Source organism: Ursus americanus, chromosome 12 (assembly GCF_024610735.1).
Source record: "Ursus americanus isolate L20-20 chromosome 12, mUrsAme1.1.p, whole genome shotgun sequence".
NCBI classification, from domain to species: domain Eukaryota; kingdom Metazoa; phylum Chordata; class Mammalia; order Carnivora; family Ursidae; genus Ursus; species Ursus americanus.
In genome coordinates this window covers 22,411,025-22,697,897 of record NC_142138.1, presented here as the reverse complement: position 1 = coordinate 22,697,897, position 286,873 = coordinate 22,411,025, and the positions used below count along the sequence as shown (strand labels likewise).

At 36.7% G+C, this 286,873-nt stretch overlaps 5 protein-coding genes and 1 non-coding gene across 27 annotated transcripts; 4 read left to right on the top strand and 2 right to left on the bottom strand.

The window, feature by feature from the left end:
* The first annotated feature begins 20,035 nt into the window (after positions 1-20,035).
* C12H1orf141 (chromosome 12 C1orf141 homolog) lies at positions 20,036-59,668 on the top strand. Its single transcript, XM_087866315.1, has 9 exons — positions 20,036-20,084; positions 28,448-28,503; positions 29,300-29,457; positions 40,695-40,807; positions 45,692-45,759; positions 50,985-51,090; positions 54,451-54,520; positions 55,775-55,964; positions 59,055-59,668. Exons 1-9 carry the CDS (start codon positions 20,036-20,038, stop codon positions 59,625-59,627), a joined length of 1,383 nt encoding a protein of 460 aa, XP_087722441.1. The 3' UTR covers positions 59,628-59,668.
* A 17,710-nt stretch (positions 59,669-77,378) lies between these two features.
* On the top strand, positions 77,379-121,446 carry SLC35D1 (solute carrier family 35 member D1). The gene is made up of 12 exons (XM_045802068.2): positions 77,379-77,942; positions 78,747-78,780; positions 78,878-78,964; positions 79,662-79,729; positions 81,366-81,437; positions 82,052-82,120; positions 84,126-84,228; positions 86,023-86,115; positions 100,785-100,852; positions 101,939-102,017; positions 105,006-105,088; positions 116,279-121,446. Exons 1-12 carry the CDS (start codon positions 77,740-77,742, stop codon positions 116,385-116,387), a joined length of 1,068 nt encoding a protein of 355 aa, XP_045658024.1. The 5' UTR covers positions 77,379-77,739; the 3' UTR covers positions 116,388-121,446.
* A 9,392-nt stretch (positions 121,447-130,838) lies between these two features.
* On the bottom strand, positions 130,839-189,601 carry MIER1 (MIER1 transcriptional regulator). Of its 19 annotated transcripts, XM_045802096.2 has the most exons (16): positions 189,319-189,601; positions 188,107-188,207; positions 185,318-185,391; positions 174,380-174,404; positions 174,210-174,246; positions 169,268-169,413; positions 159,122-159,283; positions 158,419-158,551; positions 155,819-155,883; positions 151,600-151,672; positions 145,168-145,319; positions 144,131-144,212; positions 142,933-143,027; positions 140,404-140,531; positions 135,941-136,080; positions 130,839-133,544 (listed from the first exon to the last, which is right to left on the bottom strand). In XM_045802096.2, exons 1-16 carry the CDS (start codon positions 189,599-189,601, stop codon positions 133,216-133,218), a joined length of 2,025 nt encoding a protein of 674 aa, XP_045658052.2. In that variant the 3' UTR covers positions 130,839-133,215. The 19 variants fall into 19 exon arrangements, with proteins under 19 accessions (XP_045658052.2, XP_045658031.1, XP_045658032.1 ...); XM_045802075.2 differs by lacking the exons at positions 174,210-174,246; positions 189,319-189,601 and adding an exon at positions 189,000-189,120 and having other exon boundaries at positions 185,318-185,394; XM_045802076.2 differs by lacking the exons at positions 174,210-174,246; positions 189,319-189,601 and adding an exon at positions 189,000-189,120.
* A 19-nt stretch (positions 189,602-189,620) lies between these two features.
* Positions 189,621-273,173, top strand: DNAI4 (dynein axonemal intermediate chain 4). 4 transcript variants are annotated; one of them, XM_087865982.1, is made up of 17 exons: positions 189,621-189,751; positions 201,637-201,814; positions 211,017-211,201; positions 212,548-212,660; positions 214,057-214,213; positions 216,937-217,076; positions 232,287-232,442; positions 239,822-240,016; positions 250,182-250,393; positions 253,243-253,329; positions 254,740-254,891; positions 256,622-256,692; positions 257,094-257,215; positions 262,428-262,526; positions 263,347-263,573; positions 265,544-265,700; positions 271,932-273,173. In XM_087865982.1, exons 1-17 carry the CDS (start codon positions 189,705-189,707, stop codon positions 271,980-271,982), a joined length of 2,349 nt encoding a protein of 782 aa, XP_087722108.1. In that variant the 5' UTR covers positions 189,621-189,704; the 3' UTR covers positions 271,983-273,173. The 4 variants fall into 4 exon arrangements, 3 of the variants coding, with proteins under 3 accessions (XP_087722108.1, XP_087722107.1, XP_087722109.1); XM_087865981.1 differs by having other exon boundaries at positions 256,622-256,779; XR_006780442.2 differs by lacking the exons at positions 265,544-265,700; positions 271,932-273,173 and having other exon boundaries at positions 256,622-256,779; positions 257,094-257,159; positions 263,347-263,485.
* LOC123795454 (U6 spliceosomal RNA) lies at positions 232,471-232,575 on the bottom strand. The gene has a single exon (XR_006780503.1). It is a non-coding gene; the product is annotated as a U6 spliceosomal RNA (small nuclear RNA).
* A 9,446-nt stretch (positions 273,174-282,619) lies between the features above and the next one.
* On the top strand, positions 282,620-285,295 carry INSL5 (insulin like 5). Its single transcript, XM_045801370.2, is given in 4 exon segments — positions 282,620-282,802; positions 284,797-284,919; positions 284,922-284,978; positions 284,981-285,295. Coding segments are annotated over 4 exon segments (399 nt in total). The 5' UTR covers positions 282,620-282,627; the 3' UTR covers positions 285,025-285,295.
* Positions 285,296-286,873: the final 1,578 nt, after the last annotated feature.

Genomic DNA, 286,873 nt, shown 5'->3' with positions numbered 1-286,873 from the left:
AGCAGGGGGAGTGGCAGAGGAAGAAGCAGGCTTCCAGCGGAGAAGCCTGATGTGGGGCTCGATCCCAGGACTCTGGGATCACGCCCTGAGCCAAAGGCAGATGCTTAACGACTGAGCCACCCAGGCGCCCCTAGGATGGAATGTTCTGAATATATCCATGAAGTCCATCTGATCCAGTGTGTCATTCAAAGCCCTTGTTTCCTTGTTGATCTTCGGCTTAGATGATCTGTCCATTCCAGTGAGTGGGATGTTAAAGTCCCCTACTATTGTTGTATTATTTTTGATGTGTTTCTTTAATTTTGTTATTAACTGGTTTATATAATTGTCTGCTCCCACGTTCTGGGAATAAATATTTATAACTGTTAGATCTTCTTGTTGGATAGACCCTTTAATTATGATACAGCATCCTTCCTTATCTTTTATTATAGTCTTTGGTTTAAAATCTAATTTGTCTGTTATAAGGATTGCTACCCTAGCTTTCTTTTGATGTCCATTAGCATGATAAATAGTTTTCCACCTTTCACTTTCAATCTGGAGGTGTCTTTGGGTCTAAAATGAGTCTCTTGCAGATAGCATATCAATCTTGCTTTTTTATCCAATCTGATACCCTGTGTCTTTTGATTGGGGCCTTTAGCCCACTTACATTCAGAGTAACTATTGAAAGATAAGAATTTAGTGGCATTGTATTACCTGTATGGTCACAGTTTCTGTGTATTGTCTCTGTTCCTTTCTGGTCTATGTTACTTTTGGGCTCTCTTTCCTTAAATGATCCCCTTTAATATTTCTTGCAGTGCTGGTTTAGTGATCACAAAGTCTTTTAGTTTCTGTTTGTTCTGGAAGCTTTTTATCTCTCTTTCTATTTTGAATGACAGCCTTGGTGGATAAAATATTCTTGGCTACATATTTTTCTCATTTAGCACCCTGAATATATCATGCCAGTCCTTTCTGGTCTGCCAGGTCTCTGTGGATAGGTCCGTTGCGAGTCTAATGTTTCTACCCTTGTAAGTTATGGACCTCTTGTCCCAAGCTGCTTTCAGGATTTTCTCTGTCTCTGAGATTTCCAAACTTCACTATTAAATGTCAAGGTGTTGACATTTTTATTGATTCCGAAGGGGTTCACTGTGCCTCCTGGACTTGAATGCCTGTTTCCTTCCCCAAATTAGGGAAGTTCTCTGATATAATTTGCTCCAGTATACCTTCTGCCCCCTCTTTCCTCTTCTTCTCAGATCCCAATTATTCTAATATTGTTTCACTTTATGGTATCACTCATCTCTTGAATTCTCCCCTCATGATCCAGTAGTTGTTTATCTCTCATTTTTCAGCTTCCTTATTCTCCATCATTTTGTCTTCTATATCATTAATTCTCTCTTCTGCCTCATTTATCCTAGCAGTTAGAGTCTCCATTTTTTTTAAGATTTTATTTATTTATTTGTCAAAGACAGAGAAAGAGAGCGCTAGGCAGAGAGAGAAGCAGTCTCCCTGATGAGGTGCTCCCAGCAGGGAGCCTGATGAGGGACTCAATCCCAGGACCCTGGGATCATGACCTAAGCCGAAGGCAGACACTTAATTCACTGAGCCACCCAGGTGTCCCTAGAGCCTCCGTTTTTGGTTGTATTTAATAGGCTTTTTAATTTCGACTTCATTAGATTTTAGTTATTTTGTTTCTCCTGAAAGGGATTCTCTAGTGTCTTCCATGCTTTTATCAAGCCCAGCTAGTATCTTTATCATATTTATTCTAAACTCTAGTTCTGACATCTTACTTATATCCATACTGATTAGGTCCCTGGCAATAATGAGCAAAAACCCCATGTATTCTATATACTATTTTCCCCCAGTGCTGGAGTTTTGCAGTTCTGTGTGATCAGTAAACTTAGTTTTAGCCAGATGTTCTTCCTGATCTTCTGGCGTAGAGTCTGTTGCACTAATTCTCAGGTGTCTTTTCCCCAGGCAGAATTCACCACCCTTGCCAGGGGCCACGCTAAGTAATCTGCTCCAGTTTGCTCAATGTGGCTTTTGTTCCCTGAAAGCTTTCCACACTGCTTTAGAGGATAAGAATGAAAATTGTGGCCTCCCAATCTCCAGCCCTGCAGCCGAAAGCTCCAGGCCCCATTCCTTAGTGTGTCCTCAGGGAAAAGCATTCAATCAGTCCTGTCTCCCTGGTCTCCATCTGCACTCGTGTTCACCCAGCCTGTGACCAAGCATTTCTATCTCAGGCATGCGGCCCTGCTATGAGTCTCCAAACCCTTCAGACTCCTGTGGCCCGCCCCCCATGCCGCTCCTCACAGGGAGTAGGGAGGGGAGTCTTGTCACAGTCCTTCCAGTTACTGGGCCCCTGCTCAGAGACCGGTTGCCCAGCCCAACTGTGCCCAGGTCATGGTTTATGGCAACACTGAGCTGAGAGCGCACTCCTGGGCTCACTGATTGCACCCGGCTTCCCCGTTCCAATGCTTGGGAACTCCACCACACTCAGGCAATCCCAGTCTTCCTAATACCCTGGGGATCCTGAGACCACACTGTCCCACCTAGGTTTCTTCTGCACTTTGCCACCTGAGCACCTTTCAGGCAGGGACATCCCTTTCCAGAGCAGACTTCTAAAAATTTTGATTTTGTGCTCCACTGCTATATCACTTTCCGATAGTCAGCTTATGGAGGCTCCCTCCCCCTGTGGTTTATCTTCTAACATATCACCTTGGATTCACTTCTCTGCACCTCCTACCTTGCAGAAAGTGGTCACTTTTCTACTTGTAGAATTGCAGCAATTCTTTTCTTTGATCTCCAGTTGAGTTCACAGGTGTTCAGAATGATTTGATACCTATCTAGCTGAATTCCTGGGCCCAGACAAAACTAAGGTTTCCTACTCCTCCGCCATCTTGGAGCCAACCTCCATTGGAGGGTTTTAAATAGAGGAATGACAATGATTTGACTCTAGGGATTCTGGCCTAAGCAACTAGAAAGATTGGGTGGGGAGGCCATTGAGATGGGGTAAAACTTGAAGAGGAAAATATTTTGCAGAGGAATGGGAAAAGGAATTAGGAATTTGTTTTGGGACATATTAAGTTTAGAGTGCTTAATATGCCTCCAGACAGAGATGTTCAGTAGGCAGCTGGTCACATCAGGCTGAAATTCAGAGGAGAGAGAAACAGGTGCGATATAAAATTTTGAGTGTCACCTGCACATAGATGGAATTTAAAGCCACAAATATGAGTGAGATTACAAGAAAGTAGAAATAAACTAGCGATCGAAATGGGGGGAAGCTCTAGGACTGTGCCCAAAACATTACTATGCAAAGATATCAGGAAAAACAGACCAAGGCAAATTTTCTACCAACTATCCAAAGAAGATTACCAGGGAATGCATTTATTTATAGTTAGAAAAATAATTAACTGTCTATATCACAAAGCTAAAGAATCTTGATGCTAACATAGACCTTAACCTAAGGGATGATGACGTTCAACCTGTTGACATTTTGGCAATGAATACCTTGACCTTTAAAAAAACTAGCTGACTGAGTCATTCATCAAATTCTAACTTAGGGGTTTAATTTTCAGTCAAATGATGAGCAATGATTGAAATATGAACTTCCTGTCTAAAGTAGGTGAATTAGAATAAATGGGCTTACTTCAACAACAACAACAAAAAGATCTAATTTTAACTCAGGGGTTTTGGGGGGGAACCACACAATTTCACAAATATTTATTCAGTGCCTGTTATCACTTGAAAGGGTAATTGGGGAAATACAGATAATTTAAATTAGACACTTTTTCTTTAGAAAGATTGCAACAGAAAAATGGACAATGAACTAAGTAAAACATGATAAGAGACATAGAGAGGCAAACACACTTCATGGAGGTTCATGCTCAAGAAGGTGATTCTCCATTGGGTGCATCTTAGAAGCTCCATAGAGGACATGGCATTTAAGATAGCCCCTAAAATATGGGTAGAATGGGATATTGACGGGTAGAACATATAGTATGAGCAAAGGCCCTGAGGTGGGAAAGCTCAGGAGTATGTTTCACTGCTGGGTGGTCATGTCCCCAAACCATTTTTATTGTTATCCATATTTCTTTCATTTTTTTTCCTTCCAAAGTACAAAAGCAGAGATTGCATAAATAATTATTAGCTTGAATCCACTAAGAAAATAAGTGTGTATTTGCACACATATGTTCATTGCAGCATTATTCACAGTAGCCAAGAGGTAGAAGCAATCTAAATAGCCATCAATGGATGAATGAATAAGGAAATTGTGGCATATACATGTAATGGGGACATTTTGCAGTCTAAAGAGAAGAAAATTCCATCAGATGTTACAACATGGATGAACTTTGAGGACATGATGCTAAATGAAATAAACTGGCCACAAAAAGACAGATACTGAATGATTCCACTTCTATGAGGTATCTAAAGTAATTGAACTCATAGAAACTGAAAGTAGAATGGTAGTGCCAGGGGTAGAGAGGAGATAACAAAGAAGAATTGTTTCATGGATACAGCATTTCAGTTTTGCAAGACAAAAATGTTCGAGAGATCTCCTTTGCAATAACATGCATATAGTTAACACCACTGCACTCCATTCTTAAAAATGGTTAAGATGGTAAATTTTATGCTATGTGTCTTTTACCACAATAAAAAAAAGAAAAAATGTGTATGTGCCCATACTCCTTTGATTGTAATTAAACCCAACCCAGATAGTTTAGTCAAACAAAGGAGAATTTATTGGTTCAGAGAACCTAAGGAAGGGTAAGGATGCCACAGAGCCATAATAAAAACTGCCAACCAGGGACTTTAAAAAAGCTCCTAGGTGTCGCTCTTTGCCTCCTGACTCATTTTCTTTCTCTCTGCAAATGTACATTCTCTACAGGCTGATGATAACTCCCAGGTTTTACACCTTAGACTTTCTCCATAGAAAGAATGCCTGACGTTCTCCCTCTGAGTTCAGAATATTGAGAAGAGTTTTAAGTAGCCCAGTCAGTCTCTGGGCCAACCTATGACAGCATCTTGTAAAAAGATATTACAGATCTTATAAGAACTTGGTAAGTTTGGTGGGAACCATATGATTGGGAATGGAGTGGGGTGACAGGTGTATCAGCTAGCTATTATCACTTTAATGCTGTATAACAAACATCTCAAACTAGTGGTTTAAAACAACTGTCATTTATTTCCATGATATGCTGTTTAGCTGGGGCAGCTCTACTTCAGGCCGTGGTAACCAGTATGTCTGTATTCCACACCTTGGTCATCCTCTCTGGGGCCAGTAAGCTAGCCAGGGCTCGTGGGAGGCCTCTGAAGTTTAGACTCAGAACCATCCTAGTGCTGCCACTTCTACTCGAATGCCGTTGGTCAATGTAAATCACATGGCTAAACAATAAGTCAAGGGGCAGAGAAATACTTTCTGCTCACAGTGAGGCTATAGTCAGAGTGGGATGTAGAGGAATGGGAAGGGTGAGATTGAATCATTTCATCCACCATAGTGGGTAAATGTGAGAAACAGCTCCCAGAGAAAGATTGGATGTTGGGCAAACAAGACAATAGGTATCTGATGTAGTATTATTACATAGATACAAACTTAGTAAAACCAAGTAGTAAATTTTACCAATCCCAAAATGCTAAAGGAGAGAGCAATTGGAAGAGAACTAGTTAGTCTTACAATGTAACAAGTACTATACTAAGAATTTTCCAGATAGAATCTCAAAGGAGAAACAGAAAAGCTATATTTAACCTGAAACAATGTCATTTGCCTATAAAATCTCTTAGGTTCCAAAGAAAGAGTCCTTGAGGATTCCAAGGTAATGTCTCTTTTTCTAGTTGCTGCTGCTTTAGGAGTAGGTCATGCTTTGATCTGATCTTTATGTCTGTAAGAGAAAGGCACGAGCGTGGTGCTTCCTTTTTTTCCCCTTTCCCCATTTCCCCTTTTTTTCCTTTTGATTGGGAAATCAAAGTGTTCACACTCGTAAACACATTTAAAAAGGCAATGTCTAGTATAAGTTAGATTGTCAAACTCTTACTTTCTCATTTGACAGAATAAATCTTGGCTGATGAATTTAAGTAATTTGTCTTCTTTAGACACCTTTATACTTTACACATTTCATACAGCATTGTTTATAAGAACCTTTATATTTGGGTGAGATATCATTCTTCAGTTAATACTGATCGGTTGTTAGAAAAAAGAATGATTCAATGTGTTAGAGTTAAATCTTTGTTCATGTTTCATTCTAAAGCCAATAGAAAATTATTAAATCCAGAGCATAGTATTATTCAGTAGTAAAGAACTCTCAAAGAGTTTCATTACTTCATAATGTATACTATATTTCTTATTTTCTGGATGGCACAATTATAGATACATTCTTTTTTTTTTAAACCAAAATTTCAAATTGAAGTTGCAAGAGAAAATAGTAAAGCTGAGTAACTTTTAAAGTTGCCATTTTATTCCAAGAAACAAAGCACACATTTTCCATAATTTTTCCCATTACAAACAACTCTGAAAATCTAATTTCCTTTTCTTGTACAATCTGTGAATCACAAGATCATAGTAACCACAAGTTATATATCGCACATTGATCACTTATTAGATAACTCTAAATATGTGCAACTTTAGCTCTTTTTACTTTAAGTCATTTTCCTATTATGAATAAAAGGCAGATCATTTAAAAACAAAAGAGATATTTTATCACTTTGGCATGCTTGTATTTGCAATAGTCAGAATTTTTTTTCCTATACCTGACAGAAATCCAACTCAAACTCCCTAAGTAAAATATGAGAATTAATGGGAAAAGAATGGGGCATGTTGTAGAACTAATGGAATTTCTGTGGGGAGCAGATCACTTCAGGTATCTCAGGGAGAGAATTTCCAACTTGAGATGACCAGGACTCATTCTCTTTCATATCATTCATCTCTCATCTGCTTAATTCTTCTAGACTTTCTTCTTTCCAAGTATCTTTCACATAGAAGCCCAGATTACAAACTTATTTTATACCTCAAGAATGAAGGAGTGGTCTTCCTGAAAAAAATCTCAAAGAAGAACTCTGATTGCCCTATTATGGGGCCTTTACTCATCCTTTAGAACAATCCCTTTTACCAGAGCAATGAAGTACTATGATTGACCAGAACAGGGTGGTGTTCCTATCCCTGTGGGCTAGTATCCCTGTACTATAATTGACAGTCCAACAACAGCTAATTGGGAAGAGGGAAGGGCAGTTTCCCTAAGCAGAAGGGTAGTGTTAGTAAATGAAGATGAGTAGAGGAGAGGTACTCTGCACTGATTAAACAAACAAACAAAAACTAATAAATGTCTCATCTTAATTCACTAGAATCTGAGCGTGTTGAACCTCTTAGTTTTGGCCTTCTCTAGATATGTCTGAAGGTCTGGTGAGCTTCTATCCTAGGATCTGTTTCCATGAAGGGCCTTGGTACCTCTCTGGAAAGATTCCAATCTAATGAAAGGGAATGTCATGGCACAGAAATATGGTTTAAGGACAATGTCCAGGATAAGGGAAGAGAAATGATCATGAATGTAGCACTATTTCTGTCTGTCTCGCAGATTGGTTTTTGGCCATGCCCCCCTTGATTCATGCCTGAGCTCTAGAGTGAAAGAGGTACAATAAAAATGTGAGTCAATCAGAAGAGCTGTTTTACAGTGATCTCTGTGGGACACTGAAGCCAAGAAGTCAGCAGTATCCATGACAAAATTTCTGTAGTGACCTAAGACCACACCCCATTGTAGACATCTGCACTCTCAACATTAAGCAGCATTAGCAAAGACATTGGCAGGCACTGGTAATCAGTCTGGCATAGCAAGGACTTGGAAGGCAGCAGAATTTTTACTTTTGTCATTACTTGCATAGAAGACATGACCACATTAAGCCAGAATAAGAGAGAAACTGTTGAGAGGTTCTTCTGTCCCACATGATACTGATGGGGCATGCAGTCATCTTATTTCAATACGTCTGGAATATCAAAATGGCTCATGCATGGAGCTCATAGCTTGTGCTGGCTGGCATTTGGGAAATCAGCTGGGACTATTAAACAGAGTGCCTCAGTTTTCCTCCTTGTATCTTCTCCATGGCTTGGGCTGCTCAGAGTATGTTGCCGGGTTTCCAAAGAGGAGTCTCTGAAGCAGAGAAATTAGAAACTGCAGATATTTTAAGCCTAATCTTGAAAGCTTCAAGGTGTCACTTCTTCCACATTCTATTAACTAAAACTAACCATAGGGCCAGTCCAGACTCAATGTAGGAATGGTTTACACAAGGTGTGAGTACTGGGAGGCATAGTTCATTAGGGGCTATTTCAGAAAACTGGCTACCACAGCGAGAGAATGCAGTTTTGGGGCTTTTGTAATGATCCTGCTTTTCCTACAAACTATGTAGGAAATACATTATAGCTAAAAATATTATTCACTTATTCACATATTCATTAATTCATTTAACAGATATTTAATTATCTAATATGTAATGAAGACATTAACATGAATCTGACAGTGAGATGAACACAGACATGGGAATAAAGAGCTACATGCAGTGCATAAGGGCTAGAAAAAAGAGGGCCATGGGAACACAAAAAAGAGGAGATGGAACAAAGTTTAGGGAGGATTTCTTTATAACAGGCAACAACTAAGTTGAATTTCTTTTTTTCCCCTAAGATTTTATTTATTTATTTTTTTAGAGAGAAAGAGTGCAAGCAGGGGGAGCGAAAGGGACACGCAGATTCTCCACTGAGCGTGGAGCCCAGCACAGGGCTTGATCCCACGACCCTGATCATGACCTGAGCTGAAATCAAGAGCTGGACATCTAACGGACCGAGCCACCCAGGTGCCCCCTAAGTTGAATTTCTAAAGATGCATAGAAGGGGCATTCGCAGGAGGAGCAACATATTAGAAAAGCAGAATAAGGTACCTTTGGGAACCTGAATGGGATGAATATGAAGCTGAGGGGAGTGGCCAGTGAGGTAAGTGTTATCAAGCTTGTCAAGGATCCCATAGCCCGTGCTGCAGAATTAGGGCATTATCTACTGGGGAATGGGAAGCCATTTAAAAATTTCAAGTGAGAACAGGACATTAATGTAATATTATTTTAGAAAGGTCACTCTGGGCTGCACTGTGCAGTATGGATTGGAGATGGCTGAGGATGGGGCAAGAAAATCGGTTATTTAGAGGGCTTTGGTAGCTGTCCAAACTAGAGAGACAATGAGGGCTTAGCCTCAGGCACTGTGGAAAGAACAGAGGGGAAGAAGAATTAGGGAGGAATGAGATTCGCTGATTCATTGAATGTGGAAATTAAAGGAGAGGGAGAAATTTATTGGCATAATGCCTGTATTAGTTAGGATAGGCTAGGATACACTGTGCTCACAACAAACCCTGAAATCTCCAGAGCTTACCAGATAGGTTTTATCCTTACTCATGTGGAGTCTCCTCCATCTTGTAGCCATGCCATCTGCAATTCATGGCCTCTAAGGTTGCCATAGCTGAGGAAAAAAGACATTGGGAGGAATACCAATTCTTAAATGCATTGGCCTGGAAGAGACATGCATCACTTCCATTCTTATTTCACTGGGCAGAACTAGATGGATGGCCCCAACCTAATTGCGAGGGAGGTGGGAAAAGGGATAGACACATCTGGATATTTGGTGCTGTTAACATTACCAGTGTGGATTAGTAGTACAGACTCTGAAAACATACTGCCTGAGTTTAAATCCCAGTTCCTCTACTTACTAGCCATGTAGCTGTGGACAAGTCTCTGTTTCCTCATTTGTAAAATGATATTAACAATAGTACTTACCTCATAGCCTTGTTTTAAGCATTAAATAAGGTGATGCACATAAAACACTCAGTGCCTGGCACAAGGTAGGAACTCAATTAATAATATCAGGGTCCTGGGATCGAGCCCCACGTTGGGCTCCTTTCTCAGCTCGGAGCCTGCTTCTCCCTCTGCCTGATGCTTCCCCTGCTTGTGAGCACGCTTTCTCTCTGACAAATAAATAAAATATTTTTTAAAATGATTTCAATATTTCATTCCCAATGACCAGGTGAAAGGGAAAAGGCTCTGGGATGGAACAAGTTTGGGAAGGGATATACATTACCTTCTGGGGGTGCCTCAGTGGCTCAGTCGGTTAAGTGTCTGCTTTCACTTCAGGTCAGGATCCCAGGGTCCTGGGATTGAGTCCTCCATCAGGCTCCCTGCTCAGAGGGGCGTGTGCTTCTCCCTCTCCTTGCACCCCCCCCATGCGTGCTCTCTTTCACTCTCTCTCTCTCAAATAAGTAAATAAAATCTTTTAAAAGAATAATAAATTACCTTCTGGACATGTTGAATTTGCGGTGTGTGGGACCTCTAGTGGAGATGTTTAATAGGCAATCACAAAATAAAACTGGAGCTTTGGGGACAGATGGGGCTAGGAATAAGTCCAGGAATTGTCAGTGCTGATGAACTTTAGACATGGGTGAGATTGCTTAGAGAAAGTGACTAGGTTGAGGGAAAATAGAAGTTTGAACACAGAATCCTGGATATCAACGTTTAAAAAGTGAGGAGAGAAAGAAGAGCCCACTATAGAAACAATCTAATTAGTAGGAGGAAACCAAAAGGGAAGTAGAAGGGGAATGTGAGAGTATATCAATCCTTTTAGAATTAATAACAATTTACCAATATTTAATTTTACATTTAGTTAAGAAACAATGATGGTATTTTATATAAGCTTTTAATTACATTTACTTAATAGGTTTTTAAATGAATCATTGTTAAGTAGCTTAAGAAGACATGAGTATAACACAGGAAGTGAATACAAAAATGGTTATCAGCATTTATGCTAATTCTCGGTCAGCATTTTGATTAGGAAAACAGCTCCTCTCTTACTGAAAAGAGCTTTCTGTTGCTATGAAGAATGCCAATATAAAGAGAAAAATCAAGGCCTCAAGTAGCAGCAAAGAATAAAGAGACATACAAAGAAAGTGGTTTAAGTATTAATTCAATAGTTTCGCTGCACTGTAATAGTAATTTCATGACTGTAATAATTGTAAAAATGGTCAGAGCCAGGGACAGAAGGGAAGCATTGAAGAACCCTTTCTGAAAACCCTACAGTATAGTAGTAGTAGCTTAATCTCCAACTGGAAAAGGGCACAATTTTGAGGAAGTTGTTTTGCAGCCATTATCATGGGATATTTGGTGTCATTTCAAGTCAGTCTTTCTTTTCAAGGCTGGCTTGCTTGCTTTCTTTCTTTTCTCCCTTCTAAACTTTGGTATACTGCCACCAAGTGGTAGGAGGATGTATGGATGTATACAAGTAAGAGACTATCCTTTTTCTTTTCGTTTTATTCTATTGAATCTACTTCTGAAACTGTGTTTTATTTACTAAAGTTACACACACATGCACAGACACACATGATATTATTTATTGGTCCCTATGGCCAACTCTGTCGATGTCCTGCCTATACTCCCTCAGTCGGCTCTTTAGGTCACCTGCAGCTTCATGGAGAATTCCTTTACATGTCAATGGCATCTTACCTCAAGCATACGTGTCTCTCTGCGTGGAGACTTTCTCTGGTTTCAAGAGTGAGCTCAGCCCATTTGTGGGCAGAGTGGAAGTGCCAGGGATATAATGACACAGAATAACCATTAATCAATGAGGGATGAGTGTTGCGGTAAATACCCTAGCTTCCTTACCAATGGAAGAGACAATTCTGTTGTGTGTTCTGTATCAATTCCATCAACTCTCAGAGCTACCCAAGGGAACTGAGCCCCAGTTGCCAGGAGTGGTGACCCACTCATTAACATATTAACTTTTCTTCTTTGCTTGCCTTACTTCCTCATCACACTTTATAGGATTACTTGCTAAATAAACTCCTTATACCAAAATCCTTGTCTTCGCTTGTTCTGCTTTTGGGAGAACGCAAATAAGACGGTGGAATCCTTTATAATGATCTTTATATTTTCATTATCTATTCACCTTTAATTTTACTTTTGAAGCAAAAATTCTTCCCAGCACTGTATCCTAAGTTATGCTACTCATTTTCAAACTATCTAAAGATTATTTATCTCTTAGCAGACTGTCAAATTTGTCTTGAGTCACAGATAAGGTATTCACTCGGCTTAGGTTCTGCCCATGAAGCACACGTATAGCTTTTGATTTTGTTATGCTGTGGAGGGGAAATAGAAAGATCCTGGATTTGAAAGGAAAAGAAAAATTAACCTCTCACTACCTAAGTAACTTTCTCAAATTACTTAATCTGAGTGTCAGTTTTTTTCATCTGTAAAATGGGGATAATAATACCTCTTTCTTAAGCCTGTGGGGAGGTTGAATGAGCTTATGCCCTAACACAGTCCCATTAAAAGTGGTTTATTCCTTAATGAAATAATGGAGATAAAACGTCTAGCAACATACCTCACACATGCATCTTTACTCTTTCTCCCTACCCTCTTTCTCTTAAAGTTTTACCTTCTTTCCCTACATAGTACCAAATTGAAATAAAAAAAGAGCTATCTAGGACATACGCTTATTTGTATCATAAAACCTTCCATGATTATTTTTTCTTATTTGTAAGTAATTTATTTGCTCTTTAATCCCCTCCCCCTCCCATTCAATTCATTCTGATTTCTCTCTTCTCTTCTTTCTACCTTACCTACCTACACTCCTCTGCCCAACTTTGAGTGTGGTTGTCATTGGTCTGTGAGGACTATATTAATAATATTTTTCTCATTTAGGTTTAAAGTATTTCTAAGTAGTTTAAAATACTAAGATTTCTGAGAACTTTTCAAAAAATTAACAGAATCCCTTTGCAAAATTTCAAAGAAAATGTATAAATTTATCTTTTTCTTTAAAAAAAAAAGATATTATTTATTTATTTGACAAAGAGAGAGAGAGAGAAAGAGCATAAGCAAGGGGAGTAGCAGGAGGGAGAGGGAGAGGGAGAAGCAGGCTCCCCGCTGAGCAGGGAGCCTGATGAAGGGCTTGATCCCAAGACTTTGGAATCATTACCTGAGCCGAAAGCAGACACTTGATGACTGAGCCATCCAGGTGCCCCAAAAATTTATAAATATTTCGAAATCATGTTAAACTGGCTTTCTATCATTGTTCTAGAAAAGTTGAAAACCTGATTTTGGAATTAGAATAAGGTTCCCAACGCTAAATTAATCTAAGGAGGAATTCTATGTTCAATTCAGCATTAGAGATTCTATTTTAATTCAATTGGTTGTGTCCTCACTAGTTTTTGCAATAAAAATACTTATATCTGATTTCGAGTCATAGGAACCACTTATCTATTATTTCCACTCTGGGATACAATCTATACTTAGGAGTCTTGAAGTCAAAATTAAAATGTCTTGCTCATTTCAGATTTTTCCAGCCTTAGAATTAAAACAGATTGTATTGTATTTGTAAACTATCTTGGAGAGCAGACTAATTGGTGAGGTTCCAACTCTTATTCACAGAAGTGTGTCTTGGTGCCTCCCTCAGGAAAAAGTGCCTCAGCCTGAAACAGAGAACAGAAGGTTTTTAAAGAGGTTTGCTCACAAATTATGAACAATCTTTCTTTTGTCTACTTTCAGCTTTTCTATTTTTCATTGGTTTATCCTTTACTTTTGAAATCATTAAGTTATTGTATTTAATTTTACGTACTTTTGTAAAAGCTTTTTTGGGTGTTAAATGGAAAGACATTTTAATTTTTTTATTTTAAAAAGGATTTGACTTTTCAAATATCACAAGAAGAGGCCACATTGTCCATATTGAGGTTTTTAAATAACTTTTTGGCTGCAGAAATAATACATATTCCTCTGTATTCTCTATGTGTTAGTCTTTGTGCATTTAGAAAATACAAGAGTATAAAGCAGTAAAAATATTCTAAGATATAATTTTACCACCCTAAGCTAACCATCTTCTAAGACGTTTTATCACAGATCTTCTTCTGTGAACAGAGAACCATACTTTATTTTGTTAAGAAGAAAATAATTCTATATGTAAAATCTTAAAATTTTTTTTCAACTAACAAAATATCATAAACATTTTCCTATTTCATTAATATTCCTTTATATCCCTTTTAAAATCTGCATTATATATAACATCATACGACTAGACAAGAATTTAGACAAGAAAATTAAAAAATTGTAGTAAAGATCATAGGTTTTGGAAACAAATATAACTGGGCTTCAATTCTGAACCTGCCACTTAATAGCTCTATAATTTTGACCAAGATGCTCAACGTCTTTGAATCCAATTTTTAAATCTATAAAGAATAAGTGAGACAATGTGTGTGAAATTGAGTATACCATTTGACAATAAGTAAATGAATAATAGATGCTATTATTCTATTTTTAATTTTTCACACTGTTATAAAGACCGTTGTTACATTTATATCATTATCTCTAATTCTTTGTGGATTTCTATGATTAATTTCTAAATATAAATTTTTGGAAGTAGAATTGTGGGGTCATATTTTTAAAGGTTTTCTGTAAATTGTAAGTTATCATCCTAACAATTTACTTTTGCACCAGCAGAACATATGTGTAGATATTTCTCTGCTCCTTTCTCCAACTTACCAAGATAAGGGAGAAATTAATATCTTGTTGGTTTAACGCATTTATATACATCTTTGAATAGTTTGTTGATATTAAAAATATAATTAAGAGTCATTTGTAGTTATTCTTTTGCAAATGGACAGTTGATATTCAATACATATTTTGTTTTCATTATGGCATTTGTCCTTTTCTTAATGATTCGTAGGATTTTTAAGATACTGTGTGTTTACACATGTTTGGCAGTTTCCCAAGTTCAATATGTCTTAAAATTTTGTTATGATTTTTTTAACATGCAGAAATTTTAAATGTAAAGTCAGATCTAACAGTCTTTTACTTTAAATTTTGTGGTTTTGCATGATTAGCAGGCAAAACATTTTAAGATGCTATACAAAGGAATGTGTTTAAAGTTTTGGTCTTTAATAAGAGGAAAGAATTTATGGAGAAAAAGTCTAGGATTTAAGAACTGAAATATTTGAGAATATGTATTTTCTTAGTACTATAAAATCAAGTGCAGGTAGCAATTTTGAATTGTGTGGATTTTGTGGGGAAAGGGAGAAGGCTAGAGGCACAGAAACATAAGGAAAATTTTGAGTATCTCTCTTTTGCTAGGCATTGTGCTTGGTGCTTCGGACTGGTAAATCATTTAATTCTCAGCTCAGTCCTATGAGATCATTAATCTCCTAACTTTACCATTTCCATTTATTTGACAAATATTTGTTGAGCACAGTATCAGTTTTTAGACTTCCTCTTCTAGAAAGGGAAAAAATAAATCCAAACTAGTTTATGCACAGAGAGAATTTATTTCATCATGCAAGCTGACAAGGTCTAGCAGTAGCTCTAGCATCAGTGGTAGCTTCACCTTGGGCTCAGATGATACCACCAATATCCATCTGCCATTTGCTTCCTCTGGATCAGCTTCTTTCTCAGACTATTTGTGGTGGCCCCCACAGCCAAAACAGACGAGAAGTGAGAGAATCTGCTTTCCCAGAGGCTCCATGTCCTAGAATTGAGTTTTCTGGGTCCTAATTGACCTCCCCTGAGTCATTTGCCTCTTCCTGAGCCAATCATTGTGATCAGAGAGTTGTGGCCAGTAATCTCATTGGCACTGCACAGATAAAGTGCTCCTCCTTTGGAGCCACAGGGTTGAATAAGTTCTTTTAAAGTGCCTGTGCAGAGGGAGCAGCATGAACAAAGACATAGAGATAGGAAAAACCTGGAACATCTGAGGAATTTACATTAACTGATAAGGTTGTCACTTTGTGTACAATAGGTTGGCTGAGGCAAAGCTGGAAAGGAAATCAGAACTCAGTTCAACGTAGATAAGACTCAGATGATATAAGGTTCCATATTCTATGCTGTGGAATTTTGACTGTATTCTGAAGGCAATGTCAAGCCCAGGAAGGGAATGAAGGGAGAAGAAAACAGGAAAGAATTCCAAAGAGTGAGCAGAGAGATAAGAGTTCACAAAGGAGGGTAATAAGGAAATTGTCGGTAAAGCGGGAGAAGTAGGAGAGAGCGGGATCCTTGAAGCCAAGGGTTGGTAATGTTTCAAAGAACCAGAATTAAAGTGTTAAATTCAAAACAAAGATAAAATAACAGGGGGTCTGAAATATGTCCTTTGGGTTTGCAAATGAAAGAGATGGAATTAAGGGGTGATTAAGGGACCAAAGAGCCTATTATCTGGAAGGAAGAAAGGTAATGCACTAAAGGGATAAGAGGTTGTGATCAGAGATGACCTATCAGAGCTCAAGATTTTAGATTCATAGTTTTAGAGGATAAAGAAGTAAAAGTAACTTTAATGTGGGAGGTTAATAAGTTTAGAGGCAAAACTTTTGTCTTTATGGATTTAATATGGAAAGGAAGACTGAGAACATTTCCAAATTAGTACAAGTGGGAAATGGCTAGAAATTTGTCAATAAGTAGGTGTGGAAAGATGGTTGGCATGAACCTCATAAAAGGAGACCTCTCCGAAGGAAGAGGAATAATAACAGTATGAAAGGGACAATAGAAAGGCTGAAGAATATTGACATGTCTCCCGGGTCTCATGGTTTGTGTGAGAGGTCAGAAGATGGGGGTGAGCAATCACAGGCTTTTCACCATTTCAAAATGGGTAAATAGAAATTTAGATACTTTCTAAACCAAATATAGTAGGTGTGTAGGAAAGAATTTATAGTAAAGTATCTCTTGCCCAAAGAGAAGTTCTGGCCTTTGCCCTTGGCTTCTAGGGGGTATCTTTGGGTCCTAGGGATGTTGTGCCTGATAGAATGTCTTTGTTTTCTTGGGGCCTTGGGTAATACTGAATAATCTAACAGTGTGATTTAGGGTGGAGGGCTGGCCATACCCATATGTCTTAAGGTGGGATCTAGCCACTCCAGAAAGACCAACAATGTGACTTAAGGTGAATGCTTTGGATCAACATGGAAACTGAGATTAACCATGCAGGCAATCAGTCAAACATCCCTATATGATGAAGCCCCACTAAAAACTCTGGACACAAAGCTTAGATGAAGCCCCACTAAAAACTCTGGACATGAAGCTTAGGTGAGTTTCCCTCGTTGGCAGTACTCCTAATGTATTGTCATACATCCATATTGGGAGAGTAACCTGTCCTCATTCCACAGGAAGAGACAACAGAATCACTGCATTTAGTCCTTCTCCTAGACTCTGCCCTATGCACTTTTTTTCCTTGGCTGATCTGTATAGTTTCCCCATAATAAACCACAATCCTGAGTATAAGAGCTTTCAGTGAGTTCTGTGAGTCCTAGCTAATTATTGAACCAAGGGTTTGAACTTTGGGTCAGAAGTGGGAGTGGTCTTGGGAAGGAGCCCTCTACCTTTGTGGTTGGTGTAAACTCCTTGCAGGAAAAAGTCTGCAGATATTACTTTCCTTGCTTTCCTATAGAATTCAGTTTATACTTCAAGAAATTGTATACTTTTGCCTTTTCTTTCCTTTTTTTAGAGAGAGTGCCCAGGGGGTGGGGCAGAGGGAGAGGGAGAGAGAGAATCTGAAGCAGGCTCCATGCTCAACTTTTAAAATAAAACATTCATTATACTCTGTGCATGATATCTGTGTCCTAATCCCTTCTTTTTACATGCCACCAGTCAAATGAATTAAGGTTCGGTCTAATGACCCCATTTTCACTTAGTTACTTCTTAAAATGTCACTTAGGGCTTCCACATAGGAATTTTGGTGAGGCATAATTCAGCCCTTAAGTATGGGTCATTTATCAATGTTTTAGCCTTTTAAAAAAGGATTTCCTTGTGTCTGTACTTGGAATGTGAGATGGAGAAATTCAGTCTGTTATCTCATTATTAAGTAAAACATAATCATTGGACAGTGAGTTCAATGTGCTCAATACAGTGTTCAGTGGATGTGGAAGGTAGAAACATAAGACAGAGTCCTTGCCTTCAAGGAGTAAATGTTTGAACTGATAAAAGCAGATAATGGAAGTAAATTTTAATTTAAACTTCCATTTTCTAGATAATTGTTTAGTCCTACTCTTTAGTTTGTGAGTTCGAGGCCATTTTGATTTTCCTGGGTTCTTCTTTCAATAGGAGATATTTAGAACCTGCTTCAGAAGCTTGTTTAGCAGAGCCTATTATGTTGGAAGCACTGGGGTTTTTCTGTTTGTGTGCTTTTTGAATTTTTTTCAGTCCCAAATGTGCTAACTGTTAAAAATGAAGTAGTGCTCTTAAAAGCAACTTTTTAGTTTGATAATGTTATTTTTAGTATGACTCAGCCTCTGATGTGCTTATAACATTGGCCCTGCAACCTTGAAATTGTTCATTATGCTGCCAAGTCTTCACAGCAAGATCTGTGGGTGATTTACTGTAAGAGAGACTGAGAATTTCATTCTGTCCTAGTTGGCAAGTTCTCTGTTTCATTGTGTTCTTTTTCAAAAAACTGTCATTACTGACTCAGTAATTGAGAACATAAATCCAAGTCTCCTTTGAAAATAATTTTACTGAACTTAGATTTGGCAAGAACCACATTTTATAATCATTCACTCAACTTCATTCTTCATCCCCCAGTAAATTATTCTGAATTAACATCATCTATTACAGATAAACGGGGATTACTCTCCCTAAAGTGGTATTATCGGAGACATCTCCAAATTAAATTTGTAATTTTCAGATCCCAATTAGGTATAATATTCTTTACCTGGTGCTGAGATTTAGAGGTGGGTAATCATTGCTTTAAATGAACTTTCAACACAGTGAAGAGGCAATTTGTCAAAAGTGAATTTCTGTAGCACAATGTACCAAATTCTATGGTGCAGAACAAAGCATGATGGGAGTACACATGAGGAAGAGACTATCACTGAGACAAGGAATGCGAGGATGTCAAGGAAAATTTCACAGAAGACATAGCCTTCATACTAGGATTTGATAAAAAGTAGGCTTTAGACTGGAAGACATGAGGAGAGAACATTGCCGGGGAAAGGAAAAGCATGAGTGAAGAACACGCCTGGGAAAAAGGCAGGATGCACCCAGGGAATGAGAATTGTAGAGTTTGGCAGAAGAAAACTGGATATGGTGGGAGATTAACTCAAAAGGTGGACTGAGCCAGATCCTGGACTGTCTTTTCTTGAAACATCTCATATGTCATATGAAGAGTTTGCATGTTATTCTGTAGGTAATGGGGAGCTACTTAAGGTTTGTATCCTGGAGCTGGACTTGGTCAGCATTTCAGTATCATCAAAAAGCTCTGATGGAATTATGAAGAATCAGTGTTTGAGGGATGAGGAGGAAGATTGGGGCAGAAAAATTAGGGGCAGTAGAGGGCAGTAACCAATTGGAAGGAAAAGTGAAACCTGAAGGTCTGGGGAAGACAATGACAATGAAGTAAAACCAAGGAACAGAAAAGTCTTGTCCAATTGGTATCAGTGTTGCTTCACTGTTCATGGAATTATGTGAGAGACCATTGACACATTCTAACCCCAAGATTCTGTGAGTTAGGCTTCTGTGACCACATAAGAACTCTACATTCCAGAACAGAGTATTTCCCTACAATTGTAAGTACATATAAGATCACTTCAGATGTATCTATACGTATGTCAGAAGTGAGATCATCTCTCCCACCCCAGTTAATGTATTGGTTGAAAGGAGGATGATTAGATTTATTTACTTGAACACAACCTAATTATGTGTTTTTGATGTGTATCCAGTATGGAGACATGGTAATGCTTATCAGGATTGTTTCCCTAAATAGTTGTTATGTGTTCAAGGCCTATACTTGTGCTTTATAGTTTTAGTTTCTGTTCACTGAACTCAGAATAAGATTTTAATAGAAAATTGAGAAATAAAACTATGAAAGAACTAAAGAAGGAAAGGAAACAATATAATCAGATGACATATAGAAGATACTAAATTGCTGGATTAAAATAGAAGATACTAAATTGCTGAATAAATTCTCATTGTTTATCAAGTTCCAAGGAGTGTGTGTAGGTATAATTAAAGAAATACACTGTGGAAGAAGTAAGCAGACAGTTAGACATATGACAGGTACGGCAGAAAAAAATGAAATGGTATGCAGGTGGTTAACATGCATTCTGCAGCATTTATAGGTATCCCACGTAGCTTATCCCTAACAGGTAAGTGCATCATTACTTGTTTTTAATTATTTTATTTACCAAATATTATATGTCACTTATATTCATTCAACTGAACCCTGTAACAACCCATGAAGTAGGGACTTGTCTTATTTACATTTTACAAATGGAACGACACAGAAAAGGGGCAACACAGAGAAGTTAAGCAATTAGACCACAGTCACACAGCTGGTAAGTAGCAGAGCCAAGGACTCCAGGCATTCTGACTCCAGAGTCCATGTTCTTAACCAACACGTTATGCTCCCTTTTTAAGTTTGAAGATGGGAGAGAAAGTAATGCTTTTAAATGCTATAGCTTGATCTAGAAGAATGTCAACAGGACCTTGACAATTATTTGTGCAAACTCATAAATGTAAATGACAACTGAAAGCTGTCATAGCATTTATAGCTGTCCATTTCCTTTATGGCTGATGATTAATTCATTCACATTGTTAGGTAACAGGGATGCAAAGATGAATTAGACATGGTTCCTGCTTTCAAGAAACACATAGCTCAGAGGAAAAATAAAACAAGAATATCAAATGGTTAAATAGAGAGTGTTAATACTAGGTTAGCAATATACATAGGCTATCATGTAAGCACAGACATTGGACATTTAAATCATAGGTATCAGAGAAATCTTCCCTGCAGAGGTGTTATTTGTGTTAGGTCTTGAAGGATGAATAGAACTTAGAAATACAGGGAATGGAAGAACAACATGGCAGGCAAAGGGAACAGCAGAAGCCAAGCAACAAGTAAAGAAGAATACAACACATTTGAGGAACTGCAAGTTGTTCCTTAGGACGAGGGTATCATGTATACATGAGGAAGAAGCAGATGACGTTAAAGACTTGGGGGCCAAACCGTGATTCTTACATGATAAATCAAAGAGCTTGACTCTTTGTCCTGAAAGCTGTAGGGAGAGACTGAAGCCTTAATCAGGGAGGGGTGTGTGTGTGTGTGTGTGTGTGTGTGTGTGTGTGTGTGTTCTTGAGAAAATAAGTCAGACATGTGAAGGACAGAATGGAAGATAGAATGGATCAAATGTATAGACATATTTTGAAACTATAGCAATAATCCAGGCAACAAGCTATGGAACCCTAAACAGAAGCAATAACAATGTGAATGGATAAGAGGAGAAAAACGGATAGGTTATGTAGGATGTAGCAAAGATAAGATAAAGATTGTGTATATTTAGGGAGGGGATGAAAGGGAGTTTTCCAGCAGAGTGGTGACCAAATCCTGGTTTGAGGAATAGCTGCATCAGAATGGCTTTTGAAATAGATTCCTCATCTTCACCTCCATAAATTCTGTCTTAGCAGCAGGCCTAGGTAGCAACCGGAAATCTGTATTCCTTGGAAGTTTCTGAGTTCATTCTGCAGTAACAAGGATGGAGCATCGATACAATGCCTAAGTTTATGCTCTGGATGCCTAAGAGATAACTAATGTGATAATAAATGTTGAAAGAGACTTTTGGCTGAGGGAGAAGGAGGATGTGGACAAGTTTACTTTTAGATCTAATTTGGGTTACCTGTGGGAAATCTGGGTTGAGCTAGGAATATAGGTTTGGAACTCAAAAGAGAGATTTTGTTTGAAAATAGTTGGTGGTAGATGAAGCTATGAGTTTGGGAGGTCATCCCAAAGAATGTATGGAATAATGAAAAAGATGGCCTGAGCCCTTAGAAACACTAAGGATGATGAACACTTCCCTTTTACAAGTATTTAGGGAGTGATTGGAGGAAGAAGGAATCTTCAGAGAGGGTAAGAAGATGTGACTGTTGTCATAGAAACCAACAGAGGGCAGAGTTTCCATAGAAAGGAGTGGTCAACATGAATTAGAGTTGTAGACATTCTAATTAAGTAAGAGCAGGAAAGGGCTCACTAGTTTATTAGATGGTGACCCTGGTGGCCTATGAGAGTAGATTTAGTACCAGAGTATAGAAGGAAGCCAAATGATGGTAAACTAGAAGGAAAAGAATTGTAAGAAATTAGAAATCCTAAGTAAAGTGAGCATTTTAAGAAATGTGTCAATCGGGGAAGATGAGAGAGAATAACAGCTAGTAGAGTTAGGGGAAGAATTTTTTTCTTTTTTAAAACTAGCAGAGGTGTGAGCATGCTAAGGCAAAGAAACTGGTGAAGAAAAAATATTGGCAGATACCAGACAAAGGGTACAACCAATGGAAGTAATTCTTATAGGAGGACAGAGGTAATAGATTCTAGAGTACCCTGAGGAGGATTAACTATGGATGGGAGAGGCAACACTTTCATTAAAATTAAAATACAGGTGAGATGGGAATGGATGCAGATAAGACTTTGGCATGAGAGATAGAAGCTGAAGAAGTTCTTACTTGATGGTCTCTGTTTTCTTTTTTTTTTTCAAGATTTTATTTATTTATTTTATTATTTTAGAGAGAGAGAGAGGGCGCTTGCAAGCAGGGGGAGGGGGAGGAGGGGAGGGAGAGAATCTCAAGCAGAAGCTGTGCTGAGAGTGGAGCCCACATGGGGCTTGATCTCACAAACCCTGAGATCGTGACCTGAGCCATCTGATGATAATATATGCTCAGAAATAGAATAATGAAGAAGAATATGTGCTCATAGAAATGGAAGTATGAAGTAGAAGTATGAAACCAATATGCTGGTTTAAAATAGACATTAAAATGAAAAAGATTGAATCAAGAAAGGACTGAAACACAGACTCATATTGAGGAAATACAGTATTTTGCATTAAAGGGTTTTTAGTTTATGCAGAGCAGTTGGGATACACCATTGTATTAGATCTGCCTGATGTTCCTTTGCTCTCAGTGTTTGTTTGAAGAGATACAGCTAAGCCCTTGGTACCCTTGGTATAATAATGAAAGCAAGCAAGTTAGTCTGTAGTGTTTCCTTACCTCCATTTTGTCCGAGGGCCATTTATCCATAGAAACCACTGGCACACTGCCAAAGACCTATGAAAACATTTGCAAACTGAAGAAAAGTATAGGCTTCAAAATATGAAAATAAAACTACAAAACTAAATTTAATAACATTCTGTCAATTTCATTAATGGTCAAATTTAGTATTAATAAAACTGTCATTGACAATTAAAAATAATTTGTTGCTTAGGTTTTCTCATTTCAGGAAAACCACATGATATGCACAATGATTTGCTAGAAATCCTATCATAGTTAAGTAATTTACTATAGCAAAATAATTTTAAATAAACAATCCCTTCAAATTACAGCTCTGTGTGTGTGTGTGTGTGTGTGTGTGTGTGTGTGTGTGTGTGTGAAATGTGATGATATGGTGCATCCTAAAATGTCTGATGTGATGGTGAAGATGTGTGACAAGTGAGAGGTTCAGGACATCTTACTCTTTAAAAAGATCTGCTTTATATTCCCTCTCACAAGTAAGCTGTGTACCTCAGTTGTCGCTTGTGTAATTCATCCCTTCCCAAACTGGGAAACCCATTCACTTCAATATGCTGGTTCTTACAATCAATTGCCTTTCTATCCTTTCTTGAAAAATTGAAATCTTTGTCCCCAGTGAAAGAAATTTTGGTGAGAAATATGGGAGCCTTCTCCACCCTCTCGAACTCATATTATGCTTAAGGAATAAACAGAAACTAAGATTCCTTTAGTTGTTTTTAGGATATATGAGAGGACTCGTTCCTGGACTGGAAAAGACAACACGTAGTGTTCAGATAATCTATAGTCTCTTCTAAAATCTGCCCCATACTCTCCAGTAGGAGACCCAGAAAGTCTGAGCTCACTCATAATTGTGCTAACAACCTTGCCTACATATCCCCACTCCAATCTGCAACTTCAGGTTATATGGTTTGTAACAAGGCAAACAATCCGCTTGCAGCCCCATGGCCCAGAAGAGTCCACGAGTAGAAAAGAGAGCTACAAGAAACCAAGTACTAAATAATGTGAGCTTTTGGCGTGGAATCCTTAATCCTTGCTTTTCATGCATTATTGTTGTGGGAGATACTGATTGAATAATATACAATATGGGAGAAATAGCATAGATATTTTTGCGCTAGAAAGAACCTTAGTGTTGACATTAATAATCCTTAGAAATATTGATGAACTCGGTACTTTCTGTGAACCATACAGTGTTTACATTTAAATGCCACTGGAGCACATTCAATTCACTGAGCAAAAATCTAGAGGGAGCTTTGGGTTAACATTCTGGTTTTTGCCTCTGCTCTGCTCCTAGCTATTTGTAATGCATTGAAAAGGTGCTTTGTGTCCTGATGTCTAACATTCAGGCCCCCAAGTCTAATATGGACTGCCTGACCCCAGATGTAATTTTCAACAGTATTAATTGAGTAAAGAATTTGAGGTATTAGGACAATAGGACTCAATCATCTTGGCAGCTGCTCCCGCTGTATGACTGATTACTTTCTAAGTGCTGTATTAACAGTCTTGGATCATTGACCAATTTAATTTGAATGCAATTAATTATACAAATGTGAACTCTTCACATACTTTCATTAAAATTATATCACAACAAAAAGAAAATAGATATAAATCAAGCCACATGCTCTTGCTTCAAATATGAGTCATATCATACATTTAAACATTCCTAAGGTCCACACATATCTGGAAGTTCTGATCATGTGACTTCTGTCTAAAAAAAACCTTGGATACCTCTATAATCCCATGATTTATTCCATGATCTATACAGTTCTCTTTTGTACCCCGAACATTTATGTAAATGTGGGTCTCTTATGCCTAAATAATCAAATTACATGTTTAAATTTTAATTGTTTTGGAGAGTTCTTCTCTTTTCTCCTTTTTGAATAGGAACTTACTGACTGAAAATGGCAGAAAAAATATTAGAGAAGTTAGATATTCTGGATGAGCAAGCAAAGATACTTTTGGCCAGAAGAGCAAAGGTTTGTAAATGAAAGCTAAAATTGAATTTTACCATTAAAATGTTATCATTTCAAATGTAAATGATTATCTTTACTTTTTAGTTAATGATGCATTATGGAGATATAAACTAATTTGTAAAAAGCAAATATATTAGTTCAAAAATTAGTCTTTGTAAGTATATATTATAAAGAATTAATTAGATATACAAGGTAACTTCTGGATAGCTGCTATATATTTTTTTTCTTTCAAGATTTTATTTAAATTCAGGTTAGTTAACATATAGTGTATTACTAGTTTCAGGGTACAGTTCAGTGATTCATCAGTTGCATATAACACCCAGTGCTCATTACCACAAGTGCCCTCCTTAATGCCCATCACCAGTTGCCCCATCCCCCAACCACCTCCCCTCCAGCAACCCTCAGTTTGTTCCCTAAAATTAAGAGTCTCTTATTGTTTGCCTCCCTCTCTGTTTTCCTCTTATTTTATTTTTCCTTCCCTTCCCCTATGTTCATCTGTTTTGTTTCTTAAATTCCACATATGAGTGAAATTGTATGGTATTTGTCTTTCTCTGACTTATTTTGCTTAGCATAATATTCACTCTAACTCCATTCACATCACTGCAAATGGCAAGATTTCATTCTTTTTGATGGCCAAGTAATATTCTTTTGTGTGTATATGTCTCTCTCTCTCTCTCCCTCTCTCTCTCTCTGTGTGTGTGTATATATATATATATATATATATATATATATATATATATATATCTCCATTCATCAGTCGATGAACATTTGGGCTCTTTCCATATTTTGGCTATTGGATAGTTGCCATATTACATTAGGTTATAATGTATATAAGGTGATTAAGATAAAAAAATCAAATAGGCAGTCAAATAGTAAATGTGACTACTGTAGTTCTCACTAATATTTTAAATACATAAAAAGTTATTTAACTAGTTTATTAAAAGGAAGAAAATATTTGGTATAGTTACCAAATTAAAAATAAAGTTCATAGGGGCGCCTGGGTGGCCAGTTGTTAAGTGTCTGCCTTTGGCTCAGGACATGATCCCAGTGTTCTGGGATCGAGCCCCTCATCGGGCTCCTTGCTTGGCGGGAAGCCTGCTTTTCCCTCTCCCACTCCCCCTGCCTGTGTTCCCTCTCTTGCTGCCTCTCTCTCTGTCAAATAAATGAATAAAATCTTAAAAATAAATAAATAAATAAATTCATAAAAATTAAAGTAAAAAAGGTGAGACTTATAAAATTCAATATAAAATATTAATAAAGAATATAGTTTTTGGGCCATCTGGGTGGCTCAGTTGATTGAATGTCAGACTCTTGGTTTCAGCTCAGGTCATGACTCCCTGGTCCTGGAGGGAGCCCTGCATCTGGCTCCCTGCTCAGCAGGAGTGTGCTTCACCTCTGCGCCTGCCCCTCCCAACCTTACGAGCTCACTCTTTCTCTAAAATAAATAAATAAATCTTTTTGAAAAAGAATAGTTTTAAAAAACCAGATTCTTGACACATATGAGCAATTTAATTTGGTTACACAAAAATTTTCAAAAAAATAAAACAAAGGCATAAAGAACATAGAGTCCAAGAAATCAAGGAAAACAGCACAGAGAGGAACTCTGAAGTGACTGAACATATTTGTGAATCTGAAAATGAAAATTTTGTCACTTGAATAATAACTTGATTTTCTTTTTCCCCCCATAATTGTCTCCTTTTATTCAGAAAATAAAGTAGAGAAATATTAGAAAAAACAATAAATTCATTCTGTTATCGTTACCCAAATCTTGAAATAGCAAACCAGGAGTAACTTACTAAAGCAACCATATTGGACTTAAGCACCCCAGAGTTCATTCCTTTTTAATTTTTTGTTTAAAATGAAACGTACCCTAGAAAATATAATCAGAGATAAATCTATTGAGTTTTCCTGAAATTCCGTTTTATATATGATTAGTCATAATAATTCTTGCCTTTTAATAAGAGCTTCCTTTGTGCAAAGCATTTCAACGCATTTTCTCATTTTGTGTTACTATGCCTACTTTATGTGTTACTGACAGAGGATTCTCTGAAAACTCTTCTGAAAGTATATATAATCAAAATTTAAAACTTTTCTTATTTCTTAAAGTATAAAATTAAAACCTACTTTTAGAAATAAGCAATATACAGATATATATAAAAATTATACTTAAAGAGGGGCGCCTGAATGGCTTGGTTGGTTAAGCGTCTGCCTTCGGTTCAGGTCATGATCCTAGGGTCCTGGCATCGAGCCCTGCATAGGGCTCCCTGCTCAATGGGAAGCCTGCTTATCCCTCTCCCTCTATCCCTGCTTGTGTACATGCTCTCTCGCTCTCTCTCTGTCAAATAAATAAATAAAATCTTTTAAAAAATTAGAGAAAATTACATAAAGAAAAATTGTCTTTGGCCTCTTCAACCGTTTCTTCTTGAGGCAAACAACACTTAGCAGTTTGGGTTTACCCATCCACATTTTCTTTTGTGCTCTTATAAAGATATACAAATATTATATATGTATGTATAAATCCATTTATCTTTACATATACTCCTAAAGATGCAGTTACACATACACACACATACATTTATGAAGGTAAATTGTCTCTCTTTTCTTTTTTAATGACCTAATGATGAGATAACAATATATAAATCACTTTGGTAATTGCTTCTTTATTTCTTTCAACTTTTTATTTTGAAATAATTATCAACTCATAGCAAGTTTCAGAAGTACTATAGAGAGTTCCACGTTCCTTTCACCCAGTTGCCCCCAGTAGTGACATCTTATATGGGTTGTGTATGCTATCAAAACTGGAATGCGTCCCAACTCATGTTAACGTTGGTATATTGCTGTTAATCAGGCTACAGATTTTATTTAGTTCTCACCATTTTTAACCTGCATTCATTTGTGTGTATAGTTTTATTGATTTTATCCCATAATAGATTTGTGTGATCACTATCACAATACCACAATCAAGGGAATCAGCACATTCCCATCACTATAAAAGAACTCCCTCATGTTACTTCTCTGTATTTGTATCTATACCCCACCCCATTCCCCATCTATCCCTGGCAATGACTGATCTGTTCTCCATCTCTATAACAGTAATTTTGAGGATGTTATATAAATGGAATCATTCAGTATGTGAAATTTTAAGATGGACTTTTCACTAAACATAATGCCCTTGAGGCCCGTCTAAGTTTTTGCATGAATCAATAGATTTATTATTGTAAATAATATATAAATTTTATTGCTGAGTAGTATGCCATTATATGGATGTCCAGAGTTTCAGCCACTCACCCATTGAAGGACATCTGGGTTGTTTTCAGTATTTTGCATTTAAAAATAAAGCTGCTTTAAAAAAAAAAAAAGATTAAAGAGAGCTACTTTGAATACTTGTGTAGAGGTTTTTGTGTGAACATAAGTTTTCATTTCTCTGGGGTGAACGCCAAAGAATGTAATTGTTCGTGAAATTTCTGTCTCTTAAATTCAACAAGGTTAAGGCCCAAGGTTTGATGTGAGTTCCCCTCCCTGCATCTCAGTGTGGAAACTGCCTCCAGTAAGTAAGCTGAGCTATTGTGGCATTTACCTCATTTGTTTCCCTTTTCTTGAGGATTATGGTTGCCCGGCCCCTGCCTGTTTTCTAATGCCTGATTACAGTTGTTTTCATATGTTTTGTCTGGTTTTCTAGTTACTTACAGCAGGAGAGCAATTCCTGTAGTGCTTAATCCTTCATTGGCAGAAGCAGAAGTTCCTATCCTTTGACTTGCTTTCAGATTTTTCACCACTTTATTCCTCTGTGCAGTCCTGAGAGAGTTTTTAGAAAAGACTTTTGGCTCCTTAACTAACTCGTTAGCTATATCCTTTTCTCTCTTTGGTCCATCTATATAAATATTTGAACAAAATCTTTTGATTGCTTTCTTAACTCTATTTCTGGCTCACGCAACTAGACAAGTGTTGGAGTGATTCACCACGTTCGTGGGGACAGCAAGAGCAGCAGGCTGGAGACCATGTTGCTCTCCTTCCAATAACCCTATGTATGAGGATTGTCTTTGCTTAGTTTATAGGTCGTTCTTAAATTCTAAATTTCAGAATTAGGAGGGAGCCTTCATGATCATCTAGTCCGAAGTCCCCTCATTTCATGGATGAGAAAAGAGCAGCTCAGGTCACACATAAAAAATGTTGGTATACAAGGCCCTTAGTTTTCAATCTGTAAAATTTCTCCATTATTGACTGGCACATAAATTCTGTGTGTGTTCATAAAGTGAGGCTAATTTCATTCCTTTCCACACAGGATTTTCCCTTTATGAAAAGTGCTCATTTTGTCACAATGTTGTACTTTGGCTTTCCTGCAGAAAAACAGGCTTCAGAGTCAAGGAAAGAAAAAGACTTCAGTTACACCCCTGACGTTTGACTTTCAGTTACAATTTGAAGAGGATATTGTTCCATCCATATCTAAGAAAGTACCCAGGATCACAGAAGACAAATCATACAGTATTAAAAAAACAAAAAGGTAACCATCCTAACTACCTCAGACTTTCATTTTAGAGTTTTAAAGCACTACTGTAGATTTGTCTTAGATTATATAATCTGTATTAAATGTGAACTTTGTCAAACACAGGTATGTTTCATAGTGTTTATGAGTTACAACATACTCGATCAGCATTCTGAATATTCTTCGTTTATAAAATATTTATTAAAATATTTTACTATTACAGATGATAATTAGGTACTAATTACAATTTTGAATTTTTAAAGAAAGACATGTCTTGAATTCTATTACATTGCCCCAAATTAATGTCAGGATTTATTTCAAACTTTAGACCAACAGACTGCCAAAACAAGTCCACCTAGAAAATCAAGTCAGTTTCTCTATGTACTTACAAGGGGTAGCCTGAGTATATCATACTTGGTTTTTCACTGGCATTCTATATGTGCATTATGCTATATAATTTTTCTAGGCATCAGAAATGTAGAGGAGAGCCCAGACAAAAGAAATAATAAGATACAGAATCAACAGAACTTCAATCGTACCTTGGTGGTGGGGGAGAGGACACTGTTCTTACCTCATTTATTCTGTGTAACCATTCAGTGTGTTCAGTGCAGTTTTAGAGATGAAAAGTCTGTCTCAGTGAGGTTAAATAACTTGCCCAAGATCACAACAGGTAAGTGGTCCAAGCTGGATTTAAATTCTAGCAGTCCGATTTCGGAGCCTGTGCTCTGTATCACCACCACCCTGTTCTGAATGTAGAATGACTTGCATCTTTCGGGCTTGGTAACTAGGTGCATTATGACAGTTTGTACTTAGGAGGAGAGCATATGATACAAAGCAGATTGGGGTGGATATGAGGATTAGAGTAAGAAGAGCTGAGTTTTATTTTTGATATATGAAGTTTTAGATGTCTGTGGGGTATTCTGGAGGGGGGCATTCTTCTTCCAGGAAGCAACCCATTCTTGCAGTGAGTCCTCTTTAGCTGTAACAAAATGATTGCTTAAATAACAGAGCACGAGGCGGAAAGTTTCTGTCTTCATATCAACAATGATATCCTGGTTTCATTGGTTATATTGGACAGATTCTGTTCCTCCATCCCTTGAGATGTCTTATAAGTTATGGTAATTATATTTAGGATACCAGTTTCCACCAGTGCTTGCAAACCTTGCTCCTACACTGAGCCAAGATGTCAGATCTAATTCACACAGCTTTCAGCTTAACCTAAACTTTATGTCATAACTGCCCCCACCTGGACCAGTGACTTTCTGGTCACTGCAGGCTTCTTTCATTTTTGACCTCTAGCCCCTTTGCTATTCAAAGTGTAGTCTTCCATCCAGCAGCATCCTATCACCCCAGAACTTTTTGGAAATGCAGAATGTCTGACCCCCTCCCAGACAGAAGCTGCAATTAACAAGATCCTCTAGGTGATTCCTGTGAACACTAACGATAGAGATGCACTGCTCTCACCCAGTGGGTCTCAAACATGGACGGCTCCTTAAAACACAGATTGCTGGGCTGCACCTGCAGAGTTTTTGATTCAGTAGGTCCGGCTGGGGCCTGATCATTTGCACATCTAGTAGGTCTCAGGGTAGTGCTGGTGCTGCTTGTCCGGGAACCATCCTTTGAGTCTCTGCTCTAGCTTATGTGCTACTCTAATCTTGCCACCCAGCACCAACATCTGTTCATTTGGTTTTTTTCCATGATTTGCTGAATACTGTAGCAACTCTCAATCTGGTGTTGTGGTCACCTAATTGGTGAAATCTGCACAGGTTTATTTGTAGCTGAGCTTTGCTGTCAGAGTAGTAGTTTTAAACCCATCTGCACATTAGTATTACCTGGCGAACTTTAAAATAATTGGATTCTACTTTAATTAGTTTGGAGTGATGCCCAGGCATTACTATTCTTTTTAAGGTTTTATTTATTTATTTATTTGACAGAGAGAGAGACAGCCAGTGAGAGAGGGAACAGAAGCGGGGGGGGGGGGGGGGGGGGGGGCGGTAGAGAAGAAGAAGCAGGCTCCCAGTGGAGCAGGGAGCCCAAAGCGGGGCTCAATCCCAGGGACGTGGGATCATGGCTCGTGGGATCACGCCCTGAGCCAAAGGCAGACGCTTAACGACTGAGCCACCCAGGTGCCCCCAGGCATTACTATTCTTAAAATTCCCCAGATGATTCTTACATAAAGCTGAGATTGAGAGCCATTCAAATTCTTAGGGCTTCTTTCTCACTTACTCCCAGAGAGAGACATGTTTTCCATGTTACTACTAGTTCAGGATTTCTGCATTTTTTTCTTGGATAAATGGGAATTGATAAAATATTTAAAATACCTTTTGATTAATCTGTATACAGTCTATAAGATTTCTCAATAAACACCAAACCTACTCTTCTCTGCAACTTCTCATAATTGGATGTTTTACAAAAGAGTCATACTCATTTTAGCAAAAATCCCTTTAAAAAATTACCTGGACCTGGACCCCTGAAACAAATAATATGTTATATGCTAATTTATTGAATTTAAATTTTAAAAAATTAAAAAAATTAAAAAATTAAAAATAACCTGAAATAGGAATTTTTAAAGGAGAGACAAAGTGATTTCTCCATTACCTAAGCATTTAGTACTGGATTATCAGCTAAAAATGGCAAATTTACCACTTATAAAGTGGTAAGAAATAGAAAACAAGTTAGGGGCAAAAAGGCAGATTAAAAGTATTTAAATTGTCACTGAAAATTACAAGACTACTGAGGTTACAACAAAAAATAATATTTTTTCTTTGGATTAATAGATTAATAGGGGCTTCTCATTAGAAGAATTATTTTCCTAAAACTAAATCTACACTGAGACCTGTCAAAAGAATATTCCTTTTAGAAATAGTTTTATAACAATAGATATAAAAAAAGATAATTAAAATATAATATATAAAAAAGATAATTCCATATAAAAAAAAGATAATTAAACATGAATAGAGCATTCAGTTGCAGCCTATAGTGAAATTTAATTGGCCAAATTCCTTGTTCCTTTAGTTTAATTCTCTGTGTGATACTAGCCTGGCATAGAGATGAAGAGAATGAGGTTTATAGGCCAGTTGCCAGGTTTGTACTTAGCTTTATTTCCTACTAGTTGTGACTTTGGACAAGTTATATAACTCTTTGTGCCTCAGTCTCTCTTTGAGCCTCAGTCTCTTCATCTCCTCATCGTTATCCTGTGAATAATAATAGTATGTAGTCCATAGGGTTGTTGTGTGAGTTAAATGGATTAAAATATTGAAAGAGTTAAAAATTCTCCAACATACAGTAGGCACTTAAAAAAACAAAAACAAAACCCAGCTAATACAAATATAAGCTCTATTTTTGAAATATACAGTCATATATTCCAGTCATTAAAAATAATGAGATACAGAAGTCATGTTTACATATGGCAATGATTTCTAGAATCTTAGGTAAAGTAGGACTTGCAGGTAAGTAGGGTAGGGTGAGGTGGGAGCTGGAAAGATAGGGAACAGAGAGAGAGACTTTTATGTGAGTGGAAACAGAGATTCATGCCTTGCTTGCCACTGCCCACACCATTTCTCGGTTATGTGGGCATAGGCTCTTTCAAGGCCCCACGAGGATTCTGGGAAGGTAACAGCCTCAACTCTAGCTCTCTGTGGGCAGAGTGTCACTACTGGGCTGAACATTCCTCTTCTGTTTAGCTGGAAGAGGACTCCTGTTATTGCTTATACCTGGAGAAACATGACATTCTAGAACAGGGCTTCTCAGTAGTGACTGCCCACTTGAGAGCTTTTGGAAAATATGCTGAGCCCTGCCCAGAGATCATGATTTAACTACTAGGGAAAAGTCTGGGTATCAATGTACCCTCGATGATTCTAATATACAGCTAGAAATTTGAGAAACAATTCTAGAGGCCTCTTCATTTGTCACGCCCTCTGTTACCCTCTAATAACAGCTTGTTTGCAGCTGATACATGGCAAAAGAATCTTATCTCTCCCTGACTGATATTACCTGAGTTTCAAATAGCCTGACCTTAATAGGTGTTGAAGGAACCCACATTCACTGAAATGAGAAGTCAAGAGAAATCACAGGTCACTCATATGAAGGAGGGAGACAAAAATAATCAGAACAGGTGACTCCTAATAAGGCAGATTATGGAAGAAACAGAAGAGAACTTAAGAAAATATGTATCTTAAGGACACATATAATCAGGGATTTAAAAATAAATGAAGGAATTTAAAAATATTTCTAAAGTTAAAAGGGATTTAAAAAATATTTTGGGGGGCTCCTGGGTGGCTCAGTCAGTTAAACATCCAACACTTGATTTTGGCTCAGGTTGTGATCTCAAGGTTGTGAGATCAAGCCCCGTGTCAGGCTCTGTGCTCAGCACAGTCTACTTAGGATTCTCTCTTCCTCTCCCTTTGCCCCTCCCTCTGTTCTCTCTCTCAAATAAATAAATCTTAAAAATATATATGTATTTCTAAATCAAAAATTGAGTAGGAATGAAAATAAAATACAGATGAAAACTGGATTGGTAATCTAGAAGGTTAAGTAGAGAGGCACGATCAGGATATTTGACCTGTAAATATATACTTAATACATAAATCAGGAAAGTAAGAAACATGGTAAGGAAATAGAAAAATATTAGGAAAAAATGCACTTTTTTGAAGTGCAAAATCAAGGCCCTTAGCTCTATTCCCTTTAACTCAACTAAAACAGGATATAATTTCACAGGGAATTTTCCTAAATATAACATCAAAAAAGGGAGAGGTGTAGGGGGATGAATTAAAAAAAATTTAAAAAATTTAAAATTTTAAAAAATATATATATAAGTAGCTCAAAACCAATACAATTTATAGAAAACAGATTTATGATTTTATGACAGTGAATTAACCCACCAAATTTATAATCCAAGCTTCATTCTTCATATTGTATGAGAACCTAGTGCTAGGAACTCAATTTTTATTCCTAGGTTCCTAGCCTCCCATTCCTTCTCGGCTGTTGGAAAAAATTCTCCATGGATCTCTTGTATTTCTGTACATCTTGTGAGCAGAGGCACTGGTTGCCTTTGTTCCTTCCTTCTCAAGGATTTTTGTAAAACAAACAGCCTTGAAAGAGATAGTGCTTTCCTCTGAGCAAGAGCAGACATTACTGTCCATTATAAAAAATTTGGGTTCCATAAGTTCAGGGTTCCACTCTTGTAACATAACTCACTGTATTATTGCTATTCCTATCAGTGTGAGCAACAATTAGACTTTTGTCTCTGACCCAGGAGTCTACTTCTTCACAAGCATAGATGAAACTATAGTAGGCTAACTCGTTAGCTTGTAAGTAGGGTCAAATCTTAGACCTTTCAGCACCTACTTTTAGGAAAGAAGCTTGGAAGTAGAATGACAAAAACTGTGACAACCCTCCCCCCTGTTCCAAACTGAGTGGTAAAAATAGTTTGGGCTCATTTTTCAGTGAGAAAGAGAGCACCCTTATCCAGGTCCCTGTGAACTTAGAAGGACTCTGTGTATATACCCATTTTGTCTACACCATAAGTCTATCTGTTTCTAGGTAGCAGGATTTATAATTTAGGCTATTCCTCAACTAAATTCACAAAAAAATTAATCCATGTAACAATGTTTTTAAAAAGAAATAAAACAATACGACAAGGGACTATGTGAACTAGAAAAGAAAGTCATGATCACTTGAGGACAGAGTTCATGTATAATTAATCTTATAAACCAAATATCTAGCATTAGGCTCAATTTATTTCTTATAAATCATGTTAAGTATGCATTTACTGAAAGACAAAAAATAAAAATAAAAAAACCATCATTTCCTAGTACTTCCACCAAGTTTTGACTTTCCTCTCATAAGCATACTGAACCTTTAAAAGCATTTTACAAAATTAGCATGTCTAACACCTCCCAGAAGAATGTTAAAATGACCATAATTTGAGAAATTGAAGAGAAAAAATAGGCAAAATAAAGGCACAATATCAGTAATGAGGAAGGAGCTACAACTGTGAATATAGAAGAAATTAAATAATTATAATGAGTATTAGTATAACTATGCTGCTTTGAAACATGGGTGTGTGTAATAATGAATAATCTTCTGGAAAAGTATAAATGGGGAAAGTAGTCTCAACCAGAAAATGAAAACATAAATAACTGTAGAAAATTTTGAGAAAGTAGTCAAGTAACTGTCTTTTACAAAAGCACCACCTTGAAGCTGTGTCAGAGGTCAGTTTCTTCAAGGTTTCAAAGAACTATTTAAATGGTTTCTGATCATAGACAAAGATGGAATAGTTTCAGTTCTTTTTTTTTTTTTCTTTTTTTTAGAGGGAACACAAGCAGGAGTGTGAGAGGGAGAAGCAGGCTTCCTGCCGATTGGGGAGCCCAATGCCGGGCTCGATCCCAGGACCCTGGGATCATGACCTGAGCTGAAGGCAGACACTTAATGGCTGAGCCACTCAGGCACCCCAGTTTCAGTTCTTTTTAAACAGATGTCTTTGATCCACAAGCCTGACCACAAGAACATAAAACCATTGCTGAGTCTCCCAAATACAGATTCCTTTTAAACCTAAAATAAAACATTAGCTTAATTGTTTCATTTGCCTGTTCTTGACTCAGGAACACATAACATAAAACAGTTTTATATTTCTCCAATTTCACTCTGATCACTTTTGGTTATTAAAAGCCTATCCAATTTAGTATTTTGATCCCACATACCAATTGAGGCTTTCCCTTCTCCTGTCTAGCCAGTCTACTAACACTACAGGAGCTGAAGTGGCAAAGGAGTATGGCCAGTGAGTGGGAGGTAGGTGTAGTCTTCCTAGCACACCTCCCCTTCTTCCTTCTTCTAATCTTTTTTTGCTTCTGGTATGAGACAGGTGTTGTGCTAGAGCCAGCTCCTACCAATTTGTTAGAACTGACTGTTGAATTTTCAGGAATTTTATGAGATGGTTAAGTTATTTTTAAAAATTAAACTATGTAAGCTAAAAATTCAATGACAACAAAAACAAAGACAATAAAAAACTCATCCCTTTCAAATTATTTTACTACATTTTACTATTATCTGTGGTTGAAATCATTTACATCTATTGTATCCATATGGTGGAACTATTATATAATATCATGTTACTACACATTTCTTTTCAATTCCTCATTCAGTGATGTCCAGCAGTAGCTTGAAATCAACCATGGGTGTATTTACACCACAGAAATTGGCAAACACTACAAACAGGGGGCTCGATTTGTTATTTGTCTAGACTTAAGAAAGTGGGGGAGAAAATGTTAATGAAGATTAAACTTAAAATTTGTCTTGCCTGTAACCATTATTACTCTGAATAACACACAAAATTGAGGATATAGTCTAGTAGTCAAAAATTATTATCTGGCTCAGCAAAAAAGTAGCTTATGTCATTGATGAATGGGTGAAGTTCCAACATATGTCTTTGTCGTTTCACTTTCATGTTATTCTTTAAGGTAAATGAAAATGTCAATCAACATTCGTGTTGGAACTACACTTGGAGAAAAGGTGATTAAATATTTACCAGCACCACACCCCCCTGCCTCCACCCCTGTATGGGAGTAAGAGAGGAGGGAGAAGGAAAGGACAATGCTTCTTACTTACCTAGCTAGTGCTACCATCTTCTTTCTCATTTGTCATCTTCTAGCCAACTCTAGTCAAAAAGAGCCTTCCTGGTGAAATGGGTGAAGATGGTCATAAGATAGAAACTTCAGGTTTATAAGATAAATAAGTCCTGCAGATGTAATGTACAGCATGATGACTACAGTCAACAATATTGCATTGCATACTTGAAAGTTGCTAAGGGAGTAGTTCTTTAAAGTTCTTATCATAAGAAAGAAAAGCTTGTAACTATATATGGTGATGGATATTAACTAGACTTATTGTGGTGATCATTTCACAATATATACATATATCAAATAATTATATTGTACACATAAATACAATGTTATAGGTCAAATATATCTCAATTAAAAAAAAAGCTTTTGCTGTGTGCTTATATAGTAAGCACTGTGTTAGGCATTTAGTGGTGGTGTGGGAGGTGGTGTTTATCCCAAGGGAGGAGGAGCCTCAGAATTTCTTTATTTGACATAGTGCTTGCCCTCAAAAAATTGCAATCCTTACAGTTGCAAGAAGAAGAAGACAAAAAAGAACCTAACTTTAAGGAGGTCCAGGTGACAGTTCTTCAGACAGACCAGTTCCCTAACCAAGGAGAGCCTCCTTCAGGCACACCTCTTCAATTCATCCTCAACTCTTCCACTCTCCAGTATATGTCACAATCTCATTTGCGAAGGATCACTAGCTTGGCAGTCATCAATCTTCGTGGGGTACCGGCAAAATGGCCCAAGCCTAGTTACAACCTCAATGTCCATTTTCTCCCTCAGAATTTCAAGCTTCCTTGCCGTGCCAAACAATGGGATGCAGTGTGCTCACATTTCTCCTCCCTGCCTCACCCTCCAAATTTGTTTTTATATGGCCAGACATAGGGCAAATCAGCAAGTGTGCTAACAGGTGTGCAGCTGAGGAATGAGATGGCAGACTTTACCTTTTGTAGGAGTCAGTCTTTATAAGTGATTCCTTAGGAAACCCCAAGCATCCTGCTCCCTTCAACACTGAAAAGAGAAGGAAAAGCCACAGCAGACCCTATAAGGTCAGTGACATAATTCTGATATGGCCCTCTACCCCACTACATTTTTCTGCTACTTGGGAGAAGAGGGGAATGTCTAGACCCAAATATTGGTGGGTCTTTGTAGAATACAAGCTATTTATTGTTCCTTTTTACTTAGCTGTGGGTAAAAAATCATCTGGTCACCCACTCTAAAACAACCGAATAAGTGCCTTTCAATAACTTCCTGTATTAACAAAGTAGAATCTAACACTATATTAAATCAATATTACTCTACTATGACTAAGTGGAGTAAATTTCAGGAATAATAAAAAGTACTACTCATTGACCTCTCACTATGTTACAAACATTTGCTAAGCACTTTCTAAACTTTATTTTATGTAATTCTTATACTAACCCTATAAGGTAGATATTACCCACATTTAGTCTATTAAGGACTGAGATTCAGAGGAAATCAATATTCTGCAGAAGTTCACGTAGAGTCAGATGCAAGGTAAGATCCAACTCCAAAGCCTACGCTCTTTAGTTCACCATAAGGAAATTCATATCCAAACACCTCTATATATTCTGCAAGTGTATTTGAAAAATGACTTAGTAAGATAAGGCTAAAAAAATGATCTCCTTAACAAGACTGTAGAGCCACCATCATCCTTAGGGTGGAACACTTGACACATTCCCACTTAAATTAGAAGCAGAAGGATGCCCATTCTCACTATACTGCACTATCCTAGAAGTGCTTGCCAATGATATTAAATAAGAACATAAGACAAAAATATAAATGTTTTGAAAAGAACAGATAAATTATTATATGAATGATTGTCTACTGAAAAACCCAAAAAGAATATACTAAAATCTCATTGGAAATTTTAAGATTATAAGAAAGTTTAACAAAAGTTTCCCAGAACAATTTGTGCGTTCAACATGTTTATTACACATGTGCCATGTGCCAGTCACTGTTCTAGGTACTGGGTATACAACAGTGAACAAAACAAACTCTGCCCTCAATTTACATTTTAGGATAAGGTGAGGAGAAAATATTAAACTAAATGAACAAATGAATATATAATATAAATCCATTAGTGATAAATACTATGAAGAAAAATATATTACATTAAAGGAATTAAGATTGATAGGGATTACTATTTTAGATAGAGAAGGGGACAGAAAAGACCTTTCTAGAGAAAAGGAAATTTGAGTAGAGTCTTAACAAAATTCTCTTATAACTTAAGGAAGTAACCCTTGGCAGTAGTGGGGGGAAGAATATTACAGGCAGAGGGATGAGCAAAAACCAAGGTCCTTAAGTGGGAGCTTAAGCTCCTTTCTCCTTAAACCAAAGAGCTGGAAAATTCACTCTGCTTTTATGTGGAGGTGAGGGGGTGGGTGCACAGAGAGAGCCCTGGAGGGGCATTCAATGGAAGTTCCTCTACTTAGAACCATGAGCAATGGGGAGGCAGTTTCTGTCTTGGAGTGGGAATTTTGAACTTTATTTGAGTCTAGTAGGAAACAATTGGAGGGACATGCTAATCACATTTATATTTTATGGGTGCCACCATGGTTGTACTGGGAATAGACTGTAGGGGATGAGTGATAACAAAGAGAGCCAATAGAAGGCAAGAGATACATGGAAGTAGCTCAGATGGGAGATGAAGTTGTCTTGGACTGGGGTAGAAGTAACAAGGAAAGAAGTAGTTGGATTTGGGACGTGTTTCAAAGAAAGATCCAGTGCGATCTGGCAACAGTTGGGAATGAAGAATGAGAGAAAGAGAAATCAAAGATATTGTCAAGTTTTTGGCCTAAGCCTCTGGTTAAATGGAGTTGGAGAAGCCTCAAAGAGGAACAGATTGGGAAGGAAACAAAAGCAAGGATTTGGTTTTGAACGTGTTAAGTTTGAGATGCCTATAATATACCTAACTGCAGAAGACATGTAGCAGTTGGATATATAAATCTGGAGCTCAGGGAAGAGTTTGAGGGATTATAAATTATAAATTATAATTATAAACCCGGGAGACATCAGTCTATAGATAATATGTAAAGATGTGAGATTAGATATCAACTGAAGGTGAGTGTCTGAGGTTGGATGAATGAGTCACAGGTTATTCCAGCATTTAGTGGTCAGAAATATGAATTATGTAATATTTTATTATTATTTGTTAATTACTTTATTAACTTTATTACATACCATCAATGTCAGTTAAAGGATTTAGTGGATGAAATTTCCTTTACAATAAATAAATGCTGTCATCCTATCTGGTCTACTATTTTGGTATCTGAACTGACTGTAACTCTGTGTCCCATGACTTTAACTCAGGTCTGACAATGTCGTCAATATCTCATTTAATGAATTTCCAGCATATTTTTAAAGGGTTAATCAGCTTGTGAATTATAGTTTCCTAGAGTGCCCTCAATCCTATGACAATACAGCTTCCTGTCTGTACTTCAAGTGATTATCACTAATATTTTCAGCTCTGGCTTAGTCCCATCCTTTTACACTTTGTATTGTAATATTATTAACACAACATCTATTCTATATAACTGGGACTTAACCACATTTGTCTGAATTTATTTTTTAGATTAGTTTCATAGATTTTTTTCTGATTATTTTGATTTGGATTAATTTTATTTTTTCTAGATATGTCTGCTTCAAAAATGAACCTGAACCTAGTAAGAGTGATTTTGAAAAGTTAAATTTAAGACTACACTTTGCACCAACAAATATAAAAAATCAAGAAAGCAAGTCAACAGGTAATGCTTTGTGTAACATATTTACTTCTCCTTTAATTTATTAATGAGTGCTTTTATTATAGACTTTATTATTTATTAATACGTATTTTAAAAGTTCTTGATGATTTGATGTCTCTGTTGAAAGAAATTGCTTGAAAGTATAGGGCTTATAACTATAGTGTGAAAGATTTCAGTGAGCCAAAAAGAAGAATTTCCTAAGAGGAAGAAGTGTTCAATATCAAAATGGGCAATTTATACAAATTATGCAAATTTATACAAATCATGAGATCATGACCAGAGCCAGGGTCAGATGCTCAACTGACTGAGCCACCCATGTGCCCCTTAGCTCATTTTAAAAGTAGGTTTTTGTCCTTTTCTGATTGATTTCTTTATATATTCTGGTCACTAATTTTTTGTTGGTTTTATGTATTGTGAATATCTTCCCTTTTCTCCTGTTTTGTTTTGTTTTGTTTTTCACTCTATGGTGTCTTTTTGATGAACAGAAATTCTTTGACTTTAATAAAGTCAAATATACCAAATCTTTCCCCATTTGATTAGTACTTTTTGTTCCATATTTAAGAAATGTTTCCCTACTCTGTGGTCATGAAGACCTTCTCCTATTTATCTTATAAAAGACTTTAGTTCTTCCTTTTACATTTAGGAATTAAATTTTGAGAGAGGTAAGGGTCAAATTTAATTTTTTAATGTGGATATAGTTATCTCAGCAAGTAATTTAAAAGGCTATTCTTTCCCTAATTCTCTGGACTCTTTGCTCTGGAGCTCTTATTCTATTTCATTATCTATTTATCATTAATACTATACCACATTAGTTTATGTAGCTTAAAATAACCCTTGAATCTGGTAGAGCAAGTCTTCCAGCTTTCGTCTCCAAGAATATCTTGGATATTTTATATTTTCCAGTATGATTTTTTCTCTTATCCATTGGTTATTTAGAAGTATATGTTTCCACTCAAAAAATTTAAGGTTTTTCTTTTTCTTTTTTTTAAAGATTTTATTTATTTGTCAGAGAGAGCAAGCGCAAGCAGGAGGAGCAGTAGGCAGAGGGAGAAGCAGGGTCCCTGCTGAGCAGGCAGCCTGATGGGGAACTCGATCCCAGGATCCTGGGATCATTACCTGAGCTCAAGGCAGGCTTATAACCTATTGAGCCATCTAGGCATCCCTATTTGAGGCTCTTCCAATTATCTTTTGACTATAGCTTTTTAGCACAATTACATGGTTGAGGATACACTCCACATGATTTCAGTCCTATGTAATTAGTTAATGTGTGTTATCACTCAATATATGGTTAATTGTTGTAAATGCTCTGTATGTGCTTGAAAATAATGTATGTCCTGCAGTACTTGAGTACAGTCTTCTGCATATGGCTTTTAGGTCAAATTTGTTCCCTGTATTTTTCCACTCTTTTATATCCTTATTGATTTTTCTGTTTGCTCTTCTGTCAGTTAGTGAGAAATTTCAGACTTGCATTCTTCCTTGTAGTGTCAAATTTTGCTTTATAGATTTTTAATATAGTTTAGGTGATGTTATCAATTACATAAAATTTAAAATCATTATGTTTCTCAAACTGAGGGCCTCAGAGGGGAGGGGGGGTGGGGGAATGGGATAGGCTGGTGATGGGTAGTAAGGAGGGCACGTATTGCATGGTGCACTGGGTGTTATACACAACTAATGAATCATCGAGCCTTACATCGGAAACCGGGGATGTACTATATGGTGACTAACATAATATAATAAAAAATCATTAAAAAAAATAAATAAATAAAATCATTATGTTTCTAGTGAATTGAACCCTTTTTCATTATAAAGGGATTGTCTTAGCTATCCAATATTACTGTAGTTGTCCCAGGTTTCTTTTGGCTACCATTGCATAGTATATCCTTTTCCATCATTTTATTACCTTCTTACAACATTGTAATCTAGATTTATCTCTTATAAATATCATATTATTAAATTTAAAAATACCGTGGTAAGCTTTGTCCCTGAAATGGAGCACTTAGTCCATTTACACTTAATGTAATTACTGATATCTTTGGATTTGATTTTGCCATCTTATTTTGTTCTTTATTTGCCCTGTTGATTCTATACTTCTTTTTCTGTCTTCTTATGTTTTCTCTATGATTGAATTATTTTAAGTTTCACTTTTCCCCTTTATTAATTTGGAAGTTATATACTCTGTTTTTATTCTTTAAATGATTACCCTATGTAACCTTTTAAAATCTATTATTACCCTCATTCTGGACAATAAAAAGATCTTAGAAACCTTCAATTATTTCACTGACATCTGACTTTTTATTTTATTGTTAAAATCCAGAGTCTTAACTAAATATTATCTAAATCAGACATGGGTAAGACTCACCTCCCAATGCAAAATTCCTCTCTACCTGTAAACTTCTGGAACCAAACAATATATGTACTTGCAAAATGCAAAGTTCAGACAAACACAGGATAGGCGTTCTCATTCCAAAAGGGAGAAATAGAAAAGAAAGACCTTTCTTGCTAAGGTCTAAAACTTAGCAAGGTGAACTTCATAAGATTTTAAGGGTCAGGAATACTTCTCTTTGGCTCCATACTCTGCCTTCTGGACCCACTGGGGCAGAGGTCCTGCCTCCACAGCTGTGCCATGTAGGGGTCATGCCTCCAAGGCTCTGGGATGCCCCATCCCAAAGGCTTTCAGTGAAGGTTGTCTGGCCTGTTGACACTGAGACAATGGCAACCCCATTTGAAACTGAGGAGGTAGCTCTGATGATTTTTGAATTGCCTTCAGGGTCATTCTTCCTTTGTCTTGAAGAATAGCATATATTTGCAGTGAATAGCTCTGTGGCCCTATTCTGTAACCCCAAGAAGTCAAACAGACTTCATTCATTTTGTCCCATCTCTATCCCCTTCAGTTCAAACTGACAGTGTCACTGTTGGGATATCTGATTAGGTCTGTGATTCACACCCATACCAATCTCCTTATCAAATAGTCATTCTACCACACTCCTAGTATTCTCTTTTGAACATGAACACGCTGAAAAGTTTCTTATTTTTAGTAATATGAACAGGCTGAAAAATTTCCAAATCCTTAAGCTCTGATTTCTTTTTTTGCTTAACAGTTCAGTCTTCCAATTCACTTCTCTCTTCTTGCATTTTACTACAAGCAGTCAGGAGGAACACACCACTCCTTCCATGCTTTGCTAAGAATTGTCAGCTAAATATCCAGTTTCATCACTCATAAGTTCTACCTTTCACAAAACACTAGAATACAAACATAATTCAGCCAAGTTCTTTGTCACTTTATAGTGAGGATAGCCTTTTCTCCATTGTTTTACAATAATTTCCTAATTTCTGTGAGACCTCATCAGAATGGCTTTTACCATCCATATGTGTACCAACATTTCTGTACCCAAATGTGTATTCTCTAAGAAGATGGAAGAATCTTAGGAAATTCTCACCAGAGCCCCCTTTAAAATCCCTTCATGGAAATAGTGGCCTTTTCTACTATGTACCTCGAAACCCTTCCAGCTTCTACTTATTACCCAGTTGCAAAGCCACTTCCCTATTTTTTAGTTACAGCAGCACCCCATTCTCTGTGTCAATTTCTTTCTTAGTCAGTTCAGGCTGCTATAACTAATTACTATAGATTGGGTGGTTTAAACAACAAATATCTCACAATTCTGGAGGCTAGGAGTCTGAGATCAGGGTGCTAGTATGGTCAGGTTCTGGTTAGAACCCTCTTCCTGATTTGCAAACAGCTGTTTTCTTGCCTGTGTCCTTACATGGTGTAGAGAGAGATTATCTCTTTCATGTCTTTTCCTGTGAGAGCATTAATCCCATCACAGGGGCTTCACTCTCATTACCTCATCTAAACTCATTACCTCCCAAAGGCCTTACCTCCAAATATCATCACACTGAGGATTAGAGCTTCAACATATAAATTTCGGGAGGAAAACAAACATTCAGCCCACAGCAACTACCCTATCTAAATTATACCTCCCTCTGTTATTCTCCCTCACCAAAATCTATTCATTTCTGTCATAGCATGTATCTTAATTTATAATTATTCACTCCTTTGTTTCACATGTTTATTTTCTCTATTATCCACTAAAATGTATGCATCATTGGGCAGGAATCACAATTACAGAGTCCAACACCAGTGCTTAGCATATAATAGGTGATAGTAAATAATTGTTGATTGAATGAATGCCAGATACTATTGTTTCATCTATCATCTCATTTAACCCTCACAGCATTCCTCTAAGGTAAGTACCATTATTTCCCCTTAACAGATGAGAAAACTAAGGCTCACAGAAGTTAAAGAACTTAACCTAAGACTACAGGACTTACAAACACAGAAGTTAAAGAACTTAACCTAAGACTACAGGACTTAAAAAAGCAGGTTTTGGTCCCAGGCTACCCAAATCCAAAATTTGTATGCTTGAGCTGACACCATACCTACCTTAAGAAAATCCATTAGAGAATAATCCAGATTAATAAAGAATTAGAGCTGGGGGGGATTCAGGTTGAGGGGAATATTTCTCTCTTCAAAGGAATGATGAATGAAAAGATCCCTTTAATTATTGTGATTCCATTTTATTTAGAAATCCATTTTCCCCCTGAAGGTACATACCACTTTGTTGTGTGTTCTGAGGTCATAGTTTCCTGTGAAGTAGCCAGAAGTAAATAATCAAAAGTTGTATTCTGTTAATAGAAACTCACTTTTAAAGCAAATTAGAATATATTTAGCTCTGAAAATGTAAATGTAATGCATACGTAAGCACCTAAGTTTATCAAATTACATTTCTAAAAAGTTTACTACAAGTAGAAAAATAGTTTATTAATAGTTAAATTAGAAGTAATCTAATAGTATGGAAATATCATTTATGTTTGGATTTGTTTCTTTAGAGCCAGTGAAAGAAAATCTGAAATCAAGATCTTTTAGACCTTTTCTTTATCTTAAGGATACAGTTAAGGTAGGTTTAATTTGTCCATTTAACAATTACTTGATAGAAATTCAGATTAGCATTAGCAATTCTATAAGTCCCAAATTCAAATGTATTTTAGGGTTCAAAACATAAAATTTTAAAGCGATTTCATCTTTGATATTACTAAAACTTTATGTACAGAGATAATACAGAAAATAACATATTTGCTTGACAGTCCATATAGCAGAAATTATTTATTGAGTGTGATAAGGAAAAGCGGTTATCGTAAAGTCAGTTAAAACAGGACATCATAAAAAACTCTGCATGCATAACTTAAATATTTAATTTTAATTTAAAATATGAAAATATGCACCCATTTGTAATATTTTCATGTGTAGCCAAGACAATTTTTTTTAGCATGCTGTGGTTATAATTACAGTAACAATTACCATAAACACGCTTGGGACCAACAATACTGACTCTTTTTTGTTGTTGTTGAAGTATAATTGAAGTATTGAAGTGTAATACATAATGTTACATTAGCTTTGGGTGTACAACATAGTGATTTGACAACAGTATTGACTCTTGATAACCATTTGAGCAGAGGTTCATGGGCATCCTGAAAAGTAGTTGACTAGCCTTGAGCATTGAGCATGCCTTGGATATTATTCATTAAGTTTTATCAGGAGAATAGAAAGAGAAGTTAACCAGAGAATCAGCTAGGGAAAGTCATTAAAAGAGTTTCTTAGGTATTAATTAATTTATTATTAGCCCTGATTATTGCTAACATGAAGAATGAAACATGAAGAAATATATACTTTTGACCATAACTAATGACATTATAATTTTTGTTGCATATTGCCACCTTTTATAATTTTAAAGAAGATTTACAGCATCCACTGTCCGGACTCTTTTATCCTCAACTACATGTTTGTTTAGGTTCATGTTTACTAAAAATCTTTCAAGAAATATATATTGTAATATTACAAGTTTACTCATAATAATAAATTTATTAGCATCTTTTAGAAAAACATGCAACATTTTAATTTTCAAAAAACAAATTGAAATATTCATATGAATTTTAAAAATTAAATAATACAGAAAAGTTAATAAGAACACAAAGCACTTCCATCCCATACTTATTGTTCTAATTTCCCCTTTTCAAAGGTAACCACATTTAACTTTTAGGGAGTTTTAATTTCTCTTATGATTAACTCTATAATTTTAAAGAATGAGTTTCTACTACTATTTTTTATTTATCCACTTTAAATATTATCTACTGAATAATCAGAAAACATATTTGAATTAGCTTCTTTACACTGCTCTACACTTCACTTCTCCTGGTTTTTTCTTCTGAATCTTTGATAGTTACTTTTTTGCTTTCTCTATTGTTAACTTTTGTACCTATAAATTCAATACCTAAATGTTTTTTCTTCTGTATCAACTTTAATCACTAACTCCTGATTCCCGTTTACGTAAGATGAAGATTTTAACAGTCCTTTTCTCCCACTCTCCTCCACATCTTCTTCCCCAAATCAAGTATATCTTTACTTTACAATTACATTATTGACCTCAATAATGTAATTCATATTCAATATGAATGTATATTCAACTTTGCAACTCTGATTAAGCCCTTATGTTTTGTCTATAGCTTAATTCTAAAACCCAAAACTATAAATAGTATCTATGTTACTATAACGTTGTAAATAATCATTCATTGTAGAACAAAGTAATGTGCTAGGATTATAGTTCTTCTCAATGGGTAAAATGTAAAAACAATGGCTCCCTTTTCTTATTCTCCATCAGTTACTCAAAAAGTAATTGCCATAGGTTTGTCTGCCTCATATTGAGACCTTGACTGTCTTGTACACTTTTGTATTTTTTCCTGAATATTCTAGTTGCCTTCCTTTTTTTCTTGTGGAGAAGGATAATAATAGCAAACATCTATATAGTACTTACAGTACTTCTATAGTATGCAAATGCATATATATGTGTATATATATGTGTGTGTGTATAATTTACATCCCCAACAACTCAATGAAGTAAGTACTATTTTTATTTCTATTTTATAGATGAGAAAATAGAGGTACAAAGAAGACAAGTAATTTGGCTGAGATCAAATTATAAAAAACAGAGCTAGGAAGAACCCAATAGGCTGATACATGCTCTTTACCTCTAAGATATGCAGCCTCTGAAAAAGAGGCATGTAACTTTCTCATTATATGTGGATATGGTCAAGCTTCCTTATTTGTTTTCTCTATTGAGTAGAATCCATTCCAGTCTTCTTGGAGGAATTGTTCTTTGGAGCTCAGTGACTTTTTGTTCTAAATTTGACCATTACCTTTAAGCCTGCTCTGCAGTTGTCACTGGGTCATTCCATTCCTGCTGTAGTTGCCAGATTCTAGTAGTCCATGTCTTATTTCTTCTTGGATTTCATCTTTATTTTCCTAGAATGTGTCTTCAAGAAACTTCCCTAGAAATGGCATGTATTTATTTTTCCCATATGAATGGTAGTTTAGCTGAGTAGAATTATATGTTTAAAAGCATTTTTTCCCTAAACTTTGATGACATTGCTCCACTGTCCTATGCCATCCAATGGTGCTAATGAAAAGCTCTCAGTCTTCTGTAAGTGATCTTACCTTTTTCCTCTGGAAACTTCTACGATCTTCTCTTTATTAATGTTGTTTTGTTTTTTTTTCAAAGATTTTATTTATTTATTCGACAGAGATAGAAACAGCCAGCGAGAGAGGGAACACAAGCAGGGGGAGTGGGAGAGGAAGAAACAGGCTCATAGCGGAGGAACCTGATGTGGGGCTCGATCCCACAACGCCGGGATCACGCCCTGAGCCGAAGGCAGACGCTTAACCGCTGTGCCACCCAGGCGCCCCTATTAATGTTGTTTTGAAATGTTTTGAGGATATGTCTGAGTGTGGCAATTTACTTCAATTCATCCTGTTCAGTGTTCAATAGACTCCACCGTAAAGTCAAATATCTTTCTTTAGTTCTTAAAAAATGTCTTTCTGTTATTTCTTTTCCAATTTCCTTTCCACTATTTTCTCTGTTCTCTAGTGGTCAGATACTAGATTTCTTCGGCTAATCGTCTATATTGCTATTCTCTATTATTTTTTTTTGTCTCTGAAAATTTCCCCTTTATTCTGGTCCTTTTACTTCATTTTGGTTTGGTAATGATATTTTAAATTTCTTTCTTGTTCTTAGTTGTTGTTTTTCTCTTTTCATAGTCTCCCGTTATATTTGTTCTCAACATTTCTGAGGTTATTAGAGTTCATTTTCTTCAGCTATTTTCTGTTTCTTAAATTATCTCTTTTCTGGTGTCAGTGTTCCTTTTGTTTATCATTATAGATATTTTTGAAGTTATTGATTTTTATTATATCTGATAAACCTTCACTTGTTCATATTTAAGAATGGAGATACAGGTTAATCTTTCAATGAAACTGCCATTAATTTTATAAATAAGTATCTCTCTAGAATTGAGAGCCAACTCTTCTGTGTATACATCAGAATTCTCAACCAGCTCTCTTTACTTTAGCATAAGAGGGCAAATGAGCAGGTAATTTGTCTGGTAGTTTGTCTTTCGGATGCTAACCTGAAGAGAGTTTCACTCTGGGAATGACACTCACATTAGCAATAAGTTTATTAGCAGGAGAGCACTTATTTTATCCTGGGATTAATTAAATACAATTTCCTATAACTTTGTATATGGGCTAGGCTGAGTAAGAAAGGGGGGAAGTGGCAACTGGTTCAGAAATTCCATAGAATTTCAGTTAACCTGCCTCTTTACAGCTTTTGTTTTTGTTCTCACTCTAAATATCTGCCAACTCTAAGCCTGGAGTTTCATCAGAAAATTATTTTAATAGCTGCAAGATTTAAAATACAATTGAGAAATTCAATAACCATCATTGATAAAACTACAGAAAATACTTGCTGAATATGATAAAGAATATCAGCATAGTTTTAAAAATTATACCTATATAAAACCAATAACCAATTTCATATTAATGATAATACATTAGTCTATGGCATGGCAAGAGTGACACTTATCACCATTATTATTTATAAATAATATTGTATTGTTACAATGCAGTATTGAGCAATGCAATAGGAAAAGATAATGAAAGTAGTAAAAGCTCTGAAGAATTCTGATGCGGTATGGCTGAGTAAGCCCCTATTATACCACCTTGTCTCAGACAATGACTATATACTCTAGACATGATACTCAGAACACACACACACACATACACACACACAAATTACCTGAAGACCCTAGAGAGTAAACAAAAGAAGGTGACAAAGAAAAAGCATAGAAACTTGTAATAACTGACTTGCATGGAGCAAAGTTGCTATTTTTATGGCTTTTAGCTTGAAGGGTGGATAAAGTTGGCACTATATGGGGCATCTAAAACTCCAATAGAAAGCTTAAGTATTTTTCTATCCAGAAGAGCCAGAGAGCAATGTTCAGGGCAACCCAAGCTTCTAGAAAGTGAGGGTTTACTAATAGAAGAGAGCCAAAGATGGTAGCCCCTATCCAAGTCTCTCATTAACCCCTAAACCATGCATGTTTAGCAAGACTGCGATCAGCCCAGCTAAGGATACAACAACTGAACTGAAATTGGAGCTGCTGCTCCAGAGACAGAGTGTATTTGGAACCTGACCAGGTTAATTGTTAAAATAACAACATCAGTAATCTTGTAGGGATAGAGTAGATTCACCAAAGTCTCCCTCTACATTAGAGCCAATCTGAGACACTAACCTAGGAAAAGCAAGATCACTTTTTCCAGTTCTCCCCTTTTACTCAGAAATATTCTACTGTATCTTCTCTATGTATGAGTAAAGTTTCTGCTTAAACCAAGAGGGCTTTTTTTTTTTTGGCTCGGTATTTGAACTTTAGACCTTCCCTGCATTTGGAGAAATAAATTTTATATGTGAATATAATGGAGACAAAGAAAATAAAAGGTAGCAAAAAGTGTGAACATAGTCCAATTTTTTAATTTCTGTAGATTCGTTTCCTCCTCTATAAAGTGTTATTAACATCCACATCATAGGGGTTTTTTTGAGGATTAAGTAAACATTATGTTTGGAAGTATTTAAAGAACAAGCCAGCTGTTAGTTATCATAATTAGATATGCCAAGGGTGAATAATCAAATTTAAATTGTTTATCAATATACCTGGAAAGGAATAATTTCTAAGATAGTTTTCCATTTTTCCTGATGTTCAGATGAAGAGTGCTAACCCTTTGCATGGTCTATACCTATAGAATACACAAGCATGTAGAAGAACACTGGGTCCTACAATCATTTCTCCTGCACCCAGGATTCAGTCCAGTGCATACAAGAAGGAAAAAGACTCTGCTTCATTTGCAGGTATATATTTTGCAGTTTTATATTGAAATAGCTGAAAATTAACTGCATCGAACTTTAAGATATAAGCATTAAGAAATACTTTAACCAAAGAATATCAGTATCTGATCATATTACCACATTATTTCTCCACTTAATAACATCTGAATAATCTCTATTACAAAAATGGTAAAATCTAGATTCGTTGGTATGGTATATAAGATGTTTCCAGCCTTTTATTCTGTCTCTTTATCCTTACTGATTCTAGTCACAATCTGTTCCAACTACTGTGTAATTTGATCCATTCTGGTCTCTATGCTCAGAACATACTTCTCCACCTGATAGATTCTTATTCATTTTTAATATTTGGGACACTTACAGCTGTAATTAAAATAAAATCTGACTATATATGGCTCAAACCTCAAAGATATTTATTTATTTATTTAAAAGATTTTATTCATTTATTTGACAGAGAGAGAGAGAGGAAGAGAGGGAACAAGCAGGGAGAGTGGGAGAGGGAGAAGCAGGGCAGGGAGCCTGATGCGGGGCTCGATGTGGGGCTCTATCCCAGGGTCCTGTGATCATGACCTGAGCCAAAGGCAGACGCTTAAATGACTGAGCCACGCAGGCATCCCAAAGTTACTTATAATCTGAAATAACAAGACGTCTATCAGTAAGGCAGTTCCAGGCTTGGTTAATTCAGGGCTTGATGAGATATATCCAGTCCCTCCATCTTTCCTCAAGTTTCTTAAAAAGTAGCCTGTCCTTCCAGCCCTACTCTATGGTATGGTGCCTACTATTCAAGATAACTTGTATGGGTAACAACATCCACCGAAGAAGAGAAAAGCTCTTTGGCCCTTTGTAAAATGAGGACAATGCCCCCCAAAGCACTCCAGCAGACAACCCCTGGTGTCTCCTTGGCTAGAATAGCTTAATGCACCCATATCTAAACCAGTATATCATTATCAGCTTAGATAAGTTTTTCCAACTTTTAACATGATACATATAAGATATATAATAATATATAGAGTAATGTATTAATAATTAATATGATATAGAAATATTTTATTATAATTATATATAACCATATATATGATATATAGGGAGAGCAGAAGATTCAGCTTCATGGTGTCCTAATTGTCTTTTTCTCTGTTAGCTGAACTTGATTGGAGTATTTTAGTGTTTTGTACAGTTACTACGAAGGACACATGTAATACACTGCATTCTATTCTATTTCATATTTTTAAATGTTGGTCAAAAGATGCTAAATTAATTTAGTGTCTAAATGGATGGGTTATAGCTCACATTTTGAAAAGCACAGGCTGAGATCATTTAAAGATTCACTTCCTTGAGTTAGGAAGGAGCCCAGCCTCCTGTGAAAGACATGGTTCTTTGGAGAAAGATGAATAAAATCAAAGTTCTATTAGCATAAAAGGGGGAAAGGAGACTGTTAAGTAGGCAACCCTCAGGCTGAACCAGATTTTAGAGTTGTGAATGGGGCTCCCCTGCCAGGGAAATACTGGGCATATGGCAGTCCAGTCATCATGCCCTGAAGTGGTTTAACTTAGTTCCTGGCTACCCAGTTGGCCCTGGGAAGGAGTGATTTTTCACAAGCCAGCGAACCTCAGCCCAGCCCCTTGTTTCAAGCAGTGGACCTGTCTCTTACGTGCCTTTCCCATTTCTGTAAGTGGCATCTACCCAATCACCGAGGTTAAAACCTAGAAATAATTCTTGATTACTCTATTTCTCATATCCATCCACCAGTCAGTATAGTTGGATCAACCTCCAAAATATAATGTGAAGCCAGCCCTTACCCAGCCCTCCCTCTGCTACAATCCTTGTCTAACCCACCAACATGTCTCATCTAGAGAACAGCAACAACCTTCTAATTGGTCACTCCATTGCTACTGTTGCCATCCACATGCCTCCATACCCCCACAGACTATCCATCTCAGAACAGGCAGAGTGATGTTCCTAAAGCATAAATCAAACTTCTTTCTTATTCTGCTTAAAACCCTCTAAATGATCTCTGTTATAACCAGAATAATGTCTTAAGTTATCTCTATGGCTTATGTGCCTTTATATGATTTGGCCCCTGCTACCTGTCTCATCTCATCTTTCTCCACTCTCCTCCTCATTCACTACACTCCAGCAATATTGGCCTTTCAGTTCCTTCACCATTCCCAGCTGATTTCACACTGAGACCTTAACACTTGCTGTTTCTCTGCCTAGTAGTGTGTTTGCCCAAAGCTTCAACTGGTTACGTCTTTCTCAGACTTCAACTCAAATACCCTTCCTGAGAGAGGTCTCTATAGCCACCATAGGTGAGGTACCGTGTTTATTTGTTTTCATAATACTTACAAGTGGTTGCAATTATTTTATGTATTTATTTGTTGGCTTATTTGCTTGTTTATTGACTGTTTCCGTTTGCTGGAATAGAGCTTCTATGGTAAACTGTTATGCTGAAATATTGATCCTTCAGCTTTCAAGACTGCTGGGTTGGCCTTATGTCAGTCTGGCTACAGAGTGTACTCAAGTGTTCATCCCAGTGTACTACATAAAGAATATTAATTAAAATGTTTGCCATGGGGCACCTGGGTGACTCAGTCAGTTAAGCATCTGACTTCAGGTCAGGTCATGATCTTGAGGTCCTGGGATTGAGTCCTGAGTCAAGTCAGGCTCCCTGCTCAGTGGGGAGTCTGCTCCTCTCTCTTTATCCGTGTCCCTCTGCCCCCCACCTCTGCACACTCTCTCTTTGAAATAAATGAATAAAATCTTTAAATAAAAATAAAAAATAAAATGTTTGCCATAATGTGGAAAATGTTGGGAAGCACTGAACTAAAATACAAACTACTTGAGGACAAGAGAAAAGTTGAATTTACTGCTAATAGTATATGTATCTGGAAATAGTAAGAAAGTAGGGAAATGCTGGAGTGTCCACTGAGCATATTTGGAAGAGTTCAACCCTGGATATCTCCTTCATGCCAGATGGCAAGATCTGCTTGACCTTTGCTAACTATAACCTCCCTCTATCAACGGTGTTTAACCATCTGAGGCTTTCTACTGGCTAATAATGACTTCACATGTTGAAAAGATTTAAAAATTTGGGAATGTCTTTCTTCCACAAAAATCTCCAAGGCCAGTTTTATGTTTGATTTGTCTTAGCCAAACATTAGATCCTTGACCTCAGTCTTTTCCAGTTCTGTCTTGTTCACTTAAGTTCTTACTTAAAAGAAAGAAGTTCTTATTGAATAGCTACTACAGATCAAGCACTAAACCAGGTGCTTTCCATTGTTATTTTACATTGTAAAATATTTTATACAAGATATTTTCTAAATGCCATGATATGTGTGTGCCTTTTATGAAAATCTTTTATAATTTCAGCTCAAACGGAAAAAAAACCTGGGGAATCATTTGATTTGGCTGGTCACTTAGAAGATTATGTCAATAAAAGGTAATTTATTTTAACATTTTCATATTTTATTGTGTTCAATGATGTTTCTAATAGGAAGAGTTCTGCCTTTTATTTTTTAGTAGACCAGAATGGATTTCTTCGGCACATTATTACCATTTAGGCCGGTACTACACTCCAGTGACTGGGCTAAGAGTGCTCTACTAGTCAGCAACACATTCATACCTTGCACTCATACTCTATCTGTTTGAAGTTCACAGGCAAATGGAAAGAAGGACATGAAAAAATGAATGGAGAGATTAGAACTGTGTTTTTCTAGTAGAGACAAGTTTAAATACACTACAATATGGATGTAAGAAAAGTAGCTTTGTAGTTTTATAAAGTTCTGATCTTCCCATTAGATCCTCAGGACTGAGTAAAATCATGTTAACCAAGTGTGTTTCACACTTTGGAGCAAAAATGTACAGCCTCTCTAAATTTATCTCAGTCATTCTGTTTCTTTCTAAGACAATATCTGAGTATATGAAAGAGATGCTCACTGGACTTTGTGACATTGAGGAAAAGGTACTTGAGTAAGTATCTTGGTCAATGCTCTTGTACTGCTGGTCTCATTTCTAGGTGTTCTGTGGCTGCTGACATCTGTGGTTCATGAATATATGGTCTGTTCTCCCTGAACTTGGATTGGGTCTACTCTCAACTCTCATTAGTGTGGTAGAACCCTCTGAGCCTCTGTCATGACCTTCATCTGTCCTTAGACTATCCATACCTCAATCATGCCAGGCCTTTGATATGGGCTACCTCACCCCTGAAATGGCAACCACCTTGGTAAGCCTAAGCTCAGTGTCCATGTCCTATGTGAACCAAAGGAAATCTGGAATGAAAACTATATCATCTTTTCTCCTATAACCATACCATACCACTGCATTCTGTTAACAAAGGTGGGGCCATCCTATGTTGTCGGGAAGCTGCCTTGCGAGACACTTTTTTCCCCAGAATCTCAATGAAGGTTATGGCAAATACCTCTCTACCTTTAGTGTTTTCCTCACCCTACATCATATATCTCCTCCACACTCAAAAGCCAAAGAGGCATATATATTATTGTATTGCTACCACCACTGCTTTTGCTATTTCCCTCCCACAAGGCAGGAAGGAATGGTCTTGTCATGTTGAAAGTGTGTGGCTGAGGATTTGGGGGAAATGCTGGCAGTGACTTTGAGGGATAGGGAAGACAGACAAGAACTGACAAACTGAAATCAACCCTATCATTATTTACGCTGAACTTGTGCTCATTTTCAGAAGAAAATCTCCCCCACAGATAGATGATTTTAGCACAGAAGAAAACAAAACCATCAAAAAAGATCAATTAAGTGAATATTGTTCCATAAGGAAGAAAAGCTTGCTTCCCCTGTGCTTTGAGGATGAATTGAAAAAGCCAAATGCCAAGATAATCAACATTAGTCCACCAAAGACAGTAACTTCTCACGTGGTATTAATATCTACTGTTGTTCGTAAATATGTGTATAATTACTACTTGTAGGAATCTTATATTCTAGTGACTGGAATCTTTGATAAATCTTTTTACTTTTCAGTTTTGCATTGCAAAGTGACAACAGATTCTTTTTTTTTTACATTCATATGTTTATTGAACTCATTTCAATTTTTTATAATAATTTTTTATTATGTTATGTTAGTCACCATACAGTACATCCTTAGTTTTGGATGTAATGTTCCATGATTCATTATTTGAGTATAACACCCAGTGCTCCATGTAATATGTGCCCTCCTTAATACCCACCACTGGCCTATCCCAATCCCCCACCCTCCTCCCCTCTGAAGCCCTCAGTTTGTTTCCCAGAGTCCATAGTCTCTCAAGGTTCATTCCCTCTTCTGTTTACCCCTCCCTTCATTCTTCCCTTCCTTCTCCTACCAATCTTCCTATTATGTTCCATAAATGAGTGAAACCATATGATAATTGTCTTTCTCTGCTTGACTTATTTCACTTAGCATAATCTCCTCCAGTCCCGTCCATGTTGCTGCAAATGTTGGGTAATCGTTCTTTCTGATGGCTGAGTAATATTCCATTGTGTATATGGACCACATCTTCTTAATCCAGTCATTTGTTGAAGGGCACCTCGGCTCCTTCCACAATTTAGCTATTGTGGACAATGCTGCTATGAACATTGGGGTGCATATGGCCCTTCTCTCCACTACGTCTGTATCTTTGGGGTAAATACCCAGTAGTGCAATTGCTGGATCATAGGACAGCTCTATTTTTAACTTTTTAAGGGACCTCCACACTGTTTTCCAAAGTGGCTGTACCAACTTGCATTCCCAGCAACAGTGTAAGAGGGATCCCCTTTCTCTACATCCCCTCCAACACCCATTGTTTCTTGCCCTGTCAATTTTTGCCATTCTAACTGGCGTAAGGTGGTATCTCAATTTGCCATGATGGCTAATGATTTTGAACATTTTTTTATGTGTCTGTTAGCCATTCGTATGTCTTCATTGAAAAAGTGTCTGTTCATATCTTCTGTCCATTTTTTGATTTGATTATTTGTTTCTCATGTATTGAGTTTGAGAAGTTCTTTGTAGATCTTGGATACCAGTCTTTTATCTGCAGTGTCATTTGCAAATATCTTCTCCCATTCCGTGGGCTGCCTCTTAGTTTTTTTGACTGTTTCCTTGGCTGTGCAGAAGCTTTTTATCTTGATGAAGTCCTACAAGTTCATTTTCTCTTTTGTTTCTCTTGCTTTTGGAGATGTGTCATAAAAAAAGGTTGCTGTGGCCGATGTCAAAGAGGTTGCAGCCTATGTTCTCCTCTATGATTTGATGGATTCCTGTCTCACATTGAGGTCTTTCATCCATTTGGAGTTTATCTTTGTGTATGGTGTGAGAGAGTGGCCAAGTTTCACTCTTTTGCATATAGCTGTCCAATTTTCCCAGCACCATTTATTGAAGAGACTGTCTTTTTTCCACTGGATGTTTTTTCCTGCTTTGTCAAAGATTAGTTGCCCATAGAGCCGAGGGTCCAACACTTAGATTCTTAATGCTCTTTTTAGAACTGCCACCCCAAAGGTGGGGATTCCTTTGCATCAACTGAAAGTTTTGTGTTTTCCTTTATGAAGAAGGCTTTATCATATTTTCTTGATTATAAGAAAAATATAAAACAAAAATGGTATTTTCAAAAGTGACTGTATTATGTTTCACTTTTCTGTCTATTTTAGCTATTTGAACCAGAAAATACATACATTAAAGGCTATTTGGTAGCTCACAGAATGTCTAGGAAGGGTAGACAATCTGGCTCGAAAGCTATATAGTCAGGGGTCACCCAGTTACAACCCCAGACTGCTCCACCAGGACCCATGCTTTTGTTATGGAGTTAATGACTTTGATTCTGGGCAGGAGATACTATTTCTAAGATCTTTGCCACTGCTGACTTTCAAAACAGGTATATCTGCTACCATTCTCACTAGAGTGGTTTTTACAATGTCCAACTTTTCCCAGTGCTTGCTTTCTCTGAACTGAAGACTATCTCAGGTGTATCTGATTGGCAGAGCCTAGGTCACACGCCTATGCCCTAACCTCAAGGGAGGCTAATAAAGCTAGTTTCTGCCTCCATGTAAGAGTACATAGATTTGTAAGGTGGAAAATACCCATGGGCATTGGACAAACCAAAAACATGACAAATTTCCACTACTGCGGCTAAATAGGTAACATTGACATCCCAGTGGATTGCAAAACTAGATCTTTCATCATCTTTTTAGTAATTATAGGCAATAATATACCTTGCTCACTAAGCATACTGATGTACAATTAGATGATCCTGGTTTCTTACTTCATTAATTATATTTCTAAAGGAAAGGTAGCAATCATTGACTTAAAGTTTGCAAAGTAAAAACTGGTAATATGCATATTTGAGCAGTTTCTTTGGAGTTAATCTTTTTACTCTATAATGGAAATATGGGGAAGAGTGTAGTGAGTAGTTCATACATACAAATTTTGCTATTACTGTGACAAAAATAGTCTATTTTTTAAGTCAATCTATTACTTTGGCTCTTTTGTTCTACAAATATATATTGAGTGCTTTTTATGTGCTAAGTAAGGATTGGAGTACGAGAATAAGTATAATATTGTAAAAGATACTTTTATATTCTTGGAATTATTAATTAAGATATCCAATCAATTCATTTTTTTTGGTATGCTTCTTATTTCTGAACATGGGAACCTGAGAAATGCCAGAGCAATGTTCCATCCCACCAACTATCCTATTTTCCAGTGACAATATCTCACACATCTAAGAAATGTATTTATTTTGTCATATCTCACTTTATTCAAAAAGGAGTTTAGTAGGCCAAAAGCTCAGATTTTACCTCTAACATCTCAACAGAATATTAAGAGAAGGAAGTGTGTCACATACATCTTTTTTGTGTATTTGAATACCATTATTGTTCATATTAAAAATGTCTCTGTAGTCATTTTTAGAATATTTTACCATTTTATTTTCATTTTTAAAAATATAGATAGCCTTCTTGTCTCACTAGACTGATGACTAAGTACTCTTTTCTTTAATCCACAGGAACAAAATGACACAAATCCCATAACTTTCCATGAGACTGGATATGTACAAATGTTTCTTTTGACAAAAAATAGGCTTCCTCTCCATCCTATGGAAAAAGAAAACATTTACCCATACAAAAAAGCAGATTTCGTTTTAGAAAGAAATTGTGAAATCCTCAAATCTTTAATTAGTGATCAATTTATCATTCCTTCCAAACCTAAAAGAATTACACCTACAACATGGAAAAGAGATATACAAGCACTATCTTTTGAAGTGGGCCGTAGAGTTGTAGAGGGCAAACTAAGGAAGAAAACTAATAAGCAGACACTTGAAAACATACCCTGGAGTAAACTCTATAATTTCTCACAGACTTTTTCCAGCCTAACAAAAAAATTTGTTGGCTTCTTTGATAAAAGTGTTATTCAAGAAAAGAGTGCTAGACATGGCAACATTGAAAGAATGTTTTCTACAGTAAAACCAAGGAGCAAATTGAGTCCCTTACCTGTCAAACATTACTCAAAGCCTTTAAAAAATATACTCAAAGTCCATAAATTAAATAATGTAACACCAATGGATGATTTGTTAAACTAATCAAATGATGACTCAAAAAATATTGTTTATACAACAGTATTTAGGTAACAAAAAGCAAATAACAAAGTTCCAAGAGCATAGAAGAAATTCTTACCAAAATAATGTTCGAATGGATGGTATAAGAAAGCAAAGCATTGATTTGGAATTACAAGTCAACAGTCATCTGCTCAAGAAAAGTCAACATTTTTAGTAAATAAAAGGGCGAAGTTAGGAAATAATTATCAACAAGATGAACTAGTTCATGAATTTTTATGATCTCAATTAGATTTCTCAATCATCAGCATTTCTATGGTAAAGTCTGATTTGGGACCAAGAATGGCACAGACTGTTTCTGGAAATTTTCTTTTGGAAGCCAAATAACATCAATAACCTTGCTTAATAATTGAGTATCAAATAAGACAAATGTACCATTAACTTGATGCATGTGGAATTAATCGTATATCAGCATTTCGGATAATCATCGGAAAATAGTATTACATTAGCAATTCATGCAATTAAAAAGACTGTAAAATTTAAAATAGCTTTTTGTTTGTAGACACTGGAACTTCATTGCTATAGAATGCCTTCTCCAAGTATAACTTTGACTTTTTTCAGAACTGTTACATAATTTAAAAGAATAACTTATCCTTAATAAGCTAAAAAATTTTGATAGCAAGTCCTATAAAGTATTGAACATTACATATATTATTATATTGCTATTTTACTGTTTCTCATTAACCCAAACAGTATAAAGGCAGAAGTCAAATTAGAAACAATTCTATTTCAAAAGTTCATTTTTAATCCATTTGTTTAAAGATTTTTTAAAAATCTGAACTGTTAGTATATGAGGAGAAGTAGGGTTAATTAGAAGCATTTCTGTTAGGGGAAGGCTTTGGGGGCCTTTGGCAACTTTCAAAGGTGAGGACATAAATTTGTTCAGGTTCCTGTTTCTGCTTCACAGTGGGGGTTTTCTTTACCGTGTGCCAAGGCTCCTCTTGGGCACCTCTTCCCAAGGAGAGTCAGGTTTTGGCTCTAAAACAGAATGACAAGGGGAGAACATGTGGATGGGGGAGGGGTTGGAGAAGAGGGGTGCAACTGGAAACTCGAAGTAAGGAAAGAGCAAGGTAAAAGGCTTTAAGATAAGATGATGGGCGCAGGTACGGAAGAGGTTGAGGAGGAGCATACAAGCTTTCCTGGCTCTTTACCTTTCTTCTCGTTACTGGAGAAGCTGCAGCAGCAGCAGCTCAAAGTTACAAAGTCATCTTTCTCTTTTCAAGCAAATAGGGATTGATCCTCTCATTCTCTTGGCTTGCCGTAATCCATTCTCTTCACTCCCCACTGCCCCCATCACCCTTTTCCCTCCTCCCAGGCTCACTGCAAACCAAAACAGTTTCCCTAACTACCCTGCTGGCTTGGAAGATAAAATGCAAACTCTTTTCAATCACTAACTATAAAAATAACAAGAAATAGAAAACATATCTAATAATATCACAAGTAACGATGGTAGTTTTTCCTGATACTCTGTAAGATAATGACATGTGGACCTTGGATATGGGCATATATGAGTAAACATGGGGAAAGAATGTAAACAGTCTGAGCTTTAGGTTACTATAGCCCCTTGAGCTGGGACAATAATACCTTATCACAGTATTATTATTTTCAGTGTTAAAAAAAATAATGTGGGATACCTGAGCACTTGACTGTAGTAAACATTCATTAAAAATTCCCTTCCTATTTCCCTGCTCTTAATATAACATCTTAAAAGATGTCCCCCAAAGTCTCTTAGTCCAGTCTTTCCTAAATTAAATGCTGGACCTAACTACAGTGTTTGAACTTTAGCCCAAAACAGATGCAAATTAGAACTAAGGATTTCTGTATTCACTGTTTTTGGAAGTTTCTGCTGGAACTTGTGAGCTTTATCTTTCAGGAAGGCACTAAATCAACTTAAAAATTCCATTTGGCTGAGAATTCTCCTTTAAAACAGCTGGACAGCTGGGAGCAGTGGACTCTGGAAAGGTAGCGACCTACACTCAGCACCTTTCTCTTCTACTCTCAGCTTCCATCTTTCATCTTCTAAGCCAAACAGCTGCTGAAATCGTCAAACAGTGGGGTGCAAGGATAGACATGGTTTCTATTCTGATGCTGAGACTGGAGTATGGCCCTGGAGACCAGACTCTGAGTCATAAGTCGATGGAGGTTGTGCTGTGTCCCAAGACCAGCTGGCTGTTGGGAGCTGTGGATTATCCAAGGGGAAGATTGTCTTTGGTCCTATGTAAGTGTTTCTGGTCTCATTGGCCCCAAGAGGCCAGGAAGGAACAACTAAGCCTGTGAGAAAGCTGGGAAGTCAGAGATCTGTGAATTTTCCCTTGGATGCCTCACCAGGGCATTGTGGTCTGCTTGCTTCTATAGCCCCACTCCATAGCGGGCAAGACTTTACCTTCACGGTACTGTAGTCACTAGATACTGCCCTAAACACACCTGCACTTCCCTGAGCCAACTAAGAAAATAGCAACCCATCTAAAGGGGCCCTGCAAGCCCTGGGTGTTATATGCAACTAATGAATCATTGACCACTATGTCAAGAATTAATGATGTACTATACAGTGGCCAACTGAACATAATAAAAAAATATATAAATAAATAAAGGGGCCCTGCAGCAGACAGTGCCAGGCAGGCAGGACTGTAACAGAGAAGAGGGCAAAATTATGAAAATTGCCAGAGATCTCATTCAGGGATGGAGAGGAAGAAGTAAACACAGTAATTCTGTAGGATTAGTAGTGAGAAAAATAATTAGAAAAAATAAAGTTGTTTCCTGTTTGCTAACCCTGCCAAATCCAACTCTTTCAGTTACCAGCTGTAAAATAAACAGAATGCACAGGCTGCTAGAAGAGACAAGGATCAATTTGATAACAAAAATAATACAAACACTTGAGACTCAAGTGCAGCACACTATACACACACACACTTGCACACTTACTATACTATTTTCTTTAGGATACTGATGTGATTTGTTATTCCCTTCAAGCGTAATCTTGATAGAAGAGTTAATGATTAATTGAATACACTATATCATAAGACTTACAAATAAAAGGAGAAATAGGATTAATATAAAAAAATAAGGAAAATGAAAAAGAACAAATATAAAATAAATCATTAAAATATTGAAATCAAGTATCATTATACTATATTTATATATTGTATAGGTTGAATTTTCCCATTAAAAGACAGAGACTCTCAGACTGAGTTAAAAAAAATAGCACTTAACTGTATATTGTTTATAAGAAATATAGTTAAAGCAATAAAGAAATCTTGAAAATGGGAAAGAGCTACCAGACCAATGAAACAAAAAGAAGTGGGAGTGCCATTATTAATATCAAAGAAACTAAAATTACGGTTATCTTTTCTACCAGAGGGAAATCAATTATATCTCAACAGATAAAATTTAACTGTGCTATAGACAAGAGTCATTTGCATCACAAGCGGTTTTCTACAAGATAACTTTTCTATTAGAAAACCAATCAAATGTGTGTACCCTTATAAGAATTAATTAATACATTAAGAATCCATCTGAAAATTCCCAGCACTCCACTTAAAGAATATCCAATAATCACCTTTCTTTTTTCTAATATTGGATACCTTTGAAAAACATTTCTCCTTCAGCCTGGAAGCCATTGAAATAGTTAAAGACATCAGAGATATCTCATTTTTCTCCAGGAGTCAGGTGCCCAGGATTAGACCCAGGTTTGGTATGAGCAGGAAGGTGTTTTGTTTCAGTCCCCAAAGGGAGAATCAAAACCAATCATTATTAAAGCTGAGGGGATATTATTAAATGGAAATCCTATTTACTGCCTCTATCACTCTAAAGAAAACTTTCGTTTTATGTGGTCTCTGCCCAGAAAGGAGGTAGGGCACTGCATTTATAGCTATAGCAGTGGGAGGACAACTAGAAAAAGACAAAGAACTAGTCAGACAAGTAGCCACAGTGTAGATTCCCAAGTGGCATTTAGTTTGTCAACATACTTAGTTAAGTTTAGTCAACAGTTAATTTGATCCAAACAGTACACTTTTTTGTGAACCAGAATCAAAATATGGGCTCTCTGTTTCAGTTATGAATTATACATGTTTAGTGGCAATAACTGGTAGTTGATGCCTCTAAAGACAGTTCTATTCATTCTACTGCCTTTTTCTTTTTTTTTTTTTTTTCCTCCCAGCATTCTTAGTATCTTGCCCTTTTCCTCTTTTCTCTCACTGATTTGCTTAGGACCTCAGCGGTAAAAAAGACCTTGAAAATCTTCTGGACCAGAGCTGTCCAGTACGATGTTCTGCAATGATGGAGATGTTCTATATTTGTGCTGTTCAATATAGTAACTGCTAGCCACATGTGGCCATTATACACTTAAAATGTTTCTAGGGCAGGGTTTCTCAAACTCAGCACTATTGACATTTTGGGATGAATAATTCTTTAGAGCTGACAACATTGCTGAGAAAATTCATCCACTGTGCTGAGTAGGTCCACACACAGTCATCCTATTTAATGTCAGCCTCATTCTCTCAGCTCTCAACAATCTTTTTAACTCCTGTTGACTTCCTTTCACACATTCATGATGGCTGTTCCAAACTCTCCCACTCTGCTCAAACTCATGACTTTACCCTGCCCACCAGTTCCAAGAATAGGAGGGAAGCAAAACCAGCTGCAGCTGTAATATGAGATTTCTTCCTCATGTAATCCTGGAGCTTACTTAAATCTTCCAGTTCCCATGTGGGTGACAGAACTGATCATCTCTGAATTTCTCTGTGCTATGAGAAATTCAAAGCAGGATTACCTAATTCCTTGGATTTAAGAGAGACGGCTCAGTGTAGTGAAAAGAGTATTGGATGGAGATACAAAAGGCCAGGCTTCTACAACCAGCTCTGTTAACAACCCATGGTTATTTGATAAGATCTCCAACCTGTCAAGCCTCAGATTCCCCCCTTGAATACCAGGGAAAACTTTCAATGATCTTTTTCCCCAAGATTTTAGATCATCTTTCCAGATCTAAATCTTTCAGATTCTACTTTCTTTCTTACAGTTTATCTTTTAATCAAAAAATGTTTATTGAGTACTTACTATGTGCCATCACTGTACTAGTTGCTGGAAATCTTACAGTGACCGGAACAGACTTGACTTTTGCCCTTTACGTAGTTTGATGGGGAAGCTGACTACCTGTCCAGTGCTTCACCCTGGGAAAGCTCAACTTTAGGGAAAACAATCTAAGCAATAAGGTTGTAGTATTCTATTCTTAAATTAACCCACAGGGTACCCAGAGGGTGAAACTATGCCTCCTCCCAGATCACGATATCTCCCATGCAGCTATGTTGATTGCTTCATAGAACCAAGGATTATATGCAAAATATTTAATAATGAACACAGTGTAGGCATGAAACAGTATAGCCAATGCAACTTATGGCTGAAGCAGGATGTCACTCCTAGACTTATTCCTTTGGTTGCTAGTTTGTGGGGAGGCCTGGGGGATTCCAAAGGAGGGACTAGGGTGACCATGGTCAAGTCTCAGAGAAACTGGGGAAGTTACTGTTCACTAGAGTTTATAGAAATATACCTGTATTCTAACTACAGAGTGGCCATACTGGTCAGACTGGTCAGTGGCTACTGAATATTAACCCTAAGAAGAATTGAGGAGGCAATGTGGACACACAGCTATGTGACTTATCAACAACATTGGCTTTTCCAGAGTCATTAGAAGAAGCCTGCAGTACGTCAGCATTTTTTAGAGATGTCTGCTTGGATGAACATATGTATGTAAACCCTCCATGGTAACTTCAGTTTCCTCTTTTGACCCTACCCAAATTTCTATGCAGAACCTTTCTGTCCTGGGCCATCTCATAGTTCTTACTTCTGAGTCCAGATACTTCTGAGTCCAAATTACCTCCTTGTATTGACATGTCATCTTAATATGTGGAGTTTAGGATCCTAGACTACCTCATTTGACCCAATTGCATTTTCCTTCCTTGGAAATAACTCTAATGAGTTATTTTCTGCCATGTATGAGGAAACCACATAATGCTTCTGTAGTGAAATTATGTGAACTACTCCTCTTCTCCTCTCTTCTGTCCTTTCTTCCTTCTTTCCTTTCTTCCTTCCTCTCTTTTAACATATACTTACTGAATGCTTACAATATGCCTTTGTGTAAGGCAGTATTCTAGGTATCAAGAATACAGCTGTAAACAAAAACGAAGTCCTCCACTCTTACAGACAGGGAGTATGAAGTTAATGAAACTTAGGCTTCATGGTCCTCACTTGTATGAACTTTTTCTAAGGCCCCAAGGGGCCCTACAAATATGTTATTCTGCTTAATATATCTTATAAATTTTATAAAATTTGCAGAAGATATTTTAGCTATAACTGGTTAAGCTATAACTGCCATCTCAATTTTCCACCATCATACTTCCCGTCGTATCAGATGACATTTGAATGGCAGAAAATATTTTGCGAATCCTTGTACAGAGAAATTGAGTTAGGAATATATGATCTGGGCTTTAGTAGGATGTATATAGATGGTATGCAGTCACTTCTGTATAGAGTTACTTAGCTGTTTTAACGTAGGAATGGCTTCCTTGAATACTTCTATTACCCACTGTGCTATTTTATCTACCATGTGACACAAAGTTACAGGTCCAGAGGACATATCATGAAACAAAATGTGTCCTACAGTGACCAGTACCAAACATTTGTGACTAGACGAGGAGAAACAAGATCTGAAACATACAAGGTCAGAAACTATGAAACCTTTCTCCAATCATCAGACAAATAAAATTATTGTCAGGGTATTTGGGTCTCATCAATACTTGGTCATAACAGAAGTTCTGGGGTGCCTGGGTGGCTCAGTCGTTAAGCGTCTGCCTTCGGCTCAGGGCGTAATACTGGAGTTCTGGGATCGAGCCCCACATCAGGCCCCTCCGCTGGGAGCCTGATTCTTCCTCTCCCACTCCCCTGCTTGTGGTCCCTCTCTTGCTGGCTGTCTCTATCTCTGTCAAATGAATAAATAAAATCTTAAAAAAAAAAAACAGAAGTTCTCTCTTGTTGACAAATATTCAATAATGTGTATACTAATAAGAAGGCACTATACATTTTTTTTCTGTTTTGATGGAAATCATGCAAAATAGAACTTATCAGAATTTATATATTTATAGGGTAAATATTTGTAGCGGTACTACAATGAGTTTGTCTGGGTGTGAGGATGCATGTTTTATAAATCCCAAATATCAATAATAAAAAAATCTAGTCAAACCATGCTAGAAGAAAGACTGAATTATTTTTCTATTATCTCAATAATTACAGAATTTTTGTTACATACAGAAGCAGTCAAATAAGTATGCAGCCAAAAATATAGAAAAAAATGTATAGAAATGTGACAGGCACTTAATTAATAAAAACATGAATTTTCTATTTCTCAGATTTAAAAAGATTTATTATATTAAGTAGATATTCATTTTTGTGCTTTATTGTACATTATTAATTTTGCATTTTTTTTTCTTAAAAAGGGCTCACAAAAACTTCAGGTCTTATAAAACTTGGATCCATGCCTGTTCATGGGGCTAATATTTTATTGGGAATAGAAAGACAAGAACTAATATAACATAGTCAAAAAGTTGTACAACTATGAAGAAAGATAAGGTATTTGCAATGGTGGTGAAAGACATGTACACTGAAAAATATAAAACACCACTGAAAGAAATTAAAGAAGACAAAATTTAATGGGAAGATATCCCATGTGCATAGATTGGAAGAGTTCATATTATTAAAATGTCCATACCACCCAAAGTAATCTACAGATTCAATGCAATCTTTATCAAAATTACATGGCTATTTTTTTTTTTTAGAAAATAGGAAAAACAATCCAAAAATTCATATGCAACCATGAAGAACCCTGAATAGCCAAAGCGATCTTGAGAAAGAAGAACAAAGCCTTACACTGCCTGACTTCAAAACACATTTCAAAGCTACAGTAACCAAAATAGTATGATACTGGCATAAAAACAGACATGTTTCCTCTGGAACGAAATAGAGAGCCCAGAAATAAAACCATGTATATGGTCAAATGATCTTCAACAGGGGTGCCAAGACTACACAATGGGGGAAAAGAGTCTCTTCAACAAATTGTTCTAGGAGAAATGAATATCCATATGCAAAAGAGTGAAATTAGACTTTGATATTTCATCATATGAAAAAATCAACTCAAAATGGATTAAAGTCTAGAAGTTCAGACTAAGATTCTCAGAAGAAAATAAGGATAAAGCTTCATAAGATTAGTCTTGGCAATGATATCCTGCATATAACACCAAAAGCACAGGCAACAAAAACAAAAATAGACAAGTGAGACTATATCAAACTAAAAAGCTTCTGCACAGCAAGGGAAACAGAGTGATTATTGATGTGATTTTTTAATTTTTTTAAGTTTCTATTTAAATTCCAGTTAATATACAGTGTCATATTAGTTTTGGGTGTACAATATAGTGATTCAGCACTTCCATACAACACCCAGTGCTCATCACAAGTGCTCTCCTTGATCCCTATCACCTATTTCACACATCCACCCTCTAGTAACTATCAGTTTTCTCTCTACAGTTAAGAGTCTGTTACTTGGTTTGTGTCTCTCTGATTCTCCCTATGCCTGTTTTGTTTCTTAAATTCCATATACGAGTGAAACCATATGGTATTTGTCTTTATCTGACTGACTTATTTCGCTTAACATAATGTTCTCTAGTTGCAACAATGTGGGTATTTATTATCAAAGAATTTAAAACAGAATTTCAAAGAGATATTTGCACTCCCATGTTCATTGTAGCATTATTCACAATAGCTAATATATAGAATCAATATAAATGTTCTTCAGTGGATTAAAAATATATATATACCTACAATGGAATGTTATTACATTAATTACAGGAATCACATTAAACCTGTAGATAAATTTGGAAAGAACTAACATCTTAACAATATTGAATTTTCCGATCTATAAACACAGTATAGCTCTTCATTTATTCAGCTGTCCTTTCCTTTCTTTCTCCAGTTGAGAAGTCTACTTTATTAAGATGACATTTGAGTTAAGACCTGAATTAAGCTATAGCATGAAACATGAGGGTATCTGGAGGAACAGTATTCCAGGAAGAGTACAATAAGCACAAGGGTCCTGAGGTACAGTGTGCCTCGAGTGTTCTAAGAACAGCAAGGAGGCCACTGTGGCTGAGTGGAATGAGATGGAACAATGAGGGGCAGAGGATGAAATCACAAAGGTAACAAGAGGCCAGGTCAGGTAAGACCTTGTAGGCCATTGTAAAGTTTTGGATTTTATTTAAAGTAAGATGAGAAGTGATTGAACAGTTTTGAGCAGAGGTGTGATATTTGATTTATTTTTTCAGGTCACTTTGGGTGTTTTGGTGAGAAAGGATTAATAGGGAAAGGTAAATCCAAAATAGAAGCAGAAAATCCATCGTGGAAAAATGTACAATATTTTAGCAAGACCATATGCTGTCTTGGACTAGGATGCCAGTAGAAGTAATAGATGTCAGAATATAGATCTATTTTAAAGATAGAGTTGATGGGATTTGCTGAAAGTTAGATGTGGGCTGTGAAAAAAGATAGGAGTCAAAGATGGCTGCAAGGTTTTGAGCCTAAACAATTGGAAGACTCGAGTTTTCATCAATTCAATTGGGGACGTCTCTGAGGGGAGATGTTTTGGAAGGTGTTTATCTGGCTTACAAGGGGTAAGAAGGGGAAAATGATTTTTCCTAAAATTTTTATGCACCATTCAATTTTAAGCACAGAATTTAAGAATTTAGTCTATGTTCTGAGTATATTTCGATAGCAACTACCTGTGGTAAACAACAGCCTATGTGTTATGGTCTGAGCGTGAGTTGGTAAGGAGAAGGCAACACGCAAAAAGTAGGAAAAGAATATTTCAGTTAGTAACTAAAGTTATTATGCTTCTTCAGGAGCATGCAAGAATGGGTTTTAATCAGTCTATGGGTAGGGAAGACTCCTCTGAAGATTATCTATTTTATTTGAGACTTGAGAAGTTAACCAGCAGAGGAAGGTGGGGTTTGTGGGGATGGAAGATTAATCTACAGTAAGTCAAGTGATGAGCAGGTGCAAAGATCCAGAAATGAGAAGATGTGTTTGAAGAGCACATTAAATTTAGAAAATCAAGTATGAGTGTACAGCAGGAAGAACCAAAAGGAGAAAATTGTGAAATAAGACAAGAGATAGGTTTAATCCAACAATTAGATCTACAGTTTTACAAAACCGCTGTGGCTTACTGTGGGGTTCCTGTGTAGAGAATGAACTGGAGGAGCACAGATGCTAGTTATAAGAAGAGAGGAGCCCTAAGAATGACTAGTTACTAGGTTTCTAAGGTGAGCGACTTGGTGGATGGTGGCTCCTTTTACTAACATTAGAGTGCCAATTATTAAGTTATTGTCTCTCAGCTCCAAACCTTGGGATAAATTTAGACTATCTGTCTCTCTTCTGCTTTGTGAAGCTGATGCTTGTATTTTGCAAACCACATTCCTGCTTTGCCAGCTGGCTCTTTGTGAGGCTCTGCCATTGGCGGTGCTAAAGAGACCGCAAAGCTGGAGGAGAAAGAAAGAAATGTCCCTTACTGTCTGCTTCCTGTTAGCATCTCTTCAGCAATGATTCTTCACCCCAGAAGCAGCAAGCTTCCCACATAAGTAGCTGAATGCAGTTTGCAGTTTTCCCTGCATTTGCAAAGTCAGTCTAATCACGATCCTCAGAGCCAGCAGCACCTACCAGATGGTGCTCCCTCTTCAAAGCCTGAATCCCAGCCTTATTATGGGGAGCCTCCTCTGAACACAAAGATTCTACTGTCAGTTGAGTAGCATCTCTTCCTTAGAGGTCTGAGTTTTGGCTATTGGAGGGACCTCCTCGGTTTCTAGGTTTAATAATTCTAGTCTCTCCCCTTTATTCCTTCTGCCTTTCCTGCAGTTGCTACCTCCATGATTCCTTAGAGAATTTTTTTAAAACCTTTCATTTACCTAGTTAGTATTTCTTTATATTAAATTCTCTTGAAGCAAATAACCAATGTGGTTTCTGTCTCCTAACTGGACTATGATTGGTACAGAAATTGTTGCTAGGAATAGTCCCAGGAAACAGACCTAAAAGATGGTATCTGAGCATTAGCTTGGTTTTTGCTTGGGCTTGACTGTAGTGCTGAGCTCCTTGGTAATAGGAAATGAATGCTGGTAACATGTATGCAGCAGTATCATGATTAATTTAGTCATCACCTATAGTTGGTTGTAATATAATGCCTACTGAAACAAGTGCCTTGGAGCATGTACCTGCTGCATTTGACTGTTATAACAGTAATGATGACTATGACGACTGGTGGGAAATAGATTCTTCTGAGTACACCAAAGCACTTACAGAAGGTACCAACCTCAGGTCCTTACACTCTCTGCTCAGGTCTCATCAGAGAGGCAGAGAGATTCCATGGCGGCCCTAAAAGAATCTCTTATTTCTTACAGCCATGGGGCTGCCTTTGCTAAAAATGAACAAACATTCAATTGTCCAGTTCACAGATTTTACATCAGTTGAATCTATAGCCTTGCCAGGTCTCTCTTGTAGAAGTTAGGAAAATGATAGGGAAGGAGAGGGGACTCCAAAACTTGGATTGGGGGTACATCTGGTTGGACTTAGACCAAGTGGAGAATTTTGAAATCTCAAGTCACTTTGAACCTCTTCTGTCAGAGGAAGCAGCTTGTCCCTCTGTGTCTGAGGATATTAGCCTTTCCTTGCTTGAAAACTATCCACTATCCCGATAACTAGGGTCAGATGTCAACATGCTCCAGGGAAACAAGTACAAAGTCCAACCCAGGAGGAAGCGGCTTATAAACCAAAAAAAAAATTGCAAGATTTTCCTAATCTATATCAATATAAACCTGGGGACTAGGTATAGGAATGAATTTTAAGGAAGATGGAATATAACACTGGATTAGGCCAAATGTATTGATATGAGTGCACTTACCAAAGGTTCTGGATTTAGTGTGTTAGCTCATGCAGGTACAAATATTCTAACAATTTCATCCGACAGGACAGCAAACAAAATGAATGGCATATCTTCAGGGAAATTGCAAAGATTAATGTCTATCACCAAGAATTGGAAAGATGCATGAGTGGTGATACCTATCACATTCCCACTTAAGTGGCCTGTTTGTCCAATGTAGAAGGCAAATCTTTTTTTTTTAAGATTTTATTTATTTATATGACAGAGAGAGAGAGACACCCAGCGAGAGAGGGAACACGAGCAGGGCGAGTGGGAGAGGAAGAAGCAGGCTTCCAGGGTAGGAGCCTGATGTGGGGCTGGATCCCAGAACACCAGGATCACCCAAGGGCAGACGCTTAATGACTGAGCCACCCAGGTGCCCCCAGAAGGCAAATCTTGACAAATATCTGAAGGTGATCCTAAACTTAATCAGGAGGTGACTTCAATTGTAGTTAATGTTCTACATGTAGTATTTTTACTGAAGCTGATTAACACTCTAGCTCCTGACACCTAGTATTCAGCTAATTGATATGGCAAATGCTTTTTTCCCCCTCTATATCTGTTTATAAGGACCAACTAGAAGCAGTTTACTACTTATATAGCAGGGCCAGGAGTACATGATCACAGTCTTACCTCAAATCTCCTATTCTCTGCCATAATATAGTCTACAGATATCTTGATCATCTTAACATGCAAAACCAACTGATTCAATATAGTGATTGAATTATGCTGATTGGACCTGATAAACAGAATGTAGTAACTACACGGGATGGCTAAGTGAAAAGCCTGGATATCAGCTGGTCAGGATTCATTACTTGATACAACAGGGGCAATGGAGAAGAAGCAGTTTGCAGAGATTGAGAGGATAATGATGGGTTTAGTTTTACACATGTTGAGAAGTCTCAGAGTCATTCAGGTGAAGATGTTCGGGAGATAATTGTATACACTAATCTAGAGTTCAAAAGAACAAACGTTGTACGGATTTGGGAAGTGTTGGCAAAATTATAAATCATAAGTGAAGCTATGAGGTGGGATGAAATTCTTTTGTAAGAATATATAGAATGAAAAGAGAAGACCTGAGACCAAGCCCTGAAGAATGTGAAACTTTCCTTTAAAAATCGGGAAGAGGAAGAGCCAGTAAAGCATAATGAGAAAGAGCATCTGGAAGACTAGGAATTCCAGAGGGTGTGGCATCCAAGAAGTATAGGGAAGTGTGCGTAGCTAAGGGAGGGGAGAGATCAGTAGTGCAAAGGCTGTGGAATGGTGGAACAAGAGAAGGACTGAGTGTCTGCAGAGTTTACTTCCGTGGAGGTCATCAGTGACTTAGGGATGAATAGCTTCAGTGTGGTGGAGGTAGTAAAACTAGTTTGGAGTGGGTTGAAGAGTAACGGGGGCTGGTTATAGAGAGGATAGAGCCATGATCAGTCGGTGGTTAGTAAGGCCAAGTTCAGTGAGATAGGAGGATCAAAGCAGCCGATTTATGACAGATTTGTATGGAGTTCGGTTGTAAACACATTGAGTTTGAAATGTCTTTGTATTTTCCAACGCCTAATTTGATGACTGGTACGGTATTTGTGAATGGGTCATGTTTGACTATGACTTCAATAAATTGTCATTTCTTTATCCTAGTTATTCTTCTCCATACAGTTGATAAATACTAAACTTGGTAATTGAAGGAGGAAATGGTATTGCCAGACTTCTTATAAAAGCAAGTTTGTTCACCTACCCCGAATGAGGCAGGACTGTGTAGTTTTAGGAGCACAGACTAAATGCTCAGTATACTGGGGCCAAATCTGTGCATAGTCACTTAGAGCTGTAGGACTCAGGGCATGCCTAAGACTCCCCTTTGGCCTTTGTTTTCCTGTTTATAAGTTGTTTTACCCTACCTACTTCATAGAGTGGTAACGATGAAATAAAATAATAAATTACAATAGCACATCGCCATGCTCACCACCAGTAATCAATAAGTTGGCTCCTTCCAGCCCAACATAGAGAGGTATGTGGCATTGCAGAGAAGCTCCATGCTCCTTCCATGCTTTTTAGTTCTCGGAATTTTAAGGGCATGATTCAAATAGGAAACACACATGACGTTTGCTCCCGGGCTGTAAAATCATCAGTGGTGTAGCATGGCAGGTCACTCGGATGATCTAGGCCTGCAGTGAAACAAGAAATTGATAAATGGATGTTGACACCAAAAAAGCCTACATAAATTCCACTATAAGAAGAGCAAGTGAGCTAAAGGAAAGGGAGAAGTGCAGGGAAAAGAAATAACATGAATTAATTTAATAAATAGTATGCAGAATTAATTTTCCCTTGTGGAGAAACATGATGTTTAAAGCAAGGTTTTGATAAAAAGACATGGTTAATTACAAAGATTTTTCTGTCAGTAATTCCACCTAGCAAAATATAAAATGTGTCAAGCTGCAATGTTGACATTTCCAAATAGAGTAGACTTGTATACCAATGAGAACATTTAAATCGTTTTTCCAATCTTGCACAATTTTAGATTTGTTTCCACCTTTATTCAATTTTATAAATAATATATAAGTCTCCCATGTATAATTCTGTGATTAATATTACTAAGGTTAGGAAAGAGGTCTGAGTACCTGAAATACCTAAAAGTACCAAAAAGTCTAAATACCTATAATAAAAACCCAACTATATCTCTGTGGGCATCTGATACAAATACTTGACTCCATTAGACTTCAGAGCACTTTACTGATGGTTCATAAAGCATTCCTGGTGTTGAGAAAATCCAATATAGTTCTTGGCCTGTCTATGGTAGTTCTTAACAAATATTCATTAAAAAATAACATAATCATGCTAAGAAAAACTACAGTAGCTTCTTAGATTAATACTATTAGATTTATTTTCATTTAATTTTGTGTAATTGCAATGGATTTATCACAGAAATGTGTACCTGGCATTTCATCCCTTTACTGGGAGGCACTTGAACCATGTGGCCCCTTTCAGTGGTCTCCATTGCTGCCATCTGATTTTATAAAAGAGGGTTTCATTTTTATAAAGTGTTAGTGAGAATACAAAATTGGTACAATTTTGGAGATAAATTTGTTAATGCTATTAATTAAAAAAATATAGCCTTTAATTAAACAATTCCACTTCTAGAAATGTATACCTCTGCAAAGTTGAATGGACAAGGATGATCAAAGCTGCATTGTTTATAAACCAAAAAACTGGCAACAACCTAAATGTCCATGGGAATGGTTACATAAATTATGATGCATCTAGCAAATGGAATTTTCAGCAGTTAAAAAAAATGAGGTAGAATTTCTTTACTGCCACAGAAAGATCTTTAAAGAATACTAAGTGAAAACAGAAAGTTTGCATAATCACAATAATGATAATAGTAATTATTATTATTATAAACACTTGTGAAGTATGTACTACATTCTAAGTATTTTTATTTATTAGCTCATTCAATTCTCACCACAACCCTATGAGGTGGGTGCTACTGAAATCTTCATTTTATGGATAAGGGAACCGAGGCACAGTATTGTCAAGTAACTTGCCCAAGGTCACAAAAGTAGTGTCAGAAGCAGTGTCTGGCTCGAGGCTCAGTGTTCTTACTTGGTTCTATTCCATGTATGTTAAAAAATGTATAAAAATCCACGTGTGTAAAATACATGTGTAGGTATATGGATACGTACATACATATGTATGCATGTATGTATTCATATGTGTATGGAACATGGCACTAAATACAACCTCTAACTTGTTAGCAGTTGCTTTCTTGAAAGCATTGGTAGAAGAGGAAGAGGGGAAGATACTTTTTATGTGATACAAGTTTATTTTGCTTGTTTGCTTTTGTTATGAGGGATATTATTTTTATAGTAATTTTTTCATAGGTGTTTCCCAAAATATAACTTTCTAGCTATTTTTCTTCTGCTGCTAGCAATTAAGGAAGACATCTGCACATTTTTTCCTCATTGTTGAAAAGTTATTCATTCAGCAAAAACATTTAAACTGTGCTGGGTGTCTCTGCCTATCCTTGTCCTTAGGGAGCTCACTGTCCACTGGAACAGACTGACATATAAACATGTAATTCCAGAGCTTCTATTATGGGGATGTATAAAGATGGGGTGGCAGGTGCACAAAGGAGAGATATCATTTCTGTGGAGGGCATGGAGGGGCAGTGTGAAAGAAGGTAACCAAAGAGGAGGTAACACTTTTCCTAAATACTAAAGGAAAAATAAGAGTTCTTCAGGAAACAGGGGAGAGGAAGGAGAGAAAAAGCATCCCAGAAGGAGGGAAAAATGGGAGTAAAGACACAGAAGCAGGAACCTACAACGTTCTTCAGGGGACTGGGCATAGTTTAATTTAGTTGCAGCTTGGGGAGGGAAATGTGAGGAGCGCCTCTGGAGATGTGGGCAGAAGTCAGCTCCCCTAAGTCCTTGTGGGCCATGTTAAGAACTTCATCCTGTGTACCAGTGTTTCCTAAGGAATATTCAAAGAACAAAGGTGTTCACAGAAAAACTCAAAAGATATGGATCAAAAGATATACACAGAATGAAGTATTATCTAGCCTTAAAAAGGAAGGAAATTCTGACATATCCTAAAAGCAGATGAACCTTGAAAGAATTATGCTAAGTGAAATGTCAGACACAAAAGGACAAATACCATATGATTCCACTCACGCGAGGTACCCAGAATAGTCAAATTCATAGAGACAGAAAGAATAGGGTTACTAGATGTTGGGGGGAGGAGGAATGGGAAAGACCGTTTAGTGGTTACATAATTTCAGTTAGAGATGATGCAAAAGTTCTGGAGATGGGTAGTGGTGAGTTGCACAACAATGTGAGTGTACTTAATGCCACTGAATTGTACACTGAGTGGTAAAATGATAAATTTTATACTAAGCATATCTTACCATAATAAAAAAAACAGGTTGAAATAGCAAATTTTACGTTATGTATATTTTACCACAATTACAAAATATGGGATAAAAGAAATAAAAAAGACAAAATAGAGAAATAATTGAACGTTCTTTTTTGACATTAAAATTAGGCATGTCATTTCTTTGCTCAAGCTGATAATAATGACTTGTTTCTGTTATGTAATAATGACTGCCACTTACTGAAAACTAGCTCTGCGCTAGTTTTACAATCATTGAGATAAGGAGATGCTGGCCCAGAGAGGTCAACTAATTGACCCAACAGCGCGTGGTTATGGAGGGGGGGGGGGCATTGCTAGGAATCCTAGAATTGGAACTCGGCTCCCAACCCCTCGCTCTGTCACCAATCCCCAAGTTGTTTGATTATCTTACTACTTTTTAAGATATGTCTACATTTTTCTTAAGCAAGTTTTTCCTTGATCTGCAAAGAAAGTAGTTTGGTGTTTTCTAGGTTCAGAAAATGTAAGAAGCCTGAGGGAGTGCAGAAGGAAATGTTTGTTGAGTGTTTGCTTTTACCCACTTATGATACTTTTGAAGGGCTTTGACCTTCTGAGAGGCCAAGAGAGCATTCAAAGTGAGTCTAGACGCTCGCACCACAGAGAACTACTAAACCAGCCACCTGTTCCCGAGGGCAGGATGGTCCGTACTTTTGTTGCGGCTGTTATCTGGAGAATACGGCCTCTGGGTCCCCGGCCGCCTGCCTCCCCGGCTTTAGAAGCGCGGCAGAGGAGAGACCCAGCGCAGACTCGCGCGCAGGCGCGAGACGGCGGCGGTGTTCTGTGGCTGTGCTTTGCTGCCTGGCGCTCCGGTGTCCCCGAGTGGTTCCCCCTTGGCCTGTTCTCCGTCTGCGCCCGAACTCAGGGCCGCCGCTGCCCCTTCTCCAGTCTCTCCAACCCATGCCCTAGCCAGTCCCGGCGCGGCCCCTACCCTCTGACCCTGTGTTGCATAATGCCCGAACAAAGTCCCCAAGGGTGTGAAACCCAGCGTTCCTGCCCCTGGGCGGGGACGGGCGGCGACCGCGCAGGGAGCCGAGGCGGTGAGGGCGCAGCCGGCACAGTCCACCGTCCAGGGTCCCGCGAGTCCCCCGGGACCAGGCCCCCCGCACCGCTCGGCCCCACCGCCAGGCCCTCCCGCCGCTCCCCTCGCAGGCCGCCGCCGCCGCAGCCATGGCGGAAGTTCATAGACGTCAGCATGCCCGGGTTAAAGGAGAAGCCCCCGCGAAATCCTCCACACACAGACATGAGGAGGAGCTGGGGATGGCGTCGGCCGAAACGCTGACGGTGTTCCTGAAGCTGCTGGCCGCCGGCTTTTACGGCGTGAGCTCCTTCCTGATCGTGGTGGTCAACAAGAGCGTGCTCACCAATTACAGGTAGGGCCGAGGCGGCGGCGGCGGCCGAGGCCGTGGGGAGGAGCGCGCGGCGGCGGGGCGCCGGCTCCCTGGACTTACGCTGTTAAAGTTAAAGCTGAACAAAGTTGGGCGGGAGCTGGGGAGGGCGGGCGGTGGATGAGCGGCCGGGGCCGGCTTGGCGCGCGGGCCCGGGGTGCGGGTCCAGCTCCGGGCGCGGAGCTCCGGACTGCCCGGCGCGCGTTTCGAGCGCGGTGGGAAAGCGCCCGCAGAGCAGCGCCCTGGAAACCTTGCCCTTCAGAGCGATGGAGCGTTGTTGCTTCGTGACTTTTGGCTCTTGTGCGTGTCAGGTTGGGAGCAGAGCGAGGGATGCCCTCCCTTCCCCGCAGCCTGGGCCGGGGTCCGGGGCTTCTGGGTCCCCGAGTTCTCTGACAGCCTCTGGGGACGTGCGCATCCTCCAGCTCGTTTAAGACGATTTTGCTGCTGTCACTGGGACCATGAGGCAGAAGCAGAAGCATGTTTGTTTTAAAGATGTGAAACCGTTGAGGACACCTATGTCTTCACCCCTTGAAAAATCCGTTGCAGGCAGCTGACTGAAATTGTGGACCCGGACAAGATGAGACAAGTGGCCGCCCGAGGCTACAAAATCAGCGGTGTTGCCTGACAACCAGCAGGGATTTTTCTCACATTTTCTTTTGGATAAGGAGCAGACGTTGGTGTTTGTTTCCAGAATACATTTTAAGGTTGCTGATGTGCAAATTGAATTCACAGAGCTGCGTTTTGGGTTTTTCTGACCCTGTATTTTTTTTTTCTCTACTTTTTTTGTAGATTTCCCTCCTCACTATGTGTTGGACTTGGCCAGGTTAGTTGGAATCTTCAGCATTACGTGGTTTATGTCGTTAGAACTTCTGTGTGTGTCTTTATATGTAGAACAGTGAATCTGTGTTCTCTGTTTACAGATGGTGGCCACAGTGGCAGTTCTCTGGGTGGGAAAGGCGCTCAGAGTAGTCAAGTTTCCTGACCTTGACAGAAATGTACCTCGAAAGGTAAAAAAAAAAAAAAAGTAATACTTTATTTTCTGAAAACAAGTCATAATATATTTTTATCAGACCTCTGCATATTTAAAAATTGCAGTCTTGAAATCACCCAGAGTGGGTATAATGAAGGTAAAGAATAAATGTAGTAATATGTGTTTTAAAAAGTCCTACCAACTCCTTAAAATTAAGGGAAAAAGGCCCCCAGAAATCTTGTGTTGTTTTAATTAATGAACACTTGTTGGGAGTACAGCTGTTTTGCATTTTCTACATCCATCTAATCTAGCCGGTGTATCCTACATTCATTATTCTCTGGGTTTATTTTCTTACTCTTCTCTGCTTCTGCTTGACTCCACCCGAAGATGAAATGCCTTTCCTTTTTTTTTTTTTTCTGACATTAGAACCATGGGCTAATACATTATCATATTTTAAAGCAAATGATGTTTCTGTCTCATATGTTTTGATCATATTCATATTTTCTGTTTCTTTTTTTCTTCTCCATTCTTCCCTCTCTTTGCCATATTAGTGCTATTATCCAGGAATAATGTTTTTTGGGTGCTTCATGGGGGTCAAAATTGTGTATGAGTTCTAATCTTATGTTTTAAGTGGAAAGAATTTGATCATATAAACAAAACTGTTTCTGTTTGAAAGGACCTTGTTTTAGCTATTTTTATTATTGAGCTTTGTTATCCCTTTTTAAATTTTCTAGACGTTTCCACTACCTCTACTATATTTTGGGAACCAAATCACGGGACTGTTCAGCACAAAGAAACTGAAGTATGGATAACTTTATTTTACTAGTGAGGTTAATATAATGTATTCTTAAAACTGTACTTTAATGTCAAATATTTAACACATTGTTGTTGATTCTGGAAAAATGAAAGAACCAGAACGCTTCTGTTACTAAATAAGATTACACCAAAGGTTTTCGTTTAAATTCTTTAAGTTTGGAAAGAAAGAGTTTTTGTTTTGGATCCCCCCCCCCCCTTGATAGTAGAAGTCTTAAAATGTTATAAATTGCTGTTACAGGAGATTTTCATTATTTTTCTAGGCCTGAAGTAGTGAAGACTATATGCTAGGTTCCTGGGATTTCAATTCTTCAATACAATTTATAAATATTATATTTTAGGCAAATTCTGTAAGCAAAATCAGAGTGTGGATATGATAACTTTTGTAGTTTTTCTTTTAGTGTGAGGTAGTTAAAATAATATCAGATGGAATTCAGGTACGAATATGATTAATATTATACCCATGACCAATCACTGTAGAGGCAGCATATTCACTTTAAAAAACAGCAATAGTTCTCAGCTCTGCAGCAGTACTGTTTTGTTTTATCCTCTAATCTCCTAATTTTTGGCTTCTCCACTTAAGGAGTGTAGTATGTATCAGTTGTATGTGATATTAAAATTATACACGTGGAGAAGTCATTTAACAGAAATCCATGGTTTCGCTATTTACACTTAAGCTAACTTCCTGGCATATTAGATGATTGTAAAACAGAATGGGGAGATCTCTGAGGATCAGAGACAAAGCGTTTTTCATTTCCTCTTCAGAACCCAAGAAACTTGGCAGAGTGCCATGATGATATCTTTGGGGGAGGGTTCATGGAAGTCAAATTTATCATGGGTGGGGCATCCTTTTCCATCTCATTACCCACTCCGAAAGAAATGTAGACCTACTGCAAGTGCCACTTTTATAGAATTTGCTCTTTTTCATCCATTGTCATCCATCCATCCATCCATCCATCCATTCATCCATTCATTCACACCCTATCTTTGGTTGCCAGCAAAAGTATAAGGCGCTTTGGAGTGAGATGAGATATATTCAGAAATAACTCTTGCAAGAGGCTGTATGTTTGACTGGTGCAAGCAAAGTGCTCTGATAATGTAGAGGAAGACAAAAGTACTTCCACAAAAGGGCAAGCAAGGAATATTTCACGGGGTGAGATTATCATAGATGCTGTTTGGAGGGTTGGAGATGTTTTGATGCGGTGGGGTGGGAAGTAAGATCAGTCTAGTAAAGAAGGAAGAAAGGTCTTTTTCTTTTAAAAACTAACATGGTTACTGTTCAGGGTGTTTGTATAATAAGTAGTGTAAAATTAAACAGTGGCCGTTACTAGTCTTTGATAATAGAAACGTGATCTCTACCATATTTTATTGGTATCTTGATGTTTCTCATTTCTAGTAGTTTTATAAAAGCAACTCTTTCAGGCTTTCAAATAACTATTTCTAGAGAGAAATATAGGTTTAATTTAATCACAGATTAATCAACATGGAGTGTAATTAATCAGCATAATGGAAGGAACAGATTAGTGTTTTATGGTATTTATTTGGAGAGTCTTAATTAAAAAAGTAAATTGTTAAACTTTATTTTACCTAATTATATTTCTTTCCTTTTTTAAAATTTTCTGCAGCTTGCCAATGTTTACAGTTCTGAGAAGGTTCTCCATCCTGTTTACAATGTTTGCTGAAGGAGTTTTACTCAAGTGAGCTAAATTTCTAATATATCTAGTCTTCAACAGACTTTAGTCATCTTGAAAAGGGACCCAGCATCTGTGAGATAGTAAAATTACTTGTCTTGTTTCTACTTTATCTTTTGAGAAGTCTTAAGCACTTTCTTCCTTTGCTGTAGGAGTTGATAGTTTATGGAATCAATAATTGGGGAGATTATGAATTGGAGTTGTAATGTCTGAACGTGAGATACACTTTAAAGACTTCCTATACCTACTGTTGCTGCTGGGTGAAGCTGGGTCAGAAACCTCAGTATAGGTTTTCAATAGTGTTCCTGTCATGGCTACTTTTACTACAAATGTGTGTGATCTTTTTCTACTTAAAGAAATTCTGATTTGCAAAGATTCAAACTGAATAGCAAATATAAGAATAAGAAAAAAGTGAATGTACTTTTTTTGTATAAGTTTTGCTTCAACAAAGGGATTCTTTGAAATATCCAATTCCTTGGAAACATTTAAAATATGATTGTTACAGCTTTTTTAAGGAAAAGTTGGTGGGTTTTTTGTTTGTTTTTTGCCTATGTTGCAGAATGAATCTTTGTGAATAATTAAGGCACATGTATGCACTTTTTAATTATTTTATTTTGTAGGAAAACTTTTTCTTGGGGTATTAAGATGACTGTATTTTCAATGATTATTGGAGCCTTTGTAGCTGCCAGGTAAGAACGTGTTAAGACCACATTGAAATTATCAGTAATTATTGATAATAATCAGTTACCAATAGAAAAAGAATTTTGTATAGGCTAAGTAAGAATCATGTCCTTGAAAAGCATCAAAAAGACTCTTTGGGAAGTTAAATCTTTTTGGCCATATTAAGATCAAGGCTGGCAAAATCGGATTCATCTACTAATTGAGCACATACCATATGCCACACAATATGTTGGAATTTTACACATATTTATTCGTTCTTTACAATACCTCTGAAAGATGTGGGTATAATTTTCCTATTTTTAGTTGAGGAAACTGAAACCTAAGTTCAGAAACTTGGTCAAGGTTACACAGCTAATAAATGGCAGCGCTGGAATTTGAATTTGTGCCTGACTTCAGAGCCTGTGTGCTTATATAAATCATGTGGTATTCTTTTACTTTACATAGTGCTAGGGAAAACAGTGTCTCAGAAAAGGCAAATGATAATGAATTATTTGCCTTGTGGTGGAATAATAAATAACAGAGTTTCTTTATTTGGCCTCACTTAAGATACATCACCAGTGCTATAACTTAGATATTCTATTAAATTACTGAAGCTTTTCCCGTTGTTCTTAAGTTTCAGTTTTAACATGCAGGGAGAAAATGTGTTCCCAAAGACTCAGCAAAAGCCTTCTACATTTTACTTAGACCAGGGTATGCACGTACAGGTTTGCTAATACCACAAGTTCTGCCTGACATAGATTTTCTGTCTTGGAGTTCAGTGTGCTTCTTGGGTTGAATTATTTACCTTCATCATTCCTGTAGTATAGGCAGGGGGAAATATTAGAAGACAAATTCTACCCTAAATCTCCAAGTGAAATTTCATTCTTTAGAAAAAAAAAAGAAAAAGGATAGAAAAATTGGTTACTAGAATTTGGTCACATAGCTGACTGTTTTTCCCTTGAGGTAATATAGCCTTCTTGAAGAAAAATTCTGTATGAGCCTCTAACCTCTTTGAAGCATTTCTGTAAATCTGGTGGGATCCAGAATTGAACCAAACAACAGGAGTTCCTCAGGGCCAACCCTGGCCTGCAGAAAGTTTCTGAGGAGGATTGCTATCTGGATCAGTCTTATCTAATCAGAACGTTTTATTTGGGAAAGATTGGGAGGAAAGGGAGTCTGAACTTAGAAGGTTGTCAGGCTGCTTGGAGTTATACATTAAGCTAGCTCTGCCTAAAACTGCAGGGGCATGGAGTTCCTCAGAGGTCTCATTCCATGTACTGGTTTAGCTATGACATAATATCTTTGCACAATCACAGGATGTTGGGCCACTATTTTAGCTAGGGTGCTAAAGTATATTGAAGGCATACTTACATTTTCATAATTCTGTTCAGTTTACTAAGTTCTGGTATTGTGCCTGGTACTCAACTAAATACTAGAAAATTTCAGCTTCCCGAATCCTGCTAGTTATATCTCATAGCCTTCTTAAGCAATCATTTAGGTATTTGAGTTCCTCCTGTGTGCTTAGACATTGTTGTAGCTTGATCTCAGAACTAACTATAATCTGTACTTCAGAAATTCCACCCAGAAACCCAACCACCTGTACAACCTGCCTTTTGTATGAATGAATCCTTGGAAAATGACATGTTAACAACTTCATCTTTTTGGTTTCCTTCTCTCTGAAATTGAGCTCTGATGCCTTCTTCCTGCTTCAGATGTATTATAATGGTGAATTTGGTTACTTGTTCTTGTTGTCTGACTTTGAATTCAGAGCAGTGTGGTATTAATTGATGTGATTAATTATTGCTAATGATTGTATTTAAGCATTAGTACTTCTCATTTCTGAAGACTTCCCAATTGAGTATGAAATTGCAAATTATAACCAGGAATCAAGAAATACCAATAGCTGATAAAATGCCTAATGTTTATTTACCTAGATAAGAATAGGTTTTTCCATTTATCGTACTTCAGACCTATTTAAAATTACATGCGTGTACTTTAAATGTAAGTTATTAAAGTGTTGCTTATGTTTTACAGCTCTGACTTGGCATTTGATCTGGAAGGATATGTTTTCATTCTGATAAATGATGTCCTGACAGCAGCAAATGGAGCATATGTAAAACAGAAATTAGATTCAAAAGTAGGTAGCAATCTAAATATTTAAGAATGTTTACTGATGTTGGGAGTGGTAATGTCAATTTGTCGAGAAAAAAGCAGGGAATAATGAAAAATACTTAGGAGAGATGGGAAGAAGTGAGTGAGTGTTGAAGAGGGCTGCAAATCAAGTGTGGACTTTGTGTATTTGTCCTACCAAATAATGGGAAGCTTTAGGGAGCATTAGGATTGCTCTCTCTTAAGAGCAACGCTGAGTTCCTTGGCCTAGATCTCATACACATGAACTTTCCATACCCAGCCTTTTTCTCTTAACTTGCAGCATGCCTACAAAGGCTTACAGATATTTTTTGTTTGTTGGTCTACTATATACTTTGAATATATACACACTAAATTTTATCTTTAGATAAGTCAGACCATCAGAAAGCAGAGAATTTGAGCCATGTTGCTTTCACTACATTATGGTAGAAGTTCGCGTTATTGTAAGCAGCCGTGTAGGGGCACCTGGGTGGCTCATCCCGTTGAGTGTCCAACTCTTGATTTCAGCTCGGGTCATGATCTCGGGTTGTCAGATTGAGCCCCATGTGGGCTGCACACTCACTGGGGAGTCTGCTTAGGGTTCTCTCCCTCTCACTCCACCCCTCCCCCTGCTCACAGATGCACATGTTCACTCTCTCTTAATAAATCTTAAAAAAAAAAAAAATAAGCAACTGTGTAGAACTTGGCTGTATGTATCATATGGTTGTTATTGAAGGAGCTGTCCTTTTTATCATGATGTATCCTGTGTAAGGACCCACATGAGATTTCACAGATGCCACCATAATTTTTCCTGAACAGTGGTATATTTTTTATCTCATAATTAAATCTTGTAACTGACCACGATTTTATCTTATTTCCCTACTCATGTTTTCTAAGTCACATGACCCTATCTGCTGAGTTTTTAGTCTGCTGTATTATATGTACAATATTTCTGAAACTAGTTCAGGTGATTTTTTTGAGTTGATATCATAAATACAAATACCTGACTACTCAATAGTAGTATTAGTATCAAGTTTGTATTGTCTTAGCAGGGGGCTTTGCCTTCTCGAGAAAGAACCATAGAATGAGTGGCCATCCCAGTAGCTTTCATTATTCTCAGAGGTTTATTTTGAAAATCTTTGAAGATACAGGAATAGGGTCAGTGTAGATCGTTTCCCACAAATTTTCTTTAAATATACCTTTATGTCTTGTTCTCCATTTATTTGCCTTGATGAATTTGTATGATGATTGTATTTTCCTTGATGAATTTGTATGATGATTGTATTTTAATGGAAGCTACTACTATTAAAAATTTTTATCTTTTTGAAATAGCTAGTTGGCATGCACTGTTTTTATGTTAACAGCCAAAGCTATTTTGAGCCAAATGGCACTTTGTTATGGTTCGGAAAAGTTCAAGACAGAGTTGATGGCTTTTGATTCAGTTCTGGAAAGGAAAGGGCTTCAGGATTGTGTTTATATAGAAAGGCGTATGTATATTCAAAATAATGTCTTCCCTGTTTGCTGTTTTGAGATAGCCAGTTGATGTTATTTTTATTTCTGATTTTAAACACTCAATGAATACATTTCAAACAAATTTAAAATCTTGAATATTTGCTTCCTTCCCCCTTTTGAAAGCGTACGTTATTTCTTAATGTTTGCAAAATCTATGACTTGGTTGATTTTCTGTCTGTATTGTGGGGGAGCGGTGTGTGTGTGTGTATGTAGTGGGAGTGGTATTCTGTATAGGGTTGTGTATATCTGTCTGCTAGAACCAAATGAAACACCTAATTATTTACTATTTTAGGAGCTGGGAAAATATGGTCTGCTCTATTACAATGCACTGTTCATGATTCTGCCCACCCTGGCCATTGCATATTTTACAGGAGATGCGCAAAAGGTAAGACTTTCTAATTATGATTTAATGGCTTATTTTTTGAGCTCTGTTACTACTTAATGTCCACAAGATAGACTGTGGGGTTGTTAAAAAGTAATGTGCTCATTGAGTGACCAAAAACTGAGAGCTTATTTTTTTAGCTTGCTAATGTCATGCTAACCTTTTTTCTTGGCATAAGTATTGGATAGTACTAAAATGACTCAAAATAGCTTTGGCTGTTAACATAAAAATAGTTCATGCCAACTAGTGTCCTTCTCTTAGGTGTCAGAAGGCTAGAGGAAGAGAATTTTTACATTTCTACTAAGCTACAAAATAAGAATAGTGGCAGACTATCCTTGAGAAACAAAAAATCCTGAATTAGTAGAGTTCTTCAAACCTAAACAAAATGCTTGGCTTTCTAGAAGTTCTCTGTTTTATTGTACAGTTGTCATATTGGCTTAAATTCCAAGCTGGGTTTTTTCCTCAGGAAATATTTAGCACCATGTGGTAACTAAACTGTGTAAATAGCAACTAATATAATAGTTTACTCATTTTCTAAAATGATTAGCTAAATAAACCCAGAATAGAGTAGCAAATAAATCCACACAAGAATTTTTCTTTAAAACAAACCGTATTCATAGGAGAAAAATTGATACCATTTTGTTAGAATTCACAAAATTCTGCAAACTGAATGCAAACCTATAATTTTGCCAAGTTTCTGTAACAAGATTTCTTCTAATGAGTCCTCTGGCTAGTAGTTTCTTCAGAATAAATGTGTTGGTTATCTTCTCTAACGACAGTGAAAATTCCCACATATCATTGGGACCCAAAATGAAAAGGTTTTGAAAGTAGTTACAGTATTAAAAAATTGTTCTTCAGGCAGGAGCGCCTGGGTGGCTTAGTCGTTAAGTGTCGGCTCAGGTCATACTCCCCCAGGGTCCTGGGATGGAGCCCCGTGGTGGTGAGCAGGAAGCCTGCTTCTCCCTCTCCCACCCCCCCTGCTTGTGTTCCCTCTATCGCTCGCTCTCTGTCAAATAAATAAATAAAATTGTCCTTCAATCAAAGATAGGAAAAGACCTTATAAAGCTTATAAGCATGCTTTGTTTTCTTCATCAAGAACTCTTTCTTTTGAAAAACTGGCACAGAGGGATGCCTGGGTGGCTCATTTGGTTAAGCGTCTGCCTTTGGCTCAGGTCATGATCCCAGGGTCCTGGGATCAAGTCCCGCATCAGGCTCCCTCCTCAGCGGGGAGTCTGCTTCTCCCTCTTCCTCTGCACCTCCCCTTGTGTTCTTTCTCTCTGACAAATAAATAAATAAAATCTTTAAAAAAATTAAAATTAAAAAATTAAAAAACTGGCATAGATCATCTTGAACAGTTATAAATATTTTACTGAACTGTGACCTGGCTGCCGGCAGACCTAAAAGTGACTCTAAAGTAGGAAATGGAGCTGTTGTGCTGATTAATAAAGAGTGTTGAATAAGTATTTTGTGATTGTGAAAAAAGTGGGAAGAGGAATCTGACATTTATTGTCCTCCTCACTTTATATGTGTAATACAACGTAGTCCCCAGAACAGTTCTAGAAAGTTTGAATTATCTCTGTTTTACCAATGTGGAAATAAGGGTTCAGAGAGAGTTAGTCCCTTGCCCAGTGCCATGCTGTCAGTGGATAGAGTCAGGGTTTAAACTCAAGCCTAACTCCAGAAGCCATGGTCTTTCCACAGTGTTTTTCCTCCCTCTAGGAGACTCTGGCGGAAGCACCTCTTACTCTTCAGCTTTGAGCAAGAATGTAATGTGAAGTAGCCAGGCCCCTCTTGGCAGCATGGATGGTTCCAAATCTTGAGGCCAATCTGTACATGAGAAAATTGGAAGAATTAATGTGGTTTGGTATTTTATAGACTTGGCAAAGATGCAATTCTCATTAATTTGAAACTTTGACTAGTAGCTTGTAGCTACTTGAAAAAATTGACCAAAGGAGATATTTCTTCATTCCAGACTGATGATCATTTAATTAGAAGTTATCTGCCAGGTTATAGGATTATTCATGCATATTTGAAAGTTCAGTAACATTGAACTTGAAATGCTTCAATATAATTGAGAATGTTTACTCAGAGTAAAAAAAGTTGCTCTGTCACCTATATTAGGATGAGGTTTAGATTTTCCTCTTATTCTTTTTTTTCTTTTTAATGCAGAGGAGTAGAATTTGAGTAATCTTTTTGTTGTTTCTAACAGAAATGCCAGGCAAAGGTCAAGAAAGATTTATTTTGGAAGAAATGTTTTTTTAGGAATGATAGAGTTCACCTAAATACTTTCAAGTTGGGATGATAAGCTAGCAGAAGCTGAATTTATTGCTCTGTAATCAAACCCTGTCAGTGTTTTTGGTTTCACATAAATGTTTGTTAATCTTCACTCTTATTTTTAATTAATATTGTTCTTAATAAAACATTTACTGAGGTGTAGGTGGACACACTGGCTGGCAGTCTTATAATACCACCCTTTTTTTCTTAACATTCTCTCCTTCACACGCTCTCCTTCTGACGTTCTCAAATAGTTAAGTGTTACTGTATGTCTCACTGTGTTAGGCTTAGGTGATAAGAAAAAAAGATGAATTAGATGGTTTTCTTGCCTTTGAGGACCATACAGGTGTCTTGGAGAGTAGACCTGTCAACATCAGATAAACTATTACAGGTTCTGTGGGGGCATCGTGGGATGGAAAATGGAAGTGGGTCAATTCTGTCTCCTTGTTGAGGATGAAATGCCTCATGGAGCTTTGCCTACAAACAAAATTAAAATATAAGTGATACGAATAATCAGTGTTGTTTTGATAGGTTATAAATTACATTTGAAACTTATGAAGTGGGAATTCTGTTTGACTTTGTTCCTAAATTCCTTGTATGCTTAGGAGACAGGTCATTGCAATTTCATTTTAAGTTCAATTCAGATGAGTATTTCTCAGCATCTTCATTATGCTGAGAAAGATATATGTTAAGTGCTCTTGGGAATATATGAGAAATATGAGATAGTCCTTGCCACACAAGGAAGACATTGGCGTGCTACAGAGATGGTGTAAGATCTAGCACCAGAGTGCATGCTTGTCAGTCAGTACAATAAATATTTAGGAAGAAATTCGTGTGGGTTGAATATCAAGATTGGCTTCTTAGAAGAGCTAGGGCTTGGTTTTCTTATCCACCAAATGCAACAAGTAATGCTAACCTGTGCTGGGAGTTGGTAGAGCTGTAACTTAAGTAGTTGAGTGGTTTGCTTTTAGTAACCAGCCCAGAAACAATGTGTGGAAGCACAGATGACCTGACACATCCATGAGGCTCATGGTATTCTGTCCAAGACTGTAGAATCTTCCTCCACTGCAAGATTCAGCTTCATACCAGTAGGCTGTGTGTCTGAAGCCCTGGCGCAAAGGGTTTCATATTACAGAGGGGATATATGGCAGGATTTTGTATAAGAGTTTGCTAGTAAATCGGGTTCATTTTCAGTATGTATCTTTTAAACTTGAACTTTTCCTTTAAGATACATATGTGTATAAGTAGACGTGCATGTGCGTGTATTTTTTTTTTTTTTTAAGAACACTTTCTGTGGGGCAGTTTATCATTAAATAAAGCTGTTCCCATATTAACAATTTGAGGCTACTTCTGGCCTTTAGGAAGGCTTTACTTTTAAGGTATGATGCCTTATACCTGACAGGATGCTTCCTCATGAATCATTTTCCCTGATGCTCATTGCAAACCTGTGAGGTAGGTGGTTCTTTGATTTATAGTGGTTAAGGACATGATTAAGGTTCCATAGTGGCAGAGCAGAACTAGAATCAGTCTGTCTGACTCCATTGAGATCTCTTACCGTTTGCCTGTCTACAACTCTCAGAGCCATTTGCTGCCTCTCTGACGTTTGGGAATTCCATGCAGGGCTTTCTTACAGAACAAGCTACTGAATGCAAGAAACACTGTCAGAGTAGTTATTAGAAGTGCAGTTTCTGCAGCTTGGCCTTGTTTGTACTTAATCTTTTACAAATACTTGTATTTCTTTTGTTCAGCAAATATTTACTGAGTGTACTGAGTGCTTTACTCAGGTGCTATTCTAAATTAAAAAAGAAAGAAAGACATGCCCCTGCTTAAAAGAGCTTGAAGTCCAATGGGTGAGATCAACTAAACATAAAATAGTATCATAAGAACTACAAGGGAAAATAGAACAAGGTGAGAGTGATCGGGAAGGGGTGCTTGGGATAAGGTAGTTAGAGAAAGCATCTTTATCAGTTTCATTTGAGAAGGCATTGAACTGAGTGGACTGAGACCAGTTTGTGTGGCTCTTTGGGAGGAGCCCTCTAGTTGGAGGGAAAAGTGGGTTCCTTTTCTTTTCTTTCTTTTTTTTTTTTTTAAGATTTTATGTATCCATTTGTCAGAAACAGAGAGACAGAGCACAAGCCGGGGGAGTGACAGGCAGAGGGAGACACAGGCTCCCTGCCGAGCAAGGAGCCCAATGTGGGACTCAATCCCAGGACTGTGGGATCATGACCTGAGCCGAAGGCAGATGCTTAACAAACTGAGCCACCCAGGCATCCCGGGAAGAACGGGTTCTAAGTGCTGAGGTGGGAATGCTTAGCTTCTTCACAAGGAGCATTTTCTGAGTAGGTGAATACCAGGAAGATCAAGGTAGGCCTTGAAGGATGTGGAGGAAGAGAAACAAAAGGTACATTCCAGGTGGAACTAATATCATGAGCACAGGCATAGCCATGGGGACCAGCTTCTGTAGTATGCTTAGATGGTGGCAAAGACTTTGGAAACCTTTGAAAAGACCTTAGAGAGCATCCAGTTCAAGCCTCTTCTTTCATCGTTGGGGAAGTCGGGGCCCAGAAGGGGCTCAGGACTAGAACCCTGATTTCTTGACTATGACTAGTACTCTTGCTTTTCCCCCCACATCATACCCTGTTTCCTTCTAAGTTGGGACAACGCTAGATTTAGGAATTCGAAATTTACTCTGCAGATATGATGAGTCCCTAAAAGTTTGTGACATAAGAGGTACGATGGAAAAATTGGGGCAGAATGCAGAAGCAACGTCCAGTTGGATGAAGCAATTAGTAACATCCAGTTCTGTCCTTGACCACTGTCTGATTTCGGACAAGTCCCTTCTGCTCTCCCACCCTGCCTCATCATGTGTAAACTGAGTAGGTTGTATCAGCTGAGTTGGTTAGTTTTCTAGGTAGGGCCCTTTCCTGGGCTGAGACAGAATTTCTGAGCAGAAGGCATGCCAGTGTGGAGACTAGGTTGCTGCTGTTCTGATGGTTGGCGTGAGGCCAGCTGCACCCTGACTCCTGAATACCAGTGCTTATGAACTTGCTCTCATCTTTTGGACTCCTGGATTTCTTGACTTAGAGCCATTTTGCATGGAAGCTCTGTATGTATTATATGAAAAGATCAACAAGATAAATTGTTAAAGCATGGTGTAAAATTGCATATGGTATGCTACATTTTAAATAAAATAGGGAAAAATAAGACTATACATACATATACATTTTATTCGCTTATTTAGTAAAGAAACTCTGGAAGAATATACATGAAACGATTAAAGTAACCACCAGTCCGTGTGTGAGTGTGTGCTTGAGAACAGAGTAAGTATAGAACAGGAATGGGAGGGAGACATCTCACTATTTGTCTTTTTATATTTTTTTTGATTGTAGAGCCATGTAAATGTATTTTAAATTATGTAAGAAAAGGATAAAGTTTTTCTATAAATAATGACTATCCTGTGATGAATCCCAGTTTAAAATAACTGGGGGTGGTGGGACAAATTAATTTATTCTCATTATTCAGAGTTGCAGACTCTTGACCCAGGATGCAAATTGAAGCAAAATCAGATCCAAATTGTTTTTCTCAAATATCTCACTGTTAACTTTAGAAGGCAGAGGAGAGAAAAGTTTCCTGTGTTAGGACAGGAATCCAGTAAGAGGGCTCTGAAAGTTCAGCTCCCCAGGGAGGCAGGAATTCTACAGAGCAGTTGATGGGGCTGACACAGTCTTTAAGCAAGAATTGAAGGCCAAGGAAGTAAAAAACTAAATTACCATAAAAATTGAAAGGCAGGATCCAATTGAACAACTTATCCCAGTGAGCACATAATGCAAGTCCTTGGCAAAGGACTTCTGAGAAGCCAAACGTGTGTATGCAAGTGTGTGTGTGTGTGTGTGTAATTTTTTAAGAAATTTTCAAAGTCCTGGCTTTACCAGAAACCAGCAAACCAATATAGATGACATTTAGTTTTTTTTTAAACATGTCTTCTAATTTTAAAACATCCTCTTTCTTAAAAAATGGTGTATTTAAAAGCCAGCTCAATGTTAATAAGAGACATCTAGTTAATATAGATAAAGGTAGATCAAACATCAGTTGACTAATGACTTTCCAGAGTGTCAGTTAGGACAGACTGTGTTTAAACTTGTTAGTTGTTGCCTCCAAAAGGGAATGTGTGCAGCACAAAGCCAGTGATTCACAGTCACAGGAACTGGAGCCTGGCTTTCTGACAGCATGCCCTGCTAGGTGTTCTCACGTAGGGATGGAGGAACAGACCCCTTGCTGTAGATCTTACAAGGCCAGTACTGTAGTCACTGGTACATTGTATAATGTCTTCATTATATCGCTGGCTAAATTACATGGCTCAGATGAGTTTTACAGGAAAAGTTGCTGCATGGATGGGCTATGTGGAGGTGTCTCTTACTAAGCATTGCTGACTAAATAATGAAAAATTTTAGGCTGTTGGTTTAGCCTGTCCAGAGTTATTAATCTTTTCTGGGTCACTCTGTAGACCATACAGACGGATTTTCAAACCCTGAGTTATTCTTTCCACATAGACAGGTCCCTTCTGCTTTCTGAGCATTGGTGTCCTCATGTGTAAAACAAGTGGGCTGTATCAGTTATTCTTCAGTGATGAATGACTCTCTCTTTGCCCTATATGTTGTTTGACTGACAAAGTAATGTGTTTAGCCATTCTTACCTTTGAGGATAGGCCTTTTCACCAGTGAAAGTAAATGACCTTATCAATAAGCTGGAGTGTGTGGTTTTGCCACAATACATAGATTTTACATAGGTGGCAGAGCCTAGTAAGAAGCGATAGCAGAAGTATTTGGGTTCCAATTCCTTGTCGGAGCTCGGAGCAGGAGGAGCCAGAGTGGAAGTGATGGCCAGTAGTTACAGAAGTTATAGCAGTGCAGAGGTAGGGTGGGTAACCCAGGACCGCTGGCTCCGTGAACTTGTCTGACTTTCGCAAGGTAGGCAGGGAACCACGGAGGCCATTTGCCCCACTGACATTATCTTCTGCCTTAGTAAGTTTCCTAGCAATTTACTTTCTAGGATAAGGTTTCAATTTTTTTCTCAGTAGTTTCTTGGGAAGAGAATTTTCCAAATAGAATGCTATCATTCATCTGCTTTTTTCTTCTCTACCATGAAGTCTAAAGACTTAAGTGATTTAGTTTTAGACTTTCTGGTAAACAGGTTTCAAAACTTACAAGGTATCAAGACATGTAAAAAATATTCATGCTTTGGGTTTTATTTCAAATTTCAATTAACTTGGTGACTCTTAGCAGATTTTCCTGGGAGTGAGAATGTTACATCTAAGACTCAAGTGTACCCTGAAATTACTCCATTCTTACTAGATCAGGGGTGACGAATTGGTGCTTATGTTATCCTGCGCTCATTGTAGACATTGCCGCGTAATCCCAATACTTCCTTGCCCAGCCTAGACATGGCCTCAGACTGTTCACCAAGGTAGTGGTTCAGACGGCCAGAGTCAGTTGATTAGAGCTGATACAAGATAAAATCTGTATCCCTAGACTAGATTTTATTGATTATGTTATTGATTATGTGCTGTTAGTCCCTGGTCTTACTCAGATACTCCCTTTCTTAATTTCCTTAACTTAAGCAACTGGAGAACACATTTTTTTTTAATTTCACTTTTTTTTTCAAATATTTTTATTAACTGAAAGTCTCATTCAAACCAAATGCCTAGTTTTAGGAAGTGGTAGGTCCATATAACCCATTTGCCCATTGATTACGCCACATTCTTTTCATGCCTGTGGTGTGTATTGGCCTGTGGTATTACATTATACCACCAGCACCTGTAGGCCAGAGACTTTGTTCAAAACAGAAGGGAAGCCTAAACATCTTTGTATGTGCAGTCTGTAATCACAGCTACCACTCAGCCAAGATTGAAGATTGCAGGCCTTGTGGCAGGGAGCCCATCTAGTTCTGTGTCGCACAGAATGACCAAGCAGGTCCTTTTCTTCACAATGGCTCTTTTATTAGCTTTCTCTAGAGGCAGAAGTTTTGCTTTAAATGTTTTTTTTTTTCGCCTCCTGATTAATAAAATGTATGTTCACTGTGCCTTCTGTATTCCCTGTCTTAGGGAAAAGAAAAATTTGCATGTAAATCTGTCACTGAGAGATAACAGTGATGGAAGTTTAAGTGAATAATAATCTCTTCTGTATGTGAATTTTGTATAAAGTGCCTACATTTTGTTCTCCCCGTTGATTTTTCACAGGAGACAGTCGGACCAGACTGTTGTCTATATTTGTAATGTAGGTAGAGGCTTAGAGAGGTTAAGTGACTTGATGATAGACTCAAAGAAAGTTAATGGCAGATTTAGAATTCAAATGCCCACTTTTTGACTCCATGATCCAACAACAATAGCTATTTGAAGCTATCTATGAGAAAAAATTCAGAACATACTACGTTGCCTTTGGTTTTCTCTTGTACTTAACTAATAGAAAGATGATTGGTTATGGAGCTGAGCAGGCACATAGAAGCTGGATAATTTTGGGAAAGTTACTTAACATTTCTGAGCTGACTACATAATAGGCTGTTAATAAGCAGTAACTTTGTTTTTTTTTTTTTTATGCCATCTTTATGATAGGGAGAGTAGACTCCACTGTACTGCTGTACTGTTTGGGTCAAATTTATCCTACAGCTATACTTTGAAATGGTGAAATGGCTGCTGCTTTTTCTGTTGCAGCCAGAGGTCCATTCCTGTGGCAAAGCAGAGGAATGCAATAGGCTGCTTGTGCCATACTGGCTTTCTCCAGAAACAGGCCTAGTATTTAGGGAAGGAAAATAATCCCATGAGAACTGTTTTTCTATTTTTGAATTTTATGTACATGGAATCATGTTCATGGGATTTATTTTAGTATTCTACAGATACAGTTATTATGTTCCCAAAGGGGAATGTGCAGTATATATTTGGGGCATTTTCCTAACTAAAATTTAATGCTCAGTGTAGAGAACCTTTGGCTTGGAGTATATAGACTCAGGGCTACCATGTATTAACTGTGTTATCTAAAGTAAGTCACTTGTCTTCTGGGGAGAAGAAGGCGTGGCCTGTGTACCTCACAGGGGTGCATGGGGATCAAATGACATGTATACAGAAGCATTTTGCAAATTATAAAGCATTCCACAAACACAAAGGTAGTCATAGTTTGTTCATGTATTAGCAAACCTGACTAAACTGTTTCCAGCATAGTGCCCCCAGGGCACATGACTGGGGACTTAGATGTCAAAATGTACAGTGACAGCAGAGGAGATATTTAGAGCTAAGGCAGGAAAGGAGCTCAGGTGTAGAGAGGTGTATTTGAAGCCTTTGCCACATAACTGATTTCTTTCCACTCGCAGGTCACTGATAAAAGAAAGAATTAGAAGTGATGTTTACATATAATAACTGACATCACTTATTGAACTGGACGGACCTCCTTCATGTCAAGCATTATATCCATATTGTCTTTAATTCTGATAACAACTCTACAAGATAGGCCTTATTATTCCTCTTACTATGTAATGCAGAAACTAAGGTTCAGCAAATCTTTACGGTGCATCACACCAGCTTTATCCTCTTGGTGACTTTAGGGTACAAGAGTAGCTTGTCTAGGAAAGGAGGATAATTTAGAGTTGAGGAAGGTTCTTAGGCCTGAGATTTCTTTTATGTGTTTCAGCTTGAGTAAAGTAAGGTTTCTCCTTTTGAAGCTGATCTAACACTCATGTTAGAGTTGGAAGAAGCCTTAACAGGCACCCAGTTTAACCTCCCTCACAGAAGCTAAGGCTGGCATAATGAAGCAGTGGTGAGCTGGTACAAGATACTGAATCCTGGCATGCTGCTTTTTTAGGGACCATGGCTTTTCCTGCAGGGTGCCAGTAACCCTCTTAAAGATACTACTTCTAGTGCCCACCTGCTGGTTTGCTGGTTTATGCCTTTTCTCTTCAAAGAAAGAAAAAATAAATTCAGGGCAAAAACTAATGAGTTGTATGCCAGTAAAATGACTTTTACCATTTTAAGAAAATTTAAAATTATATAGCTTTAATCTGAAACTTGAAATTTATTTAGTAGCATGTAAAGGTAGGTATGTGGGTGTATTAAAAAGTAAAGTTTATGTCATCTGCCTGTAGCAAATAATGCTAAGCAAGGGAGCATGGATGTTTCATTCACCTTAGCTATTTGTGCCTAACACTTCCAAACACTTGGAGCTCAGCAGAACTGACATTTGACATCGTTCCTGCTCTCAAAGAATTTATAGTCTTGCTGATAAGAGGCTGGTCTCCTGAGTTCTAGGCCTGTGCTTTATTGTGCTTTAATGGTTTTTCATCATACCATGTTTACAGGTATGAAAGAGCATAGCATAATGCTCTGTATGACTTCTTTCATTTATTCTTCATTCTCTAACAGAGTTATGGAACACCGTCTATTTGCTATCACTTTGTTAAGCACTGTGGTTACAGATATAAACCCTGAGGCATTCACAGTGTCTGAATAGATGATCATGTGCACACAGGTACAGATACAGATACAGAGAGTCACATAAATACTCATACTTAGTTACATACATGCAGTGTCAGTGATAAAAGTATCACTAAGTGTTCTGGACAGTTTGATGGGAAAGAACCTAATGTGAATGTGGGTTTTTGTGCAAAGCTTCCCAGTGGAAGCATCATTTGAGATAGGTTTATATTCAAGTCAGTAATTGAATTTGGTCTTTTGCTTCTAGCCATGCTGGAATAACAGCGACAGGATTTACCTTCCTGCCTTAACCTACTGGAATACCAAATATATATGAAAAATGGTTTTCAGACATTGGACAATAGGTAGTAAAGGATTGTGGAGAGAGAAAGGATGAGAAGAGAAAAGAAGGATATAAAAAAGACCCAAAAAATGACCCAAATTAAACTTTTAGGGATGAAAAATATAATAATCTGAATTGAAAAATAAAGCAGAAGGTATTAAACAGCAGATTAGACACTGCAGAAGAAAAGATCAGTGAATTAAAGAAATAGCAGTAGAAACTATCCAAGATGAAGCACATGGAGAAAAAAAGACTGGAAAACAAATGAACAGATTACTAGTAACATGTGAGGTAGTATCAAGAGATCTAACATATGTAACTATTGTCCTGAAGAAGGGGGCAGGGGTAGGAAAAATTTTTGAAGAATTAATGGCAGATTTTTTTCCAAATTTGGTGAAAACTAAATCCACACATACAAGAAGCTTAACAAACCGTAAGTTATATTAAACTATACCATAAAGAGGGACATTTCATAATGCTGAAAGAGTTACATCAAGTAGGCATAATAGTCCTGAATGTATATGTACTTAATGAGAAAGCCTCAAAATATCTGAAGCAAAAACTGATAGAAAGGATAAGCACATTATTGGCAATTACAGTTGGGATATTTTAACAGTCCTCTTTCAGTAATTGATAAAACAACTAAACTGAAAGCCATTAAGGCTATAGAACACATGAACAATACCATCAACTAATTTGACTTAACTGACATTTGTAGAACACTCCACTCAACAACAACAATATAAACACTCTCTGCAAGTGCACATGGGACATTTACCAAGGTAAATATATTCTGGGCCATAAAACAAGTGTTAATAGTTTAAAATAATTGAAACTATAGAAAGTATGTTCCCTGGCCAGAACAGAATTAAACTAGAAATTAATAACGTAAAGATACATGGAAAAATCTTCAAATATATGTAAATAAACACAACCTGTAACACCCGGATCAAAGAAAAAATCATGAAGAAAATTAGAAATCATTTAGAACTGAATGAAAAAACAACATAGCAAAATTTATGGGATGCTGCTAAAGGAGTGCTTAGAGGAAAATCCATAGTTGAATTAAATGCATATATTAGAAAAGAAGAAAGATCTAAAATCAGTGACCTAAAGCCTTTCCCTTAAGAAATGAGAAAAAATAAGAGCAAGTTAAACCCAAAGGAAACATGAGGAAGGTAAGAGCAGAAATCAGTGAAATAGAAAACAGAAAAGCAATAGAGAAAAATCAGTGAACCTAAAACCTGGAGGTCAATAAAGATCAAGAAAATTGCTCAACCATCGCCAATTGATAGAGACAAAAAGTGAGAATGCATGAATTATCAGTATAAGGAATGAAAGAGTGGTTATCATTACAGAGCTTGCATATATTAAAAGGACAATGGAATATTATGAACATTATTCCGTAAACTGAAAAACTGTGTTCATGAAATGGACAAATTCTTGAAAAAGACAAACTACCAAAGCTCACTCAAGAAGAAGTAGATAGCATGATAGCCATATTCAACTAAGTAATTAAATAGCTCTACTTAATTAAAATAATTAGCCCTAATTAATGGGACTGTTTAGCTCTGTCTCTATTAAAGAAATTTAATTTTACTTAAAAATCTCAAAAGGAAAACTCCAGGCCTTGATCACTTCACTGGATAATTCCATAAAATGTATAAGGAAGAAATAATGCCAATTCTATGTAAATTCTCTGAGAATATAGAAAAGGAGAGAATACTTCCCAGTTGACTTTTATGAAGCCAGCATATCCTGTACCAATAGTTGACAAAAAATTTCAAGGGCAGGAGGTGGAAATTATAGTAAAAAAAAAAATCCAGGGGCTCCTGGGTGGCACAGTGGTTAAGCGTCTGCCTTCGGCTCAGGGCGTGATCCCGGTGTTACGGGATCGAGCCCCACGTCAGGCTCCTCCACTATGAGCCTGCTTCTTCCTCTCCCACTCCCCCTGCTTGTGTTCCCTCTCTCGCTGGCTGTCTCTATCTCTGTCAAATAAATAAATAAAATCTTTAAAAAAAAAATCCAGCAATATATAAAAAGGGTACTATATGACCAAGTTATGTTTATCTTAGGAATTAAGGTTAGTCCAACATTTGAAAATCAGTGTAATCCCCCATATTAGTAAGAGTTAGTAAGAAATTAATAAGAAATAGAAGAACCAGGTCAAAAGATGGAGAAAATGTATTTAATAAAACTTGACACCCATTCATGAGTTTAAAATTCTCAGCAAACCAGGAATAGAAGGAAAATCTCTCAACCTAAAAAAGGACCTCTAACAACAACAACAAAATCTTGCTAACATACTTAATGGTGAAAGACTGAATACCTTTTCACAGAGATTGAGAATACAGGGAGAATGGCTGCTCTCACATTATGTTCTGTTTGACGTTATACTAGAGGATATCATTGTGCAATAAGGTAAAGATAAGAGACATAAATTCATATAGATTATTAGGAAGGAAAACGTAATGGTTACATGACTAGATAATACTGTCAAGACTCATTGAATTATACACTGAAAAGTGATTAACTTTATTTTTTACATATTATGCCTCAACAAAGAACCATAAACAAATTGAACGTCTGCTGTTTGCCAAGTGCTGTGTTAGGAATTTGCTCAGCTAGATGGATGGGCGTCTTCCCTGCAGGGAGCTCCCTGGCGGTGGACAGTGTGGAAAGACTTGCGGTTCAGGGAGATGAGAGTCCTAGACAGAAGTACTGCGGAGGCACGGAGGAGGGGTTCTTACCAGGGAAGGCCCCACAAGGTGCTGCTTGAGCTTTAGTCTGATCAGTGAACAGGAGTCAGAAGAGTGTTGAGGAGAAGGGCGTTCCAAGCAAAGGCATGTGGGTGTGAAACTGCATGTAGTCTTTTATAAACGGCAAAGAGCCTCATATTGCTGGGGCCCGGCGGCTGTGAGGTTTATGTCGAAGTGGCAAGAGTTGACGCTGGATAGGTTGGCAGAAAGATAAAAGGTGGAGTGTTTCTCATATTTGCTTAACAAACTGATATTGCAAGAGAAATTATGTACTTGAGAGAGAAACCCTCCCTCTTGGATGAGAGATGAGGTGATCAACGCACTCTTTCACTTCTTTTCCTTTGCTTTTGGCTTAAAAACAAAATGGCTACAAAACCTTCCTTTTACCATCAACTGTTTTAAAATAGTAGTTCTCCCTGGGTAGACCTCAGCTGAATTTGTGTAACTAAGGGTGCGCTTGAGCTTTCACATGCTCTAGGGAAGGAGTATGTTTTAATATTTGAGAAAGCTTTCTATACTAGCCATCTGGGAGAACAGCTGAGATTAGCCGGGTACGGCTTCTACCTTCAAGCAAATATCGGTTTCTTTGTACCAATAGGGAGAAGTACAAAATCTTCCTCACATTACATTTTAGGAAGGAGAAAACCTTATGAACCTGCTTTTTTGGGTTCAGCTCCGTATATATCAAATTCTTAAACATCACTCGCTATCCCGTGAGTGATGCAGGGAAATTTATATATGTGTATGTGTGGTGGGAGTGAGTACTCAGGATTTTGATGGAAGAACAGAACAGCTGATTTTGAGGGCTTGCTCTAAAATCATACTTTCTTGTGTATTACAGGCAATGGATTTTGAAGGCTGGGCCGACACCCTCTTTCTTCTGCAGTTCACCCTCTCTTGTGTGATGGGGTAAGCCTTTGTTGCCTTGTTAGCAGATAGTTTTCCTTGAGAAGTTTATTCTAGTATCCTGTTCTGTCTCTTGAGTGTATCAGCATAGGATAATTAAACTTCCAGGTTCAGGTGGTTTCACAGCCCTTGGGAATGTGCCCTTAGGGCTACTAAACTAATTCCAGAGTCATGTTTCCAAGGATGGAGACAAGAAACTATTTACCCAATAACCTAGCGTGTGATAAGCATCATTATATTTCAGAATGCATTATTTTATTTCTATATTGACCATTTGACGCATATTTTCATCCTCTTACCTATGAGGAAGTAGTCCCAGAACTCAAGTAAGGTGTCTGAGTTTGCGCAGGCAGCAGTGGCAGCCTTTGAATTTGGGGCTGAGTCTCTCTACGAGGTTGTCTTCCTCTTAGAAGAGTATATGTGGAAGGCAAGAGGGTATCTACTAATGTGCCTCTTCTTTTCACCTTTGGATTTCCCTAAGGAATTTTTTTCCTCAGCCAGTAAGTTTGGTTGGTATTTATGATAAGATCTGGCGCAGGCTAGGTGCCCAGGGAGGGAGTGCTTCAAAAGAACATTAATAATGGTGCCTTGGTACTGAGTCAGGCTCAGAAGCCTCGTTGTAAATCTATCCGTTCCAACTGCTGCCACTTAGTTGTTAAGTGAACCTATGTCCCCTCTTAAAGTGGTGCTAATTTGGGTTTCTTCCATCTTTAAGAATCTCTTTTGCCTCCTGTCCAGAGGTCACATTGACCTCATGGGAAGTGCACACCTGATTCATGGTCTATAAGCTCAGCTTTCTATCTGGGTTTGGTGAATTTAGTGGAAGTATGATCTAAAAAGAGTACTCATGATTAGAAATGGTGGTTCCAAGGTTTTAGTGAGGGTAGCTGGGGAAAACACCTGGTCAATAAATGGACATGTTTTTCCCTTTAATGAAATTTAAAAAAAATCTAAAGCTGCAGTACAAGCAGGGGTGAGGTGGGGAAAGCTCACAGTCGGTGGCTACAATGTGCTAGCATGGCCAACACTGTTTCTCTTGGCTAGAGATTGCTATAGTAAGCAACTGGCTCTTGTACCTCTTCGTTCCAGGTTTATCTTGATGTACGCCACAGTACTCTGCACGCAGTATAACTCTGCTCTTACAACCACGATAGTTGGCTGTATTAAAGTGAGTTGAAAAAATACTGTTATCTTTTGGGGACCTGCTTTATTTAAAAATTGTTACTCTAAATCTTGCTGTGGCCTAAAACCCCACCATCCTTCTTTCCTCATAGATTGTCTTGGTTTGAAAGATCGTGATGCTGGTTTCTAAGATGATCTTTAAGAAAACTCAGGGAGGGTGCCATCTCCACTTTCAGGCAACTAGGCTTTGGGGAATATGGGAAAAGGAGAATGGGTTACCTTAGAGTAGAGGAAGACGAATTAGACTTGTTTCAGACAGGGTAGGTAACTAGCTTGGAAATGGTAGGCCTGTCCCTTTAACCCCCAATGAAAACTGTTCTGTTCTCTGCCTTACTGAATTCTGGCTGTTGTAGGGAAAGGATGCCTGCCAGAAGTTAATCAAGGGAGTTTTCCAGTGCATGAGCCAAACTTTAAATGGCCCACTTTTAAAAGCTGTCTCTGACATTTCCAGTGATGTCATTTCCTCCTGATCCATTTTATTTGAGGGAGGCTCATTTGTCTTCAGCCAGGGGGGCCAAGTTGACTTGAGTATTGAGCTGAAGTTAGTGGTTTGAAGCCTCTTTCATCTGCCTTTGTGCTTCGAGTGCTTTAGGATCCAGGAGGCCATGGCGTGGCTGATCTCCAAATGAATTAGCAGGGTAGGCTTGCTTTCTAAAAAAGGTAAGACAGAGAGAGAGGTAGGTCCATGATCATTTGGGAAATAGAATGCTTGCCCTTGGGACTTCTTCTGATTTCCCACTTGGCAGTAGTGAGGGAAGGGATTGAAGAATAAAGTTTTTACTGCCCTGCTATGTTTCCCTTTGTACCCCCATGGAGTGGTGTCCACCTGCCCTCACTTTAGAAACTAGATTTGGGTTAAAATTTCAGGTCTGTGACTTCAAATCATGGAATTGGAGTGTTTGGTGTAAGTAGAATACTAAATTAAGCCAGGACTAGTTGTGTGAATTCCCATGAAAGCTAGAGGCAGTTCTTCTGCGTTCAGGCCTGGGCTTGCTAAGATAGTTTTAGCCCCTCAAATCAGCTCTCAGCTCTGTTTTGGTTTTGTAAAGTAAATGCTTCAAGAGCAAAGTGAATGGCGTGCATGTTCAGAATAAGAACAGCAAGAACATGAGAGACAGGTCAGTTGTTACCATGTTTTTGCCAAAAAGGATACTGCCCGAAAGTCTGTGTTTAATTTTAATAACCTATTTGCTTGAGATTTCATAGGGTACGTTCTTTATGTTTATCAGCACGGGGTACTAATAGAATCATGGTCTTATTAACAGAAAGTCCAGTACTTTTCTTTTGTTATTTCCTCCTCCCCGCAGAGCCCAATGGCTTTACTGTGGCCAAAGGGATCTGTTTTACTTCCACACTCTAGAGAGAGGAAAAAAAACTGGATGGTCTGATTAGTTTACAGCTGCTGTTGCTGCTGTCTGGTGGTATTGCTGTTGAAGGATGTCTAACATCTTCAGACAGATGGGAGGACGCCAATGCCCTTGCTGGCTCGGAGTCTCATGGTCCACAGTGGAGCTTCTTTCCTCCCAGATACAACCCTGCTAGCTCAGCCATTGGTCCCCCAGCGGCTGTCACTAGGTCTTGCTTCTCTGAAGCATAGAGGGAAAATTACTGAGGATGCTTAATTAAAAATGGAAATTCCTAGGCCTACCTCTCATACACGAAATCAAAATCTCTAAAATAGAGCCTCAAAATCATCATTTTTAACGAGGTATACTAACATTTGAGAATTGCAGTCTGAGTTTTGAGGTGCCTAGCATAGTCTCTTCTGTGCTTGCTAATAAGTTCTGCTTGCGGGCATTGCTGTCTTTTCCTGATTGATTTTGAGCAGCAAGGTTTGGGTTCTCAGTCCCTTTCTGTAGTTCCTGGGCGCTTTATGCAAATTAACCTGCCATCTCTCTGGATCTCTGTGTTCTAAGCCTATCCTGTTCCACATTTTCCTAAGTCGCCTACTGACCTTGTTTATTGTTGCATGGTATTTAATTTTGCTTTTTCCCCTCAAATAATAAGAGAATCTGTTCCGAGGTCGTTGCTGTCTCCATTCTTAGACCTAGAAGAGACTGACATAATTTTAAATGCTCTCTCAAAGGGCACTCCCATTATAAAAATAATTTTGAAGTTTCTTTCTGGCCTTTCAAAAGCACTGTGGCACTTTACTTCTGCTTCATAGGCCCGATCTAGGCGAGTCCAGGTTCTAAAAATGTTTGTGACATTTACCATTTCCGACAGCTGCCATAGTGGAGAGGGAGGCGGTGCCTTCTGAATGTGAAAGAGAGGAGGTTAGGGAAGAATTGAATAGTAGCTTGAACTTCGGGAAAGTTTGTTTCACCTTTGTGGCCTGAAGATAATTAAAAGGGATCAATAAACAGATGCTTACATCTGGAAGTTGAAGGGAGTCAGGAGAGGTCATTTTAAGTATGGGACTCTGAGATGACTTTTCATGTATTTTTTAAGATACCAAAACAGATGCCTCTAGAAACAATGTTCGTGCTGGTAAACTCCCTGCCATCCCCTTTTTCCTTTCTAAGAAAGAGGGAAAGATGCTTACATGTGAGGTTTTCCGTCTTCACTTTCCCCTCACAATCAACAGTTACTTCAGTGGGAGGAAAAAGCATTCTTTTCTAAGATTGTTGAACACGCACTAGTGTTTTCTACCCCTGGTGACAGCAGTGTTTCTCTGTTTAGGTTTACAATGTCAGCCCATACCGTGGGACACGGGAAGCTGGTAATCTGGTGATAATTCTCAGTGAAAGCATTTAGCTTTTGCAGGGATAGATTGGGAAGAGGTTAATGTCATTTCTTATTTCTTATTTCATACTACACTCATTTTAGGATTGGTGGGTTTTTGTTATTGTCAGTTTATTTGATTTTGTATTTTAAGGATAGGTATATGGGCCGTTCTGTGAATGAGTTTATATGAATGTTGAAAAAGCTCAGTTAAACCTGTGTTACAGCATATTGCCGTTTTTCTTTGTAGAATATATTAATAACTTATATTGGAATGGTCTTTGGTGGAGATTATATTTTCACATGGACAAACTTCATTGGCTTAAATATCAGGTAAGTAAAAATATTTAAGTGTAACCACTTTGATAAGTGGGATTTGGATACTTAAATAGTGTCACAGTAAGGGGCTATCTGATTGCAAATTTGCTCATTTATTAAACAGTTATTGAGCACTTACAGTGTATTATGTATTTAATGTCATCACATAATGCTTTTTAAGAAATGGGGGTAAGATGGTTCCATATTTATACACAGTATTTAGGGAATCTTTTCTGGAAGTTAAACCCTTTTTACTTACTAGCCTTGAAAGAACAGTCTTTTATTTATTATGCTAGATGGCAGTACAGTGTTCTCAAGAAAATTCAGGGCTAAAGAAGAGCAGCTCTGTTAGAATTGCTTTATATGTGTCTGACCTTGGACATGTCACTGGATTGCTTTAGTCCAGACTTGGTCAGTGATGAGGGTGACTTGTGTGAAAGATCCTTTTTTAGTTCCAGAATTAATTTCATGATTTTAAATACTGTATGTATGCTTAAAAATTCTCAAATTTGTATTTGGGCCAGACCTCTGCTTGAACTCCAGCTTGTATATCTAACAGCCCACTTGACCTCTCTAACTCACATGTCCAGAACTGAACTTCTGTTTCCTCCCGTGTGCTCCACCCACAGCCTATATATATCAGTTGCTGCAGACTCTATCCTTCCGGCCTCTTGATTCAAAAACCCTGGAATCATCCTTGACTCTTCAGTCTTCTACCCAGTATCCAGTGCATTAGCAAATTCTGTTGGCTCTATATTCAAAATAGATCCAGAAAAGAGTCACTTGTCACCTTCTGCATTGCTCCTGTCATCATCTAAGCCACCAACATCTCTTGCCTAGGTTACTGCCTAGTCTTCTCCATTTGCATGGCTAACTCCTTTGTGACCATGAATTTTAGCTCAAATGTTAACCTTATCAGGGAAGTCTGTCCTGACAACCTTATTTAAAGTTGCAACCCGCTCTTCCCCTTCTGATACTGCCAAACCCTCTTGTTCTGCTTTTCTATTTCTCTTTTCCAGACCTCTTAATCTCTTTTAATACACTATGTAATTTGCTTATTTGTATTTATTGCCTATTTTCTTATCTCTCCTGCTGGAATGTAAGTTCCATGGGGGCAGGGGTCTCTGCCTGTGATGTTCACTCATTTCCCAAGCTCCTAGAATGAATCCAGCTATTGCTTAATAAGTATTTGTTTGATGAGTGGCATCTGGGTGGCTGTTAGTTCAGCTTCTGCCTTTGGCTCAGGTCATTATCCCAGGGTCCTGGGATTGAGTCCGCATCAGGCTCCTTGCTCAGCGGGGAGCCTGCTTCTCCTTCTGCCTGCTGCTCCCCCTGCTTGTGCCCTCTCTCTTTCTGAAAAATAAATAAATAAAATCTTTAAAAAAAAAGTGATGAATTCTCTATGGATTGGTGAAAAAGCACTTTGGAAACTTATAAAGCTCTCTACTAGAATATGAGCGTGTCATCTCTTTACCTTGAAACAAATTATATAACCTCTCTGGGCTTTTATTGCTTCAAATGTAAACAAGTGATGATAATACCTATTCTACCTTCTTTATGGATCAGTATGAGAATTCAGTACTCATATTGGTAATAGGTTAATAACTCATTGTTGCCCCTTCCCTGACATTTATTTACAAGTATAGTTTGTCTTTTAGAGGAAGAATCATTTGTTACTTGTGGGGGTGGGAGTTGGGGGGGTGGTTGTAATATGTACCCGAGGATGACATGTTATAGAAGAAAGATGAGTAGTTCAGTCTCAGACCTTGTTTGGAGTTGCAGTTCTGATGTTTGCCATCTATGTGACTTTGAGTGAACGTTTCTCTTTTCTGAGCTTCAGTTTTCTTATGTGTCGGGGACAAAAATATCCATATCTCTTTAGAGTTGTTAGAATGAAATAATCTAATATAAAGTACCTAATTCACTGCTTGACATCTGTGCAGAGTAAATATCAGTTTCTTTCATTCATACTTGTGAGGAAGGGCTAGGATATAAGGAGCAACCTGATGGAACAGTTTTGACTTTGGATGTGACCTGCGTTTCATTCACTTCTAAAAATTTGGATTAAAGAATCACATCATGGCACCATATAGACCTAACTCAGGGGTGCCTTGATTTTCTTTTTGTTCTCTTCAAATAAATAACCTTACAGCCAAAATGAAGTGAAAGCTTCTGTTTGCATTTTCAGATCTTTGTAGTTCAAATCTCTTATAAGATAACAAAGTTCTTATAAGAAAGCTTAGGTATCTTCTTTCACATTGCAGGTTATTTTAAAAAACTAGTGTCTGAGTATGTTGGAAGGTTATGAAATACATCAGTCTAACATATATCAAATCCAGCATCTTGAAAATTCTTCCAGTAGAATTTCTTATTGTGTCAGCTAGTGCATTTTAGTTCTGGTTAAAACAGTCTGGTTTTGCCAGCAAGGTTACTTGATAGTGATAATTAGGATAATGACTGTCGTTGGTACTCTGTCCTTAGGTAGTATTTTTAATAAATTATGATTGCTTTCGCATTTTATTGTAATAAATTTTACATGTCCTATCGCTTTAATCTTTTATTACAAGGCTGGGGAGAATAATTGATGTACTTAACCAGCCAAGTTAGTTGCAGAGTTGGGATTAAAATCCAGGTGAATTTCTTTTTGAATACTATCTCCATTACAGTGTGCGTTTCAGCTTTCGTAGAGGAAAGTATATATTATCTAATTTTTTTTTTTACTTTTTAAAACGAAAATTATGGTTTTATTTATATTTTTTGACTTTTACTAGTTGGTAAGCAGACTCACAGGTGCTGAACATTACTTTTTTTTTTTTTAATGTAAAAACTGAAAGTGCCTACCATATTTCACTTTGATTGGAAATGGTGTCAGTCCGTCTTTGGCTGACTGCACTTTGAAGGAAATCAGTAATTAAACCATATTCTTCAAAGAATCTATGATTAGGGGCGCCTGGGTGGCTCAGGCAGTTAAGCATCTGACTCTTGATCTCAGCTCAGGTCTTGATGTTTGGGCCCCATGTTGGGCTCCACCCTGCATGTGGAGCCTACTTAAAAAAAAAAAAAAAAGAGTCTGTGATTAGATCCAGATACATCTAGCTCCCTCTACCCTGCCTAGTTTCTTTGTTTTAAGAAAAGTTTCACTAGCCCTCTCTCTGTTGTGATTCAAGTGCGAGCAGCAGGAGGTTTGCAAGGATAGCTGCTCACACTTCATCCACATTGATTCTGCAATTTGGGAGGCATTTTTCTTCTGTAGGGGCTTTTAGAGCCTGGCTGTCTTCAACTCTTCTAAATGCCTTTTCCCAGTAGCCGCTTAGTGAGTGCTCACCCAAGCCCAAAATGGCAACAAGGGAGAGTAGGAAATGATTAGCGAAGGGTGGTGACAAGAGCCTGCTTCTGTACTTCCATCAGTTGATGGACTTGGCCTGTGCCTTTGGCCTAAGTAATATAGCCTTTCCAGATAATGACATCATCATCCTCATAACTGCCCAGGCTAGAATTCCTAGACTCTCTGGGACTTATCTTCAGCTGTGATTCTTTTTTTCCTTCCATTAAAAAAAAATTAATATATGATTTAAATACAGATTCGCCCTTTCTCGTGTATGGTTCTGTGAGTTTTGACCAATGCATACAGTCATGTAACTACTACCACCACGTTCGTGTTATAGAGCAATTGTATTGCCTCTAAAAGCTTCCCATGTCCCTTTGCACTGAACCTCTCCCTCGCTGCTCAGCCCGTTTTCTGTCCATATAGTGTCCAGAATGTCATGGAATGGTAGCTTTTGGTTTGACTTCTTTCACTTAACACACTGCATTTGAGATTCGTGTTGCATTCTGAGATTCCGTTAAGGATGTATCACAGTTTTTTTATCCATTCACAAATTGAAAGATGTTTGGGTGGTTTCCAGTTTTTAGCTGTTTTATATTAGCTGTTGAAATACTTGCTTAAATGCTTGTGAACATAAGTTTTCATTTCACTTGGGTAAATACCTAGGAGTGGTTGTCCTGGGTTGTCTGGTAAGTGTATGTTTAACTTCATAAGAAATTGCCAAACTATTTTCAGAAATGTCTGTACCCTTTTGCATATCCCTCAGCTACATATGATGCTCTGTAATGGTTGTTCCACATCCCAGCCCTTGGTATTGTCAGTTTTTGTTTTTTAAATTCTAGACATTCTAACAGATCTATAGTGGTATCTCATTGTAGGTTTTTGTTTTTGTTTTTTTTAAGATTTATTTATTTCAGAGAGAGAGAGAGAGTGCAGGGGGAGGGGGAGAGGGAGGGAGAGAGAAAAACTTAGGCAGACTCTGCTGAGCGTGGAGCCCTGCTCAGGGCTTGAACTCATGACCCCGAGATCACGACCTGAGCCAAAACCAAGAGTCAGACTCTTAACTGACTGTGTCACCCAGGCGCGCCTCATTGTGTTTTTAATTTCCGTAATGATTCATGATGTTGAACATCTTTTCACATGCTTATTTGCCATCTGTATGTATTCTTTGGTAAAATGGCTGTTCAGATATGTTGCCCATTTTTAAAAAACTGGGTTATGTGTTTTAAGTTTGTTTTTTTGTTGTTGTTGTTGGTTTTTTTTGAAGATTTTATTTTTAAGTAATCTCTACACCCAACCTGGAGCTCGAACTCACAACTCCAAAATCAAGAATCATATGCTCAACCAACGGAACCAGCCAGGCGCCCCTTGTTTTCTTAAATTTTGTTTTGTTTTCTTAAGTTTTGAGAGTTCTTTATTTATTGTGTATACAAGTCCTTTATCAGATATGTGATTTACAAGTATTATTTCCCAGTCTGTAGCTTGTCTTTTCATTTTCTTAATACTGTCTTTTGAAGAACACAGTTTTTAAGACTCCTTTATCAGTTTTTCTTCTGTGAGTTGTGCTTTCAGTGTTAGGTTTCTAAGAAATCTTTAACCCAAGGTTACAAAGATTTTCTCTGATGTGTTCTTCTAGAAGTTTTATAGTTTTATTTTACGATTAGGTATATAGCCCATTTTTGGATTAATTTTTATATATTGTATAAGATTGAGATGAAAAGTTCTTTTTATTGTGTGTGTGTGTTTAATATAGATATCCAGTTGTTCCAGTACCTTTTATTGAAATGCTATCCTTTCTCTGTTGAATAGCCTAATTTTTTGTAACACACTTTTGAAGTTCTTTTTGTTATCACTATTTTATAAATGAGGAGCTGAGCCTAGAGAGGTTAAGTAAGTTGAGTGCATTCTGAAGTTATGCATTGAGTGTGTGTCTGTATGCCAGGAATTATGTTCTAGAGAGACATGGTGCATTCCCTCCTAGATCTGCCAGTGTCACACAATTAGTAAGTCATGTCACAAGGATTTTAACCCTGATGGGTTGCACTGCAGAGTCCAAGTTCTCATTCTTTAATGCATCATTATTCAGCAAATGACTGAATAATTACAGTGTAGCCTACTAAACTGTATATGTATCCATCACCATTTTAGATTCTTGGCTTTTTGAGGGCAGAAATCACTTCTCTTATTTACAGTGTGCCAGTATTTATCAGTGCCTGACCCATAATAAGCATTCCACTAGTAATAGTAACAAAATATTAGCCAGTATTTTTTATGTGTATTTGTACTGGGCATTGTGCTGAGTACTCCATACTTAATCTCTGTAACAGCCTTATGGGCTAGATCCTGTGAATATTACGTTCACAGAGAGAGGCTAAAAACCTTGCCCCATAGTACTCAGCTGGTAAGTATTCCATCCACGATTTGACTTCCAAGTCTTAATCTTTAACCACAGTCTAGTAAGTAGTGGATAGATGAATGGATTGATTTTATTTTCATATCCCTTTATGATATGCTATCATACTGGTTACATACTCTTAAGTCAGCCTCCTTTAGGATCACAGAACTCATTTTACTATAGCTTTGGAGGCCACACGACAGTCTACACAGTCTCTGGGATGGGACATGGTGCAGCTCAGAGTAGTTGCAAAGTTGGTTCCTAAGGACTTTGGTCTAGCCAGCTCTGCTCAGCACCTGAATCTACTGGTCCCTCATTTTGGACTCTTTGCCTATTTCCTTAGAAAGATGAATTGCTTCTGATTTTCAGACTGCTTCTCCTCCTGCATAATTCCATCTTAGTAGATTCTATTCTGGTTCCAGACTTCTCCTGAAGGACATAAGCTTTTCCTTTGCTTAGTGGTTCTCTAATTTGGAGAGAGAGAAGGACATGTTTTGTGTTACCAGTTAGTTGCTGCTGATGTAATCGCCACTAGGCTATTTATAGATTATATAACTGGCACGTATCTCACTAGAGTAACTTCGACTTTTGAATAGGATCTAGGGAGGTTGGCTAGCTGTTGGTTATATCATAATTCCTGACAGAAGAGCACTGAAATGGAATATAGAAAAAATCTGTGTTCTGTTACAGTACTGCCACGAGCTATTTATAATTCACCGTTTGCAACCTCAGTTTTTTTGCTCACAGTTTTTGAACTCGAGTTGTCTATCCTAATTCACCCTGTGGGAGTCCTGTGGAAACTGTGCCCCATGCTCAGTGGGTCTGGAGTTATTTTGCAGGAGACTTACGACATTGGAACGAACTTCCTCCAGGTGTGGAAGACACATAAAATATGTTAACCTTTTAGTTCTAATGGCAGTCCTCCACCCACATTGTAAGGTTTTTTAAGAGGCAGAAAAGAAAAAGGAGTATAGATGTAGGGTAGGAAATGATAGATGAGCTGAAGTAGTTTGGACGTAGCCCCAGGTTGAGGAAGAGTACCAAAGATGTCAAGAAAGCAAAACTAACTAACTAAATAGCTAGCTCGCTTGCTCGCTCTTTCTGAATATGTAAGAGAATCCCCCCTTCCAAGAAACTAACACTAAACAGAAAGAATAGGTAGAAAACAAGTTTTGGGCTTATATTCTTTTTTGTTTTTCTATAACTTTTCTCTAATGCAGCCTTTAAAAACAAGAACAACAACAGCAAACCTATCCATCTGGGGCCTCCCCAGAATTCTGGTCTTAGAGCATTTGTCTGATTCATATCAGTTAATAAAGCAAATAATATCTTTGTCACGGCCCATGAGTTCCAAACAACATCACAACAGGATTTGGGAGCCTTTTATTTGTTTCTAAATTTACTTCTGGACAAATTCCTAAAACTCCTAGGCGGATGAAATTGTTCACATCCTGGTCAGACATCTGTGATGAAGGTACTTCTATTTTTAAAGTATGTGCACGGACCAACACTTCCCTAGTGTAGACAAGACATGACTACCTGTGTGGGAAGGCAGCAGATAGGGAGGCAGTGCTCATGGAGTACCTCGGCCATGACGCCGTCTTTACAGCGCCTTCTCATTAGTCACCTCCAGTTCACAGCACGGTGGAATGGAGACTCAGGTAAAGTCATTTGTCCCAGGGCACACAGCTGCCCTAGTGAGAAGCAGAACTGAGATTCTAACCCTGATCCGACTAGAAAAATCTGCCCCATGATTTAGCCATGCGAGGGCACATGGGGTAAGAGATCAAATGGCCCCCCTTCGTTTTGAACAGTTCCCAAAGCCACCTTGCTTACCCCCTGCCTCACCACTGATTGGTCTTTATTCTATCTCCTGTGCTGGGCAGAGTAAGAATCAGAATTATCGAACCCATTCTGTGCATGTTAAAAAAATGATGGCTTAGTGTATACAAAGCCACAGACTAATTTTTCTGTTCAGGGAATTTGTAATTTAGCTGGGAAGATTCATTTATTCATAAATAAACATATGGTTGATACCTGCCAAACATTGTTTTAGGCATTGGGTATAGAGCTGCTATCAAAACTGACCAAAACCCTTGCCCTTCATGGAGTTTTCCTTCTAGTAGAGGAGACAAAAAATGAAGATAAGTGAGTGAAATATTTGCTGGTGATCAGTGTTAGCTGTCATGGTAAATGGAGAAAAGTAAAGCAAGGAAGGGGAATAAGGAGTATTGCAAGGGGTGGGGACACTCACTGAGAAGGTTACATTTTTTGTGAATACCTAAAAAATGGAGGGAATGAACCACATCGATTTCTGGAGGGAAGAGCAAGTGAAAAGAGCCTGAAGTGGGTGTGTGCCGGGTGTGTTCAGGGAACAGGTGAGGCCAGTGTGGTGGGAGTAGCGTGGATGAGATAAGATGGAGTCATACAGATAATGGGGTGGAGTGACAGATTGGGGACTACTTTTAAGAGAGGGTAAGATGTTGGAGGATTTTGTATAAAGGAGTGACATGATCTGAAGTTACAGAAGATCCTGATTACCAGCCATTTGGTAGTGATGTATAAAGATTCACATAGACCCCACCTCCACCCCCAATCTGGGCTTTTCCCTTTCTTTTCTCCACCCTCCTCTTCTCCTCCTCGGAGCTTGCCCACATGCCCGAAGCTGCTAGGAAGCCATTTAGACTCCTTTCCAAAACATCAGCTCACCACTGCTCGGCACACAGGATCCTTGTGGACGGATACTCAGTTTTTTTCAGGCGATTTGGGAATGGCCATTTCTGAAAATCTGAATATTTGGTAATGATAAAGACAGGAATAAAGATGAGATAAAAAATCTTTTATTATTGCCTTATGTTGGAACTTGTAAGAATTTGAGAAGCCCGTGCTCTTTAATCTCCCGAGTTTAGAACAGCAGTCTGTGTTTTGGTTTTGCTGTGGTTATTCAAACAACTTTGTGGCAACAGTGCACCCTCCTCTTGCATCAGGGTAAGTCTCCATATTATGCCAGCCTCCCTTTGTTCACAGTGCATCCCCCGCAGGTCTTGGAGTAGCAGGGCTGGCAGGGAAGGGGGGGGAGGGGAATACATATATTTCCTGATTGTTTACCACGTGCCGGGATTAGGGCCGGGGTTCTTTATGAATGTGATCTCATTTATAGAGAGTATTATTCTTATTTTATGAATACAGAAATAGAATCTCAGAGAAATTAATAAATTTGCCAAGGGGCACAGAGCTAGCAGCGTATTCAAGATTTGAACCAAGACCTAACTCCACAAAGTCCGTGCTTTTTCATTACACTAACTATGTTAGGGATGTAGGGTCCAGGATTACCATAAGGATGAGGCCTGGAAGGAATTCCAGGGTATTGTCTTCTTCCATCCTACACTGCTCCATTATTTCTCTCCAGGTGAAATGAGCTTAACATAAACATCGAGGATTGTCTTGACAGGAAAAATAAAGCATTGTTATGTTTAAGGTTGTTCTAAGAGGAGGACCCTAGAGGATAGGATGAAAGAAAGGAGCATTCCTACCTTGTGGTGAGGGGGGTGGGGTTGGAGGCAAGGAGAATTTGCCTGTCCCGTAAACGTACGTGTGAACCTCAAAGAATGTTGAGCTTCCATCAGGAAGGCTCCAGGAGGCCATCTCCTTGGGTCCTAGCCCAGCTCCCAGGGAAATCATCGACTTGATGCACTAGAAAACCAGAGGAGTTTCTAGAAGAGCCTGAGAGATCACAGTCTCTAAAAAGAAAGAAAAGGAAAACGAGAAAGAAAAAGAAACAGAAAAAACTGACTGGATGAAAGCAAAGATGAGGCTTATGGAACTGGCACCAAAATTGGGTTCATGAGGCCGCTGTCTTTGAACGGGCCACACAGATAGTCGCTCAGCAGTTATTTATTGTACTGCTACATAGTGTCAGGCCAGTGCACGGGACTTGGTAGAGTTAAGAGTGAGGCCTTAGAAATTTATAGGCTGATGGAAACAAAATAAGTACCAGTATCACTTCTATCAAGTGGAGCAGGAGCCATTGGGAGGAAGCTGTTTCAATGGAGAAAATCAGATTGACATGGGTTTTATTCTTATCCATTACTAAGATGTTCTATGACCCTGAGCAAGTTATCTTAGGACTCTGGAACCCAGTTTCTTCTTCTTCAAAATGAGCATCTTGCCAGGGATATTGTACTTTGCAGGAATCTCACAATGGCAGATGTATGATAGATGCTTGACATGTAGTAGACTTTAGTAAGTGGTCACAATTCGGTGATTAAGTGCTGTGACTGCCCGATTCTGCTTCCTTATTTGCAGGAGCGAGGCATCTCTTCTGCTGCTGCTGGTGTGGGGCTGGAACCCCGAAGCCTAGAGGAGGATAGAACTAGTTTCAAATAAGATGCAAGTTCATGAGTCAAGTGTCAGGCAAAAGGTGGTGGGCCAAATCCAGGACAGGAACATCTGAAAGCAGAGTCTGGGCCAAGATGCCAGCTGGAGACCCAAGAGAGTCACAAGTGTTAGGCTTAGCGGAAGAGCAGGTCAGAAGAGTCTCGAGTGTCTCTGTGAGCTCCTCCAGCTTGCTTTCAGTTAGTGACTGGGGCAGGGGCTGTGTACCCATGTGGGTTTGAGGTCGCCGCAGAGAATAGACAGGTATAATCACTGTCCCTCAAGTGCACCTTCCTTCCTGGTGGTCAGTGTGATGGACAAGGGAGGGTGCCAGAAACCAGCTCAGAGGCTGAGGGCTCAGGTGATAGGTTCTCCACTGTGAACTTGATTCTAGTCAGAGAGAAACTAGCTCTGTAAATGGCCCAGGGTTTGCATGTTTGCTTTACTAATTGGGATGTTTTTCATTCTTATTAAAAATTACATTTCTTTGTCTTGAATATTTTTGAAAATAGAGAAAATAGGAAAAAGAAATCACCTATGATCTCACCATCTAGATGTAACAACCATTAATATCCTTGTATTCTCTCTAGACTTAATTCTGATGCGTATCAGTATACGTATTCATGTTTTTTTAAATAATGGGTTTAGACAATACTCTGTCTTATGAGATTATTTTTTCATTTAAGATGTCATTGCTGTTTTCATTTTACATGATTTTATGAAATACATCATATTCTGTTGTATGAATTTATGTAATTTCCTCTTGGGACATTTATCCTTTATCTAATTTTCTGCTATTATAAATTTTGTGGTAAACTCTTTCTTGATAAGTCTATGAAGATGTACACAATTCTTCCATGAAGTAGATCGCTCGGTCAAAGGAGAAGCAGAATTGTAAGGTTTTTACTTCAACAAATGGTATTCCAGAAGGGTGGTATAAAATTGGCACTCCTGCCAGCAGGTATGTGCAAACATTCATTTCCTCAGAGCATCAGCAACAGTGCATGATACCATGATGAGGGAGTGTCTCTCTTTCGGGAGCTGAAAACACTGTATCTGTTTGGCCATTCCTTCCTTCTTTCCTCCCTGATGGTGGTTTTCTGTTTTGCAGCATTGCTGGGAGCCTGGTGTATTCCTACATCACTTTCTCCGAAGAGCAGCTGAGCAAACAGTCAGAGGCCAGTAACAAGCTGGACATTAAGGGGAAAGGAGCAGTATGACCAGAGGATGGCTTCGATGACGTAGGCCCAAATTACTGATCAACTGAGAACACTGGCAATTTTTACGCAGATGCTTGGGTGTCTTGATTATGGAGAAAATACCATTCCTTTGCACTCGTACAATCTGAGGATTGATTGCTGCCTTTTAAAATTTTATGAGAGAAACTTATAATTGACTCTATTTTAAATATACCATTGGAAATAATTTATATCAAACTGGAAAATGTGCCAGGCTTTTTAATTTATTTCTTTTATGCCAACAATGAACCATCGGTGTTTTGAAAATACTGTATTCCATAGTTTGATATCCAGGTGTCCCTTAGAGCCACATGGACACGGTGCTCCAGCTGGAGCCGCCTTGTGCAAATCCTTGCTGCATGTAGAGGCAGTTGAGCCTGCCTTCTGCTGGAAATGCAGCCAAGTAGCTAAAATTTCTCCTTTTTGAATTTTATTTCTTAACAATTGCATTTTCTTCATAAGGATATCATCACTGCATTTGCTAAAGATGATAGCTTTGGCACTAAAAAACTGTGGGCTTTGAAGCTGTACTGGTTTCCATGTTGGCTTCCCTGAGACTTCTAGGATGGGCACAGTGCATTCCTTGAAATTACGCTATTCCCTCTTTGTTGTGTAGGATGGCGATAACGAAGGGATGGAGAAAGTAGGCCTTTTACTCATTTATTCATCTATCGGATTCATTCATTCAACTGAAATGTACTGGGTATGTAATATGTACCTGGCGTTATGCTGAGTGCTGGGGGTACAGAGATGTTTTTGGAGGTAGTTGAATGAGCTCACTCCTGCTGTTGTGACTGAGGATTAAGAGAGAAAACTTTACGATCCATTCAGAAGATGCTGTGACTCTGAACAAGTCACAGAAACTTTTCTCAGCTCTTAGAAACTGCGAGTCTGTGAATGGGCTTAGAAGCACCCGCCCTTACCTCCCCCACAGTGGGGAAACCAGACGCTACAATATGAGATGACAGGCATGTGAAAAGCTGCATTTTGCTTATTTTTTTGTTTTAATTTTTTTTTAAGCGAGCTCTATACCCATGATGGGGCTTGAACTCATGACCGCAAGATCGAGTCCTGTGAAGAGCTGCATTTTGTAAACCATGCAGCTCAGCACTTCTTCTCTGAGGAGAATGGCAGGCCCGCAAGGAGGCCACGATCTCTTCACTGTGCTTTCCTCCTCTGGGTTTGGTTGCTATTCTTTTTACTTCTCTTTGAATTAGTACAACGAGGTCCGACATTCCTGAATGTATTGGTTTGAGGGGAAGCCCTGTTCGGATGTTTCTCTGTTGTCCGGGCTCGGTCTTTGTCTGGCGGTGTCAGCTTCAATGGCATGAGCACACCTGTCTCCTCTGGATACTCTCACCTACATCCCGTGTCCCTTGGGCATGTCAGATTCTCTCAGGACTTTCGCCGCATCCTGGGAGAACAGCTGTGAATGAGCATTGCCTGAATTGCCTCTCTGGGCAGGAAGGGGCTTCCCTCACACACAGCCCTGTAATTTGGCACAGAGACATCCACTGACTGCGGGTCCAAGTGTCTGCACAGGCCGATTGTGCCGAGTGCAGAAGAGGCTGGGTACTTCTGCACGGGAACACACGAACTTCTCTTTCACTGGATTTGGAGTCCACAGGGTTCTATTGATTCAAACAAGTAGTATTTTGGTGGCTTAACAGGAGGCTTGGAAGGTTTTGATTTCTTTTTATTTTTAAAATTATATTGAGGTCATTTTCATATTCGTGTGTTTCCTGTATTTGGGTTTGTCTTTACTAAAGCCTGACTGGTGGTATTGGGTCCCTAGAATTAGCCTCATGGCCAACTTCCAAGCTAAAAGCTCCCAAGGCTCCCTTTTTTCAGGGTCATCTCATCTGAGAAAATTCTGGGGCCGGGCAGGGGGGCGGTGCAAAGGATATTATCTTATGTAAGATGGTATTTGTCTGTTTTACCAATAAGAAAACAAGACTCAGAGGAAGTAGGTGACTTGCTAAGAAGTAAAAATTCATGTTTCTCCTGTTGAACCATGCTGCCATTGATTGCCCTTTTCCTCTGAGGGTGAGGAAATGGGGCTTCTAGCTGAGTTTGCTTGAGCTCTTTCAAGGAGGCAAGTGGTTGGTTGAATTTGGAGTCAGAGAGGAATAGGCTTTGCAAATTAGGGACAGTGATGCCAGAGCTTCTTTCTAGTTTCCAGACTGGCCTCAGTTGATATAAACTCTGGCTGTGAATGTTGCCTGCCACTGCCTGGTTTTGCCTGGATAAGGTGGAAAGGCTTCATGAGAGTTAATTTTAGTGGTTCTGTTCCTTCTTCTGTCAAGCCACGTGGAGGGAACTTGGGACTTTAGAAATAATTTGTGTTGTAGAACTTCTCGTCATGAAAGGCCTTTGGATGTGTCTAGAGCTGTTAGGCTAGAACCCCAGGAGGGGCTGAACTGCTTTTAGGAGTCAGGTTTGAGAAAATCATGAATAATTACAGTCTCACTAAATGCACGTGACCTTAGGACCCCCCCCCTCCCCCGCCGCCCCCGTGATGAACTTGCTGACTGGCCAGAAGGCAGTAGAGCAAGTTGCAGCTTCTGCCCTGTCTGGTTCTGATTCCTGGATGCCCCCTTGACTTCCACCAGCATGTCAAGGTAAGAGAAAGCAGCCTGGGAAGTTGGAGACTGAATAGACTGGCCAACCATTTTTGGAGTTTTTCAATTATGTGCAGGCTTGGTTATAGTGAACTAGAGGTTCACCTGTGCTCTAGAATGTCTGGATTTTGCCCCAAGGTTGATATTTTACAAGGCAAAAATTCTGTGACCTACTACCTACCTCCTGGGAGAAAGAGAGGCAGTTTTATAGTTAAATCCTGAATTTGTCCTTTGAGACAGATGAGCTGTGGTGAGAATTTTGAAAACCAAATTCTGACTAGTGGCTCCTCTTCTTTGAGTTAATGACAACAAAGTCCTCTTGGGCCGTTCTGCTTTTTAGTCTGTGCCAGTTTGATTTAAATAACTGTGGTTGACCAGACTACATTGCCAACGTGTCAGGTGATTTTTAATTGCTTCATATGGCTGTTAACTATATAAGTCATTTGTAGGCTCCAGCTTGCATGTTGGTTTAAAAAAAATGCATCTGCAAGTTTTCTGTAGTCCTGTTGTATTAAGAATCCGTGGAAAGTTCGGGTCAGTAACACTGAAACAGGTTCTTCATGGAAAGACTAGTAGAGTTTCATATTGGATTGGTTTGGAGTAGCAGTTAGGATTTTGGAACTGCTTTTGTTATTGTGCTCTTATCAGTGACCAGAGATTTACTGAGCCTCTTTTTTATGCCAGAGCCGTGTGCAGGCTCTGGGGGAAACCACCATGAATAGGACAGTTCTCGCTGTCAAGGAATGTGTAATTCTTTAGCCGGACCCATATTAAGAGAAAGGAGATGAAAGGAGTCCGTGATTTGTAAGAGCTGTCGGCAGTTACCACGGATTAGGAGTCCCCAACCCACCCATAGAGCAGAAGCAGTTTTTAATCTAAAAGGACTTCTACAACTCCTGCTGCTCCTCTAGCTCTGAGAGAGGTGCCAGGCTCTTAGAATTGTGTGAACAGCCTGGGTTCCCCCTCCTTCTATTTCACATATTCTTTCTTCCCCTTAACTATGTAATCCAGGAGTCACCCCTTCTCCTCCGTTTCCCTTTCCTCGGTTTCAGTTACCTGCGGTCAACCGAGGTCTGGAAGCAGGTGATCCTCCTGACATACTGTCAGGAGGTCAGTAAGTAGCTTAACACTACGTCCCAGTGCCCGCGTCCTTCACCTCACTTCATCTCGTCGCGTAGACACTTTATCACCTCGCATCACCACAGGGGTGAGTACAGTCCCAAGAAGATAATTTGAGAGCCACCACATTCCTGTAACTTTTATTACAGTATAATTTTTCTATTATTGCTGTGCCTAATTTAGAAATTAAACTTTATCATACGTATGTATAGGAAAAAGCACGTAGAGGGTTCAGTACTGTCTGTGGCTTCAAGCATCCACTAGGGATCTTGGAACATATCCCTTGTGGATAAGGGGGTACTTCTGTATCAGCTCCTCCTTATAATCGAGGCTGTAATTGATTTTTCCCTCCTTGAGGGAAAAACAACAACATTCACAATAAATGAGATAATGGATGTGAAACTATTCAGCACAGTGCCTCGTACCTATTAGGCACCCAGCAAGTGTTGTTACTGTCATTATTTCATGGTGAGACTGTAGGCAAACTAAGATACTTCATCTCTGCTTCTTAAATACTAGAGGCCTGGGCAGTGGCTGTTATTTCTTGAAAAATGTGACCCTGTACTTTGTTGCCTCTGGAATGTTAAAGAGCAGTTTTTTGTTTTTTTTTTTAAAGAAAAAAAAAACCTAATGGATATAATTGTGGCCATTATGCGATGCAGTTCATTCCACCTGTTTTTAAAAAAGAACAGTTACTTCTATTTCGGTGGTGAATTTCCAAAGAGCAAAAATGATTTTCTGTCTTCCCCTCAGAACGGTGATGCTGGTTACGCGTTCCCAGTTTGTCTCCCTAAGGTGCAGGTCCTCTGCAGGCTCCACAGGCCAGACATTCCTTCTTCCCTTTTCCGAGCTCAGCGCATTGGCTCCGTGCCGCCTCTGAGCCGCCGCTTCACTCGGTGGCTGGTGTTTGGAAGCCATCGCTGTGTCCTGAACTTGGGTGCTAGGTCTTATGTGAGGGTGCCACTTCGTGGTAAGAAGAGATACTCACTGGTGGGTGTTTTTAAGCTTTCTTTTTTGAATTACTTTTCAAAAAGAAATCTACTGGTTAGATTTATTGTCTCACAAAAATGTTTTTTAGAGATTATTTTGTTCATTTCTTTCTCATGCTGATGATCAACTGATTTTTGTCTACAAATGTTGACCTATCAATATTTTTTCAATACAGATCCTATTTACGAAATGACCATTTTAGTGTTTTTAAAAGGTACTAAGGATTGAGATATGTAAATCAGGTGACATAACATGAAAATTATGTGCCTAAATATTTTTGTAAAGGTGTCAAATAAATACTTTTTCCTGAACACATGTATTAAAATTCTTTTCTAAGTGCATACAAAGAGCCATACGTCTGCCCACATTTAAGAGGATGGCATCCAGTTAGTTGACTGAAACCCTACTATAGTTTGCCATCGTGGTATTGTGATTTATCATAGAAATTTATATTTGGTCCATGTCCCTGTTCCTGGCACATAGCTCATAAAATTCTTTATAACAAAAGGTATTCCTGTAGCTCATATCTATTTTTGTTCTGAGTTGTTCCATAGCCATAAAGATGAAATGGGAGTCTTTTGTTATTTGTAATGAGCCTCTTTCAACCAGCTGCACCTGAGTTTCTTAATGAGGTGACCTTTGGAGAACCCCAAAGGATGGGTAGGAGCTGGTTGTGGGGGAAACCAACCATGGTGATTTGTGTTGGGAACTTTCGGGCTCCTCCCCCTACCCTCCTAGGTGAAGGGGAGAGGAACTGGAGGTTAAATCGGTCACTGATGGCTAGTGACTTCACCTTGTCAACATAATGAAGGCTCCATAAAAATCTCTGGACTCAAGGTTTGGACAGCTTCCAGGCTGCTGAACACAAGGAGGTGCTGGGAGGGTGTGCTCCCGGAGAGGGCAGGAAAGCTCCTCGCCCCTTCCCACATATCTTGCCCAGTGCATCTCTTCCATCTGGCCGTTCCTGAGATACATCCTTTTATAAGAAACTGGTAGTTTAATAAACTGTTTTCCTGAGTTCTGTGAGCTACTCTAAAGAAGTATTCAAACCTGAGCAGGTCCTGGAAACCTCTGGTTAAGAGCTGGTTGGCCAGATGCACAGGTTAACCACCTGGACTTGTGACCTGCTTTGGAAGGGGGTGGGGGGAGGTGACAGTGGTGTGGGACTGAGCCTGAGTCTTGTGGGAACTACAGGACCTGCTGCTTACTCCAGGTGCAGTGTCAGAACTGGGTTGTAGCGGACGCAGCTGGTGTCGTGGATTTGCTTGGTAAATAGTACAGTATTGAGGGAAGACAAAGGAGGAATTTTGTCTTTATAGCCATACAAATATTTTGTATGGATAGCACATACGATTAAATACCCAGTGTGTCTCGGGCATACTTGTGCTAAATTCAAAGGAAAGAAATGCTAGTCTTTCTACCTTTAAAATATTTCATGTGCTTCATCAGGTGTCTAAGCCTCTGAGTAGCTTGACCAGGAAATAACCCTAAAATAAAACAATGCTCAAGAGAGTTACTTTGGTACAGGCTTTAAAACAAACTATGGCAAAATATGTATAAGCATAAAACTGACCATCTTAACCATTAAGTGTACAGTTCTAGTATTAAGTATATGCACATTGTTGTACAACCAGTCTTTCGAACTTTTTCATCTTGCAAAACTGAAATTCCTACCCGTTAAAACAGCTCCCTACTTCCCCCTTCTTCCAGCCCCTGGGCAACCACCATTCTACTTCTATGAATTTGACTACTCTAGATAACCTCATGTAAGTGAAATCATACAGTATTTGTCTTTTTGCTGCCGGCAAGGCTTCTTTCACATAATGTCCTTGAGGTCCATCCATGTTGTAGCATGATGTTATAATTGTTTTCCTTTTAAAGGCTGAATATTCCATTGTATGTATATAGCACAATTTATCCATTCATCTGTTGATGGACACACTGGGCTGCTTCCACCCTTGGCATCGTAAATAATACTGCAGAAATTGGGTGTCTTAATCAGTTTGCTGTAACAAATTACTATAGAATAGGTGGCTTAAACAACAAACGTTTATTCCCACAGTTCTAGAGGCTGACAAGTTCAAGATCTAGGGGCTGGCGTCTGGTAAGAGCCTGCTTCCTGGTTTGTGGGATATCCATCTTCTCTTATCCTCACCTGAGGGAGAGCAGAGAGGAAGTTTTGTCTTGCCTCTTATAAGGACACCAGTCCTATGAGGGCTCCACCCTTATGACCTAATTACCTCCCAAAGGCCCATCTCCAAATACCATCACAATGGGGATTAGCGTTTTAACATACAAATGGAGGGGCACAATCTATAGTGGTGTGCGCAAAGATGCTTTCAATTCTTTTGAAATTGCTGGGTCATCTGGTCATTCTATTTTTATTTTTTTGAGGAACTGCCATGCCCTTTTCTATTGTGGTTGCACCATTTTACATTCTAACCAGGTGTACAAGGGTCCCAATTTCTTCATATCCTTGGTAAGACTTTTACTGAAAGAGCCAGCCTAGGGGGTGTGAGGTGAGCATATGGTGGTTTTGATTTGTATTTTCCTAATGATTAGCTGTGCTGAGCATCTCTGGATATGCATGTTGGCCATTTATATACACTTCTTTTTTTTGTTGGATTTTTTTGTTGATGTATTGTTCTTTATATGTCCTGAGTTTCAACCCCTTATAAAATACATTTATCTGAAAATATTTTTTTCTACTCTGTAGGTCGCCTTTTCATTCTTATTGTGTCCTTTGATGCAGTTTAAATTTTGATGTAGTGCAATTTATCTGTTCTTGTGTTCTATCCAAGAGGTAATGGCCAAATCCATTGTCATGAAGTTTTCCCTTACAATTTCTTCTAAGAGTTCTGTAATTTTATGTCTTACATTTAAGTCTTCTATCCATTTTTAGTTTTTGTAGATGGTTTTAGGGTCTAACTCCATTCTTTCACATGTAGTTTTACTGACACCATTTGTTGAAGAGACTGCCCTAGGGCATGTTTTAATCAAGTTTTAAAAATCCTCTTAGAATTTGACTTTCTAATTTGTGAGATAAATGCTCTTTCATTCAGCCCTTTGCTGGTTTCTTGTCTCACCTTGGCTTCCATGCACAGGGCTGTCATTACTGGGGACACTACACAAGAGGCACTGCTGAGGAGCAAAGCACAGAGCTGGGGCCTTCGTGTGTCCACAGCAGGTGAGCAGTTATACTGGGTACACCCAGGACTTCCCTACAGCTCTCATCACAGCAATTGTTCACCCACCCATCAAGCTAGACCGGCTCACTGGGGCTGGCAGCCAGCCCCTAGCAGAGACCTGGCAAAACCTTATTTAACAGAAGGAAGGTAAGGTAAACTGTCCAGTGTGGTCGTGAAACCCACATTCAAATCCCAATCAGCCAGACTCAGAAGACCTTTCCTCTTCACCATACGAGGTTCTTGTTTCACCGCAACTGTTTGTAATAGTCTTGGTGGTACCAAACTCATCATCACTATATGCCTGTTGAATGGCATTCTTCATTCAGAGTTCATACACCATGGATTTAAAGCTTTGGAGATGAGCTGGTAGCCGGTTAAATCTGCGAAAGTAAAGCAGACAGGCCTTTCCAGCCATACTGTAGGGGCCCTCTTGTGGCAGCAGCGGCCACTGGCGGAATAGAGGACGGAAAGCAGTTTGCATGAAAAGCAATTATTTACTGAAGGTCTACTGTGTTCTTTCATGGAGTTAGGCCTTTACCATATTACATAGGCCTTTTCATATTACAACACTTTACTATTGCATGAATAGTGGTTTAGGCAAAGCTAAGGAATTTGTCCAACTTCCCTCAGCTGGTAAATTTAAATATGGACTTTAATTCCAAAATCTTTTCTTCCCAAAGAATTCTAGAGAACATCATATTAGGAAAACGCCAAAGGAGAATTTCATCAGGAATGCCTCATCGTGTGTACTTGTCCTTCAGGTAATTTTTTCCAGTGAATATTTTTGAGGACAATATCTATAAATAATGACAGAATCATGAAACTATCTGAGATGTAAGAATGTGAGAGAGGAGTATCATCCCGAGAATGGTAGGAAGAAGTTCCTTGGAGAAATGACACATTCGAGCTGATTCCTGAAAGTACTTGAGGAGATATTGGAGGGGACAGCCCACTAGCATTCCAGGGCACTGTATCTGCTGCTGTCTGGAATGCATCCCCCTTTCATGTCTTTATAGCAGATGCCCTCATCTCTGTGGGCCTTCCCTGACCAGCCTATCTGAAATTGCACCCCACCATTGTCCTTATTCCTCTCCTGTGCTTTATCTCTATAGCACTTCTCTTTTGATGAAATTTAAGCTTTATGAAGGCACAGATGTTGGTCTGTTCTGTTCACTGCAATATCCCTGGCACCTAGAAACATTACTGCTGTGCACACTGTGGGTACACCATAAATATTTCCCGAATGAACACATCTAGACAAAGAGTAGCCTATTAATGGCTATGTTTTTTAAGCATAGCAAGGCAGAAATATGGCCTCATTTTCATTTTAGAAAGACCATGCCAGCTGCAGTATTGGGATTGTAGATCAGGAGTTGACAAACTCACATCTCACAGGGAGGGGCCAGGCAGGTAAAAAGTGTGAATCTGAATGAATGCAATCAATACATACGGTAGTTAGTGGTAGGGCTTGTGGTACCTACCTGCTTAAAGGCATTCAAATTAGAACAAAATAAAAAAGTTACCAGGCAGATTTGGCCTACTGGCTGTTGGCGTGCCTAAACCGAGGAACTGCTGTCATCAGATCTGCACTCCAACAGGATCACTGAGGATGCTGTGCAGATTACTGTCAGGTGGGGGGCAAAGAAAGGCAGGACTGTACAGATAAATACATCAGCCCCAGAAGACTGCTGTACAGGTGAGAAATGATGGGGTCCTGAAGTGTAGTTGTGAAAGCAGAAAATAGAAACATTATTTGAGCTATTTTAGGAGGTAGAATTAACAGGTGATAATGAAATCAGTTTCTGATTTTTGTTTCTAAGTAAGGCTGTGGTGAATTTCCCTTTTGCCAAAGTCTGTTATATTCAAGGAGACCGTCTGAACTCCAGATCAATGATGAACCTTCCTTTTAAAGGTATTTAACTTAGGTTTCCAAATGTTTTCCAAAAAGGTAGTACTTGAAATTTAGCAAACAATACTTGCTATGCCACAGTAAAAAAAAAAAAAAAAATGTACTGAGCATTTGTTACCTGCTAGGTAGGAAATTTTTTCTTAGCACCTTATATATTGATACATTTTAATCCCTTAAACAGTTCTTTAAAGTTAAGTTTTATTATCCTTTAGAGGTGAGGAAACAGGCACAGAACGGTTCCATTGTTGAACAGTGGTGATCATGAAAAAAAAAAAACATTTACAGAATGAAAACTTGCCTTCCTGTATGGCCTACTTTTTGCTCTGAGTTTGTAGAGCCTTCTAGAACAAGCAGTGTGGTGTAATATTTGAGTATGGAAGAAACGTCAAATTACTTATTCTTTTAAATTAAATTAGATGAGTCCCCATTTTACCACCCAGCGGGAAATTCAATCCTGATCCTTAAGGTTAAACCAGATTCGAGGGAATTCCATGGTGCCTGGAAAACAGAATTTTCTTCAGTCCTTGACGGTTGCTGCTTAAGTCCTTAGTTGACTATCTCCAAGGTGTCCTTTGAAGGCAGGTGGCACTGCAGATTCCAAACTTCGACAAAGTGATGGTTTCTACTGCTGGAAGGTCTCAATGCCTGGAGTCCAGCATGTCCTACACCCCCTGCAACCATTCGTCTCAGGTCTTGCTGGAGAAAGAACTCACATTCCAACTATTCTCAGAGCCTACCGACCAACTTTCTTCCAACATGGGGGACTTCCTCCTTTCCAGAATTCGGACTTGAGGGAAAAAAAGGGCAGAACAGGTTGTTTGCAAATAACGTCTGCTTTCTGCCCTGCAACACACATCTTCCCTGAACACAAAGATCTGCTTTAGGAGACTAGGTGAACAAATGCAGATCTTTGGAAAGTGTGAGTCTTTCAACTTCCCAAGACAGCTCAGTGTCCCCATGCGTAGAAATCTGTAATGCTGTGAGGACTGCTTTATAGTGAGTGTTTAGCACAGTGCATGTTAACAGTAATTACTCAGTAATGCTGTGTGCTAATAACTGCAATAGGCTTGTTTTTAGCTGCCACATGAACCTTGCTCTGTGACCAACACATGCTCCTTTTGAGGGAATGCCTCCTCCCCAACTGTTCAAGCCAAATGAATCCAAAAAGAGCTGCCGCCTTATGGGAGCCGCATGCCTAGCTACGATGATGGGTTGGCTAAAGGGTGGCTAGTAATTCACTTCCATGGCCATAGGAACTGACTGGTCAAGGGTCGAGCCCAAGCTGCAGCCATGAATACAGAATTATAAAGTACCAGGAAGGAAAGGGACAGAGGAATTGGACCATTTTTTCATTTTGGGTCTTAGGTTTTCCCCTTCCATAAAATGAGGGGCTATGTGGGAGGCTCCAAAGGGTCACATCTGGACTTTGGCAGTCTTCTCTCACCAGCTGCTTCATTGACAGGGTATGTATTGGCGCTCTAGAAGGCCCAGGGTGTGCAGGGTTCTGCTGGAGCTGAGTACGTATCAAAACCCTGCTAGTTTATGTTTGGGTTCCTATTTACGTGTTTCTTTGCCAGTTACATAGCAAAGTAGAGGAAATTGGACTCAACTGCCAAGTGAGTGCAAGCAAAATTTGAAGGCTCCTCTAAGTTTTTGATTCTGAAATCCAAGGTTTTTTCTTAGTTTGTTGCCAAACTCATTTGGCAGCAATATCTGACCTGAAATGTGTGTGAATATGAATACATTTTATGGCAGACAAAGTGTTTTTAACCATAGGTTCTAGCAATGGATGTTCTTTAAAACATAGTACCTCTCTGAAATCTAAAAAATTCTGGCCGCAAGAATTTTGGATAAGAGACTGTAGACCTGTACTACTACTACTACTGGACCTTCACCTAGTGCTCTCGACAGAGTTTTCTTTATGTGTGATTTTTAAATCCCAACACAGCCCTGTGATACTGGCCCGGTAAGTTCCATCGTTACTTTACATATGGGCAATTCAGGTGTTTATACTGTGGTTTTGAGCGCAAATGCCCATCTACTTAACACCGGCGGGCAAATGCAGACAGTGACATAGAGAAACCACGTGGCAAAGCAGTTCATGAAGCTCAGAATTCAGGCTGTTTGGAATAACCAGTCATCCAAATGAATTTCCACCAACCACAAATATATGCGCAGAGGGCCTAACGGAGTAGCCGTTCTCAGAATGACTGGCACTGTTATCAGCTCTGAGCCAGAACGGGTCTCTCATGTTGACTCAGCTCGAGCACAGTGCTGACAAAGGAGGAGTCAGTATTAAGGAGTCCCTTTTTGAAGCAAGCTCTTCCACTAAATCTTGATTTTCTATTTGGCCAGGAATTTACAGAGGCTCAGGTTAGCCTGATGCCACACTCTGCTTGATCGCTTACAGTTCTGAGAAACCACTTCAGGGTCCAGATCTCCTCTGCTCTCTTTAAAAAATTCAAGTATAGGGGCGCATGGGTGGTTCAGTCGGTTAAGTGTCCGACTCTTGATTTCGGATCAGGTCGTGACCTCAAGGGTCATGAGAGCAAGCCCCACACTGGGTGTGGATTCTTTCTCCCTCTTTCCCCCTGGCCTTCCCCACCCCCACAAAAAATTAAATGTATAGTCCTTAAATTAATCTGAAGTTCATCTTCTTTCAGAGAGAAAAGAGCAAAACTATGTATTTTCGAACTCCCTGACTCTACAAGCAAATACTAGCTGGTGTGCAGAAAGACACATTTAGCCCATGCTATAGTCAACCATTCATATTAATGATAACAGCAGAAAGTGAATGTTTTAAAACCAGACCAAATTTGCATTAGGCCTGTTACTTTTCCCATACTTTAGGAAATCAGAAGACTCCCTACCCTTACACAGTAGCACTCACTGGACGTGAGTTAGAAAAGGAATGAGTCCTGAATAATCCATAGGTGTTATGTTATCATCAGTCCTGCAGTAACAGTTACAAATAAATGGTCTTAGGGGAATTGTTCATATATTTCATGTTGCTTAATTTCTAACCAAAATATGAAGCTCAAGGAAAATCTTAGCCAGAGTTCTATGGCACAGAGCCTAGTAAATGGTTTCTTTCATATCGTACCTACTGTTTCTTTCCTTCTGCACCCTCTGTGCTAAACATACACTTCTGCCCACAGCCCTTACCTGCTAATGTCTTCTCTTTGATGAAGAGAATGTGCTGCATGTCTCTGAAACCACAAGCCAAGCACAGTAGCTGGTACAAGCACAGGCCCAAATACTTGGTGGATAATAGGATATATGCAAACTGTCAAGTGTCACTGCTGACATTTAAGTGTGAAGAAGTCTTCACCATCAATCTGCACAGAGAATGGAGTTCAGCTCCAGTTTATGTGGTAGTTCTTCAGTGTCCTTCACAGATAGGTAGCCTTTAAGATGGTGTTCAGATTTCTTAGGGCAAGCAAAATGACATTTTAAGCATATCATACATCCTAAATAACTCATAGGAACTAGTATAAAAACAAGCCAAGATAAAAAAAATCATGGTCAGAAAAGGAAAAACTCATGCTTACAGATGTCAACAGATGCCAGCTCTATACTAAGGGCACATAATAAATGAAAGGTTACAGAAAACCGGTACTAGAAAATGAGGCTACTCATTAGAAAATTAGGTACTTGGGGGGATGACCCTACAAGATTCTGCAAAGGATAAACTTTTATTAAAGAGTTGATTTTATGATTTAAAAAATTAATCACTGGAATTATATAATACAGAAAGAAAAGGTCATTTTTTAGAATAAAAGGCTTAAAATTTAGAAATTCCTGTTCTTCCCCATATGATTTTCCACCTTGTCAGTTTTCATGCATATGAATTATGTATGGGAAACTTTTTATTTCTATTTTGACACTTAGTGGTAGTGATGAAGAGCCAGATAGTTACACACCTCTAGGGTCATCAGCGTACACCTTCCCTATGGAAATTCATCAACCCTCACTTATAAAATGCCCACTCTTAATTTTCCATTTAGAGAAAAGTACTGTGACAAAAGTGTTTTGCAAAATATTATATGAACTGCACTATAAAAGATGGGGAAAATTTGTAATTACATAGTTTAGAGGAAGAGAAATGGGTGAATAGAGGTCCACAGACCAAGGATCTCCCTGGAGGAAAAAAGACAAAAATACATCACCCAAGCGAGGTCAAAGGGACCAGAAGCCACTCGAACACAATCATGTGATATATCTAGGAGAAGAAGGAACAGAGATTATACATATTTGCATTGTGAACAGTATGTATTATACAAACTTAAAATCTGTAACTAAAATCTAGTGAATCAATCTAATGAAAATCATTCACACGGTATTATGTAGACAAGTATGTTTAAAAAAATATTTTAATAAGCATATTCAGAATGGCAGACAGGGAATGGGAAAAAGGAATTATTTTACAGTGCAAAATTACGATGCATAAATTTAAAAACATCTAATTCATAATTTTAAATGCCTATTTAAATATTCAAATACTTTTTAAAGCTCAACAGATTTGTGTTGAACTGAGTTGCAGATTCTGAACTCTATTTGAAAACACATTATAAAACAATACCATTTCAGATGAAAATGATAGTGCTTTGCTGAGGGTGGGTATGGGGTGGGGGAAACTAAGTAACTATGAACAAAGGCTTCTTTTCCCAATGCAGTTTGTTAAGAGTTCAAGGGTTATGAAATGTACTAAATCTTAAAGCAAATTAAATTCATGATATTACTAAAAATTTCAAAGTAGTGCAATGACTTATCAAGTTATAGTGGCTGCATTATGAAGAACAAAGTACTGTGTGAAATACCTGTATAAACACAAAATACAATTAAATATTTCTTCACAAAAAGCTGAGCATTATGTATTACAATAGTGGAATGTCTTTCATTAGGCACACTTTAAAAAGATAAGATTAAGAAAAGTAAAATTTCCTAACATGTATACATGTGCCATATTTGCAAACATGCCTGAGAATGTACTAAAATATTCCCACAAACCTGCAAACAAAATGCATCTTTAAAAAAAGGTCAAATAGCATCCCTAATATTGCAACAACTTAAGTACAGCGTCACTCTTCATTTTTGAAACACTTCTATAGACCATCTTTGACAAAGAGCTAGGAGATAGGATACTTGGGATCGTGTAATAAAAACTGATTTAGAAAATGGATTGTGAGCATCTGCTAAAGCTGCCATTCTGGATAAATTAATGTTGTAAGTCAAACAAAACAAAAGCAACAAAAAATTCATGCTTCTCAACAATTCCACCCAAAACCTTGATTTACTCGGATATGTATGTAACAGTGAATGTGGATTATATGAAGTCAAGTGTTGTAAAGTGGCTTTTAACACTGTTTGGGGAAAAGAGTTGTTCACATTGGTGGAAGGAAGCAGTCTGAACATATGTTAATAGTAATACTTCATGGGGTAAGGCCTAAACCATAACTTCTCAGTGCAAACCTTTACTCAATTGTCTGAAACAGTTGAGCCATTAAAAACAAGACCACAGAAGATTTATTTTAAAAAGGCATTGGCTCTTGAACTGATGGCTGAAAATGACTCAGTAGAAGCATTTGGGGTATGCCTGTGTGAAAAAAACAAGAATAGTTAATAATCTTTTATAAAAGTTTGGATATAGGTTGGTCTATCAGCTGTATAAAACTACATTTTTAACAAGAATTTTCCACTAAAAATAAAATGGCACTCTTGCAAGGCTATGCACATGGATGATCCTGTTTGTAATCACACAGAGCAATGGTTATACATCTTATTTTCATTTTGGAAATACACTCACTTCATCACTTTTTCCTCATAAATCAGTATTGTTATCTGCCAACTCCTTGTGTGTGCCAATATCTAAATATTGCTTGACCTTTTCCCCTGTTTAGTTAATGCAAAAATGGGAAATTTTATAATGCATATAAAAATAACCAAACAGGATTCTGGTCAGCATGATATATTGAAGCACTTAAGCCAACATTAAACTTTTGTCTTGCTTCAAAAATAATTTTGAAAATTATAGCAAACGCAAAACAACTATGCAATCTAGGTATCATGCTTAATTTCAAAATTCTCAAACTATTTGTCCTTAAGTAGAAATTTGAAAAAACAAATTTTCACAATCCTTTATGAATGCTTTTACCACCTGTATAAGAAACATGACTTAGTTACTACACAAACACTTAAAAATTCATTAGAAAAACCTTAGCAAAATAAAATGAAAGCTGACAGACTCAGAATATCAATTCCTCTCATAAAAGTTTACCAACTGTACAAGTTAAGAAAATTATACAAGCTTTTGTATTAAGAAAGGACAGCTCAGTCAAGACATATGTACTGTAAAAATCTTTCAAAGGCTACAAAGAATCTGGAAAAATACAGAATGTATTTCTTAAGCCCAGATAAGAATATGGAAAGACATCATTGATGTCAACAATTTTACATACACAAACCTGACTTGGTTTATTTTTAAACTTCTATATATAAAAAAATCATGCTAGCATAACTTTCAGGATTCATAAGGGTTTCCTTAATAATGACACTCAATTTGTATGGAGAGAAAAATGTCTCTTATAAAAGATAAAGACATTTCAGGAAACTCAGAAAAACGTGTTAAACAGAAATTTGAACTTGGTTTTTTCTTCTCTGCCATCAAACTAAGCAAAAAGTACCTGTAGTGAGCTTTTAAGATTAATACATCAAATGAGAAGGTACAGATATTTCCGGTAGTTCATTCAAATTTACTACACTATTTGTTATATTCTTAACAGGGTCTTTACACTTTCAAAGTAAAAAAGTCTACAAAGGGCAGAATTACAAAATCTTATTTACTAAAGTTAGGACTCAATTCAAAATTTTCAAAATTTCAACCAACTGCTTCAAGGAAATCAACTTTTTAAGGTAACCCATCAACCCTGAAAATTTTAGTCACACCAGATTTTACTCCAAAGAAAGTAAAACAAGTCTAAAATTTAGTCATCTGTGTTTTCAAGTTCTTCAAATTTTCCATGTGACATTGCTTCTTGGAAAAATTCAGAAGAACCTGGACTTTCTTTTCCATTGCTGTTTACCCTTCGCCTTTTGGCAGGTCTCTCACTTTTTTCATCAAAATCATTTTCATTTCTTGCAGTCATATGGGCAAGTTTTGGGTCAGTGGTAAGGTTATCTGTTTCATAACCATTAGTATCCATATCTGCATGAAGTGGTCTCTTATTTCCACCTGTTGGTCCATTAACATGTAACCCTTCAACTTTGATTTCTTCTTTGTTCAACATTTCACCTGGTCCATTAGATGACACCCCTACATTGGAAGAAACATTAGTGAAACTGCTAATATTAAAAAGCTAGCTATGTAAACTATTGTAAAACAGCTATTGTAAAACAGCTTTTCATCAAGGATGACAGGTGTCAAATCTATGTATATGTATGGTCTGAACTCTGGCTATTTACTGAGTAACTGGCTATTTACTGAGAACCTTGGGCAAAAGTTACTTATATTCTTTGTACCTCAGTTTTATCACATATACAATGAGGGTATAAGAGACTTACCTTACATGCTTGCTATGAAAATTAAATAAGTTAATAAATGTAAAGAATTAAGAACATTCTGGCACATATATTAGCTTGTTGGTGTTACGTAACAACAAATAAGCACTGGATTCAGTAATCTAAATAAGCTGAATTAAAGCAAAGATATGCACAAATTAGCAAAATGATAATAACTTTCTAAAACTAGGTAAAAAAAATGACATTTTTTAGAAGCTTGAGTTTTCTACTGCCATATATAAAATGACATGACTTTTATTCTTAATCTAAGTAAACCCATGGGTATCGTGCTTTAAGGGTAAAGATCACACATTATATTTATCTAAATGGTTTAATCTGTCACAATGTTAAAAAATTAATGCTTGCACTGGCCAAACATACATTTGAAAGTCATAAAAGCAAACAAAATTCCTCCATAACAGGTGAGAAAAGAAAGAGAATATTTACTCAAAGTTATAGTTAAAAAGGCACGTTAGATTTGACTGCAAAATCAACTAGACATTTTGGATACTTAATGTAAATACAGAATGTGCCACTGGAGAGAATTAAATTTTAATTATCTAAAAAATAACATTCAGTATGAAGGATGAGCCTCAAATATTACGTTTTGGTCAAAGAAAATATTCTATGTCCCCAGCTCAAAAGTGCACTCAAATCATAAATACATATGGGGATTATGCATCATGATGGAGAAGAAATGATCCTGTTACAGTAAGCCCAAAGAGCTACATGACCACTCTGATAGGTAAAAAAAAAGATTTCAAGACACTAAGCCCCTTACGAAAAAAATAACATTGCACTGGAGAATTCCTTCTTTTCCTTGAAAAACCTGGGAATCTTGATTATGGGTACCTAGGTGAATGGCTTGTGGGCTACTGAATAATTTATAGGTAATTTATAAACACCTCCTTAGATTAACTGCATATTCTCATTAAATGATTAAAAAAGAAAAAAAGAAACAATTTGGTATTATGAGCACACAGGGAAAGACCTAAGTAGTATCAATTGTATGCGTCCCTGAGCTTGCTCTAGTCATAAGGTTAGACCTCTTAGCTGCTTATTCTATTTCAGCATAGCATTATACGACATGCCCTCGAACCTGTTTAGAACCAAGAAGTGGCTGCTGAGCCCTCTTGTTTGTTTGTTTGGCTTGTTCTTAGGGGGAAATAGTGAGAGAATAGAGAGGGGTCACCAAATGAACAAAGTATATTCACTCCAGCAGTGCCAGTGTGAGACCAAAGGTCAGAATAAGGGATAACCGTTCACAGTGTTCTTCTAGTTTCTGTTGGGGAGCTTAGCTCTCCACTGGCCGTCCCCTAAGATTGTTATATCAGAATGCAGGTGCAGAGCTTATCTCTAATTCACCAGTTTCCTCCTTACGAGAAGTGAAAGGGGTTATTAGTCTCTGCTTGGCAACTGTCTTACTTAGGAAGACCATTTTAATTAAAGTAGAAATCAAAATAATTCTCTGACTAGGTCTTACTTATCAGCACAGTGGTCCACTGTACATTTTAAACAAGACCATTACCTGAACCTCAAACATAATGGAATGCCATTTGCTTCTTTCTCACAGAGATAAAAACAGAAATGTTTCTGTACAGTATTAATGCAGAGCCTGACACCTGCTTTATCTTTTCTCATCCTTCAAGGTTATTACTCTATCAGAGAGAAAACCATTCAAAACCATGCCCTTGTTATCTTCTACTTTTCACAAAAAGCCTTAAAAGCACTTTCCTGATAAAGTGTTACAGCTTTCAAACTATTTCATAAATACCTGTGCACTTCTGATGTGAAATGGCTACTGTTTTGGTCTAAGAGTTAACAAGAATATTCTATCCAAGCATCACAACTGATTAAGAAAATTGATGCTACTCAAAAAGAATAAATCCCTTAAAAGAAATGGTCACTACTGATGGTTTATTTGTATTAAATTTGGTTTTTAGTGATGTCAGCAGGAATTCTACCCAATCTGTATCCTATGTTAGTACGTACGCTGGTATTATGTATGTTCATTTTGTGGGTATTTACAATTACTATTCTTAAAACTTCTGCACTGGAAGTTTAATACAAACCCAAACTGAACCGCCCCGGCTACTAAAAGAAAAGTGCCCTTCATCATGAACAAACAAAAGTACTTCTCTGGTTGCTTACCATTTTGATTACTATTGCTGATAGTGCCATCTTCTTTCTCAGACTGACTGTTACTACTGTTTGAGGCAGTTGGGGGAGGGGATGGTGCTCGACTAGAAGCAGCACTTTCACTTTCATCTAGAAGACGATCCATGTAATCCCTTAAAATTAAGTGAAATGATAAAACATTATTTTCTTTTATTAAAAAGCAGAAAATTAAAATTGAGGTTAAATTTAGAAGGCTTTATTAATAAATACGTCCTAATTTTCACTTACATTCATTCCAGTGCCTCATCTACCCCACCAGGATCTGAACATTTAAATGGAAAGCTCCTTTTGGTTACATGTTTGCTGGAAAAATGCATAAGGGCTTTAAATCAGCAAATTTTAGACACCTATAGGAAGTTTTAAAACTTTTAAAACTATAGGCAAGTGCTCAGAGTGGCCCATTTAAAATCAGAGGATCTATAAAAATGAAGAGAGGGATGGTGCCAATCAGGAGTACAAAAGAATTTCTTCACAAACACAGACTGGAAGTTTAAAGCTCCTAATGACCCTGTGATGGCTACAGCAATACCTGAAAGACAAATTAAGGCCTACCAATGAATCACGTCCCTGAACTTTCCTGGGTATCTTCTGTATATCACCTTTCTGCTCGATCAGAGCTGTAAAAGGCTGTAATTCCTGAGCTTATCCGCTGGCTCTGTCTGCCAGCATACCATTAGAAGTGAACTCACTTCTTCCCTAAGTTACTCCTGAACTATATGGCATGGAGGGACAGCTGTATTAAGGGACTGTGGGTTGGGGTTAGAAGATCTGGGCTAAAATACTTACCTCTGAAGTTTAGTGTCTAGAACATCATGTATGTATCTAGCACACAAGACTTCGCGTAAGACTTTTATAGGAAAGTGTTTCTGTAAACTATGAAGTGCTTTTAAGTCATCAGAATAAAGGTCAGCAAACTATGGCTGTGGGCTGGCCACTGGTTTTGTGAACAGTATTTTGATGGGACATAGCCACATCACTCGTGTGCATAGTATCTGTGACTGCTTTTGCACAACAGCAGAGCTGGGTGGTTGCAAGAGAACTAAAGGCCCGCGAAGCCTAAACTATTTACTCTAGCTCTTTACAGAGAAAGTCTATGATACCAGTGCTGGGCTCACTCCCCAAAGGCAGGAATTGTATACTGTATAGTCTTTTTGCTCACCACTATACCACCTGTGCCTAAGTTGTGCGTGGCACACAGCAGCTCAAAAAAACCCATAAAGCCATTATTTTAAAATTTCCTCAGAATAGTTATAACAGAAATATTAAGACAAATCTTTAGAATTTCTGAGCAGATAAATAAGAATGTGTGTAAAAAAGAAACAGTGGAAAGGCTTAGGATTTTACTGCAAGTCTGTGGCAGCAGTCTACAACAGACAATTATTAACTGTAGCTATAATATCAAACTACATGATCACACTGGCAATATAATAAATATAGGGACTTGAAGCTTTCAACAGTTTGACGTACAAAACACATACCAAAGAAATGTATATAACCATGAGCTAATCAATTTACCATTCTAGGCCTTTTTTTCCTTGCCTAAAGAGGGAATTAAATTTGATGATGTTTTAGTACCCCCTTCAGCTCTATGCCATTCATCGTAATTCCAGAACAATTATGTAACAAATTTGAAGCACACAGAAACAACAAATGAGTATGAATGCAAAGGGATTTCAGAAGCTAAGACTATTAAAGAACAGATGATACATGATGAGGAACTGTTGGAAATAAATTTGGTATGGCAGGAATGGATAATGGAGGATATGAAAAGTGAAGCAAAGGAAGCTAAAATTGACTAGATACTGCAATGATATTTTGAAAGAATTATTATTTCTTAAAGAGTAATGGCATCCACAATTCTTAAAGAAGGAGAAGAGTCAGGTGGGCCATCCAGGAGGTTGGAGTAGCATTCAGATAATCATAGTTATGATGGGTTAACTTCTACTTTATAAAAAAAAAAAAAAAGAAAATTATTTGCAAGGCTGTTAGAGTAAAATCTCCAGTTTGCATATGGCTACCAGTTCTTCCAGGCAGTGACTAGAGAAAATCTGCAGAAGATCTCTGCACAGGCTGTTTATAAGGCATAAAAATGGCATATGTGCTTCATTCTGGTGAACAAATGGAAGGTAAAAATGTAATAGAAAAATGAACAAATAACTTACAGGATAATGTGCTCTAACTATGGATTTTGACTAAAAAAGGAAGATGAAAAAACTCAAATTTCTGTCTTATAATAACAACATTTTGTGCACTGGAAGTGCAACTATTAACAGAAGGAGGTCCTGGAGGCAAACTGAAAAACATCTCCATGTTTACAGAACACCATGATTGTTCTCTATTTGGGCAATAATGTATAGTCTGGTCACAGCTTCTTATAGAAGATGTAGCATAACTAAAAGGGATAAGCAGGAGTAAAACATTACAGTTCTGTCAGTTAAAAAAAAAATAAACAACAAAACTTTCTATGAAACACCTACAGGGGACATAACTGAAGCCTACAAAACCACAGTATTCTCGCCTGGGGGGGGAAAACACATTTGTTCACTTCATAACATTATACCAGGGGATCACTGTAAAATCTTAACGCATGAGAAAAGAGATGATATGGTATTACTTTTAACTGCAGCTATTCTACCTACTGAAAACTTAACTTTAAGAACCGAGATTACAGATATAAAGATCTTCAAAAAGTTTCCAGAGCTATGGAGAGATTATTAGAGAAACTAAAATGTTTGGCAGCATATCCCTACCTAACCTGTTGAGCTTGACAGCACAGAGGACCAACTAAGCCAGCCCACAACACTTCCCTTGGTGATGCTTTCTGAAAGAGAAAACTGGATGAACCATGGGTCTGACCCAGCATGGCAATTCTTATGTTCTTACTGCTGGTGACGACAGATTGCCTGTAGTTCGTGTGTGAACATTATTTCTGAAATGGGTGAAAAAAATGAAAGATGTTACTATTGCTTTTCCCTATAGAATAGCTTGAAAACTGACTATTTTAAGATATACTCTGAAGACTAGATAGCTGTAGCTAGTTCTACATCATACCTCAATATTACCAATAAATCAAGAAAAAAATTAACTATAAATTTAAAACATTAAACAATTAGACAAAATTTGGAATACTATGTATGAAATTCCACTCTAGCCATCGTGAGCTTTGAATAATGGGGGATGAGGCACAGAGTCCAATGTCCCATGATTTTCAGGGACAATGATACCCATTTATTCCCTTTTAGATAATTTTGCTTTGGATTTTAGAGTGTTTGATCCTCCAGAGAAGTGACCAGCAGAGACACCTGTAAATGAACAGGACCAAGAAATAGTCTAGCCTAGGAGTTTGCAAAAGCACAATCAAATACGCATATAAGCAATCTTTCACAGGCAGTTATTCAGCCAACCCTAAGAACTATACTGGTACACACTGATCAAATGAAGTCACAACTTAGCATTATTTTTATCCTGTAAACAGCAAGAAATAATCAAGGATAGAATGGTAAAGTTTAATTCCACCTTAACAATTCATCAGCATTTTAGAGCAACTCAACGAGAGGCGAAGGGTTTGTTCAATACTCTAGGTACTTAAGTAACAAATTACTAGTGGCAGCGGGGACAGTTTTTTTCCAAAGCTAGACTGAATGAGGCTAAGAGATTCTGGTGCATGGCAACTGGTACAAGCATACAAGGCATTCTGCATAAAGACTACATATAATAACAACCCATACTCCCTATTTCACTGCGAGTAAGCTAAAGCTGCAGGACTAATTATTAAATATTTCTGTTAGAGGAAAGGTTTCAGGAAATCTGGGAAAAGGGAAGTCACCATGGACACATTCTTTCCTCTTTAAAAAACTTTGTAACAAAAAAGAAAAAGAATTTGCCCTGATTTATTATCTCCATGTCTTTTCCCTTTTATATCATCTATACCCAAACCTTATTTTGGTTCCTGGGATCAAAAGTAGACTGGACAAGGAAAAATACTAATTTCCATTCCTTTTTAATAAAAAGGGCCTCTATTAGGCATACAGCCATATCGCTTTTGAAAAGAGTCTCTTTCCTATTCTCACTGTGCTCACAGTATTATTAGATTAAAACTATGTGCTTATACTGAATGGAACAAAAATTAACAAAACATGCTTTAACAGCAGTTATGATCCATTTCCTTTCCTGAAAACACACTCTAATATTTGCTTTGATATATTTATTGTCTGAAGCAATATGAATTGTAGTTTATAATGTTTAGACACTAAATGTGTTTATAGTGTGTAAGACACTGAAAAGTCTAAATGCCCTATGAAGATATGTCTACAAATAAATTTAAACTAATGTAAACTTTTATCATACTGAAAAAGGAAGATTCTAAAAATTACAATCTTCTCAAGAAAAAAGTTCAAGAGCAAAAATATATGACTCAACAGAGAAAATAAACTCACGTTACACCAGGATGAAGATTATATTTCTTTTTTCCAAATCGTGTTTGCTGAGCAAAGAAATCGTAACGTTCAGATTTTTTCCACATATAATAGAATGCTACACATTCACCAACTGACCTTGTTCGAACCTATAAGAAACAAACACTTGTTTTTAAGAATCATCTCCTCCTTAAAGCAGTTATTTCATGAAAAATATCTGAAGTCTGAAAACAAATTTATGTGTACCTTAAGTAATATACAATACATTGTATAAAATACGACATTGCAGCAGCTTTGATAAAAACCACTCTTTCTAAACTGCCTTTGAGAGAAATAATACACTGGCAACAAATCTTCAGATATTTAGCATTACGCTTTTTAAAAAACTATCATCTTAATTTACTATAAACACTCCTCTATTGAAAATGTCTGGAAGTGGCATTTGAGTTAAAATTAATGTTATAAACAGTTTGCAAATACTTTTACCCACAGGTTACCTAGGGAGTCTACCTTTCAATTCCCATTTAAAAGATACTCTTAGTAGTCCCATCGGTGATCCAGGCTCAGGTATTTTATTTTCTAGAAAGGCTGAGAATATTCCATAGTGAGTAGAAAAGTATTATAATAATACCAATTTTAATTCATTGTTTACGAAGTTACTCCAGTAACTGTGTTCTATTTGTGTGAATGGATGATTCCCCTTCCATAAACGCTGGCAAATGATGTGGACGACTTCCCTCTTTTTGCTACTTGACTTGGAGAGCTGTGGTAGGGTTGATACACATAATAAAATACCGGGAGTTTAAAAGAAAAAAGCTATCTGCACGAGTGTTGGGATGCAAGACCATATTGCTTTAAACCCAGAAATTTCTAATCTTGAAGTTGGTGTCCTGTGGGACTGACTGTACCTAAAGTCAATTTGACGACATCCTCGTTTCATTATCTGACATATATTTTTCTTTCTTCCCTTATACCTGCACTTCACAAATTTGGCCCATGTTGCTCTAAGACTAAAAGCCATCAAGGCTTTTTTTTTTTTTTTTTTTTTAAATAATCTTCTCAAGCTCTTTTTTTGCCTCCTTTAGAATCTTATTTCTATATAGACAAAAGGCAAGTCAATTGTACTTTACTGAAAGCAAAAATTAGAAAGATATTTTGGGGCATGCAACATTAACAATATTATGAAAAATCTTCAATAAAGCCTAGAACTCATGATTAAGATCCAAACTTCAATTCCAGGTATAAAAACAAAGTCTTAATGTTTTCACTGGACCATTCTTCTTCTTCAAGAATAACTGTCCTCTTTTTTGTTCACTGTAACTAGTATACTGACATAGATAGGTCAGTTGACTTCTGGAAGACTGAGTATCACCATCCCAAATATTTATAAAGAAATCAAGGTCTTATTTTCAATATGACATTAAAGACTTTTTTGGCTGGTTGTTTCAAGTTACCTATTAAGTTCTTACTCCCTAAAAAAGGGGATTTCTGGGGGGGCGTTCTTGCTGCTGCTAGTTATCATACTAGCTTATTACTCCAGGAGTCCCCTCCATAGATAATCCAGCACGGCTTGGTTAATATAGTGTTTGAATTCAAGCTAGAAAACTCTTATCCCAAAATGTTGCTCCACTCAACCAGGAAAAAATATTTTTGTTTTTTTACAATCAGAAACATACAGGTCTAGTCATTAGTATAATGCATTCCTTTCACAGAATAGCCATCACTCAAAACTTAGACGCTATCTTTAAGGAAACATGTAAAGCCATGCTGTCTTTTCTTTTTGCTAAAAATGTGAGACTTATATAAGCCCAGAACTTACTTAATTTCCTCCATTTAAACTCTGAGATTTTAACTTTGCACATCCTAATTTCCCACAGAAACAACACATTTTTCTATTCTATATAACTGTACAGTTCCTATTAAAAATCTTACCTGATTTTAGTTTTAAGAGAATTAAACCAAAAAATAAATCTGCAAGTAATTATGAAGTTCTTTTGGGTATACACTGACACTGTATAATTGATATTATTAATATAGAATGATAAATGAATCATGTTAAATAAAATTGTCAAATTATAAAATCATAATGTATAATAAAGCTGATTTATTGAGATATTCTTCTGGAAAATTAAATTTTCATTAAAGCCAAATTAAATATTAAGTATCTGATTTTAGACATTCAGGACTTAAATAAATGTAGAAGATATTTTAATTGTAAATAATGTCATGTTAAAAACGTTTTAAAGTTTCAAGATTATTTAAAGATCAGTCCTTTAAAAAAAATCTGTCACAAGTTTGTGGAAAAAAGCTTTAAGTAATTACATCGTATACACACATCCCACTATCAGCCCAATTCTTAAAGGCTCCTAATATGCACTGAGAACAGCCACTTGCTAAACAGACCCCACAGAGTCTAGGCATGTTTATAATTCCCTAAAAATAATACATTAAAACACTTATAGAACCGTTAACATTTCAAAGTAATTAAGATATAAGATGATCTGGGTTAACTAAATATCTTTTTATAAAAGAAACATTATCATTACTTACTTTATTAGCCTGAATCAAATGAAAATCCTTTCCATAGGCCTTCAGCCCTTGTTCAAAATTTCTACACTCTTCTTCTGTCCAAACAGATAATTCCTCTGACAAAATGAGGGAGAAAACTGTTAAAGCAATATTCCCCTAAATATTGCAAATAAACAGTTATAAATAAAAACGTAAGTATCTAGTAACAGTATTTTAACTCCTGAGCTCTCTTATTGATGGCTGCAAAAACGAAGTGATAAAAACTCTGTATTTAATAAAATTTTGGATGATTTGGTCCCTAATTCTTCAACCTTAACTTGGACCACTTTCTCCTTTATGATCTAACTATACTAGCCACCCTTCAGTTCCTTAAATTCACTATGTTCTTTCTCACTTTAGATTTTGTGATGCTGTTCCCTTTGTCTAGAATCATTTTCTGCCTCACGCCCTTTTCACCTAATTTGTTTACATCTCAGCAAAAATATCACTTCGTTCTATAAACTCTTCCCAACAGCCTCACTCTTTCCCCAAATTAGGTTAAATCCTGCTGCAAAAAATTTGAACTGTACCCTAATTCTCCATAGAAGAACTCATAACTATTTTTCAGCTTCCCTACCTAGGCTCTAAGCACCATGAAGGCAGGACTTTTGTTTACAATTATATCCTCAGAACTCAGCACATCCTCCAATTTTCGTCGAATGAATAAGTATCTTGTTTGCTATGTAATGTTATATAAATAGTGTTCTTAGTGAAGCAGGGTGGGAGCCAGTTTAGAGTAAAAAAAACAAAAAACTGGATTTATTTTAGTTATGCTTCATTGCTTATAAATTATGTTTGCCTCGGCAAAGGTAGTTTAGTTCAGAGACCTCAGTCTCATCATTTTGAAAGTAAAGTAACAATTGTCACATTCCAGAGTTCATAGGGCTATTAATAAGATCAAATAAGAAAATACTTAATAAAAATGGCTTGAAATTGAAAGGCATCATGTATGTTTATTTTAATTGCCTTATTTTCCCATAAGGAAGGAACAGCCTGAATCCCATTTCCCATAATGCTTATTTATTTAACAAGTTACAAGTTATTTGTTATTCAGCAAATATTTACTGAATTCAGAAAGATCAGTATTATTAAATTTAGGATATACCTATGTAGACTGAAGGTCTTAAGCTTATTAAATTTCTGCTAAGTCATGAAAACAAAATGTATTATTTATGCTTACCTCTAGCCGCTTTTACATTAAATCTTAATCTTCTCAATGCTTCTTCTGTGTCAAAATTGCATTTAACCAATTCATATAATGCCTAGAAAAAGAAAAGGCTTCAGTATGTGACCCAGACTATGAAGCTCAAGGCTACAATTTCTTAAAAAAGTAAAAGCTTTTCCTGAATCCAGTATTTCTTTTCATCATTTCTGGAAGACAAATAATTCTAGTGAATGCAACACAGACAGCACTAAAGAAAAACAAATTCAATCCTGATAATTAATGCTTCTAAACACTTAGAAAACAGGATAAGCAAATAACTCTAACTTGGCAGCCACAGTACCTCAGAAATTTAAAAATGAAAATGTGATTTTATAAAAATCACAAAACCTTTCTTTTTAGCTTTTTGAGGTTCCCATTCAAATTTAAAACAAACCAGAAAGAAAAGCATTGATGAAAAAAGGTGTTAAAAAGAAAAAAAAGATAATGCTGTTATTAGGTTCATGGTAGGGACTGGTCTACTACATCCCTGACAACTTCATTCCAGATGTGTATTCCCAAGTTGATGTTCTTAGGGATATCCAAAGGAACTTCAAAAACCTAATAAAAAGCATACACAGGGAAAATGAGATCCCATTTTTATTGTAGCTGAAATCATACTAACGAAGCGAATGTGTATGCTAACTATTTCAGATTCCCTGTTGATGACAGTACAGGAATTCTGGTGGCTAGTATAGTAACGGTGAATGTGAGAGCATTTACATCTATAAATGTAAACATATAAAAAATATATATAAAATATATATGGTTAATTTATTTTGGGAAAACTTTTAAGTTATTTCTTTTTAAAAATTGGACTATAGTATAGAGCTGTATTACATTAGTTCCAGGGGTACAACACACTGACTGGACAACTGTACACATTATGCTATGCTCACCACAAGGGTCACGATACAAGCCTATTACAATTCCACTTACTATATTCCCTATGCTGTACCTTTCCTCCCCATGACTTAGTCATGCCATAATGTAACAGTTACTTCTTACTCATGTACCTGTTCATTGTCTTTTATGTGAGATCCTTCAGGAATTGCTTCTACACCTTTCTCATCACCTGTTCTTCTAGATGCATCCTTGAGAAATACAATCACTTTATCTTCTGGTAAGTACTCAGGGTCCCACAGGAGCTGATCATCGTTTTCATATACTGAATTAGTAAAACATAATGTTAAAAAAAAATGCCAAAAACTGTTCAAGTTTGTGTTAAAACACTATCATTGACCAAGTAACTCACACTTAGGAGCCAAAATGTTGATTACTGACAGGTAAAATGAGGTCCTAGTATCTACCTAACTTGTTCTTGGGCCGTATTTATAGCCTAAGTGATATAAGCAATCTAAACAGAGTGATACCATTTGATAGCTCTTTCACAGCAAAGCTAAGATGACTTAGCTTGAGTTTACCAAGTCCAAGCTCTCTTTGTTTGAAAAGCACCACCACCACTTACTATCTCTGTATGACCTTGGGCAAGTTACTTTCCTGCTCTTTGCCTTACCTGCAAAATGGGAATAACAACACTATCATACAGGGTTGTAAAGATTCAAGACACTTTAAAACAATTCTGGCACATATTAAGATTTAAGGGATGTTAGCTATAATTATTATTTTTGAAATAAGAGGCCTAAAAGAATGCTCACCAAATGTCAACACAGTTTATTTCTTGGTGCTAAGATTTAGGATCATTTTTCTTACTTTTATATACTTTTCTATGAAGCTTAAAAATGTATTATAATGAACGTAAATCATTTTCATAAAACAAGAGTCCTTTTTTTAAAAAAGCATTTAGATTTCATCAGAATTTCCATTAGAATAAGATTAAAGCCTAAATGCCATCATGATTTTAAAAGTGAAAGGAAAGGAGGAAAACCTAAGATGAGAGCCTAGTGCAATTCTAAACGACAGGAAGATGGAAATGTAGACAAAATTAAGAAACAGTCACAAGATAGAAAAAATACCAGAAATCTGGCACCATTGCAGCTAGGGGAAGAAAATGTTTCCAGGAGTACTAGACTGGTTAAATGCTGTTAAATGGCCAGTATGAAAACTGAAACAGGTATGCTGGATTACTAACAAGGAGCGGAATGTTTCAAGAGCTGTTTTTGTGCAGACACGGAGCCCAAGCCACACTGGAGATGACTGAAGAGTAAATGAAAGGGGAAGAAAGAAAGCAGAGAACTCTTGAAAAGTTCGGTTGTAAGGGAGGAGATGGGCGTAGCAACTAGAGAGCAAGTATAGTTGAAGAAAGTTTCTGGTTTTGTTGGTTTTTAAACATAGGAGACAATCATTTAAATGCCAACAGGAAGGAACCAGCTAAAGAAAAACTGAATTTAAGAGACAGAGGATAACTGATAGTGTCAAAGTTCCTTGTGTTATAAAAAAGGAATTAACAGCTAATTAAGCATCCTCTATGTATCAGGCACTATGTTAGGTGTTTTCATATAAATTACCTTGTTTCACACTCCACCCCAACTACACACATACACTTTAAAATATCCTTCTACCTTTCTGTTCCCCAAAATATACTCTTAAGTACAAGGACAATCTCCAGAAAATTTCCTTAGTAAACCTCACCCCTTTTCTAACCTGCTAGTACAATCCTAGTCAAACTCTAAATTGTAAATACAGTAAAACTGCCATGATAAAGTAAATTTGAATACACTACTATTGATTTTTGTTCTCTGCTTAGCCTCTGTTCACTGAAGGGGGGAGACTGCAGTTTTTATATTCTTGAGACTGATGGGTAGAAGGTGGACAAGGCTTACAAGGAAGCCCTAAGAAACATGGAAGGTGTGTCCCTGAGTCCTCAGTGTTCTCCCACTTAAATATCCATATATCGGGCTTATGAAACAAGCATAAAAGACCTGGAAGATTATTTCTGGAATCATTCTGTAAGTTTCAGACAGCCACAGGATACAGATTCCCTATTTAAGCTGAGTACACAAACAACAGCAGATGGCGCCAAATGACAAGCCAGACCCTAAAATTGTGACAAGACAGCCAGACAGGCTGACCCTGAGAATATACCTCAATGACAACATACTGAGAAGTAACCATGGATAAGAACAATTCGCATTTCCACAGAGAATAAACCACACTGTCTTTACTGGTTTCAGAGAGAGACCAAATTATTTTACACTTAAGTTTCACTCTAAATAAAATAGGACTTTTGACTATGCTCTAAATAAAACAGGCAACACAGCTGATTTTTATTAGGTGTCTGTTGCAGAACAACTAAATGCCAAGAAATCAGAATATTAGAAGAATACCACTATGGTAAAACACACTAAAATACAGAAGAGAAATAACATCTATAAATATGATATGAAGAGAAAAACTATAAAAGCAACAAAAAGAAACAAATACCCTTTATTATAATTACATAAAATGACATGAACATGATGGATTTCAAAAGATCACACCACTGAATAGCATCTTCTGAAACTCTTTCTAAATGAATTACAAAGCCTAAATATTAGAATCTTTAAAAAGCAAAAACAAATACACGATGGTGGATACAATTTACATGTGATTATAAGTCAGAATTCAGAAGACAGGAGCACTCAAGTTAGGTAGGGAAGTGCTTACTATGGCATTTTAAGTAACAAATTAAGCTCATCAAATAAACAAAATGGGTTGTCAATATAATTCAACAAGGTTCACTGGGTGTGTGTGTGGGGGGGAACTAATGTAGAAAGATGAGAAACCACCACCAAAATACCACAAACTTCTGCAATATGGGAAATTAATTCCCAATTAACAAATTTATACTTACTTTCAGTTTTAGTAAAAAAAAAAAAAAAGTGTTTATTTTTAATGTCTAAGTAAAAATTCAATCTAATTAATATATTATGAGGATGAAAATGCCAATATATAATCAGCTATGGTATAATAATGAGGTTTACAACAAAAATTCCCACGTTCTTAAAAGGTCACATTATGATTAATGACCTACATTTTAAGTTGTCCAGCTGAGCTCTTCCTATGTATAAGCTAAATGAACTACCTTTTTAACATTATCATCTTCAACTAAGGATAACACATGTGTACATTTTCAGTAAATAACTTATCAATAATTTGTCAAATGTTCATTAGAAACAATGATTTACATGGTCCTTTGCTATTCACTGCTTCCTAATTCCTAGCCATCATTTCCTTACTCTAAAACTCTGTCATGCAAGCACAAAAATTCGACCAGGAAATACCTTAACTCCTTTCTCTTGACCTTTATCCCTCTAGGTAGACCAACTAATTCTCAGTCTAGTCCAGGGTTCTCAACCTCAGCAGGACTGACACTTGGGGCAGATGGCTCTTAGTGGGAGGACAGGGGTAGCAGCCCTGTGTTCTAAGATATTTATTAGCATTCAATTCAGTCTTATCACAAAAGCTGCAGTGTTCAGTTTAGTACATGAAACAAAACACACACAGAACTGAAAAATCATGCTTTTCATCTACTCAACACTTCTTTGGGAATTAAATCCTTTCCATCTGGTCTGAGTGGGGCTGACACCACACCCTGGAGCCCCAAGAAAAGATAAATGAGCCCAAGCCACAATACTCACTCTTCTCTCTGGTCACAGTAATTACTTCTGGCTGACTATGACTCAAGATAAGTCAATAGAGATTCTTTCTAGGACTTTTGCTGGAGCAAAGGTGGATGCGGAAGTTCTCATTTTTCTTGGTTCTCTAGCTACAAGGACAGTGTAAAATGTAAGCCGGGAGCTCCCAGTAGCCATCTTAACTTGTCTGGCAATAAAGGAAAGAGGTAAAGGGGAGGGACAGCTGATATAATATTAGCCCCCCAAATCCAGTTATATTTGAAGCCACCCAGAATCTTGCAGTTAAGCAATAGGTAGATTCTTTTTTGCTGAAGCTAACTGAACTGGGCTTTTGCCATTTGTAAGTAAAACAGCATAAACTGATGCTTTCTGAAACTCTGAATAATAATAAAACCTAAATAATGGGTAAGATTAATCATCCATTGAACATTAAGGCCACTCACTGAGCACTTACTATGTGCCAGACACTACGCTATTAAAGCTACACATAAAAATATCACATGTAAATCCTCATGACAGGCTCTGTAAATAAATGCTCTTTTATAGCTATTTTATAGATGAGGAGAAAAAGAAGTTAAGTAAACATGTCCAAGGCCAAATGCCTATGTACTGATCAAAGTTCAATGACTCCGCATCAGTTCTGTTAACATTATTCTGCACCTACCTAGTAACTCAGCCACCAAATGTTCACTGAGTACCTATGTAACAGAATCATACTAGGTATTAAGGATACAAAAATGAATAAAGAAATGATTATAATACACTATGCTAAGTATAAGTGCTGATTTACATAAATTTAAGAAAATGTTAATTGTGTAGTTGAGATTGTGTAATAAAGGTTCAAAGGAAAAGGACTCAAACACAACTGTAACAAATCTTGTTTATATAATTGTTTGAAATAGAAGTGATTACTGATGAGGAATATATAAGCTGCATGGAGTCTAGTAAAAAAGAAATCAGATATCAAAGGGAAAAAAATTTATCAATGTCTTCCCAGGATACTCAGTAATAGGGTTTCCTTGTATCAACGAAAAAATTCTAATCCATTTGTGTCAAATAATTCCTACAGTGAAGGTATAAAGTATATTAGTTTTGTGGCATTTTTATCAAAATCAAATGCTCTCCCTTTTGAATGTGTGCTCACCAAACCAATGAAAACACCTTGCAAACTTTATCCTGCAAGGGAAAGAATGCACTAATCATCAGTATCCCTTTAACAGTTGTTTTCTAACAGTGTAGTTTATGTAAGTTTCACATGAGTTTGGTTTGTGTGCACAGGGTCGCCTAAGTGGTGACAAATTCTGGGTATCATGACAAAAGTTTGAATTCCCAGAAATACAAAACTGAGGAAAGTCCCTGCACCACAGTGACCCCTCCAATGCAGTATCACCCTGCTAAATCTAGTCTGATGCTCACACAATCTAAAAATGCTTAAGGTTCACATGGTAAGGAAGTTTCATAAATCATACCTTTCCTGAAAAAAAATATTATGTATAATGGCTTTCTAAAATTACGATAAAACTGAAAGCATTGAACCAAAATTTAAAACACTAAAAATTAGAGGTCGTGATCATTTATTTACTGTGATATCTGACAATACAAACATGTTAAAATAAAACAAAACATATTAAGAGATAAGTAAAACTACCTTTGGCTCTAACACTAACCTGACAAATAAAAAACCAAGATATTTTCCCACCCACCTACAAAATACAAAATTTTCTAAGATAGACACCAATATTTTTCATATTCTAAACTTTTAAAAAATTTCGTAAATTAGAACATCTAATCAATGGTGAACATGTGCTAATCATTATATAGCATATAAGCAAAGCATAATACTTAAAATTCAATTACAAAAATAAATACAAATGCCAATGGTTCACTTGTTTTTGCACACAATTACAATATACTGACAAAACATATGCAGAGAATTTCACTATATAACAAAGTAACTCCATTCCTATATATTGCAGGAATTAACTTGAAAGTGAGCACAAGTGGTGTGTTCAAACATTTTTCCAGCACTAGAATTTACTGGCCTGTGGTGTTCCCTTAACTGCTCCTATCTACAGCTTCCCTGAAAGCAGGTACATACTTACCATATAAAAGAAGTTTTTGGAGAGAATACTAAAAGGGAAACGAACAAAAGAATTCTACAACTCTGACAGGCTCTGCATATGTAAACTGAAATGTGAAGAAGACAGCTGAAATAAAAGAAATGAAGGAAGACTTCTAGCACTGAGAGATCTCTTACTACACATGAACTCATTAAAAACACACAGAACATTCTTTCTGGAACTCACTCAAAAGCGAATAATCTAAAACAGACTTAAGTCCTCAAGTATTTTATGTTACTGGAAGTTTAAGTATTTATGACTTACCTCACACTTTTTAGATAAAATGATGGAAAAGTTATATAAAATTTAAGTATAAAAGTTTCCCAAATTACTTTACAAATAAACAAATATCAAAGTACTCAATGTTAATAATATTAATTAAAAGTTTCAATGCTTAAAATAAGCTTTTTTATCACTGTTTACTTGAGTTTTTTTAAACCTAACAGCTTCCCTTGACATAACCTTTTAAATTTAAATTACACAGATAATTTACAATATGAAAAAAAAGAAATAAAAAGCTGTGATGTTTTAAGTCACTCAGTATCCAAAAGGCATTCATTTTTTTCTTGCTAGATTTCTATGGACCAACTGGAAAAACAGTAAACATATTTCTTCTTACAGAAATAATGAAGAGTCCTTTTTCATAAATCAATGGGGGTAACAAACTGTCATGATCTTATTCCATTATAAAGTAACAGTTCATCACTTCAAAGGCATGAACGCAAGCTGTATAACTTTATTAATAACCCACCTTTTTCATTTTCTTTGTATCTACAAATGCCAACTGGAATCTCTGCTTGAAACATGGAGCCCACCATAATCTCCTATTTAAAAGTAACATGACACATTAGTAAGATCTAGTCACACAGATTTTATATCCATTTTCTAGCTTTACCATCTTCCTGGGTAAGCTTCTTCATGGTTTCTCTGTCACAAAAGACACAACCAATTAACTACCTCAGAGGAGTATTGTGAGGATGAATGAGTTAATAATAGATAAGAGCTTGGATACGATTGGATGAAAACATTAGTAATAATGGGGTATAGTGCAATATACACAATGAATATAAACTTTACTTCAAAATATGGAGAAAAAGAAATAAAAATGAATTCTTATAATTTAATTAATAAGATAATTGCAAACACTGAAAAACAGAAAATCAAATTCGGGTACTTTAAGATATTTGCAGTCTAAACTATGGACCATGGGTCAGCATCATCAGAGTCACCTGGGAAATTGTTAAGAAATGTAAATGCTCAGGTACACTGAGACCTACTGAGTCAGAAACTCTGGGAATGGGACTCAGCAAATAGTGTTTCAACAAGCTGCTGGGTGATTCCAACATATACTTCAGTCTGAGAGCCACAGATAGAAGGCAATGAAGTAACAAAAAGGGTTTGTATAAAGCTCAGTAGAGGCAAAACGGATGAAACTCCAAACCAAATGGATAAGCAGTTAGTGCCTGACTTTCACAAAACTATACAAAATGAAAAAAGTAACCTCCCCAAAACATAATTAAATTTTATTTTAGGAAATGTGGTCTTCAACTCTACATAGTCAAATCACAGACCAGAGGAAACTGGCAGTTCAGAAAGATAATGAGACCACCACTGATGAGAAAGTACCAAAACAGAGGGACCAAGATTACACTGACCCTCCCTTATCTGGTGGCTAAATGTTAAGAATAAATGTACTGCATTTTCAAAATGAAGATGTAGGCAGGAAAGGTACAAGTTTAAGTCAACAGTTTAACAGTTTTAATAACAGTTTACGGGCACCTGGGTGGTACAGTCAGTTATGCATCTGACTTGGTTTTGGCTGAGGTCATGATCTCAGGGTCGTGAGATCAGCCCCGTACTGGGCTCTGCCCAGAGTCTACTTGAGATTACCTCTCCCTCTGCTCCTCCCGCCCGTGTGCTCTCTAAAATTAATTAAAAAAATAAATAACAGTTTAAATAATTCTTAGGATTTGACAAGTTCCTCTCTCCTGTTTTTGTCAACCCACGGATAGTACGATCTCATTTTATCTAGTGTAACTCCAAAGACATGCTCTATATAATTAATTTATTGCTACACCTATATAGGAAAACCACTCAATTTTCTAAAAAGAATATAACATACAATTTCTTCTACTCTTACAGAACTTCATCTCTTTCACTGTAAAAAAGAGTTCTGTATCACCACTTCTTATGCCTCTTTTAACTTTACTCACCAAGGCCTACCAGAGAACAGACAGTCAAGTTATCACCCGCCCTGTCTGAGGCACTTCTAAAAAGTATCAATGTCTGGATCTATTCCAGACGAGTTAAATTAGCATCTCTGGATGAAGGCCTTGGTAATCAGTGTTTCAAAGTTCTCCAAGGGATTCTAACATGGAGCCAGGTTTGAGAGTTTCTGGGCTAGTATAAAGATAAGACACCTTCTTTTTCCTGTTGACTTTAGAACACTTCTTTTTACCTGCTGATTTGTTCTGTAGGGAAGGGAAGGGAAACAGCACTTACCAAGTGTCTTATGTATAATTTTCATTAAATCCTCACCAACTTGGACAAGGCTAAAATTTTTATTTCCATATTATACCTGAGATGACACTCAAAAAAATTAATTTCCTCAGGAATACACTATTAATAAGTTCTGAGGCTATAACCTGGACTCAAAATTGGTTTCAAACCTGTCTCCTCTAACCCAGTTTCTAAAAAAATTCAGTATCTTACAAGCCTTAGAAGATGAATCTGAATCTTGACAATTTTTACTACAACAAAATCATACAAAAACAAATAGTCTGGATTTACCGTGGCCTGTTTTATTACATAATTTTCCTAAGGAAGGGAATATTCTCCCATGTTCTCCCTACTCTGAGCTTTTGTTCCTTCATTAAATATAATAATTCAACACTTACTCAAATATTCTACTGTATACTTCAGACACAAAAACAATTTAAGTTGGAGAGAAAGTTTCAGAGAACAGCTTAAGAGAAAAGATACATAAATTTGAATATGTGGTAGAAAGTTTAAGATGACTTCTAAAGTTTTTAGCTTTTTTCATCATAATTTCTGCATGGTGTAGGAATCAGAAAAATATTGGAGTGAAGAACACTTGTCCAAATGGATCGCATAAATAGTGGGTAACTCTGTGATCCTTGTTTTCAGTCTTCAGCTCCATCATTCATTCATCATCCACTCAAATTAGGATAACCTTCCCTTAGCGTCCTAACCCATACCCTCCTTTACCATTCTAACACACTGAGAGAGGTCTCTTTTTTTATTTTTTGTCCATACGTATTTTTCAAAATTTAAATTCAATTAATTAACATACAATATATCATTGGTTTCAGGGATAGAGGTCAGTGATTCATCAGTTGCATATAATATGCTCATCACAACACGTGCCCTCCTTAATGTCCATCACCCAGTTACCCCGTCCCCCCACCCCCCTCCCCTCCAGCAATCCTCAGTTTGTTTCCTATGATTAAAAACCTCTTATGGTTTGTCTCCCTCTCTGATTTCATCTTGTTTTATTGTTTCCTTTCTTCCCCTATGCTCCTCTGTTTTGTTTCTTAAATTCCACATATGAGTGAGATCATATTATAATTGTCTTTCTCTGACTTATTTCACTTAGCATAATATGCTAAGATGTCTCTCTCTTCTAAACATCTCCTTAGAAATCCAGAAATGGATCAATTCTGGCAGAAGCCCACAGTCCTTGGGTAGCCCAGTCCCAGTTCATTTGAATACTTCATTCTTCCTAATAGAAACTCTGAGATATTCTTTTATTTTAATTAGCAAGGGTGTCAGCTCTTTTTTAAGTTTGCCCAGACATCCCAAACCAAAAAACTTTTTTTTTTTTTTAAAGATTTTGTTTATCTGTTTGAGATAGAGAGAATGAGAGCACAAGCAAGGGGAGTGGCAGGCAGAGGGAGAAGCAGCCTCCCCGCTGAGCAAGGAGCCCGATGGGATGCGGGACTCAATCCCAGGGCCCTGGGATCATGACCTGCACCAAAGGCAGATGCTTAATCAACTGAGCCACCCATGTGTCCCCCAAACCAAAAAATTTTAAACCACCACCACCAACAACAAAAAAGCCACAGCAAAGACTCAAAACTATTAACTAATCATAACATAAAAAGTGCAGAAAGTCCACTCAATTTGATGTTTAGAGCTATTCTGCTTCTGAAGAAATGATTATTTATGCACTAAATTTAAAATCCGACCAAGGAAAAGAACAGCAAAAAAACAAACAAAACAAACAAACTCAATGGAGTTTTTAAGAGCAAAATCAAGTACGCTATCTCAATAAGAATGACATTTCTCCTGTATAAATGATTTGTTCTAATAAATTCTACATGACATTTGACATATTTTCCTAGTAAGTTCAACTACTTTGCAACAGCTTAAAATTAATTCTTCTACTTATATGTACAACTAAGTTGTACAGTTATACAATTTTATAATTAAAAACTTATGTCAATATATAATCTTTAGATTCACTATAGAAATTAACTTATCATACATAATTATAGAGAAGCTCAAATCTGTTTCTTCACTCAATATATTCTGAGTTGTAAATATTGACATTAATATGGGATAGAAAAACTTATAATCTAAATTATTAAACAAAATCTACTTAACAGAACCAAAGCCTCAATTGCTTTCCCAAATATATAAAAAAAATTTACTTGTGATACTTTTTACAGTGCAAAGAAAACCTAAATCAGCACTAGTTCAAAATTTCAACTTCTATTGTTGGTTTGAGACTAATTTGCTCAAAAAAGTCAATACCATTATTTTATTTTATAAAAAAGTAAGTATTTTTCTCACCACAATGTATTAAGGGGAAATCTGAACATCCACCAAACATTTAAATGTCACAAAAGGGGTTACCTCAACTTTATCAATATAGCTAGTAAAATAATAATTATACTGCTTTTTAATATTAATTTATTTAAACTTTGGGAAAATATGCCTCTAACTACCTTTTTCCAGTCTTCTGATGGAATATAATCTTCATCTTCTTCAGATTCTTCTTCTATTTCGCTATCTAGAATAAATAAGACAATATTACAAAATGATTGTTTATCCTGTCCACATCTGTGTATTATTTTTACACCTACCATCAAACATTTAAGTATGCCCGAAAATATTTGTAGAATAGGACAAGATATTTCTGATCAAATAATACCCTATCAGTTTAAAACAAAACAAAACAAAAAATCCATAAACCTTCTGGGACAATTCTAATCCTAGAAAACTATATTCTCAGGAAATGATTTCCTACAAAAATTTAAGAAAAGAATTGGCGGGTCAATATAATCTGTTCCTAAACCTAATTCTTCCCTAATAAAACGAGAATTTGAACAAAACAAAAACTGGTTTCCAATCAGTGCTCCTTGAGACACTGAGAACTCTGTAGCAACACTTGGGAGAGTGTGAAGGGAGGCTACGTATGAAGACTTCCATCCTCCTCAACCTCTGATTTATTCAGAGCAGGCAAGGTGCCATTTGTTTACACTTTGTGGAGTAAAAATGTGTTTACATAAAGGGATAGGAAATTTGAAAACTATTACACTGTCAGCATCTTCTCAACTGTAAAATGGAATGCAAAGTTCAGAAGGATAATGTTACATATAAAAATTACATCTTCCTATGGAAAAGCTAAGATAGGCAGTATATATACAGCTTCTGTGCACACATCATAACTGAAAGACCAGCTCAGAAGTATGAAATAAATATTGTTTTAAAATTCAGTCACTTAGGGGCACCTGGGTGGCTCAGTCAGTTAGGCGTCTGCCTTCGGCTCAGGTCATGATCTCAGGGTTCTGGGATCAAGTCCCATAACAGGCTTCCCTGCTCAGCAGGGAGTCTGCTTCTCCTTCTCCCTCTCCACCCTGCTCATGCTCTCATATAAATACAGAAAATCTTAAAAAAAAAAAAAAAAAAATGCAGTCACTTAGCATCCCACTTCTAAGCAAACTCTGGCAATTTACCTAAGAAGAAAAAGGAAAAATATCAGGCTTTCCGCAAACTTAATATTAACACAATAATTTGTTATTAATTTTATAATATATAACACAAATTAATAATGTGTGTTAAAAAAGAGAGTAACCAATCTTCTACACTGATACACTTTTCAAATGGACCATGTCTTTGATCAAAACTCACAATAAAATACCATTAGCAGCACTACATTCACTTCTAAACTAAGTATGTATCAGAAATCATCCACACGAAGCAGTAGTCACGTTTAATCAGTTATTACACTGCTCCATTTCATGAGAGGTTACTGTTCTTCAAGTGTTTTTCTTTCTTTTAAAGCACAAAAGTTCAGACCCCCAAGTTTAAACTAGTAACACTAATGGCTGCCTTTTTCTTATCAAAGAGCGGTCATCCAGAGTAATGATTCCTGCTTAGAATGAAACACCATGGAGCAAATAAAGTATGCAAATATTCAAGATACAGACATTAAATGTTGTCTCAACTATGCACATCTCTGACTAGATCACAACTGTAGTAAAATTAGGAGAGTTCATTTTGTGTGTAACATATTCTCACCTCAAGAGTAAACCACTTCTTGAGAACAGGGAGCCACTGCTTAGAGAAAGCAACGCTTATGAAATAGCTAAAAAGGGCTAAGAGGCAAAGAAAGTAGAAAATGAAAACTGAGGAAAAGACTAGGAGAAATAAAAAAGATGACTATGAGACAAATTAAAGAAGTGTTGGGGGTCAAAATTTTCCCCACAGGAGCCTGCCAGTGGGGAACAAATTGATTGACTTTTTAATGGACAGAGATTTTATTTAAGTAATCTCTACACCCAACATGGGGCTCAAACTCACAACCCCAAGTTCAAGAGTCATGCTCTCTACCGACTGAGCCAGTCAGGTGCCCCTGGAATGCCATCCTTAAGAGACACGTGTAGACTTAGATATGATGAGACAGCTTTAAGAAACTCAGATCAATTTTATGGAGCCAATAAAGCCCCTTGGAAATGTTGGCCTGATACCTTGCTTACAGAGCTCCCCACAGCCTTAACAGGCCTTGCTAACAAATACTAGCTGTCTCTGCTGACATTTGGACTCAAGGTCAACTGATATGGTTCCAGCCTATGTGCAAGCAAGGTCCTGAATTCCTTACCTGACAGAATAAGCCTAAGACTCCATTCAGGTTATACCAGCTCTTAAGAGCATGCCCACAGCCCTTTCTCCTTGTCCTAAGATAACCTCCTGACATCAGGGACTCAATTTTGCCTCATTCTGATGTCAAGTCTCCACCCCAAAGCAAACATGAGAATATGTGGTTAAAAAAGAAAGAAAGAAAGAAAAAGAAACATCAAAATATCAAATCAAAATTTCAAAATCAAAAATTCAAAATCAAGTAGTGCAGTGACACAACAATCTCTGCAATCTATTCATGGACAATGGGGCTCTAGCACTGCTAAATGAATAAGCTAGAACAAAACCCATTACTGTTCAGCCAGATTTCAGCAAATGAATTCAACTGACGAGTGAAAAAGAAACATTTTACATCATTTATTAAATAGTAAAAATTATTCAAACAACAGCAACCAATGACACTTACTTGTATCAAAATATTTACATCGACGTGGGCGGATTATTTCTTGGGCATCTTGAGAAGCAACAGACTGTGACGGATCATCATTGGAAGACTGAGTTTCATCCTCTTGACCTGATGAGTCCTTTATATTCTCTTCCTGCAGAATAAATTAAATTTCTTTAAGATGTAAGGAAAATTACGGCAGATGAAAGGTTACAATATTCCAAATACAACTAGAAGACTAAAATAAATACATTAAATGCAGCATGGTATTCTGGATTGGAACCTGGAACAGAAAAAAGGACATTAGTAGAAAAACTGACAAAATCTGAACTGTCTACAGTTTAATTAATAGTATGGTACCAGTGTCAATTCTTACTTTTGACAAATATAGCATGGTTACATGAGACAAACAGGGAAAGTTGGCTGAAGAGTACACAGGAAATCTATGCTATCTTTGAACCTCTCTATAAATCTAAAATTATTTCAAACCAAAATAAGAAAATTGAATACAGAACTATCAATTAGCCTTTATTTCTTAAAAACACTAGTATTTTTTTTAAAAGTTGGTACAAATTTATTTAGAAGAGGCATTGAAAAGAAATCTAGAATGACACAGATGAAACTCTTACTTTTCAGGAGTAGATTATAAGGTACTTCCAGTATCAATAAAATACTACTTCACAACAATAAAGACTACAATCTTAATAAATGTGTATAACCTTACTTTATTTTCCCCACTACAGCCACTGTTATCATCATTATCAGCATCTTCATCATCTTCACCTTCTTCTTCTTCTTCTTCCTCCTCCTCATCTTCTTCAGGTAGTCGAATAGTACTATCATAACCGTAAAGACTGAGAAGTTCATGAATTGGCATGTCTCCTTCCTAAATAGACCAAATAAAAAGTTAATTTCTGAATAAGTGAATATTTCATATTCCTGTATTTCACACCTTCATTCCATAGAGAATACCCCTAGAAGTATTCTTTTTTTTTTTTTATTAATTGTCTTTCTTTTTTTTTTTAAGATTTTATTTATTTATTTGACAGAGAGAGAGACAGCCAGCGAGAGGGGGAACACAGTTAGGGGGAGTAGGAGAGGAAGAAGCAGGCTCCCAGTGGAGAAGCCCGATGTGGGGCTTGATCCCAGGACTCTGGGATCATGCCCTGAGCCAAAGGCAGACGCTTAACGACTGAGCCACCCAGGCGCCCCCCTAGAAGTATTCTTGTATCAAGAATTCTCAAATCATAAAAGGTGAACGAAAACAATTCTGAAACCCAGGAAAATCCTAGTCTTTCAAATTCTAATCATTAACAACAAAACCTTGAAGGGTAATAAAAAAGTGACACTGGTTTAGAACTGTTCTATGCAATCAATTCAGTAAATGTACACTGGCAGTTAATACTGTGTATAGATGCTCACACTTAAGAGCACCATACACAATTTGTGAATGGGAAAAAAATAATTAGAAAAGAGACTGGAAACTAAGTTAACAAAGTAAAGGAGGTGAAATTCACAGCCCAATCCAAACACATTAAAAGAAAACAGTAATGATGCACAGGAATAACACTGTATTCCATTAGCCATATTTTCTTATCTAGGGTTACCTAAAATTATATATAAAATCCTGTCATGCGAACTTTTCTATTTTACAAAATTATTGTATGACCTTCATCTCACAGATGAGGAAACTGAGGCTCAGAGATAAGCAATCTCTCCCCAAATCATACAAGCTACAAGTAGTAGAGCCAGATTTCAAGTCTAATTCCAAAAGCCCATACTCATCAGTATATCATACTGACTCAACCAGGGATCACCCTTAACTCCATAAAAAATACACCCTCTGAGTGTGAAATGAAGAAATATTCATATGCAATGAAATGAATCAAGTTTTCTATAGAAGGTACTCACTCTAATTAGTAATCAAGTGATACAAAATACCAGGGAAATCAGAAGAGTATTCTGACTATAAAAAAAATTTAATCCAAATCACCTGAACTATACACATTCACAGATGCCCTCCTTCCACAACCCCCTACCCTACCTCTCTGAGAAAAATTTAACAGGCAGTTTAGAACCTACAAGAAGGGCAATCATGAAAACAAGACATGTTTAGTATTTCTCCAGCAGTCTTGTAGCATTATTCATGGACAGAAATAAATCACCCATGTGTTAAAAGCATCATTCTAGTAGAGATGGATACACGAGATTGGATGATATAACCTGATGACACTAAGCACTTAGATCATATAACTAACTCCTATCACTCAGAATTCGTGTATAAACAGCAACTAATGTTTATAATTTGAAAAAATTTTCCTACAGTAAGAGGTAGGAAGGAAATGCTGTTTAACAATTATATTTCACACTGTAAATGGATATTCTAGTTATAAATCAGTCTGTGAATCTGTTTCTGAAAGAGAAGTCAATTCCCAGAGTCCTGACTGATGACTGCAGCAGCCACAACCTGAAAGGTGCTAACTGTATCAGATAAGGTACTACCACTCCAGCTGGTCCTGGCATACTTAACTGACATCTCCTATTGTGTTTCTCAAAGTGCAATAACACAAACAGTGCTTGAGGTGTTCAAGAATCTAGCCCATGCAGATACTGGTCCATGTACCAAGGACTTGGTACAGGAGACAGAAATTTGGGATTAGAAAATCAGGATTTAAGAACTAAAACAGAATTTCAAGATCAAGGAAGTGGAGTAAGAGAAAGATATAGAAAAGGTTGGTTGTATATACATGATAACAAATAGCCACCATAAAGTGTCTTCTACGTGCCAGGCATTTATGGTAAGTACTTTTATTCCACTATCTTATTCTTTCTCTTTTCTGAACAAAAGTAGAATAAGAATATTACGCAATCTCAACAGATCTTTAAAAGTACCAGTGGGAGTATTTACTACCTTTATTTATAAATAAGAAAACTAAGCAGAAAGAAACCATGGCCTGACAGAGACTTTTCTATAATACCTAGACCTAATCCCAGCTCAAATTTCCCATGAACTCATTCTGCACCACAAATTCGAGGTTTAACAATGGCAGTCACTACTATGAACAAGAGCCATGGAAGTCACTAGTATGAATAAGGGCCAAACCAAAGAAAATCTTCAGCGTAAGTTTGCAACTAACATTTACATGGGCCTTAAGAATTCATGAAGAACTTCATATTTATCTCATCTTTAAAACTTCCTTAATGGGGCACCTAGGTGGCTCAGTCAGTTGGGCGTCTGCCTTTGCTCAGGTTATGATCCTGGAGTCCTGGGATCAAGATCCCATGTGGGGCTCCTTGCTCAGCAGGGAATCTGCTTCTCCCTTTGCCCCTCACCCCATTCTGGTGTTCTCCCTCACTCTCTCTCTCATATAAAGAAAATCTTAAAACAAAACAAAACAAAAAAACACTTCCTTAATATAGTTTGCCATTACCTCTAATTTTTACAAGTTAGTTAACTGATATTTTGAAAGATCACGCAAAAGGTATATTATCAATCAAATGTCTTTAGGCTCTCTACCTTTGGTCTGTCATATTCAAGGGCAACAGAATCACCTTGAGGGCTTAGCGAAACAGAGTGCTGGGCCCTACCCCCAAAGTTTCTATTATAGTAGGGCAGAGGTGGGGACTGAGTATCTGCATATTTTCTATGAGCCAGGCCATACTGATGCTCTTGGTATGGGACTACCATGAGAAACACTTATCTCACAGTGTAAGATACCTGCAAATTTCTTCTCCAGTGACAGGTAATAAAGCTCGATCATTATTTTAATAAAGCTTATCACTAACACCTGACACCTAGCTCAGTTATGTGTCAAAAGGATAGGTGACATACTAACTGCATGGAAAGGAATTTTTTTTAAATCGGTGGGTTCTATCATGTGTAAACAAAATATCCTTGCCTATTCCATCAAGAAAATGCTTGCTTCATTTTAAAAACAAAGTATATAGTGGTTTTTATGCTTTTGCTTAGGTATTAACTTCTAACTTAACCTTTGCCACCTAGTATCAAGTTAGAAAGCAAGTAAGAAAGCAACACTCAAGACCCTCTGAGGAATACAACAGAGTTTGACATTAGTATGAAAAGTATCTTACTTGATCTAAAGTATAAAGATCTTGCACTAAACACAGCCACAACTACAGTAAAAACCAAAGTCAATTTCACCGAGGAATCCTCAGTTTCAAATTCAGGTAGCATGTACTGTGTCCCTACTATGCACTAAAGGACGTACAGAAGATTTAACAAGTACTTTGTAAGGGTAATTCACTGCTGTCTGCCCTACCCCCCAGTCCTTTCTCTTTCAACTTCTATATTCATCTTCTTCCAGGAAATGCTTCCTTCATTTCAAGCATGTATTTTGACCGAGAGCTCACCTTCTGGACTATATAGCATCTGATCCAATTGGAATCACTGCATTCCTGGCCACAGGTTTGGAACGGACACAAGACCCAAGCCTGGCCATAGTTTGTTTACAAATCTGTACCAATAGCAGCTAAAGAAACACAAACTATCTAAAATAGTGTAAATTGGAGACCTGGAAACTGACAGCATATAAAGAAAGTTGGTCTGAAAAAGGATACCTCCATGTAGAACAGAAACAGAAAATATCTTCTGGTGGCACCTGTGTCCTTAAGGCCGAGAAATCTCCCTGCCCTTCATAAAATTACCTGAACAACAAATTCTTCATTTTGCCTAAGTTAGTTCAAGATGGATTTCTTTTTTTTTTTTTTTTTTAAGATTTTATTTATTTATTTGACAGAGATAGACACAGCCAGCGAGAGAGGGAACACAAGCAGGGGGAATGGGAGAGGAAGAAGCAGGCTTCCAGAGGAGCCTGATTTGGGGCTCGATCCCAGAACGCCGGGATCACACCCTGAGCTGAAGGCAGACGCTTAACGACTGAGCCACCCAGGCGCCCCTCAAGATGGATTTCTATTATTTGCCCTCAAATATTCTGATATAAACAGCAATGATATCCTATAAAACAAATGTTCCTGTGATTTCCCTCTGAAAAAAGACGAAAAGCTAAATAAAACATGGCTGACAATACATTATTATATTAGGGTCTATCAGTCACCTGTTTCAGATAATCTCTCATTTACTTACATTGTCAAAGTCTGTGTTCTACAAGGTACTAAGTAAGGGGCTTTCCTCAAGTTAAACTGAAACATCACAATAAAGCAGCAGTGTCTTATTACCATTCATACAAAGGTTAAAAGTATAGAAACGAGGGAAACAACGTGCAAGAGAAAATTATGGGTCAAGTAGAGTAGGGCTTCACAGTTTGGGAGTTATAAATTTCTTTGAGAATTTCACGAATGATATAGCCACTAGGATTTACTGAGTGATTACCATGTAGGACACTCTACTAAATTTTTATGTAATAAAACTGAAGCTGAAAGACGTTACGGAACTTGTCCAAAGTCACACACTTGCAGCTGAGTTTTGACTAGGCAGTGTGATTAAATGCTTTATAATACCTTTACATATATATGCTATATACTGCCTTCCTTGAAACCTGACCCTAGGTTAAGTGTACCTCATCCTGATGGAATGTCTAATAAGATGGACTGGGTTGACAGAATATAAGAAATATAAAGGAAGATATGGACATAGCACAAAATGAATAAAAACACAGAAATGTGGACTATACTTGCATACTGTGCTTTAAGAAATAAGTTAACTAAGCACTATAACAAAAACAGGAGCAATCCTGTTTGCATAACCTAAAGGGAGGCTAGCTGGAGGTGAAAAGAAGAGACTTTTTAAAAGACGGACATTTTTATCTGAAGTTAAATCTGTCCTTTAACATCAAAACAGTAAGGTAAAGTTACCAAATAACTTCAGTATTATTTTAAGGTTGGAGAGGTGTCTGTGTGCTGGCCACGGAGGAGTGGGTCCCTCTCCTTCATATCAGATTAATCATTTAGAAATGGCAGGTGACAGCAGATACTGGCTATTCAAGGGCCATTTGGTGGATGGACACAGTATTCTTCTTCTCCCTTGTACCACGAATGATTTACCAATATATGCTTACCAAGGAAGAGGGGAAGAAGAAGGAAAGAGACTGATTTCCAGCGAGGATGATCCAGAGGACTATATCCAGACTGGACTACAGAGACAGTTCCTTAGGTAACCTTGGGGTTGGGGTTTCACTAGAAGATAAACTATTAAGGGATGGAGGCACTGAACTTTTCTTTATAATCTCCATACTGGGGTTTCTTTTTATTCAATGTAATTCTTGTGTGTTTACTTCAAAAAATACTCAATCTCTCACATTTTAATCTTTATTTTCTAGTTCTGGAGATTCACCAGATGTTATGTGTCTAGCACTTCAAAAGAAGTATTAAGTATATTGTTATAATGTGATTTTTTAAAAATACAGATAAATACATAAAGACATAGCTGATCCTGATCCCTCTTCTCCCAAACAGACTGCTACAACTGTGCCATTAAAAGCAAGACTGCAAATTTTAAGAGTGCATTTGAAAAACAGTTAAACCAGCCTACATATTGCTATTTCTGGCAAAAAGTCTATTTACTATAGGAATGATTCTGACACTCCTTCTAAGATCACCACAATAAATTCTACCCTGTGTATCTAATTCTACTAAAACATTTAAATGGTAAACTTATATAATGACATGATATATTAAGATTCATGCCTTTATTAACTGTAGTGAGATGTAACAACAAACATTAAAGCACCATCTATGAAAAGCTACTTTTCACTTAAAATTTTAGACTTCAAACTGAATGAACCTAAAACTATAGGCCATGCAGTTACTGATAACTCCTGAATGAATCAACTATCAGAATTCTGCCACAATTACATCAAAAGTCCATTTCATGGGGCACCTGGGTGGCACAGCGGTTAAACATCTGCCTTTGGCTCAGGGCGTGATCCTAGCGTTATGGGATCAAACCCCACATCAGGCTCTCCCGCTATGAGCCTGCTTCTTCCTCTCCCACTTCCCCTGCTTGTGTTCCCTCTCTCGCTGGCTGTCTCTATCTCTGTCGAATAAATAAATAAAATCTTTAAAAAAAAAAAAAAAACACAGAAGTCCATTTCATATAACCAACATGTCAGATAAAAACCAATTAACCTATTCTTGAGAGCTGTAATGTTTTGTTTCTATAAAAGAAAATCAGTCATCGATATGAGAAAATCATCCTAATTTTTTAAATTAAAAAAAAAAAAGTTTGGTTTGGTTCATACCTAAAGAGTTTATAATTATACTGGCCCTTAACTAGCTTAGCTGCAGATTACAGATGAAAGCATTGGTGATTCTGCACAACTTAAACCTAAGCCTTAATTACTCTGGGAAAAGTTAAAATCATCTGAGAAGGTGTGAGACTGTCTGGATGAAGAGAATGATAAAAGATTGGTTTCCTGGCTCTTTCTTTCTATAACCTCTACAAATAATTCTAAGTTTTTTTCCCTAAGAAGGGTTGTTAGAAAGCAAATTTGGGGAGGCTGTAAAAGACGGAGGAGGCAGAAGAAAGGCAGAGAAATAGTAAAAGACAATACACACCCAAACTTTTAGCAAAGCCCAATTTTGTACTAATTAAATGTAATAGCCTATTTTACAAAACAGAAGAAAACAATAATCATTCTACCACATAATCTGTACTGATTATCTCCTCTTAAGTAACTACTTACTCAATTATTTGAGTAATAAAGAATGTGAGAAAAGGGAAAATATAACATTTTCCTCCTTTAAATGTTATCCCATGGATGGGTTATTCAGAAACGAAAATATATCTAAAGCAATAGAAGTTTCTATGAAATATAGGCAAATAATTGCCTTTCCACTTAGTGAATATATGAAGTGACTGTGATTGTTTCTTTGGATGTTCACCTAGGTTCTGAATCATTCAAACAAATTATACCAGTCTTCTGAATAACTTTCCAGCCTCTTCTAAAGAATAGTTTTGACTCCAGGCTCTTCCAAGTGCTTTTTAACCCATTCTTGAAAAGCTTTTATAACAACTATACATCATTGCCCCTAAAACCAATTCTGTTCTTTGGCTTAATAAAATATTGAATTGCTTAGGCACTGTGGATTAAGTCAGCTTTAATTACTAAAAGATCCAAAATGGGACCATCTGACAAGATTTGACTAGATATTAATAGGATTCCTTTTCTAGCTCTTTAAATGTACACTTTAAAAAGTTCCAAACTAAAATTTTGAAACACAGATTAGTGTTTATTACTACAAAAGTACAAGAATTCATTTTTCCATGATATTATGTACTCCGAATGCTTAAAGACTGACACAATGTCTTATTTATTTCTTATGTTCTTTTGATCATGGAGTACAGATCAAAATGTAGTACATTTTAAATTAAAGCATGCCAGATTGATTTATCCATTCATTCAAAATGTTTGACCACTTGTGCTAAGTACCAGGAAATACACTGGTGAATAAAACAGACACTGTCCCTCCTCTCATGGAACTAAAGGAGAATATAGATAATAAATTAGACAAACATGTAATTATAAATCGTGTTAGTTATAAAGAAAGCAATGAATGGGGTATAGTGGTTAAAAAAAACTACTTAGGAGACAGGTTAAGGTCATTCTGAGAAGACAAAATTAAGCCCAGACTTAAGAGGATAAGGAGTCAGTCTCAGAAAGTACATATCAAGGAGGAGGAATGAGCTTTTTGAAAAGCTTTGAAGCGGGAAGAAAAAGCACATCTAAGAACAGAAGCAGCTGGTGTGGCTATTTAACAGCATGACAAGGGCAGTATAAATACATGGATGAAGGACCATATCATGCAGGTGGGCTTTGCTGGCCAAGTCAAAGAATCTGGATTTTATTCTTGTGTAACAGGAAGCCACTGAAGAAATTTTAAATAAAAGGTTGACACAAATGGATTTGTATTTTGAAAAGACCATCATGGCTATTACAGAAATATACCGGAGGGAAGAGTGTTACAAGAGAAAATGGGGAGAATCTAGTTAGGAAGTTACTGTAGGGGCGCCTGGGTGGCACAGCGGTTGAGTGTCTGCCTTCGGCTCAGGGCGTGATCCCAGCGTTATGGGATCAAGCCCCACATCAGGCTCCTCCGCTATGAGCCTGCTTCTTCCTCTCCCACTCCCCCTGCTTGTGTTCCCTCTCTCGCTGGCTGTCTCTATCTCTGTCGAATAAATAAATAAAATCTTTTTTTTTTTTTTAAATAAATAAAATCTTAAAAAAAAAAAAAAAAAAGGAAGTTACTGTAATAGTCTAGGCTAGAAATGATGGTGACCAGGGCTCGAGTGGCAGCAGAGATGGAACAAGAGTCAGATAAGAGGTATCTTTGTGGATAGAAATGATAAGCTTACTTAGGACTGAGTACTGGGAATGAAGGAAGAGGACTCCCTCCCTGATTTCTGACTTAGGCAACAAGGTATAATACAATACCATTTTTTATTAAACTGAAGACAGGGAAGGAACAGATGAAGGAAGAACATCAATCAATAGTTCTGCTTTGGACATTTAAACTTTATTTTTAAAGAATTTTTTAAAAAGGTTTATTTATTTATGTTAGCGAGAGAGAAGAGAAAGAGCGTACGCACACAAGCAGGTGGTGGGGCGGAGAGACAGAATCTTCAAGCAGACTCCCCATTGAGCACAGAGTCCGATGTGGGGTTTGACCCACAACCTGGAGATCATGACCTGAGACGAAACAAGAGTCGGAACGCTTAACCGACTGAGCCACCCAGGCGCCCCTTGGACATTTAAGATCTAAAGATGTCTATTGAGATACCCAAGCAGAAATGTAAAGCAGGGGGTTAGATAAATAAAACTGTGGACAGGAAATATATTAATGTTAGAAAAATAAAGAATACTGATACCATGAAAATAGATTAGATCAGATCACCTAATTTAATAATTTTCGAATTTGGTGTGTATACGTTCCAGAGATTCTAATTCAGTATGCCTGGGGAGAGGTATAGGAGTCCTCATTTCTTAAGTCCATGAGCGATTCTGAAGCAGCTGACCTTCATACTACATTTTGAGGAGCACTAATTTGCAGACAGAAGAAAAGTCCAAAACTGAGAATTGGGAAATTCCAAATTTAAACCTTGGGTGCAGGAAGAGGAGTCTGCAAAGGGCACTGAATAGAAACAAACAGACAGGAAAAACTGGACAGTGGGGTACTCCAGAATTCAAATAAAAGAAGGGAGTGGTAACGTGAATATGGCTGAGAGTAAAGTAGAGAGAAAAGTGACTGATGGACAGAACAATGAAATCATTGGCCATCTTGACAGGAAGCGGCAGAGACTATCTAGAGTATTTTATGGAATAAATGGGAAATGAGGAAGATAATAACCACTATTAAGAAATTCTGGCTCTGAAAGGGTATAAGTAAAAGGTCAGCAAGTTGGGGAGGACAGAGATATATATGAGGAAATTCAGCATTTTTTTTTTTTTTTTTTTTTGAGAGCAGGAGAGGGGTTGAGGGGCAAAGGGAGAGAGAGAGAATCTTAAGCAGGCTCCACACCCAGTGCAGAGCCTAACAACCTGGCTGGATCTCACAATCCTGAGATTATGACCTCAGCTGAAATCAAGAGTTGGGACACGCAGCTGACTAAGCCACCCAAGCACCACCTTTATATAGCTCATTTCTGACTGGATACCTGTGATATTTTACTAAAGTAACTATTTTAATTCTATTCCAAATAGTTAGTTCCTTTTAAAAAAACGCCTTTCATTTCAAACTTTAAATATCACACCTACCACCACACAAAATTTTTCAGTATCAATTATATACAATGCTTTTCTACCAAAACAAAGGTAGAAAACCAAAATTTCAAGTATTTCCTCTCTCTGGAAAAAAGCCATGACTACTTCATCCTCTAGCTCTTAGTGTTATTTACCCTTGCAAGATCCTCTATTTCAGAACTGAAGTTTGTTTCTCCTTCCATCATTTCTTCCTCTTCTAATGTTCGTTCATCATCAAAATCATGAACCAGCATGTCAGCTGATGGATCAAATTCATGGTCATCTGATGTTGCTGAACCTCCTGGTAAAGAATATTTTAAAAAGTTTGGTAAACCAAATTAAGTGTTATTAATATTAATTTAATGTGTATGTTATATTAAGCTGAATATAAGTCAAATAAAAGTATCAGGGAAAAGCTATGCACATCAAGTAGTATTTGTTTTCTAAAATTCTCGCCCTTACACTCATCACCAACCCCCTGCAAAAAATCTCTTCTCTAAGGGATTATTTTTTGCCCTGTTTCACCTCTATATATTCACAATTAAAATTGCAACTAGTATGGGGGATGGGAGGAAAGGATAGCTTTAAAAAAGTATATACAGCTTTTAAAAAGAGTACTGTCATCTAAACATGAAATGGAATGATCATTCGTGTGGGAAAAATCACAATTCTTAATCATTTGATATTTAATAGACCCAATGAGCATGAACCCTTATGGCCCATGAGAATACAGTCATGTGAAATACAAAGTCATCTGAATAAACAGTCTAAAGAAAATACAGTTGTATTCAAATATTATTCTATTAGCTCTTCCACAAAAACATATCTTAACATATAGGTAGTTGTTCTTAACTTACTTAGTTGATTACTGTCTGAAATAATTCTGATATAGAATATAAAAGCAAAATTTATTAAAACTGCATACAGAACTCTTATGAAAGTCATTAAAATACTCAATAGGTAATTGATGTGTAAGCTAATCTATTTTTAGCCTGGTGGCTGGGGAATACTGCTGTACTCAATAGGGTCAAGCCTGTAATATTAGATTGCAAGTGCTCGGCATATACATTCTGTAAACTATCCCCACAGTTGGCTATTGCCAAACCTGAACTTAAGTTTGCAAAAGCATTTTTACTACTAAACAAGTTATTTAACATTTAAAAAATCAATTAGCAATTATTTTATCAATTTAAAATGTTAAGTTATGTTAACAAAGTTATATTAATTAATAAAGGTTAATATCATTAATTAGTAATATATTACATCAATATATTCTTTCTTCAGTCCAATAAGAGAATCAGCAAGTAAAACAGTTAAAGGTTGATTCATTGAAAAACAGACTATTAGGCCCAAGGTTCAGGGCTCTTATCATCTCCCTCAATTTTCAATGTAAACACCATTTTTTGAGTTCTTATTGTGTGCCTAATACTACGGTTCAAGCATGCCACGTACATTGTATCTCATTTAATCTTCCAACAATCCTAGCAACAAAAACAAAAACTTGAGGCTCAGAGAGTTTAAGCAGCACGTTTAAACCCACAGAGCCAGTAGGTGGCAAGGATGGAACTTAAATCCTGGGTCTGCTAATTCCAACTCCTGTGCTTTTTACTGTACTTCAGGCCTCCTGCAAGCCCCAGCCTCAGAGATGTAGGTATCTTGCCTCAAAGAATACTTGAAGAGAATCTACTTTCCTTAACAACAACAACAAAAATTAAGTAGGCTCCACACCCAGCGTGGAGCCCAACACAGGGTTTGAACTCACAACCCTGAGATCAAGACTTGAGCTGAGATCGAGAATAGGAAGCTGAACTGACTGAGCCACCCAGGGGCCCTGAAGAGAACTTATTTTTACTAAGATGTGTGAACTGCAAGCCAGGTCAGGTGGTGAAGCACTCAGAAGTTTCTGCTCTTTGAGGAACACAATACTGATATTAAATATAAAATAACTGAATATATAATAACTAAATATATAATTTCTAAATCAGGTATCACCTTATAACACAAATGAGTTAAAAAACTATCAAAGTTTTAGAATGACTTAAAAATAAAAACATATTTCATATTATATATACTATCAATTTCTCTGGATAATTAAGAAAAGCATGGCATAATTTTATTAGGGCATCTTAGTACTGGTTGAGGGACTGGACACAAGAGTTCTTAATTTAGTTGCAATTTTGTCCCAATCATTATCCCTTCTTGAGTTTTTAATGAAAAATGTTCCCAAAACTTTTTAGTTCACCCAGCAATCTTCTAGGATACTTAGTCAATAATCATGTATTCCTACAGATGAAGCTATATTTTTCTTCTCCTTTGTAGGCAGGAAGATCCTAAAACCACCTCATACTACCACCCTGTATACTATTATCCTATAATAGTAACTGTATACTATTATACTGTAATCATAATATAATGCCTATTGAATACAAATACTGTAAAAATCTAATTATGCTTAATTCCTAACTACTTATACTTTCACTAAGTAAAACAAAACCAAAAAACCTCCCATAAATACAGAGCATCAAGTTATGAGTGTTCTATTACTTACCTAAAGTCTCCCATTTTTTGTCGTCATTTGCAAAGCCAATTATATTTAAAGCTTTGCCACCTCACCCTGTCACTACATGAAATACCCAAGGGTAGTTAAACCTTTTTCCCTTTCTCACTCCAATCCTTTCTCCACATATACACCTCACTGTTTTCTACTAATTTTCAGTTTCACTTTTCTTACCTTAATCTGACTTTTTGTGTGTGTTTTTTTTTAAAGATTTTATTTATTTATTTGACAGAGCGAGAGACAGCCAGCGAGAGAGGGAACACAAGCAGGGGGAGTGGGAGAGGAAGAAACAGGCTACCAGCCCAGGAGCCTGATGTGGGGCTCGAACCCAGAACGCTGGGATCACGCCCTGAGCCATAGGCAGACGCTTAACGACTGCGCCACCCAGGCGCCCCTGACGTCTTCGTTTTATCTGACTTCTTTTTACCTTGTTGGAACCAGTGAACCACCCTATTCCTTTCTGTTAACTACAAGGTCCATTGTTAGGCTGTCTCCTAGCGGTAAAAATACCTAAAATAAATTATTAGAGGTAGGGAATCTGGTGCTTTGTGTAAATAAATATTTTGCTTCAGAGTTAAGGCAAAAATCGGTTTCGTCATAAAATTAAACCTTACAGCAAAATTACTAAAATGTACCTATCTTTTCAGATGAAAAAGATAAATTGTTTATAACATATCATGTGCACTCATTCAATTATTTTTACCTCCTTCCCTTCCCTAAATCTCCCCTTCTAATGGTTACTAGTCTTACAGGTAAAACACTGTATTGTGCCTCCACAGGTTTACACTGGTAAAGTCTATAGACAAACCCCTGAGCCTGGGTCATGTGACTATTATTAGTAACATCAATTCCAAAGTACAGATGTTACAAAGGCCACAGACTTTCACCAGTGGACCAAAATTTTTTTTTACACAGAAGCCTCTACTCCTAATTTTTTCCCACCAACTTCTGTTAACTGCCTACAATTAGTATTACATATAAGAATATATATTCCCTTTGGGCAGAAGCCTGATACTACAAACACTACTTCAAAAGATCTTCCTTAGTCTGAAAACAAAAACAAAAACAAAAAATCTATTTGTATAAGCATTCAGCAAGTAGTAAAGGCCATCAAAGACATTTGTATTCTTCAAGCTCCACTAATTCCAGTTCAGCCTAAGCCAATTCAAATGCAATGGAAAATGAGAAAGCTATTTAGTATTACTTTTGAAGTAATTACTTTTTTTGTGCCTATATACTACCTAATGAATGAATGTCTCAAAAATTCATAGAAAAATATCTAAACCTCAGTCTATTTGCAGTATGACAACATTAACAAAAACAACTAGAACCTATTTTTTTGATGAAAAGATGACTGTGTTTAAAAGAAAAAAAATATTGGGAACAATTCCATGTCCTAAAAAGGATACAATAATCTACTATTTATCTGAGGTAGGATTACTTCCAACCTCAACCATCCAGAACATATTTATAAACCAGAAAGTTAAAAAAAAAAATCCCTAAGTTTCAGAAATGCCACAAAGCCTAATATACTTTACTTCCAAGCATATTAGAAAGAGTAAGACATCTGCAGCTGAAATAAATATATCAAAACTCACAGTCAATTGAGCACACTAGTCATTTAGAAGGGATCTGGAGGTATTCTAGTCTAGCTCCTACTTGATGTATTATACTACAAAGAGTACAGTGAGATTTGTGTTCATGAAAACGACCCCAAACCATTAAAAAAGGCATATATAAAGCGTTTTTACAGACATTCTTTCTAAAACTTACACAACAGAGAAAGATTGCTTCAATAATCTGGAAAATTCAGTAATACATCATACCTAAATATTCAATATATAGGAGATGTTTTCAAATAAAACATTACCATGTCTCAGAGAGCTCCCTTTCTGACCCTTATGCTATATTGAGCTGTTCCTTAATTCACGTACTCCGTAAGAGAAGGCAGCCTTCTCTCTTGAAGTCCCTGGACACTGAGGCAAAGACTAGACTCTTTCCTGACTGCTCTTTAGCTCCAACCAATTGTTGCTATACAGGAATGTTATACTCAGCAGCACCAGAACCTCTAACTAATCGTGAGAAGCCTAAATACAGATTTTATATAAAATATTCTAATTTTTAAGGTCACTACACTGGCCAAACAAAAACCATCTGTGGCCCAGATATGGTTCAAATATCATGTTTCCAACCTCTAAGTTAAGAAAAAATGAATCTGTACTGTATTTGTAAGAGAATATGAAACTCCAAAGCTATACGGTGTGACTCTAAACATAACCTTAATTTACAACATTAAATATTCATTTTTTTAAAGTTCTTGTTATATTTTTTCTCCCTCATTATATGCATTAATTTTTTTCTTAAATACTTTGAGTTTCCTACACAAGCAAATATTTCTAAGTAGTGACTCCTTTTGAAAAAATACACTTCATATATACTTGAAATCAAAAGCAATTAAAACCTGTAAGAAATACACACAGTAATTCATAAAAAAAGTGAACCCACAAATAGTCATGAGGTTGAACTCACAGCAGCCTCACCTGTACTTTCATGGGCAGTCAAATATTTCATCCATTTCTTTTTCCCCAGAGAAAAGAAGCATTCAGAAGAAAAGCAAGTCAGATGATAGTCTAACTCCTCTAGCCTTTTTATAACTAATAGGATAAATGTTAGTCAAACAGAGATTACAGAAAATATACAAAATACTTACCTGGACTTGAAGACTCAACAGATGGCTGGGGGAGGGGGGAGAAAAGAAGAAAAATTATCATCTTTGTACAGTAAATCTTTACAAAATTTACAGGAATTATTCAATGACAAGCATGACACCAAAAACCACAGTAAGTTCTAATGTCTAAATTGTCCAAGACAAACTAAAACCTTCCATATAATCCTTTCTCTGACATTGTTTATTTAAACAGAGAGAAAAATTCCAAACACTCCTGAATCTAGAAACAAAGACAACAATAAGGAATTGATTCAGATTTTAAAGGCAAATAGGGTCTCATAACATATGTAGTTTAAGAGATCTTGGAACTTTCTAAAATATTTTCTCCAATCAAGACAGAGGAAATTATACACAAGGTTTGCTATCAAGCTGGTCTCTGGCTTAAAATGTGTAGGAGAAGGGAAGCCAAAACATTTTAAGACATTATTTTAAATAAAAGTTATATTGCAAGAAAGCAGAAGGAAAAAGTAAAATGTTATTGAGCACCAAACAATGTATTAGGTTAACTTAACTCACAAACAACATATTTTTAAATTATCACAGAATTTATTAAGCTTCAACCTAAAGTCTATAGAGAGGTTAAGTCATCTGACGGAAAAATTACAAACATCCCAATTACAATGCTGCTTCTACTGTAGCATTCTACTCCTCATATATTTAACTATAAGCATTTAGATTGCTAGCTAGCAACTTATTTCAGTAATATCATCACTTGACAATGTGTGGCTATATTTTATCTAAATTCAGTTAATTCACAACTATAAACAAGTCATCTACAAACTAAACTTCTATAAATAACAAAAACTATGTTTCAAATGACATACACTTCATAATTAAAACCTTTCCTATTCATTCAGAGCTATTTCATGCCCATTAGAAGTCAGAGATGCTGGAAGGCCAAAAGCATTAGCAAAGATAGGGTTATTCTGGTACAGAGAGCCCCCAACAATGATGACTCAACTTAACGATTTTTCAACTTAACAACAGGACAAAAGCAATACTCATTCAGTAGAAACCGAACTTCAAATTTTCATCTTTTCCTGGGCTAGCAACATGTGGTATGATACTATCTTGTGATGCTGGGCAGTGGAGGCAAGCTGCAGCTCCCAGTCAGGCATGCAATCACGAGGGTAAACAATAACCAATACACTTATAACCATTGTGTACCCATACCACCTTTCTGTTGTTCACTTTCAGTCTAGTATTCAATAAATTACATGAGATATTCAACATTTTATTATAAAATAGGCTTTGTGTTAGAGGATTCTACCCAACTGTAGGCTAATGTGTTCTGAGCACGTCTGAGATGAACTAGCCTAAGCTAAGATGTTCATTCAGGTTAGGTTTATTAAATGCCTTTTTGACTTAATGATACTTTCAACTTATGATAGGCTTATCAGGACATAACCCATCATAAGTCGAGGAAGATCTGTATTTTCCCTCTTTCTGCTAAGTAATGGGGCAGACAGCCAAGAAAAACAAAATAAAAGGAGGAAAGTGCCTCATTTTTCAAAAGCTACGCATCTAAGACAAATTTCTTATGAAGTATTAAAACTCCATTTTGAAAACTGTCCACATTATGCTATTGTACTAAGTATGACATTCTAGATTGTACATGGTAAACTTAGGTTCTTTTGAAGCACATTTTTCCAAGGGCCCTATTTTTTCCTTCTAATGCTTAGAATGGTTCTTGGGGTGCCTGGGTGGCACAGCGGTTAAGCGTCTGCCTTCGGCTCAGGGCGTGATCCCGGCGTTATGGGATCGAGTCCCATATCAGGCTCCTCCGTTGTGAGCCTGCTTCTTCCTCTCCCACTCCCCTGCTTGTGTTCCCTCTCTCGCTGGCTGTCTCTATCTCTGTCAAATAAATGAATAAAATCTTAAAAAAAAAAAAAAGAAAAAAAGAAAAGAAAAGGACCCGGGCCTTAATTTAAAAAAAAAAAAAAAAAAGAATGGTTCTTGACTATAACATTAACTTATTTTAATAAAAGACTAACAGTATTCAATATTATGTATTTTCAAGTGTCACACCACTATCTTTACTTAAAAGTTAGTTTGCCACAATAGAGTCAAATCAGTGCTACTTTTTAATTCTATTCTTCTAATAGGAAGCTGGAGAGCAGGGTGATACAGTAATGTAACTATAAAAAGGGTTTCTAGCTTGCTTAACATCTTTTGGGCAGAGCTACACATTTCTAGCTCAAAATGGATTTAACCACCACACAAATTACAGAGCAAATCAATATTTTAAAGTATTAATCCACTTTTATGTCATGCAATTATGCTTTATAAGCACAATCTCTGTCCAAGGCCACAGCAACGATGACTATCTTCATCTCGTCCCAGGTTTGCCATCCAAAGTAGCCCCACAGTGTTGTTTTCCCTTTTTAGTAAATTTTGAAATGATTTCAGGGCAGAAACAAGAAAAAAACTCATTTCTTTCAAATTAAGAGCTTAAAAGAAATGGCTCTTTGAACATTTAGGGTTTTTTTAAGCACTCCAATAATTATTCCATTTAACAGTCTTCTCATAAAATGGGGTTTCTGATTAAAAATGTTATCCTACTGAAGATTAAAAGGTACATTTTCATTGATGTTACATATTGGCAATAATGAAGATACCGGATTGTGAATGGTGTCTGTAGTTTGTAAAACGCCTCAAACAGCACTTAATGCCAGTACCATACCGATTGCTGTTTTACTGTCAAAGTTATTTATCACTTTAAAGTTCTGAAAAAGGCCCCAAATATTTTCCAATAATTAAGATACCAAATGTTTAGAGGACTGGTAGCATTTGTAAGCTTAGCTGGCATAAAGTAGAACACCCACTATTAGTTAATTTTATGTCAGAAATACTGGAATGTTTCAAGAACAGTGATTTGACTGATGTATACCTAATTTAGGATGGGGAGGGGAAGCAGGGATGCTTTGCCTCTAGACATACATTTTAGTATTCTATGTTCAAAATAAAATTCCACTGTTTCAGTTTGGGGAGGGTGACAGTGAGATTAGTTTCTTGAAAGTTAATTCTATTTAGTTAAATTAAAAATTGAAGTTCTAGAAACCTGGCATTTGTAAACAGTTTATACTATAAACATAACCTTTGCCCAGCCAACAGACAAAACAGTTATTTTTCAAAATAAGAGTTTAGTATCATAATACAGGAAATTTCAGTATGAAATGAGGACACTTTTTATTTAGGTATTTAAGAGAATAGCAGAACCAGCTTACATTTATATAGTACTACCTTTTTTCAAATGAGTAAAGTTACTTGATCATAACTATATACCTGGCAATAACACTTGCCCTGCCTACCTCATTTCATAGATTAGCAAACCCAAGGAGATAAAGTGACTTGATCAAGCTTCCATGGTAGGTGGTGAAGGTGGAACTGAAGTCTAGGACCTGAATGCTTCCGTTACCTTCCAAGGAAACAACTATATTAAAAATGTTTTCTCTTTACCTCTCTCCTTCCTCCCCTCTACTTTCTCTCTTTTTAAAATGGTTTTCATCTGTTCAAAACATGTTTAAGATGTGACTGCAAGTTGTCATCTGTCATGTCAGACTATCATTTATGTCTCATTAGGAACTGGTATCTCTAACAATACTCTCCAGGAAAACCTGAAACATCTACCATTAATGACACAGTAAATTGGAAAGGGGGAAGGAGGGAAAAAATAAAACTAAAGCTGCTAAACAGGTACTCATTTGTAACAGTATCTATTTTTAGAAAAAGCACAAATTATAAAATGAAAGTAGTAAAGATTTTTCATTGGAGATCAAAATGTCTTTAAAATGCAGTCATACATTACCGGTAGAAAAACGAATTGGTTTAATCGTTCTAGTGATCATTTTGCTAATATGAAATTACCCTACTGATACGCCTAAAAAAGCATACCAAGATGTATCTGTAATAGTCACTACCATAAAGTGGTTCATAGCAAAAAGTTGGGAAAAATTTTTAAAGTCTATCATTTAACTAGTTAGAAATGAAATACAAGCCCTCCAAACATTTAAACACTATTAATCCATTAAAAAGAAGGAGACAAAAATCTGTTTGTGATGAGGGGGAAAAAATGTAAAAAACAGATACACGTATTTATTCATGCATATATTAGAAATGAAAAAAAAAAGTGCAGAGGAGGGGGTAAACTGGGCTGGAATACACATGAAAATTTTTTTCTCCGAAAGTATATATAAGAATCTGTTAACAGTAATTACCTCTAGGAAACAGGTAAGGGAGAGAAGGTTTTTTTCATTTTATACCTTTCTACCCTGTTGGAATTTTCTAACCACTTGCTAACATTACTGTTTTGTTTTTTAAAGAAAGTCAGTGGAGATTATCTTGTGGAATTATTAGCTACTTTCATTTTTTTCCTCTACTTCTAGATTTTTAAGAAAACTTAGTACTTGCCACCTCTTTTTTTTTTTAACAAGTGTGTAATTTATAAAATAACCTAGTTTTTTCTTTTAGGTGCATACATAATTATCTGAGATGGAAAACATAACACTAGACAGTCACACAGAGTATGAGTAGGCTAGGTCAAACTAAAAAATGAAATTGTTAACTTTTATACCTTCACCCATATATATGATTTAGTATATCAAGTTGCTGATAGTTATAACAAATTCAATGCCTCAGATTTGTTCAAATGTTTTTTCGTATTTTTGTAGAACATGGTAATCTAGAATATTACCATTAAAAAAGTAAGGTAGTAAAAACATGAAGTAATCATTCGACTCCTATATTCCAGGCAATCAAAAGCGTATTTTCAATGAACATAACTGTCCGAACTAATTTCTCCCCTCAAACCAATTCCATCACCATTTCTTTGTTATCCACTTACTTAGTAATTTAGACATTAAATCAGAGATTCTCAGTTATGGGGACAGAAGCCAGGAAGGAGTTAGAGGCCTTCTTCCAGGTGGAAAAGACAGAGCAACAGTGCTCACCATTTCTCTTCCTCCATACAAAACTAAATCACTTCTTTCCCCTGAGGAATTCTGGGGCATAAAAAAGATTAGGAAAATCTTGGTGGTAAAACTAGCAAACTGACTACAGTAATAATAATTCAGAGGATAAATTGCTATTATTAAGCACTAGGAATTCAGAAGCCTAGGTCCCACTCTTAATTGTGCCACAGCCTAACTGCACAACTAGGACAAAATGCATTAACTCTCAGTTTCATTTTCCTTAAGACAGAAAGATTTAGACTTCTTTTAAGTTCAATTTCCTTTGAGATCTAAGTTCTTTACTTTTCTTATGATTTGCTCAAAAGACATATTACTATCAAGGAATACTTAGCTAAAGGGATAGGATATGTTTAACAGCCTCTTACAATTTTTTTTGTTTTAATCTAGGACTTTTGGGGAAAAATTATCTCAATTTACAAAAAGCTTTCTGAGGGGTGCTACTTTATGAATTTCCTGTCTACACAAACATAATTTTAACAATCATTCTTAATAAGCCATAGAATAAGTCAAACAGAATGGGTCCCAAGTGATGACCAGTACTTGAACAGTTTAATCACTGCAATGAATTTCGAAAACATTTGCAAATCTTTTGAAATATACAGGGACTCAAGCTAACAACAAGCAAGAAATTTCTATATAGGTGATTACTTTTCTACGTTTACTAATCAGTTTCTTGCTTCAATGGCTCTGTTTTATTTTTGATTTGAGAAACCGATTAGCCTTTCTGTACAAAAATTCTCTAAAAGTAATCCACTTCTGTATTTCCTCCAACTAACCTTTCCCACCTTATCAAGTACTTTATTACTCCTTCTGAATTAAACTTTATTAGACTCTCATACATTGGTGTTCTTAATTACTCTGGATAAATCCTAAATACACTTAAGTATAAATATTTTAAAAAATTTATTACCACTACAGAGAATTATTTAAGGCCTAAATCCATCACAGTGAAACAAGTTTTGTTTACAATTGAAATTAACATTATCAAGAATAGTAGTCAAGACGATCCTATTTCCTTAAAAAAATTAAATTCAAATACACTAAAAAACCACTAAGCAAGCAGTCTGTTTGCAAGAGAAATAAATGAATAGATGTGATAGTGAATAAACAGATCACGTATAATCATTTTTGGGAATTTTTAAATACTTAAAACTAATACAGGAAAGCAAGTTCATTAAATTTTCTTCTCTTTATAAACAGCAATATGACCTAGGTGAAAAGACAGGTCTAGCACTATGTTGTGGCTTTTTTTTTTCCTGGAGAAGAAAAGTCCCTTCTGTGTTTACAAACTCTGAAATAACAGACAAATTGTTCATTCCCAAAGGTCCCTACACCACATTCCTTACAAAACCCAAAGGATCAACGATTTCTTCCTCTTATGCTTTCTTTCTCATTGCCTTTGTAAAACTGCAACTACCCTGTAATTTCCTTCCTATAAGTGTGACTAGGAGAACCTCCTTTTAGAAGGTTGATAAATAATTCTAAGGGATAATAAGTAATGAGAAAAATATTAACAAAAACTATTAAGATAGGGAGTATGTGCCATTTCTTTTAAGCACATTAAATATGTTTTTAAAGTTACCATGATTTGAGGAACCATTAAATACATACTTCCTACTACGGACTGCCTAAGATGATCAGATCAAGTATGAAAAATCAATATATTTGATTTATATCTAAATCAGTTTGTATTCAGGAATTAAACATTTCTCTGGAAAAACAAGGTCAGTGTCATTCTCCTGTGTAAAAAATAACAATAAAAAAAAAAACCCAGAAGCATAATATCTACATTTTTCTCCAGAGACATACTTCCTCAATAACCTGTTTTCCCCTCAGATTTATCAAATAAATGCATACTGTTGCTTTGCATTTTCCGTTATTTCACCAGTTAGCTTCAATGCTCAAGTCTACTTCACCAAAAGTACAATAGCACATTTGATTTATTTTACTACATACTTTACACTGGCATCAAAAAAAACAAATCTCCCAAGAGCTCACACAATAGCAAGTAAAAGCCCTCTATACACCAAGCATTTCTCCACCAAATTTTTTTAAATGACTAGTCTCTAAAATCATCCTAATTACTAAAATATTGAGATCAGAAAAATACAAATTAATTTTACTTTTCACTTGCTTTAGATTTTTTTGCAGGACACAGATGAATGAAGAAGGATCCCCCATTCTTCCTCCAAATTCACTAAAAATAAAACCATCTACAAGCAACTGGAGTTATAGAAGACCAATTTCTTTTTAAAGATTTCAGGTCACTAAATAAATACACTGAAGACAAAGTTCAGGTTTTCTCTTCTTGAAACTGAACCATCCATGTGTTCCTACTGAATATGAGCATTCCATTCTCCAAGTGATGTAATTTTTAAGAAAACTAAAACATACCCTTGAAAATATTAGGAAATGATTAGTGACTCCAAATTTTGCTTTTCCTCTCTTACATTAATGCAATCATCTTTAATCTCTAAAACAAGAAAAAATATTAATATACTTCTACTTACATATTAAGTTTTCAGTGTGCAGGCAGTTAAAATTTATGGGTAAAGTTTCTTAAACTTAAATTTTACTGTATTTGCAAACTAAGTTATTTTCCTTCTGTAATAGCTTGCCTTAAAATATGACTGCAGAACTTAAAGCTCAAACCATCGTGAGCAGCACCACCAGGGAAGAAACCTATCACCTATTACACTGCTGCTTATCTAACAGGCGTTCACCGAAAGGGGAATCCAATGAAAACTATTTGACAAAATGTAGGTAAATTTAGCCACATACAACCCCTTCCCCCTCTTACATATGAAAAAAAGAAACAAAATCTTACCAGGACTAAAATTGTTTCAGCCCAGTGGAATGAATCCAGTCACATTTAAGTGAAATACAAAGTACTATGTTTTCTCCAACTTACGTACCTTGAAATACAATTCTTTAACCACTAAGAACAAAAGAAATGGAAATAAACCTAAGATCTAAATTTAGTTTTAAATCAAAAGTATTAAATGTTTTAAAAAGATTACTGGCAGTGAAGAGTCCTGCTATAGTGAAATCTGCCCCTTTAAAAATAGCAAATACTCCACTACATTAATATAAAGTCAGTTTCCATAAGGAAAGCAGAAGGAGCACCCTAAAAGCAACTGAACAAAACAGTTAACTTTTAGGTCCCTCCACTCAACAGGTACATAAAAAGCATCGAAATTAATATTTTTCCATAATCTACACGTTTCTGTATTTCAAGGTTTAAAAAGGAGAGAATATGGTATTACCAAAAGTACTCACCTAACTCACCACTGACTTCATTTAGCAAATAATGAACACAAAAATTGCGGGCTGAATTGTTAAAAACAAACAAAAAAACACTTATTCCTGAATCTGTTTTGGGGTGTCTCTAAGCCCATGAAAATGGTAATTCATACAAGAAAATGCTTTAACAGTCATTTAGTGAGGCTCTGACTCAAAGTAGACTTAAAACCCCCAACACTATCACTTCTTGAACTCCAGGGGGTAAAGAATAACGGAATTCTTCCGAGGGTAAGGGGGGGGGGAAGTATTTAGAAAAACCAAATGTGTAAAAGTTTAAATCAGAAACGAAAATTTAAATCTCCAGTGGCACAACACTAAGTTCGAAACAATCATTAAGAGTGGCTGTTCGCCAGGATTTGAAGCCCAAAAATATAAAACAATTACCAACGAGGAAAGGGGGCTTTGGTAACTCGTTTACTGGAAAAAGAGCCGGGGGGGGGGGAGAATCTTCCACAAGGGAAAAAAAAAATGAGGAGAAAGACAATACTAACCTTAATATGAAAAGGGTGGGGGAATGCTTGGAAAGTGAAGAGAGGAAAAGGTAGAAAGCAACTCTTCTGAAATGTGGAGAGAAAAAGAGGTTCTACCCCAGGAGGAATGGAACTGTTCCGGAGATACCGGGAGACTCCCCCAACCTAAACGGCCGGCCTGCGAAAGGCCAGGTTTATTTCTCCACACTCATCTTAGCACCATCAGGAAAACGACAGTTTAAGGCCACTCTGTCTTACGTTTTCCCCATTAACACAGACTGGATGTCAGTAGCAAACCGGTGGGGGTGACGCGGAAGGGCGCAACAGCATCTCGGCGAGGGAGGGAAGAAACTTCGCAAGAAGAGGAAGCAGCAGCTCCTCTCTTGGCCCCTATCACCGGCCGGCGAAGTTGCGCCACCGACGCCCCTGCCCTGCGGGCGCCCACTCCCCCTCACCCCTCTCCACACGCAAAACTACGCAGCACTCGACCCTTCAAACTGCCCCCGAAGTCCAACTACGCCTCCGTTTCCTCCTACCCCCGGACCCATCCCAACTAAGTTCCCGGGAAAGCTCCCGCCCAGAGCGCGGCCTGTTCCGGACAACAGGTGGGCAGTGGCGCCAGCAGGGCTGGGCCTCTCCTAGCCAGGCCCACTCCACTCCTCCCCGGCCCGGGCCCGGGGGCGCCCGGCTCCGGGACGGGGAGGGGGAGCTCGCTCCCTTACCTCCGCCATATTTGCCGTACTGACGGGTCACATCTCCGCGGCGGCCGCAGCTGGGTCACGGCCAGAACCCGGATGTGAGACTCGGCAACGGGACTCCAGCCGCCGCCGCCGTCTCTGCTGCTCCCGCCGCCGCTGCCTCGGCGGGAACGCGCAGGAGCCGCCCGAGCGCGCCCACCACACCCCACTCCGCCCCCTCGCGGCGCCCCGGCTGAGCTGGACTGGAGGGAAAAGGCCGGCGCGCGCGCGCGGGACAAGGGGCGCGCGCGCGCGGCCCCGCGGCAGCCTTCCCCGGGAGGATCGCGGAGGGGGCGGAGTCAAGGTGGGTGTGGGGGGGGGTGGACATCTAAGCGCCCGGCGCCTCCCCTGCCCTAGCGGATCCGCGACTCCAACTGGAGAGAGCCCTAAGGGGACCAGAGAGGTCAAGGAAAAGTGCCAAAAATCAGCGTCCAGCATTGACATTGCTGGGGAAAAGATACGTTATATTTTACATGTAGGCCTTTTTTGAAGTGCATTTGCTGGAAAACGGATGTTGCTGTGATGCAACAACGGCAACAGCGCGAAGTAGCGCGCTTTGAAAGCGGCTGTCTCTTGACAAGTATTTCTCGGTTGATTCCTGACAGGAAATGTAAAATCCCACATCCCCAAATCTTAGAGGTCAGAGCAGAGATTAAGAAAAGGGACTGTGGATAGGTAGTCTGCCATCCTCACATCTCATTTGCTTTTCCCACACACATTTCCTGAGATGCCAGGAGCAACATAATTGTGCAACGTTTGAATTCTGCACAACTAGAGAAAATTTCAAAATACGAAATACTAAAAAGCTGCTCTTTGATGGATCTCTGACTTGATTGCATAGAGGGAAAACCTGCTTATTTGCAATGCCTGAAATGCCAGCAATTTGAAAGTTTATTTTAAAATACTGGCCTGGAACTGCCAATTGGCCTTGATGCCAGTTCTAATGACTGCATGGCCAATGACTGCAAAATAACAAACTTGTTTCCCTTCCATTACTAAGGCAGATACTGGCTAATGCAAAGGTGATATTAAAGCATGCACTAACATATTTTACTCAACCAGGAGTTTAAAAATCTTAATTTCAAAAAGACCGTTTTCCCCAAAATGTTCAAGGGTTCTCAATGCAATTTCAAAAATGACTACCCAAATCAACCAATCAAATATAAAGTCATTCCTTCCAAATAATGTGATGCCGGCACTACAATATAGTGCATAAATGTGCATATTTACAATTTTTCTTTAATACTTAACTTACAATGCAATATGGGCTGTTTTCTTAAATTATTTGTATTCCCTTAAAATTCTAGACTCTATTAAGCAGTTTCCTTTTTCCAATGATTCAACATTAACTTGAAATTCTTATGTCCAATAATAATTTGCGCATGAATAATTTGTGCATTTACAGGTATATGAAGTAGCTGCTAAGTGAAAGGACATTACCTGGTAATTTGACAGGAAAAGAGTCCACAGACAGTCTGTAAACCAATTAAACATAAACATCTGATGCACATTTTCTACTGAAAGAAAAGCAAGGGAAAGAAGAGAAAGGAAAACTTTAAGGTTCCCAAATCTACAAACAATTTTTACCATTAACTGTACTGTACAGTATTTTCATTTTATTTTTTTAGAATACTTATACTATAAAAGTGTTTTTCAGGATTCCTTGGGGGAATAAATATTTTAGCATAGGAACATAGTTACCCTACTGAATTACCTTAGTCCTTTGGACTCAAAATAAAAATCATTTTCTGAAAAGTCAGTTTGTGTTTAAATAGTTTTGACTTTGAGATGTTTGGTGGAAAACAGCTGAAGGCAAAGAACAATTGATGTGCATAGACCTGGGGTGGGTTAAGACAGAATAAGGGGCCTAGAGGTAGAAACTCAGGCTTTATAATACAGTGGGGATAGAGGATTTTCCATTTAACTACCAAAGGTAATATATGAAATTTAGCTAGTTCACAAAAAGAAAATTAAAAACTGTTGTCAAAATGCGAGGTACAGGAATAACTTGCTTGCTTAAACCCATTTACTCTTTGATTCTTCAGTGAAACCTCAACAAAAAATCCCAATTGTGATGAAAAAGCTGGGGATCATGGTCCCTTAAAGCTATTGAATGAATTCTGAAACTGTCTGGAAAATCGAATCTGGGACATATTTGAATGTGTCTCCCTCTTATTGATAAATGACTTTTTAAGTTTATTAATATTGTGTATCATTTTTACTAATTTTAAGTGACATTATCATTTGGGGGAAAAATTCCCTCTATACATTTTTTCCTCCCTTTGTTAATAAATGTGGGCTCAGTGCTTTTTTTTAAGCTACAGATATTCTAAAAATAAAGAGAAATAGCTCTAATATTGTAAGTCATTAGTAACACATTACTAATGAATTCAGTATGGTCTTATTCCCATTTTATTCTCATGATATACTTATCTTTCAAAATTTTAGAAGCCACCTTAAGGAAAGCAGTCTTTCTCAAAAACTCTTGCTTACGTCCTCAGTATCAAATATGTAAAAATTAACTGCTCATCTAACTTAGTGTAGATGGGACCTTAGAGGTCTTTTAGTCAATTTCTACCCTGTCTAGGTAGGAATCCCTCATTATGTGTTCCCACTACCAGGCTTTTCTGCCTATGCTAAAACACCTCCACTGACTTAACTGTCTGATGAAGAGGCTGCTCTTTTCAGAAAAAGCTGTATGTTTGGAACATTCTTTTTATTAAACTAGAATCTATCTCCCTGTTACTTCCATCCATCTCCCTGAGTTTTTCAGCACTTTTGATTAATTCAACAGATGTCTTCTTTGTATTTAAGTGCAAACAATCAATATTTATACTTGGGTTAACAAAATATAAATCTTTAATGCTTACTGATACTAGACAACCTAAAAACAAGGCATGACAGAGTTAAAGGTATGAGAAAATTCACCAATAACTATGAGCTATTTAAAATCATTACCGTTTATAGTATTTATTAATGTGATCTTCAAAATGGTACTGTTAGAACTGTATAGTTAAATATTTAAACTAAAAAATGTGGTTAATTCCAATTTTATGCAAGGTTTGTGGCTAATGTCCCAAAACAAAAAAAAAAATCACTATACAAAGCCTGAATAAATGCCTCTTGAGCTCCCATTCCCCACCTAAATGTTTCCTTATTTTCAGGCAAACTAACATTAACTTTCACCACATTTAAGCTTCTCAAAACTGCTATTATATTGGGAAATTATTTTTAAGCAATTTACTAAATACTCCATTAAAAAGTTACTAAACATTTTTATAGAGGCTAAAATACACACACATACACACACACACATACACCCTTCAGTTATTATTCTGTTTTAACAAAAGCATTTTAAGGCCACAATTTTACTTCAGTACCATAAACTAACCAATAAATAAAAGTCTTTGGCAATTTACATATACCTAAGAAATATAACCTTTTATTCAGTACCAATACCTGACTCAAATGTAAGTACTATATACCTATACTACATAAACAAAATGTTATGCAACACAGGAACCTCTCAAAATGCTCCAAGAAAATATTTGTAACAATTTAGGCTCTAGGGCTATTTGAATAAACGGATTAATGCAGCACATTCAAAACCCTAAAAACAAATCCTCTACCTAACCATTTTCAGAGTCCATGAGTCCCTTTGGAGATTATTTGGTAACCTATTTACTAAAATATTTATTTGAAAGTGTCAACTTACACAAGCTGTGCAGGTAAAAACTGAAAAATATCTACTAATTTGGTTGAAAATACCTAAATATCAAAAAACTTAAAAAGGACGTTTTTGATAAACTGAGTTTACTTTTACTTTAGTAGGCAGAATGGTTACAAAGCAGTAATGCATTACATTTGGAAGCCCCACATCTATGCAAGAATCAGCATCATCTTTTTGTTAGTTTGGTTTTTATTATTAATGCCACCCCAAAACACTTACATAGCCTTTTGGTTCTTCAAAAAACAGTTTGGTTTTTTTCATAATTTTTACATAAAGAGTTTTATCCAGTGGCCCCATTTTATCAGATTATAACAAAGTGTTATTTTTATAGTCCTAATATTGTTGACATGTTATTTTTATCTCACCCAAACGCTGGAAATTATTGGCCCATCATCAGTTCTCAAACACTGGAATATACAGAAAGAGTAATGTAATATTTATATCACTTGAGGGAGTTTGGATTTTCCCTCCCTTAATCTCCAAGTGTGCCCCTGCCTACCAGCATCACATCCGTCTTGTCTGCATTGAACCTCAACCAGTTGGTTCTTAACCACGTCCGAAACTCAGCCAGGCACTGGGAGAATCGAGCCACCACACCATCTGGATCAAAGGAAAGAGAGCCTCAGTAGTAACGAGACCAGAGATGATGATACCACAAGCTCACCATGTCTCTAATTCTCAGCCTGTCTCTAATTTTTAAAAGATGGCCAGGAATTAGGACAAGGATCCCATGACAATTTTAGGAAAACATTAATGAGCCTTGAGACATGCAATTTGTAGCCAATGGTAAAGGAATAAAAGCGACCTAATAAATAGGTCGCCTCATTCCATCCATGATTGAAGAAAGAAGGTTCAGTCAACTCCACGTCATCTGGGCTAAGCGGCCTCAGTAGACGGGCCAATCTTGTAACTGCATAAGCTTTTCTGCAAAATTAAGAGTTTTAGCGTTGGAGGAAGCTTTAGGGTTAACAGGGGCCCGGAGAAGGGTAATGACTCGCCCAAGGTCACACAGCAAACGGGGACCAGAGATGGGCTCCAAGGCAGAGATCTTTCCACGAAAAGCTGCAAGAACAAGGCCATTTCAAGGAGGGGGGGCATCTGTCCCCAGGGATCTTCCCACGGACCAGGAGGACCTCGTTCCTTCATATTAATGCCCTCTTTCAGTCTCTCTTCCCTCCCTCACTCCCTCCGAAAACGGCCGGCTCGCCCAGGACCCCGCTCACCACGGGGACTGCGATGCGAGCAGGAGCCTCCCAAGGGCTGGGACCGAACCCGGATCTACAGGGGAAAAGAGGCGGAGCCACAGGGGGATGGTCAGCTTGGCCCCACCCCGACCGGATTCGGGGCCCCCAGGAGAAAGGGGCGGAAGCGAACTGAGCGAGACGAACTCACACCGCAGCGGATTCCCGGGCCGCCGCGGACGCCGGGGAAGATCCGCGCCGTCTCCACCGCCAAAGCAAAAGACCGGACTGGGAGGGAGCGCGCGGTGGAGGGCAGCTGCGCATGCGCCTCGGGGGGCCGGCGCACTCCGGCAGGGGGAAGCTGGCCGGGCGCGTTCTTTTGCAGCCCCTCCCCGGAAGTTAAGGGTCTTCCGGGCGGTACTCTACCGTGGGGGAGGGGAAGGAGAGAAAAGGGACCGAGGACACTCTAGGAGCCCCTCATCCCAATCAGGATTAGGAGAGGAGAGATGGTTTATGGAGGCTGCACTTACAGCCGCTGCCGCTGCTGCCGCCGCCACCTTCACTGCTGCCGCCACCGCCTGAAGAAGCCCCATCCATCCGCCTGCAGCCGGGGAGACTCAGAACCTGGGAGGGGCCTGGGGCCCGGGCCGCCCGCCTCCTTTTTCTAGTCGTCGTCCGGAGCTTCCTCTTGCTCCACCAACCCTCTGCCCTCCCCTCCGCCTCCGCCCTCCTCCTCGGTCTCCAACCGCCAGCCAACCGCGCGGCCGCTTGTTGAGCCCGGGCTCCTCCGTCTCCATGACGCCCGGCAAACATTCCCGAGCCTCCGCCGGAGCAGCTAACGCCGGGGTTTGGGTACAGGAACTCCAGAAGCAGCTAGGGAGGGGGGTGGCGGACCACTCCACAGCGTGTCGCCACCATGCCCATCTCTCCAGTAAACAGCCGCAAGCAGCAGAACCTCTGGTTGTAAGTTCCGGCGCTAAAACCTTAGTCCACCCTAATGGGTCCCGGAGGGAGCCCTTTTAGATTCTGTCTCTTTCTGCGGCTGGGTTCAGCCAGTCCTCGAAGCTCTCATGCGGCAGTGTCCCCTAACTTGGCCTAATACAGACTTTTTGAACCCCCAGCTGCTGTGTTTGCTCTACGGGAAAAGGTCTGCTTTGTTTAGAGCCGCTCTTCCTCCTTAATACTCCTGGAGTTGTTTTTCCGGTCAGCCGCGTCATCCTTGCCCCTTTCAGTCCTCGGGTTCCGTGAGCCACCAAACTGAACTTGACTATGCTCTTTAGTCAGAGTTTTTTCTTCCTTCTCATGCCATCGCGCCTTAAAACCCATTCCTGCTCACGACGTTCTGCCGTTTCTACAACACTTGAAAGTGAGGCTGGGGAAGAGCACACAGCTCTGTGGATTTGTTTTGATTATAACTTCAAATGGTCCCTTAGTGCTGTCCAGCAATTGCACTAAAGTTTCCTCATTCATCCACTCTCCCACACTTCCAGACCACTTTTGTTCTCTCTTCTCAGACCTTCAACATCTCTCCTCCAATCTCCAGCTGAGCTAATCTTTCTTCAGAACCTGTTGAAAATTCTTGGCAGAGAACCTTACATTCTCTCTTGAATATGGTTCTCACTGTCTTTTTTCCATTTTACTACTCCACCAAAATAGTTTTTGTGACGGTCAGCAATAAGCGTCCGCCGAAATGCAATGGCCATTTCTCAGTTTCTTCTTAACCCTTCCACTTCTCAAGCTTTAAATCACTTCGTTTGGTTTCTGGGACTCCACTCCTCCCTAGTTCTCTCCGTGTTTTATTGCTACTTCTTTTCAAGATACTTTGCTGGTACCTTTTCTTCTTTCCCATATCTAAATACTGGAGTGTTGCTGGGGTCAATCTTTAAACCCCTTTTCTTCACTATTGTCTTATGCATTTAAAAATCACCAATACACTGATGATTCACAAGTTTATATCTCTAGCCAGCACCTCCTCCAAAAACCAAACTTTAAAAAAAAATCAACATCTGCACTTAGAAGTTAATAGGCATCTCAAAATTCATATGCAAAACTAAGCTTATTTCCCCCTCTTATCTACACTGCAGTCTTTGCCATTTCAGTAAATGACAATTTCTGCTCTTCGGTTACTCAGTTAAAAACCTCGGAGTTTCCCTTGACTTCTCTAACACCCCGCTCCATCAGCAGATTCTATTATTTCTATCTGCAAAGTGAATTGAGACTACGCAGTAATAGAAGTCCCTGTAACACTACAGTAACCACCTACATGGTCTTCTTACTAACATCCTACACATGGTAGTCACTGTGGCTCTTCTCAAACCCCTCCAGTTTTTCCCCATTTCACTCAGAGTAAAAGCTCACATCATTACAGAGTCCCACAGGATCTCACCTTGGACTCTTCCCTTTGGCTGATTGTTCCACAACAACATCAGGCACATTATTTTCCCACTTTAAGGCCTATGCATTTGTGGGGGTTTTGTTGTTGTTGTTGTTGTTTTGCATTTGCTCTTCTTTGGAATACTGCACCCCCAGATAGTGTCATGACTCACTTCCTTCAGATGTCATCTTATCAAAAGGCCCTTCTCTAACCACCCCTCATCAAATAATAATAATACTTACAATTCCCAGCACTTCCAGTTCCTCAACCTTGGTTTAAACTTACCCATAAAACTTATCCTTACTTGGTATATAATATACTTGTTCATCAGTGTGTCTTCACTCAAACTGTGGTACTCCATGGGGCAGACATTTTTGTTTTGTTCACTGCTATTGCCTTGAATGAAGAAGGCACTCAATATTTACTGACAGAACGAATGAATAATGTACTTCAGTAATATTGGTTACTGTGCATCCTGTCTGGTTTTTGTTTTTGTTTTTGTTTTTTAAAGATTTTATTTATTTATTAGAGACAGAGACAGCCAGGGAGAGAGGGAACACAAGCAGGGGGAGTGGGAGAGGAAGAAGCAGGCTCATAGCAGAGGAGCCTGATGTGGGGCTCGATCCCATAACGCCGGGATCACGCCCTGAGCCGAAGGCAGACGCTTAACCGCTGTGCCACCCAGGCGCCCCTGGTTTTTGTTTTTACTTGTAAGTTTGGAAATCTCAAAGTAAAATTAAGTTGAATTCATGAATTGGGAATTTCTTAAATAATGACAAATTCAAAAGAGATTACCTATTAAGGAAAGAATCAGGCGGGAGATGGGAAGTAGTATAACCTTCACGTTTTGAGATAGCTATGTTATCCAGTTAAATAAAATTTCACATACTTTAAAGTTTACAACTATTGGTTTGACCTAATATGTTTTTTCTCATTTTCCTCCTTTTAAGACTTAATGCTGATCTTGGAAAGGATCTTATAAAACATGTATTCATCAATTTTCCACTTTCTCCAGTTTTTCCTGTGTTAGGTCTTTTCGCTAGCTTAACAATCTCCCATTGTGGTAAAACAACCACTCTTTCTTCAGTGCTTTTATCCCACTTCTCTGCCCAGTTCCTCTGTTCTACTTATATGTTCATTCATTTCCTTTTGATCCTTAAGAGTTTTCATGTTATCTATCCACTTTTTTTCCATTAGAGCCCTTACCATATTAATCATAATTACTTTAATTCCCAGTCTTGTCAATTTCAAAATTTCTGCCATATCTTCATCTGCTCTGATGCTTGGTTTGTTTCTTCAGACTGTTTTTTCCCTTTGATATGCTTTGTAATTTTTTGTTGAAAGCTGAACATGTTGCATCAGGTAATATGAACTGAGCCTTTAGAGTGAGGTTTTGTGTCTGTCTGGCTAGGAATTAGGCTGTGTTTACTGTAGCAGTAGGTTTATGAGGCTTCAATTTCCTGTAGTGTCCTTGTTTTTGTCTCTTTTTTTAGGTTCCCCTAGAGACTCCTTCATGGAGTCTGAGCCTTGTAGTTCTTCCCATTTCAATCCCCTGTTATTGTACAGAAGACCTGTTGGTGTGGTGGTAAGATGTTGGGAGGACAGGAAGTGTTCCATAATCCTATAATTAGGTCTTAGTTTTTTAGTGGGCCTTTGACCCTGGGCTGTGACCTTCATAAGAGTTTCTCTGATTTTTTTTTCCTGGGGTGAATCAAGAAGTCTAGAGGGACTTGGAGTTGTGTATTTCCCATCCCCCATTTTGGTTAGGCTCTGCTAAAATAGTTTTCCATGAGGGTAGACCTTTGTTAAGAAAAACTGAACATTCTGGGTATATTTTAGAATGGTTATGTCCTATCTCCCTGCTGGAATTATGACGGCGTTTTTCTCTGATCTTCTTCCCAAGAGCCTGATGGGTGTCATGGTAGGCCGCCGTGCAGCTGTGCCCTCGGGAGTTTTTATCTTTCAAATTATTTTACACTCAGTCACCAGCAATTAGTCAATTACCCTTTAAGTTTTCCTATCATTCCCTGGCCCCAGTTGCAGTGTCTGTTCCCAGTAAGTTGTGATTCTCTGTTTTCTCCTGCTTGTCCAACTTTCTGGCCAGTGGTGTGTCTATAAACTGATCTGATGGATCTAAAAAAACCCCATTGATTTTCAGTTTGCTAAGCCTTTTACTTGTGATAAAAATAAGATTACTGACTTTTGTGTTCTTTACATGTTGGACCAGAAACGTCTATGTACACTCTTTAACCCTTGCAGTCTGTTGTCTCCATTTCTGTACAGAAACTATTCAAAGGTCAATAATGAGTGACTGAAAGGTTTCAAAAGTCACCAAATTCATTGGGCTTTCTTAACTTTTCTACCTCTGCAGCATTTGACAATATTGATCTTCCCCTCCTTAACCCTGAACTTTACTGGTTCACTTATTACTGGTTTAAATGCCTCTTTTCTGATTTCTTTTACTATCTCCAGTTTCTCCCTTTAGCTCTGTTGCCTTCTCTTTGTGCCTTTGGGTTTTTATTTTGGGACTCTGTTCATTTATTATCATCTCTATGGAAAGATTCTCAAATCTGAATCTCCAGCTCTCACTTCTGTTTCTTTAAATTCACTTTACTCTTGCATTTTCAGCTGCCACCAGACAGCTCCACCAAGATATCAGTGATATCTAATTTGAACATGTCTACAATTTAACTTCTTTCTCCTAACTTAGTTTAGAAGACTTAATTTAATCATCACCTTAACTTTATGAGATACATACTGTTACTAACTTTTATGTACAAAAAAAGAAACAGATTAATAGCCTGTGAATTATTGGATGAATTTGAGTATTTATTTATTTATTTATTTATTGAGTTTGAGCATTTAAATTGACCTTTGAGTTTAAGCTTTCTTACTTGTAAACTATGACTATTAAGTATCTTAAAAGTTAAAAGAATTGAATTAGAAAATATAGGTGGAAGTTCTTTGAAATTTAAAGTTTAAGTAGCATTGTTATTATCTGTTACCAAGTCCTATCAGTTCTGTATCTGCTGTTTTTTAAGGGTGCTTGAGATATGTTTTATAGACATGGAAATCACTATTATGAGGGGAGAAGCTTTTTTAAATACTCATGGATCCATAGAAACAGGGGGCATGGCATGCCTCACTACACGGGAGGGCCTGGAAAAGCACAAGGGCCAGTCAGGAGGTAGAACAAGCAGGAGGAAAACATGGGCAAGAACCCTTATTGTGGTTTCCGTGGGAGGAACAGACAAAGCAGAATAAGCAGGTTTAGAATTGGCTCCTTTGGATAATTTCAAAAGGCTCTGGTTGTAGGGACTATCTCTAGTTGTCTGGCTCCTGTTCCAAGGGTGATTAGGGCAGGTGGATAGTGGCCCAGAAAGTGAGATCTCTGAGAGAGCCGGATAAAAGGAGTTGGTTAAAGGTTTCAACTCTGGATTGGTTGGTTTGCATACGAAAGGGTGCTTGCAGGGTGCTAGCAGGTGTGAGTCCCTTACAATGTATAGAAATTGATTAGCCTTGGGAGGGGCAGTCCCTGCAGGATCAGCAAGTTCTTTGATGTCAAAGCAACAAAATGCAAAAAATAAATAGACATGCCGAACACAGGTGTATCTTGTATTTGTTTTATTTCTACATCTGCCACCCCGTGTTAAACCTTGATTACTTCTCATCTGGACTATTCCCATAGCATCAAATTAATGGTCTTCTAATATGTTTCTGCATTAGCTAAATTTTTCTGAAGCATAGTTCAGGTCACTTTACTCTGGCTTCTTTTGAGGCAAATGAAATTTTGTACTTCCGTTATAATCAGGTACATGTTTTATCTCTTTTATCTGATTCATATTGTATCCCTGCGAGTGTATAGCACAGGGCCTTATGTATAGTAAGTGTTTTATAAATAACTTGAATGAATGGAAGAAATATATTTGGTTAAGATTGGAATTGCCGTCATCCCATTAAAATAAGAAAGGGCTATGGGGCGCCTGGGTGGCACAGCGGTTAAGCGTCTGCCTTCGGCTCAGGGCGTGATCCCGGTGTTCCGGGATCGAGTCCCACATCAGGCTCCTCCGCTATGAGCCTGCTTCTTCCTCTCCCACTCCTCTGTGGTGTTCCTTCTCTCACTGGCTGTCTCTCTGTCACATAAATAAATAAAATCTTTAAAAAAAAAAAATAAGAAAGGGCTAGGGGCGCCTGGGTGGCTCAGTCATTAAGTGTCTGCCTTTGGCTCAGGGCGTGATCCCAGAGCCCTGGGATTGAGCCCCACATCAGGCTCCTCCGCTGGGAGCCTGCTTCTTCCTCTCCCACTCACCCTGCCTGTGTTCCCTCTGTCGCTGGCTGCCTCTCTCTCTGTCAAATAAATAAATAAAATCTTTAAAAAAAATAAAATAAAAAATAAAATAAAATAAGAAAGGGCTAATACAGAAACTTTCACAAGCCACACCTACTTTTCCTCTTGTGATTATTTCATAGTGAGATTTGTGTATGTATAGCATGTTTTTAATGTCATTTGCCCCTGTTTTCATGGAAGCGATTATCAGGAGTTCTCTCAATAGATACCAATTGAATGCCTTATATTTTTCAGTTATTGCCCTAGATACTGAAGATGTAGGAGTGAAAACAAATTAGGTCCCTGCTTTGGGAAACTCAAGAATGTAGATAGAGCTCTACATGACCACTTGTATGATGACTCTGTTTTCAGGTGTAGTGGTTTTCAAAGTGGTTACCTCCTGAAACCTCAAAGTGGTTACCTTCTCTAATTTGTCTCTTTTGAAAACATATATTTTCTACTATAGTTAGAGATGTACCATAAATTGCTCATATAATTGGCTACAGGTACTTCTTTCAATTTCTTTCAAAAAGTGGTCTATATTTTCTGATTTCCTATTCTGTCAGACAGAGTGCTAAGAGCTAGAGCTGTAACTGTGGACATGATAAACATAGTTCCTTCCCATAAAACTTACAGTGCGAAGATGTGGGGGAGTTCACTGATAATGCTCTCTCATGAGATCCCAGTAACTACCTAACTGATAAATGTAACATCATTCACTAATTCATTTCTGTTTGGGTCCTATAAAGAGTACAAAAGGAAGAACTGGTTTATGAGTAAATGTGATATTTCATTATGCATCTGTTCACTTTGAGATGTCTTATAGATGTTTAGCTGGAGCCACCCAGAGGCTGGTAAACATCTAAGTATGAAGATTGCATGTTTTGAGTTGCTAATGACTTAGGGATTATTTATTCAGCAAATATTCATTAAGCAGCTACTGTGTGTTTAGTACTATTCTGGGCATTAGGGATACAGCAGGGAACAAAACCACCCCAAATCCTTACCCTCATTGAATTTAAATTCTAAGTGGGGGAGAGATAGCTAATTCATAAGATATTTAAGTAAAAGATGCATTATGTTTGTTAGTAAGTCCTAACAAGAAAAATAAAGCAAGGGAATCTGAAATATTTGAAAGGTTATTTGACATTTTAGATAGGGGAGTCAGGGAACGCCACACTAAGAAGGTGGTTTTATGTAAAGACCTAAGGATGCTAAACATGTACATTTATTGGGAAGAGCATTCAGGCAAAGGGAACTGCAAGGGCAAAGGCTCTGATAGGGAAATACACCTGGCAATATCAAGGATGCCAGTGTGACAAGAGCAATGTATACAAGGGAAATAGTATTGAACATGAAGTCAGAGACATAAGAATGCACGTAGAATTTTTTAGGTCATAGTAAGGACTTAGGCTTTTACTATAAATGAGACGGTAAACAAATGGAGGATTTTAAGCAGAGTAGTGATATGATCTAACTTGTGTCTTAAAGGATCACTCTTGGCTGCCATGTGGAGAATAGACTTCAGGGGATTCAGGTTAAACAAGAAGAGTTAGAAGGCTGCCACAACAATCTAAGAGAAATAGGATAGTTATTTGTACCAGGATGGTGGCAGCAAGGGTGATAATAAAATGTTTGGATTCAGGATATATTCTGAAGTTTTCTCACCCAAGCAACTGAAAGAATAGCATTACCTTTAACAAAAATGGGTGAGGACTGCAAGAGGAGTAGGTTTGCCAGACAAGGTGAGGGCGAGATTGTCAGGAGCTCAGTTTTGGACATACTAATTTTGAGTCAGAGATGTCAAGTAGGCAGGTGGGTATATAGGTCTAGGGTTCAGAGGAAAGGTATAGTTAGAGATATATATTTGGGAGTCATTATCAAATAGAAGGTATTTAAATCATGCATTGTATGAGTTGATCTAGGCTATGAGTGTAGACAGATAGAGATAGAAGTCCAAGAATGAACACTGCAGAAAAAGTAGAAGGAAAACCAGATAAGGAAAGTATCCTGCAATCCAAGTTAAAAAAAAAAAAAACAGTCAAAGAAAGAAGGAGCAGCTAGGTAAATTCTGCTGATAGGTAAGATGAGAACATTGGCAATTAATATTTTAGAGGTGACTGGACTTTGGTAAGAATTCTTTTGGTGGAATGATAAGGGCTAAAACTTGACTGGATCAGGCTCAAGAGAGTATATACAGAGGGAAATTAGAAACAATAATTATAGACCGTTCTTTCAAAGGAGTTGATGTAGTTAAAGGAAAGATGAATGGATGGTAGCTGGAGAGGTGGATTGAATCAAGAGAAATTCTTTAAGATAGGAGAAATAATAGCATGTTTACCGCTAAAAGGAATAATGTAGTAGAGCAAGAAAAGCATGAGAGAATTGCTAGAGCGATGTCCTTGAATAGGCAGAAAGGAATGGAATCTAGTACATGAGTAGAGGAGTTGACCTAAGCTGGAATCATAGGTAAGTCATCCAGAGTAATGAGAGAGAAATAGAGGATGTAAGTATAGATATAATTAGGTGCATAGTTGTGACAGTAGGAATATTTAAAAGTTACTTGATTAGCACAGTTTTCTCAATCAGCTGAAAATAAAGATGGGAGTGGATGTTGATATTCAAGAAGAGAGGAGTATGTAATAGTGACCTTAGAAGGTATAGTAAAACGTGAACCAAGAAAATACAGTGTGATTGCTGGCACATTAAAGACACTTTAAGTTAATGATCCATAATTTAAAATGAGACCTGGCATCATGGTTGGATGTTTTTTCTCCAGCTTCATTTAGCTGTACAGGTTGAATTAAAATATAGCATATTAGTAGAAAATTTGAAGTATAGTAGGGTCAACAGATCAGGAGATAATTGCCATTGAAAAAAATAGTCTATTACTCATAGCTTCCAAGAGGAGAGGGGGCAGGCAATGCCACAGAGGGCTACATGGGGAAGCACTGGGGTCAGCCATCAGGCAGAGGGAAACGGAGAAACTGTGGGCCTTTCTTTCTGTGGTTTTGGTGGGAAGGTACAGATGAGGCATGGCAAGCAGGCATAAGATTAGCTAATTTGAGTAATTTTTGTGGGTTCTGGAACATAGGGGCCATCCTTAATTGTCTGGTACCTGGTTATAGGGTGATGAGGAAAGGTATACAGCGGGCCAGAGTGTGAGGGCCTGACAACGGAGGCAGTTGAGAATAGACTGGTTTGCATTGGGAAATTGTGCCCCTGGGAGGGGAGGGGTGTGACAACAGAGGTGGGAAACCAAGGCACAATGACTTGAGGATATCAGTTTGTCCAGAACAAGATGTGTAGGGCCTAAACATGTGTGACAAATGATAAAGCATCAAGTTTACAGAATATAGAAATGTGGTTAATATGCAGATGTAGGCTCAAAGTAAGAAGATAATTGGAATTGATCAAAGTTTTGGTTTTGCCAGCAAGTGCAGTAAATTAAAAAAAGGAAAAGGAGAATGAGAGTGTAAGTAAGGATTATAATACAGGCATACCTCATTTCATTGCACTTTTTGGCACTTTGTTGCTACTGTGTTTTTTACAAGTTGAAGGTTTGTGGCAACCCTGTGTCCAGCTAGTATATCGGCACCATTTTTCAAACAGCATTTGCTCACTTTGTGGCTCTGTTACATTTTGGTTATCCTTGGAATATTTCAAATGTTTTGTGTAAACATTATTTTACATGCTCCAGGAAACCAAAAAATTCATTTTACTCACTTTATTGTGATACTTGCTTTATTGTGGTAGCCTGGAACTGAACTTGCAACGTCTCTGAAGTATGCCTATGGATTATATTTATTAACCTTAAGCTCAGTAGAGAAGAGATTGCATGAGAGGTGTGGGTGAAGCAGTAAAACATGATAGAATCAAGGGCTTGAAGGTGATAATGGAGTTGAAGGGAGTTGAATAGAGTTGTTTGAAATTGGGTATTAAGAGGGTGTAGGGGTGCTTGGGTGGCTCAATCAGCTAAGCATCTGACTCTTGATTTCAGCTCAGGTCATGATCTGAGGATTGTGAGATCGAGCCCCGTGTCAGGCTCTGTGCTGATCGTGGAGCCTGCTTAAGATTCTCTCTCTCCCTCTCCCTTTGCCCCTTCCTCCCTCCCCACCTACTGCTTGCATGGGTTCTCTCTCTTTCTCTCTCAAAAAAAAAAAAAAAAAGAGTAAGCTATCCAAGAAAATGCACTTAAGGAAAAAAAAAAAGATGGCATATAAGCTGAAAAAATAGGAAGTGACCGTTGACCTTGCTAAGGACAAGGTCAAATGTATGACCATGGGAATAAGTAGCTGACATAGCAAGGAGGACAAGGTTATGTACGTGAGAAAGGTTTAAGTTGCTAAGAAGCCATAGTATTAGAAGGATTATCTTCATGGTTATTGAAATACTCAGGAATTATGCCAGAAGTACTATTTGAGAGAAAGAGAGAGAGAGAGTGTGTGTTAATAATTTGGATATAAAATTTTCAGGGAATGGGAGAAAGGAGGTGGTGGTGATGATGGTAGACTGCCATCAGGAGGTGGAATATAAGTAGTCATTGAAACCATGGGTTTTGTTATATTTACCCAGGGATAGTGTGTGTTGTGTGTGTGGAGAGAGAGAGAGAGAAAACAAACCAGTAACTGAGGTTTGAGCCTAAGTGTAATCTTCAAAAGAGAAAACTAATAAAGGGGAAATAAAATGGGAGGACTAGCTTTTGTAAGGATAGGAGGGCAAAAGGTCAAGGAGAGAGAAAATACAAGTTGAGGATAATGGTCAAAGAGTGATTCAGTTGATGAATTGTGGATTCTGGATTAAATAGAGAAAGAAGAGAAACCTAAAATGTACTAATTAGTAGAAAATGAAGGGGTCAGATGGTTAGAGGTCCCAAAGAGGTGTCACAGAAGAGGGAAGGGTCAATGTTAGATGCTACGAAGATAAGTATTGAAAAGAGTCCCATGGATTTGACAAGTTGAAGGACTAGGTGATTTTAATGAAAGTAGTCTATGCAGTAGGAGAGGGGAAGTAGAACTAGACTGTAGTGAATTATGGAACAAATAAGAGGAATAAGGAAGTAGTAGTATTGACTAATATTTAAGGAGTTGGACTATGAAAGGAGTGGACAGTAGGAACAAAATATCAAGTAGTAAGTGCTATGAAGAAAAATAAAATATGAAAAGTGGATTGATGGTTGTCATTTAAAAATATTTCATTCTTGTCTGATCTTTTATAATTTGAAAAGTTAAAGTATTATTTAAAATGTTTTCTTTGAGGGGCTGGGGCACCTGGCTGACTCAGTCAGTAGAGCACACAACGCTTGATCTCAGGTTCATGAGTTCAAGCCCCACGTTGGGTGTGGAGCCTACTTAAAATAAAAATTAAAAAATAATAATAATAAATAAAATGTTTTCTTTGGAAACAGATTTCCTTTTTATAATCTAAGGGAATATCATCCTTGTTTTATAGAAATCCATAGCATGATCAGAGTACTAGAACAAAGGAATGGTAAGGTAGGTTTTTGTGTCAAGGAATTTGTGGAGCATACAAAAGTGAAATCATATTTTTTTCTCCAGGATGCAAACATTTTGATTTTATCTTCTTTTATTATTAAAAATTATTATGTAATTGTTCAGGCAGGAACACAATATTCTTTCCAGCCTTTATTACTCATATTTCATTCTGCCTATGTAGCTGTACTGAACACTCACTTATGCTTACTATGTGCCAGGGACTTCCTAACCATAATATACAAATTAATCCATTTAATCCTCATAATAATCTATGAATAGGGTACTATAAATATCCCCATTTTACAGATAAGGAAATTAAGACCCAGAGAAATCAGTGTAGACTTTGGATTGGACTGCCTGGCTTCAAATTTCAACTCTAGGAGGAACATTTCCCTCTGAAGCCTCTGTGATTTTATATAAAATGATATTTATAGCAGCCTCTTAAGTGTTGCAAGGAAAAAGTTATATAATGCATGTAAACATTCTAAAACTCTGCTTACACGTGAGGAGCTCTCAAGTAGCTATTATTATTTATTGTTTATATGTTCAGATTGTTTCCGTGTTTCTAAATGAAAGTCTGCTTTTTTCTATTGTTGGTTAATTTTCCTTCAGTCATGGATCCTTTGTATTATGTTTTCTTTTCCCGATATAGGAGTGTTGGCCCACAGCCAAAGAAATCTATTAGCTTTACTAACACAGTAAAAGGAGGTCAAACAAAAGGATATATTGGTGCAAACCAAAGCAGAATGGCTATGTCAAAAACCTTGATAGTTCTACCTGAGATAAAAACAGAAAAAATGAATATTTCCACCCCAAGGACAGTCATACAGGTAATATTCTTTAGAATTCTGAGTGTATTTGAAAATGGCACCATAAAGAACTTGACTGAAATGTGAAAGGTAGAAAATACACTGCTTTGAAATAACCAACTCACTTCTTATATCGATATATTGGTTTTGTTAGAGTTTTCACCACATAACATATTTTATAGCATAATATTGGCTGTTGGCCCCTATAATTCATTACTAATAATGAGAACATTAGCGCGGAGTGAGGAAAGTCTACTCATGACCTTCAGAACTAGTTGATTATGGTATTAATAATAATTAACCTAGCTATAATATAGATAATAAAGGTAATATTCATTCTTCTTTGCAGTGTACTCTAGAAAATATCATAAAATAAATTGTCACAAAATTAGTTACCTCATTAGAAAACTAAGAATTGAATTTTTAAAACTTTTAATAAAAGTATAATACATATGCAGACAATTATGTGGTGTATAAATCTGAATGATCTAGGCAATGATATTTTTAGATATGACACAAAAAAACCCACAGTCCATTAAAGATAAAATTGGTAAATTGGACTCCATCAAAATGAAAGCTTCTGGTCTTTGAAAGACATTGCTAAAAGAATGAAAAAAGAAGCCATACAGTGGGAAAAATTATTCATAAAGCGTATATCTGATAAAGTACTTATATCTAAAATAGATAAACAATTCTCAAAACAATATTAAGACAACCTAATTTTTAAAACAATCAAAACATTTTTAAAAGATTTTATTTACTTGAGAGCGAGCAAGAGAAGGAGCACAGAGGGAGAAATAGACTCCCTGCTGAGCAGAGACCCCCCCCCCAACTCAAGGCTCAGTCCCAGGACCCTGAGATCATGAGCTGAGCCGAAGTAGACGCTTAACCAACTAAGCCACCGAGGCACCCCATGAGCAAACATTTTTACAAATACTTCAACAAGGTACCTATACAGATAGCAAATGAGCACATCAAAAGATGATCAGCATTAGTCATTAGGGAAATGCAAATTGAACTCTAAGATACTGCTGTACACCTATTAGAATGGCTAAAATTAAAAGACTGATCATAGCAAATATGGGCAAGTATGTGGAGGAAGCAGAATTTTCATACACTGCTGGTAGGAATAGAAAATGAAAAACCATTTGGCAATTTATTCAATGTTAAATACATACCTACTATACCATCCAGCCATTCCACTTCTAGGTATCTCCTCAAAAGAAAAGAAAGTACATGTTTATACAAAAACTAGTACACAAATGCTTATAGCATCTTTATTTATAGTAGCCAAAAAATGAAAACAAGCTAATATAATTTTAATAAATAAATACTATATATTTGCATATATATTACATGTACCGTTATCTAGGTCAACTCAGGCTGTTATAACAAAGTACTATTGACTGGATGGCTTATAAACAAATTTATTTCTCACAGTTCTAGGGCTGGAAGCCCAAGATTAGAATGCCAGCATGGTTGAGTTCTGGTGAGGATCCTCTTCCAGGTTGCAGACTGCTCACTTCTCAATGTATCTTCGATGTATTCTCAATGTATCACATGGTGGAAAGAGATTTAGCTAACTCCCTGGCCTCTTTTCAGAAGAGCATTCACTAATCCCATTCCTTGAGGTCTCCACCTTCATGTCCCAGTTACTTTTCAAAGGTTCTACCTTCCAATACTGTCACATTGGAATTAGGGGGCCAACATGAATTTTGGGTGTACACGAACATTCAGTCCATGACAATCATATATTATTGTGTATACATTATACGTATTATGTATATGTTATACATACAACACATACATATTATATGATATTACAGTATGTAGAAGGGATAGTGCATATGACCAACTGAGAATAATGCATGCAAGGTTGTTCCAACATTTAAAAATAATACTACTTGCCATATTAATAGACTAGGAGGGGAGAATCTATGGGATCATCAGAACAGGTAAAGAAAAAGCATTTGAAAAAATTCAATATCCATTCATTATTTTAAAAAATTATTTTAACCGATTAGCTAATCTGAAAGAGAAAGGATTTCCTCAGGGCATTCTGAAAAAACTACAGCTAACATCAGACTCAGTGATGAAAGACTGAAAGCTTTTCCTCTCAGATCAGGAACAAAACAAGGATGCCCACTTTTGCTACTTCTCAGCATAGTAGTAGGTGTCCTTGCTAGAGCAATTAGTGAAAAAGAAGAAATAAAAATCATCCAAAATGGAAAGGACAAAGTAAATCTCAGTTCACAGATGACATGATCTTATATGTAGAAAACCCCAAAGATTCCACATTAAAAAAAAACAACTTTGAACTAATCAGTTCAGTAAAGTTGTAGGATAGAAAATTAACACATAGAAATCCATTGTGTTTCTATACACTAGCAATGAACAATCCAAAAAGAAAATTAAGAAAAAAGATCTCCATTTACAATAGTATCAAAAAGAATAAAGTACTTAGGAATAAACTTAACCAAGTAAGTGAAAGACTTGTACACTGATAACTACAAAAATTGCTGAAAGAAATGAAATAAGATGATAATAAATGGGAAAACATCTCTTGTTTATACATTGGAATATTTTTTAAGATGTCAATACTACCCAAAACAAGATACAGATTCAATGCAATCCCTATCAAAATCCCAATGACATATTTTGTGGAAATAAAAAAATCCATCCTAAAGTTCGTGTGGAATATCAAGAGACCCCAAATAGTCAAAACAATCTTGAAAAAGAACCGCAAAGTTGAAGGTCTTACATGTACTGATTTCAAAAGTTGCTATGAAGCTATAAAAATCAATACAGTGCACAGCATAAAGACAGATATATGGACCAGTGGAATAGAATAGAGGACCCAGAAATAACCCTCTACATATATGTTCAAATGATTTTCAACAAAGATGCCAATTCTATGCAATGGGGACAGGACAGTCTTTTAAACAAAGGTGTTGGAAAAACTGGATATGTACATGCAAAAGAATGATGTAGGACCCTTATATAAAAAAATGACTCCAGATGTATCAAGCTCTTACAGCTAAAACTATAAAACTCTTAGAATAGGGGTGCTTGGGTGACTCAGTTGGTTCAGTGTCCAACTCTTGGTTTTGGCTCAAGTCATGATATCAGGGTCCTGGGATAGAGCCCCAAGTCTGGCTCCATGCTTAGCGCAGACTGCTTCTCCCTCTCCCTCCCCCTCTACTCTTCCCCCATCCCTCACATATGCTCCTGTGCACTCTCTCTTTCTCAAATAAATAAAATCTTTAAAAAAGAAGAAGAAGATGACAACGATATAAGGGAAAAACTTTTTGACACTGGATATGGCAATAATTTCTTAAATATAACACCAAGAACACCATACAGCAAAAGAATAAAGGGGGTATAATGAACTACATCAAACATTAGAAACTTCTGTGCATCAAAGAACACACAACACAGTGAAAAGCAACCTATAGATGAGGAAAATATATTTAAAAATCATATATCTGATAAAGGGTTAATATTCAGAGTATTCAAAGAATTTCTACAACTCAACAATAAACAAATAAGCGGTCCAAATTAAAAAATGGACAAAGAACTTGATATTTTTCCAAAGAAGATATACAGATAGCCAACAGCACACGAAAAAATGCTCAACATCATTAATTATTAGGGAAATGCAGATCAGAACTACAATGCGATACCAACCAAGGCCCATTAGGATGGCTAAAAACAGAACAATGGAAAATAACAAATGTTGGTGAATATATAGAGAATTTGGAAACTCCATGCCCTGTTGATTAGAATGTATAATGGTGTAGCCACTATGGAAAACAGTATTGTGATTCCTCAAAAAAGTATAACCAGAATTGCCCCATGATCCAGTAATTCTACTTCTTGGTCTATACCCAAAAGAATTGAAAGCAGAGACTTGAACAGATATGTGTACACCTATGTTCATAGCAGCATTATTCACAATAGCTAAAAGGTGGAAGCAACTGAAATTTCATCAGCAGATGAATGAGTAAACAAAATTTGGTGTATATGTATACACACACATAATGGAAAATTTGTAGCTTTAAAAAGAAATGAAATTCTAACATATGCTACAATATGGATGAACCTTGAAGAACCTTGAAGATATACTAATTGAAATAAGCCAGTCACAAAAGGGCAAATAGTGTATGATTCCACTTAAATGAGATATGTAGTCTAGTCAAATTCAGAGACACAAAATAGAAGGATGGATCCCAGGGAAGGTTATTAAAGGGAAGTTATTTTTTTAATGGGTACAGTTTCAGTTTTGTGAGATGAAAGCGGTTCTGGAGGTGGATGGTGGTGTTGGTTGCACAACAATGTGAAAGTAGTTAATGTGGAAGTACTTAAAATGGTTAAGATGATAAATTTTATATGCCGTGTATTTACTACAATTTTTTTAAAAAATAATTAGTTCAACTTTTCCAGCGAGATGGCATGAAGATCTCCAATGCCCAGCTCAACTGAAACTGGTAAAAGTTATTTTTTAAAAACAACTATTTAATGCCTCAGGAAATGGACCTAAGGGCAAACAGTAAATGAAGAATCATTTAAGAAAATCTATGACAATTTACTAAGAAAGTTGTGGTATTTGAGCCAAGACTACCACTTCTTCCCTCCCAGCTTAGCAAGGCATACATTCCACTCTAGACTGCTTGCAGCCAAGAGCACAGGGTTTCCTTTCCCCTTAGCTCCCATGTATAGGGCTTTCTTTCCCCAAAGCAGAACTTAAGCATTTCTCATGCTGCCCCCAAATGCCTGTCGCTGAGGCTAACTTCTGGGTGGGTGCGATTGAGAAGTGCGGACTGCTTTCTTCTGCCTAATCCCTACTGATGAACTCTACCTTGAGTGTGGCACATTGAGAATTCGGAGGTCCTGCCCTGGATCATGAGGTAATGGTTCCATGTCAGGAGAAGCAAGCTGAAAATATCTCAGGTTACTGCTCTGCCCCCTCCATGGAGCACTCAACATCTAGAGTGAGGTTGTCATTCATAGAGAAGCTTACCCTTGTTTCCACTGCCATGCCCACAGACCTGGTGCAGAGATTTTATCTGGGGGCAGAAGCAAGCTATAAAGCAAATAGCTCCTAATATCTTCTAAAAGGAACTGACTTCATTTGCAACAGAGCATGGAGAAGTTTGAAACTAAGAGTATACTCAAATACAGAGGGGGTTGTGGCGAAAGGGAATTGAGTTAGATTCATGAATTTTTAAAAAATAATTAGTTCAATGAAGATACACGCTAGACTGTAGGCTAGCTAGTTAACTGGGAACCTGGGAATAAGGCAGCTAGGAGGAGCATTTTAGAGTGAGAATACCAAACCTTGATCTCAGAAGTTAGTCCCTGGAAGCAGCCACAATTTGATTGGAGTAGAGAATTTGTGCCCCAGGACATTGTGGAAAACAATAGAGCAATCAGCTGGCAATTAGTGAAGTTTAACAGCTGAGTGAGTGTAGTCCAGAGTAGTAGAGAGCCCTAACAGTACCATTGTCATCCCAGGATGGCTGTGGGGATACCCCAAAGCTGCTTATCCCCCAGAGGCAACATCAGAGGCTTAACATTGTGTGGGGTAAGTGTTAGAGAGGGCATATTAGTTTTCTACAGCTGCATTAGCGAAGTACCACAAACTGTATGACTTAAAACAATAGAAGTTCATTGTCTCACAATTCTGGAGGATGGAAGTCTGAAATCAAGGTGTTAGTGTGGACAAGCACACTCTGAATATGATAGGGAAGGATTTGTTTCTCTTCTAGCTCTGGTAGTCCTAAACACTTTTTGGCTTGTAGATCTATCATTCCAATCCTCTGTCTTCGCATTGTATTCTCCCCATGTATTTTCATGATGTTTTACCTCTGTGTAGCTATGTCCAAATTTCCCCTTTTTATAAAGACATCAGACATACCAGATTAGAGTTCTCACCCTAATGACCTCATCTTTATTTGATTAAGTCAGCAAAGACCCTGTTTCCACAATCTGAAGTACTGGGAGTTAGGACTTAAACATATCTTCTTTGGGAGAACATAGTTCAACCCATTATGGGGAAATTGATCTCACAAAAGTGATCTAGGTAATCACTAAACAAATAAACAAGCGAATAGAAATTACAAGTTTTAGAAAGGAGGGAGGTATCAATACCTAGAGTTGCTACAATATGTTATCTAAAATCTCCAGTTTCCAACAAAACATAGGGCATACAAAGAAATAGAAAAATATGACCCATATTCAAAAAAGAAGACAGGCAATAGAAACTGTGGGAAGAACCAGATGTCAGATGTAACAAAAAGAGATTTAAAAGAAATCATTATAAATACCTTCATAGAACTAAAGAGACCATGATTGGGGCGCCTGGGTGACGCAGTCGTTAAGCGTCTGCCTTCGGTTCAGGGCATGATCCCAGCATTCTGGGATCAAGCCCCACATCAGGCTCCTCCACTGGAGCCTGCTTCTTCCTCTCCCACTCTCCCTGCTTGTCTTCTCTCTCTCGCTGTCTGTCTGTCTCTGTCAAATAAATAAATAAAATCTTTAAAAATTTTTAAAAAATAAAGAGACCATGATTAAAAAATTAGAAAGAGGTATGATGACTGTCACATCCAATTCAGAAAATATCAATAAAGAGACTCAACATCACTGATCATCAGTAAAACACGAATCAAAGCTACAATGAGATATCACCTCACACCTGTCAGAATGGCTAAAATCAACAACATAAGGAATAACTATTTTTGACAAGGATGTGGAGAAAGGGGAACTCTCTTGTATTGTGGGAAATGCAAACTGGTGCAGCAACTCTGGAAAACAGTATGAAGTTTCCTCAAAAAGTTAAAAATAGAGCTACCCTACAATCCAGCAATTGCACTATTAGGTATTTACCCAAAGAATACAAAAATACTAATTTGAAAGGATACATGCACCGCAATGTATATAGCAGCATTATCTACAATAGATGAATTATGGAGGCAGCCTAAATGTCCATTGACTAATGAATGGATAAAGAAGATGTGGTGTATATATACAATGGAATATTAGCCATAAGAAGAGTGAAATCTAGCCATTTGCAACAACATGGCTAGAGCTACAGAGTATTATGCTAAGTGAAATAAGAAAATAAAAGAGATGTTACAACTGATACCACAGAAATAACAGGATCATAAGAGAATATTGTGGACAAATATATGCCAACAAATTAGACAACCTAGAAGAAATGTACAAATCATTAGATATGAACAACCTATCAAGACTGAATTTGATGAAATAGATGATCTGAACAGTCCAATTACTATTAAGGAGATCAAATCGGTAATCAAAAACCTCCCAACAAACAAAATTCTAGAACCAGACAGTTTTAAGTGGTGAATTATACCAAACATTCAAAGAAGAATTAATATCAATTCTTCTCAAAATTTTCCAATAAAGGAAGAGGGGGAAGCTCTTCAAAACTCATTTTATTATACCAAAACCATACAAGGGCACCACAAGGAAAGAAAATTATACACCAATATCTACGATAAACGTAGATACGAAACCCTAAACAAAATACTGGCAAACCAAATTCACCAATATATTAAAAGGATTATAGATTATGATCAAATAAAATTCATTCCAGGGATACAAGGTTGGTTTAGTGCTCACAAATCAGTCAATGTGATACACCACATTAACAGAATGAAGGATAAAAATCATATGATCATTTGAATAGATGCAGAAAAAACATTTGACAAAATTCAACATCCATTTATGATAAAAACTCTACAAAGCAGGTATAGAGGGAATGTACCTCACTTAATTAGGCCATATGTACTCAGTGGTAAAAATCCGAAAACGTTTCGTCTAAGATCAAGAACAAGACAAGGATGCCCACTCTTGCCACTTTTATTCAACATAGTATTGGAGGTCCTAGACAGAGTAATAAGTCAAGAAAAAGAGATAAAAGTTATCCAAGTTGAAAAGGAAGAAGTAAAACTGTCACTATTTGTAGATGACATATTGTATATAGAAAGTCCTAAAGACTCCACCAAAAAACAATTAGAATAATAAATTCAGTAAATTTGATGGAAACAAAATTAATATACAGAAACCTGTCGCATTTCTATACATTAATATCCAGTGCTCAGAGAAATTTTTAAAAAATCCCATTTATAATTGCATCTAAACAAATTAAATACCTAGAAATAAATTTAACAAAGGAGGTAAAAGATCTGTATATTGAACATTACAAGACATTAATGAAAAAATTGAAGTTACAAATACATAAAAAGATATTCCGTGCTTATTGATTGGAAGAATCAATATTGTTAAAATGTCCACACTATCCAAAGCAATGCACAGGGTCAGTGCAAACCCTAGCAAAATTTCAATGGCATTTTTCACAGAATAGAATAATCTTAAAATTTGTATGGACCAGCAAAAGACCCTGAATAGCTAAAGCAATCTTAGGAAAGAATAAAGCTGGAGACATCACCCTCTCTGATTTCAAATTGTATTGCAGAGCTATAGTAATTAAAACAGTATGGTATTTGTACATAAACACATACATCAAAAATAGAAACAAAAGATTTATGGAACTGAACAGAGAGCCCAGAAATAAACCCACACATATATGGTCAATTAATTTACAATGGAAGAGCAATGTATATGCTGGGGAGAAACAGTATCTTCAGTAAGTAGAGTTAGGAAAACCGGAAAGCCACCTGCAAAAGTATGAAACTGGACCACTATCTTAGACCATACACAAAAATTAACTCACAATGGATAAAAAACTTGAATGTAAGAGCTGTAATTCTGTATGTGTTAAATTTCATAATTGAAAAGATTAAAAATTAGGCAAAAACAATATATAAAAATTGGGAAATGTTACTAAAAAATGTTGAACAAATAATAGTGGGTTTTTTAAAGCTTATACAGAAAAAATTAAATATACAAAAATATTAATAATCTGGATGAATTATCTTTCTACCTTTCTGAATTTCCCCAAAATTAATATGTATTACTTGCATATCGGTAAAAATACATATAAGATGTTTTTAAAAAGTATGCCTAGTTAAGAAATTTTTTAAGCATAAAATCTTTTATTCAATTTTTCATGTTTATTCCATCCTAGACACATTGTATTGCTTTTTTCTACTACTTTAATTCCTATTTTCTGGGACCTATTATTCAGAAACCACATTTTTTTTTTACTTATTTCATTTTAAATAACCATTTTCCACAGGTAATTAATGCACTTGGAGTTGACGTTACTCCCCGACCTCTTTACCATCAAGACCCACATATGGGTACAGCAAAGCCAAATAAACTGTTGACGTCACAAGAAGGATCATATGCATCGGACTATATATCTTCCTATAGCCTGTATCAGAACACAATAAATCCTAGTATGTTAGGGCAGTTTACAAGGTAGAGTATACTATTCTATTTTTTTTAATATCATATGTACTGTCTTTTCATTTAAGTTGCATATATGTAACTTAGATCTCAGTTGTCTTCAGACTCCCAACTCCACTCTACATTAGTGTGCCATCTCTATGTTCCCCTCATGTTTTACTTAGATGTAGAGCTTTGCATGACTTAAGAGTTCCCTGACACACCAAAACATTTGTGAGAAATATATGTAGATTTTATTCAAGATTTCCTGAGGAACCAAAAGATGGGGCTTGCATCACATACCCACAGACATATTTCTTCAGTTTCTTTTATGTTGCCATTTAGGGAAGAAGTAGCTTTCCTTCTCCGTGACCACTTCCCCATTCTTCCATGTATATCCCTGTTCTCCTAGGGTTTGGTTTCTCTTCTGTTTCATAATTTTTTTGTAAATGAAATGTTATGCGTGTATTATGTAGACACATTACTGAAATTTTATTAATGCTTATAGTGGAGAAATTCAGAGTCTTTGCAATAATAAAACAGGATGTCCTAAAATAATCTAAAGATTATGGGGAAATATTTGAGTGTGTAATTTCCAATCTGACAAATTAAAATTTCCAGATGTTAACTAAGCACAAAATTTTAAGAGAAAATAGGCTGTTCGAGAGTCCGCCTCCAAATTTGCATAGAGTAGCCATAGGAGTGCTCTACAAAACAAAGAATATTCCAGTAAACTGAACCTATCCTTTTGGAGGACAGTTGGACTTAGAAATAGAAAGGGAAAAAAGGTATATAACATCATGAAGTAGTATTAAGTTCATATGTTTAAAGAACTTATTTTTATATTTTTCAATTTGTGGATTTCCCAACCAGTATGTAGATTTGCTTTTAATTAAGCCTTGAGAGGACCTTTCAAGGTGGATTTAAGACGGGATTTGAATACATCACATTTAAGATGGGATTTGAATGATGAGCAGAAAATTGGTAAAAAATGAAAGGAAGTTCCAGGCCAAGGCTCTAAAATAACAGAGCACCACAAGATTGAGGAAAAGGGGGGAAGGGGAAGACTGATAATGAAGACAGAGAGACTGGATAGGTAGACTGTATTTCAGCTTTTTATTCTAAATATATTGGGAACCCATCGAAGGACTTTAGACCTAGGTTTGACATGTTTTATCTCTAAAATACATTTATAATGACTTTTACTTAAGGGAACACTACAAACCAACTCTGTTTAAAGAAGTAGTTTCTTTTTATCAATTTTTCTTAGATGATTATAATATATTTGATTTCTCAGTATGATAAGGTTTTTATTTATATATTTAATTACCCACAAGAACATCTACATAAATGAATAATGTTGTTTTTCATTATTAAAGGTCAGTTTTAGGAAGCAGTTCAGTTTCTAAATCAAGTGTATCCACTACTGAATCAATAGCAGAAGACCTAGAAGAACCATCCTATAAACGGGAAAAACTAACTAGTTTTACAGGTAATGAAAATAATATCATTTATTTCAGTAACAGCCCATTATTTCCTTAGCAAATATGCGTATTATTTGTCAGGTACTTGAGATAAAAGAACTATGGTAATGATTCCCAAATGCTGGCCTGAGGAGTAGCTACATGTGAATTACCAGGGTATCATTCAATTTCCCAAGGTAACTCTCTTGCACCACCAGCCTCAGGAATGACAGCCCTGTTTTAGAAGTTCTCTGCTTTTAACTCAGGAGGCAAGTTCTTCTGATACATTGTGACCAGTGCCCTAACAGGACATATGCAGAATGTTATGCGAGCACTTTGAAAGTGAAGATTAACAACTTCAGGTGGGGAAAAAAAAAAAAAAAGAATTCATAGAGAGCATTATAGACTTTTGAATTGGGTTTTTAATGATGATTAGTAATTTGTCAGGAGAACAAATAAGAGTGGCTCCTTCCAGGCAGAGCATAAAACATGAGGTGTGGGATTATGAAAATGAAGATAAAAGAATGATAAAATAACGGATGATCAAAAGTGCTGGAAGAAATGGGTACCTACCTGAGGAACATTTGCCTTGGAGTGCAGTAAGGGTGTCTCTTCCTCTGGTATGACAATGAAGGTTTGAGGGAAGTATTCATAAGGTTGGAAAAGTGCTTGATAGAGTCTTTGGTGTTAAGATATGTAACAGGAATGCTCTGCCAAGTAACAGAATACCCAACTACCGTTAGCTTAAACAATCACCTATTTTTTTCACATTAAAAGAACTTAAAAGGTCAATAGCTTTTGGATTTGATTTTGTGGCTTGACTGTCAGACTCTGCATTGGCAGCTCTGCTATTCTCTTTCCTTAAAACTTTTCTTCTTACTTCTTGCTTTTTTCTCCATGCTCTCAAAATATCTGCCCCAGCTGTGGGTATTATATCCACATTAAAGGCAGAAAGAGGGAGAAAGGCAGTAGCTTCAGTCATATCATCCTCGTTTATCAGAAAAGTAAAAGCTTCCCCAGGAGCCTTCTTTCCTATATATTTCTGCTGTTATCTCATTGGCCAGAACTCTGCCACATGGTCACCTCTAGCTTCAAGAGAGGCTAGGAAAGCTAACCATTTGATTTTCTTAATGGAAAGAGCAAGGGAAGGGAGAAAGCCTTAGCAATGAAAACTTAGGCAATCAGCAATGAAAACTTAGGCAATCTGCTGCAGCAGGGAAGAGCATCCTCTCAGAGGAAGACAGGAGGACTGGATTATTATCATAATGTCCCCTAGCTTCAGAGTGATTGAATACATCCCACAACACAGTCTGTTCTTTGACCACATAAAGCCACCTGCAATGTATGACCCATCATGATATTTTGGTAAAATGAAAATTAAAAATAGCAATTAGTAAATGATTTTTAATAAGTCATGTATTTTAGATTTACGAGTTGTGAGGGCAACGCCTGAAAAAATTGTAACAAAAGAAGACCTACAAAAGACTGTAGAGATAACACTCACAGAGACGGAAACACTAAGCTTTTTTAACCTACCAACAGTCTTGATTTCTGTGGAATCTGAAGAAGCTGGGAAGGTCATGTACGTATGGCTCAATTGTCTATTTGCTTCTGTAATTTCAGTGCTAAGTCAGAGGTTCTTAGCCTTGTTTCTGTTTTTGGGGATTCCTGGATAAATACTGGTGGCATATGTGCTTGGTGAAATTATATGTAAAGTTATATATATGCCCTATGAAATGATATGTAAAGTATTTGTGTTGTATGTACTTTTTTCCTAGAGGAAGAACCCATAGCTTTACCTTATTCTTTAAAAAGTAGGCAAACTACTAAGTCAAATAATAAAAGAAATAAAGGAAGCTTCCAAGTCTCAATATAGATTTTAATGATTTTTTTCTTCTATGCATATATAAATTATTTCCATTTAAGAAGAAAGGACTGACATTTTTATATTAAAAACTTAAGAAGGAAAATAATGGGAAAATAACTGAATTTACTACATTAGAACAGATTTTCCATTTCTCCTTATTAATGAATTTAAATAGATTGTTAGTTTTTGCCTTGTGTATTTTGAAGCTTTGTTGTTAAACACATACACATGAAGGATTGTTATGCCTTTTTGGGAGAATTGACCCCTTTATCATTATGTAATGCCTCTCTTTATCTCTGATAATTTGCCTTGCTCTGGAATCTGCTCTGTCTGAAGTTAATTTAGCTACTATAAAGAGATTATTGATAGTTATTCAGATTATTTAGATTCAAATGTAATTTGAATATGATTCATAGTACTAAAAAATCCATCATTAAAATATTTTTAGGGCATTATTCTTATCCAAATATAAAATAACCTAGAATTTTTTTGGACTATAAAATATCATACAAGTAGATCCTGAATATCATACTTTGAACCTCGTAAGACATAAAGGAAAGCCTTGACACCAAAAAAAGAAAAGGAAAGAATAACAAATGGATAAATAAATGATCTGAAATCAGGGGAGAGATGCTAGAAGCAAATGTTAAAATCATCACATGGATCTAGAGTCCATTAAGTCTTGGGTCCCCCACAAGTTGAGAGAACTGAAAGAGATATTTTTGTACTAATCAAACACACTTAAAAGGATTGCAGATATCTCAAGTGATCCCAGGTCTCATAGCTACTATCATAAGCAAACATGAATTTTCTCTGGAGGAAATCATATCCTATTTAGGTTCTTAAGATTCCCTCAGATTGAGTTTGGTAAAAATACACCAAACCAATAAAGAAGCCATTATGAATGAGAATTAAAAGAAACAACAAACCCTAAATCTACATCGTGAAGACTGTGGATAATAAGATTTTAGTAGGGCTATATTATAAGATATAGAACGTAAAATATATGTGAGATATTTGAATAAAAGATAAAGTTAACACCTTACTAACATTAAGAAACTATCAAAGTGATGACTTATATTTGCAAAAACATCTAAAAAGAACTGTAAAATAAAGTATGCTTATATAATTGCTGAAATTAAAAAGTAAATGTTAAATTAAACAAGGCATAATTGAGCAGAGATTTAATAAATTGAAACATAGATCTGGATAAATTATACAAAATAAACCTTGGGGAGAAAAATGTGATATAAAGTATGAATGAGAAGTTAAAAAAGACATTGTCAATAGAATACAGGTCCAACATGCATGTGGTTAGTTTCAAAAAGTCAAAATAGGAAGAATGGAGGAGAGGAACTATTCAAAAAGAGTGAGTAAGGACTTTCCCAAGCTCTTAAAAGACACCATGTCACAGAAACAGGAATAAATTTTTTACAAAATCTACAAAAAAGAAGTGGATTCAGTGCATTGTACTGACACTCCAGGGTATCAAATATTAAAAGATTTTAAAATCAGAAGAAAAAAAGAAAGAAAAAAGATATCATCCACAGAGAAACAGTTAAACCAACAGCATTATTAGGGATAAGGAAGTTCACTTCATAATGACAGGAAGGTAAAAATAATTCTAATCTTGAATACTCCTAATAAAATAACCTCAACATACATGAAGCAAAAATTAAAAACTTGGTAAGTATCCTATTAAAGTAGGAGATTTAAACATACCTCTCCTAATTACTGTATGTCTACCAGATAAAAAATTCATATAGATATAGAAAATTTGAACCAAAAACATAATTTAATGATCACAACTCTTCACTCAACAATTAGAGAACATACACCCTTTTCAAGCACACACAGAACATTTAGAAAAATCATCCACACACAAGGCCATGAAGAAAAATTTCAAAAATTTCGAAGAAACTAAATTCTCTGGCCACAAATGGAATTAAGTTAAAAGTGAATAACATAAATCTTAGTAAAAACATAGATACATATTCACATACACATTTGGAAGTTAAAAAGCACATTTTCTAAATTCCTCATGAATCAAAGAAAAAAACTGTAATAGAAATTTAAGAAATACTCAGAATTGAATAATTATGAAAATAGTAACTACAGGATGACACAAACATGGTACCTTAAGGGAAATGTATAGTTTTCAGTGTTTATAGCAAAGTTCATAAAACCTATTTGGAGATAGTGCTAGCACATTGTTGGTGGGCACTGAAAGTAGTAGGGATGTCGGGAGGTACAGTAAATGGAGTCCTTTGGAGGTAGTTTAGTGCAGTCTTTCCCTAAAGAGTTTTTTGAACTCTCACTTCATGTTTGGTGCAATCTACATTAAAGAAGGTAATTTTAAAGAGAAAGCATAATATAAAGAAGCAATATCTGTGGTGATAATTTTTATTAATGTGTTGAATATACTTTATTTTTTATAGTCGGAGAAACAAGATTTATGAGACCCTTTGTAGAAATAGATTAGGCAATGACTTATATGTTGAAAGGATGATGCAGACTATTAACGGAGCTCCGAAGAATAAAGAGGTTCAATGTGACAAAATTGTAAAGGAAGACAAAGGTAATTTATATTTTATTCTGCTTGATAAATGACCATATTTTAATATACATTCTTTGAGTCTCAATTAAGAAATAAATATTGAAACATATAGAGCAAAGATAGAAATACTTTGGCCAAATCACAATAGTAGCTGGGCACTGTAATCTACAGCTTTTATACTTTGATAAATAATGAGTCAAAAAAAATGAGTAATAAATATAAATATAGAAGATTTAGATAACATGAATTTTGATTTTTATAGTAACTATCGTAGAATTTTATACTTTTCAAATGTTTACAAAGCATTTAGAGAAACTGTCTGCTTACTATTTCACAAAGATTATCAATCACAACTAATAACATTTAAAATGTGCCAGATACTATTCTAGGCCTTTCGTATTTATTAACTGGTTTAATCCTCACAACAACCCTATGAGGTAGGTACTATTGTTACTCTCCATTTTGGAGGAAGAAACAAGCAAAGAGAAGTTAGCCAACTTGCTAAGGTCACTCAGCTAGTATGGCATACAGTAATACCCTCAGACAGTCTGGTTGTAGAGCCTGTGTCCTTCACACTTACTGTCTTTCAATGTTTATAAATTAACAACCCTGCATAGCCAACAATCTGTGAAGTAGAGCCAAAAAGGTAATTAGAAGAAAGTTTTTAATTTTAATGGCCTTTGTTCAGCAAAACTATAAGCTAGTTTTTTTGAAAGATTAAAATAGACAAACTTCTAAGCAAGTACTAAATCAAGAAAAGGGCAACTTACAATTAGTAGGAAAGCTTAGTGGCATCTTTACTCACTCTTGCCTTACTCCCCTACCCAATGTGGTGGTGGTCTTAAAGACAGCAGTCTGCCTTCCCAGTTTGAGACCCTGGCCTCTGGTTCTAGAGGGAGCAGAGCAGACTTTATTCTTAACGGAGTTGATTTCTCTGTTTCAACCTGTTTGGGAGCTACCTGAAGGACTTACACAGAGCACTTGCCTTATTATTGTTTTGTTTTTTTTTTAATTCATCACTCGCTCAGGTGGGAAAGCAGCTGTGCATACTGCATTCTCCACAAATATCGAAAGGCAAGTGAACACTCATCTCTCTTAGAGAAAAGAGAATACAATGAAGTCAAACAAGAAACATACTAAAAGCCTGAGAGAAAAAGCTAGGGAGGGAGTTTCTTTGGGAAATTAAGATATTGAAAAAGGCTTGCATATACTGGGAAATTTAGAAAGTCATGTGCGTGCCTAGGGCAGGATGCATGCTCAGAAAAGACTTGAAAAGATCCTAATCTTTCACCTCTGGCTGATCTGTAGGCTCGGTACAAGCAGGAAGTGAAGGCTAAGGCATAGTTAGAAACAGCCTGGCTAAGCATTAAAGGAGTACCTTAACACAGACTTAATCTGCAAAGACTGGGAGTTTTTTCCCTTTTGTTTTGTTTTGTTTTGTTTGTTTTTCTTTGCTCTCCTTTCTTTCTGATGGGGAGAGGAATTCAGGTGTTCAGGGAAATCTCTGTCAAGACATTTGCTGACCAAAAGCCAGAAAGCAAACACTTCTAAGATGATACATGACAAAGAATACAGTCTTTATAAAAATAGTTTAGAAACATCACTAAGCAAACAAACTAGGCCTCACAGCACACTACAAAAACAAAACCCAAGGATCAAGAAGAATCTGATATCCAGAGTTACCATATTATTATATTCAAAATGTTCAGTTCTAAAAAAAATTACAAAGGATAGAAAGAAATAAGAAAGTGTAGCCTGTTTAAATAAGAAATTAATGAAAACTCTCCCTGTGGAGGTACAGACATTGTATTTATTAGCCAAGAACTTTATATCGATTGTATTAAATATTCTGATAAGGCTAAAGGAAACTGTAGGCAAAGAGCGAAAGCAGACCAGACAAACAAATAAAGAATATGAATAAAGAGATAGGAATTATAAAAAGAAGCCAAACAAATTCTGTAGATTAAAAGTACAATAACTGAAATGGAAAAACTCATTAGAGTTATCAATAGCAGATTTGAGCAGACAGAAGAAAGAATCAGCAATTCTTAAAACACAGGTCAATTAAAATAATCCTGTCTGAGGAGCAGAAAGAAAGAAGAATAAGGAAAAATGAACACAGTTCAAAGGACCTGTGGGGCTCCACCAAGCATACCAACATACACATAAAGGGAATTTCAGAATGCTAGAAGGAAAAAAGAGACAAAGGAGAACAAAAAGTATTTGAGGAAAGAATCGCCAAAACTTCCAAAATTTGATAAAAGTCATGAATCTGCATGTCTAAGATGCTCAACAAACTCCAAAAAGAATAAACAAGGAGATCTACACTCAGGCACGTTATAATTAAGTGTTGAAAGAGAATCTTAGAAGCAGCAAAAGAAAAGTGACCCATCATGTACAAGGAATCATCAATAGGATTACACCCAACTTCTCAGCAAAAACCATGGAGTCCAGAGGTCAGTGGGATGCCATTCTAAAAGAGATGAAAGAGAAAACTGTCAACCAAGAATTCTGTATCCTTCAAATAATTCTCATGATGGAGAAATTAAGTTAAATAATTAAGATTAAATATATTTCCATGAAGGAGAAATTAAGATATTCCCAGAATAAAAAAAGCTAAGGCAATTCAGCACTAGGAGAATAGACTTATGAGAAATGCTAAAAGGAGTCAGTCATTCAGGCAGAAATGAAAGGACACCAGACAGTAACTTGAAGACATGTAAAGAAACAAACAACACTGGTAAAGGTAACTACAAAGGTAAATACAAAAGCCAGTATTGTAATTTTGGTTTGTCTCTCCTCTATTTTTTTGCAATATAATTTAAAGTAAATACATAAGCGGTGCCTGGGTGGCTCAGTCATTAAGCATCTGCCTTCTGCTCAGGGCGTGATCCTGGAGTCCGGGGAATGAGTCCCGCATCAGGCTCCTCTGCTGGGAGCCTGCTTCTTCCTCTCCCACTCCCCCTGCTTGTGTTCCCTCTCTTGCTGGCTGTCTCTCTCTCTGTCAAAGAAATAAATAAAATCTAAAAATAAAAAATAAACTAAAACAAATAAATACATAAAAACAATAATTATAAATCTATACTAATGGGCACACCGTGTATAAAGATGTAATTTGTGGGGCGCCTGGGTAGCGCAGTCATTAAGCGTCTGCCTTCAGCTCGGGGCGTGATCCCGGCATTATGGGATCGAGCTCCACATCAGGCTCCTTCGCTATGAGCCTGCTTCTTCCTCTCCCACTCCCCCTGCTTGTGTTCCCTCTCTCACTGGCTGCCTCTATCTCTGTCAAATAAATAAATAAAATCTTAAAAAAAAAAAGATGTAATTTGTGACATAACAAAGTGGGTGTGATAGAGCTGTATAGGAGTTCCTTTATACTACTGAAGTAAGGTAATATTAATTCACAATAGATTGTTAAAATTTTAAGAAAGTATTTGTAATCTCCAAGGCAACCACCAAGAAAATAACTTAAAAATTGCAAAAAAGAAAATTAGAAAGGAATCAAAGCAGAACACTATTAAAAAATCAAGTAAACACAAAAGAAGACAGTAATGGGAGAATTAAGGAACAAAGACATAAGACATAAGGAAGACAGAAAAATGGCAGAAGTCCTTCCTGAACAATAATTACTTTAAATAAATGGATTAAACTCTCCAAATAAAAAACAGATATTGATAGGATGGATTACAAAAAAAAAAAACTAAACATGATCCAAGTATATACTGTCTAACAAGAGACTCACTTTAAATCCACAGACAAAAATATGTAAAGTGAAAGGTTGTAAATAGCAATTAAAGAAAGCTGAGATGGCTTTACTAATATCAGACACAGTAGACTTTATATAAAATTGTTACAAGGGCCAAAGAACATTATATATTGATAAAAGATTCAATCCATAAAGAAGATAACAATTATAAACATATATGTACTTAACAAGAGAGCCTCCAAAGATATGAAGCAAAAATTGACAGGATTGAAGGGAGAAATAGACAGTTCTGCAATAAAGAGTTGTGACACTTCAGTACTCCACTGTCAATAATGACTGAACAACCAGACAGATTATCAATAAGAAAATAGAGGACTTGAATAATAATAGAAACTAGACATGACATACATACACAGAACACACCATTTCCAAACAGCAGAATACACATTTTTTTCTCTAATTCACATGGAAAGCTCTCCAAAATACACCATTATGTTAGATGACAAAACAAGAGGTAATAAAATTTTAAAAATTGAAATCTTTTCTGCCACAATGTAATGACACTCATAATGTATAACAGAAGGAAAACTGGAAAATTTTAAAATATTTGGATATTAAACAACATACTCTCTTCTTTTTTTTAAAGATTTTATTCTTATCCTCCTCACAGCGGAGGAGCCTGATGTGGGGCTCGATCCCATAACGCCGGGATCACGCCCTGAGCCGAAGGCAGATGCTTAACCGCTGTGCCACCCAGGCGCCCCTAAACAACATACTCTTAAACAACCAGTGAGTCAAAGATGAAAGCACAGGGAAATTAGAAAATATTTTGAGATGAATGAGAATGAAACTACAACATAGCAAAACTTATAGACATAGTGGAAGTAGTGCTTAGAGAGAAATTTATAGCTGTAGATACATTAAAAAAGATCTCCATTTGAAACTAATGTAGCATTATGTATCAACTTCAATAAAAAAATTAAAATCTCAAATCAAAAACTTTACACCTTAAGGAATAAGATAAAGAAGACAAAATTAAATCAAAAGCCAACATAAGGAAGGAGATAATAAAAATTAGAGTGGAGATAAGCAAAATGAGAATAAACAGAAAAATCAATGAAACTAAAAGTTAGTACTTTGAAATGATCAACAAAACTGCCAAAATTTTTGTTAAACTAAGAAAAAATAGAAGATTTAAATTACTAAATGAGAAATGGAAGTGGGGACATTACTACTGACCTTACAGAATTAAAATAGATGATAAAAAAAAGAACATCATATGTCAATAAATTAGATAACTAAATGAAATAGACACATTTCTAGAAACTCACAACTTGTGAAAACTGACTCAAAAAGAAATATAAAATCTGAACAGAGCTATAATAAATAAAGAGACTGGATTAATAATAAAAACTTCCTAACAAAGAAAATCCCAGGAGCGCCTGGGTGGCTCAGTTGGTTAAGGGGCTGGCTGACTTTGGCATAGGTCATGATCTCAGGGTCCTGGGATTGAGCCCTACATTGGCTTCACTGTGCAGCAGGGAATCTGTGTGCCCCTCTTTTGCTGCCCTTCCCCCAACTTGTGCTCGCTCTCTGTCTCTCTATTTCTCTCTCAAATAAATAAATAAAATCTTAAAAAAAGAAAAGAAAATTCCAGGACCAAATGGTTTCTCTAGTGAATTCTACAAGTCATTTAAAGGAGAAGCAACACCAACCCTTCAAAAAATAGTTTTCCAAAAAATGGAAGAGAACCACTTACAAATCATGAGGCCAACATTACTCTGATACCAAAGCCGGACAAAAACATCTTAAGAAAAGAAAACTAATACCAGTGTTCCTTATGAATATGGATGCAAAAATCCTCAATAAAATACTAGTACACTGAATCAGCTCCACATTAAATGGATTATACACTATGATCAAGTGTGTTTATCCCAATGATGCAAGAGTGATTCAACATATATAAGTCAATCAATATAATACACATAGTCTTATGATAAAAATACTCAACAAATTAGGAATAGAAGAGAATTTTCCCAATCTGATAAATGGCATTTTTAAAAACCCCACAGCTAGTGTTATACTCAATGGTGAAAAACTGGAAGCTTTCCCCATAAGATCAAGAACAGAACAAGGATAAAATAGATAAAATAGATAAAATCTATTCTATCCAGACTGTTTTCTCAACTTCTATTCAACATTGTACTGGAAGTTCTAGTGTAAGCAATTAAGCAAGGAAAAGAAGTAAAAGATATTAAGTCAGAAAGGAAGAAATAAAAGTATCTTTATTCACAGATAACATGATCTTAAGTATAGAAAATCCTAAAGAATTCACACAAAAACTATTAGAGCTATTAAGTTCAGTAAGTTTCAGAATACAAAATCAACACAAATAATTCAGTTGTATTTTTATACACTATCAATGAAAATTCAAAAAAGCAATTAAGAAAATAATTGCACTTACAGTAGCATCTAGAATAATAAAATACTAGGAATAAATCTAACCAAAAAGGAGAAAGACTTGTATACTGATAACTACAAAACATTGCTTAAAGAAATTAAAGAAGTCCTGAATAAGTGAAAAGATATCCTGTGTTTATGGTTTGAACAACATAGTATTAAGATTTAAATCCTCAAACCAATCTACGGATTCAACACAATACGTATCAAAACCCCCCAAGATGTTTTGCAGAAATAAAAAAAGTAAATCATTCTATGGATATCAAAGGACCCTCCAAATAGCCAAAACAATCTTGAAAAAGAACAGTTCTTTCCCACACTTCCTGTTTTGAAAACTTAAGTTACAGTGATCAAAATAGGGTTGTACTAGCATAAACACAGGTATATAGACCAAAAGAATAGAACAGAGAGCCCAGAAATAAACTCTCACATATATGATCAACTGATTTTTTTATAAAGGTGCCAAGACCATTAAATGGAGGAAAAATAGTCTTTTCAACAAATGGCACTGGTACAACTGGATAGCCACATGAAAAGAATAAAGTTGTACTTGATACCATCTACAAAAATTAACTCAAAATGGAACAGTGACTTAAATTTAAGAGCTAAAATGATAGAACTCTTAGAAGAAAACACTGAGATAAATATTTTTACCCTTTGCTTTTACAATGGATTCTTGTCCATTGATAAGATATGACACTAAAAGCAGAAAGAACAAAGGAAAAAAATAGATAAATTGACCTTCATCAAAAAGCTTTTTGTACATAAAAGAACATTATTGAAAAAGTGAAAGGACAACCTACATAATGGGAGGAAATATTTGCAGATCCTACCTCTCATAAAGTTCCAGTATCCAGAATATATAAGGAATACTTATAATCCAAGAATAAAGAGACAAGCAACCTAATTAAAAAATGGACATTGGACTTAAATAGATATTTCTTCAAAGAATATATACATATTGCCAATAAGCACATGAAAGTGTTCAACATCATTAATCATTACAGAAATGCAAATCAAAACCACGAGTTACCATTTCTCACCCATTAAGATGACTATGATTAAAAATGGAAAATAACAATTGTTAACAAGGATGTGGAGAAATTGGAGCCATCATACACAGCCAGTGGGAATGCAAAATGGTGCAGCTGCCATGAAAACCAGTTTGGTAGTTCCTCAATTAAATAGAGTTATCATATGACCCAGCAATTCCATTCCTAGATGATAGATAGATAGATAGATAGATAGATAGATAGATAGATAGATAGATAGATAGATAGATATCCCAGAGAATTGAAAACAGGTAATCAAATACAGGTACACACATATTCATGGCAGCAGTATTTATCATAATCAAAAAGTAGAAACAACCCAAGATGTCCATAAGTGGATGAGTGGATAAACATAATGTGTAAAATATATTCAATGAAATATCATTCAGTTACAAAAAGGAATCAAGTACAGATACATGCTTTGAGCAAATTCCTCTCTTCTACTCTAAAAGATGTCAGAAGTTTCTCTCTGAAGAGGACAAAATCTAATCTATTCATCTACAGAAGGGTATCTTGATTGCTTCTCAGTTTTGGCAATTATCAATAAAGATGGTATAAACATCTCTGTGCAGGTTTTTGTGTAGACATAATAAGCTTTTAATTTCTTTGGGTAAATATCAAGGAACATATTGCTGAATCATATGGTAACAGTGTTTTTAGTTTTGTAAGGAACAAAGTTTCTTCCAAAGTGGTTGCACCATTTTGCATTCCTGTCAGCAATAATGGAGGGTTCCTGTTGCTCCGTGTCCTTACCAACAATTTGTGTTGTCAGTGTTCCAGATTTTGACCATTCTAATAGGTGTGCAGTGGCATCTCATTGTTATTCTAATTTGTATTTCCATGATGACATATCATGTGGAGCATATTTTCTTTTCTTTTTTTTTTTTAAAGATTTTATTTATTCGACAGAGAGAGAGACAGCCAGTGAGAGAGGGAACACAAGCAGGGGGAGTGGGAGAGGAAGAAGCAGGCTCATAGCAGAGGAGCCTGATGCGGGGCTCGATCCCGGAACGCCGGGATCACGCCCTGAGCCAAAGGCAGACGCTTAACCGCTGTGCCACCCAGGCGCCCCTGGAGCATATTTTCATATAATATTTGCCATCTGTATATCTTTGGTGAAGTGTCTGTTAAGCTCCTTGGCCCATTTTGAATTATTTTTTCTTCTTGTTGAGTTTTAAGAAATACATGTATATTTTGGTCAACAGTACTTTATCAGATGTAGCTTTAGCAAATGTTTTCTTCCAGTATGTGGCTGGTCTTGTTATTCTCTTGATATTGCCTTTCACAGAACAGACATTTTAAATTTTAATGAAGTTCAACTTATCAGTTTTTGCTTTAGCAATCATACCTTTCCATACCAAAGGTCATCATTATAGTGAAGGTCATCTAGATATTCTTCTATGTTATCCTCTAGAATTTTCATAGTTTCACTTTTTACCTTTAGGTCTATAATCAATTTTGAGTTAATTTTTGTAAAGGATAAAAGATCTGTGTCTGGATTCATTTTTTGCATGTGGATGTCCTGTTGTTTCAGCACCACTTGTTGAAAAGACTTATCTTTGTTCCATTGTATGTGCTTCTTTGTCAAAGATCAATTGACTGTATTGATGTGGGTCCATTTCTGGTCTCTGTTCTATTCCATTGAACTATTTGTCTGTTAGTTCACCCATATCATATTGTCTTGATTGTTGTACTTTATAGTAAGTCTTCAAGTTGGGTAGCGTTAGTCCTCCAAATTTGTTCTTCTTCTTCTTCAATATTTATTGGCTATTCTGAGTCTTTTTTCTCTCCATATAAACTTAGAATCAGCTTGTTTATATTCACAAAATAATTTGCTGGGATTTTAATTGAGATTGCACTGATCTATAGATCAATTTGGGAATAACTGACATTTTGACAATGTTGAGTCTTCCTAAACATGAACATAGAATGTCTTTCCATTTCATGAATGATTTTGTACATTAAAGTTTTGTGGTTTTTCTCGTATAGATTTGTATATATTTTTGTTAGGTTTATAGCTAACCATTTCTGGGGCACCAATGTAAATTATATTGTTTTGAATTTCAAATTCCATTTGTTCATTGCCAGCATTTAGGAAAGGAATTTTGTATTGGCTTTCATGTATTTATCTTGTATCCTGCAACCTTTCTTTAATCACTTATTAATTCTAGGAGTTTTTGTCCATTCTTTCGGATTTTCTATATACACTAACATGTCATCTGTAAACAAAGACAGTTTTATTTCTTCCTTCCCAGCCTGTATTTTATTTCTTTTTCTTGTCTTACTGCATTAACTTCGACTTCCAATATGATGTTGAAAAGGAGTGGTGAGAGGGGATAGCCTTGCTTTATTCCTAGTCTTAGCCAGAAGGCTTCTAGTTTCTCACCATTAAGTATGCTATCTGTAGCTTTTTTTGTAGATGTTTTGATCAAGTTGAGGAAGTTCCCTTCTATTCTTAGTTTACTGAAAGTTTTTATCATAAATGGGTATTAGATGTTGTCAAATGCTTTTTTCTGAATTTACTGATATGGCTATGTATTTTTCTTCTCTAGACTATTGCTGTGATAGATTGAATTACTTAATTTTTGAATGTTGAACTACTTGTGCATACCTGGGATAAATTCCACTTGGTTTGGTGTATAATTCTTTTTATACATTGTTGGATTTCATTTGCTAATATTTTATTGAAGATTTTGTATCTATGTTCTTTGAGAGTTATCTGTCTGCTGGTTTTTTGTTTTGTTTTTTTGTGGGGTTTTTTGGTAATGTTTTTGTCTGCTTTTGGGTAGTCAGTGTTGGCCTCAAAGAATGAGTTAGAAAGTATTCCCTCTGTTTCTATCTTCTGACAGAGATTGTAGAAAATCTGTATAATTTTTTCCTTAAATTACTGTTAGAATTTAGCTGTGAATCCATCTGAGCCTGGTATTTTGATTTGGAAAGTTATTATTGGTTCCATTTCTTTTTTTAAAATTCAATTTCTTTAATTGTTATAGGCCTATTCAGATTTTCTATTTCTTCTTGTGTAAATTTTGGCAGATTGTGTCTTTCAAGGAATTAATCCTGAATTTCCTCAAGGTTATTAAATTTGTGGGCATATATTGTCCATAGTATTCCTTTGTTACCCTTTTAATGTCCATGGGATCTGTAGTGATGTCCCCTCTTTCATTTATGATATTCATCCTTTTTTCTTAGTTATTCTGTCTAGAGGTTTATTGATTTTATTGATCTTTTCAAAAAAACAGTTCTTGGTTTCATTGATTTTTCTCTATTGGCTTCCTGTTTTCAATTTCACTGATTTCTTGCTCTAAATCTTTTAAATTAAATTAAATTTTTAATTGAGATATAATTGACATGTAACATTATATTAGTTTCAAGCATATAACATAGATAACCTGTGTATATTGTGAAATGATCACTACAATAAGTCCAGGGTAGGAAACCTGAACCCTAATTGATGAATTGCTGGAGGCTCACTGTGAACAAGTCTGAAGAGTTGTGGAGGAGGCAAGTATTCAATAGTCCTTTGATTTGGTCTCAGTCTTTTAGTGTGCCTATGTCTCTGGATTCTGAACTTCTCAAGTGTTTGTTTCTTCTCCTCCCCTTAGGTGGGACAGAATGGCTCAAAGGTGCTGGTATTTGGTATTTCCCTTCCCCCAGGTTAATTATAGTCTGATAATACCCTGGCAGATTGTCCTCTGGTTAATTAGTTTCTCTTGAATGTGGTCCTTGTTAAGAACAGAGTACTCTAGCATATTCCAAAATGGTTCCTCTCCCCCTCCCCCTGCTAGAACCACAAGGGGATTTTTTTTTTTTTTTAATTCTGGGAATTTGGTCAAGCTCCTGGAGATAAAGCTCACAAAATTGGGGACTTCCTTAAGATTGGGTCCTGAGATAGACAGTGAGCCTCCAGCAATTCATCAATTATAGTTAAGGTTTCCTACCCTGGCACTGGTTCCCACAGTGGTTTCCACTCCTGAGTCTACTCCAATAAGCCATGACTCCCTGTATTTAATTGTTCATCTCCCCTTGGAGATGACTGATCCTTGATGACTGACCTCATCACTGACCCTTGGGGTCAGTGGTTTGGCCTATGTTCTTACCTGTCTTTCAGATCCAAAGAAAAGTTGATTTTTCAGACTGTTAATTCTTCACTTGTTCTTAGGACAGAATGGTAACCTCCAAACTACATTCTATGGAACTGAAAACCAAGTCCTATCTTCTTGAGTACAGAATGCTCAGCTGAATCTGCCAATTTTTTTCATATCTAGCTTGCCTTTACCGTTGTTAATGTAGTTCTGCTCTCCTTTCCAGTGACCTTCTTAGATAAGTTGAGGAAACTCACTTCACTGCACAGATATGTTCTGTTTTACCCTGAGAGCAGTGGAGAAGCCATGGTGAACAGAAAATACAGAGCAGCCAAATTACCTGGCCATATTTTCATTGGACATTCAATGCCTAGCTTGTCACGTGCCCTCAGTGGATTAAGTTCTGTGTTTCCAAGGACATATTTGTGGTCTCACCATGTGATTTCTTCATTAGTGGCTCTTGTAAACTCGCAGGGAAGCTGAAGTCGGAGCATGACCCAGACTGTTCTGATGATCTTCTCCTGAGAGTCCTCCTTTAGTAGTCCTCATCTAATAGTGGTTATTTTGTTCTTTTTTTTATGCATCTATGGTAGTGTTTGCTATCCAATTTTTAAAACTAGACAATATATTATGTACGTATGCATATGTCAGAGAGCCTTCCATGCCTGTGGATTCTGAACTTCACAAGTTTTCCAAGAAGAAACCTCTTAAAAAAGGTTCTGAGTGCACATAGTTTATTTTGGAGGTAATCCTAAGAAATATTGGTAGGGGAGTAAGTAAATGAAACAAGAAAGGGTAGGCAGCCAGAAAAGGTTATGTTATCTAACAAATCACCTCTTTGGGTAACTGGAGTTCAATGCTAGAGAATTTTGGGAGTCAGAGTTATTTTATCATGCTCCAACTTTCTAAATCATTGTTTGAAGGTGATGGACTGGTTAGTTCGTTGGCACTTCTAGCCAAATTTGTGGACATCAAAGTGGCCTTGGTGGCCAAAGATAGCCCCAAGCAAAGCAATATAGATGCTGGCAGTTGGAGGTTGGCGAGTAAGAAGTAATGCATAGCAGATATGGGCAGGGCACCAACAGCATCTACCACAGGAGAAAAACCTTAAAACAAAGCAGAGAATGACCTATCCAAAAGTTAGGGAAAGTGGATGTGCTATTGGAGGTAGCTAGAAAGAAGTGGGCTAGAGAGAAGAGTGTCCAGGGCTTCTAAGCCCCTGGAAATGTTTTATTTCTTATCCTGGGTGGTGAGTACACGATAGTAATTCTTTATACTACACATATATGTGTTATACACTCTTCTGTGAGTGATATGTATTTCACAGAAAAATTTTATTTAAAATAATGAAAGTTTATATTAAAAATTTCAATACTAACCAATTAAATATTAAGGGATCATATCTCGTATATAGAAGTAATAAGACCATATGAAATTGCTTCACTAAATAGTGAATAGTTTTTATTCAAGACAAAAAAATGAAATGCTGCACAAGCACAGACCTCCTTTTTAGGAGTGAGAACAGACCAGAAAGCATGCTTTCTTCCACTGAACAGACCTAACAAAAGGATCCAAAAGTGGCTGAGCGCAATTTCTTCTCCTAAACTCTCCTATAGGATTAGTCACTTTTTCTCTGGTAATGAGTGAATGAGGGACATAGAGAGGCCAAGGTGTTAATTTAGTTGAGGTTCCCTGTAAAGATTCCCTGTAAAGTTTTCCGTCTAACAGTATACATATAGTAATTTATGATAAAAGTGACATTTCGAATAAATGGATAATTCAATAAATGTATTACTATTCCTGGCTGACTTTTAAAAATATAGTTAAATCCTACAACTGTAGATTTCATAAAGCCAGCTTGTTTTCTATGTATATTATACTACAATAAAGTGTTTTTATAAAACATGTGCTATGAGCTCATTTTTATTAAAAAAAATACACATATGTATTTGTTCATATGTGAATCTGGAAGGACATACACCAAAATGTTAGCAGATATTATCTCTGGGTGATGGATATGCAAGTCATATTTATCTTTTTTTCTCTTTTTAAATAGTGAGCATATCTTTTTACTCAGCTAAAAATTATTTTTCTATAAATGTTATATGGCTAATCACTCTCTTTTTATAGTCTGAATTAAACTAGTAGATAGAAACAATATTTTAAGATGGGTAAAAACTATTTAGACATATCCTTGACTCAGAAATGCTCAAAACACAGGTATAGTTGGGAATACTTTTTTCTGATACTAGTTAAAACTTTCTTTAATAGAATATAGCAGTATAAAATTGGAAAGTCACGATCATTCAATTTTTTTTTTCAAGAAACAGACTCAACTATAGAGAACAAACTTGCGATTATCAGAGAGGAGGTGTGTGGGAGAATGGGTTAAATGGGTGATGAAGATTAAGGAATGCACTTTTTGTGACGAGCACCAGGTGTTGTATGGAAGTGTTGAATTACTAAATTGTATACTTGAAGCTAATATTACACCGTATGTTAACTGTTAATAAAAACTTAAAAAACTCCAATGCCCCCCCAAAAATGAACAAAAAACAATCACTCATTATTTATTGTTTCATTTTGTACATGATATTATGGCATGTGGTTTGAGATTTTTTATTTCTTAGGTTAATTTATTCAAATGTACAAATCTCATGATGGTACACAAACTAAACTTACCAATGTTATTTATCTTCAAACAAGAAACAACTTTAAATCACCCTAGCATTTTACATTGCTCATTTATAACACAGTACCCTTATTTATGTAGCAATTATTGCTGACGATGTAACAATATATTCCTATATACCCAAATTACTAAACTTTCAGTTAAAGGAAGAAAAAGAAGGTTAGGTATTTCAATATTCAAAGACAATTTCTTTTTGTGGTCTTTTACTTTATGAACATGGAAATTGTACCCTTTTAAATTCAGCAAAATAGACAAGGTATTTATTCTGTGTATAACTTTGTTAGATATTATTAAGTTCAATAAAATAGAAATGTTATTATGAAATGTGAGTTAACATTCTTACTAATTGAAAGCATTGTGAAATCCAGAGCTCCTTAATTTTATTTTATGAAAATAAAAGTTATAACAATGAAATGGTTGCATTTATACCCAGATCTTGTTTTGATTTTCAGAGAAAATCACTGTACTTTAAGTTTTGCAAGTTTAGCAAGTAGGAGTATTTTATTACATGATCACTGATAAAATAATTGTTACATGAACCTTTCATTGTTATATCAGTAATGAAAAGGGTGGAACTTTTTTTTTTTATTTGGAGATAAATAACATGTCCAATTTTTGTTTGGAGACCATTGCTATATTTGCTCATTTGAAGAAATTGTAGCCAATGTAAACAAAAATTTTTAGAAGGAAAGATAATAACCATATTACTCTACAAGTTTCTTGAGAACAGAGTCTACCAATTTCCCAAGTATAATCTTTTCTCATAAGTATATAGGAGATTTTTTGTGATAAAAGTGGAATTAAATGATAATAAATTAAAAGTTCTATAGAATATAAACATGTTAACCGTAAGTAAAGGAACATTAAATCCTTATTGTGACATGGTTGTCCAAATCCATATCAGGCAAGACCTATACTGACAGATGGATGAGATTATGCACCATCAGCTTGGGATAGAGGGGAGAGAGGTGTGGGGATCAGAAGGATGGTGAGGATAATTTGGAGTCATCATGAAAACACTAACGTATATGTAGATGCAAGAAGTGTGATAGCTAAGGATCTCAACCTGTCCTCATGATTTATTTCTTTTTCATCTTTACTTCCTGCCATTGTAAAAAATAGTATTCTTAAACAGTTGATGTTCTTATCTTAGATTTTGCTATAACTAGTTATGTATAAACTAATCTATTAGAATTTGGTTCAAAATAATTTTTACCTTTCTTTCTCTTTATTTAGGTGTAATGTCCAGCACTTGGGATTTGTATGATTCTTATAATGCTATGGATCTTTCACCTTTACCAACAAAACAATCTATGCTTGAATCAACTAGTAAAGCAAGTATACCTTCTAAAGATCGAGAGCAAAGAGTAACAGGGAGTACTATAGAAAAAAGTAAGATTTCATTTATTTTGTTTTTTTTTTTTTAATGGAATGCTTCATGAATTTCCATGTCATCCTTGCACAGGAGCTGTGCTAATCTTTTCTGTACCATTCCAATATTACTATGTTGCTGCCGAAGCAAGCACTCTTTCAGTTTTTTTTTTTAAGATTTTATTTATTTATTTGACAGAGAGAGACAGCCAGCGAGAGAGGGAACACAAGCAGGGGGAGTGGGAGAGGAAGAAGCAGGCTCCTAGTGGAGAAGCCTGATATGGGGCTCGATCCCAGAACGCTGGGATTACGCCCTGAGCCGAAGGCAGACGCTTAACGACTGCACCACCCAGGCGCCCCTCTTTCAGTTTTTTTAAAAATGATGTTTTCACATGCTGTTATAAATAAATTCTTTCTTAACAGGTATGGTACTTACTTTCTGGTGGAACATAAAAGTACAACTTTTACTCAAAAATAGCATGGTTACTCTTTCACATCATCTTGGACTCTGAACTAAAAAATTTTAATTTTTCTTGGATACCTGTCAAGAGTTTCAAGGATTCTGTCTTCCTCTGTTTCTTCTTTACTTGCTCTTAAGTTCTCTTTCATATATATGGGAACATGTGGGTTCCATAATTTTCTCTTTTCTTTTTCTTTATGTAGACTGTACAGTTTCTAAGAAAAAGAATGTATGCTAACTTTGCGACAACTTAAAATGGAGATAAAATTAACAACCATAGCTTTTAATTGGGCATGATTTTACCTCCCCCAGGAGATGTTTGACAATATCTGGAGACATTTTTGGTTGTCATGACTATGAGAATATCTTTTGGGTCAATGCCAGTGATACTACTAACGATCCTTTGGTACACAGAACAGCCCCCACAACAAGAAATGACCTGGCCAAAATGTAATACTACCAAGGTTGAGAAATCCTGCATTACAACTTTAGCTTTTAGTATTCTAAGTTTTGAGATTAAATGCTTTAATTAAAGTCAACACAAAATTTTAACTTTCCAAATACACTTAGTAATATGGAAGAATTTTTACAAAGTCCAGTTATAAGAAATTTGTTAAGTGCCATTTCTGATTGTTTTTGGTTATATAGTTATACAGTTTTATTCTCCCTATTCTGAACTTCTGAGTCATTTTCCTTATAAAATGATATCGCTACATATAACAAGTAGTCCTTATTTCAGAATAACTATACCCTGGCAAGTTTTGGTAAAGTTTTGGTAAATTTTCATAAATTAAATTGAAATATTTCTATTTTCACCCATTTTACCCAAAGACAAATGTAATATTTAAAAATAATAAATGAGGAAATATTTTTGAAAAATCAAGTTTAAAGAGAATTAATAATTTTCAGAAAATAATTACCTTATTTATAACTGACTACATTTCCTTCAGGAACTCTGGATCTTCAGGCCTTACCACCTAAAATTTTGGTCTATCATTGTATCTTAAGTTTAATATTTCAAAAAATTGAAACTTTATGTTATCTTTATTCTTTTGTTTTTTAAAAAAATTATATTTACAGTCCTGTACACTATAGCCATGTTTTACTTAAAGTTGTTTGTAATGAACATCAGTTTATTTTCCTAGAGAACAATGAAGGGGAAGAATGAATTATTAATTATTACTAAAGAAACATTTTTTTTGCTTAAATGTTAATGTCCATATAGTAGTTTTGCTTTTAGAAGTTAAAATTTTTCCTACCAAAAATTGCTAGGAAAAACATCAATCTTAGACTGAAAATTACATTGGGACTTCAAAATTGGATATATGTACTCCACCTCTATTAAGGCCATTGACACACAGAAAAGTGTAAGTGGAAGATCCTCAAAGAAAAATGTTTCAATTTGTGGATTTTCTATTTCTTGTATATATGGCTGTGTTTTTAAAAGCAAAAAGGGATAATAAAGCCATATTCAAGAACTACAATTCAAAATAAAAATATACTTTTAGTGTTATAGCCAGTTAAGGTGGTAGGGGAGACCAGAACTAGGAAAAGGGAGAAAATAAAAAATAGACAAAGATTGGCAACAGAGCTGAGCGATCAGATTTATGGAGAATGTAAGGGAGATTCAGATAAAAACTAGGACTAGATCACCTCCAGGGTTCCTTTTGCCTCTGAGATTTTATAATTCAAACACAAAGAGAAAAAAGTTAAATATGATCCATATTTGGTTTAAGAAGTGTTTCTATTCCATTTAAACTTTGAATGTACAGGTTGTATTTTAATCTTCTATTATATTGAGGGGGGGAGGGACCATGATTTTCATCTTTGAATATGTGTAAGATCCTAGCTCAGTTCACAGGGAAAAATTATTTTCTCTCATGGGCTTTTTTTTTTTTTCAGAGAGCTTAAATTTTGAAAAAGTAATAGACATTTCAAGCACAGGTTTAGATTTACAGAAATGTTGAGCAGAGAGTACTGAGAGATCCTTATAACTTCTTCCTTCATTCCTCCCCCCACCACAGCTTCCCCTATTCCTAACATCCGGCATCAGTGTGGTACATTTTTTACAATTGATGAATCAATATTGATATATTATTATTAACTTAAATCCTTAATTTACATCAAGTTTCACTCCTCGTGTTGTACATACAGTCCTATGAGTTTTGGCAAATGCATAATGACGTGTTTCTATCATTACAGTTGCATTCAGAATTGTTTCACTGACCTGAATATCCCCTGTGTTCCACCTACTCATCATTCCTCCCTACTCTGTAGCTCTGACCATTGCTGATCTTTTTATTATGTCTATGGTTTTGCTTTTCCCAAAATGTTATGTAGTTGGAATCATACAATAGGTAGCCTTTTTTCAGACTGGCTTCTTTCACTGAACAATATGCATTTAAGGTTCCTCTGTGTCTTCTCATGAGTTGACAGCTCATTTATTTTTATCAGTAGATAATGTTAAATTCTGGGTGTACCATGATTTGTTTATTTATTTATTGAAGGATTTCTTGATTGACTCTGGTTTTTGTTGACTATGAACAAAGCTGCTATAAACATTCATGTGTAGGTTTTTGTATGGATATTACTTTTCACCTCATTTGGGTTAATACCTAGGAGTACAGTTGCTGGATCATACAGTAGGAATATGCTTAGACTCTTAAGAAACTATGAAACTGTCTTCCAAAGTGGTTGTACCATTTTGTATTACCATCAGCAATGAGTGTGGCTGTTGCTCCTCATTCTTGTCAGCATTTGATATTGTTACTTTAAAAAATCTTTAAGCTGTTCTAACAAGTGTGTAGTGGTATCTCATTATTGTTTTAATTTGCAAATTCTTAATGACATGTGATGTTGAACATTTTTTCATATATTTACTGGCATATGTGGATCTTCTTTGCTGAAGTGTCTATTTGAATTTTTGTCCTGTTTAAAATTGGGCTGTTTATTTTCTTATTGTTGAGTTTTTGAATTACAAAATAAGTCCTTTTCAGATAACCAAATTTCTCCCAGTTTGGGGCTTGTCTTTTCATTTTCTTAGCAATCCTTCACAGACCAGAAATTTTCAACTTTAATAAAGTCCAATTTAACATTATTTTTCTCTATCAGATTGTACTTTTGGACTTGTATCCAAAGATTTATCACCAAACCCAAAACCACTTAGATTTTCTCCTATGTGTCTTACAAAAATCTATAGTTTTGCATTTTATATTTAGGTCTAAGGTTAATTTCAGTTAATTTTTGTGAAAGTCACAAATTCTATGTCTACATTTTCTTGACACATGAATGTCCAGTTCATTTGTTGAAAGGACTTCCTTGAATTTTCTTGCTCCTTTGTCAAATATCAGTTGGCTATATTTGTGTGGTCTTATTTCTGAGCACTCTATTCTGTTCCACTGATCAATTTTGTCTATTCTTTCTCCAATATCACATTGTTTTGGTTAACTGGAGCTATGTAGTAATTTTTAAAATTGGGTAGTGTCAGTCTTTTGTTCTTCCTCAGTATTGTGTCAGCTATTCTTGGTCTTTTGACTCTCTGTATAACCTTGAGAATCAGTTTGTCAACATCTGTAAAATAGCTTGGTGGGATTTTGATTGGGATTGCATTGAATCTATAGATCAAATTGGAAAGCATTGGCATCTTAACAAAACAGAGACTTCCTATTCATGAAAATGTATTTGTTTGGATCTCCTTTGATTTCTTTCATCAGAGATTTGTAGTTTCCTCATGCAGATTTTGTACATGTTTTGTTAGATTTATATCTTAAGCATTTAACTTTTTAGTACTAATATGAATAGTATTATGATTTTTATTTCAATTTTCAATTGTTCATTACTCATTTATATGAAAGGCATTGACTTTTCTATATTAATCTTGTATATTGTGACCTTGCTATAATTGCTTATTAGTTGGAGAATTGTATCTTTTTGACAATTTTTGGGGGGGATTTTCTACATAAACAACTGTGTCATCTACAAAGATTTTTCCTTTCCAATTTGTATAAATTTCATTTCTTTTCCTTGAATTATTGTGTTAGCTAGGACTTCTAGTATGATGTTGAATAAAGGTGGTGAGAGGGACATCCTAACCTTATTCCTTACTTTAGTAGGGAAATTTTCACATTTTCACCATTAGATACGTTAGTTGTAGGTTTTTCATAGATTTTTTGAAAATCAAGTTGAGGAAATTCACTTCTATTCTTAGTTTCCTGGGAGCTTTTTTTTTTTTTAAGATGTACTTATTTATTTTAGAGAGAGAGAGAGAGGGAGAGCCTGATTGTGAGTGGGGGGAGAGGCAGAGGGAGAGGGAGAGGGAGAAAGGCAGACCCCCTAGTGAACACAGAGCCTGACTCGAGGCTTAATCTAGGACCCTGAGATCATGACCCCGAGATCATGACCAGAGCTGAAATGGAGTCAGATGCCTAATCAACTGAGTCACCCAGGTGCCCCAGTTTCCTGGAACTTTTTATCATAAGGGGTGTTAGATTTTGTCAAGAGTTTTCTGAATCTAATGTGATTTTCTTTCTTTAGCCTGTTGATGGAATGAATTACATTAATTGATTTTTAAGTATTGCACTAGCTTTGCATACTTGGAAAAACCCTACTTTGTTGGAGTATATAATTCTTCTTATACACTGTTAGATTTGATTTGCTAATATTTTGTTGAGGATTTTTGTGTTGTTTTCATTAGTAATATTGTTCTCTAATTCTCCTTTTTTGTAATGTCTTCATCTGGTTTTAGTGTTAGAGTAATGCCAGCCCAACAAAATGAATTGGGAAGTGTTCCTTCTACTTACTTTCTGAAATAGATCATATAAACAGGTCTTAAATGTTTGATATAACTCACCAGTAAAACCATCTGGGCCAATTTCTATTTTGGAAATTTACTAATTATTGATTCAATTTCTTTAAGAGAGATAGGCCTATTCAGATGATATATTTCACTTTGTGTGAGTTTTGGCAATTTATGTCTTTCAAGGAATTTTTCCATTTCATCTAAGTAATCAAATCTGTGGACATAGAGTTATGCACAGTTTTCCCTTATTATTCCTTTGGTCTATGGGATCAGTAGTGATGACACCTCTATTATTGCTCGTATTGGCAATTTATGTATTCTACTTTTTTTTCTTGGTTAGCGTGGCTGATGATTATGAATTTTATTGATCTTTTCAAAGAGACAATTTTTAATTTCATTGATTGTTTCTGATGATTTCCTGTTTTCAATTTCACTGATTTATGCTTTTATTTTTATATATATTTGTTTTCTGCTAGCTTTAGGCTTACATTGCTCTTCTTACTCTAGTGCCCTGAGATGGAAGCTTAGATTACTAATTTTTAGATCTTTCTTATTTTCTAATATATGCATTCAAAGCTATAAATTTCCCTCTAAGCATTCTTTTTGTTGCATCTCACCCATTTTGATAAGTTATATTTTATTTTAATTTAGTTCAAATATTTTTAATTTTCATTTGAGACTTCTTTGACCTATTTTTTATTTATGTATTTTTTAAAAATTTCCAAATATTTTGGGATTATCCAGCTATCTTTTTGTTGAATTCTAGTTTAATTCCACTGTGGTCTGAGAGCATATTTTGTATGATTTCTATTCTTCTAAATTTGTTGAAGTGTGCTTTGTAGCCCAGAATGTGGTCTAGCTTGGCGAGCATTCCAAGTGAGCTTGAGAAAAACATGTATTCTATTAAAATAGTGTTAGAGTCTCCAATTATAACAGTGGATGTGTCTGATTCTCCTTGCAGTTCTATCAGTTTTTGCCTTAAATATTTTGTAGTCTTGTTTTCTGCTGCATAAATGATTAGGATTGTTGTGTGTTTTTGGAGAATTGATTTCCTTATTATGATGCAATGCTCCGCTTGATTTCTGATAATTTTCCTTGCTCTGAAGTCTACTTCGTCTGAAATTAAATATAGACTCCATCTTCTTTTGATTACTGTTAACGTAGTATATATTGCTCTATTTCTTTACCTTTAATCTATCTGTGTCTTTACATTTAAATTGCATTTCTTGTAGATGATTTTTTAAATGTGGATTTTATTATTATTTAGGCATGGCAATGCCAACAGATTGGGACACTATTGCCATTGAAAAGATAGCTTGTTGTATTCACAGATCTCAAGAGAAGGGGACATTCTATGTTGTGGGGTACACAGAAAAGCACCAGGGTTGGTGGTAGGAGGCAGAAAGAATGAGGGGGAAATGTGGCCAAGAGCCTTTGTTGTGGTTTCTGTTAGTAGAATGGGAGAACCCAATCTAAACATACGGGTACTTAAAAGTAGAGACCTTTCTGAGCTGTGGTCATAGAGATATGTAATAACAGAAGAAGGTTGGAGAGATGTGATGATGTTGTCTTTCAAGAAGGGTGTGGGTGGCCTCTAGAAGTTGAAAAAGATAAGGAAATGAATTCTCTAGAGCCTCCAGAAAAGAACATGATGCTATTAACTTTTTGGTTTTAGCCCAATGAGACCTGGGTCAGACTTCTAATCTACTGAACTCCAAAATAATAAATTTGCATGGTTTTAATCCACTTAAGTTTTTGGTAGTTTATTTTAGCATCAATAAAAAGTTAACACAGTGGTGTAGCATTTCTGAAAAGCAATAATCAAATCAGACCTCTATCTGAAGACTAATAGTTTTATTTCAATTTGAATAACAATGTATAGAGATATAAATTACCTATGAGGTTATCATTGCTTATCTTCTGATAAACAGTACATTTTTGAGTGGTTAAGAATTCCAAAATGAGATAATATATGTATATCTTCCATATGCTTGGTACATAAAAAATATTCAATAAGTATTTATTGAAGTTGCTGAATATTGGAGGAAAACAAATAGTAATGACAATGTGATTTTTGTAATACATGTATCATCTAATGCTATTTAAATTATTTTATCATTGCATCATGTTTGTATTTTACAGATAGTGAAGCTAGTTCTTTAATGGATATAGAAAATGTAATTCTGACTAAAATCCGTGATGATGAAGAAGATCACTCAGAGTCAATAATGAAATCTGACAAGTTTCGTCAGGATTTATTTTTTATGGAACGAGTTCTAATGGAAAATTTATTTCAGCCAAAACTTGCAGCTTATCATCAGCTTCCTGTTTTAAAAGGTATTTTTAAAAATCACATTTGGGGATGCCTGGGTGGTTCAGGTGGTTAAGCCTCTGTCTTTGGCTCAGCTCATGATCCCAGGATCCTGGGATCGAGTCCCACATAGGGCTCCTTGTTCAACCGGGAGCCTGCTTCTCCCTCTGGCTGCCTCTCCCTGTGCCTTCCGCTCCCCCTGCTTGTGCTCTACTGTTCTTTCTCTCTCTGACAAATAAATAAATAAAATATTTTTAAAAATTACATTTAGACAAGCTCAAATAATTACAAGGATTAAATGGAGTTATTATTTCTAAATGTAACCTCCAGACTGGGTTATCACTTATCAAAAGACACATTTATACAGCTTTTAGCATTAAACATCCAAGTAACATTAGAGTTCAAACTACAGAGCCCACAAAAAGAGGTAGTCCCTTAGATTAAAATCTTCATAACCTTCCATGGCTCTTTTCTCTCTCTTGCCCCTGCATTGAATTATTTTCTCATTTAAAGCCCCTCTCCGTTGCCATTCACACCTTTCAGGCTCTGGTGCTTATTACCTTTCCTTAATTTTATTGCAAGGGCATTCTTCCTGTTCTCGTTGCTACAGATGCCATCTCATATGTTCACAGAGTATTTTGAAAGATTTTAGAGATTAATTTAACCTTTCAATTTTTGAATGAAGAAGATGAAGTGCATAGAAACTTTCCAAGTTTAGAGTCTATGACCAAGCTAGGCATTCAACCAAGTTCTTCTGATCTCATTCCAATTCTCTTTCCACTCTACTATCTTGGTGTGCTGATATATCCTATACACGGTGTGAACATGGTGGCACTGAACTGTTGAAAAACCTTCAGTAACTTCCCATTGCCTAGAATAAATAACAAACCCTAAAAATTTCCCTTGTGCTATTTTCCAGTTAAACCTTAACCCCCACAAACAGGCATTTAATCCGATATTTCTTATCATAGATTAATTGTATTGGTATATCATATATAATAATGGGCTCATATAGTAAGTTCAGTTGATCCTTGAACAAGGCAGGGCTTAGGGATGATAATCCTGGCACAGTTGAAACTCCAAGTATAACTTTTGATTCCCCCAAAACTTATCTACTAATAGCCTACTGTTGACTGAAAGCCTCACCAATAGCATGAACAGTAAGTTAACACACATTTTGTAGGTTATATGTATTATATACTGTATTCTTACAATAAAGCAACCTAGAGAAAAGAAAATGTTATTAAGAAAATCGTAAGGAAAAAAAAATACATTTACAGTTTTGTACTATGCTTGCCTAGGCCAGGGGCAGCGGGAGGGACTGCCCCAGAATGACAAAGTTCTGCAGTCTGGTGGTGTCAGCTCAGCAACAGCAGCTGCTGGGTGGGCCTATGGGTGGTGAAAGCAGTCTAGAGGCACAATAGAGCTGTACCACTGCCTGGAGTTGTATACCAGGTGTACAACCTGGAGGTGGCCATTTCAGCTTCAGCCAAACAGGAGTACACTGATCTCTAGGAGGCCACGAGGCAGGGGGCCACCACAGTGAAGAATCTGCTCTGGGCCTGCAACAGGACCAAGGTCCATGGCCCCCCCGAAGTAACACTAGAGCCAGTGGGTGGAGGACTCTGGGGGGTATGGGGCTCCCTGCACAATGTCATCACTGCCCTCTGGCTGTGTTCTTTTGCTTTAGATCAGCCTTCTGCTTGCTAGCCCTGGATGCACCACCTGACCACCCTATCCTCACTTAGGGCAACCTGCAGATCTTCCCTCCGTAGGTCTCCCCAGGCACTCATGTAGCAAGTGCTGCCTCTGTGCCAGCTGCCTTCCATTCCATCTTTGGAGAGTGGGGTAGGCAGCTGTAAATAAATGCCTTGTGGCTTTTGCTGTTGACTCTTTTTTAAAAATCCTACATATAAGTGGACCCATGCAGTTCAAACCTGTGTTGTTCACGGACCACTTGTATTCTTTTGTGTCTGGCTTCTTTCACTCAACATAATTTTTTTGAGATTCATCAAGGCTGATGTGTGATAAGTATTTCATTTTTTTTTCTCAGTACTGTTCCATTTTATGAATATATCACAATTATTTGAATATTCATTCCACCTGCTTGGACACCTGGACTGTTTCCAGTTTTGATTTTTTATGATAAAGCTGCTATGGTCATTTTTGTGTCTTTTTGTGGACATTATGTTTTAATTTCTCTTGGGTAAATACCTAGAAATGGAATCTTGGGTCATTGGAAAGATGCATGTTTAACTTTTTTAGAAACTGCAAAATACCTTTCCAAAGTACTTGTCCCATCTTACACTGCCACAAGCAATGTACAAGATTACCTGTTGCTCCACATTCTTGGTAACAGCTGATATTGGCAGTTCTTTTAATGTTGTCCTAAAGATTAATCATGTTGAAAACTTATTCATGTTCTTTTTTTGGTCACTTATATATCTTCTTTGTGTAATGTTTGGTCAAGTCCTTTGCCATTTTAAATTGAGTTATCTTTTCTTTTTTAAAATCAAGTTGTAGGAGCTTATTTTTATATATTCTGAAACAAGCTCTTTGAAAGATACATATATTACAACTATTTAGCCTAAGTCAGTGACTTACCAGTATATTTTTCTTTTTATGCAGAAGTTTTTAATTTTAATGAAGTCTTATCTATCAGTTTTTTCTTTTGTAGTTAATGTTTTCCATGTCCTCTTTGAGATATCTTTGCCTGCCCGAATATTGGAAATATCTTTGTCTTGTTCCAAACTTAAGGAAAAGTATTCAATATTTTATCGTTAAATATGATGTTAGGTGTAATTTTTTTAGATACCTTTTATTGGTTTGAGGAAATTTCCTTCTTTTTCTAGTTTTCTAAACATTTTCAAAGATAAATGGGTGTTGAATTTTGTCCAGGATACCCAGGATGGACAACACAATATTGAAGGAGAAGAACAAAGCTGGAGGACAGACACTACCTGACTTTAAGACTTATTATAAAGCTATAGTAGTCAAGGCAGTGTGGTACTGGCAGAAGAATAGACACATGGATCAGCAGAACAGAATAGAGAACCCCAAAACAGATCCACATAATTATAGTCAACTGATCTTTGACAAAAGGGGAAAGGCAGTACAAAAGAGAAAAGGTAGTCTTTTCAACCAACGGTACTGAAACACCTGGTCACTTACATGCAAAAATAAAGAATCCAGACACAAACCTTATATCATTCACAAAAATTAACCCAAAATAGTCCATAGACTTCAATGTAAGATGCAAAACTACAAAACTCCTAGAAGTTAACATAGGAGAAAATCTAAATGATCTTAGAGTATGGCAATGACTTTGGAGATTTAACACCAAAGGCATGATAAACTTCTCCTCTGTGAAAGGCATTGTTAGGAGAATGAGAAGATAAGTCACAGACTGGAGAAAATATTTGCAAAAGATATATCTGTTAAAGGGCGCATCCAAAACATACAAATATTTCTTAAAACTCAATAATAAAAAACAACATGATCAAAAAATGGGCAAAAAAAAAAAAAAGAATGAAACCTGACCACTCTCTCACACCATACACAAAGATAAACTCCAAATGGATGAAAGACCTTGATGTGAGACAGGAATCCATCAAAATCCAAGAGGAGAACATAGGCAGCAACCTCTACGACATCGGCCAAAACAAACTTTTTCATGACACATCTCCAAAGGCAAGAGAAACAAAAGATAAAATGAACTTGTGGGACTTCATCAAGATAAAAAGCTTCTGCACAGCCAAGGAAACAGTCAAAAAAACTAAGAGGCAGCCCACGGAATGGGAGAAGATATTTGCAAATGACACTGCAGATGAAAGACTGGTATCCAAGATCTACAAAGAACTTCTCAAACTCAATACACGAGAAACAAATAAATCATAAAATGGGCAGAAGATATGAACAGACACTTTTCCAATGATGACATACAAATGGCTAACAGACACATGAAAAAATGTTCAAAATTATTAGCCATCAGGGAAATTCAAATCAAAACCACACTAAGATACCACCTTACGCCAGTTAGAGTGGCAAAAATTGACAAGGCAAGAAACAACAATTGCTGGAGAGGATGTGGAGAAGGGGGATCCCTCCTACATTGTTGGTGGGAATGCAAGTTGGTACAGCCACTCTGGAAAACAGTGTGGAGGTCCCTTAAAAAGTTAAAAATTGAGCTACCTTCTGACCCAGCAACTACACTACTGGGTATTTACCCCAAAGATACAGATGTAGTGAAGAGAAGGGCCATATGCACCCCAATGTTCATAGCAGCATTGTCCATAATAGCCAAATCGTGGAAAGAACTGAGATGCCCTTCAACAGATGACTGGATTAAGAAGTTGTGGTCCATATATACAATGGAATATTACTCAGCTATCAGAAAGAATGAGTTCCCAACATTTGCTGCAACATGGACGGCACTGGAGGAGATAATGCTAAGTGAAAGAAGTCAAGCAGAGAACGACAATTATCATATGATTTCTCTCATTTATGGAACATAAGAACTAGGAAGATCGGTAGGGGAAGAAAGGGATAAAGAAAGGGGGGTAATCAGAAGGGGGAATGAAGTATGGGAGACTATGGGCTCTGAGAAACAAACTGAGGGCTTCAGAAGGGAGGGGGTGGGAGAATGGGATGGACTGGTGATGGGTAGTGAGGAGGGCACGTGTTGCATGGTGCACTGGGTGTTATACGCAACTAATGAAGCATCGAGCTTTACATCGGAAACCGGGGATGTACTGTATGGTGACTAACATAATATAATAAAAAAACATTTAAAAAAATAGGCAAAAGACCTTAACAGACACTTACCCCCCCAAAAAATACACATGACAAATGACCATAAAAAAGATGCTCAACATCATATATCATTAGGGAATTGTAAACTAAAACAACGAGATACCACTACACACCTATTAGAATGATGAAAGTCCAAAGCACTGACACCACCAACAGTGGCAAAGATACAGAACAAGAACTCTCATTCAATGCTTGTGGGATTGCACAATGAATGGTTCAGCCACTTTGGAAGACAGTTTGGCAGTTCCTTACAAAACTAAACATACTGTTACCATATGGTCTGTAATCACACTCCTTAGTATTTACCCAATGTGGTTGAATACTTACACACCCACAAAAACCTGAACACAAATGATTAGTGGTTTTATTGATAATTGCCAAAACCTGGAAGTAACCAAGATGTCCTTCAGTAGGTGAATGGATAAATAAATTGTGGCATATCCAGACAATGCAATATTATTCAACACTAAAAAGAAATAAAATTTCAAGCCATGAATGGATGTGGAGAAAATGTAAATGTGTATTACTAAATGAAAGAAGCCAGTCTAAAAAGGCTTTATATGATATGGTCCCAAATGTATGACATTCTGGAAAAGACAAAAATATGGAGACAATAAAAAGATCATTGGTTGCCAGGGACTTGAGGATTGGAAGGAATAAATAGGCAGAGTACATAAGATTTTTAGAGCAGTGAAACTATTCTCTATGATACTATAATGGTGAGTACATGTCATTGTACATTTGTCCAAACCCATAGAATATACACACCAGGAGTGAACCCTAATGTAAACTATGGAGTTTAGGTGATAATGATTTGTCATTGTGGTTCATCAATTATAACAAATATATCACTGGTGCAGGATGATGATTCAGTGGGAGGCTGTGCATATATCTGGGTTTGAGGGTAGAGGAACTCTCTATTTAAGTTCAATTTTTCTGTGAACCTTAAACTTCTCTAAAAAATAAGTCTATTAAAGAAAAAGCTATTAACATATACTTAAGGATTTAAAGGGAAATAAGAATATAATGAGGAAACAATGAAAGCTACACACAGAACCAAATGGAACTTCTAGAATTGAAAAATATAATACTTGAAAAGTTCACTGGATGGTCTTAATCGGAGTACTAAAAAGGGCAGAAGATCAGTGTCAGTGAGCTTAAAGACAAAGCAATAGGAACATTCCAAACTGAAGTACAGAGAGAAATAAGGCAAAAAAAAAAAAAAAAAGCCTCAATAACCTGTGTCACAAGGTCATGTGACTTAACATACATGAAATTGGGATTATAATGGTGGAAAAGAGAAGAGGAGAAGCAGAAAAATATTTGAAGAAAGGGTAGCTGAAAAATTTCCATATTTTAAAAAATCTTAAACCAAGTATAAGAAGCTCAATGAAACCTAAACAAGATAAACACAATGAAAACAACATTGAGGCACATCATAAGTAATACGTCAAAAAATCTTAAAAGTTGCCAGAGAAATGACATGACATTTGGGGAATAAAGCTAATAATGACGTTATTTCTCATCAGAAGCCAGAAGACAATGCAATGACGTTTTTACTGTGCTAAAAAATTCTACACCTAGAGAAAATACCCTTCAGAAATCAAAGTGAAATAAAAACATCTTCACACAAATAAAAGCTGAGAGAATTCATTGCCAGCAGACAAGTATTGCAAGAAATGTGAAAGGAAGTCCTTCAGAGTGATAAAAAATAATAACAGAAATTAGGATTTACACAAATGAATAGAGTGCTAGAATTGGAAAATGCGAGTGAAAGTAAGAGACATTTCTTACTATTTAAAATTTTTCCCTAAAGATAATCAAGTTGTCAAAATGGTCACAAATTTTACTTGGCAAAGCAAAGGACCTAGAATAACCAAGTCAATTTTGAAACAGAAGAATAAAGTTAAAGGACTTACGCTACCTGATCAGAAGCGATTTGATGTAAAGCTACAGTAACGTAGGAAGTGTGGTATTTGTCTAAGAGTAGTGATTTGGATGGCTGAGATAGAACAGTGAGAACAGTGAGTGGGTCCAGAAATAAACACAGACAAATATGCTAAAGTGAATTAATTTAGAAAGACTGTTCTTCTCATAAATGGTGCTGAAACAATTGGATATCCATATGGGGGAAAAATGAACCTCAACCCCCATGTCATATCATACATATAAATTAACTTAGTATGGGCCACAGATTTAAATATAAAAATTAAAACTATAAAGTTGTAGAAGAATCCAAAAAAGAAAATGTTTGTGATCTTAGCATAAAAAAGATGATTTAATACACAAAATTCCTAAGACATGAAAGAAAAAAATTTATAAGACTTTCTCATTAGTTAAAATGTCTGCTCGTTGAATAACACTGTTAAGGGGAAAAAATGCAAGCAACAGTCTAGAAGAATATGTTTACAATATACATCTGTCCAAAGATGTAAATAAGGAATATATAAAGGACACATATAGCCTATAAAAATACAGACAGTCTAATAAAAAATAGGCAAAAGATTTGAACAGAGACTTCTCTAAAAATATACATGAATGATTAATAGACACCTTAAAAGGTACTAAACATAATTCGTCGTCAAGGAAATGCAAGTTGAAACCATAACAAAATGCCACTATACACTAGTTGGAATGGCTAAAATTAAAAAGACTGACAACACCAAGTAGAATATGGAGTAACTGGGTTTTTTTTATATATTGCTGTGGGAGTATAAAATTGTACAACCATGTTGGAAGCCGCTGGGAAGTTTCTTAAAATGTTAAGTATAGATCCACCCAATGATCCAATAATCCTGTCCCTGGATATTCACCCAAGGAAAGAAAACATATGTCTTCAAAAAACACTTATGTAAGAATGCTCATAGCAACTTTATTCATAATAGACCCAAACTGGAAACAGCCCAGATGTCCATCAACAGGTCAATGCATGAATAAATGATGGAGCACAACTCACCAATAAAAATGAATAAACCTACTTACATACATTATAACCTTGATGGATCTCGAAAACATTGTTGAGTGAAAGAAGCCAGACACAAAGGAATACATGCCAACAAACGCGTTTATGTGATACGCTATCACAAGCAAAACTAATCTGAGGTGACAGAAATCAAACCCGTGCTTGGCTGTGGGGGGTTGAGCTTAACTGGAAAGTAGCATGAGGAAACTTTTTTGGTTGATGGATATGTTCTCTATCTTGACTGGTGTGTTGGTTACATTGGTGTACAACCTTCCTTCCTTCCTTCCTTCCTTCCTTCCTTCCTTCCTTCCTTCCTTCCTTCCTCCCTCCCTCCCTCCCTCCCTCCCTCTCTCCCTTCCTTCCTTCCTTCCTTCCTTCCTTCCTTCCTTCCTTCCTTCCTTCCTTCCTTCCTTCCTTCCTTCCTTCTCTTTCTTCTTGGCTGATATTGGACCAAAATGTGGTTTTCACTAAATGAAGTTGAAATGTCAGAACTGCTTTGGGACACTATAGAGCAAGGTATCCAAAGGCTTAGGGACCCATGGCATTGGCTAGTTGATCATCATGTCCCTAGAAGAGAAATAGGTAGGTGCTGTATTGATTTGCAAGGGCTGCCATAACAAAATACCACAAACTGTGTGGCTTAAACAACAGAAATTTACTTTCTCATAATTCTGGAGGCTAGAAGCCCACGATCGAGGTGTGAGCAGAGTTGGTTTCCTCTGAGGCCTCTCTTCTTGGCTTGAAGATGGCTACCCTCTTGGAGTCTCTTTACATATTTTTAACTTAATCACTTCTTTAAAGCCTTTGTCTCCAAATCCTACATTCTGAGGTACTGGGGATTAGGGCTTCAATATATGAATCTTGGGGAGACACATTTCAGCCCATAAAAGGCAGTCTTCTCCTAAATTCTTATATGATCTGTATAAGCAGAAGAGTCAGGTGAGCAGAAGTCTAACTTGAAATACCAAAGCAAAGTCATAGCCCTTTAAGCAATTTCTATGTTTGAGTCAGTTTGCAGACCCAGAATTCCTTGAATAAAAGGGAGATATCCCACTACACTGTCGAATATATATATTGTTAATATTTCTTTCAGCTTTCCCCATAGGGACCTATAGACTTTAACCAGGGTGATATGCATTGGGGAAAAGGAAACAACCAGGAATTTCAGGGATTACCAGACACTAGCTCTGAAAGGACACTAACTTCAGAAGACCCAAAACATCACTGTGGTGATTAGCCAGATAAGGACTTATAGAGGTCAGATAATCAATGGAATTTTAGCTCAGGTCCATCTCCTAGTGGGTCACTGAACCCATCCTATAGTTATTTGCCCTGTTTCAGAATGTATACTTGGAATAGAAATATTTAACAACTGGCAGAGTCCCCATGTTTTATCCTTGACCTGTGGAGTGAGGGCTCTTACAGTAGGAAATAGCTAAGTAGAAGTCACTAGGGCTGCCTCTACCTACGGAAATAGTAAACCAAAGCAACACCACATTTCTGGAGGGACTGTAGAGATTAATGGTACCATCAAGGACTTGAAAGATACAAGTCAATGCAAGAGTATTGACTCCCATCCCATCCCCCATTCAACTCATCTATTTGGCCTGCATAGAAAACACAGGATCTTGGGAAATAACAGTGGATTATTGTAAACTTAACCAGGTGATGACTCCAATTGCAGTTGCTGTTCCAGATGTTGTTTCATTGCCAAAGCAAATTAACACATCCCCTGGTACTTGGTATGTAGCAACTGACACAGAAAATGCTTCTTTCTGCCCCCTGCTCCCCCAGGACCAACATAAAACCCACTAGAGGCCGTTTGCTTTCAGCTGGCCATGCCAGCAATACACCTTCACTGTCCTACCTCAGAGTTCTATCAGCTCCTCAGCTTAATATCACACTGGCTCATTACATTGATGGTATTATGCTGTTTGGACCTGGTGAACAAGAAGTAGACTTATTGGTAAGATTTGCATGCCAGAGGGTGAGAAATCTGATAAAATGTTTTAGGGGGTTTCTACCTCAGTGAAACTTCAAGGGTCTGGTGGCATGGGGTATGTTAAGATAGACCTACCAACATGAAGGATAAGTTGTTTCATCTGGCCCCTCTTAGAACCAAAAAAAAAAAAAAAAAAAAGGTACAATGCCTAATAGACTTCTTTGTTCTTTGGAGGCAGCATATTCCTCATTTGGACATGTTACTCTGGCTCATTTACTGGGTGACCTGAAAAGGTGCTAGCTTTGAACAACAGAGGATTCTACTACAGGTCCAGGCAGTCACTCGGAACGCCCTGTCACTTGGGCCGTATGTTTCAGCAGATTCAATGGTGCTTGAAGTGTCTCATAGACAGAGATGCTGTTTGGAGCCCTGCAGGTATAGAGGACAATAATCTCTTTTTGTGATTTAATTTTAGAACCAGAACCTGCAGGACCTGAAGACTTTCTAGAAGGTGAAAAACTTGAACAAGAGACAGAGGAAGAGGTTAAGAAGGAAGAGGAAGAAGAAATAGAAATAGGTACAGAAGAGTCAACAATACCAGCCAATTTGGAACGACTTTGGTCCTTTTCCTGTGACTTAACCAAAGGTCTTAATGTGAGCAGCCTTGCCTGGAATAAAACAAATCCTGTAAGTTATTGAACACTTTAACAATTCTATCTTTAGCATTTAAAGGTCACTGTCAAGTACTAATGAAGATTTTTTTCCCCCTCAGATTTTAGGCAAGGGATTTTAATTAACATAAACCAGAGTTTTAACATCTCTTTACAACAAGTTCATGTTTCAAAAAGTGGAAAATGAAAATAGTTATAAATTTTTCTTCTCCTTTAATATGAAAACATCATATTTTTATTTTAGGAGATGTACTTGGGACATGGTATTCTCTGAATCCATATCAGGTACTGAAAAGTAAACCAGAAGATAATATATAATTGATTTATTTTCAGATACATCAAACTCATGTACCCAAACTTATATTTTTCTTAAAATAATCATATTTAAAAGTATATACTTAATCTAGTGATTCTGAAAATGTGCAAAATAATTTTGAGATTTCTAAAATTAACTACTACTATCAATAATAGCAAATATTTAAACAGCACTTACTATGTCCCAGGTGCTATTGGAAGCACTTTGCTTGTTTTAACACAACAACTCTGAGTTAGGTACTATTTTCCCCAATATGTTGATGAGGACACTGAAGTACAAAAAGGATAAATAACTTGCCCAAAGTTACACATCTCTTAAATGCTCAAAGTTACACAACTAGTAAGTGAAACGGCTGGAATTCAGACCCATACATGTGACTCCAGGGTTCTTGCTCTTAACTGCACTGCCGCCAAAAATCATCTGGAGGCAAATTATATAAATCATCAAGTTAGGAATGGTATATTCGCTTTTTAAAAAGATGATTATAGGGGCAACTGGGTGGCTCAGTCGGTTAAGCGTCTGACTCTTGATTTTGGCTTAGGTCATGATCTCGGTGTTGTGAGATTGAGCCCCAAGTCTCTCTCTGTCCCTCCTCTCCTTCTCTTTAATAAAAAAAAAAGAGATGATTATAGAGTAACAAGACTTATTTTCTCCAGGGTTTATAAACTGCTTCTGAAAACATGATTCTCAATGAGGGATTCCAAAAACCTTTTATGTAATGACAATATCTTTGGAATAGATATTTAGTGTATTTTTAAGTGGTCAAAACTAATTTGTTTGTTTAAACTGCATTGTACTATGTATGTTTAAGAATTCGTCTTATTATTTTACTTCCACACCTTATAACCTGCTATGTGCAAATATGCTAGTTGTTATGATTATTAAAAAACAGAAGTTCTGTAATCATTTTTATAGAACCTATGTAACACATTAAGTTATGTACATTATTTTTTAATAACATAAAATACTTTTAGTATGGATTGGTGTTTATAAAATTATATTTGGGAAACATCTTGTAGATAAGTGAGCTTTAATAATCAATAACAACTGTGTAATAAAGACAGATAAATCATTTTTAGAAACTGAATATACTAGCATTTTAAAAATTAATATATTGCTATTGAGATTAAAGTTAAATAATTTTTAGTGAAGCTAAAAAATATGACAAGACAGCATCTATCATATTTTTTAATTCATTCTACAAATACTTATTGAACATGAACTCTGTGCCAGGAACTCTGATAAGGCACTAGAGTTACAGTAGTAATTTAGTCATACATAGACCCTGCCCATATAATGGTCTCTTTGTGCCTTAATATGGAAAGTAAATAGTGCTGTGGGAATATATAAGAGAGCCTCATGAATGCTTCACAGAGGAAGTGATGCCTACACTAAATCTAGAAGAGATTAATAGGAGCTTGTCCATGTCAGGGTAAAAGGAATAGTGATGAAAAGTGTTTAAGGCAGAGAAAATTATAGAGAGATGATGTTGGCTTAAAAGTAGGGTTGTGGGGGCGCCTGGGTGGCTCAGTCATTAAGCGTCTGCCTTCAGCTCAGGGCGTGATCCCGGTGTTCTGGGATCGAGCCCCACATCAGGCTCCTCCACTGGAAGCCTGCTTCTTCTTCTCCCACTCCCCCTGCTTGTGTTCCCTCTCTCGCTGGCTGTCTCTCTCTCTCTGTCAAATAAATAAATAAATAAATCTTAAAAAAAAAAAAAAGTAGGGTTGTGGCAAAAAAAAATAAATATATATTTTTGATAGTTATTCTGATTATGAAGAAGAGGCTGGGTTTGGTCAATCATTAAATTTTTGTCTATAAGCATTTCTTGAAGTGACCTGCTTTATTAATCAGTTTGGGGTTCCACAACAAAATGCCATAGACTGGCTGGGTTAAAAAACAGAAATTTTCTTGTAGTTCTGGAGGCCAGCAAGTTTAGGATCAAGGTGCTGGCTGATTTGGTTACTGGTGAAGACTGTCTTTCTGGCTTGCAGAAGACCACCTTCTTGCTGTGCTCCCACATGGTGTAGAGAGAGTGCTCTGGTGTCTCTTCCTCTTTTTATAAGGCCATCAGTCCTATTGGATTAAGATTATGACCCTTATGACCTCATTTAACCCTGGTTACCTCCTAAAAGCCCTATCTTCAAATATAATGATATTGGGGATTAGGACTGCAACACATGAATTTTAAGACAAGAGGCACAATTCAGTTCATGGCATCCTGTCTTTATATTTGAAATAGTTACATCATTCTCAAAAACCTATAAAACATTATATGTGGTAATATAATCTTGGAAGATTATCTCAATATATAAAAGAACTTTTTAGCAATTGGTTCTTTTTAGATATTCATTAGTCTGAAAATATGATGGTTATTATTTTGCTTTGGAAGATGGAGGTGTAAAGTAAAAATAGATGGTAGACTGGTATTTTTTTCTCAATAGAAATGTCTTATTGCTATTTTTAACATAGTTCATTAATATGCATCTTTATATATTTTCCAATATTTTTATGCCATCTTCTCTTATTTTAAACATTTTGCTGGTTTTCAGGACCTTTTGGCTGTTGGCTATGGGCACTTTGGATTTAAAGAGCAAAAAAGAGGATTGGCTTGCTGCTGGTCAATAAAGAATCCTATGGTAACCAAATAGGAATAAACCCATTTTCAGTCAAATAAATGTCAACATAATTCCCATAAAGTACATAGTTGTATGTGATAATTAAAGTCAAAAAAGTGGCCCAGGAAGACTTTATTTTCTTTGGTTTAAATCTGTGAGAATTAAAATTTGTTTTTGTTTATGTAGGGTAAATTCATTTAATAAATATTTATTATTGCTGTTAGATCTGATGATCCAGAATTGAACCACTATTTTTTTAATCAAAATGAAGAATAAATTTGCAAGTGAAAATCCTTTGAAAGTTATGTTTCATTTAATACTAGGTTGTTTCATATTGTACGAATAAATCATCACCTCATAAGATAGATTTCTGCTATCCTGAATACATGAAATAGATTAAGATGACCATGTTATTAGCATGAGTTTTTCAAGAATAATAAGACTCAATCATGTTTTTTGTCAAACAGTTGTAGTCAATATGTTACTTTGCAGCTTTACATTAGTTTTAATTAACAACTAAAATGTGAAGTAGAAAATTTAGAGAACGATCAGAGGGGGAAAAAAAAGAAAGATTAGAGCTTTTATAAATAGCCCCAGTCTATTAGGAAGCTGGGTTTATTTAGAGTAAAAGAAAGGAAGGAAGAAGCAATTTTAAACATGTGGAAGGATTGAAATAAGATCCATCATCAGTAAGTTGTCTTCTTTTCCACATAGATTGTTAGAAGCAGGAGAGGATTTCGATTAGACTTTAAACAAAACAAAACAGTAAAACTCTTCACAGAATTGTAGAAAAGACTACCTTAGAGAGTTTTTTGGAGCTTCTTCTATCCACTGTTTAGAAATGTCTAGATAATCCAAGCATCCGAAACAGATACTGGAAGATAGGAACATTGCTAGATAATTTGTTTGGAGCCCAATATTTTTTTTAAATAATTTTTATTTTGTTATATTAGTCACCATACAGTACATCCCCAGTTTTTTGATGCAATGTTCCATGATTCATTATTTGCATGTAACAGCCAGGCACCATGCAATATGTGCCCTCCTTGGTACCCATCACCAGCCTATCCCAATCCCCCACGTCCCTCCCCTCTGAAGCCCTCAGCATTATTTTTCCTTAAAGAAGGTGATCTACAATGATCATACAAATCCTGCTGAAAGATGATCAAAATACAATAACTATTGGAGAAGGCCATGCTGTATTTCTTAACATTATTGAGCTCTGACGATTCACCAAAGTAAAGGAAATGACTAATTGACGTTTTGTTCTCCTGTCTACTGGAAGTTAGGAGGAGAGGAATAACCAAATGTAGACTAGCTCTTCTTACATGTCCCCTGCCACCAGCCAGTCCACCATTCAGCCATCATTATACTCTATCTTTTATGGCCCGCAAAACCAAGTTTAAAATGTAATATAATTTTTTAATTCAGTGGCCAGAACGCATTTATCAGAGTCCATATGGAGTTACTGCTGTGGATTTCTCAATTGGAGCACCTAATCTTTTAGCAGTTGGCTATCACAACGGCACCATCGCCATTTATAATGTGCAGAGCAACAGTAATGTTCCAGTTCTGGATAGTAGGTGAGAATCCAAGAATTAGGTAAACATATAACATGTGCTTTTTTAAGGAGAAGTAAACATTTTCTCTAATGTTTTTTAATTTTGAATGAATGTTTATGTTGTTGAGAGTGATACCATTATTTTTCAAACATTTAATAATTCCTCATATTATCTCTCTAGCTGGAATGCTCTATCCTAAAATCTGCATGTTCTCTGCCCACCTCACCAACTTTCCTTGACAGTTTATGCTTATTCTTTTAAAAAGATTTTTAAAAGTTTCTCCAGCTTTATTGAGGTATAATTGACAAATAAAAATTGTATACATTTAGGTCATACAATGTGATTTTTTAAAGCACAGTGTAATTATTTAATATACGTATACATTGTGGAATGTTTACTACAATCAAATTGATTAATATATCCATCACCTCACATAGTTACCTTTTGTGTGTGTGTGGTTAGAACACTTAAGATCTACTCTCTTAATAAATTTCAAGTATATAGTACAGTATTAGTAACTATGATCATCATACTCTATATTAGATGTCTAGGACTTATTCATCTTGCAACTGGAAGTTTGTACCCTTTATTGCTTTGGTGTCACCCCCTCCATGTAACCTTCCCATTCCATTCTTTTGTGCATTTGTATTAGTTATCATAACACTTATTATAATGTATATATATTATTTACATATATATCTTCCTGAAGAGCTGTAAGCAACTTGAAGTCAAGGATTAAGTCTTACCTTTGTATCCTTGGCCTGTCACATAATATCAGGCATGTAATAGAATTGTAGTAAGAGTTTAATTAAGAGTAAATGAATGAATGAGTGATATGGAGAAAATTAAAAAGTTAAAAGTGAAAGATATTGAATATGTTAGGTTTTTGTAATAGATCAGATACCAGTGGGGCAAAAATGAAGTAATATATTTATATTAGTGTTTGAATAAACTTAGCTAGAGCTGCAAAAAGACATAGAGCAGGGTCCTTAAGCTTAAATTTGAAATTATTTGCATAGTTTTGTAAGCATGGGCCTTTGTGCTCGTTTTTGGGAAGAGGGTCTATAACTTTTACCAAATAACCAAAGCTATATGATTTTTAAAAGATTCAGAACTATTGCTTTGGAAGGTTTGCATAAAAAAATCAAGGGCATCAGTACGAAGAAGAGAGCAACCCATTATTCTGATAGGAAAACAGTCAGTAATCTGAGAAGCGATTTGAATTCTTCAGAAAAATGTTAAATCTTGGCCATAGAGAGAATCAAGCCAATGGGCAAACCTGAAACTTAGAAAGAAAGGTGAGGTAATTGTTTATTTAAACAAGACATATAATTTATTCATTTAAGCTATGAAAAAAAATCCTTATAAAGGTGAAGATACTTACACTCAGTGTGTCCAAAATAAATTTACATAACTTATCTAGGAGAAAGTAAAAGAATAGAGTAAGGAAAATATATTCTGAAGAGAAAGAAAATATTTTCTTTTGTATTTCTGTTATGGCAGTTAATATAATTAAAGGCAGTAAAATTTTCCTTTTGTAAGAAATGAGAAAAACAAAAAATACTACATGGCAAAATGATTATTTTCCCCATTTTTTGCAATACTTAAAGTAAAAGTCCAATTTTGAACAATAAAGGCATCATTCTATAAGTAGGTCACAGTGCTCCAGGGAACTGCCCTTATGACTTAGACTCATGTCCTTTTAAAAATTATGACAATGATTCTATATTTAGTGCTTTTCCCCATTTTAGTGAATCACCTCTAAAACATTTGGGACCTGTATGGCAACTACAATGGATAGAACAAGATCGAGGGACAACAGGTGATGACAAAAGAGAAATACTCGTTTCTATATCAGCAGATGGAAGAATCTCCAAATGGGTTATACGGAAAGGACTAGACTGTCATGGTAAAAAGAATGTATACATATATATGTATATATCTATCAATCAAATTATCTTTCTCTTGTAATGTGCTGCCTTAAAATGTCTAGTGAGCCATTTGTCAGAGGTGACCAATTTTGGTTTGTCTACATAAGAAAAAAGCTGGGCTTGGTCATTGTTTTTCTAAGCATCTTGTTCTGGTATTTGCTAATTTTAAACCTAATCACTTGCAAAAGATGGCAGAAATCATACTATTCTTTGTAGAAGGGACACATATTATATATACAATACTTTTTCATGTGGTAAGTAAGATACATGTTTTTTTTTTCTTTATATAAAGATTTGATGCGTTTGAGGCGAACTACTGCTAGCAGCAGCAAAAAGGGAGGGGAAAAGGAAAAAAAAGGTGAGGCTCTGATATCTCGACAGGCTCCTGGAATGTGTTTTGCTTTTCATCCTAAGGTAAATTATCTCAATCCCTTATTTGCTATTGCATATAACAACTTCCGGTAATTGAAGTGTATTAAGATATAAAGCAAGACAAAGTTTTAGCATGTTAATAAATATTGTGACTTGTAAGTAAAAAGAAAACAAATGTAGACATAACTGCAAGCCAAGGTAGAGTGACACCTTCTAGTTTGCTATACCATGTCTTCATCTGCTTTCTAGAGGAAAGGTCTCTGTTTCTGAGGAACCGTGGAAGGATTCTCTTTACAACTTCATGTTTAACTTGAGAGCCCCTCTTTGCTCCTCTTGGGTGTTCTGCTACTTTATCTTATTGATAGAAACCAAATCTACTACACAGTTCTCTATGTCAATGTGAGTGGTAACTCTCATGATTCTTAGGATCAAGAAGACCAGTTAAATTCATGCTTATCAAGACCAGAATCAAATCAAAGCACAGTTAATGAAGTTCTACTTTTCTCATTCTTTTTATCTGGAAGTCTCTGGAATCAGAAATTCAGCAACTATGACAGACATCAAGGAAATATATCCTATATGTTTTCTGTTATATGTAATATGGTCATCTCTTTAATGACACCATCATCCACCTAATTATCCAAACCAAAACTTGAGCTCCTCCTCTATTCTACCCTATCATCCAAATAATACTTAAGTCTTATTGTCCTACTCCTTTCAGTCCAAGCCTACTCACTGCTACTGTAGTTCAAGCCATTATTATATTTCGCTTTTACCACTGTAGTTGTATTCTTAATTGCTTTCATTCTCAAATTCTTGTAATTCACATTTCACTTTGACTCTAGAACTTCTAGAGTTCTCGATGTTGGCAGAGAGGGGCATAATTCACCACTAGGGTACATTTCACAATGACTTGAGATATTTTAGGTTGTTTCAGCTCTAAGAGGTGGGACATGGGAAGGAGTGCTATTGGCATCTAGTGGGCAGAGGCCAGGGGTGTTCTAAATATCCCATGATGTGTAAGACAACTACTGTCTCCCTCTGCACAGAAGAAGGAGAAATAAAAAGGGAAGGGGAAGGGGAAGAAGAATGGGAAGAAGAAAGGAAGGAGGAGGAAGAAGAAAAAGGAGAGGGATAATAATAATAATTTCATATTATTATTATTATTATTATTATTATTATTATTATTATTTTCTGGCCCAAAATATCAATGGAGTTGAATTGAGAAATCCTATTCTGGTGTCTGGTGTCCTAGAAATGTCCTTAGTGTAAAGAATTTGAAATGATCATGTAGTTTGTAAATAAAGGGTTTTATTTTTTCTTTTCTTATCTGGTTAACTTTTATTTCTTTTTCTTTCCTGATTATACTGGCTTGAACTTCCAGTGCAGTGATGAATAGAAGTGGTGAAAACAAACATCCCTCTCTTGTTTCTGAGCTTTGGAAGAAAGCATTCAGTCTTTTTACTATTAAGTATGATGTAAACTGTGACTTTTTTTGTAGATGCCATCAGTCACATTGAGGAGATCCCGTTACATTACCATTTTTAAGACTTTTATCAGGGATGGATGTTAGGTTTCTGTCAAATACTTTTTCTACATCTATGGAGTTGATTATATAGTTTTTCTTTCTAAGTTTGTTGATATGATGAATTACATTAATTTTTAAAAATTTTTGTTTCTGAAATAAATCCCATTTGATCATACTTTATATACTTTATACTTTTAATCTACTATTGGATATGATATGCTAAAATTTTGTTTAAGATTTTTCATCTTTGTTTCTAAAGGATATTTATCCATAGTTTTCTTTTCTGATAATGTCTTTGTCTGGTTTTGGTTTTAGGATAATCCTGTAGAATGAGTTGAAAAGTATTATCTTTTTACTTTTTTGAAAGAATTTGCATACAATTAGCATTATTTCTTCATTACATGTTTGATGGAATTAATAAACCATCTGGGCCTGGAGTTTTCTTTTGGGAAGATTTTTAACTTTTAACTAGAAATTCAAATTTTTAATAGATATAGGGTTATTATTATATTATTATCCATTTCTTCTTGAGTGAACTTTGGTAATTTGTGTCTTTCAAGGAATTTATTTCATCTAAGTTATTAAATTTAGCAGCATAGTAATATTTCCTTAGTATCCTTTAATAGTTATAAAATATGTAATGATGTCACCTCCACCTTTGTGTCTTCTCTCTTCTTTAGTCTGGCCAGAAATTTATCAATGTTACTGATCTCAAAGAACCAGCTTTTGATTTCTCTATATTTTACTATTGTTTTTCTGTTTTCTGTATAATTGATTTCCAATTTGATCTCTATTTTCTTTCTTCTACTTTGGCTTTATTTGCTCTTCTTTTTCTGGCTTCTTAAAGTGGAAGCTGGGATCATTGATTTGTGACTTTTCTTCTTTTATGATGGAGACATTTGTGCTATAATTTTTCTCTAAGTACTGCTTTGGCAGCATCCCACAAACTCCAACATGTTGTATTTTCATTTTCATTCTATTCAGAATACTTTCTAATTTCTCCTTTGATTTCTTTTTTGATGGGTGGATTATTGAGAAGCATGCTATTTGGTTTTTAAACATTTGGCTCTTTTCTAAGGAGCTTTCTGTTAATTATTTCTAATTCAATTCCATCATGATCCGAGAAAGAACTTTTTATAGTGAATCCTTTTGAATTTATTGAGATTTGTTTTAAAGCCCAGAATGTGATATTTACATGTAAATTTCGCTGTGTACTTCAGAAAAATATATATTCTGCTGCTATTGGGTGGAGTGTTCTATGAATGACAATCAGGTTAGTGTTGAAATTGTTGTTCAAGTTGACTATATCCTTGCTGATTTTCTGCCTATTTCTTCCATCAACTATTAAGAGAGAGGTACTGAAATCCCTGGCCATAATTGTGGATTTGTCTATTTTTTCTTTAGAATTCTATCAGTTTTTCTTTATGTAGCTTGAAGCTTTGTTTTAGGTATACATATGTGTAGGATTGTTATGTTCTCTTGATTAAGCAACTCTCTTATCATTCTAAAGTGGCCTTGTTTATCATTGTAATATTATTTACTCTGGAATCAACTTAGTCTGATATTAATGTAGCTACCCAGCTTTCTTTTAACTAGTGTTAGCATGGTTTATCTTTTTTTTTAAATTAAGTTTTTGTTTCAATTCCAGTTAATGTACAGTGTAATATTAGTTTCAGGTGGTTCAACACTTACATGCAACACCTGGTGCTCAGCACAACTAGTGCCCTCCTTAATACCCATCATCTGTTTAACCCATCCTCCTACCCATCTCCCCCTCTGGTAACCATCAGTTTGTTCTCTATAGTTAAGAGTCTATTTCTTGGTTTTCCTCTCATTCCCCCCCAGTACCCACCCCCACCATGTTTGTTTGTTTTGTTTCTTAAATCATTTTCCATCCTTTCACATTTAACCTATATATGTCTCTATATTTAAAGTACATTTCTTGTTGGTCACATATGGTTGGGTCTTGCTTTTTTAAATCTAATCTCGCAATGTCTGCCTTTTAATTGTGATATTTAAACCATGTACATTTAGTTTGATTTTGATATGGTTTGGTTTGTGTCTACCATTTTGCTTCACCAGTTTATTGGTGGTGGTAGAGGATGGTGGTAGAACATGTCTGGCCTCCTTTACTGGAGGCAGGACTCCAGAACTTCTTGGAGGTTGGGCTGAGCCCTCTGTTGCAGTGGCATCACAGTTCAACTTAAATCTCTGCCCATTTCTGTTCCTTTCAAATAGATTGTTCCTGAGAGAACTCCCCAATAAATCTCTTGAATGGAAATCTCAGATTTTATAGACTGACAAAAACAACTCTAGACAGTAACCTTGATCTCTAATAGAGAAAGATAACCTACTTATAAATGGTGTTAGGATAATCATTATCCACATAAAAATGGAATTAGATACCTATCCCATCATATACAAAAAACTTCTAGAAGAAGATGTAGGAAAACATTTCTATTACCTCAAAGTAGGAAAAATTTCTTAAAGCAAAAAAAAATGCTAGTATATAAAAAAGTTATAAGACCAGCTACATTAAAAGGAGAACTTCTGTTTGTCAAAAAACATTAAAGAAAGTAAAAAGGTAAGCCATACACTTGGAGAAGATATTTGCAACATATATAATAGACAAAGTATATGTAATAGAATATTTAAATAACTTTTATATAAATGAATATAAAAAATATTATGAGTAAAATTGTTAAGAGCCATGAACAGAAGAGGAAATACAAATGGCCAGTAAGCATAAAAATGTGCTCAACCTTGTTAATATTCATAAAAATGGGACCTAAAACCATTAGGTAGAATTTTATACCTCATACAATGGCAAAATTTAAGATCTCTAATGTAACCCAACTCTTGATGAGAATGTGGATCAAAGGGAACTTCTATACACTGCTGAATATAAATTGGTAATACTAGTTTGGAAAAAAAATTGTACTTTATTGTGTTATTTAAAACTACTTATATTCCATGATCTAGTAGTTGCATTCTTAAGTACTGGTACATGCTAGAGCAGTGTGTCTCAAATTTTAATGTGCCTACAAACTACTTGGGAATCTTGTTAAAATGAAGATTCTGATTCAGTAGGTAGGGGTAGGACCTGAGATTTTGCATCTCTAAAATGCTCCCGGGTGATACTGACTATATAGCCAGGACATAGAACCTGACTCTCAGACCTTTTGACTATGACTTCACAGTAGGAAATACACTTAAAATCTCTATTTAGTACATACATTCAGTGTTAAAAATGCTTGAGACTCCATTTAGTTCAATCTTTCATTCCAAGCAAGAATCATTTCTTCAGCATTATATATCTAAGTAGTTATTGTTAAATTGTTCTTCTCTTTGACTAGTTCTAATGAAAGAACACTTACTATTTTCCTAGATCGCTAGTTCCATTCTTAGGTAACTCTAAATATTAGAAATTTTCTTCTTTATTTTAAGCCAGTGCTTGTTCATTTAATTTCTAGACAGGATCTAAGTTCTTCCCTCTATTCCAGCAAAGAACAAATCTATATTTTCTTTGCACAGTAGTCCTTCAGGCAGTTCAATTATTATAAAATCATGATAGAAAGAAAAAGACAACAGAGAACCACGATCAAGATAGTATTTCTAGTTTTGGTTCTAGAGCTGATTTTAATAGATCTTGAGGGATCTGATTTTCTATTTAGCACATTTACTAATGTATCACAAGCCAATACATTTAATTTTTTTGTGTTGTAGGATACAAATATCTATTTGGCTGGCACTGAAGAAGGTCATATTCACAAATGTTCTTGTTCGTATAATGAACAATACCTAGATACCTACAGAGGACATAAGGTTAGTTTAATTTTAGTAGGGGTATAGAAAATTTATCTTCTAATATTTCTGAAAAAATAGTATTAAACACAGTACTTTTAACACGCAGTAAATTTACAACTTCAGAGTTAACATTACCAACTTGAATCAAGTGCTTTCTTGTATGGAAACCATCAATAACATGTGGGGCATCTTATTTGGCTTCTAGATTTTTTTTTTTTTTTTTGAGAAAGAAAGAATGCACACATTGCAAGCTGGGGGAGGGCAGGGAGGGGCAGAGGGAGACAGAGTGAGAGAATATTATGGAGCCCCACACAGGCCTCCATCTCACAGCCCTGAGATCATGACCTGACCTGAAATCAAGAGTTGGACACTTAAGTGACTGAGCCACCCAGGTGCCCCTGGCTTCTAGAGATTCTTGATTTTTTTCTTGCACATTGTGGAAGTTACAATTTTCAAAGTTTAAATAACTTTGCTTATGATAACATGCTGATCCCAAAGTAAAAATGTTTTTTCTGTACCTTTTGTGATTGTTTGATCTATGTTTTCTTCATTTTCTCCCTCATTTAAAAAAATAATCCTTATATTTTTAAAGTAAATAAGTAATGATATGTATTAATATTTAGTTAGTATTATAACAACTATATTTTTATGTTTCCATATGGCATAATTTAGGGAAGATTCTATTTATGACCTTACTCTCAGCTAAAATAATACACAATAATGCATGGTGCATAAATCTTATAGAAATCTTAGCATTTTTAGTTTGTTCATCAGGTTTAAAGTATAAGATGTTCAATATTATTTACCTATGTATTTTAATTTATGTTTCTAATTCTAGGGCCCAGTATATAAAATAGCATGGAATCCATTTTGTCATGACGTGTTCTTAAGCTGTTCTGCCGATTGGGGTGTTATTATATGGCAACAGGAGAACACCAATCCATTTCTGAGCTTTTATCCAACTACTTATGTTGTTTATGATGTTGCCTGGTCTCCAAAATCCTCCTGTGTATTTGCAGTTGCAAATGAGAGCAGAGTGGAGATTTGGGACCTTCACGTCAGCACGCAAGTGTTAATGTTTTCCTTGGTGGTATTTCTCGTAGAAGCAGTTCAAAGTAAATGATACCTGATAGTTTTGGTATTGATTAGAGAGAATTGTAGTCACTTTAAAACAAGTAATAGTTTACACTGTGAGAGTCCTTTATGAATAAAAGATATAGGCCAGGATGCTATATTCATTTTAATTTACTTATATGTGGTTTTAAAAATATTTAAATGAAAATAGGTTACCTTATTCATCTCAGACTTTTACAGGCTGATATAAGATATCAGAGCTACCTTGAGTTTCATTGCCTACTTTATAGAAGAATGCAGAGAGGCAGCTAATTGTTTTTAACTGAAGATTTTCTGCAATAAGATAAAGGGAATGAAATAATTATTTTTTTACAATATTTACTTATTCTCTTACCTTGTTTTAAAACATATTCAAATGGCCATGCATTTATTTTTATTTTTGTTTAAGATTATTTATTTATTTATTTGAGAGAGAGAGAAAGAGAGCACAAGCAGCGTGAAGGGCAGAGGGAGAAGCAGACGCCCCGCCGAGCAGGGAGCCCAATGCAGGACCTGATCCCAGGACTCCAGGATCATGACCTGAGCCAAATGCAGACGCTTAACTGACTGAGCCACCCAGGCTCCCAGGGCCATGCATTTCATTAAAATTTTTAATTTAAGGTGTTACACCAAAATTATTAGAATGTCCTCTAGACCCATCTTTCATTTTAAAACGGAAATTTATGTAGTACAGGAAAAAAGTATTTAATGATTTTGCTTCTTCAGTTGGAAAATACTGTAGATTTTTATGCTAGTTATTAGCAGAAGAATCAGGGAAATACATTCTTGTTTGAAACAAATGACAGAAAATTCAATGAGTTTATTCTTAATGGCAATTTTTTCCCCCTAGAAGTTAATAATTTAGTAACTCTAAAATTTTGTAATGGCTGATACTATAAAATGGTTTGAACCCCAAACCAAGGATTATATCACAAAACAATTTATATTTGAGTATGAGATAACTAATGTTTATAACTAATATTTATAACTAATATTTATATTTGAGTATGTGATAACTAATATATAAAATGATCACTTAACTCATCCCACTTCTGATTTTAATTTTTTTGATAAAACTATAGTTCTGAGGACATTTCTTCAGAAGTATACAAGTTACTGCTTCTGTTGTTTTGTAAGGCATCAGATGATGGCGAAAAGGAAAAGTTCTTGTTCGAACTATTCTTTTACCTTCCAGAGGTACATTTGGATTAAAATATCCTTCTATTAAAAGACATTTACTACTTGAGAAGTTGTATTAGTCAGGGTTCTCCAGTGAAACAGAAGCAATAAAAAGAGAGGAAGAGATTTCGTTTAAGGATCGGCTCACATGACTCATGAGGACTGGCAAGTGCCAAGCCCGCACTCCAGGCTGGCAGGCTAGGATTCCATCAGCAGTCCATGTTGCAGTCATGAGTCTGAAGGCAGTCTGCAGGCAGAGTTTTACTCCACTTCAGGGAACTCAGTCTTTTCTCTTAAGGTCTTCAACAAATTGAATAAGGTCTGCCTACATTATGGAGGGTAATCTGCTTTATTCAGATTCTCCTGATCTAAGTGGCAATCACATCTAAGCACAGCACCTTCACAGCAAAGTGTAGACTGGTGCTGACCAAACAACTGAGTATCCCAGCCTAGCCAAGTGAATACATAAAGTTAACCAGCACAGGAGTTTGAACTTACAAGTTCACATCTTAATTGTGAACTTCTTGAATTTATTTATTTGAAATTAGTTCACTGAAGAAATGAAAGTGTTGACTGAGTAAGGAGTTGGGAAGCAGTTATTTTGATTTTGGAAACTTACTTTAAAAGCTTATTTTGTTTTGTTCTTGTCACATGAAATCACAGAAAATATCCAACTTTTCTTGATCTGTACACAAAAAGAATGTATTAACAACTGAATTTACAAATAAAATATTTTATTACAGTTTGGATCCTCTCATTGTGAATGTTGCTAACCCTGGAATCAAGTTCACAACTGTTCTCTTTGCCAAACAAACAGATTGCCTTCTAGTGGGTGACAGCGACGGACAGGTTGCTGTGTACGAACTAAGAAATATGCCCACTGCTTTGGATTCTGGCCGGGTAAGATTCAAAAGTCAAAAGTTTACGTTATTTTATGTAATTTTATGTAATTTTGTATCATACGAGGAATTTACATGGAAATATCTTAAGTATAGTGCAACAGGAAGAACATAAGCCTCAAGAGTTGCTACCTACTAAGCATGGTATCTACTGGGCTTATGTTCTTTGAGCCTCATGTTTTTTCTCTGTAAAATGAAAACAATAATGTAGCATAATAATTATAAACGTTACACGGAATAACTTTAAGTTGTGCCTAGTGTACTGTGGGGATTTAATAATTGTTGAATATAGCTGAAGAAGTTTGAAGAAATATTCAAAGACTTTTACAAGAAATGATAATATTTTAGATATTATCCAATGTTCCCAAAATAGGCATTTGGTTTTTTTAGTTTCTGTAGCGTTATCCTATTGCCTTACTCTGATCTCAAATATGAAAACTTTGTTGTAAAACTTTGACGAGCAATCAGGTATTTTTTCAATTTTCTGTTCTTTAAGAATTTTATGTTATTTTTGTATCTTTTAAGGATTTATTTATTTATTTATTTATTTGAGAGAGAGAGTGCACACTCACACTCACGCAGGCTGGGGAGGGGCAGAGAGGGAAGGAGAGAGAACCTTAAGTAGACTCTGTGCTGAGCTTGGAGCCAGACCCAAGGCTTAATCTCACGACCCTGAGATCACGCACAAACTGAACTGAAACCAAGAGTTGGTCACTCAACCCAACTGTGTCACCCAGGTGCCCCTCAATTTTTTGTTTTTTTATGTTTAAGTTATTATTTTATGAAGTAATCTGGAAAATATTACCATGTGTGATAAACATGTTGAAATATTTAAATTATGCAAAAATCCATAAGAAAAATACACTAAGACTACGCTAGAAGAGTGGGTAATGGTCAAGAACAGTTCATTCACAAAAAATGACTAGTAAATATATTTTAAAATTAAACCTCATTGATAATTAAAGAAATAAAAATTTATTACATTAAAATAAAACGTAGTCACATTCTCATGTATGAAATTAGCAAAGCTTTTTTTAAAGAAGGAGAAGATTCCTTCCTTTTATTTAAAAATTTTTTTTTAAGATTTATTTATTTATTTTATAGAGAGAGCATGAGTGGGGGAAGGGCAGAGGGAGAGAATCTTCAGGTTGAGCATGGAGCCTGAGGAGGGACTTGATCTCATGACCCATGAGATCATGGCCAGAGGCAAAACCAAGAGTTGGATGCTCAATCAACTAAGCCACCCAGGCACCCCCAATTTTTTTATTTAATGGGACTTCTCAGTATTGGCAAACATTTGATAAGATAGGTTTTCTCTTATACAGAGGATGTTGGAATAATGTGGTATTACTTCTTTGGCAACAATTTGGCAATCTGAACCAAGACTGTCATGCTTCTGGAACTCTATTCTATAGAAATATTCATAAAGGCAATCAAAGCAATTAATTAGAGCATAATTTGTAATAGAATAAGAAAAGAAAAGAGAAGGAAAAAGAAAATAATCTAAATATCCAACCAGAGGGAAACGTGGCCAGGGAAGTCAGGTGTGTTGATTAGATTTGGGTCACATGTAGGAGGTAGAGTTTTACCCCAACCAGATAGACTGTAAATGTCAGATAGATGATAGATAGATAGATAGATAGATAGATAGATAGATAGATAGATAGATAGATGCTTGCTTAGGACTTTGTACTTGTCATTTCTCCTATCTAAAATCCAGTTTGTTCTCTCACTTCAGGTCTTTGCTCAAAACATCGGTCACATTCTTGATGAAATCTTCCTTGGCTACCTTATTTAAAATTGCACCTCTACACTTTCTGTTCAGGATTCCATATGCCAAGTTAAAAGAAACAGATTAGAAGAAGAAATTTCTGACATTATGAAAGACATAACATCCAGTATATATAAAGAACTATTAAACGATAAGAACAATTCAATGTTTTAAATGGGCAAATGTATAAAATCCTAATTCATAGGAAAGAAACTGGAAGATTAAATAAACTTAAACAACATTCATTCTCACTAGTAATGAAGAAATATATAATTGAAATTATGTAAGATATCAGTTCAAAATGATTGGATTTACAAAAACTAAAATATTAGCCAGTAGTAAGTATTAGCAAAGTTGTAGGGAATTAGGAACTTTTATGCAAGGGTCATGGGAATATGCATTAGCATAGCCTCTTTGGAGAGCGATTCAATAAAAGTGAAAATTCAAATGCCATATAAGCCAATGATACCATAGAGAATGTCCTGCACATGTGTATTAGGAGACATGTATAAGGTATTAATATGAGGTGTTTTTTCCTGTCTTTCTTTTTTCCTTCATCTTTAATATTTCTTTTGTACATGGAAATGTACAGTCTACTTTTGCTTAAAATGTTCGCAAATGAGGAATCATGGAACATTACATCAAAAACTAAGGACATACTGTATGGTGACTAACATAACATAATAAAAATTATTATAAAAAATTAAAAAATGTTCACATTCAAATATTTTATAAAATTTTTGAAAATCTTAGTCCATCTTAATATCTTACATTTAGATAATATATTTTATTATTCTATTTATAAGTCCAGCAAATAATATATACTTTTAATAAGCTTTTGAAACAAGTTTCTTTAAATCCTTTAATTTATAAATTTAATATAGATTTTTTAAGTACTTCAATTGTCTTATGTCCTTAAGACACTGAAGGAATTCTTATTGATTTAATAAATTTTAAATGTTGAATGTGATGAATCTTAAATGTTTCAATGCTTTTTACAAATTAATAATATTTCAATCTACAATCACAAGTCTAAATCAATTACCCAATTACACATTTAAACTAGAATCACAAATTTATTTGTGAGACAATCTAAAAATGGCAAATTCTCTAATAAATAATGAATATTTAAAATGCCAAATATATACAAGTTCCTTAATACAAAAAATATTAAAATTACCTGCTTGATTTGTTGCATATTTTCTATATACAATTATTCTTCTTCTCTGGGTAAAAATAGGTTTTCCCAATAAAGAAACAAATGAAGAATTACAAGTAGTTTTGGAGATTATTTTCTCAACTGGCTGACATGCATATTGACTGTGGACATTTAAGGAGATTTTCCTAACTACCTTAAAGTTTTTATTTAAATTCCAGTTAACATACAGAGTAATATTAGTTTCAGGTGTAGAATTTAGTGATTCAGCACTTCCATACATCACCCAGTGCTCATCACAAGTACCTGCCTTAATCCTCATCACCTATTTCATCCATCCCCCACCAACCTCCCCTCTAGTAACCATTGTTCTCTATATTTAAGAGTCTGTTTCTTGGCTTGCTTCTCTCTCTCTTTTTCCCCCATGCTCATTTGTTTTGTTTCTTAAATTTCACATATGAGTGAAATCATATGGTATTTTTCTTTCTTTGACTGACTTATTCAGCTTAGCATAATACTCTAGCTCCATCCATATCGTTGCAAATGGCAAGATTTCATTCTTTTTTATGCAAACTGGTGCAACTCTGGAAAACAGTATGGAGGTTCCTCCTCAAGTTAAAAAGAGAACTACCCCATGATCCAGCAATTACACTACTAGATTTTTACCCAAAGAATACAAAAACACTAATTCAAAGGAATACATGTGCCCCAATGTTTATAGCAGCATTATCTACAATAGCCAAATTATGGAAAAAGCCCAAATGTCCATCGACTGATGAATGGATAAAGAAGATGTGAGATGTGATGTGTATATATATATATATATATATATATATATATATATATATATATATCACATATATATTAGAATATATATATATATCACATATATATATTAGAATATATATGTGATATATATATATTAGAAAAATATATATAGAGAGATATATTAGAAAAATTTATATTTATATATTTATTATATATATTTATATATATTATATATAAATATATTATATATTTATATTTATATTAGAAAAATATATATATATATATTAGAAACATCTTTCATTTTGAGCAGTATGCTCTGGAAGCAGAAGGCTAAGCTGAGAGTCTGAACGTTATTGACAAATATGTGTGTGTGTATATGTGTGTTGTGTGTGTGTTAATGATTTCAGTGCTGTTGAGCAAAATTTCCTTGTAACAAATATATTCCATACATTAATAATAAATACAGTTTCCTAATACAAATACATTTTCATGCTTTTGGTCATTATATTTTAAAGGTTCAGGGTTATTTTTCTGGGAAATTCAACAAAAACCTATTAATCAGATTTCGTATTACTTACAGCCAAACACAAGCTTACCTGATATAACTCTTCCTGAAATTTTCAGAGAATTATAATCAAATAGTAATTTGAAGTCTCAAAGTAATTAATGTCAAACCATAATTTCCTATCAAGATATCTTATCAAGTAACATTGTGTCCTATAATTTCTCCATTAATTTTAACCAAGGGTAGATCAAAACTTTGGAAGGCTTATATTTTCATTTTATAGGAAAGATGTACCCCCAAAGTTATAGTAAAGCCTGCCTCTGGGAAGTGAAGGATGAGGGAAGACCAGGATTAAGGATGGGTACAAAGGGAACTTCAACAGGAGTACAGGTTTTACAAAGGCAAAGTACCAGATAACACATGCACGAGGTGTGCCAGAGCACATTGGTGGAAACCCATTGAGGTATATCAAGGACCATGATATGGGTATAGGACCATGACTCCCTCTTGTCTCTACATTGCCTGTCATCCTCTGTGGCCTTGCACTGCAGGGGAAGAACTTTGATCCTGGGGCTATGGATGTTTCAATTGTAAGCAAAATGATTTCTGAAGCTCTGGCACCTCCCTGATGTGTTCAAACACCAGAATATTTGTATGATATGACATAGTAGAACACTCCTGTCCTATCAGTTCTGGGTTTGTGGCTAGGGGTGACATCAGCCGGATGCCTGGCACAATCAGGAATATAGGGTCCAAGCTTTGCAATGATAACTTTGACAACAGGATTCACCACCACATTAGTATTATTGTTTGTTGAAGAACCACTTGCTCTCCTGATGGGATGTGGTTGGTTGCCAGGGCCTAAGTCTTATGTTGAACAGAATTATGGTTTAAGTACTTGGCTGAAGCTAATTTCAATGGGGCACCGCACAAAGCAACCTTTTTTTTTTTTTTTTTTTTTTTCTGGAGGCAGCCTGTGGAGAATCACTCCTGAATACTATTTCTATTCTTATGTTTTAGTATATAAATGTTTGCTGTCTTTTTCTCTGTACTTTGGGTATTTACGTATAGACCACTCATTCATTCAACAGATATCTACTGAGTGTGTACTATGTGACAGGGTCTCTTTTAGGTGCTAAAGATACAATAATGAGCAGATTACAGTAGTGATCTATGTTAGTCCAAGTGAGAGACTGAACTAGAAAGAGATGGGTTTGGAAAGAAGCTTGGCAACTGATTTTGTGTCAGGACTTGAAGGATGGGGAATGTCATCCTTAGTAGAGGCTACAAGACAGGACTGACTTATGTAATACCATCTCAGGTGTTTATAACTCTTTAGAGTTTGTAAAGCACTTACATACATTAGTTCATTCCACTCATTATAATAATTTTTAGAAGTGGTTGTTAATATTTCTATTATACATTCAAGGAAACTAAGATTCCCGGGGATATCAGTGATTTTAAGATCACCTTCACTGTGTAGTAGGGAAAACTCTGGTTTCTGCTTCCAGTTCCCATCTTTTCACAATATCTTTCTTAAAAACACATCTTCCATCTTTGGTTTCATCCTCTTACAGATTATTATTTTACCCCTTTGGTACAAAGATCATTATTATTAAATTAAATATAAAATCCCCATTGAAATTCAGATATTCAACTCTCTCTAAATCAAGCACTGTAGGTCAGGAAAGAGTTTAAGATACCATCAATATCACGAGCTATTTTACAGATGAGAAAACTGAGGTGTAGATATTAAGGCTAAACAGGTGCTGTCAAAATGATCCCTGAATGAATCCTTAAAAAATTGTTTATAAAACTCCATTAAAAGAGTCTTTCATAGGAAAAAGCAGGTTTATACTAAGAAGTAACAGTTACTATTTAAATTTACTTTGGTTTGTTAACTTTGTATACTCTTATTGGATGCCCTTTATATGCATCACTAATTTATAAATTTTAAGTGGCATTTTAAAGACTCCTTTACCTCTTAATTTATATTTTATTGCATTGTAATTGTTTGACTTTTTCTTTTCAGGGAGATATAATAGATACTTTGCTTGGACCCAAGTCAAACCAACAAGGATAATTCATCATTACTAATATTTTTTCTTGTTGCTGTTTAAAGAAAAAGAAACAGTGTTTTATGTCCAATAATCCAATTTGTATGCAGTAAGCTGGGATTTTGATGTTAGAAAATGATATTTGATGTATAACTTCTATTTCAACTTAACATAAATTTAATAAACTTTTGTTTCAGAGATATGTGATTAGTTTTAGATCTAAGCTAATTGTAAGAGTTTTGTTGGGATTTTTTAAATGTTTTAGTCATATTCCAAGTACATATAACTACACATGTGTATTTATAAAATGTCCACATAAGTTAGAAAATTATTATTCCATTAGAAGCAAAGCTTGGAAATTATTAGAATTACTTAGACCAAAAATCTTTACAAGATGAAGTTCCATAGACTTTTAAAATCTTCTGCTTTCCAAGATCTATTTTCCGTAGTTTATGAATTACGCATGTGTTGGTGTTATGAGAATATTGGATTCTCACACCCAACTTTAAATCAGAATTTTATCCTCTTAGATTTGAGAGATTAAGCTATGAAACTTTGTTAGACTATTTGACAAGCAAAAGACATGACAAGAAATGTCAAAATTGCATTGTTTAGCCACCAGGCATCACACTCCCAATTCAATGAGAAGAGTTAGTCTGGGACACATCAGGGCACCCTCCTCTGCCTGCCCAAAATCTGCTATGGGTTTTAAACCCAGACTTAGGTGGGCCCAGAAAGAAAATAGAAAGTCCTTGATCTAAGTTGGCATCAGGATGTTATCTTATGAAGGGTTCTAGAGCTAGCTTGTGAATATAGGAGTGGAAGGCAGCAACTTCCCCAAACAGATGTGTTTTGTTAACTGAGGCCATAGGACAGTATGGCCTGTTTTGTAAAGCATTCTAAGTGGAGAGGAGAGTTAAGGCATTTGAAACTCACTAAACTCACTGGAAAAAAAAGTATGTGTAAAACTTAAGAATGGAATCTGTGTAACAGTAGAAACTGCTTTTTATAAGTGGCCACTTCTTCACAATCTCCATTTCTTTGGAGCCATCCTTTAAACAAAAACAAGGTGATTCTTAGGTGGACTGAGAGCTTAGGTCAGAAAAAAAGAATTATATATTTTCTGCTGATATAAATCATTGTGGTTCATCCCTTTATCTTTCTGAAAGGTTGGACTTTCCGTAACACTCTGTGTAACAAAATAAAAACTTGATTTAATTGAAAAAATGTTTCTTTTTATTATGTACTTTTGACCTTTCAAAATTTTTCACATATTCTACCATCACTGCTCATCAAGTCTAAATGAAAAATAAAACTATTTTATTATTCTTAGACCCTGGGCAACTGATCCTGTGCACTGACCCTCTTCCATTTTACCCTTCTCACTCCTGATCTTATAGATTCTCCCATGCTTTTAGATTAGCATGAATTTTTATTTTAAGATCTATCACCTTGGAGTTACAAAAGGAATTACTTTGCTGGCTTTCTGGGCTGGCTTTGGATTCTCACTAGTAAACTCTATCTGATAAAATATTTCTAAAAATTTAGGATTTGGGGGGGTTTTAGGCTTATAATAAAATCAAAAGGAAGGTACAAGAGATTTCTCATATACTCCTTGCCCCCACCAATGCATAGCCCCTCCCATCACCCACAACACTCACCAAAGTGGTACATTTGTTACAATCAATGAGCCTACATTGACACATCCTAACTACCCGAAGTCCATAGTTTACGTAATGGTTCACCCTTAGTGTTGTATATTCTATGGGTTTTGATAAGTGTATAATAACATATATTCAAATTAGAGTATTATATAGAGCATTTTCGCTGTCCCCAAAATTCTCTGTGCTCTATTCTTTCCTTCACTCCCCAATCCAGCAATCACAGATCTTTTACTGTCTCAATGGTCTTATCTTTTCCAGAATGTCATATAATTGGAATTATAGTGTATATAGCCTTTTCAGATTAGGTCCTTTCACTTAGTAATATGAATTTAAGGTTCTTCCACATCTGTTCATGGCTTTACATCTCATTCCTTTTTAGTGCTGAATGATATTCCATAGTCTGGATGTACCACAGTTTATCATTCACCTTCTGAAGGACATCTTGGTTGCTTCCAAATTTGGGCAATTATGAATAAAGTTGCTAAAAACATCTGTGTGCAGGATTTTATGTGGACATAAGTTTTCAACTCCTTTGGTTAATACTGAGAAGCATGATTATTGGATTGCACAGTATGTTGTTTTGCAAAAAAATAAAAACCCCAAATTATCTTCCAAAGGGGCTGTACACCATTTTTCATTCCCTCCATCAGTGTATGAGAGCTCCTATTTTTCCATATCCTTACCTGCTTTGGTATTGTTAGTATTCCAAAGTTTGGCTGTTCTAATAGATGTGTTGTAGTATCTCATTGTTGTTTTATTATGTTTAATATGCATTTTCCCAATGATAGAATTTTAAGAATCAAATGAGAGTTCTGCTTAGCAGTTAGCCATCTCATTTTATCCTTCAAACACACACATGCGCACGTGCGCACGCATACACACACACACACACACACACACTCCTAATGGACTAATTAGGGGCCTAAAGAGGGAGTGGTGACTGGCCTCACTGTAGACTCCTATTGTGTGTTGGATATTCATTACTTTGTTTGGTCATTCTCTACCAGGCATCTCTCATGTAGAACTTACATTACTGTTGTCTGTGAGTAAGTCGTTAGCTGCTCTTGCAACTGTTGTAGGGAAGGAAGATTGTATTCATGATACAATTGTGTATCATAGTGTGTTCATTTGGTTCACTTCTATGTAGTTACATACAATCACAAATGAGAAGTGAAACACTTAGAATTTGCAATTTTGTCTCAATAAAACCTCCCTAAAAGAAAATGTTGAATTGTACTGTGAATAGATTTAGTTATCAACAACACCCTAGTAATAATGTACATGTTAAAGTTCTTTACAGTTTGTAGAACACTTTCACATCCATTATCTCATTATACCATTACAGCAATCCTATGAGACAGACAGGGAAAGAAGTTGTAATATTATTATAATCTCTTTTTTCCGGGTGATATAATTAAGGCTTAAATAGGTGATGTAACTTACCAAACACCAAACATCTGGTAACTGGTCAATGATAATGACCTTGAATTTCTTTAAAAAAATTATGTTAAGCTACAAGTGTCAAAGAAGTCAAGTTATCTGGAGTAGTCTATAGAAGAGCTCTTTGGACTTGTCTTTTATTGTGCTAAAATAGTGGTGTTTTAGGATTTACAATATTGTACTCTCCAATACAAGGTATGGGGCATGTTATAGTATACAGTACACCATTTTCATACATGTACAACATTGGTGGATGAAAAATGTCTTTTAGCAGTAATACTGGATTGTAGCCTCTGGTTTTACCAGCTGCGTACTCTAGGACTATTGTATAAGTAAAAATCTCTCTTGTGATACCGGAAAGTGATTAGAATGTGCAAACTGATGTAGCAGCTTTCATCTACCTCTTAAAGGGTACCACCACAGAAAGTCCCAAGGCTTTGAGCAGTTCTTAAATATTTTCCACTATTGTGCAGCAAATGGTTAATGTCTAGATCATTCGATGAGGTCTCATAAACAAAGCACAAGAGTGTATATTCTTCTATAACTAAGGTTTTGTCCCTAAATGATAATCCTTGTAACTTAGTTTTTCAGCTTTTTCCTGCCATCAGACCTTGCTACATGTATCCCTTTGGTTAGGAACACTCTCCTTCCCATCCCTCACTCCCTTTCAACATGTTAACTCTTTACTCCCTCCTTCAGATCTCAGTTGATATCTCATCTTCTCAAGAGAACCCTTTCTGAGCTCACTTCTGCAGGACTGCCACCCAGCCAGTACATTTACTCCAAGTATCTTAAACATGAAGGGAAATGTGAAGTTTCTGCGGGGCTGAAAGGGGTGGGGAATGAGGAAAAGAGAGAGGCCTAATGAATCCATAGAGCAGAGGGGACCTATGTCCTGCTTCTAAATATCATTGTTCAGGAAGCAGAAAGGCCTAGGAGGGAGCACAGTCAGCCTCAGAAAAACCATTCTCCATGCAATGAGTGATGTGTAGAAGCAACAAGGACCACTGGAACCAAAGAAGCCAGGCAGCTGAGGACAATTAATGACTAGCGAGAAGCAACAATTTGATGATAGAAAGGCTTTGCAGAGAGTAAGTTGCTAGAATTATATCCTGGGAAAGGGAAGGAAGCCAAATCTGAGAGAGACTGTTATTAACGTGTGTATGTTGTTTGTTTCTGCCAGCAGGATGGAATGAAGACTTAGGGCTAGAAACTGAATTATAGAATATACATTTCTTGGACACCTGAGTTTCTGAATTGAGATTCGCACATGCTGCGCTAAATATTGGTGTGATTATTTGCTTAGTACCTGCTTCCTCCCCTAGACCCTAAGCTCTCTGAGGGTAGGGACTATGTGTTTTGCTCACCACTGTATCTCCAGCACCTAGAACACTACCTCCATGGAGGGGTTATTGCAACAAATATTTGTTGAATGAGTGAATGATCGAATTAATGGGAGAAATGTTGTCTTCATGCATATCCCAGATTGAAATATGATCTAATATTTAAGTATGATTTCTTTAATATCCTACCAAGATATCTTAACATCACAGAGGATAAAACATTTTAACTGGAAAATACAGAACGTACAATCAAACAGAACATAAAATCAGCCTTAAAAATCAGCTAAACATAGGTCATAGTTTTCTTTGCTCTATAACAATATAAAGTCAATTTTCCACCTCAAGACAAAAACTGAAAACAAAATTATGATGACTTTCTTTAGGTGAATATTGCTGCCGTTTTTGAGATTGTGTTCCCACTGACTGGTGTAGTTTTTCTTCAATATAAAGCACTTAACCCTATGCCTGGCACAAAATTGGTACTCAAAAATGGTAGTTCTCCTTCTGATTATCCCAGACCACATTCCCACTTCTTGGTCCGAGAACCTCTTTGCCTTTTGCAGCTGGCTAGGTCCTTGCATGGCCCCACTCCTCCTCCAGAGATACAGACTGTGCTAATGATCTCATTTGTTCCATTTGGGCTTTGTGTCTGGTTTGTTCAGAATTTACTGCAATGTTCAAGTCTACCCTCAAATCCATAGAACATTTACTAGGCTATTAGCCTTCATTTGCTTGGGTTGGCTTACTCAGTGGGTGATAAAACTGAAAGGCTAACAGTTTACATGAAACTAATTCCCGGGTTAAATAGAAAGCAGAACATGTCCATTTAGTTGGAACATATAAAACGTGGTTGTAAATCTTATCAAAATAAGCACTGCTTTTGCTAAATTGATGATACATTTGTGTGGCATCCAGAACAACTCATGAAAAATGTACTCTCACCATGTCTGTATTTCTTTGAATAAGTCAACTATTAAAAGATATAGTGCTATTATACCAGGAAGGAAAAAGTATCCCAGGATATTTTAGGGATCTTACATCATAATTCACTGATAATAATTTTATTGAATTTTTTGAATTATTATGTATTTCAATTACTTATTGAGCATTTACAATTTATTTACTAAGCTTTTAAATTTCTAAAAACCCAACATAATGACAAAAACATAAAAAGAAAGTAGCTTCTTTGTCCATACAAAATGAAACTTTAAATATCAATTACCATTTTCTAAGGCTATTAAAAACATTTTTAACGGCTCATTTAAATTCTTACTGATAGAGCACTTAAAAAATTACTAAAGTGAGTAGTAAGAAAGTTATGCAGAAGTCTTCTAAATAAGTGATATTTCAATATCCATTCTACAGATATTGTGGAGTAGAAATTAACTAGTTTTTAAAGAGGGGCAAAAAGGGATTTCAGGTGAAGAAAACAGCAGGTGCAAAGGCCTAGAGAGAGAGAGAGGGAGAACATGAACTTCCCACAAATGGTGAGGCTTTCAGTAGAACTAGACCATTCAGAGTTTGAGGGCCTGCACAAGTAGACATAGGCCCATCATGAAAGGTCTTATAGGCCACGGTAAGGAAATCTGGACTTTATCATGAGGAAAATGGAAAGCCATTGAAAGTTTTCCAAGTGGGTAACAATATAAGCACATGTTTAGAAAGATCATTCCAGCAGCAGTGTGGACAATGGCTTGATGAAAGATACAGACCAGTTGAAAGACTGTCGCAGTCTCTAAATGAGAGTTGAGACCATGGCAGAGAGGATAGAGAGAAGTGGTGGATCACAGAGAAAATCAGAGGTAGAACCTATGAGACTTGGTGATTTAATGGATGTGTATGCATGAAGGAGGTTTTAGTCAGGGAAGAGAGAGGGAGAATGAGGAGTTGTGAATGACGCCCAGGAATAGCTGGATGAATGCTGAAAACACCCTCTAGAAGCAATAAGTACAAATAAAAATAAATTGTTTGATAACAAATTTATAGAGTGTTCTTATACTCATCATTATCATAAAATAACTATATGTGGTATGCTTTATAATTTATCTGGGTGATAATTAACACTGCTTCATTTGATCCCGTGATATTTTTCCATATTACAAATTAGAAAATCAAATTATAGTTTAAACTACCTTCTCAAGCTCTCTTAGCTGGAAACTGCAGGACCAGTATTAAAACTCTAGCATTCTAACACCAAGGCCACTATGACACAGTATAATATTTGGTAGAGTTATAATCCTTATTATTACCATAATCCTTATAATCATTATTATTATTACCATTGCTAGAGACTCTAACAGTACTCGGCATAATTTAATCCTGACAACCACTCTAATGAAGTCAGTATTATTATCTCTGCATAAAATGAAGAAACTGAGATTCAGAGACATGAAATATTTCCTAAGGACACCTGGATATTAAATGGCAGAATGGAGATCTGATTTCCCAATTCTCAATGCCACAAACAGTACTTATAACTCATGCCAAACTGCTCTAACACCATGTGTTAGGTGTTTTTGTGGCCATAGTTCCTTGATAAGCAATTTATAGATGAAATACATATTTACTCAATCCATTGTTTGGTTATTAACTTGGAATTTTGGTTCCTGTTAATTGTGGATCTTCATATTATCAATCATATTGAGCACATGTCAGTTAATTCCAGTTAAGGCCAAATAACTGATCTCACTTTGCTTTGATCTAAAACTTGGGTCATATAAACATTCTCTACATCTGTAAGATGTAAATAACGTTAAGATAATTATACTAGTCAGGATAAGTCAGATTATGTTGCCACAACCAATAATCATCAAATCTCAGTGGTTTTATTTTTGATTTTTTTAAAAAAATTTATTTATTTGACACAGAGAGAGAGGGAGAGAAAGGGAGAGAGCAAGCACAAGCAGGGGGAGCAGGAGAGGGAGAGGGATAAGCAGGGAGCCCAATAGGGGGCTCGATCCCAGGATCACGACTAGAGCAAAAGGCAGACATGTAACTGACTGAACCACGCAGGAGCCCCAAATCTCAGTGGTTTTAAACGATAAAATTTCTTTCTCATTTACATTACATGTTTATTACAGGTGAGCAGGTGGTCCTGCTCTATATTGTTCTGACTCAGAGACCAGAATCTATCAAGAATGCTGTTGGTCATCAAGGTGAGAGAGAGGGAGAACTGGGGAATCATGTATCAATCCTTAAATGTCAGGTACAAGTGACATATGTTACTTCCATTCACCTTTTATTTGGCAAAATATGTCACATGGCCACATCCAACATTGAAGAATAGGAAAATAGAATTCCACCATGTGCCTGAAAAGAAGAGAACTGGAAATGTGTCTCCTTTAGAAATTCATGACTATCCCAGATATTAGCCAATTTCATGGTGAAAGATTTTCTGGGGTCAAATAAGTTTGGGAAACTTTGAATTAAACATATCAAAGAATTTTCCAAATTATAAGTCTTCTCTCAGCCCTTATATATAATATACATTATTAATCTCCAAAAAAAGGACCATTACCATAGGATATTTTTTTCCAAAGACTATCTTCAAAGACTCATGTCCTAAAGAAAACACTTTGAAAAATAGTACTCTAACTTATTTGTGGAAAGAGGAAAGGAACAAAGAAGGAAGGGAAAGAATACAGGAAGGAAAGAAAAAGACCAGGGCAGTGCAAACTTATGGATACTTTTGAGATCAAGAGTTATACATAACAGCCTTCCATAGTAGCTAGTTGCAACCAAAAATTGTGTTTCTATTCTCTTGCATAACACATTGTTAATTTATTGAGTGTTTATTAAACATCTTATATGATGCCACGTGCTTTTCTTAACTCATTCCGTCTTCACAACGACACAAAATGCAGATTATTATCGCCTCACAGATGAGGAAACTAAACTCAGAGAAGACAATTACATGTTCAAAGCCACACAGATAGTAAACTGAGTTTCAGATGAGATGAGAAGGAAAAGTCATGTCAATCTCCACATAAAAAAGATTAAGTGCTGTAGTTAGAGATACAAGCAACAAACTTTTGTTGGTCAAAAGATGGAAGGATTCATTTTCATTTTGATTATCTTCTCTGGTTGGACCTTGAGTTTCGTGCAAGCAGTGATAGAACCTGAGTGAAGAGACTTGAATGCCAGGCTGTTTGGATTTTATTCTCAAGGTAATGCTGAGCCATGGAAAGGTTTTGAGTTGGGAGTAAAGGAATCAGACAGTTATAACAAGACTTAGCATTTCAAGTTCAAGGGAGCCCTTAGGTAATTCAATTCAACTCTTTTGATTCACAAATGGCAAACATAAAGCTTTGGAAGTTGAAGCTCCAAGCTAGGGCTTTCATCGTTGGCATTAGCTTTAACTGACCTGGTTGATTAGCTTTCTCCATTTGGTCACAGGCTAAGCTCAGGTCCCACTGGCCTTGCTTTAGTGTCCCTAGTTAAGCTGATGAGGCCTTCACGGCTGGAAGAAGAGGAGACAATTTTGAGCTCAGGGGGATCTAGTGGGGGTGGTAGTAGTGCTCAGAAATATCAGAGTGTATCTGACCTCCAGGGCAGGGATCATCCCTTGGCTGAACACTTCTCTCCCGGCTTGTGCAGAAGCCCAGCTCAGAACCACTGAGCACAGCTTTTTTGGAGCACAGCGTTAAACCTGGCATTATCAAGATGGGCAGTGTGAGTCTCCAAAGAAGGGAAGAAGTTGGTATAATGGGTAAATAATTGCTGATATTGTGGGTGTGCAGGACTTGGTCATGCAGATGCCCCTCTGGAGTTGATGAACGACCGATTCACCTGCAATTTTGACTTACGAAAAGATGAGGTAGCTTTGTCTGCATTCAAAACCATTCCTGCCCCTTAGGTCCCTTTCTTAGGAAATGATTCTCCTCCCACATCCCAGTTGTACAAGCAGAGACCTAAGTACCATTTTTGGCCTCCTTATTCCTGTATATTGCCACCTGCCCCATCCTTTCTGCAATAACCTTAGCTTAGAGCACATCATATCTCATCTAAATTATTGCAAAAGCCTTTTTTTTGTTTCTCCTACCTCAAATCTTGCTCCCCTTAGTCAGTTCCCCATACTGCAGCCAGACAGATTGAAAAAGTAACAATTCTTTGAAATAATATTTTTATTTTTCAGAGTCAGAAATGCTTTCAGCAGAGCATAGGTTGTTTTGTTCCATTTTCTGGCTTCCCTACAGAAAAATGGCAATGTCACAAGAAGTATGGGTGATATGATCTTGACCACACGTTGGAGGGATTTTTTTTTTTTCAACCAGAGATCACAGAAGAGGAATCAATTTAAAAAATTATTTTTCAATTTGCTAAAAAGTGAGTCAACAACTCAAAGATCTCAAACTCCAGCATTCCCAGTTTAGGTAAGAGCTTTGCAAGAACTAGTACTTTTAGTTAAGGAGTTTACCAGAAGAGAAATTTCACTATTTAGCTCTTTGAGGGTGATGTGTTCAGCTTTTATTATAAAAATGTGTATTGATAAATGCATGCCTAAGTCATAGGGTGAAGGATAACAAGGAGGATTCTAGTTAGAGACATTCTTCTCTATTCTAAAGGTAAGTTATCTTTTCTAGTCCATCCCAATGGTGTGGGAAGAAGATAAATGTTTATCTCATTAGCTTTAAGAAGCAGTCACTATCACAATTTTATAGAGAAGGATTCTTGGGGAGGTTAAATATCTTGATTAAGATTCTAGATCTTCTCCAAGTGGAGATTCAAACCCAAACATGAGAATGTGAATTCTTAAGTTAGCTTTCTCATGGCTTTGAGGTAAGTGTTGCTTTCAACACTCAAACACTCTTATGAGATAGGTTTTCCATTTTAGAGATATGGTTATCAAAGTTTAAAAGGTTTAAAATTTGCTCCATGTCACTCAGCAAGTGACAAGGCTGACATTGAAAATCATACTTGGCTACTCCCAAAGCCTGTGTGTTTCTAGATGTCTTCCAAGAGAGCATTCTGTTTATTGTCTCACAGATGCAGTTAATGGTAAGTAACAATGTTCAGAAGTGACTGAATAACTAGCAATAATCATAAAAGCGCATTATCAAAACTTCACAATGTAACCTTTGTGCTTCGCAAATATTATTACAACGAGGTTCTGACCAATAAAATGTCACGGAAGTTAGTGTTAATTGGACAAGAGCGTGACGGTAACTTCAAAACTGAATTTGACAATATTCACCACATCAGATTCTTATTCAATCCTCAGCAAAATGAAGGACTCCCTTTTGACTTTAATTCTATTTCCTGTCCTACTTGCCATTTCAGAAGTGAGGAGTGAGGAGTCTATGAAGCTCTATGGGCTAGAGTTCATAGAAGCAGACGTCTACATCTGTGCTAGCTCCAGGTGGAGAAGGCATCCGGAAGGGATCCCTCAAAGTCAGCAAGGTAACATTAACTCACGTGAGTCCTTCATTTTTATTTTTTCTCCAGGCTCATTTTAGCGCCTGTTTCTCTGGACTTCCCAGCCACTTCTCTATCAGTTTAAGGGGTTAATTACCAAAATAAATTGAATTTGGCTTGGGAAAGAAGTGAGCTTGCTACCTGTCAGAAAAATAAGGATCTCGTTTGCTTTAGTCTCCAGCTTGAAGTCATTTGATTGCATAACTACTTCGATGAGCTCATCAGCTATGGCAGGTGCTATGGGGACTAGAGAGAAGCCTGTGATTTTAAGGGACATGTTGAAGTGGCAGGGATAATTTCACACGTAGATAATTGTTGTATATAATAAGTTGGAATTCAGGTGGTGCTAAATAAGGATGGAAGGAAGGAAACTGTTATTGAGCACTTACTAAGTGCCAGGTGGTTTCACGCGCAACATCTCATTCAGTCTGCTGATCAGCATCCTGTGAAGTAAGTAATATTACTCCCATTTACCATTTTACTGGGGATGAAATTATTCACCCAGCTAGTAGGTAGTGTGTTGAGGGAGCAAACCAGGTCCATCTGGCTTCAAGAGCTGAGGTCTTTGTTCTATACTGTGTTTTGGGCGGGAAAAAGAAGATGGCGAACTGGTGTCATAAACGATAGCATCATAGAGGCAGTGGTGTTTGCTAGAGGCCCTAAAGGATGTGTAGGATTTGGGGAGTTATGAGGAGTGGGGTGAAGTGGAATTCTGATGGGAATTCCAGTAGGAATTGTTTGATCAGGATGTCAAAGTTAGGAACGAGCCTAGTGTGTTTCAGAAATACCGAGGGGACTGACTTCACTGTTTATTTCTTCATTTTTCAATTCAAGAAGTTTGACTGGAATTTTCCGCTGAAGTGTGAGGTAGAATTTATTTAAGACTCTATTTTAACCATAGACTGTTATAGTTTTACAATAAAAAGTAGAAAAAGGAAAACGTGACTACATAAGTGTTGCAACCGCATATATAATTGCGAAGTTTTCAATGTGGTTTTAAGTGACTTTGGTAAACAAAAATATTTTAGAAAATGACCCACAGTTTTCATATTTTGGTGGGCTAATTTCTTGAAAAATTATGAACTTACCACTCCCACAATGAGAGGTTCATAGTTACTAGGTGTTAACAGATAGAGTAAGGGTTTTTAATCTCAAGAAAGTGAGCATAATTTATCAGACTTATTATTTTTTACCTATCTCTGCATCAGCAAGCCAAAATGCACTAGAAAGAATACATTTGGAATATCTATGAAACACGTAGGGCGGTGGAATGGATGTCTGCGCACCATTTTTAACCCCACCCAAACCATAATACAGTGTATTTAATCTTTCACAGAGTATTTTTCAGAGTATTTTCTCATATATTATTTATTCGACCCATTAGCGGTTTACTAATCAGCATTCACTCATGTAGGTCTTCTCGGTGCTTGACAGTATGCCAAGGTACTGAAAAATAAGTTTGAACGACGTTAAATTGAGGGACGACTTGGGGAGCAACACTTCGATAACAACGGAAACTCCTTTTTGTTTTCAGACCTGGAGGTTTAAATCTCCACTTCCTTCCTTACGGATCGGCTTTGCAGGGCATACCCAGGGTTGCATGTTGCTTGTGTGTGTTTTATTTAGAGCCCGTAACTAATACCTTGGAGGCCGCTGGTCAAGGAGCAGAGGTAGCCCGTGCAACGCAAGGCGAGCCCTGACTTGGCTACTCGCTGGCCCCGAGCCACTGGTCGCGTCATTCCTCCTCTCGGCTCTCATGCTTCCTCCTCCGCAAAACGAGGAGGGTGGAGGTGACTGAATTCTCCCCAGAATGCCTAAGCTTTCTGAAACCAGACCAACATTTATAGAAAATGATGTGCAGGATTCAATTTCCTTAAAAAAAAAAAAAAAATCCAATGCGTTTCCCCAAGCGTAGAACTTGGAGGCTTCCTTCCTTCTTTGTGTCTGAGGAAGTGATGATTTTTTTCTCTTCCGCACAGCTGAGTGAGGAAACGACCTCCAGCTCCCAGATGAGCCTGTTTCTGAGGCAAGCGCAGTGCAGAACCTCCCGGAAGGTGATTCCTCCGGGGAGGAAAGCCTTCAGGATGGACAGCTGCCCACGGAAGGGCTTGGGGCTCCAAAAAGCGCTGGGCGATGTCAAGCCCAGACTTAGGAAGTGTCTGCCGACCGCCTGCTGTTCCATGACTGCTGCGCTCGCTCTTTGTTAAGCTCAGAGCCCATGCCCAGCGACGGTGGAGCCCTAGCACATGTTAACAGGTTTTTACTGCTCAGTACGACGCTTATATTGTGTTATTAAAATAATGGCTTTTGGCGAGGCAGTCTCTCTTTCCTAAAAGTTGTGGGTGAGTGGTGAAAACCACAATGAAGTCTATTTTCTCCCTTTGCCAAGGCGAATGCTCTGTTCTTTTAAAATTTTAACGAATCCTTTGAAATTTTAAATGCGGTGCAAAATTGCAGTAAAAATGCCATAAACCAAGCTCACTGTGATTTTCTCCTTTTAAAAAAAATTTTAAAATAACTTTAAAACAGTAAACAGATTATGCTGACGGTAAGAAAATGTAAAAAAAAAAAAAAGAGCATAAAAAGAAAATAAAAATCAACTGTTACCTCATCATCCAGAAATAACTATCCACTCTTGAGTTTTGGGTTGCTGTGTATTATTACTGAGAATTTAAACATTGATTCATGGTCAAGTATAAGAATCAAAACAAAGTGCTTTTCTCAAAATATCTTTAAGTGCTTGATAAATGTTTCCGAATATGCAGCCCTTCTGCTTGAGGGTGGCTGGAGGCATATGTGTGTCAGGTCTCCCAACAGCTAAAACCCAGAAAACGTTTGAATAATAAGCTCTTTCCTGTAGTCTGGGCGGCTTTGGGTTTTGCCTTCCCGGAGATAAAAGGACATTTTATTCTCATTCTAGAAGTTAAACTGAGACCCAGATAGCTGAGACTTGTGACATAATTGGATGTCTTCACAGATAGACAAAGTAAGGAAATCACAAAACTATGTTTTCATTTCTAACTCTGACAGTCAACTTGCCGGTGGGTTGTAACAATAGATTCTCTGTTCATCTGAGGTGCTGCTCTTATTAATACCGCAGTCTGTGTTTGAAACCCGTCCACTACATACTGGGCACATAAGCTGTGTCAAGACATTGTGCATGGCATTTAAACGTTTTACTTCATGTATTTGTTACAGGAAACCTATGAGAGTGGGTAGTACTTTATCGCTGTTCTGCAGAAAAAGAAACTAAGGCTCAGTGGAATTAGGTAAATATGTTCTAAGTCACACACAGCGAAGGGGGGGTGTTCCTGGATTCAACTTTAGTCTGCCCAGCATGAATCAAGGCAGTCACATCAAACTGTAGTGGTAGTCAGTGTATTCTTCACCACCAGAGCTCCCTGGGTTTTCTTGTTTGTTGTTTTTTCGGTTTTTTGTTTGTTTTATTTGGTGTCACTGAAAGAATGTCCATCGATGAGGCAGTACAAATTAATTATGTTAAGTCTCAGTGCTTGAATACATGCCTTTTCACTATGGTGGGTGGTGAAATGGGAAGACTGCAGGAAGCACTTTTGGAACATACTGGAGTGTAATGGTTGTCGCACAGTAAAGCACTTTCGTGATTGAGTTGTGAGCTTAAAACTAACTGCTTTTTCCAGGAAGCACTAACCACCCCCCCTTTTTTAAAAGGCAGTCTGAAAAACTGTAGTTATTCAGACTTGGATATTTGAAATTAAATGAAAAAAGATATGAACATGAACAAAGTGAGCCTGTCACTTCAAGGAAAACAATTAACAATATTTGTTGCTGATGATAAAATTCAAGCTTACAAGCAATTTTGGAAAACTTCTGTCCATCACCATGAGCTTCAGTGGTGATATGAATGAATTTTATTTTTTGATATTCATTGTGTAATGAAATGTGCCAACATTTGGGAGATCAGCATAACTTGGTGAACCAATAGTTTCCAAAAGATCAATGCATGATTTTACAAAATCATGAATAGGTAAACGATCCATTCAAAGTGAAAAATAAAGATTTGAATTTAACAGTATG

What these genes read in the sequence shown, in the direction of transcription:
- SLC35D1 (XM_045802068.2), top strand. Translation starts at nt 77,740, where the DNA reads ATGGCGGAAGTTCATAGACGTCAGCATGCCCGGGTTAAAGGAGAAGCC. An exon ending in TATGTGTTGGACTTGGCCAG is followed by an intron (nt 78,781 to 78,877) that starts GTTAGTTGGAAT and finishes CTCTGTTTACAG; the next exon opens with ATGGTGGCCACAGTGGCAGT. An exon ending in AACAGAAATTAGATTCAAAA is followed by an intron (nt 84,229 to 86,022) that starts GTAGGTAGCAAT and finishes TTACTATTTTAG; the next exon opens with GAGCTGGGAAAATATGGTCT.
- MIER1 (XM_045802096.2), bottom strand. Translation starts at nt 189,601, where the DNA reads ATGTTTGCCGGGCGTCATGGAGACGGAGGAGCCCGGGCTCAACAAGCG. An exon ending in ACAAGACGGATGTGATGCTG is followed by an intron (nt 185,392 to 188,106) that starts GTAGGCAGGGGC and finishes TTCTTTCAGTAG; the next exon opens with AAAATGTGCATCAGATGTTT. An exon ending in GCTGTAGTGGGGAAAATAAA is followed by an intron (nt 158,552 to 159,121) that starts GTAAGGTTATAC and finishes TTTATTCTGCAG; the next exon opens with GAAGAGAATATAAAGGACTC.
- DNAI4 (XM_087865981.1), top strand. Translation starts at nt 189,705, where the DNA reads ATGCCCATCTCTCCAGTAAACAGCCGCAAGCAGCAGAACCTCTGGTT. An exon ending in CCCCAAGGACAGTCATACAG is followed by an intron (nt 201,815 to 211,016) that starts GTAATATTCTTT and finishes CATTTTCCACAG; the next exon opens with GTAATTAATGCACTTGGAGT. An exon ending in ATGTTAGGGCAGTTTACAAG is followed by an intron (nt 211,202 to 212,547) that starts GTAGAGTATACT and finishes TCATTATTAAAG; the next exon opens with GTCAGTTTTAGGAAGCAGTT.
- C12H1orf141 (XM_087866315.1), top strand. Translation starts at nt 20,036, where the DNA reads ATGCATTCTGCAGCATTTATAGGTATCCCACGTAGCTTATCCCTAACA. An exon ending in ACGTAGCTTATCCCTAACAG is followed by an intron (nt 20,085 to 28,447) that starts GTAAGTGCATCA and finishes AACAAGGTTAAG; the next exon opens with GCCCAAGGTTTGATGTGAGT. An exon ending in CAGTGTGGAAACTGCCTCCA is followed by an intron (nt 28,504 to 29,299) that starts GTAAGTAAGCTG and finishes GCTTTCCTGCAG; the next exon opens with AAAAACAGGCTTCAGAGTCA.